Source organism: Pinus tabuliformis, chromosome Q, assembly GCF_031772625.1.
Source record: "Pinus tabuliformis cultivar Carrire ecotype Pingquan chromosome Q, CPIR1, whole genome shotgun sequence".
NCBI classification, from domain to species: domain Eukaryota; kingdom Viridiplantae; phylum Streptophyta; class Pinopsida; order Pinales; family Pinaceae; genus Pinus; species Pinus tabuliformis.
Genome location: NC_142296.1, coordinates 486,154,575 through 486,442,932, shown reverse-complemented (window position 1 = coordinate 486,442,932; position 288,358 = coordinate 486,154,575). Strand labels below are relative to the sequence as shown.

Below are 288,358 nucleotides of genomic sequence, written 5' to 3'. Positions count from 1 at the left end.
GCAATTGGCGGAACGAAGGGGGGGGCTTTGTTGCCCCTCTAACCCCCCGGTTAACTAGGCAGGCTAGTCATGCAAAGAATATAACACAACCCAACATTCTCCCACTTGTTGTTTTCTTTCCACAGGGGGCCACAGAGAGCTAATTCATTTGTCCATCCCTATAATGCCCATTGTTTCTCTACACCAAGAGAAATTCTCAGAGCTCACAAATTTTGTCAATGCATCTGCGGTATTCTTCAAAGTGTCCACCTTTACTAGCAACACCTTTTTGTCTTCTATCATATCCCTCACAAAGTGATACTGAACATCAATGTTCTTTGTCTTTGAATGGTAAGCAGGGTTCTTTGCCAAGAAAATTGCACTTTGGCTGTCACAGTCTATCCTTATAGCTCCCTGTATTAATCCCATACTTGAACACAATCTCTACAACCAAACTGCTTCCTTTCTTGCATGAGTGGCTGCCATGTATTCTGCCTCTATAGTTGATAGTTCCACTACAGATTATTTCTTGCTCATCCAACTGACTGCACCTCCAAATAGGTTAAACACATACCCACTTGTAGATCTTCTCTAATCTAGATCTCCAACCTAGTATGCATCAACAAAGCCACAAATATCAAAAACTCTGTCCAATCCTGGTCTTCCTTGATAGCACAAACCATAATCACTAGTGCCACAAAAATACCCGAAAACTCGCTTCATTGTTGTCCAATGCTCCTTCCCTGGTTTTGACATAAACCTACTCAATACTCTCACTACATGTGCAATATCTGGTCTAGTAAAGACCATAACATACATCAGGTTACCAACTACACTTGCATATGGAACATGAGACATGTCCTCTTCCTCTTCTTGTGTCTTGGGACACTGTTTAGAAGATAACTTTACACCTACAAGAATAAGAAACTTCACCGATTTACTATCCTGCATATTAAATCTCTATAATATTGTCTTGACATACTTCCCCTTGTTTAACCATAGCTTCCTATTTGCCCGATCTCTTTTAACTTCCATGTCCAAAATATAGTTTGCAGCACCAAGATCTTTCATGTCAAATTTGGAGGACAATTAGGTCTTCAAATCCTAGATAATTTCTTTGTCATTTCCAACCAGCAACATGTTATCCACGTACAAGACCAAATAAATAACACAGTACCAATTAATTTAAAATACACACAATGATATTCTTTTCTTCTAGTGAAGCCAAGTCCCTGTATAAATGTATCAAATTTCTAATACCACATCCTTGGTGACTGTTTTAGCCCATACAAAGACTTCTTTAACTTGCATACCAATTCTTTCTTACCCTTCACACAAAGCATTCATGTTGCTTCATGTATATCTCCTCTTCCAGATCCCTGTGGAGAAATGTTTTCTTCAAATCCATCTATTCTGCCTCAAAATAAAAGGTAGAAGAAAGAGATAAAAGTAATCTAATAGAAGCTACCTTGGCAACAAGAGAAAAAATATCACCAAAATCAATTCCCAGAACCTAGGAATAACCTTTTTCTACCAACCGAGCTTTGTATTTCTCCACCTTTCCTTCTACATTGGTCTTCTTCTTGAACACCCATTTGCTGCCAATGGGTTTCCTTCTAGCCGACAACTCCACCAGATCTCAAGCCTCATTTTTGTGCAAATATCCCATTTCATCAACCATGGCCTCTTTCTAGAGTTTTCCATCCTCTGAATCTACTGCTTCCTTCATAGTTCTGGTATCATCATTAGTAAAAAATAAATCAAAATTTGAACAGAAAGAAGATGGACTATACCTTTCTGGCTGCCTTGTTTCTCAAACGGATCTCCTCACAATCGGAGTTTGTTGCTCTTCATGTTCTTATTCCTCTTCTTCTGTAGATTCTTATTCTTCCTCCTTTAGCTCAAACTCTATCTTCTCAGGTTCCTTTGATGGGACTTCATGTTTAATAACATTTTTCACCTCTCTAAACACCACATCTCGGCTGTACACAACCTTCCTTGTTACCGGGTTCCAAATCTTATAACCCTTTAAAGCATCCTTATACCCAATAAAGATGGACTTTTCAGATTTACTATCCAACTCTGTTCTTTTCTCCTTTGGAACATGTACATATGCATCACATCCAAATGTTGGAAATAATACTGAGAGGGGGGGTGAATCAGTATTATCTAGTTCTTTTAATAAATCTTCCTTATTTATATTTTGAATTATTTTTGCATGTCAGTACCGTAAAATGAGGAAAAACAGATAATCACACCAAAGAACACCAGATATAAGGTGGAAACCCAATGTGGGTGAAAACCACCTGCGGCAATATGTCTCTATCTTCTTTCAAATTAGAAACTCCTTTTGCAATGGTTTTGTACTGGTGCAGTCCTTTACCAGTACGCAGGCTGCAAACTGCAGAGAGCTACAACTCTCTCTCGTTTTCCAGTCTCTCTTAGAAGGGAGCTACAACCCCCTACTTCTTTTCTTTCAAGGACCACTTTTCATAAATTTTCAAACTAGATCCACAAACATCAAGAGATCATCAAGTACAAGTAAATCACCCAGACAACTGCAGTAACCAGATCAATAGTAAAAGCAAACTAAACCCAGAACACCTTATCAACAGAGAAAAGTCAGTCAAATAAATGCCTTAATACAGATCCGCAGTCTTTCTTTATCTAGCCTGCGTGGCTCTGCACTTCACCTTTTGCTCTCCTGCGTACACCCATAGAAAGCCTTCTATTGCACTGCGTATATACACACCTGCACCTTCTGTCGCGCCGCGTACATATACTGTAGCTACGCACCTGCGGCTTCTATCGCGCCGCATACTTCTGCTGTTGCTCCACACCTGTGGCTTCTGTCATGCCGCGTATCTACGCACCTGCGGCTTCTGTAGCGCCGCGTACTTTCACTGTGCCTACGCACCTGAACCTCTGTCGTGCTGTGTACCCACGCACTGCGCCTTCTTCTGCTCTGCGTACCCACGCACTACGCCTTCTTCTACTTTGCGTACCCACGCACTTGCACAGTTAATCACCTGCGTACCTTTGATTAGGGCCGAATTGGCAGTCCCCCATTGTGCCACAGATAGTCAGATGCCCAGATCTGATCATGCGCCCAAGAGACCACTCTTCATAGATTCACTTTCAACTTCAGTTTTATATAGATCAAGCTTTTAAACCGATAACCCAATATTTCAGATCTTAAGATATTCAATTTGCAAAAGATGCATTGGCCAAGTGATCTCCCTCCTTATTTATAGTCAAATTAGATCCTATACCACGGGCCAAAACCATAGAAACAAGAACGGCGGGCTTAATACCACGGGCCAAACATAAGAAACCCCACGTGAGCGCGCTTCTCTGCCATGAAGTGAGTGAACTGGGGGTACGCACCTCATGAACGGGTCACCTGCGGGTATGAATGCACTTCCTGGCCGGCGTACTTGCAGGTACGCACCTTTTGAACTATTCTCCTGCGTACCTCTTAATTTCCAACATTTTGAGAGCCTAATCAGAGCATTGCCACCTGTATGAGTTGCCATCAAGTACAACACATGAATCATAGAGCCATACCAGAAACATAATGCCAACAATCTCCCCCTTTGGACTTGATGGCAACCTCAAAATCTTCAACGTCGTTCTCCCCCTTTGACATAAAGGGCAAAGGGTTATGCTCCCCCTAAGAACATGCTCCCCCTGAATATAAACCAGATCTACAAAGAAGAACCATAATCCACCAAACACCATAAATGACCATGAAAGAGATAGAGACATATTGCAGCAATATTCAGACCAGCATCCATGATGTACTTCCTCCATAATGCCAACAATGCATTATATGCTCCCCCTGAACCTGTGCCATTCGATCTTCGACCAATCCGCAACCCAGCAAGTGTATGCATATAACCCAGATGAACCTTGCGTACAGACGTCAATCAAAAGAGATTCAACAACATGATGATGCATCAACAACCCCTAGCTTTTGCCTGAGGTATTCAAAGGTCTCCCTGGGCAATGGTTTGGTGAGTATATCAGCAACTTGTTCCTTAGAAGGAACATGCTCCAACTTGACCTTTTGTTCAAGTACTTGTTCCCGGAGAAAATGATACTTTATCGGTATGTGTTTGGTCTTTGAATGCATGTCTGGGTTCTTTGAAATGCTAATTGCACTAGTATTATCACATAAGATGGAGATGGGTGGTATACAAGTGATTTGAAAATCCTACAAGGTCTGCATCATCCAAAGGAGTTGAGTGCAGCAAGATGCAGCAGCAACATATTCCGCTTCAGCTGTAGACAAGGCAATCGAACTCGGTTTCTTGCTGAACCAAGATACTAATCTGGAACCCATAAAGAATGCACCACCACTTGTGCTCTTCCTGTCATCCACGCTTCCGGCCCAATCTGCATCTGTATAATCATGAAGTGTGAGATCTGTATCTCTAGGATACCATAAGCCATAGTTTTGAGTTCCTTGAAGATATTTGAAGATTCTCTTTACTGCCTGAAGAAGAGTTTCCTTTGGATTTGCCTGAAATCTTCCAACTATTCCTACTGCATGCATTATGTCTGGTCGGGTACCTGTCACATAAAGTAGACTTCCAATCATAGATCTGTAGGTTGGTTGATGCACTATTGCTGATTCATCATTTGCACTGAGGCTACATCCTGTGACCATGGGTGTACATACTGGTTTGGCATCTTCCATGCCATATTTCTTCAAAATCTGCTTGAGATACTTGGTTTGAGACAAAAAGATCCCTCCTTCTTTTTGTTGGATTTGCAAACCAAGAAAATATGTCAGTTCTCCCAGCAAGGACATTTCAAATTCTTTCTGCATTACCAAGGCAAAGCTTTGACTCATAGCTTCTTCATTGCTCCCAAAGATAATGTCATCTACATACACAACAAGTATTAGCAATTTGTCTTCTTCAACTTTTATATAAAGATTTCTATCTGTTGATCCTTTTGAAAAACCTTGTTGATGAAGATATTTGTCCAAGCGATAGTACCAAGCCCTTGGAGCTTGTTTGAGACCATAGAGAGCCTTTTTCAATCTGCATACAAGATTTGGATCATTTCCAAGAATGAAACCATCTGGCTACTCAATGTATACTTCTTCTTCCAAGTCTCCATTCAGAAAGGCTGATTTCACGTCCATTTGAAATACTTTGAAGTTTTGAAAGCTTGAGAGAGCAAGGAACATTCAGATGGCCTCAAGTCTTGCAACAGGAGCAAAGGTTTCTTCAAAATCTATTCCTTCTTGCTGCGCATACCCTTTACAAACAAGTCTGGCCTTGTTTCTAATTACTTCTCCATTTTCATTCAATTTATTTTTGAAGACCCATTCTGTCCCTATAACATTCTTATCCTTTGGTCTAGGAACCAGCTCCCAAGTGTTGTTCATTTCGATCTGCTCAAGTTCTTCATCCATTGCTTTGACCCAACATTCATCTTTGCATGCCTCTTTCACATTTTGTGGTTCAGTGGAAGAGAATAATTCCAAATAGCTTGAAGCTTTTGCAACTGTTCTTCTTGTTTGTACACCTGCTTCTTTCTGCCCCAAAATCTGAGATTCTGGATGATTCTTCTGAACATATCTGGATGGAGTCTTCTCTTCTATCCTTATCTGCTCCTCCGGTTCTTCTTGAGGTTCTTCTTCTTGATCATTCTGTCTTTGAGGGTAGTCTTCATCTTCTTCGATATCTTCATGATTTACTTGCCTAGGAATGTATCCCTTCTCATCAACCACTACATCAATGCTGTCAACAATTCTTCCAAGTCTTTTATTGTAGCACTTGTATGCTTTGCTGTGTGGAGAATAACCAAGAAGAATGCCTTCATCTGCTCTAGGTTCAAGTTTGCCAAGTTGCTCATCAGTATTCTTAATATAGCATTTGCTCCCAAAGATTTTGAAGTGCTTTACCGAAGGAGTCTCACCATACCAGAGCTCATGAGGAGTTTGAGTTCTGTTCACCCGGACATTTGTTTTGTTGAGAATAACAAGCACAGCATATGCAGCTTCACCCCAGAAAGTTGCAGGAGTTCCAGACTCATCAAGCATAGCACGAGCCATTTGTTGGACTCTTCTGTGCATTCTTTCCACTACTCCATTTTGCTGAGGAGTTCTAGCTGTAGAGAATTCTCTTCTTATCCCATGTTCTTCACAGAAATCGAAAAATTCATTTGAGGTAAACTCCCCACCTCTGTCAGATCTGAGGCACTTAATTTTGTATCCTGATTCATTTTCAACCAAGGCTTTAAAGGATTTGAATTTTTCGAATACTTCATCTTTGTGCTTCATAAGTCCTAACCAGACAAACCTGGAGAAATCGTCAATGAATAATATTAAGTATTCTTCTCCTCGAGGTGTCCTTTTCCTGAATGGTCCACATACATCTGTATGTACAAGCTCAAGAGGCATGCTAGCTGATCCTTCCTTCTCTGGAAAGTTAGTTCTGGTTTGCTTTCCAAACTGACATGATTTGCATATGGTGTTGTCTGGAATTTTGATATCTGGAAGGCCGTGAACTGCCTGATATTTGCATGCTTTCCTTATTTATGAAAAGCTTAGATGCCCCAACCTCCGGTGCCATAACCAGTGTTCATCATCCTTGCTTAGATATCATTGTTGTTGTCCTTCTTCAAATATGTATAGATTATTTGGAGTTCTTTTACCTTTGATCACCGTTTTACCTGTATCGAGATCATGAACAAGACATCCATTTGATCTAAATATCACCTCAGTTCCTTGATCACACATCTGGCTAACACTTAGAAGATTATGCTTCAATCCATCAACATACAAAACATTTCCAGCTTTGACCTTTTCTTTTAACTGAGCAGTGCCTTTTCCTTTTATAGTTGTAGGAGTATCATTTCCAAAAGAAACTTTCTTTCCCTTTTCTAAAGCAGAATATGATTCAAGTTTTTCTTTATCACCTGTCATATGCTTCGAACATCCACTGTCAATGTACCATAGATTTTCCTGTCCCTCTGCATAAAATGCTATCCCACATCTTTCTGTTTGTGGTTCCTTTATTCTCCATGTTTTGGTGCTTGAGGCTTGTTCCTTTGTTTGCTGAAACCTGCTCCTGCATTCAGAATCTTCATGACCAAATTTATTGCAAATAGAACATTCAACTTCATTTTCAAGAACCGAAAAGCTGTTATAGGTCCTTTTTGTAATCCCGGTCATACTTCTTTGTTTTTGAGCTTCTCTAGTCATGATCGTTTTATATGCAACACATTGAGCTGCTTTGTGACCAAAGTTATGGCAAGAAAAGCATTGTCCATTGAAGAAACTTCTGTGGTTATCAAATCTTCCGGCCAAACGATTGTAATTTCTATTGTCATTTATTCTTGAAGCAAATTGAGAGGATTTTACCTGTGGCTAGTTGTAGCTTTTGTTCATCCTTAAGATGGATTGCCCCTGGTTTACCTAATAGTCTTTGTTTGCAATTGGTCCCTGCTTTACCTGGTGATCTCCATTGTGCTTTTGCTCATTCCTTCTTGCTGCATCAAGATAACTCTTTGAGGTGGATGCTTGAGAAGTTTCTCCATTATACCCCAGACCTGTCTTGTTTAGTGGAGAACGCTGTACATTGATGATCTCATCCAGAGTTTCAGATCCTTTGACAAACTTAAGATTAATAGCCTTCGTTTTCTCAATCTCTTTTCTAAGACCAACAATTTCACCTTCTAACTTTTCAAGATATTTTTCTTTTTCATCAATCTGAAATTGTAGAGTATCAATGATCATATTCTTTTCTTTTATACATGTCTTGAGACTAGAAATTTCTTCATGAAAGCTATCCACATCTATAGCATCCATGTAATCATCATCTTCAAATGCCATTAAAAGTTTATAGTCATTACCTCGTTCATCTTCATCACTATTTGATAGACCATCACTATCCTCATGAGTGTAGTAGCTTTTCTTATTTGCATTCTGTTTCTTGCTCCATCTAGCGGGTTCCTTTCCTTTGTCAATCTTATCCTTATGAGAACATTTTGCAGCATAATGACCTACTCTTCCACAAGCAAAACATTTAAAAGGTAACTTACCTCTGAACCTTCCAGTACCCCGTTGAATATTTCTGACAAAATTTGATTCTTCTTCTTCCTCTGGCACGTGACTTGCTTCATAGTAGTCTCCTTTGCCTGAAGCCTTGAAAGTAGCTTCTCTCCTGTCTGATGGACCTCCCTTTCTCATTTCATAAGCAGTTAGAATTCCGTGTAGCTGAGACATAGTAAGAATTCGTAGATTTTCCTTTTCTTCTATTGCAGACACTTTAGATTCAAACTTGGGGGACAATGATCTTAAAACTTTTTCAACCACAATAGCCTCTTTTATTTCTTCACCCAAGTTTTTCATGCAATTAACAATCTCGTCTACCTGAAGGAAATAGTTAGCCACACTTTCATCATTATACATTCTGAGATTCTCATACTGAATCCTGAGGGTTTGAAGTTTAGCACGCTTTACCTGTTCATCTCCTTCGTAGCTCAAGACAATCTTGTCCCATATTTCTTTTGCGGATTTATATTGCATAACCTTCATGAATTCTATTTGAGATAAGCATCCCAGCAGAGTATTGACTGCTTTAGCATTTGTTTCATATTTCTTCTTTTCGGCCGTATCTGTAGGAGTAGCTGAAGGAAAAGTGTAGCCTATATCTATGATATCCCAAACTCCTGTACCAAGAGATTGAAGATAGGCAGTAACTCTTACCTTCCAATAATTGAAGTTTGTCCCATCAAAAATTGGTGGCCTAATTGATGCTTCCCTCTCGTAGTTGCTCATGATGAATGATATTCCTTCAAGCGATCAAGCTTCTCTGAAGGACCTGCTCTGATAGCAATTGTTAGAAATAATACTGAGAGGGGGGTGAATCAGTATTATCTAGTTCTTTTAATAAATCTTCCTTATTTATATTTTGAATTATTTTTGTATGTCAGTACCGTAAAATGAGGAAAAACAGATAGTCACACCAAAGAACACTAGATATAAGGTGGAAACCCAATGTGGGTGAAAACCACCTGCTGCAATATGTCTCTATCTTCTTTCAAATTAGAAACTCCTTTTACAATGGTTTTGTACTGGTGCAGTCCTTTACCAGTACGCAGGCTGCAACCTACAGAGAGCTACAACTCTCTCTCGTTTTCCAGTCTCTCCTGGAAGGGAGCTACAACCCCCTACTTCTTTTCTTTCAAGGACCACTTTTCATAAATTTTCAAACTGGATCCATAAACATCAAGAGATCATCAAGTACAAGTAAATCACCCAGACAACTGCAGTAACCAGATTAGTAGTAACATCAAACTAAACCCAGAACACCTTATCAACAGAGAAAAGTCAGTCAAATAAATGCCTTAATACAGATCCGCAGTCTTTCTTTATCTGGCCTGCGTGGCTCCGCACTTCACCTTCTGCTCTCCTGCGTATACCCGCAGAAAGCCTTCTCCTGCACTGCGTATATACGCACCTGCACCTTCTGTCGCGCTGCGTACATATACTATAGCTACGCACCTGCGGCTTCTATCGCACTGCGTACTTCTGCTGTTGCTCCGCACCTGCGGCTTCTGTCGTGCCGCGTATCTACGCACCTGTGGCTTCTGTAGTGTCGCGTACTTTCACTCTGCCTACACACCTGAACCTCTGTCGCGCTGCATACCCACGCACTGCGCCTTCTTCTGCTCTGCGTACCCACGCACTTGCACAGTTAATCACCTGCGTACCTCTGATTAGGGCTGAATTGGCAGTCCCCCAGTGTGCCATAGATAGTCAGATGCCCAGATCTGATCATGCGCCCGAGAGATCACTCTTCATAGATTCACTTTCAACTTCACTTTTATATAGATCAAGCTTTTAAACCGATAACCCAATATTTCAGATCTTAAGATATTCAATTTACAAAAGATGCATTGGCCAAGTGATCTCCTTCCTTATTTATAGTCAAATTAGATCCTATACCACGGGCCAAAACCATAGAAACAAGAACAGCGGGCTTAATACCACGGGCCAAACATAAGAAACCCCATGTGAGCGCGCTTCTCTGCCTTGAAGTGAGTGAACTGGGGGTACGCACCTCATGAATGGGTCACCTGTGGGTATGAACGCACTTCCTGGCCGGTGTACCTGCGGGTATGCACCTTTTGAACTATTCTCCTGCGTACCTCTTAATTTCCAACATTTTGAGAGCCTGATCAGAGCATTGCCACCTGTATGAGTTGCCATCAAGTACAACACATGAATCATAGAGCCATACCAGAAACATAATGCCAACACCAAATACCCTCAGATGTGAAAGAGAGGATTTCTTACTAGTCCATACCTCTTGTGGAGTCTTATCCTCCAACGCTGATGAAGGTGATCTGTTGACCAGGTAACATGTTGTCTCCACCACCTCTGCCCAGAATTCCTGTCCTAAGACGACAATACTGAGCAAGCTTCTTTCCCTTACCATCAACATCTTGTTCATTCTTTCTGCAACTCCATTTTTCTTAGGTGTGTATGGAATACTCTTCTGTCGTTCTATACCACACTTCTTACAGAATTCTTCAAATTCCTTGCTGCAAAACTCTCCACCGTTATCTGTCCTCAGCACCTTTATCCTCTTCTCTATCTGGTTTTCCACAAAAGCTTTAAATTCTTTAAACTTGTCAAAGACTTCAAATTTCTCCTTGAGGAAATATATCCATGTATTCCTTGAGAAGTCATCTATAAATGATACATAGTACACAAAGTTACTCAGTGATGGAACCTTCATAGGTCCAAACACATCACTATGCACAAGCTCTAAATTTGTTTCCCGTCTTAACACCAGAGGGGAAACTCACCAAATTCAGCTTCCCATATACACAATTTTCACAGAAATAAAAATCCAAAGAGGTATTAGTCATAGCTTCTACCATACCTTTATCATTAAGTATTCAAAGGCCCTTCTCTCCAATATGTCCAAGCCTTTGATGCCATAGCATGGTCTTTTCTCTAGACACCACTAGATTTTCTACTCCACTTTCAGGAACCACATAATTGTTGTACCCATCAATAACAGTGCTACCTTGCAACTTGTACAGAGTTCCAATCTGAACTCCCCACATCAACAACAGTGCTCCCCAAACCATCTTGTAGGTATCTTTCTTGAACACTAGTTTTACACCTACATCATCCAATTTTCTTATAGAAATCCGATTTTTGGCCAATGCAGGAAAATGCAAAATACCCGGAAGTGTTTTAAACCTTCCACCCTACAACTTCAACTTTACTTTTCCATGACCAATGATTCTAGCCTTCCTATTATCCCCTAAGAAGACATCACCACCATCATATTTCTCATACTCATAGAACCACTCTCTACGGGGAGTGAAGTGAAAGGATGCATATGAGTCAATCAACCATGCCTCATGATCTACATGTGTACTTGAAGAAGCCATGTATAAATCCCCACCTTCATCTAAGGTGGTTTTCACCTATACAGAAGGAGTATCATCAGATCCATTTCCTTTGTCAGGAGCTTTAGATTTACAGTCCCTTTTGTAGTGCCCTTCCTTCCCACATTTCCAACACACCTTTACAGGTTTTCCTGGAGATTTAGATCTCCCATGGGATGACTTATTTTTGTTTTTGTTCTGGGACTATCCTCGTATAGACAAGGCAATGCCATTCTGGCTCTCCATATTTTTCCGTCTCATCTCCTCTGTCAACAAGGATGAGACTATTTCATCAAACTGCAAGGCAGTTGCATTGCTACCTATTGTAATAACCAAACTATCTCGTGAATCTGGTAGAGAACACAACAAATTGATGCACATATCTTTATCCAAAATTTTAATATCAATAGATAATAACTGACTTACCACAGTATTAAATGCATTTAGATGCTCTATCACCAAGTATCCATATTTCATCCTCAGGTTATACAACTTTTTCCATAGGAATAGTTTATTCACCAGAGACTTAGATTGGTACAAAGTCCCTAATTTGACCCATAAAGCCTTAGTCGTAGCTTCCCCTGATACATTCAGCAATACTGAATCTAAGACACACAATCGTATTGTACTCTTTGCCTTCCGATCCAACTTCTTCCATTCTTCATCGGACACTCTCATTGGTTTAGTACTTCGATCTACCACGATCCATTGATCTTTATCTACCAAAAAATCCTCCATCTTGAGTTTCCATAACTCAAAGCTCTGACCATTAAATTTCTCGATCTCTATCTTTCCACTACTTGCCATCTTCTTTCACTACCAAAATCGATCCTGTAGATCTCTCACTGAACAGGGTCAACCACAGACCCGAGTGAAACCCTTAGCAATAAAGGCATCCCCTTGAAACCAAAACAACTATGATACCAAATGTAGGTTCTAACCCTGTACAGAAATTACTTGCATACGAATTCTAAAACATAGAAAATAAAGAATGTGAGAGCATAACACATAAAACACATATACATAAAGATTTTCCCCTGGATCCCAAAACCGGGACTACCAGATTGATTTTTCATTATGTTCATTTCATATGTTACAGTACATATATATACATGCTGAAGCATCCAATACCATGGAACAAAAACCATCGTGGCCAAAACCATGTGTGAAAAACCATGCACAAAACTAGTAGGTTTGCCCCACCTAATATAGGGTCCAAAAAACATCTCCCTGGGGTGCTGCCCCAGACACCGTGGGGGGGGGAAACTGCCCCCCTCAAACCCCCTATGACCCCCCCATTACGCAATCGGTGCAACAAAAGGGGGGCTCCACCCCCCCTCTAACCCCCAAGTTAACTAGGTTGGCTAGTCATGGAAACAATATAAAACAACCCAACAAAGACTGGCCAAGTGTTGTAGTGTCACAAGTCTCTTCATATCTAAGCCCCATACTCATTCAAAAATCTAGAACGTAGTAGTTGGCAACACTTATTTCTGGAAACAAAAATGGTAAGGTATGAAGAAAACAAAACAAAATGTAAACAAAAAATGTAAGCATAACAAAAAAACAAAACAAAAATATTAAGAAAAGCAAACAAAATAAAAACAACAAGCAACACGCAAATTGTGTACATGGCATAGGGTGCGGCCCAACGTACTAGAAGTAGTGCTTAAGAAATTGGTCGTTAACAAGAAGGTTTTCAATCCTCTCGTCAAGTGATTGCAGATGGTATGTGTGTGGGCCAACCTTCTCATGGACTGTGTACGGACCAATCCATAGGGATTGAAACTTCGTATGCTTGCCTTTGTCTTCATGGGACTTATCCCATTCCAGAACCGAGTCATCAACATCGAAGTTCGCTCTCCCTACATACTTCTTATCGAACCATATCTTGATACGGTTCTGGTGGAGTGTAAATTTTTCTTTTTCTTTCATCCTTTCTTCCTAAAGCTTATGGAGAGTATCCATCCTACGTTGAACTAGATGGCAAGGCTTTGCTTGGGACTCTTGGGATAGTTAAAGTGCAGACAGGTAGATATTAGGTGGAAGGATGACTTCTTTACCATAAATCAGGAAGTATTATGAGGTATTCAGAGTGGGTTTGGGTGTTACATGATCAACCCATGATTCATTCATTGGGGTGGTGTGCGAGTTGTGCTGCTCAGAGAAAACAATCTTTTTTATTACCCGGATGAGGTTTTTATTCCTGGATTCTGCTAGACTGTTTCCTTGCAAGTAGTAGTTAAATGAGTGTTTCAGCACAATACCATTCTATAATGCAAATTCATAAAGTTTCAAAGACGAAAAGTACGTTGCATTATCAAAAACAAGTGATACTAGAATTTCGATGTGTGAGATGATGTTCTACTGGAGGAAGCTAATGACCTCCTGGTCATTCACTTGTTTGAGTAGAACTACTTTTGTCCACCGTGTGAATTAATTAGTTGTTGTTAGAATGTAGCAGTGTTTCTTTGATGAATGTTGGAATATTTTTCAAATGATGTCTAGGGCCCACTGTTGGAATGGCTTTGCCAATGCAACAGAGTGTAGTGGGGCTGTTGGCCTTCATGTTCTGCTGGTGCGTCGCTGATAGACCTGGCACTTGTTGGCATAAGAATGTGCATGCTTGAATAATGTGGGCTAGTAGAAACTGGGTTGCATAACTTTGTGCACAGTGGTGTTTCCCGCAAATAGACCCCCAATGGGTCTGTCATGAAGATCTTGTAGTACCTTCTCTTATGCATGTGCTTCCAGGCACCTGAGAAAAACTCAGTTGTTGTGCTTCCTATAAAGCACTGCGTGTACTGACTAATATTCTAAGGCTTTGAGGTGCAATGCCATCTTCTATTTGATGGAAAGGTGAGAGGATATGTTGTTGTGCTCAAGGTCATAGCACACATCTACGTACCAAGAGGTTTTGCCTTTAGTGGGTGTTGCTTGCCTTATATCATACATCTCAATTTTCTACTCCTAGCTGGTGAGCTCTTCTTCGCTCTCTGGTGAGTGTATTGCTTCATATTCTAGTCTGAAGAGCCCATGTTCTTTGATCGTGTGAACTGGCTTGATTTCAAGTTCATACTCTTGCAAGCCTATCATCTAGTTCGCATGTCGTTCACCCAGTTCTTGTTGTACAAGAAATGTGTGGACTAATGGGTGAGGGATGTAGACTATTTAGTGGTTCTTCAATGAGTATGGCCTAAAGTGTTTCACTGCCTTGTACACTACATATGCTTTTTTTTCAATGGTGGGTAGTTGAGTTTTGGTCCCTGCATTCTTGCACTCATGAAGGAGATGGGACATTCATCATTCATTTCATCCTTCTAAGTCAATACTTCAACAAGCGAATTGTTAGAGGTAAAGGTGTGTAATAGAAAATCCTTCTTGAAATCTAGGCTGTAAAGTGCAGGGGCTTCTGCAATAGCCTGCTTGATCTAGGTGAATGCATACTTTTCCATCTTTCCCCAGCTATAGACCACATATTTCTTGATCATGTCCTATATGGGCTTGACTATCTGTGCATAATTGGAGATGAACTTCCGAAGGAATTTTATCTTGCCCAAAAAGGAAGGAATAGATTTCTTGTTAGCTGGGTAAGGGATCTGTGTAGTAGTTTGAATCTGGTCTGGATCCACCTTGATCACGCTTTTGGCAACAATGTGTCCGAGAAGGTTCCCCTCAGACACTACAAATACGCTCTTTCTGGGATTAGAGGAAATAGTTTATTTTCAGCACTACTCAAAAATTTTCTTCAAATGGCATATGTGGTCCTCACATCTTCTTAAGAACATAGTCACATCATCGAGGTATATCACTATGCTATGTCTGATGAGTCCACAAAATGTGATGTCCATGGTGCGATGAACGTTTGCACCTGCATTTACAAGCCCAGAAGGCATTCGTCTATAAGAAAACGTACTCCACTTGGTATGGAAGGTAGTCTTTAGTCTGTCAGGTTTCACTACCAGATCCTGATTGTATCTTGATAAACTATCGAGTAGCGAAAAATTATGTGCCCTAGATACTATTTGCAGAATGTGGTCCACAGACGGCATGGGTTAGTTGTTTTTTTCCAAGGCGTGGTTCATGTTTTGGAAATCAATACACAAGCATATTTCCCCAAACTTCTTGTGTATAGGAACAAGGTTTGAAACCCATGTGAAATGAAAAACTTTATATGCGATCCATACATCCAACAACTTAGTAAGCTCTTTCTGTATGAGGGGTTCAAGTGATGGATGTACTTTCCTCAGCTTCTGCTGATATGGATTTAACCCTTATTTGATTGGAATGATGTGTTGAATTATTCCTGTGTCATAATTTTTCAGGTCACTATACGTCCACGCAAACACATCTCGATACTATTTGAGCAAGTGGACAAAGTCTTGTCACTCTTACTACATGCAACATGTGCTGAGATTGACGAACTTTGGATCTCGTTTTGTTCCTAGGTTGATCAGTTCATGCATCATGGTGGAAGTGTGGGTCTTGATGTCCTAAGCCCCTGAAAAAGTTCTTGAAAATCATAAATCTTTTCCAATGATGCAACACCCTTCATGATAAGGTGGCCTTTCCCATTACCAGCTTCTCCTTGCAGAGAGCGCTCGTGCTCGTCATCATCTATCACTGCATCTTTGAAGACGACAGCATTGTCCATGAAATACATTATCTGTTAATCATCATTAAGCACGTGTAAGTTAGTAATGTTATCCGAGATAAATGTTTTATACAAAATTTCAATAGTAAATCTATCCCTAATCAGTGACATTCTTCAAGCTGTGTTTTCCAAAGCATTGGTAGCTGCATTATGCGTACATGGTACAATAGTGATGTTAAATGCTTATAAGTTAGAGATTATTTGTCGTACCTATTCCTGGTAACTTTTGAGATGCGGTGACAAACAATGAATGGTGTTACATACCTTTCGTACCACTATCTCTCAATCACCTACCACTTTGAGTGCGACCATGTTGAAGCCGATGGCTTCCGGAAAGCCCAACACGAGTGCTTCATATTTAGCAACATTGTTCATGAACTCAAACTCCAAGTGACTTTAAACTAGATGCTTCCTGTTATATGGGTCGATCAAGACACACCTAGCTCCTAAGTCATCCTATGTCTTTGATCCGTCAAAGTACATGGTCCACAACTTGTCTATACACGGACGTCTGACATGCTTGTACTACTGTTACTACTATTTCTACTGCTACTGCTATTATTAATAGAACATACTGTACATGTTTCATTACCATCAGTTGGGCAAGGAAGGAGTCCCAACTGCATGTTTGGTGGGGTTGGAGTTCGCTGTGCAGGATAAAACCCCAATGTTATTTCCTGGAGGCAGTTGCCAAACATGAGTTTTGTGAAGGCCAACAATTCATTCTGTCCATTCAAGGGAGTGACATTGTGCTTCATATACCTCTCAGAAAACACCCGGATTTGATTTCATCCTTATACAAAATCCACATGTGCAACCAGTCTGTAGAAAAATATTCGTTCATCTAGCTGGACCAATCTCTCTTGAGTAGTAGATCATATGCTTACAGTATGTCCAAAATGACAATATTAATGCATTGGTGGACTCAACCGTCATGAGATAGTCAGATGATCATGTCTAGAAGTTCACCAATGGCTGGTAATGATGTATGATCAAGTTGGATGATTCACAAAAATGTCTCGCTCCATTGTGCATTGATATTTTTAGCAATGGAGAGTGCCATGACATTTGCTGCCACGCCAGAACCAACCATGAAGTTGTGAACATTGGAGTTAAAAACTTCAAATGAGAGCAAGAATGGAGGGAAACCTGAGTTTTCTTCTTCCATCCAGAGTGTGTTTAGCATAGTGGAAAGAAATCCGGGAAGTTGCGTTGTCTATTGTTGTCTATCCCAGTGAGGGCAGAACGATGCCTTGCTGACTCTGGATATTTACTAACTCGAAAAAACTGATGTTTGTACAAGTTTTATTCATGTGATCTACAATGTTGTATTCTAGAGGTTGAAGACTCATCGAGGTGTTTGGGGTAGGACCGATGTTTGTGTTGTTCGGCGGAGTGTTTTGCAGTTTGCTTCTCATGGACGTACTCTTGTCTATTGTTGTCTTCCTGGACTTGCTTTGTGTTTTCTACTTTGGGGTGGTTGGTGGATCAGCCTTCCTCAACAACAGTCTCATATTTTCTTATGCTTCACCAAGTGTAAGGGGAGCCCCTTTACTCCTAATATTGTAACAGTCATTTTTCCTTGTGGGCTACTTCTCGGTGTTCATCTCCAGAGTTGCTTGCGAGTACTGATATGCATTTTCCACATGCCTAGAACTTGACGCTTCATCGAGTGGAATACCTTCGTCATTATTAGTGTCTTCTGGTTTCTCCTACATATTTTTTTCTACATCAAATATATGACTGCATACAAAGCTTGTGACTCGCTTCTAGTCTGAACAAGAGTTCTCGGGGTGATGTTCTTCTTGGAATGAGAAGAAATCAGAATTTGCACATTGTTCGAGGTGGAACACAGATATCTGCATAGTTTTTGGAGTGTACTGATTGCTGCCAGATGAAGTGCTTCCCTATATATGTCTAGGGGGATGGCTGCTTACAAATGTGTCCGTTTTCCGTTTTTTAAGCTCAGATACTTTTGTTGTCAAGTTCTTGATGAGGTGAGTGAGAGTTTCAATTACATTTTCTTCCTTGTCTCTACCTTTGCTCGCCACTGCCTATGACTTTCTTCTCGCATCTTTGGAGTCCTTTGCTGGTTCATCATCCTTGATGACTCCAATCGTGCGTAGGCCTTTCCCAAGAGCAATAGCCTCTTCACAGTTTTCCAAAAGAGTTGGTTTCGTAGCTCGCTTGACGAACTGTACAATGCTGGTCCGCAGTGCGAATGTGTAGTAATCAACACTGATGGATTCATGAGGTTTGGTGTCCAATGAATTTTTTTTCAATATGCATGTAAACCTATGATTGAAATGTTTTACCTTTTCTTTCCCCTTTATCCTCAGGCTTCCCAATTCTTTGAGTAACATTGCTGGGGTCTTGTCATCAGCAAACTTTTCAAGAAACATGCATTTGAATGCACCCTAATTATGTATGGAGTTTGGTGGAAGGCTGTGATACCATGCATCTGTGCGATTGTCCGAGGTACATGGAAACAATCTACATGTTATGTCATCATGCAGTACCTCAAGGGTCTGCAACTACAAGTATAATTCTTCCAAATGGTCCTCAACCTTCATTGTGCTTTTAGGGTTGAACTTGATTTTCATTCTCTTTGTTTGCTTTGGCATCTTGTGTAAAACACCCATGTCATAGACATTTTTGGGCACTACAACCCCAAGCATGAAATGTCCATAAACCAAGGGCTCCTAAGTCCCTAAAAGTGTTGTTCTAACCCCTAAAGGAACAAGGTCAACTGATTACAGCTTCTCCCAGAAGTTCTCCATGAGAAACTGCTCAAAATTGGTCAAAACAGGATCATTTCAGCTGCTCCATAAGCAAAGTGCATTGCATCTCACCTAAATACACTATGTGGGTGCATTGAATTTCAAAAAGCCCTCCTATGGGGTACGATGGGTGAGAAGTGACAAATGGCAGTGTCATTCCGCGAGGTGGAGAGGCATGGAAACTTCCAGAAACTTCTCCTGTGACACTTGCCTCTCTGAATGCAACCAAGGATGAGTAAGAGATCATCAATCTCCAAGTGGAAGCAAGAACTATCAGAGGGAAGACACTAATCAAATCACAAGCTGACTCATCTCCCTTACAGATATCTATATATGGAACCCTCATCCCAGAGATCCAGGGGCTGGAATTTTGCATATTGTAAGGAATTGTTGTTGGTTTCTTGAGACAACATCAGATTGTTGGGTGATCTAAGCTTTGTATGAGGTGAAGAGGGGCTTCCTTGCTGAGAGGATGATGTTGGGTCAGAACAACTGGTTGTAACTCCCTTGGCTCTTTCTTGTTTATCAATAAAAGCTATTCAAGTTTTCCTCCATACTCTTGTGTCATTTATGTTTTATGCATTTGTATGGTCAATTTATATCTGATCCTAAATTGTTTATGATTATAGATCCATGTTCTTGTATAGTGCTATGCTGTTGTGATCTTATAGGTACTCTATGAAGCTGGGCGTGCAAGGGAACAAGTAGCGAAAGACTATCAAGAGAGAGAGGAATCGAACTAGGAGATTAGCGCAAGACAGAGGTTGGTCTTCTTTGTTCTTCTCTCATCTATATTTCATAAAGGAAAAACGAAAGTAGCTTTACTTTGTTTGTTTATAAGGTAGCTATCACACCTTAGTGGGATAAGTAGTTCTGTGTAGACACTTTTCCCTGTAACAAAATGGCGACCCTGCTGGGGACGAATTAGTTTGTTTGTTTATCTTCCTTGTTGTTTATTTTATAAACTTACAGACGGAGCCTGAAGTCGAGCCAGGTAGCTTTCGAACTGCATTTGCTATGGAAATGCAAAGTAGATAAATGCCGCTTCATTCAATCTCTGGGATTTGTTTATAAATTAAACAACTGATTTACAAACTCTCTGATTGCCCCTTGTGATAGCTCTTAGATCCTCCTTAGATCTACCCCTGATTGTTGCATTACTAATTACCATTTGCTCAGCCAAAACCCATGAACTGAACTGCAAACTGTGACCCAGAACCCAAGCAAAGTCTCGTCTCTGGCCCAGCGCAGGTACTGTTCTGTCAATCTTAAATTCAGCGCACTTCTCGAGTGTAGTAGGTGCGCTGCATTTCAAATTCCCTGTGTTACAGGTGCACTGATCAGACTAGTCATTGTTCAGTTTTGGTTTCTGTGATTCATTCTTTCCAGTTCTATTCATGAATTTTGCTACCTATGATCAGTATATCTCAGTTTGAAATCCCTTTTCCTTGCTGTTATTCCGCCTCCTTTGTACAAAAGAACTGTAAATGTTTTTGTGTATTTGTTGAGTCATTTTCAGTTCTCCTTTGCAAAAAGTAACGTAATCGTACTGTCGTCCTTTGATTTGAAAGTGTTGCAAGTGTTGTTTTCAGTCATAGGAAAGAGTTTGGTTGCTTTAGATAGTCAATTATCCTGTTACTATTGTATTTGGTCTAAATTTGTAATTTTTCTAGTGTCGAAAGCAAGTATTCATTTCCAAATCGTAAAGTGTTGTGATTGTCTCCATTTTTTATTTCGAAAAGAAACCTGTTGGTAATTGTCGCTTGAAAAGTAATTCAGATTTGTGCATTAGCTTTCTTTTTCCATTCACATACTAAGGAAGCCGAAAACAAATACATGCATGTGCATTTGCATTTAGACTGTTTGATTGGTTTGATTTAGGACAGTGCATTTAGAGTGTGCTCTTTGATCTTTGTGAAAGGATACTGTCTCTCTTTTCTTAGTAGCTAGGATTTTCATTGCACAAAGAAGATAAAAGACTGTTTATCATCTTAGATTGCATTTTAGGAATTATACATCTACATCTCGTAGTGAACCTGAAAGGAAAATTTCATAAACAAGATCAACTATAAAATAAATTCATTGAATCTAACAATGCTTTGGAACCTAATGCACAACATTTAGAAGTCTAGGCTAGAGACGTATTCCGGCGTCGTAAAGCCTGGTAATTGTTGTTCTCACTGATGGTTGGGTGATTCCTCCACTTTGAGATGATAAGTGCCAGTACGGACTTGTGCTCCCACGTACCGTCGAGTATATTTCTGGGAGACCACTATAGGCTTAATCCTTTATCCATAGGAAGTCGTGTCTACTGCCCTATCGATCGTAATGCACTGTACACAGCATTCAGGAAGATTGACTACCATACCGTAAAAAGTATTCTGCAGTTTTGCGATTGGTTTGGTAATCCCTCTACCTAGATTTCTAGAGCAGTCTCTTTCGTTCCTTTTTAGACTCCTTAACGAAAAAGGTCCATCTGAGCACTTGTCACTTCAGGCTCATTAAAAATCAAAGGTGACTAGAGTCATCTTTTGTTTTTTCTCGACTCTTAAAAATTGAAAAAGCAAGTTGTGTCAAAGCGTCTAAAATTCATCTAATTCAAAAACATAATTCCCTTTATTTTTAGTTGATCGAGTAATCCACAATCGTGGAAGAAATTTAATTGAAACCCCGTCGTTCGCGGAGGCTTATGAGTCAACCATCTTTGTCTCTGGAATCGAAACAAGTACGGACAAAGCGAACTCGTTTAACCGGTTCCAAATCTCCTGGTAAAGTTAGAACAGGTGTTCCAACAACATCAGAGACTCTGGTTACTCCAAACATTTCTGGTATCCCTGCCTTTATAGAAGAAGTTCTGCAGCCACAAAAGGATGGTAGTACTGATCCTAGTCTGAGGGTGAACACTTGTATCATTGAACCAGTTTCATCTACAACCGGTTTGGAGAGTGTTGCTCCCCAAACATCTGTCGCTGCAGATTCCATACCTTCTTCGGCACTAGAAATATTCTACGGAACTGACAGTCTACCCCTTCCACCTGGTCTGATTGCTGTAGAAGAGATTGTGGAAGATCCTCCATCTAGTACTCCACTGCAATGTGGAGTCGGGATCACTCTGTATCCTTCTTCATCAGAAATTAGTCTACCACCAGTGGAAGCTCCTGTAGAATCGCTAGGTAATGTTTTGGATAGACTAGAAATGTCTAAACAACTGTCAACATCTAGGACTGTGTTGTCTGACACAGCGACGGCAGAACTCCCTGCTATCACTCCAACAATGTTCGCCAGTATCCCATCTATCCCAACTAGCTCTCAATCGCTAGAAGGAGCCCACTCAGGGGCCATTACGACGGTATGGTCTGTTCCTATTTGTTCATCCCGAATAATATCCGGAAACTCTTATGTTGAGTCTCAACAAATTGATCCATTTGGAGGACAATTTGGGCAGTCCGGTCCTCAAGGGCAAACCATTCCCTTAAGTACCGGATTACCATCGTATGGGGGGCAGTATGCCCTTTCATTATCCCCTCTGGGAGGACAACCATACGGGAGTTCACAAAAAAATTCGGGTTATGCTGGAATTACTTCAAGCGGTTGGGTACCAATACTACCTTAACAACCAAGAGTTGTATATTCGATGCAACAATGCTTACCTATGTCAAGTATGCCAACTACGCCAGCTATTGTGATGGTGTCGCAAGTTCAAGAGCTGCCTGTTGTATGCCAACCTCAGGTTTCTCAGGTTGTAATGCAACAGCCCCTTGACCCTGCAACTCAACCACAATCGTCGACTGGTGGAATGACACAGGTTCAAACGGGTACAATTACCCCTCATCTCGGTCAAACAGTTAGTATCGGGCAACAGCACATGGCATCACAACCATGGCTAGTGCAATACCAACAACCGCAGTTCCAACAGGTATACCAAGGTTCTGAGCAACAAATCTTTGCGAATAGTGGACAACCGTATATTCAAGATGGTCAAAATCAACCATTTTACAATGGTCATGCCCACCAACCTTACCAAAGTTACCAGCATCAAATGCATTATGCTGGTATGCAAAGACCAACTGCTCAGGCCATCTTATCCTGGGTATGCTTCACCTAACCTAAATCAACAGTTACCCTTCGTGGCAACTTTAGAGTTACCTGATTTAAATCGGTTAACAAACGATCCAATCGCTTAACCCCCTTGGTGGCCAGCGATTCCGCATAAACTTCCATCAGATATTCCTAAATTTAATGGAAATCTGGGTGAAGATCCGTCGAACCATGTGATGACCTTTCATCTGTGGTGTTCATCAAACACCCTAAACGATGATTCGATTAGGCTTCGCCTTTTTCAGAGGATGTTAACTGGTCCGGCAGCAAAATGGTATCTTGAATTGCCTAGAGCATTATTCGACAACTTCAGTACCCTAGCCACAACCTTTTTAACCCATTTTCAGTGACCAATAAGGTATGAAACGGGAACAGAACTTCTTACCAATTTCAAACAAACAACGGCCACTCACATATCAAATCATATACACGAGTGGCAATGTCATCGTAGAATGGTGAAAACTTATGTTCCCGATCATCTCTTAGTTGAATGGTTTAATAAGTCATTACTGCCTTCCATCACGGAAGATGTGGAAAAAGGGGGAGTCGTCACCGAAGAGCAGGTTATCGCTTGTGCGCAATATTTGGACTTGATTTACACTCAGTGCGGCACGCTCTACGATAAAATACCTGACGCACCTAGACCGGAATTCTCAGTTCCTCCTCCTCCTAAATCAAACAATGACTCTCACGCCGACGATGGTGTGATTGGTGCAACAGACACGAAATCGACAAAGGCTACATCTAAAAAGGCCCGTAAGATTTCCATTCAAAATGCAAAAGAGGAACTTCTTGCCTCAGAAGTAAATGCCGTATCGATGGATAAGGGCAAAGAAACCAAGCAACCAGGGGGCAAGAAGAAAGGAAAAGGGAAGAAGAAGAAACATGAAGAATCATCACCTGAAAAATCTTCTGCAAACCCTCCTAGATATAGGAAACCAAAAAATCCATGCTTTATATGCGATGAGGATCATTGGACAGCAGATTTTCCACACAGATCTGAGCTTAAAAAATTCTTCAAGAATTCAAAAACCTCGACAATATTGACTGATTCATTTCCAAATTCAGGGACAAATCTGGATGACAGTGGAAATGCTTCCCCGTCTCAAGTACTAATGCTGTCAGTTTCCAAACAGCAAAATGATGCTTTGATATCGACAAGAAACAAAGATTATGGGAATCCACAGCTGTCGAACAACAAGGATAATGATCAACCTAGTAGTTCGACAACAACTTCGACTGAAGTTGCGCCACCTGTAGAGCTGTAACAAGGGTCTCTTTCACCTCTAGTTATGCCACATTAATAAGTCAATCCGGGAACGCTTTGTTATTGCAAAGAGTATCTCAATCCGAGGCTATTCGTCAGAGTAATGCTTAGTAGTACAGTGTTCAGAAAATACAAGGGTAAACGGATGCTAAACTATGACTAAATTGCTCTAAAAGAATAAAATCACACAAGGCAGCTTATCAGTCAAGGGTGCAGAAGCGATAACCCATCCCTCTAGAAACTGATGGAAAGGAAATTAGAGCATGGACCATAGGTCTCGGAGCTAGGCAGCGACTGCTGAGGCTCACTACAGCCTTAGACCTTCTCTCACACCAAAACAGCAAATGCAAGTAAATGGAACGGCAGAAAGTAAAATGAAACAGCAAACAGGAAATGGAACAACAAATCTGAATTGGAACAACAGTAAATGGAACAGCAATAAATGGAACTAAGCCTCGCGAGTCCGAACTAAACTTGTTCTATTGAACCAAACTCACACTCTGTAATAAGATAGCAGTCTCCCCTCTTAAAGCAACTTCGATGGAATGTACTTTATGGAAGAACACTCACAGATGAATTATGGAACAGCAATCATCAACCATATATTCACAACACGCTTAATATAGCAATCTGATGATTAAAGAGAATATGACTATGTTTCCAAATAGAATAACATTACTTCCGGATTCCAATAATTGAGATTTCAAATGAATCCAATACAGCAATATTCAATATAAAGGCTCTGTAACAGAAATAGTTGGCTTAGATTGATAACATGCGATCAACTCTGAAAAGATTCACTCATACAATACAGAGTCACTACATAAATCTCTTGAAGAAACCATTAATGAATTAATTGTAACAGAGCATGGAATAACATATGAAAAACATGTCAGATTACCGAACTATAAAGATAAACAAACCACGCAGAAACCAAATTATAATGATACAAAAGCAAGTGTCCTTCAGAGCCGGGCTCTTACCTTCCAACAATACACCACCTTAGATTACTCCAGACGTAGAGATGAAATAAACACCAAGTCTTTTATATTAATTCATCAACAAATGTACAGCAAACCAAGTCTTAGTGAGAGTTGATGATCAAAGTTGAGTCTGAAATTCACAGTTACATATAAAAAAAAAAGTCCCTTTGCTTAACGATGCCGTTCCTTTTTATAAAAGTAACGGCGGAGGTATCTAGGTAGCAAAAATAAGCAAAACAGCGATCCCTCATGATCAAAGATCCTGAGGGATTCGCCAAGCCGCTAATCCTTTACTTTTCTTTCCCTGTTCCGCCGAATTGATAACCCTTCTTTCTTTCCTGGGTCATTTTGCTTCGATCTGTTCGATCTCGTTCGCATCCGGTTCCCTTCTAAAGGGACAACAATTATTCCTCCTTTGTCTTTTCCTTTCGAATGGCAACTCTTCGTTTCCACCTTTTCCTGCATGGAAAAATAAAAATTATCAACGATTAAGCTTTCCATACTAATTCTCACACATTCTATTAAAATTCTTTATTTCTTTAAGTTCATTATGCAGAAAGGGTTACAATTGTTACTGAAAAGTCACTAAATTGTTCATCAAAAACATACCTTTCCAGTGCTCCACACACCCCCCTGCTTACCCTGTTTCATGCCCTCATGAAAACATTATAGTTGACATGCAAGGCGGTAAGAGAATAGGCTGGAGAGGGAACCTCCTGTGGAGGCCTACAACCGTGATGAGCAACTAAATCATCAAAGAACTGATTTGTTTGACCTTCAGGCATTTCATACAAGGCCTGATATCTGGGTGCAGGGTGCTAAATGATTGGACTACGAAATCGATACCCTAACCAGGATGGCCCTGCTTGCAAAATACGCTCGCCATAAAGGTTCAATCGGCTGGCAGCTAGCTCCAAATTTTCATATTTGAACGGTTCCCTGAGCTGGATGTTTGGGTTAGAAGTCCGGTATCGGAATTTTGTAGCATCGATGGCAAGGTCTTTAATAGTCAGAAAATATTCCAGATTTTTTCGGATTAGGTCCTCGTGCATGGGTCCTAATGTCTCCATAACACCCGGGGTTCTCATAAGGTTCCTATGTGCTCTCCATAACAGCACTGGGTCTCTAGGCTCGGCTCTTACCCACAAGTCTAGGCTATTTTCCTGTCTCTGAAAAGTGTTATAAGCCCTGAGCCATTTTAGCTGATTAACCCCGAATGAAACGAAGGCTTGCAATTGTATGTCCCCAACAAAAGGGCCAGGATTTAAATCAGTTTCCTGGTCTAGCACGAGGTTATGCAAGTAAAATTCACACAATAACCTTTGAACCTTAATTCCATAATGCTTGCAACAATCTATGAAATCATTAACAGTATTGATTTGTATAGGAGCACCTGCCCTAACAGCTTTTATCTTTAATCGTAAATATTGTTCAAGCAAAAATAAAGCATAGTTTTTAGCAGAGGCCCTACAGGCCAGAACATCATTATACAAAGAACACACAGTGTCCATCTGCCTAACAACAATATCTAATCGACAAGTTACCTTTGCAACCTTTTCTTGCTCCTTTTGCTAGCCTTCGAAGGCCTGGCTCTCGGACTGACTAATATCCCGAAGTTGCTGTTGCAATTCTTCATATTTCTCCCGGGGGACTATTTGTTCCCTCAGCTGTTCAGCTTCTTGCTGAGCTTGCTTCATCATCTTGTGCAAGGTTCTTGTTTTTGGATCCTTTTTCCATAGGGCCGTAGAGGCTGGGAGTTTCACCTGAACCTTTTTGTTATACTGTTTGGAGTTCAGAACCTCGATCACCCCTGAGGGCGATGCCTCTGTTTGGATCTCCTTATTCTCCTTTTCTTTCTTAACACGAATGAAAGGTTGCTGTGGTTCCTCTGTTAATGGAACATCATCTTGCCCCTCTGCCCCAATTGGAACGGCAGTCTGTTCTTCATTATCAATTGGAACAGCAGTCTGTTCCTCACCGTCATTTGGAACAACAGTCTGTTCTTTAGTGACAATTGGAACAATAGTTTGTTCCTCAGCGTCATTTGGAACAGCAGTCTGTTCTTCAGTGACAATTGGAACAGTAGTTTGTTCCTCAGCGTCATTTGGAACATCAGTCTGTTCTTCAGTGACAATTGGAACAGCAGCAGGTCTTCCAGCCGGGTTTTGACCAATAGGGCGACTATAAGTCCTTCGTCTTCTTGTTCTACGAGATTTTGCTGCAGTGGTCCTCTTTCTTTTCCTTGTGGTCCTTCGTATCCTCAGACTGGCTTTAGAATCCGAATTTGCTGTCGGAGCCGGGCTATAGTGTTCAGCAGCCTCTGCTGTTTCCTCCTTAATTTCTTGATTTCCCTTGCCTCAGCAGAGGGTTTACGAGTAGCCCTTAAATCTGCTCCTACTCTGTCTAGAATTTCTTCTGGTGCCTTGAGAACAGATTGTTCCCGGTTGGTGTCCTTTATTCCTTCCTCATGAATGGGCGGGTTTTCTTCTCCTTCCTTCTCTGCATGTGAATTCTCAGGTATGTCTTCCTCTGGAGGTCCATCGGGAGGACTTGCTGGGCTAGAGGGTTGGCCATATTCCGCCATATTGGCCAGGATTGCGGCCAATTCATCTTCGCCCACAGGGTCTCGCAGCGGGCTGCTTTATGGCTGTACTACTTCCTCCTCCCGATTGTCCTGCTCAGTGACTGCCTTGGAGTGTTCAGCGTCTGTTTCTGTTTCGGGGTGCACTTATCCCTCCTCACCTCCTTCTCCGGCTTGCTCAGCCTCACCCCCAGATTGTCCAGCATTTTCTTCGGAAGGTCCTCCTTCTGGTTCTGGAGGTTCGTCTATAATCTCAATTGGTTGGCTGGTGCTTTCCCGAATCTTTTCCAGCCTCCCTCGTATTCGAGCTAGCCGGGCTGATTTTCTTCGTTTCTCAGGTTGTTCAGGTGTACAAGCAACAGGTTTTTCGGCTATCACTTCTCTGCATTTTTCTGGTCGTTCCGATGTACTTGAAGAATTCTTACGTTTTGGAGCAACACGTTTTCCTGCTGCCAATTCTCTGCGTTTCTCTGATCGTTCCGGTGTGCTAGAGGAATGTTTAGGTTTTGGGAATGGTGCAGCCAATCCCCCCTCAATCAACGCAATGAGCTCCTCCCAGCTGCTCTGCTGTTGAGTGAGACTATGGTTTACTATCAATCGAATCAATCCATGGTGGCTAACAACTGTTTCTACATGCTGTGCCGTTTTCAAGCTTCGGGCCGCATCATGCAATAGTGAATTTAAAAGTGCAGGCAGATTTACAGAACATTTTTCTTTCAAAACAGCTAAGAGTTTAAGATGACGTGGTCTTACCACGTCTTTCCTTCCTTCGCAAGTAATGTAGCTCTGTACTATCTTTGCTAGTTCGGTCCAGGGTTCTCCTAACGTTGCTGGCAGAACTCCCTTCCCCTTCACTGTCAAGCTTTGGCCTTCATCCTGAAAAATCTCCATAATTTTGTAGTCTCTCTTTCCTCAACGTCCATACAGGTCCGGTGGCTGGTAGTCCTGAGACTTCTACAATTACATCGTTAGTGACCGTTATTTGCCTTTCTCTTACTATGGAGTAGTCCTCCTGCAAGTTTTGCAGAAATTCCAACGCCACTGTCTCGTTTGATTCTTGCAGGCGACTGAAATAATTCAGCCATCCAGCCTTTTCCAGGATCTCCCTGGCAGTAGCAGAGACTGTCAATTCCTGAGGTTCGCTTCAGATTGCCTTTCCTCCCATGGTTCCACTAAGTATTTCCAATGGAACAACAACTGCCTGTGTTGTTTTGAGACGCAGAGAAGGTGATCGTCGCGAAAAAAACAGAGTATGCAACAAAAATGGATTGTGGATGGCAACTTTGTGTAAAATAGAATTATCATACCGTTAAACCATGCCATACCTTCGTACACTATCTACCCCGAATTGTGTGCTGACACGTAACTCGTGGAGTAATGAGATTACCTTCCCCCCCTCGCGATGTGATAGGCTGCCCCAGTCGTCAAATAGAGGAGCAGCAGCCATCGTGTAACCAGTCATAAAGGAACAGCATATAAAATTACGCCATGTTTTAGATGGACAACGAAATACCGAAATCGAGGCAAAAAGGTGGATCGCGTTTTACATAAGAGCCTGCGTAATATGATGCGAGGCTGGGGGATGGGATGTCTGTCAATCGTACAAAATCCCCAGAGGTCATTGTCAGCTCCTTTGCCATGATTGGTGGTAATGAGTGTTCATGCGATATGTTCATCGGGAAATAAAATATGAATTATTCATAGGATAGAAGAGACAAAGAGGTATTAATATCATCCCTGTTGGTGTAACCATTATGACTTCGATACCATTAACAGAGCTCTGCTGCCGACAGGTGTTCATAACCTTGGCAGAGTTGTTTATTTCACCCCCGGAACCATGATCCTTTGTGTATATAAAAAGTATTTTGTCAAAATGCAGGCCATTATGTTGGCTTGGTAACCAGGTAGCCATAATGCCATTCACAAGGAAGGTGCGAAACGTTGACAGGCCGGCTCGTGATGAGACCCCCTGTTCCAAGGTCTGTTTATTTAGTGTACCTTTTGGACCATATCCCTGGTGTGGTGGCCATACTGGGAATGCCACTTCGCTTCCAACCTGATGATCATGGTAGGCTGGCTCTTGATGAGACCCCCTATCCTACATTTGACGATTAATAATCCATATTCATCATTTTTCTTTTCTCTTTGCAAAGCACTTTTTCTTATTTATTTACACATAAGGGTGGTTCAGCACTCCTTAAGAGTGGGAATGGTGGAAGAAGTCTTATCATCCCAACAGGAAGATATAAATCCTCTGTTCTTATTCCTGAGTAATAATTAGAGAAAATTTTTAGGGAAATCGCCATGATAAAGATAACCAACCAAAACAATGGGAATAAGTCAATGACAACGGAGATGAGAAGTAAGTATGTCCCTCCTCTTGTCCTCTTATCAATACTAGGCTCTATAAAGATAGCGGTCTTATGATCTGCTGACTTCGGTATGTCGTCATTTATGTTCATTGCATAAGTGCATAGCTGTATCTTAAAGACTGGAGAGAACATGGGCGAAAAGCATCCTCAATATGAATCATCACAGAGAGCAAAAACATGGCTATGATGTTCCTTTTGAAAAAAAAGGAACAGCATAGAAGAATCCATGCAAACAAATAGTTGAGATGCCGTTTTTTGAGAAGGAACAGCTGAATATCATGAGTGCTGTCTCCTTTGAAAAAAAGAACAGCAAAAATTCTCAACTGCTGTTCCTTTTGAAAAGGAACAGCAAAAACTCACAAATGCTGTTCCTTTTGAAAAGGAACAGCAAAAACTCACAAATGTTGTTCCTTTTAAAAAGGAACAGCAAAAACCCAAAATGTTGTTCCTTTTGAGAAGGAACAGCAAAAACTCACAAATGATGTTCCTTTTGAAAAGGAACAGCAAAAACTCACAAATGCTGTTCCTTTTGAAAAGGAACAGCAAAAACCCAGAAATGTTGTTCCTTTTGAAAAGGAGGAGCAAAAACTCACAAATGGTGTTCCTTTTGAAAAGGAACAGCAAAAACTCACAAATGCTGTTTCTTTTGAAAAGAAACAGTAAAAACTCAGAAATGCTGTTCCTTTTGAAAAGGAACAGCAAAAACTCAGAAATGCTGTTCCTTTTGAAAAGGAACAGCAAAAACACAAAAACAAGCAAATGTTGTTCCTTTTGAAAAAGGAACAACAAAGTCACGCTGAATGTAAAAAGCAAAATTAAAAAAGAAAGATCAAAGAAATGTTTAGAAAATGTATATACAAGAACTTATGTACAAGTCATAAAAAAAATGTGTTCCTTACTGAATTATAGGTGAGGAAAATTTTACTTCCTCTCCTAAAATTTCCATGTCAGTGTCTTGACGTAGCTGCTGACAGAAGGATTCCCGAGTGAGTGGCCTACGATAGAGACGAACTCGGTGGCCATTTACCTTGAATGCATATCCAGAACCATCGATTGTGATCAGAGTAAGGGTCCCATTATCATGTACTTTCTGGATTTCGTATGGCCCCAACCAACGAGTCTACAGTTTCCTAGGGAAATCCTGAAACCGAGAGTCATATAACAGAGCCCAGTCTCCTTTGTGAAAGACTTTGTTCTTGATAAGTGCATCATGCCATTTAGCTCGCTGCTGTTGAATAAGTGCTGTATTCTGTAATGCAGAGAGCCTTATTTCATCCAATTCATTAATCTGTTGTAGTCGATTGATTTGTGCCTCACTTAAATCTAGGCCAACTTCCTGTGCAGTTCGTAGTGTTTGGATTTCGAATTCTATGGGGAAAATAGGTTGTTTCCCAAACACTAATTGATAGGGTGAATAACCAGTGGTACTTCTCCATGTGGTTCTATAAGCCTAGAGTGCTTCAGGTAGTCGGGCGGCCCAATCACGCCTATGTGAAGCAATGGTTTTTGTTAAAATTGATTCTATCACCTTATTGCTACTTTCTACTTGCCCATTCGCCTGGGGGTGATATGGGGTAGTAATTTTATGCTGGACGTGATAATTGTTAAGTGTTGCAGCTAATTTGTTTCCGGCAAATTGTGGTCCTCCATCTGTAATTATTTCTCTCAGAAGGCCATAACGTACAAACAAATGGAACAGGAACTGTATTACCGAATCTTCTGTAGCTCTCGGCAACACTTCGGCCTCAACCCATTTGGTGACATATTCTGTGGCTACCAAGATATATGTTCTCTGATTTGATGATGGGTTGATGGGTCCAACGAAATCAAGAGCCCATCGTTCAAATGGTTCAATGACTAATTGTGGCCTTAGAGGCATTTCGTCGGCTTGACCAGGTCGTCCTGCTCGCTGGCAGCTATCACAGGCTTGAACGAATTTCTTCGAATCCTTAAAAATTGTAGGCCAGTAGTATCCCGTCTGCAATACTTTATGTGCTGTTCTTTTTTCGGCAAAGTGTCCCCCACATGGTCCGTCATGACAAGCTTTTAAGATGTCGAAAATTTCATCTTCTTGAATACATCTCCTAATTTGCATGTCTGCCCCTGTGTGGAACAAATAACCCCCGATCCACGAAAACCGAGTACTCTTCTGAACAATCTACTTACGTTCATTAGGGGTTAAGTGTTTTGGTAGCTTACCTACTGCAAGGTAATTGGCAACATCAGCATACCAGGGTGTTTGAACAGCAACAGCAAACAGGTGCTCATCCGGAAATTGGTCTTCCACTGCTGCTGCCTCAATTGATTTTGGTATTCGAGAGAGAAAATTAGCTACAGGGTTTTCCTTACCGGGTCGATCCTTGATTGTGATATCGAACTCCTGCAATAAGATCAACCATCTAGTTATTCTAGCATTTGTAACAGGCTTATTTGCTAAATATTTAATAGCAGAATGATCTGTATATAAAACAACGGGATAGCCTGTAATATAATGTCTAAACTTATTGACAGCATGTATCACAACGAGGAATTCTTTCTCAGTGACAGTGTAATTCAATTCAGCAGGGGATAAATTTTTGCTGATATAATAAATAGCATATGGTTTTTTATCCTCTTCTTGCCCAAGGACTGCACCGATTGCTGTATCTGAGGCATCAGACGAGATTTGGAATGGTAAATTCTAGTCTGGTCCTCGAAGGACTGGAGCTGTTGATACAAGCTTCTTTAATTCCTGGAAAGCGCGGTCACATTTCTCTGTCCACATGAAATCAACATTACCAGTTAGTGCATATAGAGGTGCAGCAATGTGTGAATAATGTTCTATAAATCGTCTATAATACCTAGAAAATCCAAGAAAGCTGCGTACCTCTGTCTGAGTAGTGGGGGTGGGGATAAGCAAAAGTATTTGAATTTTGGCTGGATCTACCTGAATGCCAGCTGCTGAGACAAAGTGTCCTAGAATAAGCCCTCCAGTCATCATGATATAACATTTTTCGTGGCTTAAACAAAGCTTGGTAGCAATGCAACGCTGTAGGACTTTTTCTAGAGTGTCTAAAGCTGGATCAAAATCATCTCCATATGGTGTAAAGTCGTCCATGTACACTTCAAGTCCATCATTTATTAAATCTGCAAAGATGCTAAGAACAACCCTTTAGAATGTGGCAGGAGCATTACATAGGCCAAAGAGTAGAACTCTATAGGCAAGCGTTCCCCAGGGACAAGTAAAGGTAGTCTTATCCTGGTCCTCAGGGGCAATCTGAATCTGATTGTATCCACTGAAGCCATCCAGGAAAGAGAAGAATTTCTTTCCTGCTAAAGTGTCCAATACTTGGTCTATGAATGGGAGAGGGAAGTGATCTTTTTGTGTGGCTTTGTTTAACTCCCTATAATCCACACAAATCCTCCATTTCCCATTCTTCTTGGGTACAACCACAAGCGGAGACACCCATTTACTATCAGAAATAGGGTAAATAAAATTAACATCTAAAAGTTTCTGAAGTTCAACTTTTACAACATCTTTTAGATGAGGGTTGAGTCTTCTTTGCGGTTGATGGACAGGCCTTGCATCTTGTTCTATATAAATATGGTGGGTGCACATTTGGGGATCAATCCCTTTCATATCAGGGTAATCCCACACAAATGCTTCTTGATACTTCCGTAACAGATGGATGAGTTTTATTTCTTGGTCCGGTGTAAGATTGGCATTGATATTTAGAGTTTTTCCTGGTTCAATTTCCACTACTTTACTATTGGCAACAGAAGTCACAGGTATCGTTTGGTCATGTGTGTATTTCAAGGGATCTTCTTCTAGCTCGCTATCGAATGCAGCTTCTATCATGAAACACTGTGTGTGAGGTCTAGATTTAGTTTGACTAATGAAGTTATTGATAGCATCGTCTTCTATTTAGTCTTTAAAGTCTAGGGCCTTCTGTATAGTCAATGGTGATCTGATATTGTCAGTAAGGTATGATACAGGGTGCTGGTTAGTTTTTATCATTGTAAGACTTGGCTGTGCTGGAGGGTATAGAACTAGATTTTTAATATCTGGTCCTCTGGTTATGGTCATATTCCCCTGCCGGCAACCAATGTAAGCATCGGTGGTAGCAAGCCAAGGTCTACCTAAAATTAGCGGGTGTCCATCCAGTCGGGTTTTTGGATTAATTACCAGGAAATCAGTTGGGTATTCCCAAGAATCTATAGAGACCATGACATCGTATAGAGTTCCTTCTGGTCGAACTACAGATTGGTCAGCCAATTCTAAGAAAGTAGAAGTGGGTTCTACCGATGTAATGCCGAGCTTTTGGCAAGTAGAAGTTGTCAAAATATTAATTGCAGCTCCTAAATCAACTAAAGCATTAGTCAGAGTCTGACCATAGATTTGAACAGTTACGATTGGATTTCCTGGATCTTCATATTTAATGGGTGTTCCTGATAACAGGTCAGATAAAGTACCGACTACTTGGACTCTTGGGTTAGTGGTTACATTCCTCCTTGGTTTTTTTATGCACAATTCCTTTATAGTTTTTGCATATATAGGGATGTCTTGAATGGCTTGGAGGAAAGGAATTCTTATGTACAGGTTTTGTAACTCTCCCAGAATGTCAAAGTCTGGATATTGTACAGGTCGTGGTATGACTAATCATTTTGGGAAGGGAGGAGAGGGTGTATTCACTTGATGATGAGTCTGCTCCTTATTTGCACCCTCTTGTTGTAACGGCTGTTCTATTGGTAACTGATCTTCAATGTGAACTATTTTATCTCCCTCTGTTTCTATTATACGTCCAGATCTTAACTGAAGATCATTACACTCACTCAGTTCAGGTCCGATTTCTGATGATTCTATGATTTGGAGGGATTGGACCGGCCTATTATTAGGATTAGGATTGGGTTGGGCTGGGAGTTGCGGTCTCAGATTAGACTGGGGATTTTGTTGAAAAGCTAGCAGAGTCGGTTGAGGGAGCGGAATAGTTCCTGTTGGCTGATATGTCGATCTTGGCCAATTTGTCTGCCAGGGTGAACCTTGTGAAGTAGGGGGGGTCCATTGTGGAGGATATGAGCTATTCTGCCAATATGGTGGGGCGTAAGGAAAATTTGGCCAACCAAATTGGCTTGGCTGATTCATCCATGGATTTGGAGAAGGAAACGGTTGTGATGACCAGTTCGGAAATGGGGGTTGAGATTGGTTTTGCCACATACTATATTGCTGAGTGTTATACTGTGGAGGCTAAAAAGAAGAAGTTGGGTCTGAAAACATACCCGATTGCCTTGGTTGCCATTGGCGACGCTGGTTAACGAAGTATGCTAATTCTGGCTCTTCTTCTTCTTCCTTATATACTGCCTTCAATCCAGGAAGTGAGGGGCAACTCTCAGTAAGGTGATCTTTTGTACAGATAGCACATGTTTGAACTGCATCCAGTGGACATTCCTTGTGGCTATGTTTTCTTCTACATCGGGGGCAGAAGATCGCCAAATTCTGTTCTGCCTCTATCTGCTTCTGTTTAGCCTGCACAATATCAAGTTGTGTAGTCAATGTCCCCAGGATATCAGTTTTAAAATTTTCTAATAAATTTCCAAGTTCTACACGTGTTACTCCTTCTGTTGATATTTTGTTATCTCTGACAAACCGATCATATTCTGCTGGTTTTATCCTTGTGCTACCTCTCGAGCTCCTGATACATAAATCGATGATGTCAGCAAAATTCTCTTGATAAATATCCCCTTTTCCCATGATATTTAATGTTTCAATCCATTGTTCCTTCATGCCTCTAATCAATGCTGTTTTTAACACATTATCAGGCAGAGGTAGTGATGCATATGGAGATCTTTGTAAATTATACTGAAAACATTCTACATATTCTTCTAATGTTTCATTTGGTCTAGCTATCATCTGAAATATTTCATCTTTCAGTTCTCTAGACCTACAGTAATCTTGATATTTCTTTAGGAAAGATTCCTTCATTTGCTCCCAGTTAGTTATAACTCCACCACCTAAACCCATAAACCATCTTAAAGCTGCCCCTTTCAAGGTGGAGGGGAACAGTTTTAATTTCTGGGGGTCAGTGGTGTAATCATATCCCCTGCATAACACATCAAATTCAAATAAGAATGCATCGGGGTCCTCTGATGTAAGTCCGTGAAATGTAGGAATGTGTTGAAGGGGAATTGCTTTCATAGGAGCATTTGCTACGAAATCCACTATAGGATATTGTAATGTAGAAGTTTGAGTGTTTGGCTGATTCTGTGCCATGGAATCGAATATGTGCCAGTAACCTTCCGGGATTTCTAAGAGGGTATTCCTAGGCGGAGAAGGCACGGCCTTAACAGGGATTGTTTTAATAGCACTTCCTTCGTCTGGAATAACGAGAGTCCCTGTTGCTTGAGGAGATTGAATCCCTTCAACAATGATTTTTGCAGCACTTCCTTTATCTCGGCTTTTTAATGGCTGAATTATCCTAGGAGGAGATCTTGGCTCCTCAACTTCTCCTGTTTCCCCTTCTCCTTCACAAAGATTGCTTAGATTCCCTTCCTGCAGTCGTTCTGGAATAGAATTTTCAATTTCTTGAAAATCCTGTTCATCAGTCTGACTATGCACCTCAGCGAAGGCTACAGATGGTGATCCTGCGGCGTGAAGGGAGCTAGTAGGTTGTTTAGAATTGGTTTTCCTGAACCCTACTGATGGTTGAGATTCAGTTTTCTTATAGATTTTGTCTATGAAGGTTGTTCGGCCAAGGGTCACCGGCCCTTTGGCTTTTTCGGGTTTGAACGGAGGTTTGATAATTTTTTCTGGCTTTTTCTGCTTAGTCATGCACTCTATAAACTACCAAATTCTATTCAACCCACAATTCTGCCAGGAAAGCGGACGGTGGAGCAGGGATTTTACATGCTCCGTACGCAGGTTCTTACCTTCCGTTTTTAAAATCCAACTCTCCCCTAGCAGACTCGTACACTACTCTGTAAAAGACAAATGGCTATACTCTTTCCTCGGCAACGGCGCCAAAATGTAGAGCTGTAACAAGGGTCTCTTTCACCTCTAGTTATGCCACATTAATAAGTCAATCCGGGAATGCTTTGTTATTGCAAAGAGTATCTCAATCCGAGGCTATTCGTCAGAGTAATGCTTAGTAGTACAGTGTTCAGAAAATACAAGGGTAAACGGATGCTAAACTATGACTAAATTGCTCTAAAAGAATAAAATCACATAAGGCAGCTTATCAGTCAAGGGTGCGGAAGCGATAACCCATCCCTCTAGAAACTGATGGAAAGGAAATTAGAGCATGGACCATAGGTCTGGGAGCTAGGCAGCGACTGCTAAGGCTCACTACAGCCTTAGACCTTCTCTCACACCAAAACAACAAATGCAAGTAAATGGAATGACAGAAAGTAAAATGGAACAACAAATAGGAAATGGAACAGCAAATCTGAATTGGAACAACAGTAAATGGAACAACAATAAATGGAACTAAGCCTTGCGAGTCTGAACTAAACTTGTTCTATTGAACCAAACTCACACTCTGTAATAAAATAGCAGTCTCCCCTCTTAAAGAAACTTCGATGGAATGTACTTTATGGAACAACACTCACAGATGAATTATGGAACAACAATCATCAACCATATATTCACAACACGCTTAATATAGCAATCTGATGATTAAAGAGAATATGACTATGTTTCCAAATAGAATAACATTACTTCCGGATTCCAATAATTGAGATTTCAAATGAATCCAATACAGCAATATTCAATATAAAGGCTCTGTAACAGAAATAGTTGGCTTAGATTGATAACATGCGATCAACTCTGAAAAGATTCACTCATACAATACAGAGTCACTACATAAATCTCTTGAAGAAACCATTAATGAATTAATTGTAACAGAGCATGGAATAACATATGAAAAACATGTCAGATTACCGAACTATAAAGATAAACAAACCACGTAGAAACCAAATTATAATGATACAAAAGCAAGTGTCCTTCGGAGCCGGGCCCTTAGCTTCCAACGGTACACCGCCTTAGATTACTCCAGACGCAGAGATGAAATAAACACCAAGTCTTTTATATTAATGCATCAACAAATGTACAGCAAACCAAGTCTTAGTGAGAGTCGATGATCAAAGTTGAGTCTGAAATTCACAGTTACATATAAAAAAAAAAAGTCCCTTTGCTTAACGATGCTGTTCCTTTTTATAAAAGTAACGGCGGAGGTATCTAGGTAGCAAAAATAAGCAAAACAGTGATCCATTCGCCAAGCCGCTAATCATTTACTTTTCTTTCCTTGTTCCACCGAATTGATAACCCTTCTTTCTTTCCTGGGTTGTTCTGCTTTGATCTGTTCGATCTCGTTCGCATCCGGTTCCCTTCTAAAGGGACAGCAGTTATTCCTCCTTTGTCTTTTCCTTTCGAACAGCAGCTCTTCGTTTCCACCTTTTCCTGCATGGAAAAATAACAATTATCAGTGATTAAGCTTTCCATACTAATTCTCACACATTCTATTAAAATTCTTTATTTCTTTAAGTTCATTATGCAGAAAGGGTTACAATTGTTACTGAAAAGTCACTAAATTGTTCGTCAAAAACATACCTTTCCAGTGCTCCACACCACCCATCATTCTCGAGTTTAAAATAAAACCACCAAAGGGAGTAGTACACAAGTCGACGTTTAATCCCTGCACTAGAGCGGCACAGCATTATAATATAGTGGAAGATTTGGCCCAATTGCCAAACGCTATGTCCACTCTTGAGGTACTACAAAATTGCCCATCCCAAAAGCAAGCTTTATTATCAGCCATTGGTGGGATATACCCAAAGGATTCCAATCTTGTATCCATCGATCATAAAGGATACAATCCTCAGTTACCAACTCAACTAGCTTTCCTCGTTCAAGTGAAAGCCCTCAACAAAACTGTTCATCGAACAATTATTGATGAGGGGGCATCTACATGTATTATGTCGATGAGTTACTGGAAAACTTTAGGATCTCCAACCTTGTCGCGATCTTCGACGACATTAAAAGCATTTTACGGAGGAACATATACCCCATATGGTATTCTAAGTAACTTGAAAGTTGAAATGGGAGGGAAAACAATAGAATTAGATGTTGAGGTAATCGATGGAAATCTCGATTACAACATCCTACTGGGAAGACCATGGATATATGCTATGGCTGCTATTGGGTCGACCTATTTAAGGAAGATTTCATTTCCCTTTCAAGGAGGGATTACAATCGTCGACCAACAAAACTTCCTCCCCAATGGTTCTCAAGTTACGGGAAGCATTCCAATGATCCACGGAAGCCTCCATTCACTTCAAAATATCAGAGTAGGCCTACTAAAAGATCTTATATTAATGGGAACTTTCACCCTTCCACCCCCAATCAATTTGGCGGAAGTAGCGTTGGTAGGAACTTGCAACATGATATCTTCTAAAAATATCTCAGAAAACGATATCGACGTGGATCATGCACAGGTTTTGCCTCCAAGCCCAACAGAAATATTGTAGCAATCAATGTTCCTAGCATGGGAGGCAAACCCAAATCAATGCTCATCAAGCATTTGGATAGATAGGTCTGAGGAATATGGTACCCCTTCAGATCCTTGGTCGCGAGTGCATGTCACCGACGAAGGAATTATTCATTCAACGGTAATTGAAGGGGCACCATGGGATGATTACCACCATCGTTCCCTTCTTCCGAATTGTGAAGAAAATACTCCTGATGACCTTTATCATCCTTCAGTTTTTGATTTCCTATCAAATACTATAAACACGGTGGATTCCGAGCGAAACTTGTCCAACATTGAAGAGACTATCGCCATAAATATCTCGACCAAAGCAGATTTTGTAGAGAATATTTATGTTGGAAAATGTTGTTCTCCTTCAGAACTGGAAATATATAACGCTCTTTTTCATGAATTCAGTGATGTATTTGCTTGGTCATATAGTGAAATGCCAGGCATTGACTCGAGTATCGTTGAACACGAAATCAAGATGTATCCAGATGTCAAACCAGTACGACAACGACTACGGCAGGTGCACCCCAAGGAAGCCACTGCCATTAAGGCAAAAGTTGAAAAACTTCTCCATGCTGGTTTCATTTATCGGGTTCCTCTAACAGATTGGGTATCAAATATTGTCCCTGTTATAAAAAAACAAGGAACCATTACAGTGTGCGTCGATTATAGGGATGTAAATCAAGCTTGTCCAAAAGACAACTACCCTACACCCTTCATCGACCAGATAATTGATGAATGCGCTGGATGCGAAATCTTTTCATTCATGGATGGATTCTCCGGGTATAATCAAATAAATATCCGCCCACAGAACTAGTCAAAGACTGCATTTATTTGTACGTGGGGCACATTTGCATATCAAAAATTACCCTTTAGTTTAAAGAATGCAGGGGCAAATTTTCAGAGGGCAATGAATTATGCCTTCCATGACATCAAAAAAATCGTTCAACCATACCTCGATGACCTACCGGCTCATTCGCGAAAGCAGACTGATCATCCACAGCATTTAAGAGTAATATTTCTACGTTGCCGACACTACAAGATACGACTCAATCCACACAAATGTGTATTTTGTGTTAGTTTTGGTTGTTTACTTGGCTTTGTAGTCTTGAAAGATGGGATTCGTCTCGACCCATGTAAGGTTCAGGAAATCATAAATTTGCCTCCACCTTCAAATTTGCTTCAGATTTAGAAACTCCAAGGGAAAGCAGACTTTCTGAAGAGGTTCATTCCAAATTACGCCAAACTTGCTAAAGGTTATACGCGTCTTTTGAAAAAGGAAGTACCCTTTGATCAGGTTGCACAAGCTTCCTTTAATGCTTTAAAAGAATCCCTAATGAAACCATCATTAATGTACGCTCTTGATTATCAAAAAGACTTTAACCTGTATTTGGCTGTAGCGAATACAACCATCGCAATGGTTTTAGTTCAAGAAAGCAACAGAATTGAACATCCTATATATTATTTGAGTAAGAACTTAAATGATATAGAAAGCAAATATTCTTATGTTGAAAAGCTAGCGCTCGCAGCTGTTCAAGCGATACAGAGATTTCGACACTATGTCCTCTTTCGAAAAACTATCATTCTGTCAGATTTCAACCCCATGACTTATATATTGTTGCGACAGTTGATGGGGGGCAAATATTCAAAATGGATAGCAATTCTACAAGAGTTTGATTTGGAATTTGTAAAATCCAAGTCAAAGAAAGCTCTGGTTTTCGCAGAATTATTATGCGATCTCCCATCGTCGTCCAACGATGAAACATCCCAAGAAACGATCATGGACGAAAATTTGTTTCTGATATCTTCAAGAAATCTGTGGTATGGGGATATAATCATTTATCTCCAAACCCAAAAATATAGGCCAAATACCTCTTGCTCTGAACAAAAACATATTCGATACCAAGCAAAAGACTACATGATCGTCGGTGATACACTTTACCGTCGTGGTATCGATACGGTTATGAGAAGGTGCCTCACCCATGAGGAGGCCGAAAAAGTCCTCAATGATTGCCATTCAGGCGCGTGTGGGGGGCATCAATCCGGTTATGCTACAACGCAAAATTTTTTACGAGTAGGATACTTCTGGCCAACAATGTTCAAAGATTGCATAACTGCAGTCAGAAGTTGCCATGCTTGTCAAATTTTCAATAGCAAAACCAGAAGACCACCCGCACTTCTGTAGCCAATAGTTGCTATCGGGCCATTCACCAAATGGGGCATCGATTTCATGACATGAAACCCCACCTCGACCGGGGGGCATGGGTATATCATAGTCGCAGTTGACTATTTTACCAAATGGGCCGAGGCGATGCCTACATTCGATAATACTGGTGAAACAGCTGCCCTCTTATTTTTCAATCATGTAGTCGCCAGATTCGGCGTCCCACAAGCTATAGTCACAGATCATGGATCACATTTTCGCAATCACATGATGGTCGAATTAGCTACCAAACTAGGGTTGTCTCACGACAACTCTACTCCATATTACCCGCAAGCCAATGGACAAGTTGAAGCAATCAACAAGGTCCTGAAGCGCATGCTGCAAAGGATGATTGGATTTCACAAAAGAAGTTGGCACCTAATCCTGTACTCAGCCTTGTGGGCTTACCGAACATCGGTAAGGAATGCAACCGGGTTTACACCTTTCCAACTGGTATATGGCCTGGAAGCAGTCTTACCAATCCAGTGTGAAATCTCGTCCCTCAAACTCGCAATTGACCTTCTCCCCAGAACTTCAGAAGAGGAGGCTCGTTTCTTGGAACTAATCCAATTGGATGAAACCCGTCGTGATGCCGCTTTGGCTAACGAAGCCCGTAAGAAATGAGTCAAAGCGCAGTTCGACAAGAATGTCAAACCCCGTGTCTTCTCAGAAGGTGACTTGGTCTTGCTTTATGACCAAGAATCCGATAAATTGGGGGCAGGTAAATTCAAGTCTTTATGGATGGGCCCCTATATTGTTAAGCGAGTGTTAGCAAAAGGAGCCTATGAGTTAATGGATTATGATGGAATTCCACTGGCACAACCTCGTAACGGGTTGTACCTCAAGCGTTATTATGCGTGATTCAGTATAGTAACCTGTATGCTTTTGTTATGTTTTTGTTTTCACTAAAGTGTTTGTTTTGGTCAAGTAATCCACTTTTTACATTTATTGCAGATGTCAAACCTATTGGAGTCATGTGTTGGATATGCCGACGGAGCGAGTCGTAGTTCGCGGAACCTATCTTCCGCAGCCTGGGCCATTTTTGATCCAAGCAGCGAGTTAGTAAGTTTCAGAGGGGTATGTATTGGTCGATCAATGAATAACATCGCTGAATATAGCGCATTGATAGAAGTTCTCTCTGATGCCATCAAACATGGTATACTTCGACTGATTTTCAGGCTAGACTCACAACTCGTCATACTACAACTCACTGGTATCTACTCTATCCGAAATCCGGCTATTTATCGCATGTTCCTAAGGGTTAAGATTTTGGAAAGACAATTTGATTTTATTCAATATCAGCATATTTCCAGAACCTTAAACACATTAACTTTCTCATTGTCAAATTATGTGTTAGATAGACATTTGCAACATTTATAAAAAGAAGCATACCATCAATATTTTCATTTGGATCATGTAACTTAACCAAAATAAAGCTTCGAAAATCAAAAATATATATATAACTATTTATGGTTTACACATAATGTTCTGTAACCAAGACAAAATTGGTCAAATGACCAAAAACTCAAAATGCTAGGGGGCACCCTAGTCTAATGATGCTCGTGATAGCAAGTCACAGCCTGTGTGATCATGCGTAAGAGTAGAGTCCATAGTCTTGGCACACCAGTAGTATGCCGCTGCAACCTCAAGGGCAGCTCGTCAGTCCTCACGTCGGGAATACCAAGAGTGAGGCCCTCAACCTATTCCTGTAATGCTGTGAGAGTCTCGGCCACATCGAGGTCACGAAGGATAGCCCTTCCAACAGCCTCTCCTGCTGGGGCGACAACTGGCACTCTCAGCCATACTACTGGCCGAACGGGACCAACATCTGCATGAACACATGATTTTGGTTAAGTCTTGACAGAATAAAGCACAAGGACATTATAAAAGAAAAAAGATAAATAGGGATATAGTCAAAGAATTTATCAAAGGCACCCCACTGTTCGCCAGCCGGCAGTATTAAATCTGGATCACCCCGGAAGTCCATACCGGTATATGGATACTCGGAATAAACCATCTCCTGACGATCAAACCACCCGAAGAAGGTATCAGAAAAGGAAATATGAGACTGACCAGCATGCCTAGACATATGGTTGACCCATCTCTACACACGTGGTTCAGTCGGTGAAGGTAAATCGAGTGCAATATACTACAGCTGCATCAGTGGTATCTTTTCCAAGGTAAAGGCGGTCAAGATAGAACCATAACAAAAGTTCTTCAACCTCCCACTCTTCACCTTGGTCAACTGTTCTTTCATCACAAGAAGTACTGCGTCTCACCAGTTGAACACCTTCGGTTGGAGACATTCCAAGGCATACTACATATAAGATCGGTTGGCTACATGAAGAGCCGCACCACCAGCCATCCTACCAAAAGTGAATAGAATAGTCCTGAGAGACCTATCAGTGACATCACAGATGATGATCTTGCCGTCCTTACTCGGCTGAGATCCCACTCTGCAATACCGGCGAACATAATCTCTCACAGATTCACCTCCTTGGGCCGAACCTGATAAAGAGATGGGGGCACCCCGCCTCGACAAGCCAGTCAAGAAATAGATGTCCACTACAGTCAAGGGGATAGATTTTCCCCTAATCTGGAACACCTGGTTGGTAGGATCCCAAGCATCGAGCAAATACTGTAGCAAGTTGATTTGTTGTCTCATGCTAGAAATGCGGAAAAACTTCAGCAAGCCACAGTTCCGCAGTGCGTTTACTGTAACCGAATCATGTAAAGCAAGCATGTCCTCTTCTTCATGCTCACGTTCTCGCCATATAATAGTCATCTCGCTCCAAAAATCTCTGAAAACAAACAAGAGAAGAGTTAGATCCTGATTTTGGTAAGAAACATGCAAAATTTCCATCAAAAACTGTGCATAAAATTCCTTCCTTGTGCCCATCGCACCTACAGTAGTGCTCTAGGTGCATTGCATGTCAGATGGCCAGTAGACAGGCCAACATCCAACACACCTTTAGATACACAAAGGGTGCGCTGAAGCTAGGGTGAGTTTTTCAAACCCCAGATGCTCAGAAAAACCAAGAATCAAGCTCAAAATGCAAAATGGAAAGCATGAAATGAAAGAGCTCAAGTTTAGCTCCTACCTGGTCTAGACGGCGCCGAGAATCATCCACAAAATCTCCTGAAATCAACTGATGAAAATCAAGGGGGGAAAGCACCTCCAAAGCTCCAACAAACCAAAGTTCAAATGAAATGGTAAAATGAGAGGTAAAAGCACTTTTACATTACTTTTTACGTAGTTCGAAGTAAAATATTAGTGTTCTAACTCATTTTTCAAACATATATTGTTCATTTCTGACTAGTTTAATGAAGCAATTGAAAATGCAGTACAATCTTTGAAAGAACAAAGCTATTTATGGTAAAGTCAAGAATTGACCATTGTATCGAGCAGTTTTAGCACATAGTTCAAGCTCGTTAAAAAATAAACATAAGCCATGAGCAAATGTTTCCCCTCGCGTTTAAGCTCTTTAAAAAATGAACTATTTCTCGGTAAATAACCATCGTGAATGTAGTACTTCAGCATTTAAAAGCCTTGGTCGTGTTCTCATCATCACCTCCACTCTGTATTGGCCGATCATTCACCTCCATTTGATTGTTTACCCCTTTTGAGGAACAACTGCAAAGAGTGATCTCACTAGCCATCCTTGTAACACTGCCATGATTGGAACATTCCAAACCTTACCTGGAATCAGCTGCTACCCAATTTTATCCCTCGTTCCTCAAAAGACGAGTCTCCTTTAAGGTCTTTTCAACTGACTCATAAAATATGAAAAGATTGCCGAGCCATTGGCCTCTCCAGCTTGTTAAAGGGACCGGAAGTGTTATCCCTCTAAATTTTAATCTTTTTTGGACTTGAGGGATTATTACACAAAAATATCGAGCACTTGTTTTGTTCGGCTCGTTAAAAGTATCAAAAATTCATCCCTTCTGTATTGTTTTATACTTTCTCGGACTTAAGGGATTAGATGATGAAAAAGGAATTTTGGAGTTTCCTTTACGTTCCCTTTCAGACTCTCTAAATTTGAAAAGGACCAAGTTATCTTTGTCGTTAAACTCGTTAAAACTTAATAGCGACAAACTTGTCCATAGCAGACAAGAACGAGTTTCACTATCGCTAGGCTTGTTAAAACATAGCGATGGGTTTGCTCGAAGGGAAAATTATAGAACAAGCATATGTTATCCTCCTCAAGCTTGAAAAAAATAACGAGGTACTGGTCAGCAATGACTGGGGAAAATTGGGAAAAAAACTTGAAGAAAATTTGTTGGTAGCAAGTCGCTCTTGAACATGACACTTTCACTCCGCATCCAAGTCGGGTTGGGTTGTTTCATTCACCGGTCACATCACCATGGTCCTATCACACCATCCACATTTGGGGTAATGCTACCAATCCATCATGTCAACGTCGCCAATATGTTCAAGAGAAGTCATTGAGATAATTCACCTGTGTCTCACCCGCTACAATACATTTACACTCCATTCTTTCATGACCGCCACCCTGAACCATATGTCATCAGATCGTTTTCACCTCCATTAAAATCATTTGCTCCGTTCCGTGCCATTGATGTGGGATTCATTAAGGCCCTCTTGTGACAGATCACTTCTTGTTGACATCAGCTCATTATCCAAGAAGTCGATCTAGGAACACCCCGTTCAGTACTTTGAAGCTTGCATGCCTCAATGGCAAGTTTCTCACTTCCGGCGATAGGTTTACATCAATGGCCTTTGATCGAAAGATTTTGCATGGTGTTCGATGCCAAGTCCTTTATTCACACCACGTGAATTATACTGCAGTACCTTGAGGGTCATTATCATTATCGGTGATTCCTCTCGCACCTGTTAACAGCTTACATCATTGGCTGGTAATCAGGCGATGTCTTTCCATGTTCGACTCCAGAACATCTCTCACATGGATAGACTTGTACTTCGAGTGAAGATCGAACGAGATTAAAGACCCTGGATCTAGTTTCATCCATCCGAGCTGCGATGTATATTCAGGGAAATAAAGATATCAAATGTACATCATTGCTGCACAGATAATCATCCAATCAAAGGGATGATGACTCTACCAGAATCATCAGTCTACACAAAGATGATTGTCTGTCCTATGTACATGAAAATGAATTTATAAAGCTGAGCATGGGAATGCCCGCCTCAGCTAGATCATGAAAATATTATGAAGATAATGTATTGTATTGTATCTTATTACAGGTCTCCTCCCAGCTTGAAACAACTTCTGATCCTCATAATAAAGCATTTCACCCGACATCAAAAGATTAACGACCTCATGCTTTAGGGGGCAACTGTTATAGACATTTTTGGGCACTACAACCCCAAGCATAAAATTTCCATAAACCAAGGGCTCCTAAGTCCCTAAAAGTGTTGTTATAACCCCTAAAGGAACAAGGTCAACTGATTACAGCTTCTCCCAGAAGTTCTCCATGAGAAACTGCTCAAAATTGGTCAAAATAGGATCATTTCAGCTGCTCCATAGGCAAAGTGCGTTCCATCTCACCTAAATACACTATGTGGGTGTGTTGCATTTTAAAAAGCCCTTCTATGGGGTGCGATGGGCGAGAAGTGACAAATGGCAGTGTCATTCCGCAAGGTGGAGAGGCATGGAAACTTCCAGAACTTCTCCTGTGACACTTGCCTCTCTGAATTCGACCAAGGATGAGTAAGAGATCATCAATCTCCAAGTGGAAGCAAGAACTATCAGAGGGAAGACACTAATCAAATCACAATCCGACTCATCTCCCTTACAGATATCTATATATGGATCCCTCATCCCAGAGATCCAGGGGCTGGAATTTTGCATATTGTAAGGAATTGCTGTTGGTTTCTTGAGACAACATCAGATTGTTGGGTGATCTAAGCTTTGTATGAGGTGAAGAGGGGCTTCCTTGCTGAGAGGATGATGCTGGGTCAGAACAACTGGTTGTAACTCCCTTGGCTCTTTCTTGTTTATCAATAAAAGCTATTCAAGTTTTCCTCCATACTCTTGTGTCATTTATGTTTTATGCATTTGTATGGTCAATTTACATTTGATCGTAAATTGTTTATGATTATAGATCCATGTTCTTGTATGGTGCTATGCTGCTGTGATCTTACAGGTACTCTGTGAAGCTGGGCGTGTAAGGGAACAAGTAGCGAAAGACTATCAAGAGAGAGAGGAATCGAACTAGGAGATTAGCGCAAGACAGAGGTTGGTCTTCTTTGTTCTTATCTCATCTATATTCCATAAAGGAAAAACGAAAGTAGCTTTACTTTGTTTGTTTCTAAGGTAGCTATCACACCTTAGTGGGATAAGCAGTTCTGTGTAGACACTTTTCCTTGTAACAACCCAGGAGAGCCAATGGTCCCTGAGTCATCCATTCCAAATTTGGGTCAGCCATCTCTTCTTATTATTCTTCGTCCTCCTCCTCTTCTTTAGAATTTGACGGTTTCAACTCTAAGTCTGTTGGTTTGCCTCCACCTTCGCCTCCTCCACTGGCTTCCCCTCCACCTCCTCTACGAGAGTTTGATCCCAAGATCACAAGGGTGTCTCATTCCCCCTATTGGAAGACCAGAGCTTCCTCTCTGACTTCAATAGCTTCTGCTAGACGTTCATGTGTGGCAAGAACTGATGGTACAACAACCCCTTTGGGAGTGGATTTCGGCTTCCTTGATGTGTATGGAAGATGTTGTATGCCTAGGATTAGTCCAACTTATTTCGTGAACTATCAAGTGATGGGATGGGCATAGAGAAGGTGATAATATGGAATTTTGTGTTCAGTCCTGGTAGGTGAGAAGTAGCCAACTGCAGAGTCGCACGTAGGTGAGAGGGAGTGCCAGTTACTACCTTGACCAGATGGTTGATGAGTGACTATGAGAGGACATTTAGCCATATAGAACTGGAGGCCCTCCTTCTAGCATAAAAAATGTTAACGGTGTTGAACCCACCAACATTCAGGGGATCACCTCGCTACGAAGTCCCAAATAGACCTCGCACTGTTTGGTGCGGGAGTCCCATCTGGTATGATGGACCGGTTGCCATTATCTTAAATATTTTCCTCAACTCTTTCTTGTGAGCACAAAAGAGTGGTTTGCTTTGTCTTCGAGTAGTGAGGTTCACATGCCTAGTGATTTCTAGTGTTACTTGTGTCAATGGTTCTTTCACTGTAGAGGGAGATGGTGGGAGTGAGTCCTAAGTCGATTGGGAGGAAACCCAAACTCTGTTAGCAACAAAAAACACAATAGGATGTGCACAAATTCTGGAAGAATAGTCCACATGGATGTGGGAGTGACAACACACAAGGGAAGATAACACATACAACACTCAGCGGATGAGTTCGCACGAGTGCAACATTTGTTATAGCAAGTTTATGTGAAATGTTTGTCTCATGTCTGGGGGGGTAACCAACACGTGTAGGACATCATTAATAGCATATACAACACATTTTCATTAATATATATGTATTACAGCAAGTGAATGAGTTCAAGTGTTAAATAGAGGTTAAAGAAACATGCATTACAAGTGTTCAAGATCTGCCTTACAACAGTTATAATACATGTGCGAAAAGGTGATGGCTTGTTAGAAGGCTTCTGAATTAAGCGAAAGTTCCAAGACACATCGTTACACCATACATCACTATTCCCATGGGTGGGGCATCGTAGCCACTACTTACTACTCAAAGAAAATATTACAGACTCTCAAGGCTATGTGGGAGGAGCTGAGGTGAAAATTCCTTTGCATGTACAAATGAGGAGGTATTTATAGCGAAGGGTGAAACTGACCCTTGTGGTTGTTCGACTACCCTCATGACTGTTTGAATTCCATGAATTTTCAACTTTACATGACTCTTCATACAAAAAGTGGGCCTCTTGGACTTCCACGTTACATTACATCGATTAACAGTATGGCCCATTGTAGATATGTGGATGACATGATTCATGACAAGACTCGACGTGACAGTGATGGTACATTTGTGTTGCTGCTAGTGTGCATTTCGAGTTTTAATGTTGTTAGGTGATGCATGTCCTCTTGGTGTGTCACAGCCTCACCTCCACATGGAAAAGTGGGTGGAGTCTTTGATGGTCATTAGGTTAGCTTGATGTCACCTTTGCACGTTTCTCCTTGCTTGCATGTTGGCATGCTGGATAGTTTCACCCATTCGGGAAAAGTGCATGCTTGTCCGTCTGCTCGTCCATCTCGCATGTTCACTCATTCGTCTGTTCGTGAACACATCTTTGCATGCATTGTTTGTTAGTCCATTGGTTAACATGTCCTTCTGCATGGACTCCCTTTGTTCATCCCATCCATCGTCGTGCCACGTTCATTCGAGTACCTATATTTATAGTCACTCATGACAAGACGATATCAAATCCTTAAACCTCCTTGTCTACCATGATGCATGATAATTTTGAATGCACGTGAGTTGAAGAGGGGACAAGGCTGCAAGGAATGAGACTAGATGGAGGCTCTGTGCACTGCTGGTGCAAACTGTGCAGGAGGCAATGGGTGTGGAGACAGGCAATCCGGATGGAGAGTGACTATTTGCAAGGTTTGGCTCAGCTAGAGGGAAAAACCGTGCAGTTTTTTAGAGGAGCAGTCTGAGCTGGGGGAAGGCATGGTAGAGAGAATTTGCGGTCTCTGGAGGGAGCGGGTAGTGGGAGACTGGCAAGAAAAACCGCACAATTCCTGGAGGGAACTGGTAGTTGGCTACTAGGTCACTAGCAGGAAAAACTATGCAATTCCTATAGGGAACTGGCATTCAGCTGTTGGGACATTGGCAGCAAAAAATGCGCAGTTCCTGGAGGGAATTAGTAGTCTACTATTGGAGCTTGGCAGAAAAATCTGCACAATTCTTGGAAGGAACTAGAAGTCTATTGCTGAGACATTGCCAACAAACGTTGTGTAGTTCCCTACCAGTCTGCTGTTGGAGCTTAGCAGCAAAAACTGCACAATTCTTTGAGGGAACTAGCAATTGGCTACTGGGAAATGCTAGTGAGGAAACCTATGCCCATGCTGGGAGGCTGGCCTATTGATCACCTCTATGCAGTTTTTGAGCTGAGCAAACTGTTAGGTAGTACAGGGCTTGCTCATGAAAAATGCACAGTTTTCTGCGTGAGCGACTAGTTGACTGACTAAAGGGCTAGCTAGAAAAAATCCACAATTTTATGATGAAGACGGGGATAAGCACTAGGTGTCTGTCCGGCCTGTATACGCAATTTTCTAAGTCAGCAAAGCGGGAAAGGTCTACAGCCTCTACGCAATTTTTGAGGGTAGTCAGTCTTGAGGTGATTGTTGGGTCAAACTCTCCAATTGACCAACATGAAGGTTGATCGATTTGCTTGTGGGTAGTGCAACTTGAAATGACTTGCTTGGTGCTTCTGCACTGTTTTGGATGACAATCGATCGAGTCGATGGTAGGGTAGAGTTCTGAATATCAGAGGGGAATCTGATTGTCAGAACTTCAACAAAATGACTAAGTGTGTGAACGAGTGAAATGGTGCATACGTGATCTTGGAAACACACACTTACATGACTTGAAAACTAGACAACTCAAACCATTCAGACACATATGCTCAACATGACTAATCGACAGTGTGAGCGACAAGCGCGACACTTGTGATTGATTGTTGGTCAACTGTGATGATGCTTGCGCGACAATGTATATGATTCTGTGTGTGAGTGCGATAGATGTTCACATAGCAAACACAACATGTAGACATGAAGCGAAGACCTTCTGCATGACCAGAACATGGTCACAAGCATGACATTGACATCAAAATGAAATTTTTTGCAGTGGAATTATCAAGCAAGGTGGGTGCCAGGACTCCCACGAGCTTATGGAGTGAACCCGAGTGTGTGTACTCATCAAGTAAAACTCTCAAAGAAGGCTCTAAAATTGGATGCAAGCCAAATTTTGGAGGGTTTTGCTGCCACTACAACAGAGCCCCATCTAGAGTATCAACTCGGCCACCATAACACAAAGTTTCTCCTTTGTTTCAACGAATAAAATAAGACATCACATACATAGACCTTGAACAAGCAAGTTGACATTGTGGAACATCAATTGAAATGTGTAAAAGGAGACCTTCACTGACAAGAGACAAGAGTGAGTCTCTAGAAGGAAGTAATAGTACTACCGTAAGAGAGACACACGAAAGCATGAAAATATTCATTAGAAAAATAGTTCACATAATGATTATTAAAGATAATACAACACACATTCAAAAATATGAGTACCAAATCCATCGAAATAGTTGCATTTCTACAGTACCTATGAACATAACATATATTGTAAACATCCCAAGTATTAACCTAAACAATTTTCAATATATGAATGAAAATATGTGGGATAATTGAATTTCAATTAGGTGAACAATCCAAGTAAAAATTTACAATGATGAGGCACTAGTTCTAGTAGTAGAACATTAAGCCACCTCTTGCTTCTCCAAAGAATAATTTTCTCTCTGATACCAAGTAGAGAAGCCAAGACTAGCACTCCAAAGCTTTAAGCCTCCAAAATCCATTTTCTTAAGTTATGAGGTTGATTTTATAATAAAAGGAATGACCTTTCATCTCCCCTTGACTCTTGTTTTACCCTCATGTCTCTTGGCCTCCTTAATATGTCTTTTGGACTTATAAACAACTCTTGAACTTTTAAATGACCTTTGGACTTCCTTATGTGACTTTTGGACAATATGAGTATGTGAATCTTCATGTTCAACATATGACTCTTGGACTTCCACACATTACATTTTGTCATTTTCCTTAAAAATACAGCATTAAAATTGACATGATGTTGTGGCATGACTCATGGACACATGTTTACTATCATGATGACACTTGTAAAAGTTACAACTTAGAAATAGTGACAGGGTGTCTTCATGATGAGGTGGTAATGCCAAGGTGTCTTCCTTGCTGCTTCATCTTGTATTCCTGATGGTAGATCTAATCTATGCTTCATATTCATGAAACATCCAATTTGATGCATATCTTCATCCTTGAAAGGGTCTTAGATGAGCTTTGGGATCATTTGAGTCATCATGCAATGTATTATTTTTATTTTGGTCCATGATCTACTTCATGTCTCCATGATGGATTCCTTTTGTTCTACTTCTTCATAGGTGTTTCTTTATGGTTTCTCCTTTTAATCTTCTTTGAGAATTACCTTTTCATGATAGGAAGGTAATCTTGCCAATGAAAATAGTTCATGACAAAACAAAATAATTCTTAAAAACATATATTCTATCATTACCTAGTTCATGAAATGATCAGCTCATGATGGGCCTGTGAAAGGGTTAAAATAAGGAGGCTTGATTGGGAGGGCGCAATAAAACTCATCAGTGGCTTAGGAAGGCTCTACTATTCATTTTTATTGTGTTGAAAGCAGTGAAATGTCAAAACTCTTAAGAGGCCTTCAAGTTGCGGTTGTGCACTCATGTAAGAGAGAGTTACAGAAGGGTGCAAGGCACAGGTCTGAAGCATGAAGGATAATCATACTTTGGTTTAGAGTGTGCTTGTGTTCTCAAGGGAAAAAGGAGGGTGAAGGGGAATAGATCGAAGGAATAAGCGATTAGGATTTGAGCCTTCCCAATGCGCTTGTGCACTCAAAAGGAAGTAGGAGGGTGAAGTTATTTGAGTCAAAGGAGTGCACTCAAATGAAGGATTCAAGCTTTGTGACTGTGCCATGCACCCTAAGGGAAGAGGGAATGATGAAGGCTTCATGCTTCAAGAGCGAAGCATGCACCCTAGGGGGAAGATGATGACTTTTTTCTTCTTGAGTGTGCCATGAACCCTAAGCCTTCATGCTTTGTAAGCATTCCATGTGCCTTAAGGGAAGAGGGAAGGATGAAGGCTTCGTCCTTCATGAGTGAGTCATGCACCCTAAGGGAAGGATGAAGGGTTCATGCTTCATGAGTGTGCCATGCACCCTAGGTCTCTTTGCTTCGTGGTTGTGCCATGCACCCTAAGGGAAGAAAGAAAGATGAAGGATTTGTGCTTCAAGAGTGTGCCATGCACCCTAAGGGAAGGATGAAGGATTTGTGCTTCGTGAGTGTGTCATGATCCCCAAGGTTTCATGCTTCATGACTGCACCATGTTCCCTAAGGGAAGAGGAAAGGATGAAGGCTAAGTGATTCGTGACTGCACCATGTGCTTTTTAAGATACAATGGATTCTTTCTTTTCCTAAAGTGTGCTTGATTATTTGTAAGTGCACTTCATTTTTATGAAGTTTTATTCATTTTTCCGAAGTGTGCTTCATTATTCTAAGGTGCATTTTTTTTAGAACTATGTTGAGGCTTGGGAGGGTGTAGTTCTTTACCAACAATGGCTACTTGTTTATATAGAATGTGATTTTCACTGAGTGAGGCAGCAAAAGTCTAGGTCACTTATCGTTGGAAGTATTAATGCATTGAGAAAGGGAGGATACCTTAGAAAATACTTAGTGCACTAGTATGGGAGGAAAAGATACATCAACGAGGCTCATGAATAAGTAGCACTGATCACTTAGTAAGAGGCCTAAAACCTTTACAACTTGCACTGAGTAAGAGGAAACCATGAAGATGACACTTGTAAAATGTGAATGACCTTGAAAGAGACACATGATAGACTGAAGATAAAATGAAAATACCACTCAATGAAGTGAAAGAAATTCAAAATGATGGTCGTGAATGTGAAAGAAACACTTCTGAAAAAAATGGTTTGCAAAAGCAATAATTCGTAAAATACACTAAAATAAAAGTAAAAATGCAACTGAAGTGAGGGATACTATCAACAAAAGTGCGTACTATCAACATGAGTTGAACATTGTAAAAGCACTATTTTGATGGATAATGTTATGATTTTTAAAGCTTGCATTAAGAATGTACACTCATGAGTTCAACCGAGATTCAGCATGTGTGAGCAACTGACTTTGACAACCCCAGAAGAATAATTAAACATATCATAAAGTATCAATCAACCATGAAGGTATTATGGAATGAAAATTTGTAATATCTTTAGTAGGCCTCAAAATTCAAGTGTGTGAAAAATTTTGGAGGCTGTTTATCAGTGCAACATCAACACTTGGAAACACACTAGTAGAACTCTAGCTTCTCTGTTTAGGTTTAATTCTCTAAGTGCAAGGTCTCAATCTTTCAGTAAGTATTCATTCATCTTTCAGATTACCTTGGCTTCCCTACTTAACCCGGTTAGAGATATACCCCACTCATTCCCTTACTCAGTTAAACACATATCAAGGCTTGCCAAATCACAATTGTTTTGATCTAGGGAAGGGTAATATAAAACTACAATTTTAATATAATCAAAGTATGGGTTTTTATCTATGGTGTTTCTTCGCTACTAGCAAGCTTGGAAAGTACCCTAATGGAGTCACTACATGAATAGAAGCATCACTTTGGTGCCATCAAGCATGGACAATACCCTAGTGAAGATACTTGTTTCATCTCTCTATGCATGAAGCCTTTCTCTTCTTTCACCATTTATTTATTTTATTTATAGAATTGTTCTTAGGCACTTATTTATTTCACAGGAAGAAGAGGGATCCTGACTTATTAACAACAAGATATTTTGTTCCTTCAGAGAAGTTAATATAGATTTTTGATATTGGTTTGCTTGCTAATTGATTTCCCCCTTACCTTTCTCTACTCGATTGGATCAGAAACATAAAACACTATTTACTTACAATGCTACGTTGAGGAATGAGGATCCTAAAATATATATATGGTCTTTATAGTTTGACCAAAGGATTTCTGTTCGAATGTATTGTAGTTTCCATTCAGATGTCATTGAATTTAATGATATATAAACCTAGATAGAGAAGAGGTAACATCTTATCGAAGCCTTGTTCGTCATCACAGTTTCCCTTTTCAAGTTTTGTGGAATTTTCCTTTTGATCCAAAGGAACATATTTCATTCAAAGTCTTATTAAACAAACATGAAGGAAAATACATGATAAAGAAAAATGTAGAAATAAGATACCAAGAAAATGGAGACTGAACCCAAAAGCATCATAGAAAAACAAAACAGATGCAAAGACTATATGGAGAGCACAAAAGAAGGAGGTTGCAATGTAAAGGAAACTAAATGCAACTAAGCCTACTACTAACCTAACCAGCTAGAAGGTCAAAGCTAATTGTAATGATATTTCTAATGAAGCCACCATAATTGGTTTTGACCTGTAAACACAAAGATAAGTGCAATTAAAACATATATATATAATAATGTGCATCAAATAAGATATGAACTTGAAAATCTTGCACCAAACGTTGAAGGCATTTCTTAAGGGAAGAAAGATGTGTCATATCACATAATTTTACCCAATCTTCCACCTTACCTTGTCGATGAAAACCATAATCAAACAAACATTGATGCCTCATTATGAATGTAACTATACTTATATTGTCTACCCTTAGCAAACACTAAGAGAGATCAGAACTTGCTTTTAGAAAATGGACTTGCTAAGTAAGATGCTTCTAATGGATGATAAATTGGATCATGAAATTCAAAACAATCCTCTTGGAGATCCTGTAATCCTTGTGAGAAGGAATTTTCAATTATTGGTGTGGGATTTGGATGAGAATATTGTGAGGGAAAATAAACATGATCATGTTCAGGAAACTTGTACAGATAGTTAGGACCTGACATAACCATCATCGGAGGTGAAAGTGCCCCAACTTCTTCACAAGTATTTGAACATTGATAAGAAAAATCATAAGGTTCAATCAATGTAAAAAAATTGTCATGAGATATACTTGTGGGAAAATGACAAATTAAATGACAGTTATCGTGATCAGATAGATTAATAAAGGTGCAAGACTCTTGATCAGTACACAACAAAGATAAATAAGTTTGAACAAATTTGCAAATGCTTCAAATAAAAGAATCATCTTCCTCACATGTTGATAAACCATTTACTTGTGACTGGCTACAAACTAGACTAGGATCGTAATCATCAAAAAATAATGCCACTATGGTAAACACTTGAAATGAGTCAAGATGTAGTAGATGAAAACAAGGAACTTGATTCAAAAAATAACACAAGCATTCATTGACACTAAAGAGGATATTTGGTGCCATGAGGAAGATAATTAGTATAGGAATATTCACAATAAGGATTAGGAGTTTATTACACTCAAAAGAACGTGAAAGGTATGAATCCTTCAACCAAAGATAATATTTGGAATTATCAACTTCATAGGTTCATACATTCATGAAAAGTATGAAATCCAAACCCGAGTTTGATACAAGAGGTTTACATGAGGAATTATCAATTGAAACAGAATTCTTAACTTGACTGGAAACAAAGTTTTGAAATTTTGAAAATTCATACCTGAAATACCACACAAATTTCAAGAAGGAATTTACACTTAGTGAAACCAGGAAAAGGAAATAATTTTGTGAGAAAATCCATATATGACTTAGTTCACAAACCTTACCAGAGTTGTGAGAACCTAACATAATGATCAACGAAGGTTGAAGTGCCTTGTCTTCCTTCAAGAATCGTAGAATTGCATTTTGAAACTTGAATCATATCTTGCATGGTGTGTGGACAACTACCTTGGTCAGAACTTACATCTTCAACAAATAGATTACCTAGCCCATAAGGCTCTTTTATTTTCACATCTAAGGATGAATAGATTGAATTAATTTCATGAGTAACCTAAATATGAGAGTTTTATTAATGCAAAATTGGAAATGGCAAGGGATTTAAAGGATACTCAATGATTTAATTACCTTCTCCTTGATCATGAATGATATCACTACCCTATGTCAACTCAGTATCCAATTCATTAGATGATGAACCTAGAGAGCATGGAGTAACTACGTTACAAAAAGTAGAACACAAGGAATAGTGAGGTAAAGTGGAAGCTTCAATAGGAACATATTGTTTAGTCAAATCAGATTCAAGATGTAAATATTTCAAAACAAACATTTCTTGAGAAACCGAAAGATAAAATGGTGCACTTGGGAAACCATCATTACATACCATAATGGAGTTAGAATCATCAGAATGATGGTTTTCGAAGATTTCAAAATTTATTATGCAAATCAATTTCATTTGATTCATCGCCGAGATTTCTAGATTCAAAATATACCAATGATGAAAGAACATTATCTTCACATGGATTATTTTGAGAAAGAGAATAAAGAGAAGAAAGAATCCTTAGCTTGTTGTTCCTCTACCTGACTACCTTGCTCTTGATCGATATTTGGATCTGGAAGAGGTTGATCAAGAAAATCGAGAGGCAACAGATCATGAGTAAAAGATGATAGAGGATGACAATAATCCACATTTGATTCAAGACTAGAGTTATGAGTGTTAATATGATCCGGGGAATGAAAATATTAGTCTTCATCATAGGCTTCATGAACCATTCCAAGATTTCCTCCATAGGATCTCAGTCATGGAAAGTAGAAGGAGGTTGTGGAGATGGATCAATAATTTTATTTCCAGAGTTCCAAACTTTAACATTATCACAAGGAGGCACCTATATTAATACTGGAAAAGGTGGAGGACAATGAACAAAAGGAATAGTATTTTCTTCCTCTGAAATTGGAGGTGTCTCACAATTTACAAAAGTTGGGGAAACAATAACATATGGGGGTTTAGATTTGCATTGATTCAAAGAAAACTCAAACCAAATGTTTAAACTTTTGCTTAAATAAATCCCAATCCATACTTCTTCACTAAACTCACAACATAAGTGGATGAATTTTTTTTAATCAAAATCCTCAATTGATTCATTAGGCTCCATTCTAAGTTGATTAATTCTATTATAAACATATCAGTAATCATACCAAGAAAAATCTTGTTGAAGCTCCTTGAGAAATTGATCAAGAGAATGAATAAAGGCAGATGGTGAGTAATGACACCATCAATTAACATGACCTTCAAGAGTGAGGAAGAAAACCATACAAGCAAAGTCTTCATCATCTATTTCATAATATTCACAATATTTAAGAAAATAAAAAATGTGCTCGGCTATGGATGTTATATCCTCTCCATCAAACTTCAATTCAGATAATTCATAAAGAGGCTCATTAGGGATTAAATTTTGACCATTGCATATATTGTAAAAACACTCGAGGAATATGATTTTAGGATGAGCCATTAAAGAAAAGGGATTCAAATAGACTCGATGGGCATAACTTGTCATTTGACCCTCCTTCTAGCACCAAAATGTTGACAGTGCTAGATATATCCAACATACAGGGGACCTCCCCGATATGACCATTTGGAATAGGAGATCCATCCAGAGTATCAACTTGGCCACCATAACACAAAGGTTAGCCTTGGTTTCAATGGATAACATAAGATATAATTTACGTAGATCTTAAACAAGAAATTAAGCTGACATTATGAAACACTGCTTGCAATGTGTAAAAGGAGACCTCCACGAGTAGGAGAAAAGAGTGAATCTCTAGAAGGAATTAATATTATTAACCTGAGAGAGACACATGAGAGCATGAAAATATTCATTAGAAAAATAGTTCACATAATTATTATTAAAGCGAATACAACACACATTCGACAAGATGAGAAACAAAGCCTCTGAAATATTTCAATTTCTCCAGTACATATGAACAGAACATATACCATAAAAATCCCAAGAATATTCCTAAAACATTTGTGGTATGTGCACGAAAATGTGTTGGCTCATTAAATTTCAATAGGCTTTAAGATCCAAATACACTATTACAATGATGAGTCGCTAGTTCCAGTATTGGAACATTAAATCACTTCTTGCTTCTTCAAAGAATAGTTTTTTCTCCTATGTCAAGTAGAGAAGCCAAGACTGGCTCTCCAAAGCTTTAAGGCTCCAAAATCCCTTTACTTGAGTTTTGAGGTTTCTTTTATGACAAGAGGAATGACCTTTCATCTCCCCTTGACTCTTAGTTTACCCTCATGACTCTTTGACTCCTTAATATGTCCTTTGGACTTCTAAATAACTCTTGAACTTATAAATGACCGTTAGAGTTCTTTATGTGACTTTTGGACATATATGAGTATGTGACTCTTCATGGTCCACATATGACTCTTGGAATTATATTACACTTTTTTCTTTTCGTTAGAAATACATCATTATGTTCCACATGATGATGTGGCATGATTCATTGACATATATTTACCATTATGATGACACTTGTAAAAGTTACAACTTGGCAATAATGACAGGGTCCTAATGAAAGATCCATTTTGTTACTTATCTTCACCCTCCAAAGGGTCTTGGATGAGCTTTGGGATCCTTTGAGTCATCATGCAATGTCTTCTTTCTATTTTGGCCCATGATCTGCTTCATGTCACCATGATGGATTTCTTTCGTTCTTCTCTATGGATGTTTCTTTATGATTTCTCCTTGCTATATGCTTTGAGTGTTACCTTGTCATGATAGGAAGGTACTCTTTCCAATTAAAACCATTCATGACTAAGAAAAATGAGTCTTAAAAACATCTATTTTATCAATACCTACCACATGGAATGATCAACCCATTGTAGGCCTATTAGAGGGTTAAAATAAGGAGGCTTTATTAGGAGGGTATATTCAATTTCATTAGTGTCTTAGGAAGGCTCCATTGTTCACTTTTATTGCATTGAAGGTAGTGAAAATTCAAGGCTCACAAGAGACCTTCAAGGTGCACTTATGCGCTCAAGCAAGAGAGAGAGAGAACTCAAGGGCACAGGATGCAGGTATGAAGCACAAAGGAGAATCATTCATTGGTTTAGGGTTAAATTTATTGTTCAAGGGACAAAGGAGGGCACAGGGGTTCACATCGAAGGAACAAGGGATCCAGTTTCGAGCCTTCCCAGTGTTCCTATGCACTCAAGAGGAACTAGGAGCACACTGTGATGCAAGGGAGTGCACTCAAATGAAGGATTTGGACTTTGTGACTGCACCATGTACCCTAAGGGAAGAGGGAAAGATGAGGGCATCCTATTTCAAGAGTCCACCAAGAACACTAAGGGAAGGATAGAGGCTTCATGATTCGTGAGTGTTACATGTGTCCTAAAAATTCATGCTTCATGATTGTACCATGCACCCTAAGGGAAGAGGGAAGGATGAAGGCTTCATGCTTTGGGAGCGCGCTATGCACCCTAAGGGGAGGATGAAGGCTTCCTACTTCATGAGTGTGCCATGTGCCCTAAGGCTTCATTCTTCAAGAGTGTGCCATGTGCCCTAATTGAAGTATGAAGGCTTCGTGCTTCGTGAGTGTGTCATGTGCACTAAGGCTTCATTCTTTGTGACTGCACCATGTACCCTAAGAGAAGATGGAAGGATGAATTCTTTATGCTTCATGATTACACCATGCGTTGTTTAAGGGACAAAGAAGTCTTACTTTTCCCAAAGTGTGCTCCATTGTTATGAAGGGAGCTTTGTTTTTCAAAACATTCTTCGTTTTTCTGAAGTGCACTTCATTTTTTTGAAGTGCGCTCAGGCTTGAGAGGGAATAGTTTTCTCCAACACTTGCCACTCATTCATATGGAATGCTATTTTCACCGAGGGAGGAAACAAAAGGGTAGGTCACTTATCCTAAGAAGTACTAATTCACTTTGAGAGGGAGGAGACCTTAGAAAATACTTAGTGCACAAGTATGGGAGGAAAATATATGTCAATGAGGCTCACGAATAAGCTTCTTTCATCACTTAGTAAGAGGGATAAGACATTTATAAATTGCATTGAGCAGGAGTGAAAAACAAGGATGACACTTGCAAAATGAAAATGACCTTGAAATCAGAACATGTCAGAGCAAAGATAACATGAAAATTTCATTTATTAAAATGAAAGAAAGTCAAAAGGACAACCGTGAATGTGAAAGCCACACTTGTGAAAGCAAAGATGCACAAAGCGAGAGTTGATAAAACCCACCGAAATCAAAGTAAGATAAAAACCGAAGTGAGGGAGATTATCAACGATAGTGCGCACTGACTATCGACATGATCTGAACATTTCACAAGAACTATCTTAATGGATGGTGCTATAATTTTTGATATTCCATAAAGAAGGTGCGCTCATGAGTTCAACCAGGACTGCGTGTGTTTGAGCAAGTGACTTTGACAAGTAGAACCTGAGAAGAAGAATTAAACATATCACAAAATATTAATCAACCATGAAGGGGTTATGGAATGAAAAATTGTAAGATCCTTAGTAGGTTCCAAACTTAAAGTGTAACTATGATTTTGGAGGGTGTCGATCACAACATCAATAGGACCTTGATAGCTTATGTAGTCTGGAAGTGAAATAAGAAAACATCAATGTACAATGATGTATGTAGGGCACACATAATTTATTTACATGATTACTAATGAATAAATATTAAATGAAATGATGATTTGACTACTTGTAAGTTATCTATATGCATACAAATCTCCCCTTGAGCACATTAGGCGACCTCATACATCCATTCAGGAACAAGATGTTCTTTAATGCTACCAACAATATAGAAACCCTAGGTGGATTTCAAAAAATAATAGCATTTGTTAGAAGTTCATAATCTCATCACAAACATGTTATTAATATCAACACACTTCATGCTTTGTACAATGTTATCAAATCCCAACATAGCCAACAATCTAACAACAACATACATGTTCATGAAAATGTGTGACATAGATGAGATATCTCTAGATGAGCCAAATGAACTCATACAAGACTATGAAAACCCTTACTTTATGACCCAAAACATCATAGGTCTTATCATACACTTGCAATAAGATAAGTTCAGATAATACATTGCAAGGCATGCATAAATTATGATTGAAAATATCGACATTTTAAGATTTTTCATTGGTAATTTTCAACAACAAGAAGATGGTAACAAAATGTGCTTGGGCATCGACAAATTCAAACCTCTTTCAATCAAGGAAATCGATACCTAAAGAACTAAAATATAGTTATGTTGCATGTTAGCAAGCTGATGTGATAAAAAATGGCCCAAACAAGTATTTAGTTTGTGGTATTGGGAATACAAATTCCTTCAATTGTGTACTGGGTCAAGCATTCAAACTGGACAACAAGATAGAAAATAGTCTAAAGGATTGTTGATTATAGTGGAATTAAATAGTGATATTCAAGTTGTTTGGAGCGTAGCAATAGAATGTATCTAAGCACTCTGTGATTAGGCCTTGTCAAAGAATTAAATTATGTGCCATAAAAAGTTTATATTTTTCAAAAAAATATTGTAGCCTATAGCTTGTCGAGTTGATTTCTAATGCAAGAGATTGATAGAAAATATATCACTTACAATTGGGAATAGAGATCTTTGTCTTTTTGCCTCATGACAGATTTGTATCTAAATTATGAACCAGGTCAGAAGAAAAGTCAAGGCATTAAAGATTGGGAACATCGAAAGAAGTGGCTTGAATCAAATTCTCATCTTCGACCTAACTATTATGTACTCGAAATAGGAAATGAGTCGAAGGTTAGAGTTGAAGAATCCAATCCTAAATATAATTGTAAAAATTCTGAACATTTTGATCATGGTGCAAATTCAAAGTCTATAGAGTTCAACATCTAGCAATATGAAAACATTGAAGTTTGGATCAACAAAAGTTTTAATAACATCACTTATATGAGAGAAAAGTAGTTGAGTGACACTGAAGAAGAAATTAATAAAAGGTGGATCATTTCTTTAAAATGAAGCTTGTTGTTGTATATATTTTAGTTTTAAAGTCACATTATGGTGAATTCCTTTATTCCACAAGAGAAGGGTTGCTTAATTGCATTAGATATTCGAAGAATATAACATCCGCAATTTTTATCTCATTCGTAGTGTGTATGGCGCTAGCCATTTTCTAGGACGCACAGTCACACCATTATGCTCCTAATATACATACAACATCCGGGTCAAAAAACACCTCGACTTCCAGAAATGATTCACAAATCAGTTAAGCTTGTGTTTCTACCCAAGGGAATGATCATATCAAATGATGTTGATATTCGATGGCATAATTTTCTTATTTATCAGTCAAGAGGACATGCAAGTTCAGTCAACTGCCCCTATTTATGGATACGCTCCATGTACGAAACTTGAAGTGTTGATTATTCTTTCCATGCTTATTTGCGTGAAATAAATTTACCCATTTGTTTAGTGAATGGGCAATTCAAGCACTCTTTTGAAGTAAAAATGAAAAAATAATCAATGATTTATATTATTTATCCTCCTAATCCAATGGAATCCTGATAACTCCATGTGCTTGGAAGATAAGTGATTGGGAGCCATCGAGAAGTCATATTGCGAAAACCACTGATAATAAAATCTATGACCATAATTAATCCTAGTGGCACTCCCTCCTCATCCTAAAAACTACCAAGGGAGGTCATGAGGATGGTTAGGGTTTTCTTAAAACCCCTAGTGGTTTGTTGATGTGTTAGTGATTAAGGTCGTAGGGCCGCACGACACCTGCTCCACTTAAAATATTTGTTTCATATTTTAGTTTAGGGTAAAGATCCCATTCTAAGAATTGTGGCACTAATTATAAAAGGGGACCTCCTTTTTATTCTATCATATATAATATAATATATTATAGGATATTAATTTTATTTAAATTATGTACTCTTTATTATGAGTTACGAAACAATTTTATAATTGTTAGAAAGGTCAATTTTTATAATTGATTAAACAGTTAGCTAGTGAGTCTAGGGACGAAGATAAAATGTTGAAGGGGACATTTTTCAGGGGTTTTGAATCCAAAAAGTCTTGAGACCATGTGATGGAGAAAGCTCTCATGAACTTTGAAATAGAAAGCAATTTTGATTCGAGCTTTGGGTGTAATTGCAAACATTTTTTTTCTCTTGTATGTGCGATTTCATTTTTGTTTTTCCTCTCTTGGAATAATGTAAGATACAAATGGTTGTTTCAATTTAGTTCTTCATGAATTTACTTATTGGTAATCATGTTGTTTAAAATTGAAACGATTAATGAAGCGCTCCATGTACAAGAATGCATACTCATTTTCCCTGTTGTTTTTCTATCTTTCATCTTCTTTGTGGAGGCATATGATTTTGGACATGAATCCAAACTATAACCAAGCTCAAAGCAGCATATACAAGGTTTAGCATCTAAGACTAGTTGAAGGATATAAGGGGATTGTGGGGGTAGGTGGGTAGAAAACCATGATAGATAAAACGGGAGCAAGAAAGGATACAATGACGGAAAGAAGTGTTGATGATGGGATGGAATATGTGGGTACTAGCTTTCATCACTACATGGGTAGCCATCAACACATGGGTAGTCGATGCTAGCTAGCATTCATTAATCTAGACTAGCATCTAGACTGGCATTCATCATTCATCTGGGATTTCGGGATTATGATAATTCATAATCTTTATTTTTGTATAAGTTAAATTAATATTCTTAATTGCATGGGTTTAAACTTTATCTTCTTTATTTTTATTCTAAACCATTTCTTTACTCGAAAGACCCTACAACCCTCGATGTTTATGTCCATTCAAGTTCTGAAGGCTAGGGTTTTGAATTAGAATATTTATTGCAAGCTCTCATGGTCTGTTCCTCCAACCACTGATCTTAAAGGTTGTTTTTTTATCAATCTTTAGATGTCTCGGGTACCCGTTCCCTCACAGCCAAGAACTGTCTCTGGGGCAACAACACACCTTGTATCAAAGAGTAAGTTTACCATGCGAACATGATTTTCATCAAGTTCCTATGCTATTTCATGTGATTCCCTTAAGGCTATGCACCTCTCATTCACTTCTACAATCCTTTTATAAATATGCATGAGTTAAAATAGACTGTAGTGGGGACTATCTTCTTGTAATTTGAATCTAAAGAGGACGAGATTGACTTCAATCTCTTATTTATGCTTGGATTTTTCTTAAACATGTACATCTTGTTTGCATTTTTTTATTTGTTTTCCTCTAACCTTTCCAGCGTCTTCTTCTATAAGTTTACATCCTATTAAGGTAAAGATAACTACATGCCCACTATTGGTCATTTGAACCACACTCAAGATGTTCTTCTTTATCCCTTCAACTAATAATGCATTAGCTTCTTCTATATTTTTATCATCGAGGTTGGCTATACTTTTTCCTAGAACCTTCTTTGGTGCATTGTTTCCAAAAATAACATCACAACCCTTGGTTTTATTGAGAGAGATAAATACACTATTATCTCTATACATGTTATGAGAGCATTATTTTTCCATGTATCCATGATTTTCTTCTTCTAATGCGCACAAATAAAGGCCACACTTCACTTGCTGCTCTTCCTATTTTTTCCTTGTTTTCATATGAAAACCGCTGATGGAGGTAGATTCTTTTAGGATTTTGGTAAATTTAATTTTTTTCAATTGCATGTCATGTTGTCTAAAATATATAAATGAATTCTTTGGTTCTCTCATACATTCTTTTTCCACATGTTTGAATTTAATACATGTATAGCACCTTATGTGACCAAATAAGGGTACAAAAGAGTCATAGTACTTATCCTTCATGTTACTTTCATTTTTATATGAACTAAAATATAGAGCCTTATTGACAAATAATTTCCATGTTAAAAAATAACCTTGAAATCAACTTCAATACATCGGAAAGTATGATCTTTTGTTGAGATATTGTTTCCTTCGGCTTTGAACAATCTCCTTCTGCAATTAGATGCAATATATCTAAAGTTGTGACAAATAAAACACTCAGTACCATTGATCAAGGGAGAGAATGAGTTATTGTACCTTATTTGGATGTCTACATTTTTACTATACTCATTCCTATGAGCAAGTGATTTTCTTTGAAGAGTTACTTTCTTTAGTTGTTGGTTTTGTTGCGTAATTAAGTATTTACTAGGTTTTTCATAATTTCCTTTGTTTTCTCTAATACCTCCTACACATTTGTGTGAGATGGATTCTCCCTTCAATGTTTCATGAAAACCATGACTTTATTTAATGGAGGGATACCTTTTACTGCTAATAATATTGTCCAACATCTTGGTATTGTATTAGAATCTCAATTTTTTGTCTTGTTCTTCTAATTTATTTCTTAATGAGATTATCTCTATTTCTAATTTCTCACAATCATTCCCTTTTTATTTTAGATGATTTCTTATTTTTTCTTCAAATTTTCTTTCCTCTTCCAGTTGGGTTCTTAACTTCATAATTTCCTCTTTAAGCAAATTTTCACGTTCTTTAACCACTTGAAGTAACTCCTGATTTTGTTCATTTGACTTTTCTAGATCATACATCAAAGAGATAATATCATTTTCAAGTATTTCACAATGTATTCTCCTTTCCTTAATTTGCTTTTCTAACTTATCTACATGATGGTCCCTTTTATTATATACCTACAATTCTTTCTTGAGATTGTCAATCCTTTTCAATGCAAAAACAAGTTTTCTTCTAAGAATGAATTCCTTATCTAGAATTTCTTCTTCTAAATTTGTAACTCCATCTGATATGATGGGAGTGTTTTCATGGTCGTAGTCCTCTTATGATAGGTTACAATTTTCTTATTTAGACAAATTGATTGTTTTGAAAGCAAGATTACCTACCAATTTACCTGATGAATAAATTTTATCCTTAACTATAACTCTGTCACCTTCATGGATGGCATGTAGATTATCCCATACCTCCCTTTTAGATTCATATTGCATGGTTTTCTCATGTTTTAAATTAGGTATGCTATAGTAATTTGAATTTATTTCCCGATGATTTGTGTGTAATTCTTGACTTGATGGAGGAGTTTTAGTAGATGAATTACATACTAATTACTGAATATTAGATCCAAGTGATATTAGTATAGACTTCATCCTATCTTTCCATGCATGATTCTTTGCATCATTGAGTAGAATGCCTTGATTATCCATGGTTCCAGACATTATATATTCCACCACTGATTTTCCTTAATTGATAATTGTTTATATTTCCACTACATGTGATAACTCTCTTGCACTATCAGAGCTCTCGTGAATTGACTTCTTCCTTTGAGCCATCTTCTTCTTGTGATTCCTTTCCATAATCCATTAGATCTCCTTCCAGTTTTTAAATTGATTCTTGAAGGAAATTCTTTGATACCAAATATTAGAAATACTAAGAGGGGGGGGGAGGGTGAAAGAGTGTTTCGTGATAATACAACTTTCACCCAGTTTTTGTTATTCTTTATAATGTTAACCCACTCATCCTTTAACTCGCAGTACATTATGAAAGTAGATCTATGCATATGAAGATAACACATGTAAATAATAAGAAACATATAATCATAAATGAAAGTGAAACATAAGAGCACAACACATCAACAAGCTAGCATCATCATAATCACATAGAGACACCAAATATTAGGTGGAAAACCCAACTGGGAAAAGTCATCGTCATTGTTGTCTTAATCTTCTTTTATTAATATTCAAAAAATCATATTTTCATCTTACACTGGCGTAGACTTCTACGAATGCCTAGGATTCTACCCACTGGAGGCTGCCACCTCCTATTATGTCTCCAACTACCACTGGAAGGAAGCCACCACTAGAAGGAACTTGCCACTCCCTCACTGAAGGCTCTAAACATCAAACCCTTTGTGGAAATCATTCCAAAATATTTCACACTAGATCAACTTGTAACAAACTCAAACCCTATAGATCATCTTCATCCAATTTTCAAACTTAAACCACATACACCATTATTCTCATCAATCTGAATAGAAAATCAAATCCTTTCTTCAATGACCAATATTCTCACCAAAACAATATATCAACCAACAATATTGCATCAATATCCCTATGCAAAACCATAATGGCAATATACTCACATACAAGAACAAAATATCACATGAAACTCTATCCAATAGAACATGTCAACAAGTATTTAACGACCCTTTCTCTGTAGACAAATCAATAAATGACAACGCATTGAAGACTAATAAGAACAACAACAATCTAATACATGTCTCACTCTTCAACTTACATGTATAATATATGATTAAACAATAGCATTATGAAATAGTAGTATGTGTTTATCGAAGCCTTTCCTGCAACCACAATTTGTTACCTCAATCACTCAACTGATATCACCACTTCTCTACTCAAACAAGATACCAAAACCTTTCTGCAATAAATATTTGGTCAACAATCGAATCTTCTCAATATAGCATCAAACCCAAGCTCTTCCATATACATCACTGCTATCAAACACTAGAAACAAACATGCACTTAATGAATCTAACCAAAAATATACCAAACCATACCCTCTGCTCACCCATGAGATAAAACCCTAGTAACATACTCATAGAAAAACCCTAACTTGTCGAATCATTCTACCCTCATTCATACATCATGATATCAATCATTCTTATAGCTCACTAAATCAACATACTTTCACTATACATACCAATAAAAACCATGTTTAAGACAATGCAAGGCTCATCAAATAGGTTTACCCAATACATTAAAACACTCACACTTTTCTCATACAATGACAAAACCCTATTAGCATACTATGACAGAACACTAGTTCATAACCCCAATAGTAGCATCATGTACATAAGTATAGAAGTAATAGAGCAAAAATGTAATAAATAGTGGACACTACAACAATGCACTTAAAATAAACCCTAACTACTACATTAATGTAACTTTACCATACAACATTATATCAATAACATTACAGAACCTCCAAACAACAATCTACTATAATAACACTTATCTAGCACCTGTGACAACATCATATATAGGCTTAACATATCAACATTACAACCATGGCATCAAGGATATACAATAGAAATCTATCATTAAATCAAACTTCCTTCAACCTACAAAGAATTATAAGCTATGTAAAAGCATGTTCATCAAATCCCACTAGCACTCTAAACTCAACATTGCATAGGCTCTACAAAATCACACTGTCACAATGTTTCCTTTGACATGAAAAAATATCTCTATTGGTTGGGCTTAGACCATCACATCTTCTAGTTGCAGCTTTGTCATAGTTAAGAAATACTTCAACAATCTACCTTGTCATCAAACTCATTCCAATCAGGCCTTTCTTTGTGCCCCATCTCTCTTCTTCCACTCACCTCTGCAATTGACCTTTAAATATTTTCGATATGCAATTAATTTAACCTTTGGATTTGGTCACATGTTAGCTATCCTTGGCCCCTAATGTATGGAAACATTATTGAATCAAAATGTCTAACCGTGAACTTAGTCATGGATACACAACCTAAGAAATATGCTCTTTTTTTGACTCATCATTCTAACATTCATCTCTCTTCATAAGCTTAGATACATGTATAATAAAATTTCATTTGTCATAGCTTTATAAACTATGCATGAACCAATGTACATAACATAACACAAATCACATATCAATCTCACATACCGTGCTCCATACCTAACCACATCAAATCACCACATCTACATTTATTGCATTCACAATGAGAAGATTTCACCCATGGTCTTAGTCATTCTGCAAAAATTAGAGGAAATTTGATCCTAAAAGTGATGTCTTAAGGAAAAATAATAAAATAATAGTTAAAATAATAAAATAAGAGTGATGAATTTTGGAGGGAAAAGAAGATAACTACTTTTTTTAATTCTATTTTTGGCTTATCTCCTTACAAATTTGCTCAAATTTGATGTGTAAACACTCATTGGATGCATAATTAAATTGCACGTCAAACGAGTACCCATTATGCATAGTTTTTAGAAGACATACATTGATAAAAATTGAAGATACAATAAAAAGACATGTTGAGCATATTTTTTTAATGTATTTTTAAAGTGTGTTGATGGTCTTTATGTAAGGTTATACGTAAATACCATATTCATGATTATATAGGGTTTATACTTATTATTTTCCAAGACATTTATTTTATTATTTTGAATGAATTTATGGTTAAATATTAGAAAATAACATGTATTCACTTATATCTAAAAGTTGGCAGGGTTTTGTGACATTTGTAAGCATATTTGAAGATTCCAACAAAGTCATGTTTAGCCACTATACCTCAAATTCAAACTTCTTCTTCGAACACTTGAAGATTTGAGATCAAAATTCAAGCGCAATTCATGGAGAAAAATCACAAAAGTTTTGATAAGATTTCTTATAAAATATTTTAGAGATTTGTGAGAGAATATGTAGAGATGTTACTTGCTAGATGTTAACACATGGTTGTAACCACATGAGATATTTGTGGTTATAATAGAGTTATGTGGATCTATGAGAGATTTGTGGATCGACATTTATTAATTAGTTATCTTAGGTTTTATATAAATGGGAGTGCTTTCTGCATTGAAAGAAGAGGAAGGAAGATGGAATTTAGAATATGAAATCAGAATACTCGAAGAGATATCTCTGTAGCTTTGCTACACAAAGCCTATTTGATTTAACATATCATGGTATTATAATTTTAACCTTCTAGTGTTCTTCTTGAAGCATTAGAAGGGCCCCATTTTCCAAGCATGTTTACTCTTTTGTTTCTTTATTCATAGATTAGATTTCAATGAATTTAATAGACTAGATTTTAATTGTTTTCATAGATCATATTTACATGTTTTCCTCGAATAGGTTTACATGATTTCCTAGAATAATTTTAGTAGAAATATATTTCAAATGTTTTCTAAATTAAATTTACAAGCTTTCATAGATTAAATTTACTCACTTTTCATAAGCTAAGTTTTCATGCTTTTCTAGATTAAATATTTCCATGATTTAATAAATAAGATTTAATGCTAAGATAGATCATGTTTTGTTAGGTCCCTATAATACTAGTGATTCCCCCATTACTATTGTCATTGTATCCCTTATTGTTATTGTTGTGCCCCTATTGTGCCCGTATTGTTATTATCGTGCCCCATAGAATCCCTCTATTGTTATTTTTGTGCCTTTATATTATTATTGTTAAGTCGGCTTTGGTTATATTGTTACCCCTTAGACTCTTATAGATAGAAAGGAGGTTTTGTCATTTGAATCGTCTAATAATTTTTCATTTGTGTAATGTAAAGGAGGTTTCCCCCTCGAAGAGGCTTATTTCTAAGGTGTTGATCTATCTTTTCTATCTTTTTGTGAGCTGGTTTCATAACATTTGGAATGAGAGCTTTGGATTCTAATGTTTCGCTGCTCCAAACAGGTCATTGTGGCATTTTCACTATAACGTTTTTGCTACAAAGTTTCAGAGGCTTAACAAAAAGCTACTTGAGACAGAATCGGTTTGAACCTTGGGCCCAAATTTCAGATCTTGTTTCACTATATTTTTAGAGATGTAATATGAGGAAGTTAGGGTTTTTGCAGACCCCCGAATTACATTCCAAATAGGTGACCTTGGGAAAATCATCATAACTTTCACTCTAAGCATCAGGTTGAATTTTCATAAGAAGTTATAGAAAGAGGACGAACTGTAGTTTTTTGGGTATCATTTTCAGAACCTAAGGTTGAAACAGTGACCCACGGCATGTCGTACAAGTTCGCTCTACTGAACTAGTCTATACTCAGGTCATTGTGGGATATTTGGCATAAATCTTCATTGGAGAATCCAATCTTGATCAGACTTGCGGGGTTAGAAATATTACTCAGAGGGTTACTGCAAGAAGAAATTTAATACCTTGGAGATCCAAAATTATAGAGATACATCAGATTCAATATCAAGCTCCTACAAAGTGAAAAAAAGGGTGTGTAGTGTTTAAATTTTTTTTCATAAGCTTGGTTTGAAAACTTAGTTTGAAGGAATTCAAAGGGCATAGTGAAGCATTATTATCGGTAATTGATGCCCTGAAGAAAGAAAATGGAAACACCTAGTAAGAAACATAAAAGATCTAGCATGAATCATGAAGAAGAGGAAGAAATGCAACATGATATATCAAAATTACGAGACCAAGTGCAAAAAATTTCACTCGCACAAAAAGTAACAGAAGCTAAGATTGAAGGTTTAAAGAAAGGTGTAGAAGCTAATATGAATGACGTGGAAGCTAAGATGGATGGCATGGAAGCTAAAATGGATGGCTTGGAAGCTAAGATGGATGATTTAAAGAAAGGCATGGAAGATTCGAAGACAAATTTGAAGGTAGATTTGAAAACGTTTCTACAAGAAATGCTTACTATTGGAGAAAGGGTAGTAAAGGAAACTAATGATGAGAACAAAATAAATTTTAATCATGATTTCATAGACTCTAAAGCTAGATCAAAGACCCGCCATGCTCCAAAGATCGATATGAGGAAGTTTGATGGAAAGGATCCCAGAACATGGATACTACAAATGGAGTAATGTTTTGATCTCCATAATGTGCAAAACACACAAAAGGTATGTATTGCAACTTTATATTTGGAACCAAATCAGTTTGTATGGTATCGATGGTTTTTCTCTTATAAACAAATTTTTACTTGGGCTATTTTACAGATGAAATGATAGCACATTGTGAGGATAGAAAAATAAACACTTTTTTAGCCAATTGATAAATCTCAAACAAAAGGGTTCAATGATGGAGCACATTGAGGACTTCCAAAAATTGAATATAAGGGTAAAAAATATTCCAGAGGAGCATAGGATTGATGTGTTCATAGGGAATTTAAAATATAACATCCAACATGAGGTTCGCCTTTGGGAACCAGATTCATTGGAGAAGGAATTCAGGTTGGCAAGAAAAATGGAAAGCAAAATTATGGCAACAAGGAAGCCTACCACTCATAATCATAAAGATGGAAGTGTTTCTACCCCTAGCCATCCACAACCTACAAGGTTGACTCCACAAAAATTGGAAGAAAAAAGAGAAAAAGGGCTTTGTTACAGTTGTGATAGCAAATACACTAAAGTTCAAACGTGTGCTGAGAAGAAATTATTTTACATATATTGTGAAGAGGAGGAAGAAAAGGAACAAGAAACGTCAAAAGAAGAGGATATACACCAGGAATAAACCCTAGAAAAGTAAGAAATCAATCTAACCATCTCTTGTAATGCATTGGCTGGAATTACCACTCCTCAAACTATCAAGATAGAAGGGCATATCAAGAAGAAAAAGCTAATAGTGTTGATTGATTCAGGAAGTACCCATAATTTTATTCATTGTAAGATAGCCAAGGTATTGAATTGCTTCCTATATCCAACACTAGAGTGTCAACTGATGGTCTCAATTGGAAGAACCATAAATTGCTCAGGAAAGTGCCATAATATTAAACTATCAATGGGAGAATATGTATTGAATAGCCCAATGCTTTCCATTCCAATGGGTGGTGCTGATGTTGTACTAGGAGTCCAATGGATAAAATCCTTGGGTACAATAGCTTTTAATTTTCAAGAAATTTTCATGAAATTTTCTTTAGAGGGAAAGGAAGTTGAATTAAAGGGTATCACAGGGAAGCCAAGAAATATAATCAGCTCTCACAGAATGACAAAGCTTCTAAAGAAAGAACAACAAGGCATAATTGCACAATTATGTTCACTAGAGGTTCCCACATCGAAATCATCCATTTCTCCAAATCTCCAAAAAGTCTTGGACAATCATTCCAAGGTGTTTGGGACTCCCAAAGGCCTCCCACCTATTCGTGATCATGATCATGCTATTAATTTGATTCTAGGAAGTGTTCCTCCAAACGTCAGGCCTTACATATATCCTTATGTCCAAAACAGTGAAATTGAATGTATGTTTGCAGAAATGCTAGAGGCTGGTATAATTCAACCTAGTCAAAGTTATTTCTCTGCTCCAATAGTATTAGTTCACAAAAAGGATGGATCATGGCGAATGTTTCCGTATTATAGGGAGCTCAACAAGCTCATTTTTAAAGATAAATTTCTCATTCCTGTCATTGATGAATTATTGGATGAATTGCATGGATACATTTACTTCACCAAGTTGGATCTTCATTCAGGATATCATCAAATCAGAATGAAGATTGAAGACATTCCAAAAACAACATTTAGAACTCATGACGGTCATTATGAATTTTTGGTGATGCCTTTTGGCCTTACTAATGAACCTTCTACATTTCAAGGTGTGATGAATTTCATTTTCAAAACCTTCATTAGAAAATTTGTGTTAGTATTTTTTGACGATATAATAATCTACAGTAGGTCTTGGAAGGAATGTCCAACATGTTGACATGGTGCTCAAACTATTGGAGGAGAAACAATTGTATGCAAAAATCTCCAAATGTTTCTTTAGAGTACAAGAGGTGGAATATATGGGTCATATTGTATCTCATGAAGGTGTTAAGGTAGACCCTAGAAAAATTAAAACCATTAAGGAATGGAAAATCCCCACACCCATAAAGCATCTACGAGGATTTCTCGGGTTGACAGGGTATTATCGCAAGTTTGTTAAGAATTATGGGAGAATAGCAGCACCTCTAACAACATTATTAAAGAAAGATGCATTTTCATGGACTCTAGAAGCAGCGAGGGCCTTTGAACATCTTAAAGAGGCAATGTGTCAAGCACCAGCCTTAGCTAAACCGGACTTCACAAAAACCTTTATTGTCGAATTTGATGCATCAAGAAATGGAATTGGAGTTTTTTTAATGAAATAAGAAATAATCATTACTTCCGAAAGTCTTGCAATCAAAGGAAAGTATTTATAAAAACCTATTTATGAGAAGGAAATGGTGGCAATACTACATTCACTTAAGAAATGGCAACCCTACCCAATGGGAAGACACTTCAAGGTAAAAACAGATCATGATAGTCTTAAATACCTTTTATAACAAAGATTATCTTCAGAAGAGTAGAAAAAATGGGTCACAAAGCTATTCGGTTATGACTTTGAAATCATCTACAAAAAAGGGAAGAAAAAGGTTGCGGTAGATGCACTCTCAAGAAAGGATGAGGATGTGAAATCATTTCTTTTCACCATTTTTATTATCTAACTAGATTGGGTAAACGAAGCAAGGGATGAAGAGAAGAATGATGAGGAAGTGTGGGAACTCATTGAAAAGATTCAACAAGATCTCAGTATGTATGATACATTTAGCTGGAAAAATTATTCGTTATGGTACAAGGATCGATTATACCTATGTAAGAATTCCCAACTCAAACAAAAGATTCTTAGCGAATTGCACACATCTCCCTTAGGAGGGCACTCAGGATTTCTAAAAACCTACCACAGGGTTAAGAAGGATTTTTTTTTGGTATGGTCTTAAATTAGATATTCAAAATTTTGTGGCAGAATGTTTGGTTTGCCAACAAAATAAAGTTGAAACAATTAAGACCCTAGAACTATTACAACCTTTATCTATTCCAAGCCAATGTTGGGAGGATGTTTCAATGGATTTTATCACAAGTTTACCCAAGTCTAAAGGAAAATGTTTTATCATGGTGGTAGTTGACAAACTTAACAAGTATGCACACATTTGTGCATTATCTGATCCATTTAATGTTAGTACAATTTCTACTGAATTTATGGAAACAATTCAAAAGCTACATGGAAACCCAAAGGTTATTGTTAGAGACAGAGATCACATTTTCATTGGAAATTTTTGGACAGAATTATTTTCTTGTCTTGGTACTCAGTTAGCTCATAGATCGTCTTATCATCCTCAATCTAAAGGGAAAACTAAGATAGTAAACAAATGTTTGGAAGGATATCTTCGTTGCTTCGTATCTGATAAACAGACACAATAGGTCAAATGGTTGCCTCTGGCTGAATGGTGGTATAACACTTCCTTCCATACTACAACAAAAATTACCATCCATCACATCATATTTAAGAGAAAATTCTCAGGTTCAAGCAGTGGAAGATCACATGAAGTATCAACAACAAGTTCTCCAACTCTTGAAGGATAACCTCACCTTGGTGTAGAATAGAATGAAACAATAGGCAAATCAACAATGTAGCGAAAGAAGTTTTGATGTAGGTGATTGGGTATTCCTACGAATACAACCATATAAACAAATGTTCCTTAAGCAAGCTAAGAAGGATAATAAATTATCACCAAATTATTATGTTTTGTACAAGGTGTTGCAAAAGATAGGTACTATGGCATACAAATTGGAGCTTCCTATAGCTTCTCAAGTCCACCCAGTTTTCCATGTTTCATTCTTATCGGAGGTTATAGGCAATAAGATTCCAGTTCAAAAAATATTGTGACAACTTGATGACGAAGGAAAAATCATATTGGAACAAGAAGCAGTCAAAGAAACAAACTCGACAGCTACGAAATTGATCAATTTCAAAGTATCTCATCAAGTGGAAGAACTTACCCGTTGAAGATTCCACATGGGAGGAAGAGAATTTTATAGACAAGCATCCAGAACTACTCAAGTGTTGAGGACAACACTTTTTTAAGGAGAAGGGCATATTAGCTCCCTATAATAGTAGTGATTTGCCCATTACTATTATCTTTATATCCCTTATTGTTATTGTTGTGCCCCTGTTGTACCCATATTGTTATTATTGTGCCCCATAGAATGCCAGTATTGTTATTTTTGTGCCTTTATATTATTATTGTTAGGTCGGCTTTGGTTATATTATGACCCTTTGGACTCCTATATATAGAAATGAGGCTTTGTCATTTGAACCATATAAGAATTGTTCATTTGTGTAATGTAAAGGAGGTTTCCCCCTCGAAGAGGCTTATTTCTAAGGTGTTGATCTATCTTGTCTATCTTTTTGTGAGTTGTTTTCATAACATATTTATATGATTTCATAGATTAATTTTACATGCTTTTATATATATTATTTAGTTTCTTTCATAGATTAATTTTCCAATGTTTTCCTAGATTAAATTTCCAATGATTTCCTAGATTAATTTTTGAATATTTTCCTAAATTAAATTTGTGATTATTTCCTAGATTAAGATTTCTATTGCTTTTGTAGACTACATTTCCATTTATTTCTTATATTAAAATTTCCTTTCATGTCAATTTACATTTGATAGAATTAGAAATTGAACCATTTCATATATTTTGTTGTGCACTTCATAAGTCTACAAACTGGCATTGGTAATTTAATGTAACGAAATTTAAAGCATAATTAATTTGACTCGCAAGAACCATTGCTATAAATATGAACATATAAATGAGGATTAAGTTTCCTATTTCATTGGAAGATTTAATTCCTATAATTTGTTGATGAATCAATGAATCATATGAATATTTCTTGGACACATCATCATTCTCTTTACTCATCTTTAGCTTCTTGAATATGATTATTCATGCTCACTTGATCTGATGTACTACCAAATAGTACTCTTGATACATTCTTCCTCTATTGCCTATGCCACATGATGGTTGGTTGAGTTTTTGACTCGGCTATTATGGTTGAGCTATAAATTTTCCTTATGCCAAACAAATGGAACACCATGTTGGAGCTATTTGACACATGCATATGTGCTTGAAATGTTCACTTTGGAAACCATTTAAACCTTGGATGTAGCTACATAAGTTAATTAGAGCTATGGAATATGTCATTTTTTGTAAACTTGCAAATTAACCCCATTTTAGAAAGTAAAACATCTAGAACTAGAATGATATTGGAATTTTACCTCTTTATGTATTTTCCAGGTCAAATGGTTTATAATTAATGGAAACATAGAAGTATGATGCAAAAACAGGAAGGTTATGAGGGCTTCTATGAAATATCGGTGGAAAACTAAAGTAAAAGATTGTAAAAAGTATATTATTTCTTCGGCCCAACACTGCTAAAATTTTTAGGAGGAAAGTTTTGAATGGACTTAAATTCATCGACAATTATTATAATTGTTATTCTAAAAATAATTATGATATTATATAGAAATCAAAGTTATCAATCCTAATTAGGTAATAAATTTTGAATTTCCCTAATGTATTTAATACTTATCAAGATTTCTATTATGACACCAATTTTGAAATTCCATGGGTGTTTTGCATATATTGGAATGATTCAAATATAATATATATGCTTTATGAAAATATATATGATCTAAAACACTTGTAGAAATCACTAGAAAAATCCTAAAATAATTGATTTTAACTCAATGGTAAATGTACTTCCTAGACATTGATCAGAATAAATTGTTCTTTGAAATTGGAAACCTTTTATAGATGAACATAGTTATGTAATTAGTTTCTTCATATTCTCACTAGAAACCTATATAACTAGATATGAGTATTGCATCCTTCTTCATTCCTTTGAAAATATAAAATGGAAAAGTAATCTTCTACTTTATTTACAATGAAATCACTTTTATACCACATATGATGATCCCTAATCCTTGATATATAATCACAAAATATACACAAGAAATTCTTAAAACTTTATTCAATATAAAAACCCTTATGGTAGGTAAACACCATATAATGATCCTGATATGAAAGGAATCCACTTTCTCACTTGTCTCATTAAGGATTAAAACTATAAGGAGCTACACTCTAATACAATATATTCCAATACCTACTTCATAGGAAGAAACCCATCATTATTTAAATCTATATAGAAAAATTTAATCATAACCAAATCATAATTACCTAATTTACATTCTTTAATGAGGCCACATTAAATTTATTCCATGGAAAAAGACATATTGGACCTTATTTAGTAATAACAAACATACTATACCCAAACCAACTTTGAATTGTATGGATGCCATGACTACGCTACTATGATTTGGCCTAGGAGCGAAATGGTGGGTTGAAAGATCTTAGTTATGGTGGGCATTCATTTTAGAGTGGATTGATTATAGTATATTTTTTTTATTTTCAAATAAGACCTCTTAGGAACTTTTCATGGAATAAATGTTTTGTGGTCTCATTGCAGAAGGTCCCATAGATATTATGTATCTGGTTATGATTATGTTTTTCTAAGTAGACATAACTAAGGATAGACATGAGTATACACTATTATTACCATAATGACCCTTAATCCCCACCATTTCATGCCAATGGATGGTTCCAAAGAACTACAGTACTAACAAGTTCACTAGGTTGATACCTCATCACTAAGATATCTCTACTAACGAATTTTGTTTTTATTCTTGGTTGTCATCCCACACAAACAAGGGAAAATTCTTCATCTTCATATTGTTGGACATAAATTGATTGAGACACATTAACTTGGAAAACATAAGCAAAGTGGAGGATGGAAGATTGATTTAGATTGTTAAATTGATTTGCTGGTTAGGTTTAACTTGAGTTTCTTGATAAACTTTATTGTAAATGTTTATATTAGTAATTTGGTATCTATTCTTGAGTTGTTGAGCTAGCAATGGGTATACAGTGGATTTTGGGTTGGTAGAATACATATCTTAGAGATATTAATTATGATTTTTGTTAGAGACTTTCATAGCTAACTCACTTCTTAATTGAGGTGAAAATGATTCTTAAGCTTTTACAAACCAATGTGGAATATATGTTACTTAAAGTAAATGGAAAATTTTCTAGAAGTAGGATAATGGTTGTCTTATTAGTGGTACTGATTTGTTTTTTTGAGGTTAAATTATTTCCTTCACATGGATGAGTGTATTCTCTTCTTCAAGCTAAAGCTCCATATTTTGCTTATTATTTAGTTGAATATTTTACTTATGATTGTCAAATTGTTTTATTAGACCAAAGACTAGGCTAATAGTAGGTTGTATCTTCCGTAGATAATAGTTGATAAAACAATGTCAAGTTTCAAAATATGGGGAAATTGAGCTATAAAATGGGCCTCATTAGGAAAATAATATAATAATAGATTTCTTTTTAACCAGAATGAGAATATATGGATAATTTGTAACTTCAAAAAATTGACTACCATTATTACACTAGATACCACTATTGCATAAATGCCACAAATGGGCCAGTTACAACATGTCTTCAAAGACTTGAACCCATGCAGTTAAGGAAACTATTTGTTCACCAAACACCTTTAGCTAAATTTTTTTGCCTAAAATAAGAAAGGAGGACATGGGGGTGGAATTTTATCCACTTACATGTCTATATGTCAGAAAACCATTTAATATGATCTCTTTGGGTGTAACCACATGTTTGACCACTACCTCAGGGTGAACCTATGGAACCAGGGAAAATGTCACAAGAATTGAACCTTTCCCAATGGTGAAAAACTCCTTGATAAAAAAAAAATACAATAATAGATAAAGTAATAAAATAAGAAAGATAAACTTTCAAAGGGAATGCAAGGAAATTAATGTTTTCAATTGTATTTTTGGCTTATCGTCTTATAAATTTACCTATATTTAATTTGTAAGCACACATTGGATGTATAATTAAATTACACATCCGATGAGTGCCTTGTTTGGGTAAACATGGTATTCCATATAGGATGAACACCTTCAGTAACCACTCATACAACCTTATCAAAATCCGAATGCTAGTATTTTTACAAGCTTAAAACCCTTTGAGAGGGAGATAATCCACACGCTAGATAACACAACCACTTGAGGAAATTTTATTAATACAAAATAACATATAATACGTAAGAGATTTACCACAATATATCGTGAGCCATGGACCTCCATGCCCTTTAAATAGAGATCACGAACCAATCATGTGTTAAGTCATGGATCAATAGCCATTAGTATTGAGGAGAATATCAATCATTAGATTACTCTAGGTATAAAACATATCATGACCATAAGATTAAAATCTAACTAATGCATACTAAAAGAAACACTAAGAAAAACACTTTTACCTAATCAAGCTGAAATTAATTAAGTCCTAAGTGTCTAAATATCTTAACACCCACATTAAGAACACCTTGGGATAGAATTTAAGGATTTAAAAAGGTGAAAAAATAGGAGGAAATGAGGGATTATATCCTATTCCCCTTTAATGACAACTTCATGAACTCCTAACATACATTGATGTTTAGAAAACTTTGATTATATAAGATATTTTGTGAAAATGTTTGTCACTTGATAATTTGCAGGGAAACATTTCACTTCAATAACTCGATCATGAATGAATTTTCTGAATACGTGCATTTGTAGTTCAATTTTTTTTTTCCTTGATGCTAAATTGGGCCTTTGGCGAGATTGATGGCAATCTGATTATTGCACTAGAGGGTGGTCATATGTTACTAATGGACTCTAAACTATTATTGGATTTGTTGAAGCCACAAGAATCCTTGACTTGTATTAGATGTGTTCAATACTCATCTTCTGCAGAAGAAAGACCAACAACCTATTGCTTTTTACAATCCTAAGTGACAACTCTAAAAGCAAGGCTACAAGCATAACCCAGAGTAGACTTCTGATCATCAACGTCACCCTCTCACCATTAGTCAATGAAACCAACCAATAAAGGAGTCCCCCTTGAGATACAATGTATCTCAAACTAAAATTCACCTTGAATATATCAAAGTATCCTTTTTGGTTCTTTCTAATGAAATTTTTATTTGAGGATTTCATATACTAGGCAACAAGACCAAAAATAAACGAAATATGAGGAAAACTAAGAGTCAAATATAAGAGGCAACAAACTAATTAAAAATACATAGTAGCATCAACTTCAACTGTAGTTCAGATAGTAGTAAGTATAACTCTAGATTGAAAGGGAGAAAGGGAGGCTTTACAATCTTCCATGTGAAAATTATGAAAAAGGTCGCATGCATACTTATATTGGGAAAGGGAAATTACTTGTCTTGCAAGATTTATATGGCAAGAAACTAATGCAAATATACAATTTTTTTCATATTCATTCTTCTTAAGGCTTGACCTCACACAACTTAAAATTTTAGGGTCACTACCAATGAGGACAAGGTCATCATCATAAAGAATAAGGATTATGACATGGATTACTACTTTTTCGTATAGATAATGGTTTCATAATGACATGTAAAGAATCCAGTGTCAAGTAGAAAGGTATCCATATTTTCATACCAAGATCAAGGAGCTTGTTTGATACCATAGAGAGATTTCTTAAGGTGGAAAACAAGTTTTGAGTCACTCTAAACATATTCAAAATGTTGTTCCATGTAGATTTCTTCTTGCAAATATCCATGAAAGAAGGTGGTTTAACATATATTTTATGGACATCCCATCCATTTCAGGAGGTAAGGGATAGAAAGAGGTAGATGGAATTGATTTGGAAACATGGGAAAATGTTTAATTCTAGTTAATTTCTTCAACTTTAGAGAATCCTTTAGCAACTAACTAGGCCTTATGGCTTTCAATTATTCAATTTGATGCATATTTATGTAAAACCATGGAAATCTAACAAATTTTCTTCCTTTTGGAAGAAGTACAAGTTCCCAAGTATTTTTTGCCATCAAGGAATGATATTATGCATTCATTAGTGTTTGCCAACTTGGATGTCCTATATTTTATGCAAATATTTATGAATCATGAGTCTTTGAAACTTAATCAAAGTGAAAGGAGGCTCACTAGAACTATGTAAAAGTATGATATTGATATGTAGGATCACCAACAAGGTCACCAACTACTTCACATGTTAAATGGACCCATTTCAGAACTTTTGGTGTTGGTGTAGGTTCAGGCTCAATGCAAACACATGGAGGCATGTAAGTATGTGGAGGTGGATTTTCATCTTCAGTGTCGTCATTTGAATAATAAACCATAATAGAGATAGAAGGTGGCACAAACACTGATGATGGTGCACAAGCCAAAGAGAGCACAACCATTGAATTAGGCTTCTAGGAAAAAGATATCACAACCACAGAATTTGGCTCATGGGCCAAGTGATTTTCATCAAATTTAACATCTATTTCGATGATTATTTCATGGGAGTGAGGTTGAAAAGGTATATAGATTTTAAATATTTAGAATATCCAACAAAAATACTCTTCTCACTTTTAGGATGTAAATCTTTTTTTTTCATCAAGAATGTGATCCCATGCTACACTACCAAATATATAGGAGTGGCTTACATTTGGCTTAATTTTATTCCATTCTTCTTTAGATGTTATATTGTTTAAAGCCTTTGTGGGAGTTTGATTTACTATGTAAATTTCATAGTTGATGGCTTCTGCCAAACAATGAGAACTTAATCCCTTAGATTGAATCATATAATTAGCCATTCATTTTAATATACGATTATTTCTTTCAACAACACTATTTTATTGTGATGTATATGGAACCATATGTTACATTTGAATTCTCTATGTAGTGTAGTAAGTTGTGAATTTATTGTTCAATATTAAATTCCATTATCTATTCTTAAGCTTTGTAGTTGATGTCTAGATTTTTTTTTTTTGTAAGGGTTTTGTAAGTCAAGAAAAATTCAAAAAATTCACTTTTAAGTTTTAAGAAATAAAACCAACTAAATCTAGAGAAGTCATCAATGAAAGTTAAGAAGTATGTGAACCCATAAAAGGAAGAAGAAGCAAGTGAACCACATAAATAAATGTGAATAAGTTGTAAAGGAGTTGAGGCATTCCAATAGGAATTTTTTAAAACACCATCTTGATGATATTTACCAAATACACAATCGAAACAATCACCATCACTATAAGAAATGAGAGGAAGAACAATCACCATATTTTAATTACATAGTTATTTGTCGTGAGCATTATATTAGATGACCGATTTTCTCATGCCAAAGTTTACTCAAGTTACCACGATCAGAAATAAAAAATAAGTGAAAAGATGATGACCCAAGGTTGTCAAACTTGTACAATTGGGTAATATCATCAACTAGTCTTATGGCAAGGACATGTTTAAGATCTTTTAAATCCTTAATTACAACTTGGGGAGGTGAAAATTGTATTGTTTTCCTTCACCTACATGAGTAATCTGATATATAGATAGAAGGTTTCAAGAAATACTTGGAACACATAATACATTATTGAAATGACCATCATATACTCGAATTGTTCTAGACCCTACAACACTAAGAGATATATCATCACCAATAAATATCTGCTTTGTGTTACAATCACTAAGAGTAGAAAAAATGACTTTATCCATAGCCGTATGATAAGAAGCTTCAGATTCAATAGCCCATTCATTAAAATAATAAGTAGAGGCTGCATTGAAGGAGCAACTAGAAATAAAGAGTGCACATCCATGAGAGGAAATTTTAGAAGAAAAAACAAAGGTTGATGTTGTGATTCTTCATTATTTCTTCCAACACATCCATCTTTTTAAATAATTTGGACTTTATATGATCGTCTTTACCACTATAATTGCAATGTCTATTGAGATTTTTACACTTTGATTTGGTCCTTTGTCACTTTTAAGAGTAGATGTTAGTTGAGAGGGTTTGCAAGGGCCTTGTTTTTCTTATTATTGTGAGGATGTTTCTTCTTTGAATGCATGGTTTTATCTTTATCTTAAGCCACTAAGGCCTTATTATATGTACCTATAGTGTTAATCACTCCAATATCCAAGAGTTTGTCTTATTCTATTATCAAATAGTCACAAAAAAAATTTAAGAGAAGGTTTTGATAGGATGTTCCCAAAGCTTCTCTAATGGAATAAAATGTGTATACAAAAAAAAAGTATTGTGAACCAAGCTACGAAAAAATAATATATATGGAAATCTCATCATCTAAATTAACCTTATAGTCTTTAAGAAAATACCTATTTTTTTATAATTAAATAAGTAATATTACATGGAAGAGAAATCATTAGGACTTAAATTCACGATCTGATTTTGAAGTTGATGAGATCTAATAATATTAGCTTCACCAAATATCTTTTGTAACTTTTCCCAAGATTCATTCAGATTATTAGTTTCTTCAATATGAAATCGTAAATTAGGACAGATGTATATTTCTATTAAACCATGAACTTTGTCATTTCTATTATCCCATTTATATTTATTAATAATAATATTGGGTGCATTTTCTTCTCCCAAGGTAATGTGGTACAATTTTTTACTTCTTAGGACATCCTCCATGTATGATTTCCACGAGAATTAGTTGGCACTAGTAAGAAAAAGTTCACTTGGAATGGTCATATTAAAATATGAATATAATATCGTTTCAAATATGAAATTACTTTTTGGATAAAAGGGTCTCGAAAAATTAGGTTTTTTAAAAAAACGACACTAACAATGGACTTCAAATGTGAAATCTCTTCCATTTTCAAAAAAGGAATTAATGGTAGCAAAGAGCCATATGGTAGGTAGAAGTTTGTCACGTGGTGATGGATGATGATAGAACATATTTCCTCTCACTTTTTCTTTTCTATAAGCTCACATCTACAACTAAATTACTTTATGAAGTGACCCACTGTTATAAAACAAGTGAGAATCACTTATATAATGAAGTTACTTTATAAATGAAATTACATGCAAAATAACTTAAAAGGATATATTAAAACGATTTTGTGTTGATTAAATTTTATATGACAAGTGAAATACAATTTATAATAAAGCTATGAAATAACTTAAGTTTGCATGAACTTTTTTCAAAAATTAACTTGAAAAGAGATTTGAACTCCACGCCTCTTACTAAATAATGTCACTTTCAACCAAGTGAGTTAGATAAAAAGAGATAACAATAGTAGTGAAGGAGGGTGGGGTTATTTTTTTGTTGTTGGGGATATGACTTGAAATACTTTCCTACCAAAAAAGATGTGATCATCCAAAAAGAAACAACTATTCAAAAAGGAATTCCAAAATTCAACATAGAAAATTCAATTTCTCTTACTATTTTTGATTTGTTAATATCACACAAAGTGCACAATAAAGAGCATACATAGTCAAGAAAACAATTTCGACTCTATTTCTGATTTGTCAAGATTTCACATAGTATAGGGAAAAGAGCATACATAGACCAAAAAGAGTATAATTTTGAGAATACATATAGAAAACTAGAATATGAGATATGTAAAAAATAATTTAAGAAACAAATATTTGGATTGTATAACTCTGGATCTGATGAAAAATGTTGTATCTCGAGCAAAGAGACACCTTTTTTAATGAAATGAAAGGTTTTCTAGTTGAAAACAATGTTATAGATGCAATATAATAGTTTGTGTATGACAAAAAACTACATAAACAACATATCTTAGAAATGTAATAACATGGGATTTAAGATTTAGATCACCAACTAGAACAGTTGTTCAAATGGGCTCTGCTACCAGGTTCCGGTAAACAAGGTATTCCATATGTTAGGGTCCTATGTCTAGGAAACTTGTTCAGTTTAGTCTTACTATGTATCTAAGGTAAAATTTGTAAATAATAGTCATGATCACTTGACCAATATTGTTTAAATAGGTCTAGGTTTAGATTGGGTGTCATGTAAAGGTGTTAATATTTTTAAGATTCCAATGTCTAAAGTCATGTGTTTTCCTTACAAATGGTAATCATGGGAAGTCTTTGGTCACATCATAAAAATCATGATTATGCATATCGTTGGTTATTGTGAGTTGGTCACCATGTAAGTCATTGTTAGTAGGTCACCTAAGTCTACATCAAAAGAAATCATTAGATGATCTTGACATATATTTGGAGGCTCTATAGTATCAGTTTGAATGTCACTTCAAAAAGGAAAAGTCATGACCTCAGTATGGAATACTGGTTAGAAGGAAAATCCATCATTTTCCCAATGCGTTGCATTTTTAGAAAAGTGTTGCATATTCATGATTTTATTTCTAGATCACGGTCAACCCTTTCACTTCCACTCTAGCCCATTCCCCGTGATCAATTGAACTAGCCTCTTCATCCCATATCATTCACCTATTCATCATCTACATTCGAAATCTCATGTTTCTCATTTCATTCACTGTGAAAGGGAGGCATGGACGTTGCATGTTTACACAGTGCTCGAATTCTCGCATGTCGATGGTCAAATTTCCCTCACAGGTGAAAATATAGCCCTATATTTATCCTCCAGTCTTGAAAGAACCCTAAAATTGTATATATATATATAAGCCATCATAAACCATTTAAAGCCTAAAAAGAGGATAAATTTATTGTCTCTTCTCTTCTGAAATTCGCTACATTTTCTACCTTTGCGCTGTTTTTTATCCTAATTCGTTGTGATTCCAAATAGTGGGTCATATCCCTTATTTATCACTATTAATTCACCTTTTTTTTTTGTGGTCCCTTGCATGAAATATATTCTTTGGTCTTAAAAATATAACAAAGTTGTTTACCTTAAATTTTATGCTCAAAAGTGTTTTAAGAAGTCAAATTTCTTTAGCAGTGCATTTCTGGCTTATGCGCTGTGATTGTCGCTAGTTTAAATTATTGCCAACAAATATGAAATTTCAAGTTCTATAGGGTTTTCCTGAGAAATTCTATGATTGAAAGTTCTGGTGTAATTGTTGGATTATATCTTAAGTCATTGTCAAATGATTTTAAATACCATAATACCTCCATTTTTACAAAAACAAGTTTCTCATAACCCTAAAACTATTCATTGTTGTAAAAGAGAAACCATGTCAACTCCAAAAGAAACAAATCACAAAGGGGGAGCCATTGTATGTTCTGAATCACATGATATCACAATCAACAATATAGATCTAGCTATCAGAATGGATTTTGAACAAGTAGAGTGTATGAGATTCTGTGAGAAAATTTAGGGGTATCATTTACAATTGACAAAGGAATTTGCTAGGGGTTTTGGTTGTGTACAAGAAAAGGTGGGTAGTCTAACTTTTCTAGTCTCATCTCAATCAATAGTTGAGGCCACTGAGATCCCTTGGAGTGGAGAGGAATGGTTCAAAGATATGGATTTTGATTTGGTTGATTTCATTGACTTTCTGAATTGAAAACACCAGAAAGGGTATGGTTTCATTGTTCCAAGGAGTTATTTACAAGATCACCATAGTAAATAGTTAGAGATGATCCAAAATTACTTCACATGGGAAGGGAGGTTCTGTAAGGTGTATCACTATCACATTAGGCTCTTAAGGAATTTTACTAGAAAAAACCTTTGAATCTTCCCTATTATTTTTTTAGGAGTCTATGTAAGATGGTTGACCGAGTTCAAACAAAAGGAAGTCAAGTTGAATCTAGTTTGTTTCACTTTTCATTAATTAAATTGTTGGTAATGAAGGAGTTAGAGAAAAAGGAGCAGTCATGGCAAGAATTTTTGGTTTCTTTAGGATGGGAAACACAATATTCAAATAGTCAAAAGACCAAGAAAGACACTCCTTCAGTTTTGATTAATGAAGCTTTAGCTATGACAAAAAGCTCAGTCAAAAATCATTTGACTAAAAACAAACCTGTTGATAACAAAAGAGCTAAGAAGCTACATTTCTCACATTAGGTAGAAAAGATGGCAAGGGCACAAAGAACAAGAGCTACAACCAAGAGGTTGCCTATAGATCCTCCATATTCACCTATTCAAGTTATGGAATTAGAGAGCACCTAGAAGGAAGTGGAAATTGATGAAAGAGACTAGAAAATTGGAGAGTTGTAAGATCATTTGGACAAGGTTGATTTGACAATATCATACTTGTAGCAAGAGAATATGAAAATTAGGCATAAAACTTCACAAGAAACTATTCAGCCTAATGAAGGACAACCATACAAGGAAACATTGGCACATGTTGACAAAGGCAATGAAAAATGGTCATTGATGTGGAAGAGTTGAAGGAGGCAGTGGAGAAGTAAAGAATACCTAGAACTAGGTCTACTTCCAAGGTACAAATGCAATTAGTGGATATTGTTCAAACTGAACAAAAGATTGATTTTGATGAATATAAATAATTTGAGAATCTACTAGAACAACTTGAAGGTGTTCAACAATAGTTGGATCAACTTGCAGAAAAGGATCACAAGGAAAAATTATATGTGTTTAGGCAGTTCAAAGTTGTTGAGCCTATCCTTGACAAGGAGAAACAGAAATTGAAGTGGACTCTACCTCTTCATAGGCAGGTGAAAAATATATATACAAAAAACCTGGTCCTAAAAAGAAGACTCAGGTTGGTGAATAAGAAGCTCACTGAAGTCACAAAAATAGGAAGAAAGAGAAAGAGAGGTAAGTTGGAAATACTTGAAGAAGCTAGTACAAAAGTGAATCTACAATAGGAAATCACAACTGGTCCCTTAAGCTTTTATTTTTGGCTCAAGAGATCAGAAAAAGGTGAATTTTGATGAAATTTGCAAAAATAGAGCAAGGGGATTGCTGCACATTTTATGTAAAATTTGTTAATGGTGGGATAGTGAATTTGCAAGTTGTTGTTGTCATGAGGGAGTTGCCTGAAGGTTCCATCATTTACATTGATGTTTCCAACACTTTATATTAAGAAAAGAGTCATCATATGTTCAATTTTTGGAGGCATGATGAAAGAAAACAATCTTGTTGAGAAAGTGGGAAAAATTTCCAAATGAAGTCTGCAAGTATTTGGAACATTAATTAAGAGGTTCAAAACCATCACAGAGGTATTTGGGTCACACCCATTTTATTCATTTTGAGAGAAGGGTTCTACAACTGTACAAAACATGGAGGCTATTTCATTTCCTGTGAAATTGGCTAATGTACTGCAAGTCTCGAAAGTCAACACTTTAAATTTCAAATTTCGAATTTTTGACTTCTACAAGTGGCTTTGATCATGTAGATAGGTTGAAAATTATTTTATTATTTTATTTAATTTTATTTGTCAATATTCCAAGTTAGTGACATTTTAGGCTTGGATTAGTTGTAAGGAAAACTACTCCTATTTTTCAGTATGTCCACTAGATTTTTGATGTATCTAGTTAGAAGTTTGTTCTGGTCAATTATCTCGACCACCTACAGTGAGAGATAAAATCCTTCATGATGTATAAATACAATAAATAACATTGTAAGTGGTTCTGTGGGTTATATTAGGGAAGAAATACTTTTGTGCATTGTATTTTTCTAAAAGATTTGCTAGTGAATGAAATAGAAGGTGATTTATAGGGATTCCTATGTCAGAATTTTGGTGGTTTGTTCTCATTTCATATTGTAATTTATTTTGTGTGTTTACATCCCTTAAATATGTATTTTCTTTCTTGGAGAAACCAGATGTATGATTTCAGAATTCATCTTAATGGTTCTCTATTTTAGTTTTGCCAAGTTATCAATGTGTTTATCTTAAAGAAGAATTTTAGAATTCATCCATGGTTTTATGCTTTAACGTGTTGTCTTTTACTTTTTCTACATTCACCCCATACAAAAATTTGAACCTAAATACCACCATCAATGTTTCTTACCTTGCTCGTGTGGAGAAACCCTATCTTTTCCCTCATATCACTGGACAAAAAACTGATTTGACATGACACCATGCCCAATAGATCCATCTCTTTTCTCATCAACAGAACTTTAAAAGAGATAAAACCTTATTCAACTTATTACCTAGCCTAATATCATATTTTTTGAGTAACCTAAGTGAGAGAGACCTCTCCAAGGCCAGAAGGGCTAAATTCTATCCTAGAAGAGGTTTTTGGTTACATCTGGGATTTACATTTCTCATCCTAGGGAAACCACAAAGTGTTAACACCATAAATGATGAACACCTTTAATAATCACTGACACAAACAAATCAAAATAACAATGGAAATATATTTACATGGTTAAATTACTATGAGAGGGAAATAGTCCATGACCCCAACAAAAGAAACCACTTGGAGAAATTTTATTAATGAATTTTTTTTTTTTTTTATAAAATAGAGTTCTCATAATTGATCATCAACCATGAGGTTCCCTTTAAAAATATATCATGTACCAATCAAGTCTCAATCCATGTGTAATTGTTAGTATCAAGGATAATATGAACCATAATATCACACTATGTCTAAAACATATCATGGTCATCATATTAAAATACAACTAATGAATATGAAAAAAAAACATTAAGAAACACACTTTTACCTAATAGACACATTTGGCCAACTTAAACTTAACTAAATCCTAAGTGTCTAAATATCCTAGTATCTCTACACATGAAATTTGAATAAACCTATAAGGAGATAAGTTAAATGTATGGTTATAAAATTAATTTACTTCCTTTCACTCAAATATTTTTTACCCTTATGGTTACATCATGATGTTGAATTCTATTGGTTCTTTTAAATTTGATTTTGGTAACACATTTTTTATTTCGAGACCCATTTTGGATCTCAAAATCCTCTTAATCAGTGGTTTTTTTTAAATTAATGATGTACTGTGACGACAACCTATAATACAAAGGAATGATCACGTAGAATGATATTGGTTGTTGTGTGGTGTTGATGTTCTTGTACCCTCCAACATTTAGGGGATCACCCGGGTAGGAAGTCCCAACTAGACCTCACACTGTTTGGTGTGGGAGTCTCATCTGGTATGATGGCCTAGTTGCCATTGTCTTAGGGATTTTCCTCAAATCTTGCTTGTCAACACAGGAGAGTGGTTTGCTTTATCTTCGAGAAGTGAGGTTCACATGCCTAGTGAGTGTAAGTGTAGTTGTGTCAATGGTTCTTTCATTATGAGGGGAAGAGAGTGAAGGTGAGTTCTGGGCTGAAAGGGATCAGTCCCAACTAGGCTACAAACACATGACAAAAAAGGACATACACAGAACTTACCAGCGGAGCAGTGTGCTAGGATGCGGTAGTCACAACATACAAGGTAAGATAACATGTGCAACACTCATGGATCAGTCTGAATGAGTGAAATGGTTGTTACAACAAGGTTCATGTGAAAGTTCTGTCGGATGTCCAGTAGAGTAGCTGAAATGGACGGGACGTCATTAACAGCATTCACAACATATTTTCTTTAATAGATTATGCATTACAACAAATGAATTAGTTCAGATGTAGAACACAGGTTAAAGAAACATGCATTACAAGTGTTAAAGATCAGTCTTGCAACAAATACAATACATGTGTGAAAACGTGTTGGCATGTTAACAGGCTTATGAATTAAGTAAATGTTCCAAGACACATCGTTACACCATACATCACTAACCCCATCAGCGGGGCGTTGGAGCCACTACTTATTCCTCAAAGAAAATATTACAAACTCTCTTAGCTATGTGGGAGGAGCTAAGGTGAAAAGTCCCTTGATGTACAAATGAGGGGGGGTATTTATAGCCAAGGTTGAAACTAACCCTTGTGGATTTTCAACTACCCTTATGACCATTCAACTTCCATGACTTTCCAACTTACATGACTCTATGTCCAACAAGTGGGTCTCTTGGACTTCCATGTTACATCACATTGATTGACAACAAGCCCATAGTGGAGATGTGGGCAACATGACTTGACATGACTTGACATGACAATGCTGGTACATTCGTTTTCTGCTGGAGTGCATGTCGAGCTACATTGCTGCTGAGTGATGGATGTCTTCATGGTGTATCATAGCTTACCTCCACATGGAGAAGTGCGCGGAGTCTTTGATGGTACTTGGTTTTCTTGATGAAGCTTTATGATGTTGTTCCTTGCTTTCATGATGGAAGGCTTGACAGGGTCACTTGTTCGCGAAGGTGCATGTTCGTTGCATTTGTCTGATTCGCATGCTTTGTTTATTTGTTCGCTTCACATGCTTCATTCATTCATCCGTTGATGAACATGTACATTGGCATGTGCTCCCTTCGTTCATCCCATTCGTCATCTTGACATGTTTATTGGTGTACCTGTACTTGTAGTCACTCATGAAGAGACAACATCAAATCCAAAACCTCCTAGTCTACCATGACACATGATCACTTAGATGCAAGTTAGCGGGAGAGGTAGCACGGTTGTGATGCGGGATGACGGATCTAGGGAAATACTAATGAAAACTACGCAAGAGTCACTGATAGATGGAGACAGAAAATTTGAGTCGATAGTGACTGTCTAGAAGGTTTGGCTTAGTTGGGAGGTAAAATTGTGCAGATTTTGGGAAGGATAGTCTGGGCTATAGGAGGGCAAGGGAGGCATGCTCTGCACATTCTCTGGAATGAACTGTCAATGAGGGTTGGACAAAAAAATTTGCACAATTTTCCAGAGGAATGGGTGGGGCTGCATGAAGGGTCAGTAGGTAGGGATTGCACAATTTTTCTGGGGAACTGCACAGGGGACTAGTAGCCAAAACTGTGCAATTCCCAGAGGGGACTACTAGTTGGCTACAGGGTCACTAGCATCTAGAACTATGTAATTCCCAAAGGGAACTGCAGGTCGGATGTTCGGGTCACTAGCAACAAAAACTGCACAATTCCCAAAAGAAGCTGCCAGTTGGCTACTGTGGTTAGTGGTAGCCAAAACTGCACATTTCCTAGAGGGAATTAGTAGTTTATAGTTAGGAGTTGCTGGCTAGGAAAATTGCACTGAGGCGAGGAGGCCAGCCTGCTCATCATCTCTATGCAATTTCTAAGCTGAGCTGACTCATGCGCAGCAGAAGGCTTGCTCATGAGTACTACACAATTTCTAAGATGAACAGTTAGTCGACTGTACGAATGATTAACTAGGAAAACTATGCAAGTTTATGAAGGAAATAGGGATGGGCACCTGGTGTATATCTAGCGTGTGTATGCAATCTCCTTATTCAGTTGAACGGGTGAGCTCAATGGCTTGTGTGCAATATTTGAGGGGAGTCAATCCCAGGGTGACTGCCGGGTTCGACTGTCTAGGTGGCCAGCATGAGAGTTGGTTGAATTTCTTACTGGCAGTGTAGCTTGAAAGACAAGTTTGGTGCTTCTACACTATTCTAGTTGACAATCAATGAAGTCAACAGTAGGGTGATGGTTTGGCTATCAGTGAGTTGTCTAGTCATCAGAAATTTAGTAAAGTTAACTATATGTGTGACTAGTCAAAAGATGCATAGGTGATCATATGAACACAGACTCACGTGACTTGATGATGAAATGACCAAACCATCTAGACACATATGTTCAACATGACTGACCGATAGTGAAAGTGACAAGTGTGACACTCTTGATTGATCGTTCATTGGTTGAGACGATGCTTGCGTGACAAACAATGCGACTCCATGTGTGAGTATGAAAGATTCTTTCATGGAAAACACAAAAAGCACATATGAAGCAAAGACTTTGAATGTAACCAGAACATGGTCGCAAGCATGACTTAGACATCATCATGCAGAGACTTGAATGCAATGAAAAAGCAAGGTGTATGTAAGGAATCACATGAGCTCACGGAGTGAGCCTGAGTGTGTGCAGTCATCAAGTGAAACTCTTCAAGGGAGGCTCTGAAATTGGTGCATGCCAAAATTTTGGACGGGCGTAGAACTCTAGCTTCTCTATTTCAGTTCATTGCTAGCACAGGGCCTTGGTCCTTCAGGGAGTATTGAATCATTGTGTGGTTTACCTTAGTTTCCCACTTACCCCATGGACATACATGGTTCACCCTTTACAAACTCAGTGAAAATTTCAGCTTAGATCTCAATGTTTTGGATCTGAGAAGGGTAGTTTAGCTCACGAGTTGAAGATTTTCAGAGTATAAGTTTTCATCTCTAGTGGTGCTCCACTGCTAGTAGGCCCGGATAGTACCCCAATGGAGTCACATAGGAACACACACATTTCTCCACTGCGAGCGAGCCTAGTCAGTACCTTGGTGGAGTTGCATGCATCACCTCTCTACGCAGGAATCCTTTCTCTTCTTTCGCCTTTATATTTTTCAAGAGGACTATGCATAGGCACTTATTTATTTTGGTGCGGAAGGGGGGTCCTGAATTATTGAGAGAAAAAGAGGTTGTTCCTTCAGAGAAGCATGTAAGACCTCTGACATAATTTTGCTCCTTTAGATTTTCCCCTTCTCCATTTCTACTAGTTGGATGAGCTGGAACACACACAATAGAAGGATGAGTATAGGCATGGGGCTTCCTAGTGTGGACTATTTTGGAGAATTTAGCATCTATGGATAAATACTAATTCACTATATAAGTAGTTGTATCTAGAACAATAGTTTAAAGTGTTTTAGACTTTTCCTATAAGCAATAGATAAGAAGAGAAGATGGAAGGCCTACTTGTAGTTCCACTTTCCCGTCGTCTCCCTTTTATCGATCCCATCGCTGCTTCCCTTACTTAATCCACTTGAGAAGTACCCTGTAAACACAACAGAAGAAAAAAACCGATCAAAGCATATGATCTATTGAATATAAGTGAAAGGAATTAGAAACAATTGACACATATAAGCACTATGAAAGAATACAAACATATGGAAAAGTTCAAACACTTTATTAGATAGAAGAAGGAATTACAACCATCAGTGTCTAATTCAAAGGCATTCCTCCAGCTTGGATCCCATCCACATCACATCAAAAGAATGACAAACTTGTAGCATTACGATACTTGCTCCAAAGCCAAATCTCATAGCAGCATTATCTCCTTACAATTCAACATAATCCAGCCCCTGATCACCTAGATGAGTGGTCAATTTATAGGAATATGGAGGAGGTTTTGTCATTAATGGTGGCATTGAATGGCTTTCCACACTTCGAATTAATTCCATGGAGGGAGGGGTGAGAGGATAGGATGCACCTTAACTCATTCCTCTTCCATTTTCGAGCTCATAGGAGTTGAGAAGTGAGGCAAACTTCTAGATATCTCCAAAGGATAAGAATATTCCCCAAACGCTATGTGAATTTTGCTCATTCTCTCCTAGCACAGGTGAAAGGAAGCCTAAGTGCTCTGCAGAGCACTCTAGCAGTGGACTTAACTACTTTGCAGCACACCTTCATAAGGGCTTACCTGCACTGGTCCCCCTAGAGGCAACTTCTAAATGTCTTCAAGTTATGAAACTATCTCGGAAGGAGGCATTTAAATGGGTGACTTGTTTAGGGCATGAAGTAACTGAAATTAGGGTTTAATGAGCCCTAAAACACTTATCTGAATGTTGGGCTTTGATGTGCCCAAATGGATCTGTAACATGGACACAGGTTCATGGTTTCACCGAAACTTCCATTGTAGATGGTTCTTATTTTTCGTGAGGACTTCATCAGCCAAAGGTTACAACCAAGCACAAAGAAGGTGGACATAAGATTTGCCAAGTGCTACAATGTCATGACTTTCCTCAAATTTAAGCCACATACTCTATTCAAAATCTAGGACGTAGTAGTTCTAAACACTTTTTTCTGGAAACAAAAATATTAATATATCAAACAAACAAAACAAACGTGAACAAAAATAGTAAACAAGATCAGAAAAATCAAAATCAAAGATAATAAAAAAACAAACCCAATGAAACAACAAGTAGCAAGTAGACTATGTACATGGCATGGGTGCGGCCCATGCTACTGAAAATAATGCTTGAGATCTTGGCCATTGGCAGGAAGGTTGTCAATCCTCCTACCCAGTGATTGTAAATGATACATGTGTGGGCCAAGCCTCTTGTAGTCCAATGCAAGTCCACAGGGCTCCGCTACCAAAACCTAGTGGCATTTGAGAAGACCTTCAAGTGAAGACGACAACACTGTTTCAGGTATTGTGTGCAACATGGGCTCGAATGATGGCACGGGTTAGTTGCTTTTATTCTTGGAATGGTTCAAGTTTCTGAAGTCAATTCGTAACCGGATTTTCCCAGGTTTCTTATGTGTAGGATTTCAATTAGGAAACCAAGTATGATGATGAACTTTGGATGTAATCCAAACACTTAAAACATTAGTCAATATTTCTGGTGAAAGGAGTGCAAAAAACATGTATGTGTTACCTATCATTTGCTACAATGTCTTGTCTCATCCTTTATCGAGAATCTCATGTTGGATTGCTTATGTGTAGTGTGTACTCAGGTCATCATCTACCTGTGCAAACCCATCATGATACTGTTTAGTTAAGTGATGAAAGTTTTGTCGCTGCTGCAGTGTATAACTTGTACCGAGACTGGCTATCTTTGGATCATGATAGGTTTTCAAGTTGCTCCATTCATTCATAGTGTTGGTCCTTTGTGTGTTCAACATGAGTGCTTCATACTCAACATCATTGTTTGTGCCTTTGAACTTCACAGAACTCGAAATCATGCATTGTCTGTTGTTTTGGATGACTAACATACATTCCATCCTTGAGCCATCATGTTTTTCTGATCCATCAGGACTCATGGCCCACAACTCATCTATACACGGACCATTTGGCGTGCTAGCACTATTGCTTCTACTGTTGCTGCTACTACTGCTATTGTTGGAAAAATAAACTATGCAAGTTTCATTTTTATCAGTTGGGCAAGGAAGGAGTCCCAACTATGTGTATGATGAGGTTGGAGCTGGTCATGCAAGATAACTCTCCAATGTCTTTTCCATGAGGCAGATGCCAAACATGAGTTCTGCGAAGGCCAACAGTTTGTTCTCATGACTAAGGGGAGTGACATTGTGTTTCGTATACCTCTTAGATAACACCCGGATTTGGTTGCATCTTCCCTTGTATAGAAGCCACATGTGAGACTAGTTTGTACCAAAATATCCATCTAGCTTGCTGGACCAGTCTCTACTGAGTAGCAGGCCATATGCTTCTGGTATGTCCACAACAATTATGTTGATGCATTGGTGGACTCGTCTGTCATGAGATATTCGAATGATCATGTCTCACAGTTCACCAATGGCTGGTACTGATGTTATATCGAGTTGGATGATTCTCATGGATGTTTTTCTCCATCATGCATTGATCTTCTTGGCAATGGAGAGCGGCATGATGTTAGCTGCCATGCCACAATCAAGTAGATAGTTGTGAACATTGCAGTTGAAAATTTGAAAAGATAGCAGGAATGGGGGGCAATTTGAGTGTGATTCTTCCATTCGAAGTGTATTGAGCACAATGGAAAGTGATCCAGGGGTTGTGCTTGCTCCCTTGCTAGTAGAGGTTGCGCTTTCTGTTGTTTTTTGTCCTAATGTGCGCAACAGGATATCTCACCGAATCTCGATCTTAGCCAACTTGATCAAATTGATGTTTTCTTGAGTTTCCTTTATGTCATCAACAATGTTGTAGTCCAAAGGTGGTAGACTTATTGAGGTGTCTGAGGAAGAATAGATGTTTGTGTTGTCTGGCAGAGTGTTTTTCAATTTGATGCTCATGGAAGTACTCTTGCCCTCTGATGTCTTCTCGGACTTGTCTTGTGTTTTCTGCTTTAGGGCAGTCGGTGGATCAACCTTCTTTATCATTAGTTTGATATTCTCTCGCATTTCACCAAGTGTAAGGGGAGCCCCTTTACTCCTAAGATTGTAACAACCATTTTGTCTTGGGGGATGCTTGACGGTGTTTGTCTTTGGCACTGCTTGCAAGCACTGTTATGCGTTCACCACATGCCCAAACCTTGATGCTTCAACAGGTGAAATACCTTCGTCATAATCTATGTCATCTGGCTGCTTTTACATACCGCTCTCTGCATCGAGTGTATGACTGTATATCTAGTTTTTGACTTGCTTCCAGTCGAGACAGAAGCTATCATGGTGATGTTCTTCATGGAATGAAAAGAACTTCGGATCTGCACACTAATTGAGATTGAACACATATCTCTATGCATTTTCTTGAGCGCACTAGTTGCTACCTGATGAGTTTCTTCCTTGTCCCTGTCTAGGTGGATAGCTCCTTGCAAATGTGTCTGTTTTCCCTTGTTTATGCTCGGATAGTTCATTTATTAAGTTCTTGACAAGGCTAGTGAGGGTTTCAATATCATGTGCTTCCTTGTCTCTACTCTTTCTCACCATTGGTTGGGACTTCCTGCTCGCATCTTTGGATTCCTTTGCTCGTTCATCATCCTTGATGAGTCTAATCGTGTGCAAGTATTTTTAAACAAAAATAGCCTCTTCGTAGTTTTCCAAGAGTGTTGTTTCATAGCTTGCTTGATGAACTATGTAATGCTAGTTAGCAGTGTAGACGTGAAGTAATAAATAGTGATAGAGTCATGAGGTTTGGAGTCCGCTGCAAATTTTTTAAATATGCATGTAAACCTCTGGTTGAAATCTTTTACCTTTTCTTTCCCCTCCATCTTCAGGCTACCCAATTCATTCAATAACTTAGCTGGGGTCTTTTCATTAACAAAACTTTCAGGGAACATGCGTTTGAATGCACCCCAGTTCTATATGGAGTTTGGTGTAAGGTTGCGATACCACGAAGCACGTGACCGTCCAAGGTACATGGGAACAATCTACAAGCTACGTCATCATGTAGTAGCTCAAGGGTCTGCAACTATAGGTAGAAGTTGTCCAAATGATCTTCTGCCTTCACCATGCTGTCAGGGTTGAACTTGATGTTCACTCTCTATGTTTGCTTCAACATCTTGAGCATAATAGCTAGGAGAGCCAATGGTACCTAAGTCATCCATTCAAGAGTTGGGTAAACCATTTCTTCATCTTCTTTTTCCTCTTCATCTCCTTTGGAATCAGATGGTTCCAGATTTGATTATATATCAGTTCGTCTCTGCCTCCACCTCCCCTGCTGCCTTCCCCTCTAACTTCTATACCAGATTTTGATCCCAAGACCACAAGAGTGCCTTGTTCATCTTCAAAGAAGATTGGAGGTTCTTCTCCATCTTCAATAGCTTCCTCCAAACCTTCATGAGTATCAAGGACTGATTCTTCCACCGATGATAAAACAAATCCTGTGGGAGTGGATTTTGGCTATTGAAATGTATGTGGAAGATGTTGTACGCCTGGTACTAGTCCAATTGATTTCGCGAATAGGCGAGTGATGGGACAGATAGAGCGAAGGTGTTGATATGAAATTTCATTTTCAATTCTGGGAAGTGATTAGTAACCAACTACAGAGTCCTGAGAGAGGGGTTGTGAGTTGTTTCCTTGACCAGATGGTTGATGAGTGAGTGTGAGGGGAATTTCAGCCATGTACAACTGGATGTCCTTCTTCTAGTGCCAGAAATGTTGATGGTGTTGGACCCGCCAACATTCAGGGGATCACCCTGGTATGAAGTGCTAAACACACATGGACAGCAAACAATATGAAAGATAAATCATTGAGTACATTTTTTAATTAATAGGAGATGTACATTTATAATACAATGTTGTGACTCTTGGGTTTCAGATCCCAAGGTCTCTTGGACTGCTTAGTCTTTTCGGCTTCCACACTAACCCTTTAGGATTAGGTGTCCAACATTCCCCCCCTTAATCTGAAGGGTTATGTATGAGTCCAAGAAGAGAGGTGTAATACAAAATGTGAAAAAATGCATGGCAACACTAGGCTGAATGTGCTCTATGAAATGTTGGTAAAAAAGGGCGGTGGTTTAAGGATGACCACCAACACTGGAACGCTTAATGCAGTTCCCGGAACTCTTCCAAAACTGGCAAGAAACTGAAGTTTTCTGCTAGAGGAAGTGATCCTATTGTTTTAAAGAGGGAAACCTTCAACCATAAAAGGGAGGTCTCACCCCGCATAAAAGGTAAAACTTCAACCTGAAAAGGGAAGTCTCAACCTGTGATGGTTTAAGGATAACCAACAACTCTGGAATGCTTAATGCAATTCCTGGAATTCTTCCAAAACTGGCAAGAAGCTGGAGTTTTCTACTAGAGGAAGTGTTCTTAATCTGTGATGGTTTAAGGATGACCAACAACTCTGCAATTCCTGGAATTCTTCCAAAACTGGCAAGAAGCTGGAGTCTTCTGCTAGAGGAAGTGTCCCAGATTGCCAACTGAAGGCATGTTCAGGCATCTTTGTCTCTGGCTACAACTCTAAAACTGGTGTGGCAGGTTGTGGCTCAGGCTCGCTTGATGTGACTTCGAAGCTTGTATATGACCATCATTTCCCCCCCTGTCAGGTACAAGGTGAGAAGATGGAGAAAAATCAACTGCAAGACTGTTCAATACTCTGGAACAAGTTCTGACATGTGTTTGGAATATCTTCTTGGCTGTTGATGCCCATTGCCAAGAAGCGATCCATCCAAGATGAATCTTTGTTCTTGCAGGACGTTTGTTTCTGAAGCATCTGTGTGAAGAATGGCTGGTTTTATGACAGTGCTTACATGGATGAAGATCAAAACAGTGATCTTTCAGATGGCCAACTTGATCACAGTGTTGGCATTTCTCAATCTGTTGTTGTTGTTGTTGTTGTTGTTGTGGAAGAGGAGTAGAATCTGGAACAGCTGGAGCTGAACTGTCATGAGGAGCAGGTGAACTGTCATAAATGAATCCAGCACTCTAAAATTGAATGGGCTTGGCATAGTCTGGAATATGAAAGGACAAGTCCTTGTCATATCCAAGACCATTTCTGTGCTTGTTGTGGACAAGCTGTTCCCAAGGTCTGATGATGGGCGTGGGAAGGGCAAACTGAGTTTCTGCATCTGCATGTTCAACTGTTGCTTTATTTGAATCAACTGTACCATTATTAACATGCTGCTGATGGGTGGTTGTCTCAATGTTCTGAACAGAAACAGGTTCAGAATGGTGCAGCTCTTCTTGCTGTAGCTGTGATTCAAGCTGCAAAAAGTCGATCTTTTCCTGTGCATTTTGTAGACATGTCTGAATTTCTGAGAGAGATCCTTTGCTGATTTGTAATGTGTCATCAACAGTAGATAATATCAAAGTTTTAAGGAACTGTAATACTTCACTGGTTCTGGCCATCTGTCTTAATGCAGAAAAATAATATCTACTCACAGTACACAGCAATATCCTTTATAAATGTCAGCAAATGATCAGTGTGCAGTATAAAAGATTACAATCAGCTCACCAAAATCTTTTATAGATCCACGCATCCAAAAAACTCTGTGGGTCCTCAAAAACCTATCTGTGTGCCGCACTGCATATTATTCATTTATAAGTAAAGTAGTCTCTCCAGAATCCTTGTGGAAGGCATGGGTAAATATCACTTTTCCTCCTCTACTAAAGCTGACAATGATATGTAGTTTATACACACCCAAGTGCTTGGCAAATGTGCAAAAATCGAGAAGCAAAAACTAATGGCAGGATCATATGATAGTTTCAAATATCACTGGACAGCGCGCATTTCAATATTTAAAAAACAGCGCACATTCAATATTTAAAACGTTTCACATATCATTGTGTAACCATGCTACCTCAAAAGTGTTGTTCAGGTTCTTTAGTTCTGCGCTCCTGCTTTCTCTTGCAACAACAATAATAACGCTCAGTATCAAACGAATCTCTGGTTTTTCTTCAGTTGTAAATCTTCCATGGCAGTTCCTCAGAAAGAAGGGACTGGACTGTAGCAGCAGCTCAAAGATGCATCAATATCGGAGACTAAACAAGAATGGCGTCCCTTATTAGCCAATTCAAGAAAAAATATCGGAAAATATTTTTTTATATTTCTGTGGTCACTTTACTCATCAATACACAAAATTTCATCAATAAGAACTTTGACTTGGTTCAGGTCAAACCCTGAACCTTGATATACATTTCCTGATCAGAGAACACAGGTTTTTACACTACATTGTGCATTTCTTCACTTCCAAATATGATATAAAATTTCTTTCCAATTCAGGGCAACAAAATTAGCTGAGAAATAAAGACCGAGGAGAATTTTAACTCTGAAATTTTATAATTTTCTAAGCAGCTTAGCCTGCCTTGAGCTAATGAAACGCTTCAATCTCCTCTCTAAACAATTTAAGAAGTTCATCCATACTCCTTACTTCATGTGTTGATTTATCTCGAATACTAACCTGTCCAGTGTTTGCTTCCTCTTCACCAACAACTAAAATATAGTTGTATTGTGCTAGTTGTGCCTCCCGGACCTTCTTCTGAATCTTTCTGTCTGACGTATCAACATAAACATAATAACCAGCTTGATGAATCTGATCACGAACTCTCAATGCATACTCTGAAGATTTCTCTGACACCGGGCATACAATTGCCTGCCGAGGACTGAGCCAGAAAGGCCATTTCCCTGCATAATGCTCCAAAAGTATTGCAAGCATGCGCTCAACAGAACCAAGTATGGCCTCGAGTAATACTAGGCTCGAGTGACAAATGCTCTAAGCCGTCACTCCTCACACGAGAAGCAGGGGGAGGAGCTGAAGAGTCTCCTTACAGTTCTACGCCCCTTTTCTCTGATTCCAAATGCTGAGACTACTAAGATTGTCAGAGGAGTAATTGATGCGATGAGAAGGACCCAGCACTAGAGAGGAGATTCCAACCAGTACAAGTGCCAGAGCCAACTGTTGATGAAACGATATAGATACTGAAAGGTTTACGTGAGCGATATGAGATTCATCACAAGCTTCGTTATACTGATGAGTCTTTGGTGGCTACTGCAAAGTTGTCGTATCAATATATCAGTGATCGTTTCCTTCCTGACAAAGCAATTGATCTGATTAATGAGGCTAGTTCTCGAGTGAGATTGAGGCATGCACAGCTTCCTGAGGAGGCCAAAGAGCTTGAAAAAGAACTTAGACAAATAACAAAAGAAAAGAATGAAGTTGTTCGAAGCCAGGACTTTGAAAAGGCTGGAGAGCTACGTGACCGGGAGATGCAGCAAAATCCATGAAGGCCGATGGGATTCTCTCCCGCTAGACCTTTGCTACTATTTTTACTTTCTATGCAATGGCAGAGAAGGCGAACGAGGCGATGATGACTTTTGAGGCAATGATGACCGTTTCAACAATGGTTCATGACATATGTCAATGGAACAAGCTTCAGAGCAAACGTTACATAACCTTCAACGCAATTTTAACAGCTTCTCAAATGTTTTAGGATCAGCAGCAGTTCAATTCTTCATTCCAATAATTAATCAATACATGGAGAACTTTTATATCAACCCACGAACATGGATTTCAACGCACAGTGAATCACATACTATGCATCGAATATTTACATTATGAACCGAATCACACCATTCATATACACCATAAATCGAATAGCATACTATGAATCGAATCACGCCTTTCTACTGCCTGTGACGCTTAATTAAAAAGAATGCCATTAAAATTTCTGACTGTGAGTAACAGAACGTTCCAGCGATTCATTTCTAAAAGGTAACGGGCAGCCTCATAATTCTCAGGACAATCCTCATACTCCACATGGAATTGTAGCAGACCACAGGTAAAGGCAGGCACTCAACGCATTCAAACAGGTGGTCAGACAGCGCAACAAAAGAGCAGGAGAATAATGTCGGACCAGCGTTCAAATGTCAGGTTTGTATGGAGCATAGCGCAAGGAATATAAATAGAATATGGCAGAAAACGGTTATAGAGAGTGCACAGAGCGTAGGAAAGAATATGGTGCAGAATGAGGAATACAAAGCTCAATAAGGTGGCAATTCTTATCAACTCTGATTAGTAGAAAGACAGAACTGACATGTAGGTAGAGACCACAAAACAAGTGGCTCAAATATGAGCAGGGCCAGAATTCGCCCGCTCTGATACCATGTTAAACACACATGGACAGCAAACAATATGAAAGATAAATCATTGAGTACATTTTTTAATTAATAGGAGATGTACATTTATAATACAATGTTGTGACTCTTGGGTTTCAGATCCCAAGGTCTCTTGGACTGCTTAGTCTTTTCGGCTTCCACACTAACCCTTTAGGATTAGGTGTCCAACATGAAGTCCCAAATAGACCTCACGCCATTTGGTGTGGGAGTCCCATCCAGTATGATGGCCTAGTTTCCATTGTCATAAGGATTTGCCTCACCTCTCGTTTCTTAACACAAGAGAGTGGTTCGCTTTATCTTCGAGAAGTGAGGTTCGCGTGCCTGGTGAGTGTAAGTGTACTTGTGTCAATGGTTCTTTCATTGTGAGGGGAAGAGAGTGAAGGTGAGTTCCAGGCTGAAAGGGATTAGTCCCAACTGGGCTATGAACACACGACACAAAAGGACATACACAACTACCAGTGGAGCAGTGTGCTGAGATGCGGTAGTCACAACATACAAGGTAAGATAACACATGCAACACTCATGGATTAGTCTAAATGAGTGAAGCAGTTGTTACAACAAGGTTCATGTGAAAGGTCTGTCAGATGTCCAGTAGAGCAGCTAAAATGGATGGGACATCATTAACAAAATGTACAACATATTTCCATTAATAGGTTATGCATTACAACAAATGAATCAGTTCAGATGTAGAACACAGGTTAAAGCAACATACATTACAAGTGTTAAAGACAAGTCTTACAACAAATACAATACATGTGTGAAAACATGCTCACATGTTAACAGGCTTCCGAATTAAGCGAATGTTTCAAGACACATTGTTAAACCATACATCACTAACCCTCTCAGCAAGGCGTTGGATCCACTACTTACTCCTCAAAGAAAATATTATAAACTCTCTTAGCTATGTGGCAGGATATGAGGTGAAAAGTCCCTTCATGTACAAAAGAGGGGGGTATTTATAGCCAAGGATGAAACTATGGTTGTTCAACTACCCTCATGACTATTTGACTTCCATGTCTTTCTGACTTACATGAATCTCTGTTCAACAAGTGGGTCTCTTGGAATTCCATGTTACATCACATCGATTAACAACACACCCATAGTGGAGATGTGGGCAACATGACTCATGACTTTACTTGACATGACTTGACATGACAATGCTGGTAAATTCGTGCTACTATTGGAGTGCATGTCGAGCTACAGTGCTGCTAAGTGATGGATGTCTTCATGGTGTATCATAGCTTCAGCTTCGCATGGAGAAGTGCACAGAGTCTTTGATGGTCCTTGGTTCGCTTGATGAAGCTTTAGCATGTTATTCCTTGTTTTCAAACTGGAAGCTTTGACATGCTCACTTGTTCGCAAAGGTGCATGTTCGTTATGTTCATCTGCTTTGCATGCTTTTTTCATTTGTTCACTTCACATGCTTTGTTCATTCCTTCGTTGGTGAACCTCTCCATCTGCATGTGCTCCCTTCGTTCATCCCATTTGTCATATTGACATATTTATTGGTGTACTTGTACTTGCAGTCACTCATGACAAGATGACATCAAATCCAAAACCTCCTGGTCTACCATGACACATGATCATTTGGATGCAGGTGATCACGAGAGGTAGCAGGGCTGTGATGCGGGATGATGGCTTTGGGAAACTACTAATGAAAACTGCGCAAGAGTCACTGAAATATGGAGACAAACAATCTGAGTTGATAGTGACTGTCTACAAGGTCTGGCTTAGCTGGGAGGAAAAATTGCTCAAATTTTGGGAAGGACAATCTAGACTACAAGAGAGCAAGGCTGGGATACTCTATGCATTTTCTAGAACGAATGATCAGCAAGGGTTTGATAGTTTGATTTACACAGTTTTCTAGAGGAATGGGCCAGGCTACATGAAGGGACATCAGGTAGGGATTGCGCAAATTTTCTGGGGAACTACTCGGGAGACTGGCAGCCTGAACTGCGCAATTCCCAGAGGGAACTTCCAGTTGGTTGTTGGGTCACTAGCAACCAGAACTACGCAATTCCCAGAGGGAACTGCCAGTTGGTTAGTAGGGTCACTAGCAGCCAAAACTACGCAATTCCCAGTGGGAACTACTAGTTGGTTGTTGGGGTCACTGGTAGCCAAAAATAGGCAATTCCAAGAGGGAACTGATAGTTGGCTGCTCAGTCACTGGCAATAGAAACTACACAATTCTAGGAGGGAACAGAAAGTCTACTGCTAGGAGCTACTGGCTGGGAAAACTGCACTGAGGCCAATAGGCCGACCTACTGATCATCTTTATGAAATTTCTGAGCTGATATGAATGATGGGTAGAGAAAGGCCTACTCATGAGCACTATGCAATTTTTGACATGAACAGCCAGTCGATTGTCCAGATGACTGACTGTGAAAATGTGCAATTTTTTGAAGGAGACAGGGACAGGCACTTGGTGTCTGTCTTTCCTGTCTACACAATCTCCTCCATCAGTTGAATTGGTGAGGTCAATGGCGTCTGCACAATTTTTTTACGGGAGTCAGTCCCAGGGTGACTTCAAGGTCCGACTATCCGGGTGGCCAACATGAGAGTTAATTGAGTTTCTTACGAGTTGCGCAACTTGAAGTACTAGCTTGGTGCTTCTTCATTGTTCTGGTTGACAATCGATCGAGTCAGAAGAATGGTGATGGTCCTGCTTTCAGTGAGGAGACAAGTCTTCAAATCTTCAGCAAAATTGACTAAGTGTGGGAATAGTCGAAAGAGGCATAGGTGATCATACAAGCACACATTCACATGACTTGACAATGAAATGACCAAACCATCTAGACACACATGTTCAACATGACTGACCGATAGTGCAAGTGACAAGCGCGACACTTGTGATTGATCATTCATTGATTGAGACAATGCTTGCATGACAACGAATGTGACTCCATGTGTGAGTGTGATAGATTCTTTCATGGCAAACACAACAAGCACATACGAACATGGTCGCAAGCATGATTTAGAAATCAACATGCAAAGACTTGTATTCAATGAACAAGCAAGGCAGATGTAAAGACTCACACGAGCTCACAGAGTGAACCTGAGTGTGTGTAGTCATCAAGTGAAACTCTTCAAGGGAGGCTCTGAAATTGATGCAGGCCAAAATTTTGTAGAGTGGTTGTAGCCGCTACAACATCTTGACATGGCACAATCAAGTCATCATTGTAAAATTTTTTATTAACACTTTAGGTTAGAAAAACATAGCTATATATCTTATTTTGGGATTGAAAGGAAACAACCGGAGCTAACCTTTGCATTCATTCCCAAGTTCATAAAATTTGATGAAAGAATATAAATGTATGATATTTCATTATATTTGTTTTGATAGTTTCTAATTTTAGACTTGGTTTAATTATGAAGAGTTATTATTGGGATTTTTTTTCTAACAACCATTGAGACTAATTTTATTAACTCAAGTGTAAAAAATGTTTGTCATCTTGGTATAACCTAGAATGTGAAGTTAGAGTGAACACAATTTTTTATGCTCTTTTGTAAAGAGTATGATGTAAGTTATGAATTATGTATTTTGATCAACCTGTTTAAACGAATTCATAGGACACATGAATACAAGACATTATGGAATTTCCAGTTTATTGTTCTTTTTGGCTTATGTATAGATGTTTAATAAATTTATGTCTCGTTGTTGGGTAGTGACATAATGTTGTTTTTTTAGTGGTTATTAAATACATGAATATACATTTTCATAGATAAAACATCACATTTTGCATTATTTGAACCGATATTTTATTTTTCTTTCATGACATAGGTTGGAACATTAGATGAAGAGTGTCATCTTATACTTAACAAATCTATTGACAAGATTGAATATCTATGTATTTATTTTGGTTATATTCATTTTTTTATTTTGTTATGTTATGTTCACGAAAGCTACTACATAGGATGTTATTGAAATAGATTTTGTGGAGGGCTCAGGTGAGGCATTTCAACTGGTGATGGCTATGTGAGCAAGGACTTTGGGCCCCAAGGTTCCAAGTTCAAATTTTCCTTGGGTGAACAATGTAATCATACGTAATATGTAATCAGCCTAAAAAAAATAGACTTTGTAGAGGACATGATTTGTGATATTGTTTTGAAATAAACCTTTCTTTTTGTTATTGTATTTGAATTATTATACTTAATTTTTTATTATGAAAATAATAATAATACTTAGAAATATGAATCCTTTGTGATTCTATTGAAAGTATTTTATATTTGATATTTATAAATAAAAATATTGGATAAGAAAATTAACAATGTAAGTATGCTTCCTTGGCTAAACTATAAGTGTAAGTGTATAGATTTTCCATGCCATATGGATATAATCAATAATAGATATGGATTGTTTATTTGTAATCTTAATTCATTCATGGGTAATACGAACGTACAACGATGGCTTAAAAAAGATTATATATGCGAATAATAATATCATAAATTTAAGACAAAAACGAAAATAAGTAGGTCTCATAAATGTTATTGGTATATGAGACCATTTTGATGGGTTCACAACTTGTACTAGAAATTTGTGTGTAGTATCCTAGGAAAGAAGTGAATACTCTCATGTACCCTTTCTGAAAATTTATTGAAGTCAGTAGTTAATTGTATTTAGAATACAATTAGAGAATAAGTTGTTAATAATTATCATTAGAGAATAAGTTATTAACATAACCTTGTAATGATGGTGAGAATATTGTATTTGAATTGCTTTTCTTTACCTTTATGAACTTCTTATACACATAAATTCAATCTTTTTTATGGGTTTTCCATGTTGTCATGATTGGTCTTATTGGTGTAGCAATTAGGTTGATATAGAGCTCAAATAATATTTTATTTCGAGAAGGATAATACTCTTGGCTTAATGGTTGAATAATAGAGTTCAAAGTTGATATGAATTTTTGGAGTAGGATTTCTAGACATAATCAAGAAATCAAGAATGTCTTGAAGAGTTTTTGGCAAAATTACATTCCATTTTTTTAGCTTCATTTTCTATGAAAGATTGTTTTTAATTTTGAGAATATCTTTCGGATTAATCACATTATTGTTTTGTTGGTCAAAGTTTGGAACCATCTAATGTGGTTCACCCTTAAGACAAAGTTGAAAAAATCAAGCTATCGTTATGTTTAAGTAGCATAGATGCATCTAGTTCCAAAAATAACCATTAGGAAATAAAGTATTTTAATTAAAAATGAACAATATGATAGAGAATTGGTTAATATATTAAATTAATTAAAAACTAAATATTCATTTAGTTATGGAAACAAATTGTATACAAAAAAAAGGCTGCATAATAGGAATAATATTAGATAAAATATAGAGAAAGGAAGAGAACTTAGACTAAATTGAAAACATATTAATTGAGAATAGAGAAATTCAATTTTAAAAAGTAAACATGAATTTCAATATATTAATTAGATTTAAAAAATCAAAGAGCTATATTATATATATATATATATATATATATATATATATTAAAAAAATAAAAATTACACATATATATAATTAAAATATAAATTCTATATAATGGAATATTTTGTTAGATATATGAAAATAATTATTTTATTATTATTATAAATAATATTATTATATGTTATTAGAAATATAAAACTATATGAAGAAAAAAAAAGAGAAATTAAAAAAGACTAACAAGAAGGGAAGGAAGGAATCCAACTCTTATGTAATTTCCATCCATGGTCTCTGTTGACAGTATTCACATGCTTTTCAATTTCAATAGTCTTTCTTAAATTCCTATGATGGAAGTGATCAATCCTAGCAATGGCCTCAAAATCCTCAATGTAGACATGATGCTTAGTTTTCTCCACATGTTTAGTTGTAGCTCAAGAGCGAGAATGATTATGCTTAATGTATCTTACATGATCTTGAATTATTTGATTAATGGACTGACTAGTTTCTGCTATATTGGGAATCCCACAAGAGCAAGGCATTACGTAAAATCCTTTCATGTCTTTAGGGTTTACTAGGTCATTAACGGATCTGAGGTAACTGCTAATGGTATGGAGGGGTTTAAAGGTTGTAGAAATTTTATTCCTTTTAAGAATGTGATAAATCTTATCCGCGGTCCCATGGAAAAACAAAATTAGAACATTGGAAACTTATGCATCACGACCTTTCTTAATCCTTGGTTCTTTGTTAACCCTTTGAAAATCTTTGAGACGTTGATGTTTATTGTATCCATTATTTTCAAAAACTTCTAGAATATTATATTTTTCATCTTCCAGGTGATTATGATCATAAATCCTTAGAGAATGGGAAATTAACGTGTTAATAACTCTAAAATTTTGCACTACAAAATGGTGAGAACTTGTATGATGATATTGCTTCATGTGAGTAATTTTGATGAAATATCTAGTGCGGCAAGGAACCATATTCAATTATAAAGATGAAAACATCAAGGAAATGAAGGCTACTATGTATCTTGACCTCCATCATGAATTTGATGGAGTTAAATTGGGAATTTAGATGGATTGGGAACATATATAACTTCTCACATACATGGAGCCAGAAAATGTACGTATCATCAACAAACCTCATCCAAATATTAGGGTGGAATTGAGTATAGGCCAAATACTTGTTCTCAAAATCATCCATGAGCAAGTTTGCAATAACGGGGGAGAGAGGAGAACCCATAGCTACCTCACAAGTTTGTTCACAGAATTCACCATTGAAGCTGAAAAAGATAGAGGTTAGGAACATGCCAACCAATTTGGAAGCTTCATAATCAGTAATAAAATTTATGACATTGATGGACTCATCAATAGGGATTTTTTTATAGAGAGAAACAACATCAAAGCTAACTAATAAATCCCCGAGGTCTAGCCTTATGTATTTTCACTCATTAACAATGGAAACATAGTCCTTTATGAAGGAATCAATGTGACCAACCCGAGGTTTGTGTTTTTGAGCTAAGAACTTGATTAGAAGCTACATGTCCCAACTATTGTGTTAACAATAGGCCTTAGGGGGAGCCCCAAGTTTATGAATCTTTGGAAGCCCATAAATTCCAGGAGTGAGACGGTTTCTCTGAATAAGATTTTTGCTAAGGGGGTTAAGAACATTATTGGATTTAATGTTCTTAACTCCATTAGAAAATATCTTATGGATAGAAACCCTCTCACCTGCATAATTTATGGGCTTCTAAATATTCATAATGTCCCCCCCCGGCCTATTGTCATCACAATAGGTGGGCCCACATATCTTCTAGCAAAGTTCTTAGCTAGAAAACTCAAACTTCTAGTTGGTCACACTTATTCCTTTCTAAAGGACTCTACTTCCCTTTTTAACGAGTTAAAATACATAAGGCTACACCCAAGGGATTTGTTAGTTAGCTTTGACAATGTCTCTCTTTATAATAAAATCCATATTGATAAGGCCATCAATGTGATAAACCATATTACCGATGATGAAACTAAAAATTGGTTGAATTGTGCTTAACATCTACCTTTTTCAGCTTCAATGGTAAATTCTATGAACAAACATGGTGGAGTAGTTATGGTTTATCTTTTCTCCCTCGTTGTTGCAAACTTATTCATGGAGGATTTTGATACCTAGGCGTCAGCCTCTGCCCAATTCTTCCCTAAGCTTTGGAAGAGGTTTGTTAATAATATCGGCATTATTTGGCCTCATGGACGTGAGAAGTTACATTTGTTCCTACTTCATCTAAATTCCCAATCTGACTCCATCAAATTTACGATGGAGGTGGAGGTATATGGTAGCCTTCCTTTCCATGATTTTATCCTCTTTAGAATGGAATATTGTTCCATGTCACACCAATTCTTTTGTAAAAATACTCACACGAAGAAATATCTTCACGCCAATTCTCACCATTTCTGATGCAAAAATTTAGAGTTCTTAACAAATTAGCTACCTGTGCTATTAGGATTTCTGATGATAATCACCTAGAAGATGAAAAATCTCACATTTTAGATGTTTTTGAAAATAATGGATACAACAAACATTAGGGTCTCAAATATTTTCAAAGATCCAATAAAGAACCAAGGATTAAGAAAGGTTGTGATGAACAAGTTTCCAATGTTCTAATTTCGTTCATCCATGGGACCATGAAGTATATTTCTCATATTCTTAAAAAAAATATTCTTAAAAATAAATAAATTTCTGCTACTTTCAAACCCCTCCATACCATTAGAATTTCCCTTAGATATGTTAAGGTACTAGTAGACCCTAAAGACATGAAAAGATTTTACTCAATCACTTGATCCTATGAGATTCTCTACATAGGGAAAAATGGTCTCTCCACTAATAAATGAATTCAAGAGCATGCAATAGACATTAAGCATAATCATTCTCACTCCTCAGCTATAGCTGAACATGCAGAGAAAAATAAGAATCATGTTTGCATCGAGGATTCCCATGTCATCACTAGGATTGATCCCTTCCATCATGGGAAATTAACAGAGGGCATTAAAATTGAAAAGCATACGAATAATATGAATAGGGACAATGGTTTGAAATTAAGTAAGAGTTGGATTCCTACCCTCTCATATTGTTAGTCTTTTTTTGTTTCTCTCCTTTTCTTCATTTTCTTCATAGGGTTTTACATTTCTAATAGCATATAATAATATTGTTTATAATAATAATAATAATATAATTATATAATAATTATTTTCATATATCTAATAAAATTTTCCATTATATAGTCTCAGTGGTTCATCTCCCTTTCATCCAAGGGACCGTTGATAAGATTGCGAGGATCCTCAAAAGGCATAATGTTCCCTCTACCTTTAGACCCCTTAACACCATCTGTATCTCCTTTAGTGATCCAGATTTAAACAGGAACACAACAAATTATAGATCTAACCAAAAATACAAAGATGTAGTAGAAATAACATCATTTCATTAATATCAAATATTGAAATATGCTTACAAACAAAATGGAAATAAGACTAGATCGGGCGATCGTAGCTTATCTTTAAGAAGAGATGTGGCAGCTACATGCCTTTGAACTGTGTTACAATGAGGCTCAAGGGAATTTTTATTATTTAACAATAAGAGAAAACCCTAAACAACAAAAACCATAACCCAAGGAGATGTAATGCTAATAGTTTATGGGCCTCGTTGGGGTTAATCGGACAACCAATTTCCCGGGGTTGTGACTTGGTCATATTAACTCCGTTTGATGTGCATGATACCCCATTAGAAATATCTCTCTGAGGACTACGATGGAAATGATGATTTCTCTAAAGGTTTTTGGTGAAATATTGCCAAAAATACGTCATTTAGGACCTCAAAACAACTTCGAATGTTTAGGACCCAAAAAACTGCTAAAAAGAGTAAACTTTGCTACAATTAAGGAAACTGAAAAACTTAAAGAAACAATGATGGGGGTCCAAGTGGAATTGGCAGGTGGCCACCAATATCTACCTGGATCATTCCTCCCCCCTTAGGAAGTAGTGGTCCCCATTTTGTTAAGTTCCTCCATGAGATGAGGAAACTTCTGTTGAACTTGGTCCATAGTGAGCCACTTTCCCTGGTGAAGGAGTTGGCCTGCTTCGACAACTTGATATAGTTGGATCTTTTGCTGGCGAGTGTGCTTGATCTGCGTGTCCATGATCCAATAATTTTTGGTTTGTTCTCTGTAGGTATGAGTTATTCTGCAATGTCTGATGTGTCTAGTAATGGTGGGAAGTATGGTCGAAGGCAGTCCGAATTGAACATTGGGTGTAGGCCAAGGAATGGGGGAATATTGAGCTCAAATAAATTGTCTCCCAAATCCTTGGTAATGGTTTAAGGACCATATCAGGGTGGTCTATGTTTCCGATAGGCTGTGGTAAGGTGTTCCTTTTGCAAATGCAACCATACTTTGTCACCCACTTGAAACTTGTGTGGCACCCGATGTTGATCATGTCGCTACTTGTACTTGGCATTTGATTTATCCATAATGTTGTGGACCTACTGGCACATATGTTGGATGTGCTCAATGAAATTGCTTGTCTTATCGATTTCAGACTAGGCATGAGCCGAATCTACCTGAGTAGTTGCAAATGGCATGACCACATCAATGGGACGTAGTGGCTGGAATCCCAAGCCCACATGAAAAGGGTTGTGGCTAGTCAAGCTATGGAGAGCCCAGTTATAGCTGTGTTGGACATAGGGGAGGGTCTCATCCCATGTGCGTGGATTCCTTGAGTTGTACATGCATAGAACATGTACGATCATCCTGTTGACGACCTCTTTCTGACCATCATTTTTGGGATGGAAAGTTATGGACTTAGTGAGCTTGGTATCCAACATCGACCAATGACTGGACGAAAATGTATTGAGGAACTTGCTGACCCGATTTGAGATGATAGACTGTGGGATCCAAAAGTGTACCCACACTCATTCAAAGAAGAGTTTAGCAGTGGCTTTCGCTATGATATTCTTCTTATAGGCACCCATAATGGCCATCTTCGAGAATCTGTCAACAACGACAAAAACATAGTCACTTCCATGCTTAGTAGAAGGAAGGCCTGACATGTAATCCATGGAGATGGATTCCCATGGCCGAGTAGGGGTAGACAGTGGAGTATAGAGGCCTTGATTCTTGATGGTAGTTTGGAAATGGCACAGAAAGTGAAGGATATGATGTACTTCTTGACATCCTATCAAAGATTCGGCCAATAGAAATACTTCTAGAGTACATCCACTATTTTCTCAAACCTGAAATGCCCAGTGGCCTGACTGTAGTGTGCTTCCCAAATCAACTTGGCATGATCGCTTGATGGAAAATAAAGGAGTCCTAGGTGGCATAATAGGGCATCCTGGAGGTTAAAATCTGGTACTTGCTAACCCTCCAAGAGTGTCTCGTATGTGTGGCTGAATTTTTGGTCACTTTTGTAGAGAAGTAGCCAATCAGAAGTCTCGTGCCCACAAAATTTGAGCACGGTGGTTAGCGCCATGATCAGTGGTCAATTGAGGTAATCTGCAACATTATTGGTGATGCCCTTATTATACTTGATATTCAAATGGAACTATTGCAGGTATGTGGACCACTTCTGATGGCAATCTTTCTGCAACGTCCCTTGAGTTTGTATGAACTGCAGGGGCCGATGGTTCATGTGAATGACTGTTTCCTTCCCAAAAATGTAATTCTTCCATTGTCAGTAGGCCTACATAATGGAATACATCTCTTTTTCATAAGTGGGATACTTACAGACTGTGTATGAAATTGTCTCACTTTGATAGGCAACTCGATGCCCCTATTGAGTAAGGACTGCTCCAATAACATAGTTAGAGGCATATGTCTCGATCTCAAATAGAACTATTGTAGGTATGGTAGTGTGAGCACTGGTGCAAAGAAGAGGTGATTCTTCACTCTATGAATGCCTTTTGTTGAGATCCAGACCAAAAGAATTTTTATTTCACTCCCCTTGGTGACTTGACTCAAGGGCCAAGTGATATGAGAGAATCCCAACATGAACCTGTGGTAGAAATTAGTAAGACCCAGAAAGCTGTAGATCTCTATCAAAGTGGTTGGAGCTGGCTAATCCCGAATGACTTGGATATTGGTTGGATCCACATGCACCCCCCATTCATCAATAATGTATCCCAGATAGTGAACCTGGGTTATGCCAAAAGTGCATTTCTCCAAATTGGCACATATCTTGTATTGCCGAAGTGTTTGGAAAACCTGTCAGATCTGGTAGAGGAGCTCTTCCCAACTATGGCTTAAGATTAGGATGTCATCGAAGTATACCACTACAAATAAGTTTGTGGATGGTTGCAAGCTGTCATCCATTAGCCTCATGAAGGTTTTAGGAGCATTCATCAACCCAAAAGGCATAACAAACCATTAAAAAAGACCCTCCTTGGATTTGAAGCCAGTCTTCCACACATCAGAGGGTTCGATACCTCGTAATATTCTAATTTCAAGTCAATATTGTTGAAATATTTTTTCCCCTTCAGTTGGTCTAGAAGGTCACCAATCCATGGGATCGGGTACTTATTCTAAACAGTGATCTTGCTTAGTTCTTGATAGTCAATACAGAGTCTCCAAGTCCCATCCTTCTTCTGTACCAACACGATCGAGCTCCCACAGGGCAATGAACTCAGATGGATGTGACCTTTCTGGAGTAACTCTTGAATTTTCCTTTCGATTTTGTCATTCTCTAGAATAGAGTGGCGATAGATTGGTCCATTGCACAATGGCGCACCCAGGGCTAGATTGATGGAGTGCTTGACCTGACAATGCAGAGGCACCCCTGCGCGGGAGGTGAAGATGTCCTCGTACTCCTCCACAACCTTTTCCATCTATTGTTGTTGTCCAGAGGGGCCATGTCTCGAGGTCATGGCCACTGTCTCCTTCTTTCCCTGAGGGCATATCATCAAGAAAAAAATATTTCTCGGTTTTGGAAATGAGCTTACTGCATTGTTTTGTAGTAATCAAAGAGATGGCGGTAGGGAGTGATACCTCCAGTAGCTTGTACAACTTATTTCCCAAAGTAATAATAACAACATGAGGCCTTGACTCATACACAACATGTCGCTTCCATAAGTATGGATGGCCTAAAAATACATCCCAAACATCAATGGGAGCAATGTCACATAATACATCATCCGTGAAGGGCTTGATATTGTATGGAAGGCGACACTGGTGTCTCACATGAAGATTTTGTCCTTGGTGAAGCCACTAGGTGGTGTACAGTTATGGATGTGTTATGGTCAGTAAGCCCAACCGCTTCATGACCTTTGTTGAAATGAGGCTCTTTTGGCTCCCGTTATCGACAATGAACTGTAGCAGGAAACCCTTTACCCACATCTAGGAGTGGAATAGGCGGTGCTCCTCCTTTGGACCTTCAGGTTCCTCCTTCTAGATCTTCATGGTGGAAATGGTTGTGTTGGGCTCCGCATTGATAATCTGCTTCCATTTTTCATTCCTCTTCTCAGGTTCTGACTCAGAGTCGGAACATGCATCTGATTCTGAAGCCTTTAGCTCGATCAATGCTGACTCCTTGACCCAACTCTCACTTGCGTTGTGAGTGGAGTTCTTATGGAACTCACACCACTTTCCCGTGTGCTGCTTTGGCTTCATGGTGTTGTTATTTTCTTGTGGCTTTGGCGGGTTGTCCTAGGCCATCTTGCCTTAGCTTTATCCTTTGTTTTGCAGTTTTGTGGCACCTTTCCCTTTCTTTGGATTCGCAAATCGAAAGTCTCTCTTCTTCTGTTTAAACTTTTTCTCGATCTTAACGTGATATTGATATGCCATACCGAGTGAGGAGATGTCCAACAATTCCATCTTGTCCTGGATTTACCTGTGCAGGTAGCCATGGTACTTGAGAACCAAATTCTTCTTAGAATACTTGATACCCAACTTTGTGCAAAGGGTATGAAAAACATTGGTAAAATCCGGCACATCTTGGTCCCTTCCATGTTGAAACATTGTCCACTTTATGTATTTATCCTCATAACTCCCGACAAGGTAGGGGTGCTCCTTAATGACATCCCAGAATGAGTTCCAAGTGGGCGAAGCTAAAAACAGTGAGTTTGTACTTTCATCCTTCTGCTGACAATAAGTTTCCCACTCATTCTTGATGTGGGGAGTTGCTTTGAGAAGTGCAAAAGTGACCCTTTCTTGGCTGGAAAAATCATGAATGGAAAAATATCCTTCTAGTAGATTCAACCATTTATCTATAACATTTACATCTATCTGACCTCCAAATATGGGAATGTCAAAGTTAACTTGTACCTTAAAGGGTGCGGTGCTTCTAGAGTAGCTGCTAGAAGTAGATGTGTTACCCGTGGGTAGCCGCTGAAGGATCTTGGCAAAGTTGTCCATCATTGCATTCCTTTGTCCCTTGAGGGCTTCTTTCATCAATATTTTGATAGCATCTCCTACCCCCTTGTATTTATTTTCATCCTCTATTGGAGGTTGTCGGTATTTGGGAGGCTAGTCTTGCAAAGGTTGGACTAGTTCGAGCCCTAACTCCTTATATTTGACCCCGTTTGGGACACGCAAAGAAAAACACAGAAGGAGAGACTACTCTGATACCACTGATTCAGATTTAAATAGGAACACAAAAAATTACTGACATAATGATAAATACAAAGATGTAGTAGAAATAACACTTCATTTCATTAATATCAAACACTGAAATATGCTTACAAATAGAATGGAAATAAGACTAGCTCGGACAATGGTAGCTTATATCTGAGAAGATATGTGGTGGCTACATGCCTCTAAACTATGTTACAATGAGGCTAAAGTGCCTTTTTATTATTTATCAATAAGAGAAAACCCTAAACAACCAAAACCCTAACCCAAGGAGATGTAACACCAAGAGTTTATTGGACCCATTGGGGTTAGCTGGAATGTCAAATTCCCGGGGTTACGACTTGGTCATATTATCTTCGTTTGACATGCATGATACCCTATTAGAAATATCTCTTTGAGGATTACGACAGAAAAATAGATTTTATCAATAAATCGTTAGTGGTAGATTGGCAAAAAAACATCGTTTAGGGCCTCAAAACGGCTCCAGAAGTTTAGGACCTAAAAAACTACTTAAAATAGTAAACTGTGCTACTATTAAGGAAACTGAAAAAATAAAAGAAACAATGGTGGGAGTCCAAGTGGAATTGGTGGGTGGCCACAAATATTCACCTGGATCATTCCTTACCCCTTAGGAATCAATGGTTCCCATTGTGCTGAGTTCCTCCATGAGATGAGGAAATTTCTATTGAACTTGGTCCCTAGCGATCCACTTTCCCTGGTGAAGGAATTGACCTGCTTTGATAACTCGATATAGCCGGATATTCTGCTAGTGAGTGTGATTGATCTATCTGTCCATGACCCAATCAGTTGTGGCTTGTTCCATGCAATCTACATTCAACTCAGTAGGTGTGAGTTGTTCTACAATGTCTGATGTGTCTAGAAATGGTGTGAAGTATGGTCGAAGGTAGACCACATTGAACAATGGGTGTAGACCAAGGAATGAGGGAATTATGAGCTCAAATGCATTGTCTCCCATAGCCTTGGTAATGGTGTAAGGACCATGTCGGAGTGGTATGACTTTCCGATAGGCTCCGGTAAAGCATTCCTTTTGCAAATGCAACCAGAATTTGTCACCCACCTAAAACTTGTGTGGCACCTGATGTTGATCATTTCGATGCTTATACTTGGCAATTGATTTATCCAAAATGTCATGGAACTGCTGGAAGATATGTTTGATGTGCTCAATGGAGTTCTTTACCTTATCGGTTTCAGACTAGACATGAGTCGAATATGCCTGAGTAGCTACAAATGACATGGCCACATCAATGAGACATAGTGGCTAGAATCCCAAGCCCACCTGAAAAGGGTTGTGGCAAGTTGAGCTGTGGAGAGCTGAGTTATAGTTGTGTTCGACATATGTGAGGCTCTCATCCCATGTGCATGGATGCTTTTAGTTGTACATGTGCAAAATGTGTACAATCATCCTGTTGATGATCACTATCTGGCCATTAGTTTAGGAATGGAAAGCTGTGGACTTAGTGAGCTTGGTGTCTAGCATCAATGATAGATTGGACCAAAATGTATTGAGGAACTTTCTGTCCTGATATGAGATGATAGATTGTGGGATCCCAAAGTGTACCCACATTTGTTCAAAGAAGAGTTTAACAGTGGCTTCCGCTGTGATATTCTTCTTGCAGGAAGCCATAATGGCCATCTTTGAGAATCTACCAACGATGAAAAAAGCACAGTCATTACCATTCTTAGTAAAATGAAGGCCCGACATGTAATCCACAGAGATCGATTACCAAGGTCAACTAGGGGTAGGCAACGGAATATAGAATCCTTTCTTCTTGAAGGTCGGTTTGGAAATGATGCAAGGAGTGAGGGATCTGATGTACTTCCCAAAATCCTGTTAAAGATTCAGCCAATAGAAATACTTCTGTAGTACTGCCACTATTTGCTCGACCCTAAAATGCCCACTGGCTGGACTATAGTGTGCTTCCCAAATCATCTAGGCATGCTCACTTGAAGGAACACAAAGGTGTCTTGGCTGGCATAATAGTGCATCCTAGAGGTGAAAATATAGAACTTGCTGACCCCCCAAGAGCGTCTATTATGTGTGGCCAAATTTTGGGTCACTTCTATAGAGAAGTGGCCAATCAGAATTCTCATGCCCACAAGAGTTGATCATGGTGGTTATCGCCATGATCAATGGTCGGCTAAGGAAATCTACAACATTATCGGTGCTGCCCTTCTTATATTTGATATTCTAATGGAACTATTAAAGGTATGTGGACCATCTCTGATGATGATCATCCTGCCACTTGCCTTGTGTCTGTATGAACTACAGGGTCCGGTGGTCTGTGTGGATGACTGTTTCGTTCCCCAAAATGTAATGCTTCCATTGTTGGCAGCCCTGCACAATGGAATACATATCTTTGTCATAAGTGCGATACTTCCAAACTGTGTCTCACGGTGTCTCATTGTGATATTCCACTGGATGCCCCCGTTGAGTAAGGATTGCCCCAATAGCATAGTCAGAGGCATCTGTGTTCATCTCAAATGGAGTTGTTGCAGGTATGGTAATGTGAGCACTGGTGTAGAGCAGAGAGGATGTTTCAACTCTGTGAATGCCTTTTGTTAAGATTGATACCAAAAGAATTTTTCTTTCGCTTCTCCCTTGGTGACTTGACACAAGGGCCAAGTGATATGAGAGAATCCCAACACGAACCTATGGTAGGAATTGTCATGACCCAGAAAGCTATGGAGCTCTGTTAGAGTTGTTGGAGCTGGTTAATCCTGAATGACTTGGATCTTGGCTGGATCCACATGCACCCCCCGTTCATCAATAATGTATCCCAGATACTGAACCTGGGTCATGCCAAAAGTGTATTTCTCCAAATTGGCACATATCTTGTGTTGTCGTAGTCTTTGGAGAACTTGTCGGATGTGGTGGAGGTGCTCTTCCCAACTCTGGCTGAAGATCAGGATGTCATCCAAGTATACCACTACAAATGAGTTGGCGGATGGTCGCAAGATGTCATCCATTAGCCTTAGGAAGGTTGTAGGAGCATTCGTTGATCTGGAAGGCATAACCAACCATTTGAAAAGGCCCTACTTGGCTTTGAGGGTAGTCTTCCACACATTGGAGGGTTCGATTAGTACCTGGTGATATCCTGATTTTGAGTCAATCTTGCCGAAATATTTTCCCCCATTTAGTTAGTCCAAAAGGTCATCAATCCATGGGATCAGGTACCTATTCTGGACAATGATCTTGTTCAGCACTTGATAATCAATACAGAGTCTCCAAGTCCCATCCTTCTTCTTTACCAACACGATCGGTCTCCCATGGGGTGATGAACTCAGATGGATGTGACCTTTCTATAGTAGCTCCTGAATTTTCCTTTTGATTTCATCATTCTCTAGAATGGAGCGCTGATAGATTGGGCCATTGGGTAGTGGCACACCTGGGGTCAGATCAATGGAGTGCTTGACCTGGCAGTGCAGAGGCACCCCTGCAAGGGAGGTGAAGATGTCCTCATACGCCTCCATGACCTTGCTCATTTGTTGTTGTCATGTAGAGGAGCCTTGTCTAGAGGTCATTGCCACCATCTCCTTCTTTCCCTGAGGGCGTATCATCAAGAAAACAAATTTCCCGTGTTTGGAAATGAGCTTATTGCATTTTTTTGTAGTAACCAAAGAGATGACAGTAGGCGGTGCTACCTCTAGTATCATGTACAACTTATTTCCCAAAGTAACAATAACAGCATGAGGCCTTGACTCATACACAACATGTCGCTTGAATAAGTATGTTTGGCCTAATAGTAGATCCCAAACATCAACAAAAGTAACATCACAAAATACCTCATCCATGAAGGGCTTGATGTTGTATGGTAGGTGACACTGCTAGCTCGTGCGAAGATCCCGTCCTTGGTGAAGCCACCTGATGGTGTACAGTTGTGGATGTGCTGTGGTCTGTAAGCCTAGCCACTTCAAAACCTTTGTCGAAATGAGGTTATTTTGGCTCCTGCTGTTGACAATGAAATGTAGCAGGGAACCCTTTCCCCACACCTGGGAGTGGAAGATGTGCTTCTCCTCCTCTGAATCTTCAGGTTCCTCCTTCTAGATCTTTGTGATGAAAACAGTGGCATTGGTCTCTACATTGATGATATTATTCCCTTTTCCATTCCCCTTGTCTGGCTCTTACTTAGATTCGGAACATGCATCTGATTCCAAAGCCTTTAGCTCACACCAGACTCAGTGTTGTGAGTGGAGCTCTTATGTAACACACACCACTTTCCCATGTCCTTCTTTAGCTTCGTGGTGTTGTTATTTGCTTGTAGCTTTCATGGGTTGTCCTAGGCCGCCCCACCTTGGCTTTTTCCTTTGTTCTACAATTTCATGGCACCTTTCCTTGCTTCAGATTCATGGATCCAAAGTCTCGCTTCTTCTGTTTAAACTTTTTCTCGATCTTGATGGAATATCGATATGCCATGCTGAGTGAGGAGATGTCCAGGAATTCCATCTCATCTTGGATTTACCTGTGAAGGCAACTGTGATACTTGAGAACCAAATTCTTCTTAGAATCCTTGATAGCCAACTTTGTGCGAAGGGTATGAAAAACATTGGTAAACTTTAGCACATCTTGGTCCCTTCCCTATCGTAGCCTTATCCACTTTATGTATTTACCCTCATAGCTCTTGACAGGGTAGTACTTCTCCTTGATGGCATCCTAGAACAAGTTCCAAGTGGGTGCGGCTGAAACAAGTTCTTGATTTCATCCTTCTGCTCACAGTAGGTTTCCCACCAGTCCTTTACATGGGGGACTATTTGAGAAGTGCAAAAGTGATCTTTTCCTGGCTGGAAAAATCATGAACGGAAAAATATCCCTCTATTAGATTAAACCATTTATCTATAGTGTCTGCATCTATTTGACCGTTAAATATGGGAATGTCAAAGTTAACTTGTACCTTAAAGGGTGTGGTGCTTCCGGAGTAGCTGCTTGATGTAGATGTGTCACCCTTGGGTAGCTGCTGAAGGATCTAGGTAAAGTTATCCATCATCCCATTCCTTTGTCACTCGAGGGCTTATTCGAGCAATATTTTGATAGGATCTCCTACCCTCTCTTTCTTTTCATCCTCCATGGGAGGTCGTTGGGATTTGTGAGACCGGTCTTGCAAAGGTTGGACTAGTTCGAGCCCTGACTCCTTATATCCGACCCCATTGGGGACATGCAAAGAAAAACAGAGAAAGAGCAGACCGATATGATACCAGTGATCGAAATTTAAATAGGAACTCAAAAAATTAAATATATAACCATAAATACAAAGATGCAGTAGAAATAACACTTCATTTCATTAATATCAAATACTAAAATATGCTTACAAACATAATGGAAATAAGACTAGCTGGGGCGATGGTAGCTTATCTCTGAGAATAGATGTGACAGCTACATCCCTTCGAACTGTGTTATAATGAGGCTCAAGGGCCTTTTTATTATTGGAAAATATGACCAAACCCTAAACAACCAAAACCCTTACCCGAGGAGATGTAACACCAAAAGTTGATGGGCCCCGTTTGGGTTAGTTGGATAACCAACTTGCCAAGGTCGTGACTTGGTCATAGTATCTTCGTTTGACGCACATGATACCCTGATAGAAAGATCTCTCCAAGGAGTACGATGGGAAGGGAAATTATACGAAAAAATCACTGGTAGTAGATTGCCAAATAATAATCGTTTAGGGCCTCAAAACTACTCTAGAAGTTCAAGACCCGAAAAACTACTAGAAATAGTAAACTTTGCTACAATTAAGGAAACTGTAAAAGTAAAAGAAACAATGGTGGGGGTCCAAGGGGAATTGGTGGGTGGCCACCAATATCCACCAAGATCATTCCTCCCCCTTAGGAATCAATGGTCCCCATTGTGTTGATTTCCTCCATGAGATGAGGAAACTTCTCCCAAACTTAATCCCTGGTGAGCCACTTTCCCTGGTGAAGGAGTTGGCATACTTTGAGAACTTGATACAGTTGGGTATTTTGTTGGCTAGTGTGCTTGATCTACATGTCCATGATCTGATCAGTTGTGGCTTGTTCCATGCAACTTGGATTTAACTTTGTAGGTGTGAGTTGTTCTGCAATGTATGATGTGTCTAGCAATGGTCGGAAGTATGGTCGAAGGCAGTCCACATTGAACACTTGGTTTAGGCCTAGGAATGGGGGAATGATGATCTAAAATTCATTATCTTCGACAACCTTGGTTGTGGTATACCTAGGGGGGATAGTATGGGGTACAAAGGGAGGTACCCAAGGGAATAATGCAATAATGGGATGGGCCATAGGTAATTGGTAAGCCCATGGTATTAGATATATGGTATTAAGAGAACCATGGTAATGACCCATGGTATTGTATGTATGAGCCTATATAGAGGCTAGAGACTCTCCATTGAGAGATGTCAAGGGATATTGTATGAACAAGCATATAGCGTGTGGGGTGTTCTCCTTCCTTAAGGAGTGGATGTATGGTGTTACCCTACCTGAAGGGTTTGATCAATAAAGAGAGGCACTTTCATGTTATATTATTGGGTCAATTTTGTTATTTCTAGGTTTATTTCTATTATTATATACTTGTAGATCAGATCTATTACAAGTGGTATCGTAGCACTTTCTTGGGCAAAGCGGAGATTTTTTTTTTTGTACGAATTTTTTCGGGCAGCTAGTTTGCAGATCAAATATCTAAGTTTTGGTGAAAATTTTGCATAATCTAATTGTAGATCTAGGTTCTTTGAAAAAAATACCCAATTTCAAAATTAAATCAGCCAAATCAGAGTCTAAATGATGGAGAAATCGTTGATTTAAAAATCAGCTGTGTTACAGAATTTTTTTGAAAAAAATTCGTGGATGGCAGATCTCTAGTTAATTTTTGTTGGTTTTGAGGGTAATTTTGAGAAACTCATTGTAGATATGATATCCCCTTGAAAAATTACCCAATTTCAAAAATAATCGGTCGAATCGGAGTACGGATGAGGGAGATATTGCTAATTTAAAATCAACGGTTTTTTTAGAATTTTTGTGATGGCAGGATAGTGGCAACGCGAATCTAAAATTCCAGAGTGCCTAGATTGGGATTTCTATCACATGGGAAGATGCAAAATGGTCGTTCCATTTATGAAAACATGTCATAATAAGGATTATGAGCAATATTGACCGAATTGTGGCCATTTTAAATTTTCACCAACTGAGTGATTTTTGTTTTTCAAAACTCTCTTCATGGCTTCTAGCAATATGTTTTTTATAGGAAAAAATGATGGGCTGATTATTGAAAACTTTATACAAGATTAGAAGTTTGACTTCCGAGGGTATTGGAAGAAAAAAATAGGGTATTATTTGAAAGATGAGGCTTTTATATGGCGGAAATCACTTGACAGTGAGATTCTAAAGTTATGTCCTACTGACGCAATTGAAAAATTATTTTTGGACGAGTTGTCCCATACTGGAAAGAAGGAAACCAAAAAACCCATCAAAGATTTTACTTTTACAAGAAAGAAGGAAACCAAAAAACCTAAAGTTTATTTTCTGCTGGTATCTCCTTATTACAAGTTCATGGATTGATTCAGAAGGAGAAGACCATTATGTTTATAAATCCTAGTTGCAAGCATAATTTTAACAATGTTAATTTGGCAAAAACTTTGCAAGTTCCAGCAAAACACATTGAAAACACAGAGGTTGATAATGAGGATGTTCAAGTTTATAAAGATTTGAAGCTTTCTATGGATAGGTATGTGTTTCTTTGTGATTTTTATGCCTCATATATGGATAACATGGATGTTATTTTGGGATATCCTTGGATGGAATCTATGGGTACTGTCAATATTAATGTGCAAAAAAAAATCATGAAGCTTTATTATAAAAAGTAGAAATTTACATTGCAGAATATTTCCATTAAGACCTAGGAAGAGACTATGGAGGTAGAAACACAAAGCTCTAATGATATTGACACATCATATGATGAGCCTTTGATGGTTGACAACCAAACAAAAACATCAAAAAGGGTACCAGAAAAAGCACTAGACACCACTAAGGCACCAATAGTAGAGGAATTCACAAAAGATATTCCATCAGTTAAAGCTTCAACACATCACCACCCACATCACCCAACGAGACAACAACCAATAAGGTGGCAGAGAACTAGCAATAAGGATAACAACTCAAGGACCATTGATCGATGGTGCAATGATCCACCCACAACACATCAACACAGAAGGGCAGCGAGGGTCAACTTCCATCTCAAGCTACCGAGGCACCAGCTAGATTGAGGGCTCACCTTTCTCCTAGATGGCTAGATGCATGGGCATGGTACCAGTGGACTAATCTTTTGAGTAGATCTTATTATTTTTGTTCTTCTTATGTTTTTGATATGAAACATGTTTAAGAAGGGTGGAATGTAAAATACCTAGGGGGGATAATATGGGGTACATAGGGAGGTACACAAGGGAATAATGTAATATGGGATGGGCCATAGTTAATTGGTAAGCCCATGGTATTAGATATATGGTATTGTGAGAACCATGGTAATGACCCATGGTATTGTATGTATGAGGCCTATATAGAGGGTAGAGACTCCCCATTGAGAGATGCCAAGGAATGTTGTATGAACAAACATATGGCTTGTGGAGTGTTATCATTACTTAAGGAGTGATTGTATGGTGTTACCCTAAATGAAGGGTTTGATCAATAAAGAGAAGCATTTTCATGTTATATTATTGGGCCGATCTTGTTATTTCTGGGTTTATTTTTGTTATTATTTACTTGCAGGTAAGATCTATTACATTGGTAATGGTGTAAGGACAATATTGGAGTGGTTTGATTTTCAGATAGGCTCCGATAAGGCATTCCTTTTGCAAATGAAACTAGACTTTGTGACCCACAAGAAACTTGTGTGGCACCCAATGTTGATCATGTCGCTGCTTTTACTTGGTATTTGATTTCTCCAGAATGTCATGGACCTACTGGTGGATATGTTGGATGTGCTCAATGAATTTTTTTGCCTTATCGGTTTTGGACTATACATGAGCTGAATCTGCTTGAGTAGCTTCAAATGGCATGGCCACATTAATGGAACATAATGGTTAGTATCCCAATCCCACTTGAAAGGGGTTGTGGCTAGTTGAGTTGTGGAGAGCCCGATTATAGATGTGTTGGACATAGGGGAGGCTCTCATCCCATGTGCGTGGATGCTTTGTGTTGTACCTATGTAGAATGTGTACGATCATTGTGTTGATGACCTATGTCTAGCCATCAGTTTGGCGATGGAAAGCTGTGGACATATTGAGATTGGTGTTGAGCATCGACGATAGACTAGACCAAAATGTACTAAGGAACTTGTTGTCCCGATCTGAGTAGATAGACTTTAGGATCCCAAAGTGTACCCACACTCATTCAAAGAAGAGTTTAGCAGTGGCTTCCACTGTGATATTCTTCTTGCAGGCAACCATAATTGCCATCTTTGAGAATCTGTTGATGTCGACCAAAACATAGTCATTGCCCGACATGTAATCCATGAAGATGGATTCCCAAGGTTGACTACGAGTAGCCAGCAGTGTATAGAGGCCTTGCTTCTTGATGGTCAGTTTGGAAACGACGATGGCAGTGAAGGATCTAATGTACTTCCCAACATCATGTCCAAGATTAGGCCAATAGAAATACTTTTGTAGTACTTCCACCATCTTCTCGACCTCAAAATTCCTAGCAGCATGACTATAGTGTGCTTCCCAAATCATCTAGGCATGCTTGCTTGAAGGAACACAAACATGTCCTGGGTGGCATAATAAAGCATCATGGAGGTGAAAATATGGAACTTGTTGACTCTCCAAAAGGATCTACTATGTGTGGCCGAATTTTGGGTTGCTTTTGTAGAGAAGTGGCCAATCAGAAGTCTTGTGCCCACAAGAGTTGAGCACAGTGTTTAATGCCATGATCAGTGGTCGACTAAGGCAACCTGCAACATTATTAGTGCTTCCCTTCTTATACCTCATATTCAAATGGAACTATTGCAGCTATGTGGACCACTTCTAATGGCAATCATTATGCAGCTTCCCTTACATCTATATGAACTACAGGGGCCGGTGGTCTGTGTCGATGACCGTTTCCTTCCCCAAAATGTAATGCTTCCATTGTTGGCAGACCTGCAAAATGGAATACATCTCTTTGTCATAAGTGGGATACTTCCGGACTGTGTCTGAAAGTGTCTCACTGTGATATGCCACTGGATGTCCCTGTTGAGTAAGGATTGCCCCAATAGCATAGTTGGAGGCATCTGTCTCGATCTCAAATGGAACTGTTGCAAGTATGGTAGTGTGAGCACTTGTGTAGAGGAGACGCAATTTTCAACTCTGTGAATGCCTTCTGTTGAGATTCATACCAAAAGAATTTTTCTTTCACTCCTCCCTTGGTGACTTGACTGAAGGGCCAAGTGATATGAGAGAATCCCAACACGAACCTGTAGTAGAAATTGGAAAGACTCATAAAGCTACGGAGCTCTGTCAGAGTGGATGCAGCTGGCCAATCCCAAATGACTTGGATCTTCACTAGATCCACATGCACCCCCCATTCATCAATAATTTATCCTAGATACTGAACCTGGGTCATGCCAAAAGTGAATTTCTCCAAATTGGAACATAGCTTGTGTTGTCATAGTCTTTAGAGAACCTGTTGGATGTGGTGGAGTTGCTCTTCCCAACTCTGGCTCAAGAGGATGTCATCTATGTATACCACTATAAATGAGCTGGTGGATGGCTGCAAGATGTCATCAATTTGCCTCATGAAGGTTGGAAGAGCATTCATAAAGCCGAAAGGCATAACTAAACATTCGAAAATGCCCTCCTTGGCTTTAAAGGCAGTCTTCCACACATCGGAGGGTTCGATTGGTAACTAGTGATATCCTGATTTCAAGATGATCTTGCTGAAATATTTTACACCCTTAAGTTAGTCCAGAAGGTCATCAATCCATGGGATCAGGTACCTATTCCTAAGAGTGATCTTGTTTAGCACCCGATAGTCAATACAAAGTCTCCAAGTCGCATCCTTCTTCTGTACCAACACGATCGGGTAACCACAGGGCAATGAACTTGGTAGGATGTGACCTTTCTCTAGTAGCTCCTAAATTTTCCTTTTGATTTTTTCGTTCTCCAGAATGGAGCATTGATAGATTGGTCCATTGGGTAGTGATGCACCCAGGTGCATATCAATGGAGTGCTTGAGCTGACAGTGCAGAGGCACCCCTGCAAGGGAGGAGAATATTTCCTTGTACTCCTCGACAACCTTGTCCATCTGTTCTTGTTGTGTGAAGGAGCCCTGTCTCGAGGTCGTTTCCATCATCTCCTTCTTTCGCTGAGGGCGTATCATCAAGGAAACAAATTTCCCTGTTTTGGAAATGAGGTTACTTCATTGTTTTGCAGTAACCAAAGAGATGGTTGTAGGCGGTGCTACCTCCAGTATCCTGTACAAATTATTTCCACAAGTAACAATAACAACATGAGGCTTTGACTCATACACATCATGTCACTTCCATAAGTATGGTTGGCCTAATAATACATCCCAAACATTAAGGGGAGCAACATTACATAATACTTCATCTGTGAAGGGCTTGATGTTGTATGGAAGGCGGCACTGCTGGCTCACGCGAAGATCCCGTCCTTGTTGAAGCCACCCAATGGTGTACGGTTGTGGATGTGTTGTGGTCAGTAAGCCCAGCCACTTCATGACCTCTACCGAAATTAGGTTCTTTTGGCTTCTGTTGTCGACAATGAATAGTAGCAGGGAACCCTTTACCCACATCTGGGAGTGGAAGAGACACTCCTCCTATGGATCTTTGGGTTCCTCCCTCTAGATCTTCGTGGTGGCAATGGTGGCACTGGGCTCCACATTGATAATCTGCTTCCCTTTATCATTCCCCTTATTAGGTCCTGACTCAGATTTGCAACATGCATCTGATTCTGAAGCCTTTAGCTCGACCACTAGTGACTGCTTGGCCCGAAACTCACTTGTGTTGTGAGTGGAGCTCTTATGGAACTCACACCACTTTCCCATGTCTTTCTTTGGCTTCGTGGTTTTTTTATTTACTTGCAGCTTTGGTGAGTTTTCCAGGGCTACCCCACCTTGGCTTTGTCCTTTCTTCGGGGGTTTGGGGGCACCTTTCCCTTGCCTCGGATTTGTGGATCCAAAGTCGCGCTTTTTCTATTTCAACTTTTTCTATATCTTGATGGCATATCGGTATGCCATGCCGAGTGAGGAGATGTCCAAGAATTCCATCTCGTCTTGGATTTACCTTTGCAGGTAGCCATGATACTTGAGAAAAAAATTCTTCTTAGAATCATTCATACCCAACTTCGTGCGAAGGGTATGAAAAGCATTGGTAAACTCTAGCACATCTTGGTCCCTTCCCTGTCACATCATTGTCAACTTTATGTATTTATCCTTGTAGCTCCCCCACAGCATAGCACTACACATTGATGGCATCTTGGAATGAGTTCCAAGTAGGTGCAGCTGAAAACAATGAGTTCCTGCTTTCATCCTTCTACTCATAGTAGGTTTTCCACCAATCCTTGACGTGGAGCGCTACTTTGAGAAGTGAAAAACTGATATTTTCTCGGCTGGAAAAATCATGAATGCAAAAATATACTTATAGCAGATTCAATCATTTATCTATAGCATCTACATCTATCTGACCCTCAAATATGGGAATGTCAAAGTAAAGTTGTACCTTAAAGGGTGTGGCATTTCGAGAGTAATTGCCGGAAGTAGATGCATCACCCTTGGGAAGTTGCTGAAGGATTTGGCCAAAGCCGGCCATCATCGTGTTTGTTTGTCGCTCATGGGCTTCTTTGAGAAATATTTTGATAGGATCTCCTGCCCCCTCATCTTTCTTTTCATCCTCCTGTTGAGGGCCCTAAATCGGGTCAACAACAAGGGGGATACCCACCCGGTCTGGAACCTGGTTGGCGGCTCCTTGCCCGTTTGGTGTAGCGGGTCCGACTGGGGATAATGGGACCAGCTTCCCAATCTAAAGGATGTGTGTGTGTGTAGATTTTGATGATGCTAATCTAGAGGTAATTTTAAGCTAATTTAATTCTAAACTCTAAACTGACTCTATACTACTGTAATCTAACAAAAACAGCACATCTAATCTATACTAACCCGGGGTAGAATTCTTTCATCATGCGATCTAAAAAGATTTCATACAATAACTGGTAATAAAGATCATTCAGCTATCATAAGAATATAAATCAATTAAGATAAACCATTCTGCATAAGAAGTTAGGCAAAACAGTTGTGAACAACATATCGCACAATAAGTTATTCATATGTCAAGCACAAACAAATGACTCCACCGTACAAAAGTGCCAAATGGTAACCCAAACATTCGTACATTAACATATAAACAATTCAGCTGTATATCACTCTAAGAATATAAGCAGAAATTAATCAAGAGATAAAAGTACCATTTATGACTGATTTCACTCACAAACTTCAAGCAATAACGATTTATCTCTACTTACTTCTAACATCTACTAAGAGTACAGAAGTGCAACATCAGTAGCAGACATTAAAATGCAAACATAAATAAATCTCGATCCATCCATTAATCAAAAACCCCCTCCGAGGGTGCAAAAGTGCATGTTCTGAGGACAAGTTTTTTGACAAATTTCCGGACCCCTCTCCAAATGCCATGAGAAGGGTTAAATACTACTAACTAACTAATCTTAATTACACAAATTTAGGGAGCGGCTTCAAATGACTGCCCTTTTACTAAAACAAATTTATTTCTAAAAATTGAATCTAATTTCTAACCGTTTCTATATCTGCTCCTTAGTGTTGTAAGCAATGCAAGGTTCGCCTGGAAAGAGTCGGCTGGTTGTCTTTTTCTTTTGTTCGAGCGATAAAAGTAGAAAAAACAAAAGCTGGCACCTCTTTCTGACAAACTAGAAGATATTTTTGAAAATCTTCCTCTGGCTGGGTGTATTTGCTGTGTGTATACTTAGTATAACCCAGATTTCTTTCAAACTGATTGTGCTGTTGCTATTTCGGTTTCCGGCCGTGCGAATGACTCAATGAGTTAGGGATTTTGTTTCCTGAATAATCTTCCGTATTGAAAATTGCTTCCGTTCTTTGTTCCAGGCTTTTCTGGAGCATCCTCCCTCTTTAGCGTTTTTCTTTTTGCTTTACCCAGTCTGAGCTTCAGGATCTTTTGCAAACATGTTGCTTTTGTGTGCCTTTGACTCTGAGTCTTGGATAGTCTATTTTCATCAGTGTCTGTTGAGTGATACTCTGGAATCCGCGGCCCTGCTGCATGCGGCATCTATTTACGAAGGCATCTCCTCTCTGTTCTTCTAGTATTGGCGCTTTCCCCTTTTCCTTAGATGTTTCCTCCATATAGATTTATATTAGTTGCTTCCTTACAGTTTACGCAAAGAAAAAGAGAAATGACGAAAAGATCGACATGAAAGCTTTAAGTTCTAATGAATGCATAATCATGACACTCATAATGACTTGACTCTTCGAAAAACGCAACACGATCATCTTTGGATACTCAGGCGTGCAATCATTAATTTCCCTTAAGGTGCGCGCTTAATTTTGGGTTTACAGATCATGCCTAAGAAACTTTGCGATGAGAAGTTTCTGCGATTCGCATCGCAGCAATTAATAGTCTCATTCATCGCAGATCACAGATCGCAAGATTGCAGTTTGTAAGATCGCAGATCACAAATCGCAAGATCGCATTTTTCATTTGATCGTTGTGCGTTGTTTATGCGATGTTGCGATATGCGACGTCGCATATCGGCCGTCGGCGATTCCTTAGGTTTCCTTTTAAGGGCGCTTTCAAAATATGCGATGCGATAAATTTCACATCGCTTCTTTGCAGTTTATTTATGCGCATAGGAAAACGCTTCACTCTCTCTTTGCGAAGCGATATAGCTTTTAGGGAGTTAAATACAAAAATTTTGATAAAAATGTTTTTGGGATTTTTTGTTAAGGGTCCCCCTTTGCTTCATGTTATTGCTAATACCAAACAAAGAGGGGGGTTGTTGGTGACCACAACAATGGCGATTCACTATGAAGAACCAGTTATCTCTGCTTTTCTATTGACATTTCCACTTACGAAACAGAAAAATTTTCATATGTCTAAATTTTGTTATGGACAAATAGAGTAGATTACCCCTTATCCTGTCAATGATACTTCATCTCAACCTTTCTTTTATTCCAATTGTCTGCTTCCTTAAGCTTAGTTCTTGCATTCACACCAGACATTACTTGGTCCTTCCTTAAGATAAAATAAGGTCTTCTCTGCGTATTGGATTTGAAGTATGCTCATTTGTCGTAGGTAGAGCCTCTGCTGCCCGCAAGCGTCCATAGCCTCGATAGGGTTACCATGTTATCCAACAATGATCCTTTTTCCTACTTGAGGTTATTTACAACATTTCAGAGAAAAATCCTTTTTGACACTTTTTCCCTTTTTTATTCTTTAAAGAACAATGTCTTGGTTTGGTGGCCAAATAATGACATAGTCATTCACTTGATTTACACTTTTGCTGAACAAGCTGGCTCGTGATGAGACCCCTTGTCTTTTGATTGTAGCAATCTTGAGTCGTTGCCCTGTTTTGATAGACAGTATTGGCAAAGTCAGCAAGTTATAATATCTCTGATCATGATAAGCCGGCTCGTGACGAGACCTCTTATTCTTTGAGATATGGTGTTTTCTCGGATTTTTTCTCTGAATGCTACGGTTTCCTTTACCAGGGAGGAAGTCATTGTTTTTCCTTAAGAAAGCTCTAGACGACAATAATAGAGTTTGAAAACAACAGCTTTATAGAGAATATTTATTTTATTATTGATGATACCTTTCATTGTGCTGACATAAAACAATTTTTTACCAAAGGGTGCTTTCATCAAAGTTTTTTGAGAGGTTGAAACTAATATCAAATTCAGGTTAAAGTTAACTCTATTTGTCAATAATAAAAATCAGATTTTTCAAAAAGTTTTGCTATTTGTACAAGTGAAATCAAAATCTGATAGAGAGTTGGTGTGCCCTTTCATGAATCCTTTTCAATGATCATTCACAACCGGTTTTATTTATAAGAAAGAGAAAAACAAAATAATAAAAAAAAAAAACTAAAACTATCCTACAAAAATAGAAGAATGATCTTCTATGGAAAATACATTTTAAGAATCTGTCCATTTACAGGCAAAGAATCTCTTCTACCTGCCAAATCCTGCAACACAAACGTCGATGGGCCTATGACTTCTACAATCTGAAAAGGACCAAGCCATAGCTTCTGAAATTTCGTATGCTTGCCCTTTTCTTCATGAGCCTTATCCCATTTCAAAACTAAATCTCCCATCTGAAAGCTTTTTCTGGTCATTATGCTTGAGTCAAAAGAGGATTTTATTAGCACTTGGTGGTGAGCATGGGTTTTCTTAGCTTGTTTTCGTCGTTCTTCTAGTTTGATTATCTCCATTTGTCTCAATTGTAAAGAGGAAGTAGATACTTCATCGATGTGTTGTACTAAAGACAAAGAGGGAATGACTAAGTGAGTTGGAAGAACCACTTCTTTCCCATAAACTAAATTAAAGGGATAAGTGCCGATTGAAGCTTTCTTCATAATTATATCTGCCCATAAAGCATTTACCAGCGCTTTGTGCCAATTCTTTTGGTTTTGGTCGACTGTTCTTTTAATAATCCTGATTAGGTTTTTGTTTGTTGATTCAGCCAACCCATTACCTTACAGATAGTAGTTGGCAGAATACTTCAGTTTGAACCCTCTTTTAAGTGCAAACTTAGTCATTGCATTTCTAGAAAAGTATGATGCATTATCAAACATTAAGGCCATTGGAAATCCAAACCTAGTGATGATAAATTGATCTATGAATTCAATAACGTTTTCAGAATTAACTGTCTTGAGAGGAACTGCTTCTACCCATTTAGTAAAATAATCTGTTGCCATGAGGATATACCTATGCTGCTTAGAAGAGTGAGGAACGATCTCACCTATTATGTCCAAGCCCCATTGGCTGAATGGTTTCTCGATGTTAACCAGCTGTAGTGGCATGGACGATTTCTTTTGTTTCCTTGCAGCAGTCTGGCAGATTTGGCATTTCCTTACGTAATTGTATGAGTCTTTGAACAGCGTGGGCCAATAATATCCTGCTCGTAAGATCTTGTGCGCAGTAGCTTCTCCAGCATAGTGTCCACCTGCTGGTCCATCGTGGAGTTCCTGCAAAACCTTTTCGGCTTCAGTTTTCTCAAGACACCTAAGAAGTACAGAATCGTAATTCCTTTTAAACAGAACATCATTTATGAGCTGCTATTGTTTAACTTTCAATCTCAGAGCTCTTTTCTTGGTGTGATCCAGATGTGATGGAGCATACCCGTTCTTAAGATAATAAATGGTGTCTGCATATAATGATTCTACGTCGTTTAGGCTTACCTCATATGTATGTACCTCTTCAGATGAGTTCTCAGGAATTTGCGATGCTCCAGCTAACATCTTTCAAAAGCCTTGACCTCTTACGATGTTTGCTGGCTTGATCTCAAGATCGTATTCTTGTAAAGCAGTAATCCAATTTTCTCTCTTTTCGCCCACATCCTTCTATACCAGTAGGTTTCTTACCGCTGGAAACGGTACTACGACTTTGGTATGGGCTTTAAGTAAGAAAGGTCTGAAATATTTGATCGCTTTGAAAACAGCATATGCCTGTTTCTCCACGTCTGAATAATTGAGCTCAGCACCTTGTAAGTTTGAGCTAAAGAATGCGATTGGAGCTTCCGCCTTCTCTTGATTTGTTTGAGTTAAAATCGCGGCATAAGATTTATCTGAGGCAAATGTGTATAAGGTAAAAGATTCTAAAAAATTTCGGGTCGCTAAAGATGGAGTGTTAATGATTGCTTGCTTGATCAAGTTGAATGCTTCATGCTCGCCTAGACCCCATTTAAAATTTGAATTCTTTTTTATCATATTTTGTAAAGGAGAAACGATACGTGAAAAATCCGGGACAAATCTTTTTACAAAATTGATTTGTCCAAGGAAAGATTGCATGGCCTTTTTGTTATGGGGCATGGATATTTCAGAAATTTCTTTGATTCTGTCAGGTTCAATGTGAATACCAGATTTCGACACTATGAATCCTAGCAATTTCCCTTCACTTAATGCAAAAAAAGATTTCTTTGGGTTAAGTGAAATCCCATACCTTAAACATCTTTGAAAGATTTGTTTCAAGTCTTTGAGATGGTCGCTTCGCTTCTTGGAGTACACTGTTATATCATCCAGGTAAATCACTACCGATTTATTGACTAAACCTTTAAACGCAATGTCCATGGCTCTCTAAAAGGTAGCGCCGGCATTGATCAGACCAAATGGCATCTTACGATATGCGTATGTGCCCCATTTGGTTCGGAATGTGGTTTTCAACTGATCATCGGGATGTACCAGCACTTGATTGTATCCTGAAAATCCATCCAGGAAAGACATTAATTCTGAGCCCGCCACTGCCTGTAGTATTTGCTCCATAGGTGGGAGGGGAAAATTGTCTTTCTGACAGGCTTTGTTGAGATTCCAGAAATCAATGCAGATCCTGATATCTCCGTTTTTCTTTCTAACGGGCACCATATTGGATACCCATTTGGAATGTCTGACGGGGAAAATTATTCTGGCTCTCAACAGTTTATTTAGCTCAGTCTTTATCTGATTTTCTAAGTTGGGGTGGATTTTTCTAAGCTTCTGCTGGACAGGTTTTTCATTGTCAATCATAGGGATAGTGTGTTGAATGATAGAAGTGTTGTATGTCTTTAGCTCATCGTAATTCCATGCAAAAACGTTTCTGTATTGTCTCAGAAGGCGGATATATGCTAATTTTTCTTCAGGGGCTAGGCTGTGGCCTAGATTAACGTTTTGCAGCTTCTGATCGGTTCCTAGGTTTACTAATTCAAAATTCAGAGTTGAACTGTAGAGTTTAGAATTGGCAGACCTTTTAAACCGACTTTTTAAATCATAAAAATCTTCTAACTTAACCACCGATTTAGGTATAGCATTATCAGTTCTATTTTGGTGTATTTGGTGATCATGATGGTCTTCGTCAATTATTTGATTTGAGTAGGATCCTTCAGAAGTGAGGAAATTTACAATGTCAGGATCGTCGTTGAATACTCTCCAGTTGGTGATGTTGTCAGGGATGGATGGTCTAAAGATTAATTCTATTGAGAACCTATCGGGACTAAAATCTTCGGAGGGAATAAGTCTAGAGGCTACGTTAGCTAACAGGTCTGCGCTCCCATTTTGGAGTCTTGGGATTGATGAAATATTGAATGCTATGAAATGTGAAGTCAGATCTTGTACTAAAGATTGGTAGTGCTTTAAATTACTTGACAGGCAATGTATGGTGTTACGTACCTGTTTGATGACAATTTCAGAATCTCCAAAGACTTGAAGATACTTAACATTCAACCTGATTGCTTTGTATAGGCCTTGCACCAAGGCTTCGTACTCCGCTGTATTGTTTGTGCAATCGAACTCAAGTCTGCATGTAAGCATGATCTTGTTTCTGTCTGGGCTAATCAGAACGCATCCTGCTCCTGCTCCCTCATTAGATTTAGAGCCATCAAAATATAATTTCCAAAACAAAGATGTATTTACAGAGTTATCTAAAAAATTAAAACACTTTGAATCATCAGTTTGGGAAAAAATTTCAACTTGGGACAAAACTGAATTTTCTAAGTAAGGTGAGGTGTGAGCATTGAAATTGCCGAGGAAAGAATCTACCAAGTAATTTCCTATGATACTGCTGTTGTATGCTATTGCTTCATTCTCTCCTTCCAATTCAGTCACTATGTACTTTTGGTGCAACTCTCATTCAACCTTTATTTGATTGGGTTTACCGTTGTAGGGTAACCACATGTGCGACCAGTCGGTTGAGAAATATCCGTGGAGTCTTTCAGACAAATCCCTACTAAGAATTAAACCATAGAATTCAGGGATATCAGCTACTAAAATGTCGATAACCTGGCATACTTTCGGGTTAGATGACAATCTTATGGTCACCTGGTTAAGTTCACCAATCACTTCGACTTGAGATCGATCAAGTTGAACTATGCGCACTGCGGATTTTTGTGGCTGAACATTCAATTTGGCACATATTGATCTGGGTAAAATATTCGTTGAAGCACCAGAATCAACCAAGCAATTGTGCACATTTTTATTGAAAATTTCATAAGTGAGAAGAAAAGGAGGAGTATGGGATCTTGATCTTCCTCCGATCAAGGCAATGTCATTCGGATCAATCTTATTGATCATGTTGGTTGGAGGTCTTCCCATGTTGTGGGAAGCTACAACTGTAGGTAAAGATGTAGTAGGCACAGCATGTAATTCTTTCATCATTATTTTCTGTTGATGTTTCAATTTGCTCAATTCGTAAAGAGTGATATTAGCCCTAGTCTTTTTCATGTCATCGATAATGTTATACTCCATCTCATCCGACACTATCAGTGTTCTTGATGGAGGTGCTTGATCTGATTGGATTGGGCTAAATTGGGGCACTCTAGCGATTGCTTTCTTTGTTGCGACCTTATCTTTTGTTGCAGGGCTTGCGCCCTTCTGTTTAGGATTAGTTTGGGGAGGATCAAGTTGATTTTTGCTTCGTGTGCTAACCGGAAATGCTTCTTGATCTTCTTCTTGTGGGAGGATGAAATCCCACATTCCTTGTAGTTCCACAACTTCTTCATCATCGGTCTGCCATTCAGTGGTATTCTCTTCTTCTTCTTCTTCTTCAGATTCGACGTTTGAGACAGCATTAGGTGGTTTCACCTCCATGGGAGGATTTCTTTTAAAAGATCTGTAGGGCTTTTTTGAAGAATTTTCTCCTACTTGTTTTCTTATGTCAATCATCTCATTGGACATGGCCTTTAACACTTTTTGTAATCCTTCCATATCGAAAGGATCTTTCGTTTGCTTCTTCTTGGTGTCTTCTTTGAAAGAGATTTTCTTAGATTTGCATTCTTCTATTACAGATCTCTTTTCTAGGGAAACTACGCACTTTTCCACTGCTAGTGCTTCTGTCAAGTTTTCAACTAAGGTCGTCTTGTCTACCCTATCTACGAAGATAGCCAAGTTTGATGGTAAGGCCGTGATATACCATTCACATCTTACTTCCTCGCTGGGTTGAGAAGCAACGGGAATTTTGTTGAGGATCTTATTGAACCGTAAATTGAAATCCTTAATGGGTTCTCTAGCCTCAGCTTTAAGATTAGATAGGTCATTGATCAATGTCGTTGTTGATCTGTCATCGCCATACTTGGTGAGGAATTGACTTTGAAAAATGTCCCAACTTGTGATGGACCCGAAAGGTAACGAAAAGTACCATGACCCGGCTGTTCCTTGCATTGTATAAGGAAAAAGCTGGACGACAGCATCCTCGTTGGTAACTTCGTTGAGATTAACAGAAAGCATGAAATTATTGATATGCTCTTCAGCTAGCATGCCTATTTCTGGATTGAATTTAGGTAGCCATTTCTCAGGATGGGCCGGTATTGGGCTTAGGGGTGGAGGCATTAAAACTGCCCCAGGGTTGTTCCATGGAGACTGGGCCATCGTTGAGCCGCTAGTTAATGAAAGTGCAGAAGATGGTTCCTGATGCTGAGAAGATGAAGATATTATAATCTTTGATGATTGAAGAGGAAGGGTTGTGGAAGATGGATGAGTGATTTGGGATGAGGATGTGGGTGGTTGACTTCGCGGTGAGGGGGTTGAAATGGACAAAGTAGATGAAAGAGTCTCACTGTCAGACTCTAGTGGTGTTTTCCTTGCTCTTTTCCTAGTAGGGAGAGGGAGTTCACTTGGCTGAATACCAAATTTTTCACTCTTCAATCTGGTCAGGGGATGAGTAGGATTGTACTGCGAAGTCACGCTGCTGTGTGATTTATCAAACCTCTGAGAAAAAATAGAGAATCCCTGGAGTTTACGAATCAAAGTTTGGATTTCCGGGGGTTCAATGATGAGTTGGTCTGATATATTAGGGTAGGTAGCAGCGGTGGATACTCGAGCGACTTCTAACTCTGGGTTTAACCGTATTGGAGAAGTCGGGGGAGTTGATGAGGGTGATTTACTCTCAGAATGGTATTTGGATTTTGACTTAGTTGCCATTCATAGTTTTGGACCTCCTTCTAGCGCCAAATATGTTGAGGGCCCTAAAATCGGGTCAAAAACAAGGGGGATACCCTCCCGGTCCGGAACTTGGTTGGCGGCTCCTTGCCTGTTTGGTGTAGCAGGTCCGACTGGGGATAATGGGACCAGCTTCCCAATCTAAAGGATGTGTGTGTGTGTGTAGATTTTGATGATGCTAATCTAGAGGTGATTTTAAGCTAATTTAATTCTAAACTCTAAACTGACTCTATACTACTGTAATCTAACAAAAACAGCACATCTAATCTATACTAACCCGGGGTAGAATTCTTTCATCATGCGATCTAAAAAGATTTCATACAATAACTGGTAATAAAGATCATTCAACTATCATACGAATATAAATCAATTAAGATAAACCATTCTGCATAAGAAGTTAGGCAAAACAGTTCTGGACAGCATATCGCATAATAAGTTATTCATATGTCAAGCACAAACAAATGACTCCACCGTACAAAAGTGCCAAATGGTAACCCACACATTCGTACATTAACATATAAACAATTCAGCTGTATATCACTCTAAGAATATAAGCAGAAATTAATCAAGAGATAAAAGTACCATTTATGACTGATTTCACTCACAAACTTCAAGCAATAATGATTTATCTCTACTTACTTCTAACATCTACTAAGAGTACAGAAGTGCAACATCAGTAGCAGACATTAAAATGCAAACATAAATAAATCTCGATCCATCCATTAATCAAAAACCCCCTCCGAGGGTGCAAAAGTGCATGTTCTGAGGACAAGTTTTTTGACAAATTTCCGGACCCCTCTCCAAATGCCATGAGAAGGGTTAAATACTACTAACTAACTAATATTAATTACACAAATTTAGGAAGCGGCTTCAAATGACCGCCCTTTTACTAAAACAAATTTATTTCTAAAAATTGAATCTAATTTCTAACCGTTTCTGTATCTGCTCCTTAGTGCTGTAAGCAATGCAAGGTTCGCCTGGAAAGAGTCGGTTGGTTGTCTTTTTCTTTTGTTCGAGCGATAAAAGTAGAAATAACAAAAGCTGGCACCTCTTTCTGACAAACTAGAAGATATTTTTGAAAATCTTCCTCTCGCTGGGTGTATTTGCTGTGTGTACTTAGTATAACCCAGATTTCTTTCAAACTGATTGTGCTGTTGCTATTTCGGTTTCCGACCGTGCGAATGACTCAATGAGTTAGGGATTTCGTTGCCTGAACAATCTTCCGTATTGAAAATTGCTTCCGTTCTTTGTTCCAGGCTTTTCTGGAGCGTCCTCCCTCTTTAGCATTTTTCTTTTTGCTTTACCCAGTCTGAGCTTCAGGATCTTTTGCAAACATGCTGCTTTTGTGTGCCTTTGACTCTGAGTCTTGGATAGTCTATTTTCATCAGTGTCTGTTGAGTGATACTCTGGAATCCGCGGCCCTGCTGCATGCGGCATCTATTTGCGAAGGCATCTCCTCTCTGTTCTTCTAGTATTGGTGCTTTCCCCTTTTCCTTAGATGTTTCCTGCATATAGATTTATATTAGTTGCTGCCTTACAGTTTACGCAAAGAAAAAGAGAAATGACGAAAAGATCGACATGAAAGCTTTAAGTTCTAATGAATGCATAATCATGACACTCATAATGACTTGACTCTTCGAAAAACGCAACACGATCATCTTTGGATACTCAGGCGTGCAATCATTAATTTCCCTTAAGGTGTGCGCTTAATTTTGGGTTTACAGATCATGCCTAAGAAACTTTGCGATGAGTAGTTTCTGCGATTCGCATCAGAACAATTAATAGTCTCATTCATCGCAGATCGCAGTTTGTAAGATCGCAAATCGCAAGATCGCATTTTTCATTTGATCGCTATGCGCTATTTATGCGATGTTGCGATATGCGACGTCGCATATCGGCCGTGGGCAATTCCTTAGGTTTCCTTTTAAGGGCGCTTTCAAAATATGCGATGCGATGAATTTCACATCGCTTCTTTGCAGTTTATTTATGCGCATAGGAAAACGCTTCACTCTCTCTCTGTGATGCGATATAGCTTTTAGGGAGTTAAATACAAAAATTTTGATAAAAATGTTTTTGGGATTTTTTGTTAACCCCTTTGCTTGATGTTATTGCTAATACCAAACAAAGAGGGGGGTTGTTGGTGACCACAACACCTCCATGGGAGGCCGTCGAGATTTGCGAGGCTAGTTTTACAAAGGTTGGACTAGTTCGAGCCTAACTCCTTATATCCAACCTCATTGGGGACATGCAAAGAAAAATAGAGAAAGAGAAAATCGCTCTAATACCACTAATATAGATTTAAACAGGAATGCAACAAATTACAGATATAACCATCAATACAAAAATGCAATAGAAATAACACTTCATTTCATTAATAATAAATATTGAAATATGCTTACAAACATAATGGAAATAAGACTAGCTCAGGTGTTGGTAGCTTATCTCTCAAAAGAGATGTGGTGGTTGCATGCCTTTGAACTGTGTTACAATGAAGCTCAAGGGCCTTTTTATTATTGAATAATAAGATCAAACCCTAAATAACCAATACCCTAACCCCTTTGGGTTAGTTGGACATGAAACTTTCCGGGGTCGCGACTTGGTCATAATATCTCCATTTGAAACACATGATACCCCATTAGAAATATCTCTCTGAGGACTATGACGGAAAAGTCGATATGGTTAGAAAATCACTAGCGGTAGATTGCAAAAAAAACTTCGTTTAGGGCCTCAAAACGGCTCCAGAAATTCAAGACTAAAAAAAATGCTAAAAATAGTAAATTGTGCTACAATTAAGGAAATTGAAAAACTAAAAGAAACAATTGTGGGGGTCCAAGTGGAATTGGCGAGTGGCCACCAATATCCACCTGGACCATTCCTCCCTACTTAGGAAGCAATTGTCTCCATTGCAGTGAGTTCCTCCATGACATGAGGAAACTTCCACTGAACTTGGTCCATGATGAGCCACTCTCCCTGGTGAAGGAGTTGGCCTGCTTTGACAACTTGATACAGTTGGATCTTTTACTAGCAAATGTTCTTGATCTACATGTCCATGATCCTATCAGTTGTGGCTTGTTCCATGCAATATGGACTTAACTCTATAGGTGTGAGCTGTTCCGCAATGTCTGATATGTCTAGCAATGGTGGGAAGTATGGTTGAAGGTGGTCCACATTGAACACTGGGTGCAGGCTAAGGAATGGGGGGATGTTGAATCAAATCCATTGTCTCCAATAGCCTTGGTAATGGTGTAAGGACCATATCGGAGTGGTCTGAGTTTCTGATAGGCTCTGGTAAGGCATTCCTTTTGCAAATGAAACCAGACTTTGTTGCCCTCCTGAAACTTGTGTGGCACCCGATGTTGATCATGTTGTTGCTTGTACTTGGCATTTGATTTATCCAGAATGTCATGGACATGCTGGTGGATATGTTGGATGTGCTCAGTGAAGTTGTTTGCCTTATCGGTTTCAGACTAGACATGAGCTGAATTTTCCTGAGTAGCTGCAAATAGCATGGCCACATCAATGGGACATAATGGTTGGAATCCCAAGCCCACTTGAAAAGGGCTACGGCCAGTTGAGCTATGGAGAGCTTAGTTATAGCTATGATGGACATAGGGGAGGCTCTCATCCCATGTGCATGGATGCTTTGCATTGTACATGCATAGAATGTGTACGATCATCCTGTTGACAACCTCTGTCTGGCCATTAGTTTGGGGATGGAAAGATGTGGACTTAGTGAGCTTGGTGCCCAGCATCAACCACAAACTGGACCAAAATGTACTGAAGAACTTGTTTTCTCGATCTGAGATGATGGACTATGGTATCCCAAAGTGTACCCACACTCATTCAAAGAAGGGTTTAGCAATGGCTTCCATTGTGATATTCTTCTTGTAGGTAGCCATAATGGCCATCTTCGAGAATCTGTCATCGACGACAAAAGCACAGTCATTTTCATTCTTAGTAGAAGGAAGACTCGACATGTAATCCATGGAGATGGATTCCCAAGGTTGACTAGGGGTAGGTAGCGGAGTATAGAGGCCTTGCTTCTTGATGGTCGGTTTGGCAATGGCACAGGCAGTGAAGGATCTCATGTACTTCTTGACGTCTTGTTGAAGATTCGGCCAATAGAACTACTTTTGCAGTAATGCCACAGTTTTCCTGGAAGTGAAATTCCCATTGACCTAATTGTAGTGTGCTTCCAAATCATCTAGGCTTTCTCACTTGAAGGAACACAAAGGTGTCCCAGGTGGAATAATAGGGCATCCTGGAGGTGAAAATATGGAACTTGATAAGCCTCCAATAGCATCTGGTATGTGTGCCCAAATTATGGGTCGCTTTTGTAGAGAAGTGGCTAATCAGAAGTCTCGTGCCCACAAGAGTTGAGCATGGTTGTTAACGCCATGATTGGTGGTCGGTTGAGGCAATCTGCAACATTATTGGTGCTACCCTTCTTATATTTGATATTCAAATGGAACTGTTTTAGGTATGTGGACCACTTATGATGGCGATCATTTTGCAACTTCCCTTGCATTTGTATGAACTGCAGGGGCCAGTGGTCTATGTGGATGACTATTTCCTTCCCCAAAATGTAATGCTTCCATTGTCGGCAGGCCTACACAATGGAATACATCTCTTAGTCATAAGAGGGATACTTCTGGACTATGTCTGAAATTGTCTCATAGTGATATGTCACTGGATGCCCCTGTTGAATAAGGATTGCCCCAATAGCATAGTCAGACGCATCTGTCTTGATATCAAATGGAATTCTTGCAGGTATGGTAATGTGAGCACTGGAGCAGGGCAAGAGGCGATGTTTCAACTCTGTGAATGCTTTATGTTGAGATTCATACCAAAATAAGTTTTCCTTTGATCCTGCCTTGGCGACTTAACTCAAGGGCCAAGTGATATGAGGGAATCCCAACATGAACCCGCGGTAGGAATTGGCAAGACCCAAAAGGCTACAGAGTTCTATGAGAGTGATTGGAGAAGGCCAATCCAAAATGACTTATATCTTGTTTAGATCCACATGCACCCCTCGTTCATCAATAATGTACCCTAGATACTGATCCTGGGTCATGCCAAATGTCCATTTCTCCAAATTGGCAGATAGCTTGTGTTGTCACAATCTTTGGAGAACTTGTTAGATGTGGTGGAGGTGCTCTTTCCAACTTTGGCTAAAGATCAAGATGCCATCCAAGGATACCACTACAAATGAGTTGGTGGATGGCTACAAGATGTCATCCATTAGCCTCATGAAGGTTGCAGGAGAATTTGTCCATTCGAAAGTCATAACCAACCATTCGAAAAGGCCCTCATTCGCTCTGAAGGCAGTCTTCCACACATCGGAGGGTTCAATTGGCACCTGGTGATATTCTAATTTCAAGTCAATCTTACTGAAATATTTTTCCCCTTTCAGTTGGTCCAGAAGGTCATTAATCTATGGGATTAAGTACCTATTCCAAACAGTGATCTTGTTCAGTGTCCGATAGTCAATACAGAGTCTCCAAGTCCCATCCTTCGTTTGTACTAACACGATCGGGCTCCCACAGGGTGATGAACTCGGATGGATGTGACCTTTTTGCAGTAGCTCCTAAATTTTCCTTTTGATTTCATCATTCTCCAAAATGGATCGCTGATATATTGGTCCATTAGGCAGTGCCACACCTAGTGTTAGATAGATGGAGTGCCTAACATGACAGTGTAGATGCACCCCTGCTTGGGAGGTGAAGATGTCCTCGTACTCCTCCATGACCTTGTCCATCTATTTTTATCATGCAGAAGGGTCCTCTCTCAAGGTCGTTGCCACTGTCTCCTTCTTTCCCTGAGGGCATATGATTAGGAAAACAAATTTCCTAGTTTTGGAAATGAGCTTACTATACAATTTATTTCCAAAAGTAACAATAACAGCACGAGACCTTCACTCAAACATAGCATGTCACTTCCATAAGTATGGTTGGCCTAATAATACATCCCAAACATCAAGGGGAGGAATGTCATATAATACCTCATCCGTGAAGGGCTTGGTGTTGTATGGAAGGCAACATTGCTAGCTCATGGAAAGATCATGTCCTTGGTGAAGCCACTTGATGGTGTATGGTTGTGGATGTGCTATGGTCAGTAAGCCCAGCCGCTTCATGACCTTTGCTGAAATGAGGTTCTTTTGGCTCTTGCTATCGACAATGAACTGTAGTTGAGAACCCTTTACCCACATCTCGGAGTGGAAGAGGCACTCCTCCTCCTCTGTATCTTTGGGTTCCTCCTTCTGGATCTTCATGATAGCAATGGTGGAATTGGGCTTCGCATCAATAATCTTCCTCCCTTTGCCATTCCCCTTGTTGAGTTCTAACTCAAAGTTGGAACATGCATCTGATTCTGAAGCCTTTAGCTCTACCACCAGTGACTGATTGGCCCGACACTCACTTGTGTTGTAAGTGGAGCTCTTATGGAACTCACACCACTTTCCCATGTCCTTCTTTCTCTTCATGGTGTTGTTATTTGGTTGTGGCTTTGGCAGATTGTCCTGGGTTGCCCTACCTTGGCTTTGTCCTTTATTCTGCGATTTGGGGGCACCTTTCCCTTGCTTCAGATTTGCAGATCCAAAGTCTTTCTTATTCTGTTTAAACTTTTGATCGATCTTGACGGCATATAAGTATGCCATGCCAAGTGAGGAGATGTCCTAGAATTCCATCTCATCTTGGATTTACCTGTGCAGGTAGTTGCAGTACTTGAGAACCAAATTATTCTTAGAATCCTTGATACTCAACTTCATGCGAAGGGTATGAAGAAAATTGGTAAACTCTGGCACATCTTGGTCCCTTCCCTGTCACAACATTGTCCACTTTATGTATTTATCCTCATAGCTCCCGATATGGCAATAATGCTCCTTGATGGCATCCTAGAATGAGTTCTAAGTGGGTGCAGTTGAAAATAGTGAGTTCATACTTTCATCCTTTTGCTCACAGTAGGTTTCCCACCAGTCCTTGACGTGGGGGGCTGCTTTGAGAAGTGCAAAAGTGATATTTTCTTGGCTAGAAAAATCATCAATGGAAAAATATTCTTCTACCAGATTCAACCATTTATCTACAACATCTGCATCTATCTATCCCTAAAATATGGGAATGTCGTACATTAAAGGGTGTGGCTCTTCCAGACTAGTTATCTGAAGTAGATGCATCACCCTTTTGTAGTCGCTAAAGCATCTAGGCAAAGTTTACCATCATTGCATTCCTTTGTCTCTTGAGGGCTTCTTCAAGTAATATTTTGATAGGATCTCCTTCCCCCTCATCTTTCTTTTCATCCTCCATGGGTGGCTGTCTAGATTTGCAAGGCTGGTCCTGCAAAGGTTGGACTAGTTCGAGCCCTAACTTCTTATATCTGACCTCATTGGGGACATGCAAAGAAAAGCACAGAAAGAGCAGACTGCTCTTACACCACTAATAGATATTTAAACAGTTATGCAACAAATTATAGATATAACCATAAATATAAAGATGCAGTACAAATAACACTTCATTTCATTAATATCAAATACTAAAATATGCTTACAAATAGAATGGAAATAAGACTAGCTCGGGCGATGGTAGCTTATCTTTGAGAAGAGATGTGGTAGCTACATGCCTCTAAATTGTGTTACAATGAGGCTCAATGGCCTTTTTATTATTTAACAATAAGATCAAAACCTAAAAAATGAAAAACCTAACCTGAGGAGATGTAACACCAAAAGTTTATGGGCCCCGTTGGGGTTAGTTGGACAACCAACTTCTCGGGGATGCGACTTGGTCATAGTATCTCCGTTTGACATGCATGATACCCATGTTAGAAATATCTCTCCAAGGATTATGACAGAAAAGGTGATTTTGCCATAAAATTGCTAGTGGTAGATTGTCGGAAAAACATCATTTAGGGCCTCAAAACAACTTCAGATGTTTAGGACCCAAAAAAATACTAAAAATAGTAAACTTTGCTACAATTAAGGAAACTAAAAAACTAAAAAAATAATGGTGGGGGTCCAAGTGGAATTGGAAGGTGGCCACCAATATCCACCTGGATCACTTAGACAACACTCTTTTCAACACCACAACCTTTAAGCTTCCCATTCAACTGATTTAAGACATAACCGCCTCTAACCATCTTTGATTAACTTTGTATAATTGACACTTCTTGATCTCCAGAAGCACAATCTCGATACTCAGCTCTATCCAACAATGAATTATGAAAATGACATTTCTACACACATGGATCTCATAACATAACTTGTAACTGATGTTATTGAAGCTCGGAGCAAATAAAGACCCATGAGTCTATAACAGACTCACACAATCAAATTACCAATACATTCTCTCTACACTGAAGAACATTGAGAGCCACTAATTACAATTATGCTAATTTATTCATTGATTAGTTTTTCACTCCTTTTTCTTTTAACAAACAAACAAACAACTTAATAGAGAGGACAACAAAACCCATAATTGTTCTATGCTACTCCACTTCGCACAATGTGAACAACGCTCTTCAAAATATGTAGTTGGAGAAAATTGATTGAAACAATAGTCTGAACAAATAGCCACATTGTAAAATAAAGGGAGAATTATGCCAATGAATCAAAACCAACTCTCTGGATATTCATAATCGATCTTTGTCAGTTTCATTGTAGATGTGAAACTTGATCTTGATGGTGCAATTTTAAAAGCCAATTAAAGCCCTATCGATAGAAGAAGATGGCAACAAACAACACTATGCACACACTAGCTGAAAGAGAGTTGACCATTCTAAACATCGCTAGCAATCATTCCAACCCGTTTGTCATTTTCCTAACTAGTTGACCAGAAAAGTGGCCACAATCACCAATAATCGTGACTCTCTCAGGAAACTACGAAGGACCCATAACAGGCATGGTCTTGAAGATGAGGACTTCACTCATTACAATCTAATGGGGACCTCTGCATCTGTAATAGTATATTATGCTTGCTTGCAACTATGTAAGGTGAACATGATGGATAATCATAGAGGTATAATTCTAGAGTGCTTTGTGCGAGGTGATCACTTGCAATGAGATGTAGAGGTTGTGCGCATAACACTAGTAATATCCTCTCCTTTCTGCATTAAATAATATCAGGCAGAAGTACTCGCTTAACAAAAATGGATCACAAAAAACACAGCATCTTCGATCCACTGTAGAACCAGTGATGTACAACGACCAAACACATTTTAAATCATTCTGACGCTGACATCTATAGAGTCTTTGAGTGGTAGGAAACTCCATTTCCGTTTCAATATTGGTTGCAAATTCTTTTAAATCTTGATTGCATGTGTTGGCTGGATAAATTGATCTTGTGGACAAGGCCGATCTCCCTAGTATCAAAAGATATCTAGCAACAAGCAGGACAAGCAAATCTACCTTTCTTTAAACATATTGTGATTTAGTAATAAAATCTATAGAGGTGTTTCGACCCTACCTTAAGTCCAACGCTAGTTTGTAGTAGCCATCCTTCAACCATCTGAAAGAGTTTCCTTTTGAGAACCTACAATCACAAACAAGCACAAATCAAATAACACCTGCATAGCTAACATCATAAACCATGTTCATTATGGTGATCAAAGAATCCATAAAATAAACCATAAAACACAACTTATTGAGAAAAATAAACTTATTTGTATTAACTTTGAAATAGAAGAACCTTACAACCTTTGGTGCCTTGATGTTGAACAAGCTCTTCCCAAGGTCGAAAACGGGAATCTCCTTTACTTTAACAAGCCTCACACTCTTCCAAATGAGATCAAAGAGGTATGTAATCTCTCCTAAAAAAAGCTCAATTAGGAAGACTAAGTTCCAGTAGCATTTCACCTCAAAAATACTTAGCTTTCAAACACCCCAAGTAACCAGCCCAATGCTTCATTTTATAGTGCAAAGGAAGGAGGTTATAGGTCCACCTATGAAGGGATAGAGTCCTCCTTCAAAGGGATAAGCTCCTCACATCAAAGGGTTAGCTCCTTAAGGTATGAGAAGCATGAACCTTAAAGGAGCGAACTTGCCACCTGAAGATTCCTTCGAGAAACTTCTAGAAATGACTGAAAGTGATTTTTTAAGAATACACTTGCGCCTTTTTTACATTTACAGGGGTACGTACCCATAACATAGAGACAGAGCAGTCGAGTGCATAGGAGACATGACCTTTAGGTGCGAGACCACAGGTAATGCTAAGAGAAAGTGCAGAACCAGAGTTTTATAGACTTTTGAGGGCTTTCTCTTATTTTCAAGGATTGATATGAAGAACTGAGGCTTAAGACTTGCAAAGGAGGAAAGTATGAGTGTTAATGGACTCACATAGATTGCAGAATGTCAAGGTGACATTTTTTGTGCAACAGATTGCCCCCTAAATTGCGAAGTCTGTAATAGATGAAGATGACGTCTTTCATGTATGAAGAGTGAAGTACTTTATGATTTCAAGGATCATCCTATGGACACCCCAGTCAGAACCTGTAAAAACATTCAATACAAAATATATATATGTGAACATATCATCGCTGAAGTAGGCATTCCCATACTCAGATTAAAATTGACTAGAAAACTAACTAAACTGCTCTGATACAGAAATGATTTTGTAATACATCATGAGGATAGACATATGTAGACACAGTATGGGCACAACCATCTGTTTATGAATAGTCCACTGTATAATGAATAACAAAATTCCTCGCAGCCTAGATGGTAGAAACTAGATCCAGGGTCTTCATTTCTGCTTCCTGAGCTAGTTCAATTCTATCCATGTGAATGAATGTGTCAAAGTTGAACATGGTCAAAACCACTTGATTACCAGTCAATGATGTGAACTGTTAACAAGTGTGAGAGAAACCACTAGTAATGTCAATGGCTCTCAAAGTACTCAGTACAATCCATGAAATTTGAATAAATGAGCTGATGTCGAACATGTCATAGAATCCTTTGATTGAAGGTCAATGATGCAACCTATCATCGAAGGTGCCATTAGGGCATGCAGATTCCAAGGTACTGACGGTTTCTAGATCATATTTCTAGATAATGAGCTGAAGTCAATAGAAAGATATCTGTCATAGGCAAGCCCACAACACGAAATCATAGATCAAGTTTTGAAGAAATATATTTGGCAAGGACTAACTCAGGGATGGTCAAAATGGATGACAGATATTTTGCAAATGAATGGTTTATTTGAACTGACCTCTTGTACACATAACGACACTGCAGATGTCTTGGTGACAATTAACCCAAAGCTAATACCCAGGAACCAACTGAAGACTTTCGATATGGTTTCATTAAGTGTTAGGAAACGGATTTCCCAACCCAGGTGAAAAAAAGTGTCATGTTCAAGAGTGGTTGACTGATTTTCTAAAACACAAAGTATAACAAACAGGTTCATTTTGCTCTCTTTTCCCCCACCTTTCTAGCAAGTACCTCTTTATTTTTGACAAGCTTGAGGAGGATAAAATTTGTTTGGTTATAAGCTCATCCTTCGGATGAGTCAAACTTAGTTTAAAATTCAAACCCTAAGAAGGAGTGGTTCGTTCCTATTTAAAATTGAACAGGTCCTTTATTGTTAAATTTTAACGAGTCCAATATAGGAAAAACTAGGTGTTTTTCAATTTTAGGGAGTCAGAAGAAAAACTTAAGGAAACTCCATGGGTGTCCTTTTTCATAAATTTGTGTCCCTCAAGCCCGAAAAAGTATAAAATAATACTTGAGAGAACCGCCTGACCATTACGATCAAGGAGTACATTTCATAATTAGTGGCTCCGATCTGAAAAAGTAAAAAATTGATCGAAAACACATCGTTTATAACCAATATCGAACTTGAAACGACAAAAGTCTGGCGACCTTTTCTTGTTTATATGATTATAAAAGAGCTGTAAGTGGACTACCTTTTAAAATCTGTATAACGAGTTAAAAAGGGAAAAACTCGGCAATCTTTTCATATTTTACGAGTCAGAAAAGAGCTTAAAGAGGACTCCAATGTTTCGCTTTTTCGTAAATTTTGGAAGAGTCCGAAAAAGTGAAAAAGTATGCTCTTTGTTGAAAATGATCAATTATCCTTGAACATCCAATATTCTGCACAAAAACTCAAAACATTACTCATACCTGTTTAAGATAAATAAAAATGCGTCAACAAATTACCTATTTAAAGTGAAAAATAAATAAATTAAAATTCATTTATTCAAAAGAGCTTATAAAAGGGGCTTTTGTAAATTCATTTTTACCGTTTGATTTTAGAGTGAGAAGCGAGAGCTTTTGGGTAAGAAACTTCCTATGAAGATTGTGGAAAATCCGTCCATTGGAATAGAAAACCGTTAGCTCCAGGTAATCTATATCATCCCCATCTTGCATTTCAACCATTTACATTTTGTTTTTGGGCTTTAAAATTGAATTTTTAAGGATAATTTGCTTTCTAAAAACGCTCGCGGGGGTCTGCAAGTGCAACATGCGGCCCCTGCAGACCCCAATTTTTTTCTAAAAAGGAAAAAGTCATGGGTCCACACCTATTGCTTACGACAAATGCAGACCTATGCACTGTTCGTAACCAGCAGGTGTGTACCTCACGAAATAGGTTTTAAAATTTTAAATTTCTCCATTTTCGTCCAAATTTTTTTGAACTAAATTGTTACAATATGTCTTTTTTTGCAATGTAGGACATACAAAATGCTTATTTGGTGGGAACGTGAGCATCAGGATGTGGACCTTGCCGTAATAAATCATCAACCCACATTGTATCCATTGAGAGGATGCCGACTGTTTAAATTCTAGGCCATACCCGGCATGAGGGCCCACGTAGACTTCTTGAAATGGCTGGTAGATAGGTGGAAAATACAGGACCAGTGTTTCATGATTGATGGCCACCAGCTAGAAATTGAGCTAGAGGACATATATTTTTTAACTGGTTTGCCCAAGAGAGGCGAACGATTATCTCTTTTTGGGACTAGGCCAGGTGGCCAATCTGTCGCTAGTTTTCGATTGGAGTTTTGCAATGATCAAAGAGAGGACAAACGGATCGACATTAAAACTATCTCTCGTCCTGAACTTAAGGTTATCGCATTCATTATCACCAAACTATGCAGGAGTGTAGCATTTCATGTAGCTACCGGATCCTAGATGGAATGGCGGTAGACTATTATCGAGGTATCATCTTCAACTGGTGCGAGGCTGTGTTGGTGAATGTAAAAGGCCAAATAAGTAGAGCAAAGAATGGACAACTAAAAAAATTTGGATATGGTTTCCTAGTTGTGAGCTTTGGTCTAGAGAGGGTCCCTATGTTGGTCCCACAACAGCTTTCTGTTGAGGCTAGTCTTCCTCGAGAGCGTAAGATAATGCGTTGGGTTGTAGTGATGGCCCGTCATCCTAAGGAGGGTTCAGAGGTTGTTCGATTTCCGCCTGAATATTTTAGTTGGTTGAGGAAACAAGTTTTTGTGATTTAGGATTTTCCATATGCTGGGATGGATTATCATGGTGACCCAGACATGACTCTTCCACCAGGAGAGCAGTGGGATGATTCAGGTAAAATCATTCTCAACATTTTCTAAGTCTTCTATTCTTTTTTGTTTTTTAAATCGTCCAAAATTGATAACAAAAAGTTTTAAATGTGGATGTGGGTCCACGATGACCAGCGACTCTCCAGCCTTATGAGAGGAGACACCCAGCTATAGTAGTACTGGCCCCATAAGACCAATCTACAGAGACCCTGATCAAATTGGAGAATCATCTAGAGCGTTTGACAGCAGATATTCCATAGACTGGCATAGATGATATTCAACTTAGGTTACAGTGATATGTGATTGGGGTCCCAGGACCTTTTAGGAGGTTCCTTTATAGGGTGGCCCAAGCAATGGTTTCTTATCATGATCATCACTAGTGATAGGATGATCACTTTTGTATACTCATACGACATTTTATGTCTTTTTGTACTATCAATTTTGCCGATCATAAGCTGTTTTTCAACCTATGGTCGAAGACGATGTATATTTGACACACTTATATGCTATGATATATTACTATTACTGGCTATCTTGTATAACATGTTACGGAATGTTCTTAAATTTACTGTTTTGATTATTGCAAATGTCTATTTAACATACGAGAAGCAACTGCATCTACTAATGTATTTAAATATATTGGAATATATTGATATTCAATGTAGTCAAATTCACGTTCCAAGAGACGAACTCTCAAGAATAATCTTAATAACACTGGATTTCTAATGGCATAAACCCTGTTAAGCTATAATACAATGAGTTCAGAATCTAACCTAACAATCAAACTCTGAATCCCAAATGAGCTGGATTCAGATAATAACTCAATCATTGCACTATACTTTGCAATGTTATTCGTTGTTTGACCAAGGCTTACCCCATGCATAGATACTAACTCATCAGAGGGTGAATAGATAACCCAATCTATGGAAGAAATGTTATGTGTATTATGACAAGCACCATCAACAAAACCAATGTATGTTTGAAGAGACGTCGACATCTACAATATCAAGAGTAAAATCAAGATAAGCAGGAATAATGATAAAAGCACTCTCTAAACTAGGTACACATTTCTAATCTAAAACACACCAGCTGGAAAGAAACTAATCTAAAAAAAAATCTCCACATCAAAATTTAAGCATAATATCTCTTCAGATAAAGCGAATTTCTAGGTTTACCCAAAGAGACACCGTCAAAATATACCAATTTATAGGCCCCTTTTGCCAACTTTTGCTTAACAATATAAGCACCATGCCACATAGGTAAAAATTTTCCAGCCCCTAGCTTATCGTTTGCTTGATCATATAGTAAGACTAGGTCTCCTTCCAAAAAATTACGAGGTGTAACATTTCGGTCGTACAAAGCTTTTATTCGTTTCGCATGAGTTTCCATTGCTAATGCAGCATCACGTCGATTCTCATCTAGCTGAGCTAAGCACAACAAATGTTTCTCCTCTTCGGAAGTGGCTGGGAGTAATTCCATGGCTATTTACAATAACGAAATTTCGCATTCAATGGGTAACACTGCTTCCAAACCGTAAACTAGTTGAAAAGGAGTGAAACCAGTTGATGTTTTTACTGAGGTTCGATATGCCCAAAATCCTGAAAATAACATGTTATGCCAATTTGACCTATGAATACCAATGATTCGTTGGATCATAGTGACTAGAACTTTATTGATAGCTTCAACCAGACCATTAGCCTGTGGGTAATATGGAGTAGAACTATTGTGACGTAGGCCAAGTTGATCTGTCAGTTCAGTCATCACGATGTTTTGAAAATGACTTCCATGATGAGTAATAATAGCTTGAGGAACACTGAATCTAGAAATTATATGATTGAAAATGAAAATTGCAGCAGTTTTGCTGTCTGCTGAAAATGTAGGGATCACCTCGACCCACTTAGTAAAATAATCTACCGCAAGGATGATATATGCATGCCCCCCAGCCGAGTGAGGGTTACATGTAATAAAGTTGATACCCCACTTTGCGAAAGGATCGAATACAATTATAGGGTGGAGAGGAGCAGGTGGAGCACGCATCTTACGAACAAAGATTTGACAGTTGTGGCATTTCCAGACTACATAGATACAATCTTTGAATAAGGATGGCTAGAAATAACCAGCGCGCAATATCTTTTGGGCCGCAGCATACCTAGACATATGACCACCACATGCCCCAAAGTGACAGTCATTTAGAACCTTTTCAGCTTCTTCATGAGTTAGACAATGTCGGAAAATAGAATCCGCCCCACGACGATAGAGTGTATCTCCAATAATATTATATTGTTTGGATTGGAAACATATTTTCCATCGCTTAGATAATGAGATTTCAAGCCGAAAAGATTGGGTTTGGAGATAAAAAATAATATCTCCATACCATGGATCAAGAGTACTGATAAGAAACAAGGATTCATCCCCAATGGGTTCTTCCACCACAGTTTCAGTATCAGTACGCGGGAAATCACACATCAGTTCCGCAAAAACCAAATATTTCTTTGCCTTGGATTTTTCAAATTCCAAGCCAAATTTCTGTAGGATAACTATCCATTCGGAATACTTGCCCCCTAGCAATTGCTTGGTCAAGATATAAATCATAGGGTTACAGTCAGAAATTACCACGTGGTTTTGCGTAATAAGATGTAGTGACAAAATCTTTAGACAGCTTGAACAGCCACCAAGGCCAATTTCTCCACATGCGAATATTTAAGCTCAGTCAAATTTAGAGTTCGACTAAGATAGTAAATCACATGTTCACTGTGGAACTCATCTTCCTGAACTAAAACCATCCAAATGGTGGAATGAGAAGCGGCAAGGTACAAAAAGTAATCCTGGTTGTAGTTGGGACGATGCAATAATGGTGCATGGGTCAATGCATGTTTAAGTGCATCAAAGGATTTGTCAGCTATCTCATCCCAAAAGAATGAATTATTCTATTTCAACAACCTAGTAAAACCTTTCATTATCTCGGTGAAGTTAGGAATGAAACGACGTAAAAAGTTTTCTTTCCCTTGCAAACTTTGGAGTTGGCGAAGAGTCAAAGGAGGAGGTAATTTGACAATAGCTTCAACCTTCGAGGGATAGACACAAATGGTAGCTTTTGAAATGACAAATCCCAACAAACGACCCGTTTCTATACAGAAAACACATTTGTGTGGTTTCAGCCTAATTCTATAATGCCTACATCTCATAAAGATTGCTCGTAAATGAGTGAGATGATCAGCTCTACGTAATGAATGAGCAGGTAGATCATCGAGATAAGGCTACACAATGTGCTTGATGTCATGAAATGTGTAAGACATAGCTCTTTGAAAGTTGCTCCAGCTTTCTTCAATCCAAAAGGTAATTTGCAATAAGAAAATGTCCCTGATGGACAAATGAAAGCCATTTTTGGTTGATCAGTAGGGAGTATGTTGATTTGATTGTAATCGGAAAAACCATCCATAAAGGAGACCATTTCACTGTCAGCACAATCATCAATAATTTGATTGATATAGGGGGTTGGATAATTGTCTTTAGGACAAGCTCGATTAATATCCCTATAATCGATACATATTCTTATCGTTCCTTGTTTTTTGTTAACAGGAACAATATTTGATACCCAATCCATTAAGGGAATTGGATAAATTAAACTTGCTCGAAGTAATTTTTCAACTTCAGCTTTAATAGCAACAGCTTTTCGTGGGTGTATCTGACACAAACGTTGCCAGACAGGTTTAGCATTCGGGTAAGTTTTAATTTCATGGACAACAATTGATGGATCAATTCCTGGCATTTCTTCATATGACTAGGTAAACACATCGTGGAATTCTTGAAATATGGCTTTATAAGTTTGGATTTCATCGTCTGTATAAGAAGCACCTATACAAATGTTTTCAATAATTCCGGGTTTAAATGAAATGTCAGTAGGAACCGTTCAAGAGATATTTCCCAAATTTAACTCAGAATTAGGATGTTGCAATGGATTCTATGGTTCTTTGACATAATCAGTGGTAAAAATAGATGAAAAATCATTTTCAAAATGACCAAGCTCAGGTAAAAATGAAGATCGATGATGAAGATCTTCCCATGGTAAATCATCAGCAGACAAAAGTTCAGGAATTTCTCATCAGTATGAATAGGATCAGAAAATGTTGTTGAAGCTGAGATTCATATTGAAAGTGATTCCCCATGGACCATATTCATTGGATCATTTTTGGTTGAACAAGAGTCAGAAAACAAATTTACAACCTGATATGCAATTTCAAAGGGACTCAAAGGCATCGCGTTACCAAGTGAATCCACCTTAGAATCGGAAGGTATGATCCAAGGATTATCAAAAGCAATAGTGTTCGATGAAATCATATAAATAGTTGCAATAGAAGGTGATATGTTAGGAGGAGGGATAGAAAAAGTTCCTAGAAAACCAGAATCTTTAATCAAACCTACCCCAACATCCTTGTGAGGGATAGTTGTTTTACTGACATGTTGAATACTATCTGAAGAGGTTGGGTCAGATGAAAAATAATTCAGCTGGTCTATTGTTATGATCTTTCCATTATGAGGAAAGTTGATAAGACGAAAGACTGATGAAACAATAGCAGTCATAGCATAAGACCAACTGCGACCCAAGAGAAGGTTGTAATCTAGAGGGGCATCAACCACTTCCACATCTAGATTTACAGTTTTTCCTTCAACCCCTATAGGTAAATCTTGTAAAATGCCAAAAGGATGGAACCCTCGGCCATCAAAATCCTTTAGAATCATCGGGGGACTGATTGAGTGTTAGAGAACCAAGCGATCTCCAACACTGGATCGACATAATACACGTAGAAGCTCCCTCATCAATCATAGTCCGAAAGCAAGGTCTGTTTTTGACTAACACTTGAATCTGGAAAGCCATTTGATGAGGTAGGCAAGGTGTAATATTCTCTAAATCGAAGATTATTAGGTTCGAATCTTGAATATCAATAGCTCCCATAGCCGACAATAGTAATTTACGTTGTGCTAGGCATGATTGCAGCACCTCCAAAGCTGACATTGCTGAAGGGGAAATAGCTAAGTCTTCAACAATGTTATAATTATGAGCAGCTCTCGCATGTGGATTGAAAGATGACTTTTGAAGTATACCTTTTGCAGGTGGTTTGATTACTAAGTCAAGGTTGGGTTTCTCGATCTGTAGTAGATAAGAACTAGAAGGAGTTGAAGTTGATGGGTTCGAGTTAGAAGATTCTACTTCCTTACCACCAATAGGATTTTTACTACCATAATCTTGTGATCGCGTTGCAATCCTGACATGAGACATCATCATAATGGGTTTTTCTGAGGCATTGGAGGAAGAACCGATCATCTTACTATCTTGGCTAGGAAAAGGATCCTTCAAGATAGCAGGCGCTTCAGAACCTTTGATGATTTTCGAAACTTAAGCTCGATGTGGGCAGTCTCTTGTAAAATGCTCCTCATCACAAATGAGACAAGGATAGTGAGGTTTACATTTCCCATAAGTAGATTCATTTTTATCTAATTTCTATTTTGAGTTTTTTTTATTTTTCTTCTTCCCCTTCTTTTTACCACCAGATTTTGATTTGGCCATAGATGATTCTACGACATGGATATCGGCAGGAATTTCAGCAAAAGGGTCTCCTGTCGGGGAATCTGGTAAAGTTATAATAGGAGAAGAATTATTTGAAGATTTATTCTTGCTTTTGGTACTAAATGAACCAATCATACCATTAGCGGCATGAGACCCTAAAGGAGCTGCAATTATTTGATTGTGTTTCAGAAGGTCGAGGATTTTTTCATGTAAAGTACCAGATTGTTTATAAACGAAGTCAAGGTACTGAGCTTGAGAAATTACTTGCTCTTCAGTAACAACTCTTGCCTTAGCTACATCTTCAGTGATTTTATGTAATAATGATTTAATGAACCATTTTGCTAAATTTGATCCGGAATAAAAACTTTCACTTAACGTCGTCTACATCCCCATTCATGAATATGATCTGAAATATATGTGGACGTGGATTGTTTTAATGAAGTTAATAATTCCGTGCCATTGTTGTATTTTACAGGCAATTGAAAATGAGTTAAGAAAGAAGTGGCTAACTAACTAAAATTATAAAAAGAGCCTCGTGGTAACTCAATGTGCCATTTGGCAGCAAGAGCAATCAGAGTGCGTTGAAAAAGACGTAAGAAAATTGAATCAGTGATAATGGAATTAGATGCACACCAGAGGTGATAATTCATCACATGCTTTGATGGATCTTCTCCTGACTTACCCTCAATCTTCGGGATATCACTGGGCAATTTATTAGGCATTGGCAGCCAATACGGAAGATAGTAAATTAGATCGTCCGTAAGGCGTGACAAATCAGGTAAGTCCAAAGTTGCAATAAAAGGTAACTGACGGTTAGGGTCTCAAAAACCTTGGGTAACAAGACCAGCCCTAGGAGGAGGATATCTAGGATAACCTAGAATTGGACTTGCATTAGGAATATTATATCCTCCCAGAAAACCAGGATTAACCGAACCAAACTGGGGTTGTTGAGGTTGCTGATAAGTATATCCAGGGTATGGTTGATACTGATAAACTAGGTTTTGTATAGTCTGACTGAATTGATACTCTCCCTGGTATGGTTGACAAGTGAATTGAAGTTGACTTGTGACAACCATACTTGGACCAGGTTGTCCTATAGGCATCTGAACCAAATTCTGAACTGTAGGTCCTGACTATGGTAAAGAGGCTTGGGGAGTTTGCGCTGACACAGGAACAGTAAAAACTGAAGCTTCCGATACTCCAGAAACAGGTATGGTCGGTTGAACAGAAGATGCAGTAGTTGCAGTAGCAGTTTGAGGTGGAGTTTGAGGTGAACTAGGCCCAGGCTGATGAACTACACCAGGTGCAGAGCTTTGAACAGTAGGCTGGACAGGTTTCTGGGTTGGAACAGAAACCAAAGGTTATCCAGGTTGAGTTAATAATTTCACATTCAGCTGCAAAGTCTGTTGAGCTTGAGATGGATCCCACACCATGTTCATTCTGGGGTATGGACCCATAAAAGGTTGAGCATATTGAGGACCATAACTGGGTTGAGCATAGGGCTAATAATTGAGAGGTGCATTTCTAGCTCCTTGTACAAATGGTTGGCCAAAAGGTGGTTGGAAACCTTGAGTTGGGTATTGACCTTGAGGTTGATAACCTTGAGGCATGTACTCAAATTAGGGTTGACCTTGAGGTATATATTGATATTGGTGTTGACCTTGAGGTATGTACTGAGTCTGGGGTTGACCTTGACGTATGTATTGTCCTTGAGGTTGCCCCCCAAGTGGTAACTGACTACCTTGAGGTTGCCCCCCAGGAAATAATTGACTACCTTGAGGTTGCCCCCCAGGCGGTAACTGACTACCTTGAGGTTTCCCTCCAGGCGGTAACTGACTACCTTGGGGTTGCCCCCCAGGCGATAACTGACTACCTTGAGGTTGCAGATTTGGAATAGTACTAGAAATCATAATAATTTCTTCTACGCTTAATGTTTGAGTTCCGTTATTACCAGTTGATATCTCATGTTCAATTGGTTGAGGAGATGCTCCTAAACAAGTACCAATGAGTGACTGATACCCCAAAGGAACAGAAGGACCACCATATAAAAATGTTTCCGGTGTTTGGGAAAACATGGATGACCATTTCGACATATTCAAAGGTGGATAATAACCTCTGGGTGTAGGATGAAAAGGAATTCGAGGTGGTGAAAAACAAATACCCAGGTTTTCTAAAAGGTTTTTCAATGATACGTACCAAGCGTCACTCCTAAAAGGACTGTAGAAAATTTATTCATGCTCCCTAAGTTCTAAAGTTGGTTGATTTTCAGGGAGAGTTATATCTTCGTCCGGACTAACAAGTTCTTCAATAAAAATGAGTCCAGAAGGAAGATTTTGGGTAATGATACTTCCTACCCTAGGTGAACCAAGACCACTAGAAGTTGGAGAAGCAAATCCTGAAGATGGAGTAGCAACAAGTTCGGTTTCATGTTCAGAAATTTCAGGTTCTTTAACTAATTCACTAGTAGGAGAAATACTACCTGTAACTTCAGAAAACGAAATTGGTTCAGAAATATACTCTGTTACATGAACTTGATAATCAGGATGAATAATTAAAGATGAATCTCCGGCTTCCGGTGACCCAAATCGACTCTCACTAGCTGATACAAGAGCTCATAGCCCTTCAAGTTAGCTTGGTGTATACTTGGGAAGTTGCCCCCGAAGTCTATGGGATTGTCTCGGTAATTCAGCCACGATTAAATATTTAATTACTCACATCCAAACAAAGAAAATCTCAATAAAACCACCTAAAGTCTCTAAAGAACCAAACAATTGAATCACATGCCTAAAAAATCTAAGAGTTCAAACCACACACAAACAGTAACTTTTCATACCAAAAACACTAGTTGGTGATGAAATCCAGCGTCGTAGAATTCAGTACAGAAAGGGTGGTTGGAACAGTTACCCCAACAACCTGCTTAATGAAACAGATTGGCACAAGTTTCTTCACAAAACTGTCTCGAGTGAAGAGAACCCCCAAGAGAGTCCAAGTGAGTCTAGTCGACATCTGTTCCAAGTACAGTGAGACCCGTCCTTCACTGTCACCTTAGGAAATAATCTTAAGTTTATGGACACTAAGGTTACCAATAGTAACAAATACAACTAGGGGAACAATCTACGATCTGATCTACACGCAATGGCAGAGTAACAAAGCTCAATCCCCTTGAAGGTTCTCGACATGATCAATTTGAGGTTTACCAACAAGTGACCCAGGCTCCTCAAAAATGGTTAATCCAAGGTTTACTGTTTATAATACGTGCAAATCTTCTATCTTTCCCAATGAGACAGACTTGATTGTCTCAAAGGTTTGAACATTATCTCATGATTGACTCCTTTAAGAGAAGCTTCCCAAATTATATCAATTACAATTGGATTTATTTCCTACCGCAAGATATAGCTACTTGTTTGTTTTAACTATCTTGGAGAGTTAATTACTCCCTACTCCAAGATACTAGCCTAAGCTATATTGGTGATAAGAGCCCTAGAAATAAAAAGATTGCTAGATCAAATTTAATTAAGCGTTACTTTTATGGGTTTTTTCTTAAGTCAATAGGTACGGAAATGAAACTTTGATGGTGTGAAGACTCGACTCCAAAAACACTATAAAAGTGCATCTAAAATGATAAACAATTTGTCTTTCCTTAAATGAATTTCTAGCTAAAAGAAAGAGTTTGAGAATGCAATTCTTTGAAAAACAAATCTTTCTTTCAACATGTAAATGAAAAGAAAATCCTTTTGTCTTTTTCAATAAGAAGTCAAAATGAGACTACTAATTATGCTCACAATAAATCCCTTTCTTTTTCAACACTCAAAAACTACAAAAAACGATTCTTTCAAAAGAGATTCTACAATTTCTAGAAAACACTCAAAATTACAAAAACTAATATTGAGATCTAAAAGCTTCTAAAAACCTAATCGAAATAAAAGATTCAAATCTTTTTGAGGAAGTTTTACTTAGTTATTCAGTAAACTAAGGATTAATTTGTTCAGAATAACAAATCAATCAAAAAACATCCAGCTATGTTTTCTTTTATAAAAATGAAATTCAAAACTTATAACGAAGTTCGTTCAAATATTTGCAAAGAGAAAAATAAATTTATTTCTCCACAAAGGAAGATTTCACAAACAGTCAGACTCATTAAGAAGACAAAAGAAAAACACCAGGGTAATCTAAGGCTTTTTAGGCTTCTAATCTTTGAGCCACTACAGACACCAAGTGAAAACCAACCCAGGCATGCAAAACTTCTAGAAAATCATCTAAAAAAAAAATACCAATGGAACTTACTCACAAGGGATTTTTGACAGAACACATGCAGATTTGGGTAGACATTAAAAGCCGTAAATGAAAACTAAACTTAACTGGAAGAAAACATTTTAGGTTCTCAAAAAATTTCACAGGGTCCACAGGCTTCCAGAAGAACCAGATGCGGCACCACTCTGTGTACTAAAGGAAAAGTGCAGAGATGCCCACACTGTCTATAAAAAGAAAGTGTGATCCTCTGAAAACTTCAAAAAAAAAAAAAATAATCCAGATCCTAAAAACTACCCAATCCCACACACATCAAGCAAAAACCAGAAACAAGAACAAGTTTCTCATGTCAAAGAAAAAGGAAAACCAAAAACCAAGTTCAGTTCCCCCGCAGAGTCACCAATTTGTTGGCTGGATAAATCGATCTTGCAAACAAGGCCGATCTCCCTAGTATCAAAAGATATCTAGCAACAAGCAGGACAAGCAAATCTACCTTTCTCTAAACATATTGCGATTCATTAATAAAAACTATATAGGTGTTTAGACCCTACCTTAAGTGCAACGCTAGTTTGTAGTAGCCATCCTTCAACTATCCGAAAGAGTTTCCTTTTTAGAAGCTACAATAACAAACAAGCACACATCAGTTAACACCTTCATAGCTAATATCATAAATCATGTTCATTATGGTGATCAAGGAACCCATAAAATAAACCATAAAACACAGCTTATTGAGAAAAATAAACTTATTTGTGTTAACTCTGAAATAGAAGAACCTTACAACCTTTGGTGCCTTGATATTGTACAAGCTCTTCCCAAGGTCTGAAACAAGAATCTCCTTTACTTTAACAAGCCTCACACTCTTCCAAATGAGATCAAAGAGGTATGTAATGTCTCCTCACAAAAGCTCAATTAGGAAGACTAAGTTCCAGCAACATTTCACCTAAAAAATATTCATCTTTCAAACCCCCCAAATAACCAGCCCAATGCTTCATTTTATAGTGCAAAGGAAGGAGGTTACAGGTCCACCTATGAAGGGATAGAGTCCTCCTTCAAAGTGATAGAGTCCTCACATCAAGGGGTTAGCTCCTTAAGGTATGAGATGCATGAACCTTAAAGGAGCGAACTTGCCACCTCAAGATTCCTTTGAGAAACTCTAGAAATGACTCAAAGTGAGTTTTTAAGAATATACTTGTGCCTGTTTGACTTTTACAGGGGTCCACACCCATAACATAGAGAAAAAGCAGTCAGGTGTGCAGGGGACATGACCTTTAGGTGGGGGACCACAGGTAATGCTAAGATAAAGTGCAGAACTAGAGTTTTATAGAATTTTGAGGGCTTTCTATTATTCTCAAGGCTTGATATAAAGAATTGAGGCTTAAGACTTGCAAAGGAGGAAAGTATGAGTGGTAATGTACTCACACAGATTGCAGAATGTCAAGGTGACAATTTTTGTGCAACAACGTGCAAGAATAGTCAGCACCTCCAATATTTCTTTAGCAATTTCCTCTACACCTTCCACGAAATCGAGCTCATTGACAATGAATTTCAAAAATAAATGAGCACCTCATGTGGTTAAAAACCTCCACACTGCTGACACTTAGAAAGACAACAACACAAATATTTTCTAACACAAAAAAAGGACACACCAATGCTATGCTAATTTATGTACAAAGAACATAACCTCATGCCTCTTTCATCGAATGGGCTCTCCCTTAAGGGATTCAAGCCCACATAGGCTCTAATACCAACAAATAAATTACTAGAGAAGACATGGTGCACACAAAACAATTTGTATAGTACTCACAAAGCCAAACTACAAGTCACATAAATAGTGCTCATGAGATCCAACAGATTCCAAAAAAGGAGAATATTGTTGAGAAAATCTCTCAACAAAACTCCAACGATGAACAAAACTAATCTATCAATTTACTAATGTAAACATTATTCCATGTCATTTCTTTGCGAGCAATGTTTTTTTTTTTCAATTAGAATTTGAAGAAAAGTCTGCACATTTGATTCCTCTAGATAAATCTAAAGTTAAAAATATAGAAATATTCTTATTTTTAATTTGATTAATAATGATGATGATGATTAACATCCACTAATACCAATGTGGTCTATCTTACCTTAATATAAGATATTAATTGAGACTCTTTAATATCTTATTTGTATGATAAAAAAGAAGGGAGAAAATTGTTCCTAGATCATTATAATTTTGCTGACTTAACAAGTTAACAAGGTTGGTAGTGTGGCAAAGACTGATAAAGGATGTGAGAAAGAGCCAAGAAATCCAAGAGAAAGTATTTTTCATCTTCAACCTTCTTAGTATCGCAAAGGTGATAGATTCTTTCATCCCGAGGTGTTCTTGGAAAAGACAAACTCTCGCTTTCACTTGTAAGCTCATGAGAATTAGTTCTTATTTTTGAAATGTTCATTTTGTTTCTTAGCATTATTCAAGACAAAAATATATTCTTAGTTAACTAGAGTGGGGTTTATCATCTCTTTATAATACCTTAGCTTCCTTTTCTCCTCAAGCTCCTTATCATCCAACAACTTATCCTTAAATTTGGAAGTTATAGTATTTTTAATATTATTTTTCTTCTTCAAGATTATCCCCTCCTTTATCCTCCAATATATATTCTTGGTTAACAAGAGGGGTTGATCATCTCCTTATAATACTTTAGCTTCCTTTTCCCCTCAAGCTCCTTATCATCCCACAACTTGTCCTTAAATTTTGAAGTTATAGTATTTTTAATATTATTCTTCTTCTCGAAGATAATCTTCTCCTTTATCCTCAAATAACCAAGCCAAAGTGAACATCCTTATTATTTCCATTTGGGAATTTTTCTTTAAATGATTTTTTAATTTCTTTAATTTACTTATCATATATAAAATAAACCTTAAATTTTTATATTATTATTAATTAAATTTTAATATAATATTTTCAAATATACATATCTATATATAATTTTGTTGAAATAGTTTATTATTTATTATTATTATTTTAATTGAATGAATATTATGCTGGTTGAATTTAATAAATTATATTACAGGCACTACAATATCTTCTCAATATTAAATTGCCACAAGTAATGCCTTTAAATTTTATAGAATCTTAAATAAAAATTAAACCATGGGTATGATTGTTAACACTGACAAAAAAAAAGTTATGATTATCAAATCCAAGAAGGACACTTACACTAATTTTATGTATGACAATAATAACTTGGACGAAGTGTCTTCCTACAAGTACCTAGGAATTGATATTCATCACAAGCTCAACTGGAACTATAGCATTGTGAAAAGGATTAATGGGGGACGGAAAGCTTATTTTGGTCTTGAAAATAATTTTAAAACAGCAAACCTCGTAATGTGGGATAGAAGGAAGTTCCTCTTTGAAACTTTAGTCACTATGGTTATCTTATATGGATGTGAGGTTTGGAGTTGTAGCATCTCAAGAGAATCCTGGAGAAAGATTCAGTAAATCCATAAGAGTTTTATAATGTATAACCTCAAAATTAAAAGCAACACACCCTATCCTATTCTCCTTATAGAAGTGGGTCGTTCTCCTATCAAGAGCCTAGCTATGACTAGGCTTTTGTTGTACAACCAGAAACTCAATAACATAGGAGACCATAGACTTCCTAAGATAACTTTAAATTCCAGCCAAAACCACCTAAGGCTCAAATGAGGTTGATATAAAGACACCAAGGCCTGGTTAAACCATTGGGAGATCGACGAGAATGTTGCATTGCAAAATGTTAATAACATTAAAAATATTGTTACTTCTAAGTTCAAAGAAAAAATGTGGTGTGAGAAAGATTTAGCAGCTAAAAGAAAATTAAGATATTATAAGGAGGTCATCAATCCCACCCTAGAAGATCAAAAGTATCTCTTTTTTTTAACTAGCTCAAAAAAGAAAATTAATATAGCCAAGATTAGAACGAACTCTCATGAGCTCCATAGTGAAACAGGTCGTTGGGCAGTTCCTAAAATTCCATGGATGGAAAGGTTCTGCCATCTCTGTGAGAATATGAACATCGAGGATGAAAATAACTTCCTCTTAGAGTGCCCCGTGTACAACCACATTAGATCTCAGTTTCAAAATATTTGTTGCAACATTGACCTTCCTAGCCTTTTATGTTGTCAAAATTATAGTGAGCTCAGGAGGCTTCTCTCCAAGCTTTTTAAGCATAGGAATAAAATCCTAAATCAAACTAAATAATTTGTTTCTTTAGGTCCGATAGACCAAAATTTGGTCTCAGTGGATGTTAACCATCATCATCATCATCATAAATAAATTAGAATTTAAGAAAATATTTCATTTGAATATTTATTTAAATTATTAGTATAGATTTATTTTAATTGAGGATTTAGTAAGTGCAAAAAAGTTAAATTTTTTAAAGTGTAAGTGCTTTTAAGGTATTAAAATTGAAAACAAATATGCACTTCTAAAAATTTGATTTCTTTTATCACTTTATAGATTTATTATTTATTTCATTATTTCAATTGTATAATATTTCATTATTTAAATTGGTATTTCTAAATGCACAAATAGATTCAATATTTTAAAATTTTATTGGAAATTTAGATTGTATAAACCAACATTCATCTTAACTCCGGATCTATCAAGCTTAGAGAGATCAAGTCTCTCGAGGTGCAAACCTCTTTTCTGAGTGCAAAACTTGAAGAAAGTTTGTACACAAGAGATTTGATCTCTCTCGGAGGTTGATATGTTAGGTCCCTATACCAGTAGATTAACCCCTTATTGTTATTAGTACAACCCCCTTATTATATTTTTGTGCCCATGTAGTCCCCATATTGTTATTATTGTGGCCCATAGAAGCCCACTATTGTTATTATTGTGCCCTTGCATTATTATTGTTATGTTGGCTCTGATTATATTATGACCCCTTAAACTCCTATATATAGAAAGGAGGTCTTGTCATTTGTATCATCCAAGAATTGTTCATTTGTGTAATGTAAAGGAGGTTTCCCCCTTGAAGAGGCTTATTTCTAAGGTGTTGATCTATCTTTTCTATCTTTTTGTGAGCTGGTTTCATAACATTTGGTATTAGAGATGTGGATTTTAGGGTTTCGCTACTCCAAACAGGTCATCATGGCATTTTCACTGTAAATTTTCTGCTACAAAGTTTTAGAATCCAAAAATAAAACCCATTTGATACAACATCGGTCTAAACCTTGCGTCTAAATTTTAGATCTTGTCCCATTATATTTTCAGATATATGATCTAAGGAGGTTAGGGTTTTTGAAGACTCCTGAATTACATCTTAAACAAGTGACCTTGGGAAAATTGTCATAACTTTCTTTCTAAGAATCAGATGGAAATTTTGTAAGAATTTACAAAAAGAGGATGGACACTAGTTTTGTGTGTGTATTTTCAGATCCGAAGGTCAAAATAGTGACACGTGGCAGGTCATACAAGTTCGCTATTCTGAAAAGGTGTATAATTAGGTCATATTGGAAGATTGTGCATAACTCTGTCTTGGAGAATCCAATTTCGATCAGACTAGTGGCATTGGAAAGAGGACGCAGAGGACTACCGCAGGTTGCGATTTTAGAATTGGAAGATCCAAAATTACAGAGTTACATTTGTTTCAAGATCGAGCTCCTAAAATCAAGAAAAAGAGAGATGAGGAAGTTTGATGGCAAGGATCTGGTATATTGGATACTACAGATGGAGAAATATTTTGATATACATGGTGTACCACTGTTACAAATGGTATGTATTGCATCTAATTATTTAGAACCGAATCAATTTTTATGGTATAAAGGGCTTTGTTCTTATAAACCACTTTTCACGTGGTCAATTTTCACGGAGTAAATGATAGGACATTATGAGGATACAAAGAGAAACACCTTCTTTAGCCAATTGATAAATCTCAAACAAAAGTGTTCAATGGCAGAGCACATTGAGGACTTTCGAAAATTGAATATAACGAAAAATGATATTCCAGAGAAGTAGAGGATTGATGTCTCCATAGTGACTTTAAAGGATAACATTCAACATGAGGTTCATCTTTGGAAACCTGATTCATTTGGGAAGGCATTCATGTTGGCAAGAAAAGTGGAAAGAAAAATTATGGAAACAAGGAATTCTACCCGTCACAACTATAAACATGGAAGTGTTGTTTCTCCTAGCCTTCCACAACCTACAAGGGTGACACCACAACAATTGGAAGAAAAAAGAGAAAAAGGGATTCGTTACAATTGTGATAGAAAATGCACTAAAAGGTCATAAGTGTGATGAGAATAAATTATTTTACATAGATTATTAAGAGGAGGAAGAAAGGGATCAAGAAACATCAAAATAAGAGGATATACACCAGGAACCAACCCCAGAGAAAGAAGAAATGAATCCAACCATATCTTGTAAAGAATTGGAAAGAATTACCACTCCTCAAACTCTCAAAATAGAAGGACATATCAAGAAGAAAAAGGTTCAAGAAGTGAAAGATCACATCAAGAAAGAAGAAATGAATCCAACCATATCTTGCAATGCATTGGCTGGAATTACCACTCCTCAAACTATCAAGATAGAAGGACATATCAAGAACGAAAATGTTCAAGAAGTGAAAGATCACATCGAGCATCAAGAAATGAATCCAGCCATATCTTATAAAGCATTGGAAGAAATTACCACTCCTCAAACTCTAAAGATAGAAGGACATATCAAGAATAAAAAGGTTCAAGCAGTGAAATATCACATCGAGCATCAACAACAAGTTCTCCAAATTTTAAAGGATCACGCCACATTGGTGCAGAATTGAATGAAATAATAGGTAGATCAATGTTGCAGTGAAAATTTTTTTGATGTAAATGATTGGGTATTTTTACAGCTACATCTCAAGCACTCTATTTATGAGAAGGAAATGTTGGCAATATTACATGCACTTAATAAATGGCAACCTTACCCAATGGGAAGACACTTGAAGGTAAAAATGGATCATGATAGTCTTAAATACTTTCTAGAAAAAATATTATCTTTGTAAGAATAGAAATAATGGGCCACAAATATGTTGGGTTATGACTTTGACATCATCTATAGAAGAGGGAAGCAAAATTTTGTTGCAGATGCACTCTCAAGAAAGGATGAGGATGTGGAAGCATTGTTTTGTGCTATTTCTATTATGCAACTAGATTGGATAAATGAAGCAAGAATGAATGGAAGAAGGATGAAGAAGTATGCCACTCATTCAAAATTTGCAGAAGATCCTAGTTCAAACAATATTTCCAGAACTTAACGAGGAAGGAAAAATCATATTGGAACCTAGAACAGTCACATAAACAAGAACCCGTCAGCTACAAAATCGATCAATTTCAGAGTATCTCATGAAGTGGAAGAACTTACCCACTAAAAATTCCACATGGGAGGACAAGAATTTTATACAAAATTATCAAGAACTACTTAAGCATTGAGGACAACACTTTTTGAAGGAGAGGGGCATGTCAGGTCCCTATACTACTAGTGTAACCCCTTATTGTTATTAGTACAACCCCCTTATTATATTGTTGTGCCAATGTAGTCCAAATATTGTTATTATTGTGCCCCATAGAAGCCCACTATTGTTAATATTGTTCCCTTACATTATTATTGTTATGTTGGCTCTGATTATATTATGACCCCTTAGACTCCTATATATAGAAAGGAGGTCTTGTCATTTGTATCATCCAAGAATTGTTCATTTGTGTAAAGTAAAGGAGGTTTCCCCCTCGAAGAGGCTTATTTCTAAGGTGTTGATCTATCATTTCTATTTTTTTTGTGACTGGTTTCATAACATGATGATCTGAAGTTAATCTGCATCTAGCTTGGTTTAATTATTATTATTATTAATTTATATTTTTATGTAATTTCACTAAGTCAAAATGTTTTAACTAATATTTTTTTAATTTTTTTTTTTTGTAATTTAATTTGATTGGGTCAAGATGTTTAGATAACATAATATAACATGGCATCGTAACATCTCTTCCGTACTAGGATGGAGTGTGTCTTTGGCCAAAAAATGAAATCAAATAAAATTAAAAAAAATATACATATTTACAAAATATCTTGATTGTGAAATGAGAGGTGATTTTCTAGATATTGACAAGCCACCGTATTTAACCATTGGATGGTATGGTTAATAATAGTGTCTATGGCCAAAAAATGTAATAAAATTAAATAAAAAATATATACATATTTACAAAATATCTAGACTGTGATATGATAGGTGATTTTTTGGAACACGATGTTGATGAGCCATGGTATTTTCCCATGGTATGGTATGATTAATAATATCCATGGTAAAGTGGGGTGATTATCCATGACTACAAATCTTCTTATATTGTAAGTATTATTTTGATTGTGAAACTAGAGATGGCTTTTGCGCATGTGGTATTGATGAGCCATCATATTGACCCATGGTATGGAATGGTTATTTATAGCTCATATATTTTAATGTTATAGAGGTGTATATATATCTCAAAAGTAATCATTTTTTTTCTTTTTATTTTAGATTTAATAAAAAATGTTATAAATTTAAATTCAAATAAAATATTTATAAAATATTTTTATTGTGAAATGAGAGATGATTTATTGGCATATTGTATTGATGAGCCATGGTATTGTAACAAAGCATATTTACAAGTTAATAATATCTATGAAAAACATATGGTTATATTGTAAGTTTATAAAGTTCTCATGTGCTTATTAATTAAATTTAAATATGACTCCAGAATCATTATTCTATTTTATAAGGTAAAATGGATCTTAACTTATTATTGCTACTTATAAGTTATATAATTTAATGTAATATATGTATATTATGATTTTATTTTATCTAAAAAATTATAGTTAATTTTATTAATAGAAACAAAATTACAAACAACCTCGCATGAAAATGCATGGAATTAGAGTTTTTTTACACAATTTATTAATGGATAACTATCCAAATTACTATTCAATATTCTTCATTAACCATTAGATACAATATTCATGATTACATAGAGTAACTTTAGTAAAGGAATAGTAAGTTACATAACCAACAACAACCATTGTTGTAGCATATTCATATAAATTTTTTTATTGAACCTTGCATCATTTTCATGTATCATTTAACTATATTAGTTAATCACATACTTGATATTATAAATATCACGTCATGCAAGGAATCAACATCATGAAATGGACACAATAAGCAATCACATCATTGAACACAATATACCCTAATTTTATTATTAAAAACTCGTGTGTGTATTCACCCCTCAGTCAATTGATTATAAAAGAGTCCATCCCTTAACCATTGTCATAAAATATTACAAAATAATATCATTAAAATACCCCACATATAGATAAAATCCATTACAATCATCATGAAATTGTTTACCTATGAATATCGACTCTTTATATCATTGTGCCCTGGTTGTGCCATTACTACACCATCCTACAACTCATACACATCTGCTTGGACAATTATTTCTTTACCTACCACAATGTTAAACATAATCTCTTCTTTGCACACGTGACCATCATTTTAGGTCATTTTTGTCGTCAACAAGCTTTGATATCATGATTATATAGATCATTAATCAACCAATAATTAGTCTTTAAAGGAGATCCTTTAACATCTATTCATGTCCATGCATAAGATGTAAATATAATATGACAACATGTTTCTTGTAACAACACTGCTCATGAATTAAGTCTAAGAAAATAATTATCAAGCATGTCAAAATAAATGCCACATTACTATGACTCTTCTCACACATTCACACATTCGGACTAGACAATTCACTACAATTGTCTAGAAATTCCATTAAAAGAAATTAACACATTGTGCATGCAAGTTACATAAGTTTTATGAAAAGGACTAGATTTTCACCTATTACTTTTGATGCATGCAAATACATAAAGAAATTTAACATAATGAATGTTGCTACTATGCATGCAAATGCATATACTTTAAAAATATATCTTTTCCAATGTAGGCTTAATACAACATATTGTCATTTCCTACATGGAAATGTATATTTTTTCCAAATGAATGCTAACATAAATCTTGCGTGCATAAACATCTTATTCCAAAATATACATAGATAATAGTTATGATAGTTTAAAAATAATCACACATAATTTTTCTAAAGAAGTATAACTCAATAGTTCTTCTATCGACGCAAAGAATGTATCTCTATAACAACATGACTATTATTTGTGCATGCAATAGATTATCATAATATCTCTTATTTAGTATATGCAACACATATTCCCTTCTCTATAAGTATACCCTCATTAGTTATTATTTTCGTGTAAGCAAATACATCTTTTTCAAAAGAATTCTTAATAATTTATTTTTTTCGTGCAAATTTTTTTCAAAAATCCAACATCATAGTTGTATTTTTCATGGATGCGATGACTATATTTCATTTCAAGATATAAAAAAAGATATTATTAATTTTCATGCAAACAAATAGCATAATTCTTTTCAAGAAATATGAAATCTAATAGTTCTAATTTTTTGCACATTTCTCATCAAGAAATTTTTCTTTACCATTTCTGAGGCAAAGCTCACATGACTTCTCAAATCTATTTTTTCATGAAACATGTGTTCTTTTAACACAATCATCATTCCTTCTACGTATTCAAACACACAATATTTTCAGAATTGATTCCTTTCTTTGTGCAGGTGTTTCATGAGGAAGTTTCCAGGAAAATAATCATGTTTCTTATAGCTTAATGCACAAGATTCATACACAAACTTCATGAAAATAATCTTGACTCTTATTATTTCATACACTGGAATTTGTATGTTTTCCTTTCTGAAATATTTGCACAGTTAATCACCTTATACCATGTATTCCTTTCCCAAGGAAACAATGTGGCAAATCTTATTATGCAAATGGTATTCATGTATAATTTTTTTGTGCATATAAATATATTTTTTCAAGGCATCTAGCAAAACAACTATTCTTTTGTACATGTCTACATTCATTTCCAAGAAATAACACAATAATTGTATTTCTTTTCGAATAGCTTTTTTTGTTATAATAACTATTATATACACACTCTTTTCAAGAAAAAAAATTGTTAAAATAGTTATTTTCTATAGTTTCATGTACATGTAAACAAATTATCATTACTAAAGAGCTGCAATATTGCAAAAAGAATGATGCAACTCCCACGGCTACCAACTTAAATTATCAACTCAGGGTTTGTACAAATGTACAAACTTAAGAGGTTTCGACACTATCTGTGCAGAATGCAATTTGTTCATCTTTCGTTCATCTGATGGAATGAAGTGAATGCCATGAAATCCAAGTCTAAACTAATTGCAAAAATGGAAATGTTACTGTATTTGCCAAAATAAAACCTAATTACCTTTTAGAGAGGAAATCCTAGTTAGTTTTGCAGAAATGAAATACCATTCTATTTTGCATAAATGTAAGTGTTAATACTAGTTGCATAAATGTAAACATTAACCAATTTGTAGAGTGTAAATAGTACATCAAAAGGAAGCCTAGTTCATGCAACAAAAATAAAAATGTTGGAAATGGAAACCATAGCTTAAGATGTATGAAACAATATGAAATTATTCTTTAATCACTACATTCAAGCTAGTTTTTTTCAATAGAGTTCAAAGGTGCTTCATGAAAATCATCATTATGCTCGTCAAGTCATGAATCTATCCACTAATCCAAATAGTAGAGGTGAATTGCAATCGATAAGCGGTAAGACTTCAGAGGTATTTTGGTCTTACTCAATAATCGATTCATATCCTAGGGTCATTATTCAAGCCTAAAGGACAAAATCTATTTTTTTGGAGAAGATATGGTTAAGTTTGCACGTGCTACAGGAGGCCCTTAAGTTTTGCTACATGAGTGAGATAACTTGCCAAATCCTAAGTTAATCAAATGAAAATTGGTTGGGAAAATTTTTGTTATTAAGTAGGATTTATTAGGAATCCATTCCAATTTGAATCACTCCAGAATACCCTTGTTAACACCTACTAAAAAATAACCGAAAATTACTACTCTAAAAAATGGGAATTCAAGAACTAGTGAGCTAGTTAACCTACCAAATGCCTAAGCTAATCAAGTGAAAATGCAATGCGGTAAATTTTTTTATTAACTTGAATGTTTTTATGACCCAATTCAAGTGGAATAAACTCAAATTAATATCATTAACATGTTCTAAAAAATAGCATAAAATTACTATTAGTTTGTTACAAGGGATTTCCAGAAATTCTAGATTTGTGAACTAGTAAATCAATCCAAGTAGATCAATGATGAATATGAATTTTAAAAGTTGTTCTAATGTTACATCATGCTTTTGATTCTGTATATAACCTTCAAAAAAACTCACTCCAATCATTTAACCAATGTAACCTACAACAAAAGAGGCATGAATATTAAATGCATAAATAAGAGATGCAAGTGAAAAAGACATTCAAAGGACATAAAGAAATTGTAAAAGAGGGATCTGAGGCTCTTGGGATGGCCAAGCCCAAGGGAGCTCAAATTGCTGTGAATGAAACCAAATTTTAGAAGCTAAAAATGGAACCAAACTTCATTATTTGAACCAATCCAAGTACATCCCTGCTAGAAATGAAAGTGGAGTTGCTAAATAACTAGTGCCCCTAGAGGAAAATTTGAACTAGTACTGATACAAATAGATGAGGAATCATTCTCCTTGAAAGGAGAAAACTCTTCCTTCCAAAATCCCTCAAAAAGTGGATCTGGTTCCCACCACTAGGAATCTTCATTAAACACAAGGAACATATTCCTAGCTTTTCTTAATCAGTGGACCTCCAAAATTTGTCAATAATTTTATGATATTCATTTCATTTATTATCCAATATTGGTCCATCCTGTAATAGGGAGAAAGTCCTTATATTATGTCATTCAAAATTTACTCCATATTCCATCAATATTATGCAAAAAAAATAATATTAGGCACATAATATGGAATCACCTCTAAACCAAGTTCCTTAGAACATATTAAAGCTAAAAAAAGATTATTAAGTGTAGAAGGAGAGATTTAATATATTATTTATGGGCCTAAGAAAGGTTAGACAGGCCTTAATTTATATCTAATTTAGAGGCCCATCATACCCCCCTACCGAAACTATTGCTCATCCTCTGAGAAACCTATCCATCTTTTTCCCCTGTTATTCTTCATGAAACTCTCTTCCTTAGCTCAATGTAATATGATTTTTATGGTTAACTACATTGGATGGCTTCCATGGGTAATTTTTACTTCCTTTTCCTATTTTTTCTAACTCTAGTTTCTCTTTCATGACATACTCCCTTAGCCTTAAATCATTTAACTCCTTTCTCATTTATTTCACTTTTTCCTCCATGATGCCCACATCCTCTACCTCCTTTGATTTTGCAATTTGCGTCCACTAGTGAGTTTTTGTCTCTTTTTCTAATAAATTTGTAAGAAGATCCAATACCAGGCTATAGAGTGGGATCTTAGAGTCCTTTTGGACCTTCTCCCTCCTCTTCAGTTGTTGTTATCCCTTCTTGTAGCACATTTTCTTCATCATGTAGCAACCATTTTTTTCATTTGTAGCCATGGAAAATTTTAGGGGCGAATGTTCGCCCTTTGGCGAAATTAAGGGGTTTTAAATTTTTAGTGGGCGAATATTTTGTATCATAGTACATTTTTACAAATCACCTCAAATAGCCCACCTTATTTTAAGGGATAGGGTAAAAAAGGTAAGTTTAGCCCTTGAAATTAAGAGTTACAACCTTCTATTCACCCATTTTCAAGAATAGGTTTTGTTTAAGTGAATCCTATGGGCCAAATACCATATTTATAAAAGAGGTATGGTAAATTAATAAAAATATAAATAAATGAGAGGTATGGTAAGTAAATAAAACATTTTTTATATTTACTCCATAAGTCACCTTATATACATGCAAGGGTGTAAACAAATAAAAATATAAGTAAAGTGGAGGTATGGTAAATAAATAAAACGTCTTTTTATACTTACTCAAAAGGTATGGTAAATAAATAAAAATATAAATAAACTAGATGTATGGTAAATAAATAAAACCTATTTTTATATTTAGTCCATAACCCTCGTTCTATTTATGAAAACTAAAGAAAGAGGTTTTATTTAAGTGAATCCTATGGGCCAAATACCATATTTGTAAAAGAGATATGGTAAATTAATAAAAATATAAATAAACGAGAGGTATGGTAAACAAATAAAACAATTTTTTTATATTTACTCCATAAGTCACCTTATATTTATAAACACTCGAAAAATGCGTTATATTTAGGTGAAACCTATCGGAAAAATACTATGGGACAAATACCATGGACTAGATTACTATTAGTACCATGCAAAAAAACATTATTAACCCTAATATTAGTATTAATAAAAATAAAAATGGCACATGGTATTGACCCATGGTATTCACCTGGAATGTAGCCTATTTAAATGGGGGAATTAAACCAGCATAGATCCATCTTTACTCTAGATCTACTAACCCCCGAGAGGTATCAAATATCGTGATATGCAAACTAGCATAGAGTGAAAAAATATTTGATCCCTCTCGAGGCTTGGTGGATCAAGAGTAAAAATGGATGTTGTAATTTAATGTATGTTAAACATTTTAGCTTGGTTAAAATAAAAATCAACTATTAATTTTATTAATTTTTATAAATTACTAATAGTAATTTTTAAGCTCCAGGTTTATGATAACCCATGGTATTGACCCATGGTAATACCATGGTATTCATGTGAGCATAGACTATTTAAAGGGGAAATTCTATCATCTTAGATCCATCTTAATTCCGGGTCTACCAAGTGGTCAGAGGGATAAATAGAATTCATCCCCCTAAGAGCGGTAGATGTGGAGTTAAGATGGATATAGGTTGGTTTTTATTATAATGAAGATATTAAATAGACTTAGGAAATTATATTGTAAAAACATCTTAAGGTGAATGGTTAAAGCATAGACATTGGACATGTATATTTTTATACTTCTGTTTTAAACTAAAACAAATCTAGGGCTAAAAGGAATGGATTGATTGCACTAGTCATCCTTCTATAACTTTCCAACATAGGCTGGAGTAAACAGATTGTAATTTGGGTAATTTTTCTAACTGCAAACAGGAACATACTTGTGTATTGGCAGGGTGGTTACGAGGTCCCTAGAAGTGATGAATTTGAATTTTTCTTGGTTTTATATATAGTATTAGGTTTCTTCTCATGCTTTCTGTGAATGACATGGGTGAATTTTATCCTAGGCCCACTAGGTTATCGATATGTAATTTTGGTAATTTTGATTTCAAAATATATTTTAAAGAAATGCAATTATTTGAATTATGTATTCAATAAACACAATATTCTAATGGAATTCTGCATTTGTGGTTTACCTATACAGATTCCATGGAGAAGTATTAGTGGTGTGACATCAATTGTCCTCAAGCAGAGGCTTTATTTTTACTCTTTTCTGGAAGCAAATACTTTCTTCCAACATTTTTGAGTTCCATGAAAAATTTGAAAGTCCTAATAGTATTCAATTATGGGTTAAAGAGATCCACACTGAATGATCTATCAACCTTATCTTCACTTAGTTTAAGACTATCCACTTGGAGAGGCCACATGTGCCCCCACTTCAAGAGCATAGTAAAGTCATGTAGAACTTAGAGAAGCTATCTTTAAGATTTTAGTGAAGATTGGAAAAATGTCTCAATTCAATAACACCGAGTCGAGCATTAAGCTTCCAATAATGCTATATTTGAACCTGGAGCACCTTTTTGATTTGGAGGAGATGCCCCCTCGTATTTGTGACACATCTTCAGTTGTGAATTGGACTATTACTAATTGTCATTTCCTTCGAAAGTTACCTGATGACATGGGGAACCTCAACTCTTTAAGAATGTTAAGGAAGGAAAGAAAGTACATTATGCTAAGTTCTCTTACACTTTTCAAGTTTTTCTTGGATATCTACAACATTTCCTGTAGGAAAGTACATTCTGTTAATGAAAATTTGTCTTGATAGAAAGGCCCAATTTCAAATTCTAATGCTTTCAAAAAACATTGTATAACTGTAATGTTTCTAAAAGGAAAGCATATTTTTTCAATTTAAGTATCATGATCCCATATTCCAACTTATTTTTTAGTAACCCATTAGGCTTTGTAGCTTTGAATAAATCCATGTCTTTTGATAAGATCCTCTTCCAAATTAGAACACAGTTTCCTTTTGGCGATAACCACATACAATGCCTTGATTTTGTTATTGAGAAAATAGAGGTTGTGAAACAAGCTTGTGCCATACAAGGACTTGATTCATTGATTATGTATCAATTATGGTTCTTGATGTAACAATGTCTTGATTTTGTTGCTTGAAAATAGAGGTTACGCTTTACTATTTCACAGAATTTCTTACAATCTTTCCATAAGTATTGATTTGTAATCTCAGTCACTGAGGGATGATAGTAATGACAAAGGTAATATTCCATGGTTTGAGGTTCCCCTCTTACTAAATATTTAAATATATCACCACAATTTAACTGTTAGTTAAAGGAATTGTATTTGATTTGTAAACAATTCATTGCTTGATTTATAGATTTTGAGTTTTTCCCTTTTTTATTTTTTTTGTCAGATTTGGTATGAGATATCTTCCAAGATTTGGGTTCCCTAGTTTCCCCACCATAGCTACGAGGTTCAGATGCTATCATTAAATATTGTCGGAACGTTACAACTTTTCTAGTAAGTGTGCTTTGAAACATTGTTGTTGCTTTTCCATGGTGTTAATGCAAATAAGCATTACAACTAGTGCCATTATTTAGATTAAGTACCGAAATCTAGGTGGTCTTGTAATGATGGAGTGATTGTTTTCTAGCTACCAAGGCCATATGCATTTTTATCTCTTATGTTGTCTTGAGATATTAAAATTCAGAATAAGAATTGAGGTCTCGTTTCCACTGTAGATTGCAATTAGTTTCTTGAACATAATATATAGTAGATTATATTTTTCTAATCAACTGTGGATGTGATCCCTCACAGGAAAGGAAATTCAAAGTGACTTGGATTTCACATTGATTTGTCAAAACATCCACACAGGAAAGGAGATTCAAAGTGACATTGATTTCACACTGATTTGTCAAAATGGAGGCAAGAGAAAAGGAAACTGTGTATTCAACAACGCTCTTAATCTCGTATGTACATGAACGGACATATTAGTAGAAAATATTGAAGGGTTGCCTAAGTAATATTTTCCATTCCACTACATTCTTTACAGCTTGTAAATAAATAACTCGGAACAATTCATTACACTACTTGTTATTTTTTATTAATAAGTGGTTAAGATTTTGATATTGAACTAGCTAAGATTTTTCTTCCTTCTGTGAAATTGTGTGTTCTATAATGCTTCTTTTCCATTCACTATGTATAGCATATAAAGTGTGTCTAATGGAGTAGGAAAATTGGAAAGTCTTGTGATCCTTGAACTACGTTACAAGGTAGAAACCCAATAGGGCAGGGTAGGTTCATCCCCATAAAGGGGTCACAAATACCAAAGTTGGTATTGGCTAGTGCCTTGAGCTAGAAAATTTCCCTTACCCTTGTATTAACAGTGAATCTGGAGAGGATTCTAATATTATCTTTATAAGATTTATATCAGTTAAGATTGATGAATAAAATTCATGAGACATGAGCTAGGATGTCCTTGCAAGGTTGTTGTTGATTATCAGAAACTATGATGGCCATTATGTCAGGCCAGGTGGTTGCACTCCCTTGATCTTGAGCACGTTGTGATCGAGATGGAAGACTTCATAGTCTAGATTGATTGTTTAGCAGTGATAGTTAGTGGGCTCATTCACAAAAGCTTCTATTTCACTAATCCTTTTTATAGAGTTGTCAGATTCAACTTCCGAAGGTTTTAATTACTCTATAGAGTTGAGTTCTGAGAGAGTTGTGATTCACAGTGTTAAGTATAGCACCTATGACACTTGAATGAAGACAACCATAGTACATGTATCAGACTCTGTTATATGCTTACCTGCATATTATAAGGGACTTGGTTGGATTTTTTATAATTTTATAAACAAGTTCCATGTCGTGGAAATGTGAAAAAAAATAGTGATATTGCCACCATGTGGCTCTTGTCATATATGGTTTTATACCTTTTCAAAAAATTCTATAAGAGTTCACAATGCTAAGATTCATTAGGACCTTACAGAGTTTTATTATTTAGTGAAAGACTCGCCAAGATCTTACATGATTTTATAATTGAGTAAAATATTCGCCATGCTTGGTGAGAGATTCGCCAAAAAATTATATATACATATTATATTATTGATAAAATCACCTTCCATTTTTCCTATATACCATGGAGATTAGCCCATTTATTATACATATAAATTTAGGGGGGGTTCTTAAAATTTTCCCTGTTTGTAGCATCTATGTTCACACCCTTTCCATTTCCTTTGCACATTTCCTTTCTCTCCAAGGCTCTAGTGGTTGTTCTACATAAAATTTGTCTTCCTGTAGCACTCTAATAGCTTCCAGTAGCATCTCTATTCTTCTTGTACCAATTTTGTTCTTTCTGTAACAATTATGTTCTTCCTGTAGCAATTTTTTCTCTTCCTGTAGCAGCTAACCTTTGGATGCCAAGAGGTGGTGGGTATACCTTTTATTTTTTTATTTTTGTTTTTTATTATTTCTTTTAGTTTTTTTTTCAATTTTTCTCTCTTTTTTCATTGCATGAAAAATAAACTGAGTGTGTTTTTTTGTTAACTAAGTTGACCCTCACTTACCCCTTCACACTTCTTGTCCTCCATCATGACTAAATGATTACATCCCACTTTCTCAAGTCCTCTTCACTTATTTCTTGTCCTCTCCCCATATGCAGGTGTCACGGTTGAAAAATGAAGTTAAGTACTAGATAAGGCCGAGGCTTCTCTTTTAATAAGTTTGACTATAAAAACATTTTCCTTCATACACTTATAACATTTTTTGAGCTAAAATAAGTTTGTAGGACTGTAAGTTTTGAGGATTGCATACCTAGGACTTACCCTTGATGTATTTTTGTAGGTGATATTAGGATGCTGATATAAAATGTTGAAGTTGCCTTTGGTGGTTCTAAAGCTAATAGTGATGATCCTTTAATGGTTGCATGCTACTTTTCAATAAGCGTAATGGCTTATTTGCTGGCTTCTTGAGGTGTCATCTTCTTATGCTCATTTCTCCGTGAATTTGCTTTGAAATGTGCTTGACTAATCAAAGTTGTCACTATAGGTCTTTTTGATGGTGGATCAAGTTGTTGTTGTTGGAGATGATCATTGCCCCTATAGAATCCCTACAAAAAATTTGTGGTTTCCCAAGATCAAGGAGATGACCCCTCAATGCTTCATGTTGGTCAATTCTTGATTCTGGTGCTTCCAATTGCTTTTGATTGTGGTTCTAGAGGGCTTGTGTAGACTGCTACAGGAATGTGTGTATTCTTGTAGAAGCCACATAGACCCTCCTAGGATCATTATTTCCTTTAGGTGATACCTTTAAAGATACTAATAATTCATGTGTAATTTTTTGACAAGGATCAAGGGCCTTTTTTGTGGTGGAAGGGATGGAAGAAGGGGTGAAAATGAGTTCTTTTCATGGATAGAGATCAAAATGGGAGTGGAGGAGAGGTCAAGTGGTGTGGTAAATGAATGATGAGGATATGGTGGACCCCTACTCTTGTTCCTAGATGAAAAACATAAGAGATGAACCCTTTTTCCATGTCAATCACACTCTTGTAGCAATTCTGGAATGTTGTTGTAGCCAAATTATTTTATCCATATCTCCCAAATGGTAGATTGGATTGACCTAAAATTTGGTGAATATGCTTCCATAATTCTTATGCATATCCCCACGAAAAATACGGGCCAATGGATGCATGAATATTGAGAAAAAGTAAAAATGGTTGTAGGTGATGGAGGCCAATTTCTAGAAACGTGTGCACTAGAATTTGCTGAAATTCCTTGAACATGTTACCATCATCCATATGCATCTCCCCATGAAACAGATCAACCAACGGATGCATGACATTCGAGATATGACAAAAACAATTTATGCCTTGTGTATTTTGGCCTCTTGTAGCATTTTAGGACAACGATGAAAATGAATGGGAAAGGCTTGGGAATTATGGGTGAATGTTAGAAATGGATGAGGGTGATGGATTGACATGACCTTGGTACTTCAAAAGGTAAGAAGCCCAAGGTTGTTTTTTTTTTACATTTTGCTTGCCTCATTGCTCATTCGTTTCTTTTTCTCTTTTTGTGTTGCTGACTTAATTATTTTCTTTATGTAGGTGGAGGAGTACATGCATGCAAACATATATGCAACTAAAAAAAAATTATTGTTTTTTCCATTTTTTCCGCCTTTTTTCTAGGCCTACTAGCAACCTCAATGAGGTTTTCAACTAGTAGGTCTGCCTAGATGCCTTAAAGGAGATTTTCACATAGGATATTTTCATTTTATTTTCTTTCCAACCCACTAACCACCTCAAGGATGTTTTTAATAAATGAGTCAATCTCAGGTGCCTCAAAAGAGGTTTTCACATGAGATTTTAATGTTTCCATTGTTTTATTTTTCCTCCTTTTCATTTTTTTTCTTTTTATTCCTCTATCCTACCCAACTTTAAAAAAATAAAATCTCTTTCAAGTGTAGGAATACTTCCAATGGATCCATGTGCATAAAAAGATGACACATAAACTCCTGTGTAGGCTCGAAACATATGCTTTGACATGTCCCTGAATATTAGAGACCAAATTCTTTGGCTTTGATGATATCAAACATTTATGAAGAAGTGAGTGATGCTCCATCTTGTTGATTTTTTGGAATCATACCTCAATATAGTTTTGATTTCATTGGTTCTCCTTCTCATCTAGATCATTCTTTGAGATGGATGTGGTTGAGGTTGTGGTTGTGGTGGAGGTGGATGGTATGGAGGAGGATATTGAGGAAAATATTAACGATATTGTGGATTTCTCCCATAAGGTTCTTTCCAACCTTATTGCTAAGATTAGTTTTGGGATTGAGATGGCAAAGGTCTCCAAGGAAAGGGTGTGTTCAAGTTACTTTGAGATGGATGTGCATAACCTTGAAATTGTGAATTAGGTTCTTGCAACATATCAGGTTGACTAGGCTACCATGTTCTTCTTTGAGCTACATAATATAGCTTCTTTGGTGATTGACTTGATCCATTGTCCTTTTTATTTCAATTACAGATTTTGTGAATATTGATATATAGGAGTAAGGTCAAATAATTTATTTACTTAACTCTTATCCGCTAGATTCAAAAATACAATGTAGTTAAATGTATTTTTTAGATTCTGGGAAGGAAAGGTTTTCACTCAGCTTGTCTGATCTTTTCCATAACCTCTTAATGTTGAATACTCGTGTGTACAATAACACAACTAATTGTTGTGGACCAATTTACATTACCATTGGAGATGGAGGAAACTGTGAAGGGCTTGCTTTAGATCATGTCTAGTAACCACCATTCTCGTCTTCTAAGTTATGCATATTTCATTCTTTTTTTTTTATTAGGTCACCATAATGATGCATTAACTGGCTAAATGATCCATTTGCAGTTTCAAGAAACCACAATATCAATTGTATACGTTCTGTGAAGTGAGCTTTGGGCACGGTGAAATTACAGTATATAATCATGAGTTAGTGGTATCTAATGAAGATTAGTTAACCAAACTTAGAACTTTAGCTCACTCATGTCATAAATTACAAGAAAGTTCCACTTCATATGATGACAAGCTATAAGGAATCCTTAAGTAAATGGATGGTGTTTTTCTCATCATTGAAGGATGGGATTTCATTATAGGAATCGACCTCCAGATGAGGGATAACCCATTTGCTTATGAGGAATGTTAAAATAGATTACATAATAATATGTGAGAGACTCTGGTATGTTAGTAATTTGCATTGCGAACACCTTCGAAATTAAGTGGAGTTGGATGTGGAGATGGAGTGAAAAACTTACCATGTATTTATTATGAAGAGATCCAAATACAAAATATGGAAGGGATGAATTTTTAAAACAAATAAAATGTATGATGTAAAATATTTATTATCAGGGTTTTCATTTCTTGTATTAGAATGAGAAAAATTGTAGTTGAAATGATCCCTATATGTCAAGTTAAAATTTAATTAGTGTTTGAAAAATGTTTTTATTATAATTAATTAATATGCATAAAAACAAATAACTATTCATGATGCATATTTAATTGTTTAATTATTTCTTTTTATTATTACAAATGATTGAGAAAGCATTTTTATATCATAATGAATATGTCATACAAAATATTATACTAAGTATATGAATTTAAGAAATATTTTAAATCATTAATGAAGTCAGGCTCCTTTTTGCAGAGGACTAAAATCTGAGATCTAGAGAGAGAATTGACTCAACATTTTACAAATTTGTTTTGGAAATCCATTGAACAATAAATATTCTCAACCCATCAAGATTTGGAAAAACCATACTTGACCATATGAGGGAAACAAAATGGAATTACGAAGTAAACATGTGCACAAACTACATTTGACACTGCTAATGCTGTCACCCAGAGATGAGAAAAAACATCATGGATGAGAGGTTGGCAAATCATGTTTCAACACAACAGATTAACACTCTTGCAAAATCCTCACAACAACTATGATCAGGTAGGCCAACGAAGGCTAATCCATGAGCAAGAAGCCACTTCATAGAGAACCAATGTAGTAGGGAAGATGTCATGATGGGATCAGAGGAGCATAGAGGGGCACAAACAGAACATAAGAATTCACAAATTTAGAGACAAGACAAATTGATCATAAAAGATGGAAGAAATCACAAACTTTTATTAGATGAGAGGGCCTTTCCTTGCTTGGATTACTCAAGCAGAGGAAAATACAAATTTATATATGAGGACAGAGCTGATTTATAATTATCTACATGTGAAATTCATGTGATTTCCAAAAATTCAAATGGGCGATGTCATAGGTTGAGCTGTAGACGGCGTCAGTCAGTTGTTAGTTGTGGACGACGAAGTGGTTTAGAAGTCGTCGCCATCATATTTTAATTCAACTTCACATTTAACAGTCTCCCACTTGAACTCGAATGAAGAATATTGAAGAAAGTCACATCGAGTCCTAACATGCCTCTACATGAATCATGTTTATTTATTGGTATAATCTTAGTGAGCATATCAGCAGGGTTCCTATATGTATGGATATTCTCCAAGGATAATCTCCCTTCCTCCAACACATGTCAGATGGAATGGTATCTTAATTCAAAGTGCTTGGATTTTTGTGTGAAATGTTGAGCTTTTCGCCAAGTGAATGGCACTCTGACTATCACAATATAGCACATACTTGTCCTTCTTTATTCCTATCTCTCCTACGAATTGTTGCATCCATAACATCTCTTTCCAAGCCTCTGTTGCAGTTATGTACTCTGTATATGTTGTAGAGAGAGCTAATATTCTTTGTAGCCTTAACACCCAAGATATTACTACTCCTGCAAATGTATACAAATAACCTATAGTGGACTTTCTGGTGTCCATATATCTGGCCATATCTACATCTGTAATCCTTTGAGCACAATATTATTATGACCAAAATATAAACAGTAATAACCAGTACCCTTGAGATACCTCAAAATCCATTTTACTTCTTGTCGATGTTCTTTTCCTGGATTGATAAGGAACCTACTCACTACTCCCACTGAATATGCAATGTCTGTTGTGTGCATACCATGGCATACCTCAAGCTGCCAATTGTTGAAGCATAAGGAATATTGCTCATTTATTCCTTCTCCTTGTCATCACTAGGCCATAACTCAGTACTCAGCTTGAAGTGGGTTACAAGGGGTGTACCAACTAGCTTGGAATCCTTCATGTTAAACCTCTCAAGCACCTTCTTGATATATTTTTCTTATGAAAACCATAACCTTTTGTTTTTCCTATCACGCATGGTCCTCTTGCCCAATATCTATTGTGCTTGACCTAAATCATTGCAAATTTACTGCCCAAATCTTCCTTCAACCTATTGATCATATTCTTATCATGTCCAACAATTAACATGTCATCCACATATAACAATAATATGATATAATTTCATTGAACACACATGTTGATATAGACACAATGGTTAGCTTCCAACATATGAAAACCATTTTCCAACATGAATGAATCAAATTTCGTGTACCATTGTCAAGGTGCCTATTTCAACCCATAGAGATTCTTCTTCAACTTGCAAACTAGGTCTTATTTTCATTTTTCTATGAAGCCTTCTGGCTGATCCATATAAATTTCTTCCTCTAATTCAGCATGAAGGAAAGCTTCTTTTACATCTAAATATTCACATTCTAAGTCTAAAGCAACAACATGACCAAGAATGACTGAAATGAATGAGACTTTAACAACAAGTGAAACAATTTTAGTGAAGTCAATACCTTCTTTTTGGGAAAATCCTTTCACCACCAGCCTTACTTCATACCTCTCCTTCTTTTCGTCACCTTCATGGTTAATAATGTACACCCATTTGTTTTATAGAGTCTTTCTACCCTTTGGGATCTTTACAAACTCTTTCTAGCAACGAGTTCATTTGTTCCTCCATTGCTTTCTTCCATTATTTATTGTGCTCAACTGTACAAGCCTGTTGAAAATAGTTAGGCTCACCTTCATTAGTCAATAGTATATAGTTTGAAGGAGGATACCTTTGTGAATGCTTATGAGGCCTAGGAGATCTACGAACCAATTGTAGTGGTGCATTATCAGGTTGTATCTCCTACAAAGGTTCCTACAAGGTTCCTTCTTCTTGATGTTCATCACTTTCCACTTGTTGTCCTTCCTCCTCTTGAATTTTTTGTCCATTTTCTTGCATTGGTGGGTTGTTTTCTTTCTGCTCTTTAAAACTTTCAATATCTTTCTTGACCTCCACCTCACCTAAAGACCTCTTAAACATCTCTAACTCATTAAATATAATATCCTTGCTTCTAATAATTTTATGTTTGATTAGATCCCATAGACGATAACCAAATTCTTCATCTGCATATCCGAGAAAAATGTATTTCATAGATTTTTCATCTAGCTTAGCTCTATTTTATTTGGGAATATGTACAAATTCTTCACACCCAAAGATTTTCAAATGAGAATAATTCAACTTCTTACCACTCCAAAGCTCTTCAGGGATGTCACCATTCAAGGTTGTAGTTGGAGATTGATTTATAAGATAAAAATTGTCCTTACAACGTCTGCCCAAAAATGATTTTCCAATGAGAATTTTACAACATACACCTCACGTTCTCCATAATCACGTGATTCGTCCTTTCTTCAACACCATTCTATTGAGGAGTACTAGGCATAATATTCTCATGCTTTATGCGAAACTTATTACAGTATTCCTTGAATGGTTTTGAGCAATATTCTCCACCATTGTCTATTATTAGACACTTGAGCAATTTCGTAGTCTCTCTTTCAACAACAACATGGAATTTTTGAAATATTTCAAACATTTCACCTTTACTTTTCATAGGTTAGGCCCAAACCTTCCTTTACGTATCATCTATAAATGTTACAAAATATGATGCTCCTCCTAGACTTTATGTTAAGAAGACTAAACACATATGAGTGTATCAATTATAACAATTTCTTCTTTCTGTCATGGACACCTCTAAGGAATAAAACCCTTCTTTGTCTACCATGTATACAATGTTCAAAAAGATCAAGATTATAGGATTTCAAACATGGTAGTAAATTTTTACCAACAAAGATTTTTAAGCCTTTCTTGCTCATGTGACCCAAGCAGTTATGCCATAGATCTGCTGAATTTTTTTTATTTTGTGATAGAAGCCAGATTTGATTTTCCTATCATTTTCTTCAATTTATATAATGTTCCTATCTTGGGTCCTCTAGCCATGAGAAATGATCCTTTGCTAATTTTCCAGCCTCCTTTTCCAAATCTGATGGATAACCTTCATAATCTAGCCATACCATAGAGATAAAACTCATGTGCATTTCCTGTACATTCCTAACCTATTTGAACAATATATATCTTGTCCATCCTTCATCTTGATCTTGACACCTCGCACTCCAACCATACTACAAAAATGATTATTCCCCAAATGCACTCTACCATACTCACTAGGATTATATGCAACAAAACTATCTTTGGATGGCATTACATGCTAAGATACCACAGAGTCAAGGATAAAATCAAAGCTACTGATAGATGTTTACAAACATGCATCCTCTATTGAAACAATACACAACACATCAATATCTGTGACTACTATAGTAGTTGATGAGCCCCAATTTTTGGTATAATTTGGGCTCATTTGGCCTACTTGCTTTGCTCAAACCATTCAGTTTTTATTGCTTATGCATGCATTTCTTAGTTTATTCGTGTTGTTTGTAGGAAGAAGGGTAGACATTTTATCTACGTGACTAATGCATGATGCTTTCAGGTTTTTGGCATTAAAAGGGAGAAAAGACCACGTGAAAAGGAGACAAGGAGACAGTGAGGTGGCACTGCTGGTTTTTAGGAGAGGATGTCCACAGTCTTGGGACCTTCCTCGTGATTCCCACCATAGCTCCGAGCTCCAATCCATCTCCCCACCGAGCTTAGAGGCAGCCAGCTGTTCTACAGGAATAGCAGTTATAACTATTCTACAGGAACAACAGTTATGACTGTCCTACAGGATCAGCAGTTTAGACTTCAGTTGGACAGCCGAGCTCCTCAAATCAAGGACACATGTTGGATGATCATTTTGCATAAATACTAAGGCCGTAGCCTTGGATAGGAGCTTTTTGAAATTTTGTATTGCTCTTGTAATTTGGAAGTACGAGCTAGAGCTCGGTTTTTGTTCCTTTTTGTAAGCCAATTTGGCATGACATCAGATTATGAATAAAGAAGGCAGATTTTGATTTAGTTCTGAGTTTTCTCAAGGAGCTATAGCTCTCAGGTTAGGGTCCAACCTGAGAGCAATAGATCTCCTCAGTGTTGTAATGTTTTTGCATTTCATTCCAGCACTTTGAGTTTTACTTTACCATGCAATTTGAATTTACAGTTTGTTAATTTAGACTTTCTTATGAGCTTAGATAGGATTAGTTTATGGTGAATTTGTTTCCAGCTGCTTAGGTTAGAAGAGGATAGATATAATCTATTGGAGCTCCAGGAAAAGGTTGTAAAGGCTCACTGCCATCTCTGTTAGGGATTGGGGTGAAGTCTACATCAGCCACCAAAAAGAAACGCAGTTCTTCTCACTTCCATGCAAGCTGCAACATAGACCTTTACGTTGAAGATCCATCCATGCACTTTTGACACAGATCCATACTTCTACATTTCACTTCCATGCACGAGTTTCATTTCTTGGTTTTCCATTGCTGTTCATAGGTTTCATGGCACAGTTATCATAGGTTAATGAATCCTCGTTTTGGTGTATAAGTCATTTGTTTCATTTACGCTGCTCCATATCATTCCATTTTCTTCTTCTTCTTCTTGATCTCTCCTCAAGTCACTCATTCAGCCTCTGTCCAGCTCTTTTACCCTCCAACTCATCCATTATTCACTTAGCTCCATTTACTTACACTTTCGTTGATCCCATCCTTCCAACCATCAAACCACTGCATGCACTCTTCCTCCATCTGATCTTTCTGCTCCTGAGCCATCACCAGCTCCATCTCCATCTCACCTATCCTCCCACACCACTCCAACACTTTGCCATCTCCCAAAACTCCCACGGCCAATCATCCTGTAGAATTGCACAGCCTTCCTGTAGAAACCCCTGAGTTTCCTGTAGGATCCCCTGCAGACTTCCTGTAGAAGTCTGCAAATTCGGTTGCTGAGCATCCGAACGTGGTAGACTTCTGGGGATCGATGCTAGAGACCCTCTGGGACCTCCCTTAGCCATCCTGACCTTGTCCATGCTTTCCTTCCATTCCAACCGCTCCTGCACAACCAAACCCTAATCAAAAGCACCATCACAATAAACCCAACCACTTAATGACAAAATACAAAAACATGTCTCTTCAAGTGCAAGTAGCTTAGATTCATGTATTTCAACTCACTGCATGTAATAGCATCATTGGTATAAGTTTCATTCACATTTTTACATTGTAAGGGTCAAGCTAGTTAAATTAGGGTTTACTAGGGTTTCTATGCTTTGTTGGCTTTCCATTTCCTTTTTGCAAAGTAGGTTAGCTTCCTTCAAGATAGCTTTCATCCATCACTCATAAAGCTTCTTCTGTGAGCCTATAGAAGTTGGCTTGAGCCCTAGTGGACTTGTGCCAGCTGACCAAGTGACAGCTGCGACATGAGCTAGTACTTGTGCATACAGCACCGTCGCTTCCAAGTTTGTACGAACTACCGGGTTGATAAAATTAGAGATAGGGAGCTCCAGGAGTTGTAGCATTATTGCTACAATACTGGAGCCCACCATCTTTTTGGCGCCGTTGCCGGGGAAGCGTCAGAGTATTAGTAATTGTTGCTTTTCTTCTACTTTCTTACTCTTACCTTCTGCTAAGTAGTTTATTTCATTTCCATTCTGCAAAAGTAGCATAGATATTTCCTGCTTTCATAGATTAGCATTTCCTGCTTTCATAGATTAGCATTTCCTTTCTGCACGCGTAGACTAGCCTTTCCATTCTTGCAATTTCAGTTGAGCAAAGTAGATTAGTTTTTTCCTGCTTTCAGTCTAATTCTGCATCTTTCATAGTTAGTTGTATATCAGTCTGTTTCAGTTTTGCAGGTACCAAAGAAAAAAAAAAGCAAAAGCAATCAAAAGAAAAAGAAGGTCTTTTCCATTTCATGCCTCGTAGGAACCGAGATAGATCAGGCAAATTCCTACCAAACACCCCCACCACATCACTGAGTCACCCTTCTCTCTTCTTTGGTGACAGTGACCCAGAAGAACCTATAGGTGAACATCCTGAGATATCCAAATACCCTATAGTAGAAGAAGAGTTAGAGACCACTCCATTTGAAGCTATGGCTGATAATAGAAGAGAAGATGAGAGAATAGAAGGTGCCTTCCCCATCCGAGAGACCAATGGAGAGATGAAAATGAAGAACATTAGCCCCTCCGCCTTACCTCACTTCCATGGGCTGACCACTGAAGATCCAGATACCTTCCTGTTTGAGTTTGCTGTCCTTTGTAGAACCTATGACTACACTGAAGATGAGCAAAAGTTGAAACTTTTCCCTTCCACTCTTAAGGATGCAGCACTACGCTGGTTCATGGGCTTACCTGGGAATAGTATCACCACTTGGGCTCAGATGCAGCAAGCTTTCAACACCAAGTACCGGGATTACTGTAGGTCCAAGGAAACAAAGGGGGAAATCTTTCGGATGTCCATGGGAAATGATGAGTCCTTAGAGGATTATGAGGAGAGGTTCCAACTAAGCTATAAGTGGGCCAGGTGCACACTTGACCCTGAATCCCTCAAGTTGGTCCTACTCCGAGGGGTCCCTGAAGACCTCTTAGATACCCTTCACATGTTAGCTGGGGGGGACATTTACCAACTGCCTTATGAGGACATCAAGACTGTGTTTAGAAACCACTCCAGGGCAGCTAGGAAACGAGGTAGAGGAAACCACCTCTCAACTAGTGTCCCTTTCTCCAAACATGAGCTTGCAAATCAACTAGAAGATCTTAAGAGTGAGGTGAGACAAACCATTGCCATGCAGCTCGACACATTTAGGATTCAGCAAAAGAAAGAAGAGGCTGAGAGAGCCTTGGCCGTCTTCTGCCCTAGGTGCACAAGGAGGCACCCTAAGAATGAATGTCCATTGCATTCGGTTGAAGTGTGTTTCGTTTGTGAGGAGGACCATCCCACAAATCAGTGTCCAACCTTACCTGGGTTTAAAGCCATGTACCAAGGGACAGAAGCTCCCACCGAACCTCTCTACTACCTCAACCAAAGGAGGCCACAAGGATCTAGGCCTTACCAGTAGGGGATGCAAGGGGCATCTCAAGCTTATTACAACCCCAACCAGTTGACTCCCATGCCTTCCTGGGGTCCCCCTGCTCATCCTTCATGGTCCATGCCTCCTCCATGGTCTTACCCACCTCAGTACCCCGCTCAACCTACTTCTCATTCATATCACTCACATGCCCAGCCGCAGCCTCAATGGAATGCACCTCAGTCGGGGTGGAGGCCCCAATACAACACTCCTCCTGCCATTTTGCCTCCACCACCAGTTCAACCTCAACCATTACCTCCTGCTCCTCCAAGGCAACCTCAAATGCCTTCTCAACCGAACCCGAACCCCAACAATAGACAGGCCCAGCAGGTATACACTGGGGAAACCTCATGCCCTACCTATGCTGTGGAGATCTAGGAGATCAATCTTCGATCTGGAAAGACTCTACCAGATCGCCAACCTCCTCCCCCAGAGGATGGGGAAGATAAACAGGAAAGTGAACCAAAGGCTATTCCACCCTTTCCTGAGAGACTAACAGCCACCACACAACCTAACCCATAAGAAGATGAGCTTCTGGGTGAGCTCAAGCAGTTGTGTGTAAAAATACCACTTCTCCAAGCCATCAAGGATGTGCCAATATACAACAAACTGGTTAAGGAGAAGTGTTTCAAACATCCAGGCAGACGGAAGAAAGATGCTTCAACTATCAATGTCATAGGACAACTGTCTGACCTTATGCTAGCACAAGTCATCTGCCCAAAGTACCTAGATCCTGGAAGTCCTGTAGTAGATGTCCACATCAATGGCACCATTATCCCTCACACCTTGATTGATCTGGGGGCTGCCATTAATGTGATGACCAGGGATACCATGCTTAAACTCAATCTTCAGGGTTCCTTGAGGAAGACCTCGACAGTACTGCAATTAGCAGATCGCTCCACCGTGACTCCCGAAGGGATTGTGGAGGATGTCATGGTCTTTATTGATTCTTGGGAATACCCTGCAGACTTCCTAGTTCTGCAACCAAAGGCAAAGCTTACTGGATATCCTCTCATTTTGGGAAGGCCTTGGTTAGCTACTGCAGATGCTTACATAAGTTGTCGTGCAGGAAACACGACCATCAAAAATGGTCCCATGTCCAAGCAACTAGTCCTATATCCTCCTGCCCAACCCTCCTTAGAGCATGATCTACCACTCTGGTTGGAAGAAGGAGAAGAAGACGAGGTGTACTCAGCACCTCTGTGCACCTTAGATACCACTAGAAGAGACCCCCCAACTGAGGATGACTTGATCGAGACCTTGATCCAGAATCCACCTTCCAGTGCACTACCCTTAGAGAAATTGGTGGAGGATGCCCAAGCTAGCACCCTAGTGGATCTTTGTACAACCAACCCTGTTACTCCCAGACTCAAGAATGTGGAGTTCGGCCCTGAGAAAGCATTGAAGATCAGCTCCTCCCTATCTCCTTCCCAGGAAAAGGAGCTGTGTAGTCTGTTGGCCAACCACCTAGATGCTTTTTCTTGGAGCTATAAGGAAATGAAAGGAGTCCATCCTTTGGTCTGTACCTATCATATATACATCAAAGAGGATTGTAAATCGGTTAGGCAACCTCAGAGGAGAATGAATCCAGCCCTTAAGGACATTGTCAAGGAAGAATTGCAGAAACTGCTGGATGCCGGATTCATCTACCCCATCTCCGATAGTGAATGGGTGTCCCCTCTAGTGTTGGTTCCCAAGAAAAATGGGAAATGGAGAATCTGTGTGGACTACCGAGAACTGAACAAAGCTACCAAGAAGGACCATTTCCCTCTACCTTTCATGGATCAAGTGTTGGATGGACTGGCAGGAAAGAAGTTCTTCTCTTTCCTGGATGGGTTTAGCGGGTACAACCAAATACAAATCAGCCCGGAAGACCAAGATAAGACCACCTTCACTTGTCCTTTGGGTACCTTTGCCTATCGAGTCCTTCCCTTTGGGCTATGCAATGCTCCTGCTACCTTTCAGAGAGCTGTCCTGAGCATCTTCTCGGAGCTGGTCCATGATGCAGTAGAAATCTATATGGATGACTTTACTCCTTATGGGGCCAACTTCCAGGAAGCATTGTCCAACTTGGTAAAAGTCCTAACCAAATGCACCGAGATGAACTTATCCCTTAGTCCTGAAAAATGTGAATTCCTAATGACTGAAGGGACCGTGCTAGGCCATACCATTTCTTGCCAAGGATTGCAGGTGGATCCTAACAAAATTGCTCTCATCAAGAGGGTTCCACCTCCTCAAAAGTTAAGGGATGTCCGGAGTTTCTTGGGATTAGCAGGATACTACCGGAGATTCATTAAAGATTTCAGCAAGCTAGCCTCGCCATTGTTTGGTCTGTTGGCAAAAGATGTGGAGTTTTAATGTACTGACGATTGTCAGAGGGCTTTAAATGAATTGAAGGACAAGTTGGTGACAGCCCCAATCCTGAGAGGTCCAAACTGGGCCCTACCTTTCCACATCCACACTGATGCCTCAAACAAAGCCATAGGTGCAGCTTTAGGACAAGTTGAGCAGAAACTTCCATATGCCATTTACTTTGTTAGCAAAAACTTGTCCAAGGCTGAGCTGAATTACACTGTAACCGAGAAAGAATTCTTGGCTGTGGTCCATGCACTGAACAAGTTCCGACATTATATTACTGGTTACCAAACCTTTGTACATACTGACCATGCTACTATTAGATATTTAATGAATAAACCAGATGTGAATGCTCGTATTATTAGATGGTTACTTTTATTGCAGCAGTTTGATTTGACCATTGTTGACAAACCAGGTAGAGAAAATGTAGTTGCTGACTTTTTATCTAGATTGGATTTGTCTGTAGATGAGGATGGAACAGTGGACGACCAGATGCCTGATGAACATCTGTTTGCTATTTCAGTACTCTCTCCATGGTTTGCTGATATAGCAAACTATCTTGTTTCAGCACAGTTCCCTCCACACCTATCTTCCAGAGAGAAGAGCAGAATCATCAGAAAGAGTGCCTCATTCACTTGGATCGGGGGCAATCTGTTCAAGCTTGGCCCCGATCAGATCTTAAGGCGTTGTGTAAGGGAGGAGGAAGTCTTTGATATCCTCCTCACTTGTCATGATGGGCCTTGTGGAGGACATTTTGCAGCAAAGAGAATTGCCTTCAAGATCCTGCAGGCAGGCTACTATTGGCCCACACTTCATCAAGATGTCAGAAGATATGTCAGTCAGTGTGACCAATGCCAAAGAATGGGGAAACCGACCCAAAGGGATGAGATGCCTCTCCAACCTCAAGTGACTCTTGAGCCATTTGAGAAGTGGGGCATGGACTTTGTGGGCCCAATCAACCCCTCTTCGAGGCAAAGGTCTTACATCATTGTGTGTACTGACTATTTGACAAAGTGGGCAGAGACCAAAGCAATCAAAGCAGCAACAGAAGAAAAGGTGGCCGAGTTCCTAAGGGAAAACATCTTCTATAAGTTTGGCTATCCAAGAGAGCTGGTCACCGATCAAGGGAGCCAGTTCACCTCCAACCTGGTTGAAGATCTACTAGTTCATCACAAGATCAAGCATAGGACTTCCACCCCTTATCACCCTCAAGCAAATGGGCAGGTGGAAGTCACCAATAGAGCATTAGAAGGGATCTTGACTAAGGTGGTGAGCAGCAGCAAAAAAGACTGGGCAGACCGCCTGGTTGAAGCCACATGGGCCTACAACACCACTTGGAAGACCACCATCGGTTTCACACCATATGAGCTGGTCTATGGGAAGAAAGCTTTGCTGTCCATTGAGTTTGAATACAATACCTTGAGGATGGCAGCTCAGCTGGACCTAGATCTCAGCCATGCATAACAAGAAAGGCTATTGCAGTTGAATGGCCTGGATGAGCACCGAATGCAGGCCCTCCTTCACTCAGAAGTGGTTCAACTTCAGAGAAAGGTGTGGCATGACCAACATCTCCATGACAAGCAATTTCAGCCGGGAGATTGGGCTTTGTTGTATGATTCCAGATACAAAGATTTCAAGGGGAAGCTGAGAACCAGATGGCTAGGACCATATGCAGTGGAGAAATGCCATGACAATGGATCTGTCCTCATTCGAACCATTGATGAGGAATCCATTCCCATGCTTGTCAATGGGCATCGGTTGAAGATCTACAGGAGACCTCTCTCAAGACAGGAGTTCATCAAGACTATGGAGAAATCTGTATTGGTCATAGAGAAGGGTTCTGCCTCTACTTTTGGCATACCCTAAAGGACATAAAAAAAAAAAAAAAAAAAAAAAAAAAAAAAAAGGAAAAAATAATAAAGATCCTTGGGTGAAAACCTCTCTGAGGCGCCCAAGGTAGGTAGTAGGGGTGAAAACCTCATTGAGGCGCCCCTATTGTCTTTCAAAAAAAAGAAGAAAAAAGAAAAAGGTTTGAAAAAGATCCTTGAGTGAAAACCTTTCTGAGGCGCTCAGGGCAGATGGCATGGGTGAAAACCTCTTTGAGGCGCCCCTGTTATCTTTCAAAAAAAAAAAAAAAAAAAAAAAAAGAAAAAACAATAAGCAAAATATGGTAAAATTGCATGTAGGTTGCAGATGTTCTATGGAGGAGAGGAAGCCCTTCAACTCAGAGCCAAAGGTCCTTATCATGCTGTCAAGGAACCTCACCAGCACCTCCTCCAAAGGGTACCCATGTTTTTCAAGGTATGCGCAATTTTATCATGGTTTGAATCTTCTACAGGAAGATGCAGTCTTTCTACAGGAAGGCGCGGATTTTCTACAGGAAAGTACAGACTTTCTACAGGAAGGCCGAACTTTCTACAGGAAGCTCTGTGTTCAACAGGAAACTTCCTGTAGGAGTTTTGGACGGCCAGAATTCATCTTAAAAGGAGATTTAGCGACTATGGATTGGGTTGGATGCATGAAAGCCTCTGTTAGCACCCCTGCACAATGCTGTCACCTTGCTCCACCATCCTTGTTGACATGCGACCAAGTTCCCTGCACCAACAAAGAAGATCGATGAGTTCTCACGGGAAAAGCCATTTTCAAAGTTAAATAAATGCTGGGATCTCATACCGCAGGCATCGAGAGCTCCGAGAATGTGATTGAAAGGCCAGAACCTCCGTCGTGCATCATGCACCCAAGGAGAAAGGACTGTTACGAGACACCTCATGGGGATCCTGTAACAGTTCAACCTACTCGAGTGGATACCATTCACAGCACCGCCATCTGAAATGCAACGCGGGCACATGCAAGCAAAACATCCACTCCATCGTTGGCAGCCGTAACCACGAGCCTCCGGGTCTGTGTAAGTCGCATGCAGCAGGTAGATCCACTCACCATCGTCCAAGAACTGGAAAAATCGTGTGCAGCCATGCAGGTAAGTGTCTCAACCCTTCGTTCCATCAAATCGCATGAATCTTACTTGGAAATTGTTTGCAAAGCATAAAATTGAATGGTTGAGCAGCCGTATGGCCAGTCGACTGGCCACGTCGGCTAGTTAAAGTGTAATTGGATGTGTGGGTGGTGGCCACGACAAAGAGAATGAACGGCATTCACGTGAGAACACTCTCGTCAGAAGCATGAGTTTAACAGGAAAAGGCGGCGGCAAATCTGTGGGAATGAATGCGGCAGCAAGCGAATACGCAGGCGGATGATGGATGACGTCGCCCAACGGTCCGGCGGGGACAGCTCATCCCCCGTGCCACGGATTGCGCCGATTCAAAATCCAATCGACTAGATCATGCGCATGCATTTATCATCCAACACTTTGAACTCGGGTGGCTGTTCTGATCTCCTCTGCACTTTGATACGTGTTGGCTACCAGAACGCTGGTCAAGCACACCTCAAACGCGGGCCAACTACAGTCTTCCCCAAGGATTGCGCACTGCTTCTACAGGAACGCAGTTCTATAGGAGCGCAGTTCTACAGGAACGCGGTCTACAGGAACGCAGTCTACAGGAACACAGTCATCTATAGGGAAGCGGGTGCCTCACGCAAAAAGGTGGCCAATTAAAGAGGTAACCCTGAACTTTGCATGCAACTGGTTAGTAAAAGTGGCAAGACCATCGTCCACAGTCGGGTCATAAAGATATTGGTGGAATTGTTGTTTGCTGTGCCTATGCTATCGTTCTACAGGATGTCGATATAAGTAGACTGTGTTGAATTTTGTGGATTATGTGCATGCTCTGTCTTAATAGACCAAATCTCTGTTGCATTTGCCACCTTTAATTAAAACGACCGTGTTCATCATGCCGGGTGGTTTTATAAGACGGGAACCCACTGAGTCCACTAAATTAAGGGAAAACTCGGCACTGGTAGAGCTCTTCACCAGAGCACAATGGATGCCTTTTTGTGATAAGCTGCAGGGCTACGATGATGAAGTAGCCGAAGAATTCTTGCAGGCTCTGAAGCCTAAATCCCAGACACTGGCCACAGTGAACTTCAGAGGTCTGAGCCTCAAGCTCACTCCAGAACATATCAGTCGGATCACAGAACTCCCTATGGGTCTGCCATGGGACAAGGACGAGAGAAAGCTGAGCCAGCAAGCAAAGAAGGAATTCTTTCCATCTGAGGAAGAATTCTCGGAGGATAAAAACAGGGTGAGAAGAATGAGTTTATTGCCACCTTGGAATGAAGTCAATTTGCAAATCATGAAATATATTACTTGTGAAGGGTGTTTCAGCATCGTGTATGCATATCACTTTCGGCTACTCACTGAGTTGAGGCACCGAATTGACCTTCCTGTAGAGCAAAAACTGAGCATCCCTTATTACCTCCTGCAGTCTCTAATGGAGTGTGCTACAAAGCTAAGAGAGGGCATACCTGATCAGATAGCCCACCATGGGTTAATAAAGCTTCTTGTGGAGGATGCATTGCATTCATATAAGGTTCCCCTCTCGTGGGAATCCTTCCACAATTTAACCAAAGATGGGGACATTAAGATGTTGATCGAAGAAACGGGTTCCTCCAGCAGTGAGGAACACGAAGCAGTGGCCGAAGAACAAAGGAAGAAGCATGAGGAAAAAGAGGACCAAGAAAAAGGTGGCACACCTCTCCTGTCAGCAAGGGAAAAGAGGATGAAGAGCAGAATGGACAAAGCTGAGGTAGCCCACGTCAGCCCAAGTACCTCAACAGCACCTGCAACCAAAACAAAAAGAAAAACTCAAGCAGGCAAGCAAGCTGAGGTGGAGACCCCTGTGTCTACAGGAAAGCAAAAACAGGCTTCTACAGGAAGCCCAAAATTGCAGAAACAGGCTTCTACAGGAAGCCCGAAATTGCAGAAACAGGCTTCTACAGGAAGCCCCGAAAAGGTAAAACCCAAAGAGAAGAAGGTGGATATTCTGGCATGGGAAGCAGCAGCTGTATTAGCTGGCCTCAGCACGCCACCTAAGCAAAAAGACAAGAGGAAGAGGGAGAACCCTCTGTACTTTAAAGCTCGAAGAAGCGTTAGGATAAAAACGGGCAAGCCACCACCTCAATCCAGCAGCCCAATTGTCATCGAAGATACACCTGCTTCTCCCAAGGAAAAATCACCCTCCAGGGTCACAGTCACCTATGGGAAGGGGAGTCTAAAGAAAAACACATGGAAAGAAAAGTTAGAAAAAACTCAGCTACATGAAGCTGAAAATGTTCTACAGGATACTCTGGCCCGGCTACAGGAAACAGAAAAAAGGGAAGGAGAAGGGCCCTCATCACCAAGGGAGGGAGAGGCAGAACCACTTGAAGAGATAGCAAGAGAACATATACCTGAACCTAGCCCTTCGCCCAATCTGAATTCATATTACGCCTTTTTAGAGGCGGGCAAAATCATACCGCAGAAATTTACTGTGCCTCTATTTTTTGCACTAGAGGAGGAAAGAGTCCGTTCCCACACATGGATGCAGATCGCTAAATCAAAGGGTGTGGCAGACATCGGCCCCTTACAAGAGCAACTCAAGGAGGTCAGGAGTGAATTCACCATGGCTAAACATGTGGCTAGTTGCCAGCAGGCGCTTCTACAGGAAGAAAATCAGAAGTTACGGTTGTAGCTACAAGAACTAAGGGAAGGAGCAGGAACATCCTCCAAGGACATCACAAAAGAACAACCAACCAAAAAGGAGCTGACCACCAGTCTTGAAGAGCCAATGACACTTCTACAGGAAGCAGAACAGCAGACAAAAATTGAAGTGCAAGCCTTAAAGGAGCAGCTGCAACAAAAGGAAGCACAATTGGCCTGCATGGCCAGTTGGGCCATGGAGGCAATTCAGTGCAGACCGCCCGCAAATTCCTATGGATTGTTCTTAAAGGATCAATGGCTGCAGTTCCAAATAAACACCTTGGCGCAAAGAGGTATTTCACACATCCAAAACCCACAACAATTTTCTGAATTATGCAATACTAGTTCGGCAGAAGACAAAGCCAAACTGGCAGAGTTTTACCTCCACAACTTGGCTTTGCCTAATGAAGTCTCATGGGATCCCAACCTTGCCTTGGGTGATATGCAATTGATGGCCTTCGCCTCATGGTTAAACCATGAGGATCAAAGAGCAGCTGAAGCAAAATCGGTCATGAACCGAGAAGTGAGCGAACCACTGTTCATTAAGCCGGAACTAGAGGATCCGGTGGCACTCATCTCAACCCACCAACAGTTGGCTACGGATCCCACAGCTTCCTTGAGATTTATGGACCAACAAGCCCAGGCCATAGCTCACTTTGAAGACATGGAAAGGTTGTTGGGAGAAAGTGCTGCCCAGGCTTGTGCACGCAGATGGAATACCCTGGCCCACAGCTTGAAAATCCGAGAGTACCATACCCCCATCCGGATGAGAGAAGCTTTGGCAAGGGTTGACCTTTACAAGAAATCCATGCAAAGCCTCCAGGCCAGCTGGATTGGCCTTAAACTCAGCCCACCACTATTGCTAGGATTGACTGAAGGCAATACAAAGGAAGATGACAGTCAATAATGGGAAGAGGTAAACAGGAAAGTAGGGTTTCACATCTACAGAGAGGACACTACCACAGAGCCTTGGGATGCAAGGGAAGCAGTGAGAGCAATGAAGGATGAGGACTTAGACTAAGTTGCTCAAGGATGAGCAAATAGTTTAGCTGGGGGGTGATGATGAGCCCCAATTTTTGGTATAATTTGGGCTCATTTGGCCTACTTGCTTTGCTCAAACCATTCACTTTTTATTGCTTATGCATGCATTTCTTAGTTTATTCGTGTTGTTTGTAGGAAGAAGGGTAGACATTTTATCTACGTGACTAATGCATGATGCTTTCAGGTTTTTGGCATTAAAAGGGAGAAAAGACCACGTGAAAAGGAGACAAGGAGACAGTGAGGTGGCACTGCTGGTTTTTAGGAGAGGATGTCCACAGTCTTGGGACCTTCCTCGTGATTCCTACCATAGCTCCGAGCTCCAATCCATCTCCCCACCGAGATTAGAGGCAGCCAGCTGTTCTATAGGAACAACAGTTATAACTGTTCTACAGGAACAGCAGTTATGACTGTCCTACAAGATCAGCAGTTTAGACATCAGTTGGACAGCCGAGCTCCTCAAATCAAGGACACCTGTTGGATGATCATTTTGCATAAATACTGAGGCCGTAGCCTTGGATAGGAGCTTTTTGAACTTTTGTATTGCTCTTGTGATTTGGAAGTACGAGCTATAGCTCGGTTTTTGTTCCTTTTTGTAAGCCAATTTGGCATGACATCAGATTATGAATAAAGAAGGCAGATTTTGATTTAGTTCTGAGTTTTCTCAAGGAGCTATAGCTCTCAGGTTAGGGCCCAACCTGAGAGCAATAGATCTCCTCAGTGTTGTAATGTTGTTGCATTTCGTTCCAGCACTTTGAGTTTTACTTTACCATGCAATTCGAATTTACAGTTTGTTAATTTAGACTTTCTTATGAGCTTAGATAGGATTAGTTTATGGTGAATTTGTTTCCAGCTGCTTAGGTTAGAAGAGGATAGATATAATCTATTGGAGCTCTAGGAAAAGGTTGTAAAGGCTCACTGCCATCTCTGTTAGGGATTGGGGTGAAGTCTACATCAGCCACCAAAAAGAAACGCAGTTCTTCTCACTTCCATGCAAGCTGCAACATAGACCTTTACGTTGAAGATCCATCCATGCACTTTTGACACAGATCCATACTTCTACATTTCACTTCCATGCACGAGTTTCATTTCTTGGTTTTCCATTGCTGTTCATAGGTTTCATGGCACAGTTATCATAGGTTAATGAATCCTCGTTTTGGTGTATAACTCATTTGTTTCATTTACGTTGCTCCATATCATTCCATTTTCTTCTTCTTCTTCTTGATCTCTCCTCAAGTCACTCATTCGGCCTCTGTCCAGCTCTTTTACCCTCCAACTCATCCATTATTCACTTAGCTCCATTTACTTACACTTTCGTTGATCCCATCCTTCCAACCATCAAACCACTGCATGCACTCTTCCTCCATCTGATCTTTCTGCTCCTGAGCCATCACCAGCTCCATCTCCATCCCACCTATCCTCCCACACCACTCCAACACTTCGCCATCTCCCAAAACTCCCACGGCCAATCATCCTGTAGAATTGCACAGCCTTCCTGTAGAAACCCCTGAGTTTCCTGTAGGATCCCCTGCAGACTTCCTGTAGAAGTCTGCAAACTCGGTTGCTGAGCATCCGAACGTGGTAGACTTCTGGGGATCGATGCTAGAGACCCTCTGGGACCTCCCTTAGCCATCCTGACCTTGTCCATGCTTTCCTTCCATTCCAACCGCTCCTGCACAACCAAACCCTAATCAAAAGCACCATCACAATAAACCCAACCACTTAATGACAAAATACAAAAACATGTCTTTTCAAGTGCAAGTAGCTTAGATTCATGTATTTCAACTCACTGCATGTAATAGCATCATTGGTAGAAGTTTCAGTCACGTTTTTGCATTGTAAGGGTCAAGCTAGTTAAATTAGGGTTTATTAGGGTTTCTATGCTTTGTTGGCTTTCCATTTCCTTTTTGCAAAGTAGTTTAGCTTCCTTCAAGATAGCTTTCATCCATCACTCATAAAGCTTCTTCTGTGAGCCTATAGAAGTTGGCTTGAGCCCACCAGTAGTCTCACCTTCATTTGTCCTAGATGACTAGTGATTTGCAGTAGAAGGTTTATGATCCTTTTCTCCTTTCTTATAGACTCAACATTCTTTCTTCATGTGCTCGAGTTTGCCACAATGAAAGTAGATGATCCTACCCCTCCTTGATTTCGATCAACCTATCAATCTTGAATGCCCTTGTCAGCCTCGATCAATTCTTCTACCATGAGAAACTAGAGCTAGAGCTTCTCCTCCCTAGCTTTCTTCAATTGACTTGCATCCTAGCTCCTCATTCATTAAACTATTGCTAACATTATCAAACTTCAGCGTTCCTATAGGTGTTGAAGTGCTCATAGAAAAAATTAATTTTTCTGAGTTTTCTGGCATAGAAAACATTAATAAAATAGCTCTAATTTCATCATGTAGAATGATTTTTACAGCGGCAAGCTAACTAGTAATAATATTGAATGCATTCAAGTGATCAACAATTGAAGCACCCTCCTTCATCTTGAGATTATAAAGCTTCTTCATCAAGAACAATTTGTTTAATGTAAGGTTCTTCTCATATAGATCATGGAGCTTCTTCCATAATCCTTCCGTTGTCTTTTCTGCGGACACATTGAAATACACATTCTTTGCTAGATATTGGCAGATTGTTGCAATCACCTTTCCATCTACGTTATTCCACTCTTCACCCGTCATCGATGAGGGTTACTTGGTTGTTCCCTCAATCAGTAAATATTGATACTTTAAATCATTATATCCTCCATCTATGATTACCATAGGGAAAAATTAGCCCCGCTCAACTTCTCCATGTTAGTTACTGTTGTTGTCTCCATTCTCAATAAAATTCAAACCCCAAAAGATAAAGTAGCCACTTTCAAAGTAAATGTTTAATTATTACAACTTTACCAACTTTTAAGTTGAAAAGCCAAAATGAATCTCCTTTAAAAAATTAATATCCAAACTTAACAAATTGACCATATATATAATTATATATGTTTCATAATATTTAATTATAAAACATATAAAGAATGGATTTCACCTTTTAATCAAATGTATCCACTTCCTTATTAAAATGTGAAAAGAGAACTTGTGACAAAGTCAAAAGCATGAAAGTCACTAAGTTGGAATTCAAAACCATTGTTGTTGAAAAATTAACTATCCGGCTTCCGTTGTCATGTATGTGATAGAATGACCTCCACTTCAATCAATTTTCATGACCTTCAATCTGGGCGTTTTTCTGACTTTTGTACTTCTACTCTTACCAAGAACTCAATCACCAAAGCCATTCCTTCCACTATGCTACGATAGCTCTGCTACTCAACATTCTTCCACAAACTTTAGAATGCACATCCTATAGGCTCCCTCAATGCTCTATTGGTTACTCAATTCCATCATCACTTGCACATAACAAGCTCCAAAAATGTTCACAAAAAAACATAATTCAATGCAGACCTCACAAACCAGGCTTTGATACCAGTTGATGGGATCAAAGGAGTGTAGAAGAGCACAAACAAAACACAAGACTTCACAAATTCGGAGACAAGAGAAACTGATCATAAAAACTAGGAGAAATCACAAACTTTTATTAGGTGAGAGGGCCTTGTCTTGCTTGGATTACTCAGGCAGAGAGAGATACAAATTTATAGATGAGGACATAGCTGATCTAGAATTATCCACATGTGAAATTCATGCGATTTCCATATATTCAAATGGGTGGTGTGGTAGGTTCGGCTATAGACAACGTCATTGGTTGTCAGTTGTGGATGGCGAAGTGGGTGAGAAGTTGACATTGTCATCCTTGAATTCGGCTTCACATTTAATACGCTGACGGTGTCTAACCACAAAATCTATATGCAACATGGTTTGACAGTGGCTAAGGTTTCTTTAGTTATCGAAAGGTGGATTCCGTATAGCTTTTCATATTTTTCTAAGGTAAACAATTACATTATTAATAAAACATGTAACAAATATTTTAATAAAACATGTAACAAGATTCTTAACCTTGAATATTCACTCCCCTTAATGAGAGAAACTTTTAATCTATAAAAAAAAACTTTGTTACAATATTATGACCCAATGCCATGACTTATTAATATGACATGCCGAAACGACCATACTTCTATTATTAAAAATGTTCTAAAATATTTAGTGGAGGTTAAATCAGTGGTGTGGAATCATAATTGTTGATAATTAAATTAAAAGGATTAGAAATTTATTCAAAATAAATCATTTAAATTATACATATTTAACAATTTAAATATACAATTGCAATAAAATTGACTAGAAAATTATATTAAATAAAAGAAAATACTATATGAATGCATTTAAAACCAATACTTGTTATCCTTATGATAATATTTTGTCTTTGTCAAGTCCTCTGTGTTCTTCTAGGTTAGATCTATGGCTTGAGAAAGCGCTGCCCAGGGGTATCTAAGCCGTCAAAGTCACCAAGGGAAGTCACCCAGGTATTGCACCCAGCCTTGGCCACACCATCAGTATCTAAGCAGTCAAAGTCACCCAGGGATTGCACCCGGCCTTGGCCACACCATCACAAAGCTTATTGGATTTTAGTGAGTCTCTCCCCCTAGCATGGGCACAACAACCTCCTTAAAGTTTGATCCTGGGTGGCCTTGCTAAGGAGAATCATTCTCAACAGATTGTGCTAGTGAGACTTGACATCCTTATGGTAATATTGAAACTGAGCACTTTTAAGATAAATCTCAACTTTGATTTGTGACTACTATAAAAATATATTCTACAATATTCTTTGAAAGTTAAACTCTATCATTTTCTTACTAATTATTGATAATTAAATTAAAATCCACAAAACTTTATTTCAAATTATATTATTAAAATTATAAATATTTAACCATTCAAATATGCACATTTAAATATACAAATTCAATAAATAAATAAATCATAAACCATAACATGAAACATTAAATTATGCTATATAAATACATTTAAACTTGCGTACTTACTAAAATCGTTATGATCTTATTGATATGCTTATTCACCCGGATCATAAAAGCCCAATTCTCTGTTCGGTCTTATTGATATGCTTATTCACCCGGATCATAAAAGCCCAATTCTCTGTTCGGACCCATAAGCTGCTTGGAAAGACAAAAAAAAATTATAACAACACTACAAAAAAGTTGTGGTGTTTAAAATGGAGTTGTTTTTAATGTGGTTTTTTTGAAGTTTTTTCTGGTGGGTTTTTTAGTCTAATTTCTCTAAAATGCAGCAAGAATTTAGTGAAATCACAAGTTTGATGGGTAACCCTAGGCAGTCAAAGCACCCTAAAAGTTTTTATGGGTGTTGAATCCATATATACAATCAAAAACCCAATTTAAATTTCACCTTATTTTTTTCTACCAAATTTAAGTACTGGAAATTCCAAAAAATCTCAAAAAACCACTCTTTTTAAAATCCTGAATGATTTCTTATTAAATGTTTTTTTCTCTCTTAACAAAATAGATGAGCTTACCAGAAGTCTAGGCCCACTCTAAATCCTGAATGATTTCTTATTAAATGATTTTTTTATCTATTAACAAAATAGATGATCTTACAAGAAGTCTAGGCCCCACTAATCCCAGAGATAAGAATGGTCAGAACAAAAACAAAACTCCAGTGACGGCGCACGCTAAGATTCGCCCGTGAAGAGTGTGAAAGCGTTAAGCTATATATATATATATAACAAAACTGCAATGGTTGTATATATATCAAAAGCACGCTATGCTTGGCCCTGAAGAGTGTTAGGCCGTTGAGCTGGTGTGGCCCCAGAATCCAATTTAGGGAATCCTGAAGCAAAATTTATCCTCAAATAGTAGTGCCGTGAGAAAAACAGAAACCTCAAATATCCAAATTTATCGGCTAGTGCAAATGTGCAGTCATCATAGCAAAACCATTTATCTTGCCACCGCTAAACACTTCATAACGCCAGAACGATTCTATATCCATAAACAGTGAACCACATAACCCTAAAAAAAATTAATTGGAAATATGGTGAACACTAAGATTTTTTAATGGGAAATATGATTAGCATAGATTTAGTTTAATTATGGATTTAGTTAAAATTTAGAATAATTAATTTTCTCGAAGTGAAAATTTATTTATAGATTAGAATTTAAATAAAATATTTTTTTGGACAAATTTTATCTTTTTAATATTGAAATACCACTTGTTTTCAATTGTTTTATATAATGTATATATACCTACATTTTAACTATTATATTTCTCTATAAATTTATATAAAATTATATTGTTTCATATAAATATTGAAATATTTTATTTATAAATAATGGTGAATAAAATATTTTTTTGTAAACATTAAAATAAAATTATTAATATTTTATTATACTTTTAATTAAACAAATCAAACAAATAATATATATATATATATATATAACCTCTAAATTCAATAAAAGATAACAGTATTCCATTCTCAAATGAAAGTTGATTAACAATAATTTTTTACAGCGCATACTTAGTCAAAAGCTGACCAAATTTACTACGGTCGAGAACTTATCACAAATTGGTTCCGTAACAAAAAGTGAGGAAATTCCAAGTCGTCAGTACAAGTGTTTTGGACAATCTGAACCAAACAAAATTGAATAGAACTTTGATCATTCACAAATTACTTATCGACCAGATTTTTTTAAAGATTGCCTTCTTTAGTGAAAGACACATGGTGACTAATGGAGTTGTCTATAATGCTATTTTTTGGAGATTCGGGAGACGGAATCGGGGGAAGAAATTGAGGTTAAATCTTGATTTGTTGCAGTTAAAATGGTTTTTTAACTGCATATTTAGATTCAGCACCCTCGAATACCCCTGGGACGCTTTCATTGTGCAGAAACTAGCTATCAAACTTGCGATTTCAATAAATTCCTGCCGGATTTCGACCAGAAAGACCCGCCAGAAAAACTTTCAAAAAGTCGCATTATAGACTATTTCGTGACTAATTTCACTGTCAATGCGATAAAGGTGGTTGTTGGTCCTTGGTACGCCACCTTATAATTTACTTCTCGATCCGATTTTCTGGAAGATCGTCCTCTTTAGTCCAAAGCAGGGATTGATGGTCGTCCACATGCCGTTTCATAATTTACCTCGATCCGATCTCGTTAAATGTCGCCCTCTTTAGAGCAAGGCAGATAGTGACTAATTTCACTTTCAAAGCAGCTGGATTATGTTTGAGTATTGTCATGTTCAGTGCTATGGGTTCTATTTGATACTTGACTTCGTTGTAGATAGCGTGAGTTTGAGAGATGGATTTGGAAAATTTAACAAATTTTTATTTAAAATTTGATTGAAATAATTATTTGAATCGTTAAATCTAGAATATTGTATTTTTATTTTTATTTTATTTTATTAAATAATATTTTTTTAAGTAGATTGTTTTAGACTTAAAAATATAGAAATTTATTTTTTATTTTGTTGATAATGATTATGTTTATTTAAAGTTAAAAATATAGTGTTTTTTTTTTTTTTTTTTAATTTAGAAATAATTAACTTTCACTAAAACCAATGTGGTCTATTAGATCTTAAGATAAGAGACTAATTAAATAAGAAATTAATTGAGACTGTTTAATATCTTATTCCTATGACAAAAAAGAAGGGAAATAATTGTACCTAGATCACTATAATTTTGCTCACTTAATAGGTCAATAAGTTTGTTAGTGTGCCAAATGCTGAGAAAAGATGTGAGCAAGAGCGAGGCAATCCAAGAGAAAGTGTTTTTCATCTTCAACCTCTTAGTATAGCATAGGTGATAGATTCTTTCATACAAAAGTATTCTCTCCCTGTTTCACTTGTAAACTCATCAAAATTAGTTCTTATTTTCGAAACGTTCATTTTCTTTATTAGTACTATTCAAGACATAAATATAATCTTGGTTAACAAGAGTGAGGTTGATTATCTCCTCATAATATCTTAATTTCCTTTTCCTGATAAACTCCTTATCATCCCACAACTTATCCTTAAATTTGGACGTCATAGTATTTTTAATATTATCCGTCTTCTCCAAAATAATCTCCTCTTTTATCCTCCAATAATCAAGTGAACAATGAACATCCTTGTGCCATTCCCAATTAAGAATTTTTCTTTAACTAATTTTGTAATTTCTTTCGTTTACTTATCATATATGAAATAAACATTAAGTTCTTATATTCTTATTAATTAAATTTTAATATAAAATTTTCAGATATAGTAATTATGAATATAAATTATTCTTTTAATATATATAACAAAATACATCTAAATTTTAATTTACCATTTTATTTTTTTCCTATCTCATATAGATATCTCTATATGATTTTATTGAATTAATTTATTATTTTTTCAATTGAATGAATATTATGTATGATTGATTTTAATAACTTATATTAAAGACATTACAATATCTTCAGAATATTAGATCGCCAAAAAATAATGTTTTCACATTTTTTAAAATTTTAAATTCATTTATACATATAAAAATATATTAAACCAATATTGTAATAAAAAAAATATAAAACAATTAAATTTCAAAAATATTTAGATTTTAGCCATTTTAATATAATTACAATTTTATTTTTTTAATTTGTTTAATATGATTAAAATTTTATTTTGTTTAATTTATTTAATGGTTTATGTTTGTGGTAGTTTATTGTAATAAAAAAATATAAAACAATTAAATTTCAAGAATATTTAGATTTTAGCCATTTTAATATAATTACAATTTTTTTTTTTTTTTTAATATGATTAAAATTTTATTTTGTTTAATTTATTTAATGGTTTATGTTTGCTGTAGTTTAAAATAAAAGAAGAACTAATTTAATTCTATGATTTTTACATAAATAGATTAGAATTTAAGAAACTATTTTATTTAAGATTTTAAATTCATTTATGCATATAAAAATAGATTAAATAATATCGTAAAAAAAAACATAAAACAAGAATATTTATATTTTAGTCATTTTAATAAAATTACATTTTTTTTTTTTTAATTTGTTTAATGGTTTATATTGGTTGGAGTTTAAAATAAAAGAAGAACTAATTTAATTTTACAATTTTTATATAAATAAATTAGAATTTAAGAAAATATTTTATTTAAGATTTTAAATTCGTTTATACATATAAAAATAGAATAAACTATAATATAAAAACATAAAATTGTTAAATTTCAAGAATATTTAGATTTTAGCCTTTTTAATATAATTAAATTTTTAATTTGTTTAATGGTTTATGTTGGTTTGAGTTTAAAATAAAGGAAGAATTAATTTAATTTTATGATTTTTATATAAATAAATTAGAAATTAAGAAAAATATTTTATTTTAATATTTATTTAAATTGTTTGTATAGGTATATTTTAATTATGGATTTAGTAAGTGTAAAAATGTTAAAATTTCCCAATTGTACGTCATTTTTCGTGTAAAAATTCAAAAGAGGTTTGCACCTCTAAAATTTGGTTTCTTTTATCATTTGGTAGATTCATGGTTATGATACACACATTGTGTCTAATCTTTCATTATTTAGATTACATTTTTAAATTCAAAAATGGATTCAACTTTCAAAGTCTTATTAGAAACTTAGATTGTGTAAATTACAGTCTAAATCTGCCATTCCAGTAAACTTTTGATGTGTTTTAGATAAACATATTAGAAAATTATTCTTGAAAAAATACCAAAAAAATGACAACAATTTATATCTTTAATTACTTTAGATAATATATTATTTTTTTAAAATATATACATGGTTGACATTGAAATATCTTATCAAGCATAGGCATCAAAATAATATATTTATAGATAGCACTGTTTTAATTTTTTTTTCCCTTATTAGTGTATTTTTAAATACAATACAATATTGTTCAATCCTATATATTAGAATATTTTATTTAAGACACACATTAAATTTTTATTATTTAAATATTACATATTAATTTTATATTAAAAATTAAATAAATTACACATCTACATTTATTATACTTTTTTCTTTTTTCTTTTTTTTCATTTTCAATTACATCTTTATTTTTGAACACTTAAATACTTTATTTTTCTTAACATCGAAAGTTTTTTTTCCCCTTTATGCATACTTATATATAAAGTTTATATTCAGATAACTTAAATAATTTATTAATATATTTTATTGAATTTATTTTGAAAGTTTAAATAATCTCATATAATAGTTTTTTTTTTAATATGCTATTTTTCTCTCAAATTTATATAAAAGTATTTTACTTCACATTAATATCAATTTTTTTTATTTATGGTTAAGAGTGAGAGTAGCATATTTCTACAAATTTTATTTCAAACTTGATAGTGATGTCAACAAATTAAGTGAGTGTAGTAAATGTAAGATTATTGATATTTTATAATATTTTTAATTAAAACTAACCAAACATACTAATATTAATTTTTATTTAAATAATATTTATTTTTATTTAAAAAACTATACAACAATTAAAAATTAAACACAAAAAAATACACATTTCTCTTATACTAAACTATCTAAAGCAAATAAAAACTAATTTCAACATCTAATTTCAATATTTAATTTATGAATTTGTTAAAATTATATATAATATATTTTTAGTAAATATAATATTAAAATATTACATTATTTTAAAACTTTAATTTATTGAAATACTAGTGGTGTAGACTTCGATTTAATTTTATATCTGAATATTAATTAGTTTTATATTTTAACCTAATTTATAATTTTAAAATGAAGAGATACGCATTATATGGTCATCGTCTTAGAAATTGGTTATTCAACCATTGAAGGTAAGGGTACTAATCATACAAAACGGGCGTGAAAAATTTTAAACATTATTAAAAATAAAACAAAAAAAGGTAGAGTTAATACGCAGGGTACTGACAACAGCCAAAGACTTCAGAAACATAAAGGTTGGTATTACAAAACCAACTTTTATACAGTATACAAAACTAGAAGAATAAGGAGTTGGACTAAAGCGTACTCAAGAATCGAAGGATGAAGAGGGGCTTGAGCTTCAAGGAGCGAAGGATGAAGAGAGGGTTGAGCTTCTTGATGATGAGAATATTTCAAAATATGTAAATATGTAAAAATATACACAAAATTTTTTATTAGCATAAATTTTTTAAGGGAGAATTTTTTTTGGTAAATATTTAAAATATATCTAAGAAATTTATTATGATACTAATATGATCCATAAACTATTATGGATATTTCATTGGGTATTTCGCTATAATCTAAATTATATTTAGAAACTAGAAATTTAGATTATTAGGGTTTTATTTTTATTCAGATTTATAGAACTGTATATTACAAGTAATTGTGTATGGATGAAAATTAAAATTTTGTAGAAAATAGATAATAGCGAAACAAACACTCACAAATCATGATTGAGATAGGATATGACATGGCAAAACCATTCAAGAAAAAATCTAGTTGGGAGGTGAGGTCACTTTGCTCTCTTTCTATGAATAGAAAATGGTTGCAAGTACATAGAAGTATGGTTTGTGGCTTGTGGTATAATATAGTGCATAAATCCTCTTTGTTTTCTCTGTCTCCTATCTCTCTAGGTATTTTTTTCTCATATATGGAACAAATGCAATCGAATGAATAGACTCTAATTGATGCGATTATTACACAGTTGGAAAGGTCTCTATTTATAGAATATGAAAAAATGTGTTTTAATAAAGTAGAAAAGTTTCCAAAAAACATCATTTTGTGCCTCAAAATCCTCCCGAAAGGTTTTAGACCCCAATTTTCCAAACTAGCTCCCACCTATAAAAATGGTCTTGTGAGTTGATTCCTCCAAATCATCAAGATGGATGAAAAATAATATAATTATCTATTCGGGATCATACATGGCATAAGGAACCTATAATGAATCCTCATTGATTATATTCAAATAGAGGCTGATAATAATATGCACATAAAAATTCTAGAAATATCTTTTCCTTGAAAATTGAGTAGTTTGATGTATGCATTGATATACAAATGACTCAAAATCCAAAATGTTTAGTCTCATCAATTGGTTATTCCTTTGGGAAGGATAAGAGGAGGAATTATTTGATTAATATGATTTTTTTTATCTCATTCGAATATGAAAAAAAATTAGTGTTGTTAGAATCTTAATTAATCCTATTCACTTCATTTAATGATGTTGTTGTTTGTTAATGTCGAATAAGACCAAATTCTATTTATAAACTTTAATATAAAATGGTAAGGAAGTACTCATGCTACTTTAAAATTATATTTCTATACTGGACAATAATCCAGAGCATTTTTACTAAATCTTTATAGTTTTGATGGCTTAAAAGGTTATGGATTCCAATATTATTATAAGTATTTTGATATTGAGATCTAAATGTAGGAACTTCTTATAGTCATCTCTTCAAAATAAGGTTTATAAATGGCCAAGTTTATGTGTCATATGCAATAATGATGGAGAAAACATTCTTGTCCTTTTGAAAAGAATTGTTGAGGGAAGATTTTATTTTATCTAGAGGAAATCATTGGTCCTTTGGGGGTGAGATATCTAATTGAAGGATTGTTAAAGGTATGAAAAATAATCAATTGTAGTTGATCACAAGGAACTTGAATCATGTGCGGTTTCCTAGGTTATCTAGATTAGTATAAATGTTATCCCTTTTCAAGGGAAAACTCTCTCTCCCTTACAAGTTTATTGTAAAATGAATCTTTGTGATGGAATTAAGATGGCTCCAGGGTATTAATCTATGAGGCACATAGGATCTCCTAAGATTAATCACATTATTTTAGATTCTCTAATAGAGCAAGCCAAGGAAATCCTGAATTATATTGTGTAGGGGGGATTTTTCTTTCTTATTAAATACAAGGGTGTTTCCTTCAATGTTGGTTTATAAATGGGTACAAATAATCATGTTTAGATACATGATTTGGCTCCCTTACCTAGGATTGTGGTGGCATAATATATTGAATGCCTATAGGTGTATGCTACTTCAAAGATAATAATATAATGGATCAAAGGGCTTGAAAGGATACATACTATATATCCTAACCTCATTTAGCCCTACATCAAATCATGTTTATGGAAATAAATTCAACAAAGACAACCCTTGACATGTTTTTAGAGAACATAATATGATGGTGAATAGAATTTTAGGAAGCAATTAAAAGTTAGAGCATCAAAACTCATTTAACATAGGGAGAATACATATCAATATAAATATCCCAAACATATTCTCACTTAATACCTCCTATCACGTAGTAAAAATTCAAATATATATCACAGAATACACCATAAAACTTTCAATATAAACCCTAAAACACCAAAGGTATCCAAAACATTCACTGTAAATAGCACAATAATATTGAGAGAACCCTTAAGGTATGGTAACATGATCAAATATTTCTTATGGAGGGAATGACTCCATAAGGGATGCTTTCAAAAAGGAAATACAATTCAACACACCTTCAATACAATGATTCACATATATATTTATACTTTCTCATGAATATCACAAAGATCTTACACCATATACACTATATTTTTACATGATTTTCTTTTGATTACATAGTGGTTTGATTAACCTATAACGAAAATATTATATTCGTTATCCCCTTAGGTACATTCCTAAGTACCCCATAATATCCTTCATATACATATTGCATTCCACCCACACTTAGCATGTTTGTCCTCAAAACATGGGAAGAATCCATATAATATGACCAACAAAGTAATGTGGCCAATTGTTACTATGTATAAATATTCATCCATCCTAGTTAAATGTGGACATGCATTCTATCTATAACCTTCCCTCAATCTTGATTTTCTCTTCCTCTCGGGACCCATGTCATCACTACAAGAATTTTATATTCACATACAGTTATTTTAGTCCTCCTTGTGCATCCATGCCAAATTCCTTTCTAATTCCATGTTGATTTATAGTAATTTTTCTAATACCCATGCCCTTGTCATTACTATTAGTTTTTATCTGAGTGGTGCAAATGGAGATATATAGTAACCTTAGCTATTACGTATTATTTATTTTATTCTTAAACATGTGGTTCTTTTGAGACATTTGGTTTGCTAGATACTTTTTCCTTTTCATGCCCTTCCTTTAGATTCTCTTTAATTTATTCTATAATATTAAACCCAAAACTCTTCATGTACTACGCAATGTGTTATGTATCCAAATAAAAAAAATACAAAAACATAAGAAACGATAGATCAACAACTTGAAAATAAGCCACTTCGAGGCAGAAACCTTCTTTTACATGACATAAATGAACAATTCTTGGATGATTCAAATGAAAATGCCTCCTTGGTATATATAGGAGTCAAAAGGATAAAAATATAATTAGGTCTCACATAAAAATAATAATGTAAGGGCACAAAAATAACAATAGTGTGCTTCTATGGGGAACAACAATAACAATATAGGGTCTACACTAGTATTATAGGGACCTAACATGCCCCTCATTGAAAAAAATGTTGTCCTCAATGCTTAAGTAGTTATGGATGCTTTTGTATAAAATGCTCATCCTTCTATGTGGAATCTTTAGTAGGTAAGTTCTTCCACTTAATAAGATACTTTGAAATTTATCGATTACATAGCTATAATGTTTTAATTCCATGATTTCTTTAGACTCCAATATGTTTTTTCCTTCCTCGTCAAGTTTTGGAAATATAGTTTGAACTTGGAGATGTTCACCTATAAACTTCTTTAAGCATGAAATATGGAAAACTAGGTGTACTCATGAATATAAAGACAACTACAATGCGTATGGCATAGTACCATTCTTTTGCAACACATTGCAAGGGCCATAATAATTGGGTGATAATTTATTATCATTTTTAGCTTGCTTAAGTGATACATTTTTGTATAATTGTAGCCATAAAAATACCCAATCACCCACTTCAAAATTTCTTTCATTGTGAGTTTATATTCTTGTTATTTTATTTGATTTTGTGCCAGAGTTAATTTCTCCTTTAAGAGTTGGAGAACTTGTTGTCGATGCTTGATGTTATCTTCCACTTCTTGAACCTTAGGATTGTCTCTTTGAGATGATGTGATTTACGGTGGATGATATCCATAAAGTATCATAAATGGGGTCATTTTTCTTGCGGTATGGTAGGAAGTGTTATACCACCATTATACTAGATTTAACCACTTGAATGATTGTGTTTGTTTATCATATACAAAGAAATGAATATATCCTTCAAAATAATTATTCACTATCTTAGTTTTTTTGGCATTATGGCTTGTGTAGTTGCAACTTGTGTGTGTTGTAATTTATGTCAACCTTGTAGCATGCCTTGTAGGTGAGTTGGAAAATAGGCATTCATTCAGGTCTTCATGCTTATACTCATGTAGACAGCTTATTGCAATGATTGGTTGGAATCATGATGATGGTGATGTTATATAGGTGCTACATAGGTCTAACATAGGTATTGTAGCTTGAGCAGAACTTTCTTAGAGAAGTGGAGGACTTGTGGGCACCATTGCTAACCTTGTTTGTTTTCCATTTAGGCCAATTTGGTAGTGACACTTGGTATAATTATTTGATCCAATTGTAGAGGTGTTATTGGACTTGGCACAGGTGTGGAGGTTTGTAGAGGAGCTGGAGAAGGTGACCAAATAGTTGGTAGGGGTTCATGACTGAACTTCATTGGTTTTTCCTTATGCTATGCCTCAGTCACTCACTTGTAGGCTCATGAGAGCGACTGAAAGTCTGCAGATGATGGGAGATAGGCATGTGGGATTGAAGGAGGATTCTAGTCAATTTTATCCTTTTTTATGCATGCAACTGAGGATTTTAACAAGTATTTCTCTACATTCGTCATGCAAGTCGAATGAAACTTTGCATGGAAATTCCCAGGGTTCTCTATATGAATCCCGAAAGTATAGAAATGGTTGATTAATTCCTCCAAAAGGTGTGAATGCATTCAGTTCACAAGTAGTGATGTTAGCGGCTTACTTTTTTCAATTTCATAAACTCTTGATCCCAGCCCCAAGATGAGTTATGACCAAGACATTTTATATACATATTTTTTGGAGTTGACTGTTGGGTGGTTGTGTGTATGTATGAGTGAGAAGGATGCATAGAAGTAGTATAACGCTTTAGATAAATTTGTGAGGATAGATGCCTCAGTGTGTGAGGGAAATGGTAGTGTTGCAGTATATTTTTGTAGTTCTTCAGTTTTCAACTTAGAGTTTTTGTTTGGTGGATTGGAGAAAATATTATGATGTTGGATGGCCATAATTTTTTATGGATGTGAGCCATTATTTTTTTGGTGTTGAGAGCATGTTTGTGGAGACAATAACAACAGTGATGGTTTTCTCTCGAAAAGGTTTCCACCAGAAATACTTGTGTTCGTATGTGTGCATGCTTGTTTTGACATTTCTCATTGTTATTATTCTTTGAGTTTATTTCTTCTTTCTTATTCAATTAAGCTAATGTTGTGAATGTGCATGGCTATTTGATATTGTGGAAAAACGTTTAAAGTTAATACAGAAGCCATCACTATTGATTCACCCCACTCTCAGTAGTGATTTAGTTTCCAACAATCAGTATCAGAGCAGGGCTCTTAGTTGCAGCTTGATCATTGGAGAGTAGATCTGGGGTTTCTTTGGAGAAACTTGCATTTTTCTCATAATGAATTCTGAAGGAATACTGGTTTGCACTGCTCCAAATTTCAAGGTATGGAAATAAAGTGTGAAGTATAAGTTATTTTCTTATGGATATAACTTGTGGAATTTGGTTTGTGAATGATAAGATGATTATTTTCCTTCATCTAAAGAAAAGAAGTTAAATTCTCAAGAAAAGTGAATTATTCTCGAAAATCTCCATAATGCAGATTTGGACAAAGTTGTAGATTTAAAATATGCCAAGGAGACTCGGGATGGATTTCATATGTTATTTGGAGCAAGTTGTAGAAGCAATGATGAAGAGATTGAGAAGAGAAAGAAAAATAAGAAGAAGAAGAAGAGATCCATGAAGAAGTAATCTCTAGTTAAACTAACTATGCAAAAGTACAACAGATATGAAGGTATAAGCCACATTGATTTACTTTTGAGTTATACTTTTAATAGCAATTGTGATAATAATTTAGATATGGTTAGTGAAGAAACTAATGATCGTCATTATATGCTCCTTAAGGCTGAATATGAATCTGCCATGGTTGTTATTGAACAATTTTCTAATTATATTGGTAGACTAATAAATGTATGCAAGGAGAATGAGAATAAAATGCAGGTTTGTGATGAAAATGAGAGAAATCTTAAAGAAGGAATCACTACCTTGAGGACACATATAGTCAAATAAAAAAGAATAGAAGAGGTCAATTGCAACAAGAAAAAATATGGGAAGGATTATGTTGAAGCACTTGAAGTTGTGATTGACAAATTGAGAAAGGAGCTTCAAGAAAAGAAACGATAGTTGGAGAAACTGAAGAGAACAATAGCAGTGAACATATCTAGCAACAATATTCAAAAGGGTGACACATGTTTGCATGCAGGATAGAATAACAAAACAAATTCAAAGAAGCGTGCAATAAAGAATGTGACGAGTGAGAAAGGAGAGAGAAACTAGATCCACCAGCAGCAGTAAAGAGGAAAACCAAGGAGACCATTCACTCCTAGGATTGATGGTGGAATATTTGAGAGGAGAAAACAAAACTCCTTTCCTTGATGGATGATATCAAGTGTTTCAGCTGTCACAATTTCGGTCATGTGGAAAATTATTGTAGGAGGATAATGCATACATCCATGCAGCAGTATGATAAACAAATAAGAGGACCTACATTTAGGTATACAACTTCTTTCAATGGTAATTATTTTTCTTGTAACATGTATGGGCATAAAGCCATTGACTACAGATTTAGCGTGAGAAGATGGAGGTCCAATATGAGCATAAAACGAGTAGATAATTTGGATACATATCTTGGAAATACAAAGTATTATGTGTGTCATAATTTTAGGCACATAGCCAAGGATTTAAGATGCCTAGATCATTAAGGCCATTTCTGCAAAAGTAGCAGTCAAGAGAGAATGTGCAACGAAGGAACCAACCAAGGAACATGTGGAAGAAGGAGAAATAACTAGGAAGATGTGGCATTGCACTTTGTTCATGTGATGAGGATGAAATGTGGTATATTGATAGTGGATGCTTACATCATATGTCAAGATATAGGAGAAAATTTTATTTTCTTAATAGAACCAAGATTCGTCGAGTTGAGTTTGAAGGAAATGAAACAACAAGAGTGTTGGGAGGAGGTAAAACCAATCTTGGTGAGAAGAGGACAAATGCATGTGATGTTTGGCTTATTAAAATTCTAAAGCATAATATTTTGATTGTGATCAAAAATGGTTGACAGAGGAAAGGAAGTGATATTCAACTCAAAGGGTTGCATCATTTAGAAAGAAGGATAAAAAAGAGTGATTGCCAAGGGAGTTAAGACACTGCATAAGGTGTATGTTTTGAAGGGAAGAGTGAAGAGTAAGAAGAAACCAAGGGAGTAATATTCCTCATTAGATTTAGAGTAGGAGATATCAACCCCTATTGCATTCTATTCTTGCATGTTAGATCTATTTGACTGCAACAATATGCATGAGACTAGCATGTTTTTAGGGGGAGCATTGGCTGCTTGAGAGGTACCAACAACAATCATTTTTTGATCTATTTCAACCATGCATATTTAGGTCCACAGGATCAACATGCTCATGAGGTATATTATGCTAAGGGGGAGCTATGTTTTTCAAGGATTGTTCCAGCTCAAGAAAATATAGAAAAGATAGATCAACGCCTTAGAATTCAGCCTCTTCGAGGGGGAAACCTCCTTTACATTATATAAATGAACAATTCTTGGATGATTCAAATGACAAAACCTCATTTCTATATGTAGGAGTGTAAACAATAATAATATAAAGCCACAAAAATAACAATAGAGGGATTCTATGGGGCACAGAAATAACAATATGGGGGTAATAGGGGCACAACAATATAAATAAGGGGTATAACTACAATAGTAATGGGGTAATCACTAGTATTATAGGGACCCAACATGCCCCTCTCCTTCAAAAAAGTGTTGTCCTCAACGCTTGAGTAGTTCTGGATACTTCTGCATAAAATTCTCATCCTCCCATGTGGAATCTTCAGCGGATAAGTTCTTCCACTTGGTAAGATACTCTAAAATTGATCGATTTCGTAGTTGTCGAGTTCTTGTTTCTGTGACTGCTTCCGGTTCCAATATAATTTTTCCTTCCTCGTCAAGTTCTGGTAATATTGTTTGAATTGGGATCTTGTCGCCTATAACCTTCTTTAAACATCAAACATGGAAAACTGGGTGCAATCGAGAAGCTGCAGGAAGCTCCAAATTGTATGCCATGGTACCAATCATTTGCAGCACCTTGTATGGACCATAATACTTTGGTGATAATTTATTATCCTTCTTAGCTTGCTTTAGGTACATTTTCTTATATGGTTGTAGATGTAGGAATACCCAATCGCCTACACCAAAACTTCTTTCATTGCGATGTTGATCTCCCTGTTGTTTCATTCTATTTTGTGCCAACACGAGGTTATCCTTTAAGAGTTGGAGGACTTGTTGTTGATGTTCGATGTGATGTTCCACTGCCTGAACCTTAGAATTTTCTCTTAAATATGATGTGATGGATGGTGGTTGATACCCATAAAGTGCCATAAATGGGGTCATTTTTGTTGCTGTATGGAAGGAAGTGTTATACCACTATTCAGCCAGAGGCAACCATTTGACCCATTGTGTCTGTTTATCAAATACAAAGCAACGAAGATATCCTTCCAAACATTTGTTTACTATCTCAGTTTTCCCATCAGATTGAGGATGATAAGATGAGCTATGAGCTAACTGAGTACCAAGACAAGAAAATAATTCTGTCCAAAAATTTCCAGTGAAAATGGGATCTCTGTCACTTACAATAATCTTTGGGTTTCCATGTAGCTTTTGAACTGTTTCCATAAATGCAGTAGAAACTGTACTGGCTTTAAATGGATGTGATAATTCACAAAAGTGTGCGTACTTGGTAAGTCTGTCAACTACCACCATGATGACACTCTTTCCCTCAGACTTGGGTAAACCTGTGATAAAATCCATTGAAACCTCCTCCCAACATTGGCTTGGAATGGATAAAGGTTGTAATAGACCTGGTGTCTTAATTGTTTCAACTTTATTTTGTTGGCAAACCAAACATTCTGCCACAAACTTTTGAATATGTGATTTAAGGCCATCCCAAAAAAATTCCTTCTTAACCCTATGGTAAGTTTTTAAAAATCCTGAGTGCCCTCCTAAGGGAGAAGTGTGCAATTCAATAAGAATCTTTTTTTTTAGCTGGGAATTCTTACAGAGGTATAAGCGATCTTTGTACCATAACGAATCATTTTTCCAGCTAAATGTATCAGAAGTATTGGAATCTTGTTGTAGCTTTCGAATAAGTGCCCACACTTCTTCGTCATTCTTCCATTCCTCGCTTGCTTCGTTTATCCAATCTGGTTGGATAATAGAAATGGCACACAACAATGCTTCCACATCCTCATCCTTTCTTGAGAGTGCATCTGCCACCACATTTTGCTTCCCTTTTTTGTAGATGATTTCAAAGTCATAACCCAACATCTTTGTGACCCACTTTTGTTGCTCTTCAGAGGATAATCTTTGTTCTAAAAAGTATTTAAGGCTATCATGATCCGTTTTTACCTTGAAGTGTCTTCCCATTAGGTAGGGTCGCCATTTCTTAAGTGCATGGAGTATTGCCAACATTTCCTTTTCATAAATAGCTTTGCTTAAAAACTTTCCCTTGATTGGACGACTTTCAAAAGAAATGGGTCTTTCATCTTGCATTAGAACAACACCAATTCCATTTCCTGAAGCATCACATTCCACAATAAAGGTTTTTTTGAAGTCTGGTGTAGCTAAGACCGGTGCTTGGAACATTGCCTGTTTAAGATGTTCAAAGGCCTTTGTTGCTTCCGGAGTCCATGAAAATGAATCTTTCTTCAATAATGTTGTTAGAGGTGTTGCTATTCTCCCATAATTCTTAACAAACTTGCGATAATACCCTGTCAACCCAAGAAATCCTCGCAGATGCTTTATGGATGTGGGGATTTTCCATTCCTTAATGGCTTTAATTTTTCTAGGGTCTACCTTAACTCCTTCATGAGATACAATATGACCCAAATATTCCACCTCCTGGACTCCAAAGAAACATTTGGATCTTTTTGCATATAATTGTTTCTCCTCCAATAGTTGTAGCACCCTGTCAACATGTTCAACATGATCCTTCCAAGACTTGCTGTAGATTAGTATATCATCGAAAAATACTAGCACAAATTTTCTAAGGAATGGTTTGAAAATTGAAATCATCAAACCTTGAAATATTGAAGGTGCATTGGTAAGGCCAAAAGGCATGACCAAAAATTAATAATGACCCTCATGAGTTCTAAATGCCATTTTCGGAATGTCTTCAATCTTCATTCTGATTTGATGATATCCCGAACGAAGATCCAACTTGGTGAAGTAAATTGATCCATGCAATTCATCCAGTAATTCATCAATGACAGGAATGGGGAATTTATCTTTAATAGTGAGCTTGTTGAGCTCCCTATAATCCAGACACATGCGCCATGATCCATCCTTTTTGTGCACCAATACTACTGGAGCTGAGAAAGAACTTTGACTCGGTTGAATTATACCAGCCTCTAGCATTTCTACAACCATACGTTCAATTTCACTTTTTTGGGCATAGGGATATCTGTACGGCCTGATGTTTGGAGGAACACTTCCTGGAATCAGATGAATAGCATGATCATGATCACGCATAGGTGGGAGACCTTTGGGAGTCTCAAATACCTTGGAATGATTGTCCAGGACTTTTTGGAGATCTGGAGAAATAGATGATTCCAATGTGGAAACATCTAGCGAACATAATTGTGCAATTACACCTCTTTGCTCCTTTTTAAGAAGCTTAGTCATGCTATTAGAGCTGATTATCTTTCCTGGTTTCCCTGCAATACCCCTTAATTCAACTTCCTTTCCCTCCATAGAAAATTTGATGAAAGGTTCTTGAAAATTAAAAGCTATTGTACCCAAGGATTGTAGCCATTGGACTCCTAGTACAACATCAGCACCTCCCATTGGAATGGAAAGCATTGGGCTAGTCAATACATATTCTCCCATGGATAGCTTGATATTATGGCACTTTCTGGAGAAATTTATTGTTCCTCCATTTGCAATCATCACTTGACACTCTGGTGCTAGATATAGGAAGAAATTCAATTCGTTTGCTACCCTACAATGAATAAAATTGTGGGTGCTTCCTGAATCAATCAACACTATTAGCTTTTTCTTCTTGATTTGTCCTTCTATCTTGATGGTTTGAGGAGTGGTAATTCCCACCAATGCATTACAAGATATGGCCGGATTTATTTGTTCTTCATCTAGGCTTTGTTCCTGGAGTATTTCCTCTTCTTTTGACCTTTCTTGCTCCTTTTCTTCTTCCTCTTCACAATCTATGTAGAATAATTTCTTCTCAGCACACTTATGACCTTTTGTGTATTTGCTATCACAACTATAACAAAGCCCTTTTGCTCTTTTTTCTTCCAAGTGTTGTGGTGTCAACCTTGTAGGTTGTGGAAGACTAGGGGCAACAACACTTCCGTCTTTATAGTTGTGAGTGGTATGCTTCCTAGTTGCCATAATTTTGCTTTCCATTTTTCTTGCTAACTTGAATGCCTTCTCTAATGAATCAGGTTCCCAAAGGCGGACATCATGTTGGATATTATCCTTTAAAGACCCTATGAACACATCAATCCTATACTCCTCTGGAATATATTTTACCCTTATGTTCAATTTTTGGAACTCCTCAATGTGCTCCATTACTGAACCCTTTCGTTTGAGACTTATCAATTGGCTAAAAACAGTGTTGCTTTTTGTATCCTCATAATGTGCTATCAATTCTTCCGTAAAAATTGCCCAAGTGATAAATTGTTTACGAGAACAAAGCCATTGATACCATACAAACTGATTTGGTTCCAAATATACAGTTGCCATACGTACCTTTTGTGCGTTTTGCACATTATTGAGATCGAAGAATTGCTCCATCTGTAATATCCATGTGGCGGGATCCTTGCCATCAAACTTCCTCATATCGATTTTTGGAATATGGTGATTCTTCAATCCAACATTAGCGTCTACGGAATCATGATTAACATTTCTTTTGTTCTCATCATGAGTTTCCTTTAGTACCCTTTCACCCTTAGGGACCATTTCTTGTAGCAACTTATTCATATTTATCTTCAATTCGTCCATGTCTGTCTTCAAATCTATCTTCAAATCATCCATCTTAGCTTCCACGTCAATCATCTTAGCTTCTACGCCTTTCTTTAAACAGTCCATCTTAGCTTCTACACCTTTCTTTAAACCATCCATCTTAGCTTCTACATCTTTCTTTAAACCATCCATCTTAGATTCTGTTCCTTTTTGTGCAAGGGACAGTTGTTGCACTTGGTCTTGTAATTTTGATATATCATGTTGCATTTCTTCCTCTTCTTCATGAGTCATGCTAGAGCTTTCAGGTTCCTTACTAGGTGTTTGCATTTTCTTTCCTTGGGGAATTAGTTACCGATAATAATGCTCTACTATTCCCTTTAAAATCCTTCAAAACAAATTTTCAAACCAAGCTTAAGCAAAAATTTAAGAAAATCTACACACCTTTTTTCACTTTGTAGGAGCTCAATATTGCCTCTGATGTATCTCTCTACTTTCCAATCATCTAGTTCTGAATTTGTGAGCTATAGTAGCCCTCTGTGTCCTCTTTACAATGCCACAAGTCTGACCCCAATTGGATTCTCCAAGGAAGAGTTATGTGAAATCTCCCACAGTGACTTTCTTTTAGACTAGTTCAGTAGAGCGAACTTCTATGACGTGCCACGAGTCACTATTTCAACCTTTGGATCTGAAACATGTGTACAAGAAACTACAGTCCGTCCTCTTTTTGTAGCTTCTTATGAAATTTCAATCCGATCCCCAGAGAGAACGTTACGACGATTTTCCCCAGGTCACCTGTTTTGAATGTAATTCAAGAGTCTGCAAAAAAGACCAACTTCCTCAGATCATATCTCTGCAAATATCACGCTACAAGCTCTGAAATTCGGACCCAAGCTTCAACGTGATTTCTCCTCAAATGGGTTTTTTTTGCGACTTCTGAAACGTCACAAAAAGAAAGTTATAGTGAAAATGCCACGATGACCTGTTTGGAGCAGCGAAACCCTAGAATCCAAAGCTCTGATACCAAATGTTACGAAACCAGCTCAAGAAAAGATAGAAAAGATAGATCAACGCCTTAGAATTTAGCCTCTTCGAGGGGGCAACATCCTTTACATTACATAAATGAAAAATTCTTGGACGATTCAAATGACAAAACCTCCTTTCTATATATAGGAGTTTATGGAGTCACAATATAATCGAGCTGACCTAACAATAATAATATAAAGCCACAAAAATAACAATAGAGGGATTCTATGGGGCACAGAAATAACAATATGGGGGTAATAGGGGCACAACAATATAAACAAGGGGTATAACTACAATAGTAATGGGGTAATCACTAGTATTATAGGGACCCAACAGGAAGAGTGAAGAGTAAGAAGAAACCAAGGGAGTAATATTCCTCATTAGATTTAGAGTAGGAGATATCAACCCCTATTGCATTCTATTCTTGCATGTTAGATCTATTTGACTGCAACAATATGCATGAGACTAGCATGTTTTTAGGGGGAGCATTGGCTGCTTGAGTGGTACCAACAACAATCATTTTTTGATCTATTTCAACCATGCATATTTAGGTCCACAGGATCAACATGCTCATGAGGTATATTATGCTAAGGGGGAGCTATGTTTTTCAAGGATTGTTCTTTATGGTTATTTCTTTTCACTCATTATTTTTGCAGGTGATGTATTTATTGTGTATGAGCGGAAAATATATGTATAATAGCCTTGTTGCAGCATTGATTGACATTCTTTCAACTATCCTAGCATGGAGACAATGTGGCAATGACATACATATGTAACTTGACATGGACTATCCATGTATAGGTTGTTGTATGCAGTTTATTATAGTCATGTACTCATCATTAATTCATTATTTTATATTGGTAGAGGGTCCATTCATTAGTGGTTTGAGTCATTATGTTGATATACATGTTATGGACGAGTTTCATGGAGTTATTTTCTAGCCACATGTATGGGATAATGTTGATGTAAAAATCATGATATGTTATGTATATGTGTCATTGGTCCATGGAAGTTGATCATGGTAGCCATGTATTTATTGATATTCATAGATCTGTGTAAAATGCTCATGGAGCCATGTACTTGTATTTTATGTATCATTAGGTCCTATAGTCATGAGTCATGAGGTCATGTTACGGTCATATAAAGTCATATATGAGGTTGTTGGCACTATGATACAGGTATGATACTGGTGTTGTCCTTATTGGCAACTCACTTAGATGACAGGTGCAATAGGTCAAGAGTAAAGAGTTAATGATCAAAGAGAGGTATACGTAGGTGCACTGTGACAAAGTAGTGTATACACGTAGGTTCGATGTATTAAAGGCACATATACGTACACACACAGTTTCACAGAAGGAAAGGCGTGTACATGTTGGAAACCATGGTTTTGGTCTGTGGTATTTGGTCCATGGTATTTCGGCATTGACCCATGGTATTTGGTCCGAGGTATTGACCCCAGGTATTGGGTCCAAGGTATTGGTCCTACATGGTTTTGGACCATGGTATTGAGAGAGGCCTAAACCTATATAAGTAGGAGAAGATCATTAGGCAAAATAGCAAGTGTGCAAGTATTGAATATCTAATGAAATGTGAGATGTAGTATGCAGGTTATGGGTTTGTGATGCTTAGCTTGATTTGAACCAAGCATGCACCTATGCGGTTGAAGATATATGATGGATCGGGATCATAAGGCTTGGAATGCATTATAATTTTGTGGTTTGATCATGGATAGAATAGATCTGAATTATTGACGCATGTTTTATTGTATAAATGTTATGATCTGGGTATGACTGATGTCTAGTATAGCTCCAAAGTTCTGAGTTAATATTTGCAGATGTGTACGTGGGTTCTCTTTGGTAAAAGTGCGTATACTCGCAGGTTCGGCTCATTAGAGTCCCGTATACTATTTGAAGTATGATATTTCAAGTTGCAGATTGGATCTGGTTGTTGTTGCAGAGTTATGGGTTATGCTCTATGTTTTGGTGACTGTGTTCATGAGAGGGTTTCAGTGATTCAGGTGTTGGGTGATTCAACGATTGATGATGTAGATGTGGTTGATGGTTGTATTGTAGTGGTGATTGATTTTGTGCTTTGATGTTATTGATCGATCCAGTATGGAAATTTACGAAACGTGGTCCCTGGATGAAAAGAGAGGGTGGTAGCCTTCTGTAGGCCGGTGCCTACGTACTAGTAAATATATCAACTAGTACAAGAGCCAGGGGGTTGGAGCTCCCTTCCAGTAGAAGCTAGAGAATGAGAGAAGGTAGTAGCCTTCCGCAGGTGGGTGCCTATGTACTAGTATGAGTCTATGCTAGTACAAGATTGTAAACAGGTTTCTCTTATACTAAAGAAAACAACAACAGGTGGTTTTTGTCCTGCATTGGGTTTCCACCTTATATCATGGTGTTCATGTGTGTTTTTTATGTGTGATGATCTGTTCTATTTTACTGCACCTATTTACCGGTTATATGGTTAATGAAGTTCTGATGCAGTAATTAAAGATCAACATATGATGGGTTAACTGAATCATAAGTTTACTGGATATACGGTAGTTTCATTAAACAAAGTTGCGTGTACACACGGGTTCCCTTAACTGAGGTAGCATATATTTATCTGAGTATGAAAATGAAAAAGTGTTTGATTTTCTAATACCGATTCACCCCCCTCGTATTATTTCCAACAATTGGTATCAGAGCAAGTCCTTTTGTAGAAGCTTGATCGCTTGAAGGAGATCCGTAGAACAATGGGAAAGAAAGCACGTCAGAAGAAGAAGACATCTCAAAGGAATAGGGATTGCTTGCCATTAGGTGGAAGCAAGCATTCAGATTCTGAATCACCTCAAATTGAAGATGAACAAGCAAATGAAGCATGAGATAAAATCATAGATCAACAAGTTCTATTTAGCAAAAGAGAGAAAGCCCTCAAAGAAGAAATTATTAGCTTAAAAGCTTAGCTGGAATGTGCCTTCAGAGTTCGTCAAATGCTGCAGGAGTTGAATGAAGAACAAGAAAAAGAGATTCTCAAACTGAGGCAACAAGTGGAAGAAGGAAGAAAGTCTGAAGAAATTTTGAAGAAGCAATGTCTAGAAGAGGAAGAACAACATCAGGTTGAGGTAAATATATCAAAAGGTAAATTAGAAGAAAAGGATAAACTATTATGATTTCAAGACAGTACTATTATTTTGGATGATATTCTTAGTAGTCAAAGGTCGCCTGCTATCAAAACTGGTCTTGGTTTTATGGATCTGTTGAAGGTGAATCTAGCTCACAAGGTGAGGCAAGGAACTCTAATGAGAAATCTGAAATGCTCAACAAGGAGATGAGAGGACAACCCCATCAACAACCAAGGAAAGAAATTCCTCAAAGAAAATCTTTTGCTCCTAACTGTGGAAGTGATAGATGATTATTTCCTCTGATGAATAACATTGGATGTTATGTATGTCATAATCTTGGACATGTTGCAGCCAGATGCAGAAGTAGAATGTTTCAAGACCGTCACACAGAAAGATCATCACATTCCAAGTACTTCAAGAGATATTGTTTTGCTTGCAATATGTTTGGTCACAAAGCCATTGACTGCTATAGGAGGAATATGAAACATGTAAGATTTTATGCATGTAACAAGCTTGGAAATATAGCAAAGGAATGCAAGAGAAGATTTTGGGCACCATACCAAAAGGAGAAAACATCACCACAGTTGAAGATATGGAAGAAAAAGGAAGTACAACTAGAAAGATGTGGCATAGCAGAATATACAGACATCACAGTCTCGGAGGAAGCTGAAAGTGTGGAACATTAGTGTTCTAAATCTCATACGCAAGTTTCATGAAGAAAAGTCGCATATATATGTGAATTAGACACTTCATAGTCACGTACATGATGTTTTGATGAAAAGCAGCAGTACAGAAGTTTGATATGGCTCAGTCATTTATGTGCTCTGTTTGATGATGGCATGGCACAGGTTCAGGGGGAGCATATACTTCACATAATGCATAGTTGGCATTATGGTTAGAAGTCTTCGGTGATGATGCTTATGTGGCTAAATGATACATCTTGCTGGTTGGTCAAGAGAATGGTATTGCAGGTTATAGGGCTAGATGCTAACGCTTATGGTGCAGATCATATGTGGTGTATGATAGTTGCTAATGACTATCATGGTCTTGATTAGATTGTTCGTCTTTTTTATAAAGACCTTGCATGTGCTTAGGGGGAGCATGGACAGATTGGTACATCTTGGCATGTAAAAAGGGAGAGCTAAATCAGAAACTTCAGCATGTACTCACGGGGAGTATGGACAACAAAATGTATATCAAGGAAGAGAATATCTTGGTCTGCCCTTTGCCCTTGATGTCAAAGGGGGAGAGTTACTTGGTATGGTTGTTGCCATCAAGTCCAAAGGGGGAGATTGTTGGCATCATGATACAGGTGTTGTCCTTGATGGAAACTCACTCAGATGACAGATCATAATGCAGCAAGTCAAGAGAAAAGAATTAATGATCAGAGAGAGGTATATGCAGGTTCACTATGACAAAGTAGCGTATACACGTAGGTTTGATGTATTAAAGTCGCATATACATACACATGTAGTTTCACAATAGGAAAGGCGTGTACATTTTGGAAACCATGGTTTTGGTTCGTGGTATTTGGTCCATGGTATGTTGGCATTGACCAATGGTATTTGGTCTGAGGTATTGACCCCAGGTATTGGGTTCAAGGTATTGGTCCTACATGGTTTTGGACCATGGTATTGAGAGAGGCCTAAACCTATATAAGTAGGAGAAGCTCATTAGGCCAAATAGCAAGTGTGCAAGTATTGAATATCTAATGAAATGTGAGATGTAGTATGCAGGTTATGGGTTTGTGATGCTTAGCTTGATCTGAACCAAGCATGCACCTATGCGGTTGAACATGGATGATGGATCAAGATCATAAGGCTTGGAATGTATTATCATTTTGTGGTTTGATCATGGATAGAATAGATCGGAATTATTGATGCATTTTTTATTGTATAAATGTTATGATCTGGGTATGACTGATGTCTGGTATAGCTCCAAAGTTCTGAGTTAATATTTGTAGATGTGTACACGGGTTATCTTTGGTAAAAGTGCGTATACTCGCAGGTTTGGCTCATTAGAGTCACGTATACTATTTGAAGTATGATATTTCAAGTTGCAGATTGGATCTGGTTGTTGTTGCAGAGTTCTGGGTTCTGCTCTATGTTTTGGTGACTATGTTGATGAGAGGGTTTCAGTGATTCAGTTCTTGGGTGATTCAAAGATTGATGATGTAGATGTGGTTGATAGTTGTATTGCAGTGGTGATTGATTTTGTGCCTTGATGTTATTGATTGATCCATTATGAAAATTTACGAAACGTGGTCCCTGGAAGAAAAGAGAGGGTGGTAGCCTTCTATAGGCTAGCGTCTACATACTAGTAAATATATCGGCTAGTACAAGAGCCAGGGGGTTGGAGCTCCCTTCCAGTAGAAGCTGGAGAATGAGAGAAGGTAGTAGCCTTCCACAAGTGGGTGCCTGCATACAGGTATGAGTCTGCGCCAGTATAAGATTGTAAACAGGTTTTTCTTATATTAAAGAAAACAACAGCAGGTGGTTTTTGTCCCGCATTGTGTTTCCACCTTATATCATGGTGTTCATGTGTGTTTCTTATGTGTGATGATATGTTCTGTTTTACTACGCCTGTTTATTGGCTATATGGTTAATGAAGTTCTGATGCACTAATTAAAGATCAACATATGATGGATTAACTGAATCATAAGTTTACTAGATATACGCTAGTTTCATTAAACATAGTTGCGTGTACACATGGGTTCCCTTAACTAAAGTAGTGTATATGTATCTGAGTATGAAAATGAAAAAGTGTTTGATTTGCTAATACTGATTCACCCCCCCCCCCCTCAATATTATTTCCAACAGTGGTGTTATGACACTACGAAAAAAATGTAATTGTAATGTATATGTCATATAATCATGGTCATGTGGATTCTTTGTCCACTTTTTGCTTCTCTCCTTTGGCAAGGAAGCAATGTTGTAGCGAAAGCGGTTCACTTCAGGATGGAGATGATTGTTGAATTAAGACTTTTGTGATCCATAACAGTTATAAGAAGAGCTTCGGCGTAATTCACATAATGAAAGACTTTTGTCGACGCGTTTCGAGCCAGCAAGTGTGGCTCATCGTCAGGACAAGTTGAAGAAACAGATCCAGCATTGCGTGTTAAATAGTATGAGCAGGGCCTCCAACAGCTATCTAGAATAACGGCTAGCTTTGAGTTAGGGACAGTCAAAAAGTCAAATTGATTATTTCAAGGAAGATAGCAATGACCATACCTATATATAAATATATAATTATATAAATGAAATAATTTAAGAAGGGGTTTACTTTAATAATTAGTTAAAATGTATAATTTAATAATTAAAATTTTTATTAAATGGGAATTAGTTAAATTGAAGACCTAACTTATTTATAAACAAGGTAAATGTAATTAAATAAAATAATAATACAAATCAGCAAATAAATAAATAATAATAATATATATTCGCTAGATAAATAAATAAATAGAAAAAATCTATATAAAAATAAAAATAATAATAATATATATAAATTAGTTAAGAAAAAAATAAATAAATAAATAAATAATAATAATAAATAATAATAATAATAAAAATAAAATAAAATAATAATAATAATAATAAGTAAATAAATACTAGCTATAATAATAGATACCAATATCAATCCGGGAAAAGGGAGCGACACAAAATAAACAGGAGAAGGCCTGGAAAGAGTCGAGAGCCAAAAAGGATAAACCAAAGGAGAAAGGAAGGCTCCAGGGGAATGACAAAAGCGAAAAAAGATGAAAGAGGGGGGGGGGGAGACTAAGAAGAAAGGGCAGGGATCCAACATCTACTGATCTTCCAGCCGTCATCTCTATTGAGATTGTTAGGCCTTCTTTCGATCTCAATAGCTTCCCTGAGTTTCTGATTATGGAACTGGGCAACCTTGGCAATAACCTTAGCCTCCTCAATACAAACGTGATGCTTGGTCTTATCCACATGCTCTGCCAGTATTGAAGACTTGGTTCTCCCATGTTTTAGGTCAGCAGCATGTTCGAGATGGCACATGTTGATTGGGAGCATCTATTTGCTATTATTTACATCAGCCATCATTGTTGCCATTATGATCCGCTTGGAGGTGCTCATGGTGTGCCTCATGTTATGCTATGATTGTGAGGTTCTTAGCCTCATGTTATGAGCAGAGAGCTTGATGATGGTCATTGGTGTTGCTACTATGTCGTTGCTTTATGGAGATATCAATTAATGCTTTGATGTGCGTATTATGTGCATGTTGCTTTATTGTGCCCATATGATGCTTGTATGGTTTCCTCATGTTGGAATATTACTATTGCTGCTAGAGGAGTTTGATTAGATATATTGCTCTGAATTTAAATTGGTTATATGTGTTTATTACTACTACTAAAGTGGAGAGTATGATGATTGGTTCATATTTTTACCGGGAATAGTGTCTATGCAAAACTGCTAATCCCACTAAGGCTGGTAGCTACCTTAGAAACAAACAAACTAAAACTACTTTCGTTTTCCTTTATGAAAGATAGATGAAAGAAGAATAAAGGAGACCAACCTTTGTCTTGCGCTTGGTTCCTTGCTCGATTCCTCTCTCTTCTGATAGTCCTTTGCTACTTGCTTTCGTACCCAGCTTCATAGAGTACCTGTAGAATCAAAGCAGCATAACACTATACGAGAACATAGACCTATTATCATAAGCAATATAGGATCAGATGTATATTAACCACACAAATGCATAAAACATCAATCACACATGTGTAAGGAGGAAAACTTGAATAGTTTTATTGATAATCAAGAAAGAGCCAAGAGAATTACAACCAAATGTTCTGACCCAGCATCATCCTCTCAGCAAGTAAGTCCTTCTTCACCTCATGAAAAGCTTAGACCACCCAACATTATGATATTGTCTCAAGAAACCAACAACACTTCCTTACAAGATGCAAAATTCCAGCCTCTGGATCTCTGGGATGACAGATCCATATATAGATGTCTGCAAGGGAGGTGAGTCAACTTGAGATTTGATTAGTGTCTTCCCTCTGATAGTTCTTGATTCAACTTGGAGATTGATGATATCCTACTCATCCCTAGTTGAATTCAGAGAGGCAAGTGTCACAGGAGAAGTTTCTGGAAGATTCAATGCTTCTCCACCTTGTGGATTGACCCTGCCATTTGTCCCTTCTCGCCCATCGCACCCCATAGAAGGGCTTTTTGAAATGAAACACACCTACTGTGTGTATTTAGGTGGGATGCAACGCACTTTGCCTATGGAGCAGGTGAAATGGTCCAGTTTTGACCAGTTTTGAGTAGTTTTTCATGGAGAACTTATGGGAGATGCTATAATCAGTTGACTGATGAGCCCCAAATTTGGTAACGTTTTGGGCTCATTTGGCCTAATTACCCTTGTTCAATCCTTCATTTTTCATAACTTATGCATTATTTTTAGTATGTTTATGTCATTTGTATGAATAAGGGTATTCATTATTCCTAGGTGGCTAACACGTGCTCATTTCAGGATTTTTTGAGACATGTTGGAGCAAAACCGAGCAGACATGGGCTAGGAGACAGCCAAGCTTGGGTTGAGGATTCATAGGGGGGTTGTCTATGGCATTAAATAGCCTCCATCGGGATCTTCACCCCCAACTCTGAGCTCCAAAGGCCACCAAAACCAGATCTAGAAGGCACCCAAACAGATTTCTTGGAAGGAGCTGTTCACTCACAGTTTGGGTAGCCAAGTCCCATAAATTTAGGAGGCCACCTAGGGCCACGTGGTGTATAAATGTTAAGGCCTCAGCCTTCGAAAAGGACTTTTGGAAAAACTCTTGCATATTCTGTACTACAGTGTTGCTAGCTCTGTTTTGTTCTTTTGTAGCCATTGTTGGCATAACTCTTGACTTATGATTATTTTTTTGATAATGGCAAGCAGTCAGATTTGATATCAGCTCTGAGTTTTCTATAGGAGCCATAGCTCTCGAGGTTGGGCCCAACCTGAGAACCTAGGGCCTCCTTCTTTGTATTGTTATCTTTCCTTTAAGCACTGTGATTTTCCTTTTATGCATTTGAAACGTGGTTTTGTTGAGCAAGATTTAGTTGTGTTGGTTAAATAGGTCATTGTTAAGGAATAGAATTGCTTTAGATGTGTAGCATAGATTGATAGGATAATAATTGATAAAGCTCCAGAAAAAAGGGTTGCCTGCACTCTCAGTTTCACCTCCCCCTTATTGGATCAGGGGCTGGAATTGCAGAAACAGTGCTGCCCAACAAAAACACTAGTTTGTTTGACCATGCAATCTTTGGTGTAATGTCTTCATTTGTAGAAGTTAGTCATGCATTAAGACCTTTTTAGATGTTTCTTTGATTAAGTGCTGTACATGGTTCTCTTTGGAAATAAAGCTGTTGTTCATTTGTTTCGTTGACATTTAGGATAGATTAGCTAAGATTTTGATTGTGTGCAGGATTTGGTTGATTCGGTTAAGTACACACCATGCAAGGCATATCCATCACTCTCTCATCCACCTAAGCTTCGTCCAGGCCATCTGCTCCATCTCCTACTTAGGTTCCTCGTCTTACAACTACTCTTTTTCCCACGTAACCCTACCTTCTTGCTCTTCCATTACCTTAGCCTTCTTTAAGTCAAGTCAGCTTTCCACACCCACTCATCACTTCATCCATCAGTCACTGGGTCATTTAAGGCCCTACCCTACTTCCCTATCCATTCATGCATCTTCTCTCACTCACCCATCCTCCAAAATCCAATTTTCAAACATCCTGTAGAAATTTCTAAACATCCTGTAGAAATCCCTGAAACATCCTGTAGAACCCCTGCAGACTTCCTGTAGAAGCTCACAAGTGAGGTTGCTGGGTAGCCAAACTTTGTGAAACTCTTAGGAAGGGTGTTAGGGAGTCCTTAGACCCTCTCTGAACCTTCCCAACCTTTTTCCAAGCATTTCTCTTCCTTGATCCACCCCTGCACAGTAAAAATCCAGTTAAAACACATGCATGATAATTCTGATAACTTACTTGAAAATACAAAAAGATGTTTCCTTCAGATAGAGATAGCCTAGACATGTGCATTTCACCTTCATAGAAGTAATGGCATCTCTTCTAATAGTTTGCATTCTCTCCTCTGCATTAGTAGGACTAGTTGGTAGAATTAGGGTTTGCTAGGGTTTATGTTACTTTTTGGCTTTCAGTTTTTTTCTGCAAGTAGATCAGCTTCCTCTAAGTTAGCTTCCATCCATCAGTTAAAAAGCTTCTTCTAAGAGCTCATAGAAGTTGGCTTGAGCCCTAGCAGACTTCTTCCAGCTAACTAAGTGACAGCGGCAAGAGCTAGTACTTGTGCATACAACACCGTCTCTTCCAAGTTTGTTAAGAACTACCGGGTTGATAAGAGTAAAGAAGGGAGTCCCAGGAGTCGCAGCATTATTGCTACAATACTGGAGCCCACCATCTTTTTGGCACCGTTGCCGGGGAAGCGTCAGAGTATTGGTGATTGTTGCTTTTCTTCTGTTTTCCTACACTCGCCTTCTGCTAAATAGCTTATTTCATTTCCATCCCACAATTTCATTTCCGCAAAAGTAAAATAGATATTTCCTGCTTTCATAGATTAGCATTTCATTTATGGAATTTCAATTCTCCAAGCGTAGCTTAGCAATTTCAATTCTGCAAGCGTAGATTAGCAATTTCATTTCTGCAAGCGTAGATTAGCATTTCAATTCTGCAAGCATAGACTAGCATTTCATTCCTGCAATTTCATTTGAGCAACATAGCTTAGTCCTTTCCTGCTTTCATTTCAATTCCGCATTTTCATTTCAGCAAGATAGCTAGTCGCAGTTCAATCTCTTTTTAGTTTTGCAGGTACAAGCAGAAAAGGAGAAAAGCAATGAAAAGCCTTTCCATTTCATGCCTCGTAGGAATAGAGATAAAACCGGCAAATTCTTACCCAACACCCCCACCACTTCACTGAGTCACCCTTCTCTCTTCTTTGGTGACAGTGATCCAGAAGAACCTATAGGCGAGCCTCCTGAGATATACGAAGATCCTATAACATAAGAAGAGTTATAGAACACTCCACCTGAAGCCATGGCTGAGAATGGAAGAGAAGATGAGAGAATAGAAGGTGCCTTTCCAATCCGAGAGACCAATGGAGACATGAAAATGAAAAACATAAGCCCCTCTACTTTACCTCACTTCCATGGATTGACTACTGAAGACCCTGATACCTTCCTATTTGAGTTTGTTGTGCTTTGTCGAACCTATGACTATACAGAAGATGAGAAAAAATTGAAACTCTTTCCCTCTACCCTCAAGGATGCAGCATTACGCTGGTTCATCGGCTTACCTAGAAACATTATCACCACTTGGGCTCAGATGCAGCAAGCTTTCAATACCAAATACCGAGACTACTGTAGGTCCAAGGAAGCCAAGGGAGAAATCTTTCGGATGACCATGGGAAATGATGAGTCTTTAAAAGATTATGAGGAAAGGTTCCAAGTTAGCTATAAACGGGCCAGGTGCACACTTGACCCTGAGTCTCTCAAGTTGGTCCTGCTCCGAGGAGTCCCTGAAGACCTTCTAGATACCCTTCACATGTTAGCTAGAGGAGATATTTACCAACTACCTTATGAGGATATAAAGACAGTGTTTAGAAACCACTCTAGGGCAGCCCGGAAAAGAGGTAGGGGAAACCCCCTTTCAGCTAGTACTACTTTCTCCAAGCATGAGTTTGTTAATCAGCTGGAGGGCCTCAAAAGTGAAGTGAGACAAACCATTTCCATGCAACTTGATACATTTCGAATCTAGCAAAAGAAAGAGGAAGCTGAAGGGGCTTTAGCCATCTTCTGTCCTAGGTGTACAAGGAAGCACTGTAAGAACGAGTGTCCATTACACTCGGTAGAGGTATGTTTCGTTTGTGAGGAGGATCACCCCACAAACCAATGCCCAACCTTACCTGGGTTCAAGGCCATGTACCAAGGAACCGAGGCACCCACTGAACCTCTCTACTTCCTCAACCAAAGGAGGTCGCATGGACCTAGACCTTACCAGCAGGGGATGCAAGGGACATCCCAAGCTTATTATAGCCCCAACCAATCTTCTCCTATGCCTTCCTGGGGTCCCCCTACTCATCCTTCTTGGTTTGTGCCTCCTCCATGGTCTTACCCACCTCAATACCATACTCAGCCCACTACTGATTCGTTTCACTCCCATGTTCAGCCATAACCTCAGTGGAATGCACCTCAACCGGGGTGGAGGCCCCAGTACAACACTCCTCCCGCCATTTTGCCTCCACCGCCAGCTCAACCACAACCATTACCTCCTGCTCCTCCAAGACAACCCCAAATGCCTGCTCAACTGAACCCAAATCCCAACAACCGACAGGCCCAGCAGGTATATACTGGGGAAACAACATGCCCTGCCTATGCTATGGAGATCCAGGAGATCAACCTATGATCCGGGAAGACTCTCCTGGATCGCCAACCTCCTCCCCCAGAGGACGAGGAAGATAAACAGGAAAGTGAACCCAAGGCCACTCCACCCTTTCCTGAGAGACTAACAGTCACCACACAACCCAACCCAGAGGAGAATGAGCTTCTAGGAGAACTCAAACAGTTGTGTGTGAGAATACCACTTCTCCAAGCCATCAAAGATGTACCGATATACAACAAATTGGTTAAGGAAAAGTGTTTCAGGCACCCAGGCAGGCAAAAAAGAGATGCCTCAACCATCAATGTCATAGGACAACTGTCTGATCTTATGTTGGGGCAAGTAATCTGCCCAAAGTATTTGGATCCTGGGAGTCCTGTAGTTGATGTCCACATCAATGGCACCATCATACCCCACACTTTGATTGATTTAGGGGCTGCCATTAATGTGATGACCAGGGATACCATGCTCAAACTCAACCTTCAGGGTTCCTTGAGGAAGACCTCGATGGTCCTGTAGTTGGCAGATCGCTCCACCATGACTCCCGAAGGGATTGCGGAGGATGTCTTGGTCTCTGTTGAATCTTGGGAGTATCCTGCAGACTTATTGGTTCTTCAAGCAAAGGCAAAGCTTACCGGATACCCCCTTATTTTGGGAAGACCTTGGTTAGCCACTGTGGATGCTTACATAAGCTGCCAAGCAGGAAACATGACCATCAAAAATGGTCCTATGTCCAAGCAGCTAGTCCTATACCCTCCTGCCCAACCTCTATTAGAGAATGACTTACCACTTTGGTTGGAAGAAGGAGAAGAGGATGAGGTGTACTCTGCACCCTTGTGCACCTTAGAAACCACCAGGGGAGGTCCTCAAACCGAGGATGATTTGATTGAGACCTTGATTTAGAATCCGCCTCCCAGTGCATTGTCCTTAGAGAAATTGGTGGAAGATACTCAAGCCAGCACCTTAGTGGACCTATGTGTGACCGATCCACTCTCTCCTAGAGTCAAAAATGTGGATTTTGGCCCCGAGGGAACGTTAAAGATTGGCTCCTCCCTATCTCCTTCCCAGGAAAAGGAGCTGTATAGTCTGTTGGCAGTCATCTATATGCTTTCGCTTGGAACTATAAGGAGATGAAAGGAGTTCATTCTTCGGTCTGTACCCATCATATCTACATCAAAGAAGATTGTAAACTTGTCAGGCAACCTCACAGGAGAATGAATCCAGCCCTTAAGGACATTGTCAAAGAAGAATTGCAAAAACTGTTGGATGCAGGATTCATCTACCCCATCTCGGATAGCGAGTGGGTGTCGCCTCTGGTGTTGGTACCCAAGAAGAATGGAAAGTGGAGAATCTGTGTGGACTACCGAGAACTGAACAAAGCCACCAAGAAAGACCACTTTCCTCTGCCTTTCATAGATCAAGTGTTGGATGGACTGGCGGGGAAGAAGTTCTTCTCTTTCCTAGATGGGTTCAGCGGGTATACCTAGATCCAAATCAGCCCGGAAGACCAGGATAAGACCACCTTCACTTGTCTATGGGGTACCTTTGCTTACCAATTCCTTCCCTTTGGGCTATGCAATGCTCCTGCCACTTTCCAAAGAGCAGTATTGAGCATCTTTTCTGAGCTGGTCCATGATTCGGTGGAAATCTATATGGATGACTTCACTCCTTATGGGTCCAACTTCTAGGAAGCATTGTCCAATCTGGGAAAAGTTCTAACCAAATGCATTGAGATGAACCTGTCCCTTAGTCCTAAAAAATGTGAATTCCTGATGACTGAAGGAACCGTGCTAGGACATACCATTTCTCGCTAAGGACTGCAGGTGGATCCTAATAAAATTTCTCTCATCAAAAAGGTTCCACCTCCTCAGAAGGTAAGAGATGTTTGGAGTTTCTTAGGCTTAGCAGGATATTATAGAAGATTTATTAAAGACTTCAGTAAGCTAGCCTCGCCACTGTTTGGCCTCTTAGCAAAAGATGTTGAGTTCAAATGGATGGACGATTGTCAAAGGGCTCTGAATGAATTAAAGGATAAGTTGGTGTCCGCCCCGATATTGAGAGGTCCAAACTAGGTGCTACCTTTCCACATCCACACGGATGCCTCAAACAAAGCCATAGGGGCAGCCTTAGGACAGGTTGAACAAAAACTCCCATATTCTATATACTTTGTCAGCAAAAACTTATCCAGGGCAGAACTGAATTATACTATAACTGAGAAAGAGTTCTTGGCCGTGGTCCATGCCCTGAACAAGTTCTGACACTACATCACTGGCTATCAAACATTTGTACATACTGTTCATGCTGCAATTAGATATTTAATGAATAAAACAGATGTGAATGCTTGTATTATTCGATTATTACTTCTGTTGCAGCAGTTTGATTTGACTATCGTTGACAAACCAAGTAAAGAAAATGTTGTTGCTGACTTCTTGTCTAGACTGGATTTACCTGCAGGTGAAGATGGAACAGTGGAGGACCAGATGACAGATGAACATCTGTTTCCTATCTCGGTACTCTCTCCGTGGTTTGCTGATATAGCAAACTATCTGGTCTCAGTACAGTTCCCTCTGCATCTATCTTCAAAAGAGAAAAGCAGAATTGTGAGGAAGAGTGCCTCATTCACTTGGATCGGGGGCAACTTGTTCAAACTTGGCCCCGATCAGATCTTAAGGCGTTGTGTAAGGGAGGAGGAAGTCTTTGACATCCTCCTAACCTGTCATGATGGGCCTTGTGGAGGACATTTTGCAGCCAGGAGGACTACCTTCAAAATTCTACAGGCAGGCTACTATTGGCCCACGCTTCATCAAGATGTCAAGAGATATATCAGCCAATGTGACCAATGCCAAAGGATGGGGAAGCCGACCCCAAGGGACGAAATGCCTCTCCAACCTCAAGTGACTCTTGAACCATTTGAGAAGTGGGGTATGGATTTTGTGGGTCCTATCAATCCTCCTTCAAGGCAAAGGTCTTACATCATTGTGTGCACAGACTATCTAACAAAGTGGGCAGAAACCAAGGCAATCAAAGCAGCAACAGAAGAAAAGGTGGCTGAGTTTTTAAGAGAAAACTTCTTCTACAAATTTGGCTACCCAAGAGAGTTGGTCATCGATCAAGGAAGCCAGTTCACCTCCAACTTAATTGAAGACTTGCTTTCTCATCACAAGATCAAGAATAGGACTTCCACCCCCTATCATCCTCAAGCAAATGGGCAGGTGGAAGTCACCAATAGAGCATTAGAAGGGATTTTAATTAAGGTGGTGAGCAGTAGCAGAAAGGATTGGGCAGATCGCCTGGTTGAGGCCACTTAGGCTTACAACACCACTTGGAAGACCACGACCGGCTTCACACCTTATGAACTGGTCTATGGGAAGAGAGCTTTGCTATCAATTGAGTTCGAGTACAACACATTGAGGATGGCAGCTCAGCTGGACCTAGATCTCAGTCATGCCCAACAGGAGAGGTTATTGCAGCTGAATGGGCTAGATGAACACCGAATACAGGCTCTTCTCCACTTAGAAGTGCTTCAACTTTAAAGGAAGATATGGCATGATCGACGCCTCAATGACAAGCAATTCCAACCGGGAGATTGGGCGTTGCTGTATGATTCCAGACATAAGGATTTCAAGGGGAAGCTGAGGACAAGATGGCTAGGACCATATACAGTGGAGAAGTGTAATGATAATGGGTCTATTCTTATTCGGAACATTGATGAGGAAGCCATCCCCATGCTCGTCAATGGGCATCGACCAAAGATCTACAGGAAACCTCTTTCGAGGCAAGAGTTCATCAAAACTGTGGAAAAATCAGTGCTGGTCATAGAGAAGGGTTCTGCCTTTGTTTTGGGCATACCCTAAGCATCATAAAAATAATAATAATAATAATCATAATAAAAAGATCCTTGGGTGAAAACCTTTCTGAGGCTCCCAAGGCAGATGGTAGGGGTGAAAACCTCATTGAGGCGCCCCTGCTGTGTCTCTGAAAAATTGGAATAAAAAATACCCTTGGGTGAAAACCTCTCTGAGGCACCCAAGGCAGATAGTAGGGGTGAAAACCTCATTGAGGCGCCCTTGCTATCTCCTAAAAAAAAAAAAAACAAAGGAAAAGAAAAAAAAGGAAAAAAGAAGGAGGCAGAAATAGAAAAACAGGCTCAATCTTTGGAAATTAATGCAGGTTGCAGGTATTCCATGCAAAAAGGATGCCTCTCAACTCAAGAACAAGGGTCCCTACCATGCTACCAGGCGACCTCACCAGCATTCCCTCTATAAACACTCATCTCCTCCAAGGTTTGGGCACAATCTGGTCATAGTTTAGCCTTCTACAGGAAGCTACAAGACTTTCTACAGGAAGTTCTATATTTCTACAGGAAACTTCCTGTAGAATCTTTGGATGGGCCAGGACTGACTATGTAGAAGAATTTGAAGCTCGAAGCTCAATAAGGAGGCATGCAACCAATGTTTTTCTCCATCACCCACTGCTGTCGCCTCCTTTCACCACCATTGCTACCATATGATTGAAATACCTACACAGTCATACCAGAACGTTGGATTCTCAGAAGGAATAATTTTAAGTGGAAAATAAAGCATGCAGAGGCCGAATGCGCTACCTGTCAAGGCGATCCGAGGACCCTACACCTGTGAACGTGACTCCACTGTTTCGGCATGCACCCTAGGGAGAGAAACGGCTACAGGATGTCCTACAGGAATCCTGTAGCAATTGATCCGGCTAGAGCACACACCATGAAGATACCTGCAACTCATGAAGCCGGTGCATGCACCATCCAAAGCCAGGAAACCGGTCTCGAAACCAACAACATTCAATGAAAAGGAGCTCCCGTGCCTGTGCATGAAGTAGCGACAAGCGGATCCATCACCCCTCGTCCTGAAGCTTGTGAAAAATCACATCCACGGCCGCACAGGTAAGTGCCTCACCCTGTTTTGTCAAATTACATGAACGATGCTCTAAAATATGTGTAAATATGAAAATGAATGGATTGAACAAGTCGGGTAGCCATTCAACTGGCCACCACAACCAGCCCGACGGCCTCGTCCGATCCGAAAAGCTTTGGTTGTGTCGACGAGATAGGAAATGGACATGTGGGAAGCGTCCAATCAGAGAGAAGCGGCGATCTAACAGGAGTGGTGGCGGTAGATATACAGGGAATGATTCGGCGGTCAGGCATACATGCAGTAGAATGATAGCATGTCACGTCGACCAATGGGCTGATGAGGACAACTCACCCCCGCACCGCGAATTCCGCAGAAATTCAAATCCACCAGCTAGATCACGTATGGTGCACTGCATTCATTTATTCTCAACCGCTTTGCAGTCGAGTACGCATCCTAAATTTTTTGAAGGCTATTACTTCGAGTTCTCAGCCTGTTCCAACATTTTGTTGTTGCACAGAAGGCCCAGAACCACTGAAGCGCTCCCCAGAACCCGTGCACGACTTCTACAGGAAGCTGCGCTACAGGAAGCTCAATGTTACGGAGGAAATTGAACTGTTCACATCGAAGGTGGAAATTTTGGAACGAGGTAAGCCTGAACATAGTCCTCCCATGCAATTGGTTCGAAAGGTGGTGAATCCGACGTGTTAAAGGGGTAGGAAACCATGAATTACAGTCTGTGCATGAATTTGCAAGCGTCTTCTTATTGCTGCATGAGAATTGTCGTCGTAGTGTGTATGCAGGATTTTCTCCAGGGATTGATTCATAATTGAGCCACTGTCAAGGCTCACTCATAGACAGTCGTGAATTTTATAAATTGTGTGCATAATAGAGGCATAGCTCTGCGCTCTGTCTAAGGAAATCCCAAAGATCCACTTTTGTATACGAGCAGGCAGGCTCAGGCCAGAACAGCAAGCTTTTACCATGCTGGGTGGGTTCATTAGAAAAGAGCCTACAGACTCAAAGAAGCTACGGGAAACCTGTGAGGTGGTGGACCTGTTTTCTCTTGCACGGTGGATGTCATTCTGTGACAAGCTTCAAGGTCACGATGACGAGGTTGCAGAAGAATTCCTGCGATCCTTGCAGTGAAAGTCAAAGACGTTGGCCATTGTCAACTTCAGAGGATTGACCCTTAGACTCACCCCACAGTTCATTAGCAGAGTCACTGATCTACCGATGGGGGTACCTTGGGAAAAGGAGGAGAGAAAACTGGGTCAAAAAGCTAAGAAGGAGTTCTTTTTGCCAGAGGAACAATTCTCAGAAGAAAAGAATGGTGTTCGAAGAACCAGCCTACAGCCATTCTGGAGTGAGGTCAGCCTCCAAATTATGAAGTATATCATGTGCGAGGGGCGATTCAGCATCGTGTATGGATATCATTTCCAGTTGCTCACAGAACTTAGGCACCAAATGGACCTACCCTCAGAGAAAAAGTTGAGCATTCCTTACTTCCTCCTACACTCCATGACTGAGTGTGCCACCAAATTGAGAGAGGGAACACCAGACCAAATAGCCCATCATGGGCTCATTAAGCTCCTCGTGGAAGATGCACTCCACACGTACACCGTCCCTCTCTCCTGGGAAACCTTTCGAAATTTGACTAAGGATGATGACATCCGAGTGTTGGTTGAGGATCTCACCTCCTCCAGTAGCGAGGTGAAGGAACACATTCAAGCAGAGAAGAAAGGTAAAGGCCAAGAAACCATGGCCAAAACACCAAAGAAAGAATAGAAGGGAAAACAAGAGAAAAACCAAGCTGCCAAAACAAAGGGTGACAAAACCACACTAACACCCAGGGAGAAATGACTACAGAGCAGGGTGGAAAGGACTAAAAAAGTCCATGTCAGTGAGGGCACCTCTAAGGCAGCCTCAGCAAAATTGAAAGAAAAAGCACCCTCAGCCAAGAAGGCTAAAACGGTGCCGTCTGTTTCTACAGGAAAGTTAAAAACGGCTTCTACAGGAAGCCAGAAATCAGCCACTACAGGGTTTTCTACAGGAAGTCCTGAGTTGGCCACCCTAAGTACCTCTCCCAAGCCAAAGGAGAAATGAAAGAGGGAGACTCCTCTGTATTTCAAAGCGAGGAGAAGTATAAGAATTAAAACCAGCAGGCCCCAACCTCCATCCAAAGACCCAATTACCATTGAAGACACCCCTACCTCGCCAAAGGAGAAGTCCCCCTCCAAAGTATCAGTCACTTATGAGCAGAGGAGCTTGAAGACAACTACCTGGAGGGAGAAAATGGAAAGGTCAGCTTCAAAAACCCCTCTACAGGATGCTGAAGAAGTTCTACAGGAAACATTAGCCAGGCTCAAGGAGACCGAAAGAATGGAGGGGGAGGCAGCCACATCACCACAAAGGGAAGAAGAGGTAGAACACATTATGGAGCCTAGCCCCAACCCAGCTTGAGCTCTTATTATAACTTTTTGGAGGCTCGAAAAATTATTCCATGAAAATTCACAGTGCCACTTTTCTTTGCGCTGGAGGAAGAAAGAGTGAGGACCCACACATGGATGAGGATAGCTAAATCTAAAGGAGTAGCAGATATAGGCCCCTTGGAGGAACAACTCAAGGAGGCAAGAAGGGAATTAGCTATGGCAAAACACGTGGGAAACTGCTAGCGAGTATTTCTACAGGAAGAGAATGAGAAGCTCAAACTGCAGCTACAGGAACAGAGGAAAGAAAGGGGCACAGCATCAGAGGACACTACAGCAGAACCTCAAGACAAAGGAGGGATGCAAGCTGAAATTGAGGAACTAATCCAGCAACTACAAGAAAGGGAATGGCAAGCAAACATAGAGATACAAGCTCTCAAACAGCAGTTGCAAGAAGAATAGGCACAACTAGCCTGCATGGCTAGTTGGGCTATGGATGCTCTACAATGTAGGCAGCCGGCCAAATCTTATGGCCTATACCTACGGGACCAGTGGCTGCAATTCCAAATTAATGCATTAGCAGAGAGGGGTATCTCCCAGATCCAAAACCCCCAGCAGTTCACAGATTTATGCAACAGCAGCTCCACAGAGGACAAGGCCAAGCTATCAGAGTTCTACCTCCATAATTTGGCCCTTCCTAATGTAACTTCATGGAACCCCAACACAGTCATGGGAGATATGTAGCTGATGGCATTTACCTCATGGTTAAACCACGAAGAAAAGAGAGCGACAACGGTCAAAGATGTTATGAACCAAGAGTTACATGAACCACTTTTAATTAGAGCACAACCAGGGGACCCCACTGCATTGATATCCACCCACCAACACCTAGCAACCAACCCTCAGGCTTTATTAAAATACATGGATCAGTAGGCTCAGGCTATAGTACATTTCGAGGATATGGAGCGATTATTAGGGGACAATAGTGTTCGTGCTTGCACCCGAAGGTGGAACACATTGTCCCACAGCCTCAAAATCAGGGAGTGTCACACTCCAACTAGAATGAGGGAGGGCCTAATACGGGTACCTCTCTACAAGAAGTCCATGCAGAACCTCCAGGCCAGCTGGATCGGCCTCAAGCTAAGCCCCCCTTTGCTTTTGGGATTGGTAGAAGGAAGCACAGAAAAAGAAGAGCATAAGCAGTGTGAAGAGGTGGAGAAGAAGGTCGGATTCCATGACAGTGAGGAGGATACTACTTCAGAAGCCTGGGATGTGAGAGTGGCAGTTAAAGCAATGAAAGACGAGGAGCTGGACTAGTTGCTCAAGGATGAGCAATCATTTTAGCAGGGGGGTGATGATGAGCCCCAAATTTGGTAACATTTTGGGTTCATTTGGCCTAATTACCCTTGTTCAATCCTTCATTTTTTATAACTTATGCAATATTTTTTAGTATGTTTATGTCATTTGTACGAATAAGGGTAGTCACTATTCCTAGGTGGCTAACATGTGCTCATTTTAGGATTTTTTGACACATGTTGGAGCAAAACCGAGCAGACATGGGCTAGGAGATAGCCAAGCTTGGGTTGAGGATTCGTAGGGGGGTTGTCTATGGCATTAAATAGCCTCCCTTGGGATCTTCACCCCCAACTCCGAGCTCCAAAGGCCACCAAAACCGGATCTAGAAGGCAGCCAAACAGATTTCTTGGAAGGAGTTGTTCACTCACAGTTTGGGCAGCCAAGTCCCATAAATTTAGGAGGCCAACTAGGGTCTCATGGTGTATAAATGTTAAGGCCTCAGCCTTCGAAAAGGACTTTTGGAAAAACTCTTGCATATTCTATACTACAGTGCTTCTAGCTCTGTTTTGTTCTTTTGTAGCCATTGTTGGCATAACTCTTGACTTATGATTATTTTTTTGATAATGGGAAGCAGTCAGATTTGATATCAGCTATGAGTTTTGTATAGGAGCCATAGCTCTTGGGGTTGGGCCCAACCTGAGAGCCTAGGGCCTCCTTCTTTGTATTGTTATCTTTCCTTTAAGCACTATGATTTTCTTTTTATGCATTTGAAACGTGGCTTTGTTGAGCAAGATTTAGTTGTGTTGGTTAAATAGGTCATTGTTAAGGAATAGAATTGCTTCAGATGTGTAGCATAGATTGATAGGATAATAATTGATAAAGCTCCAAAAAAAAGGGTTGCCTGCACTCTCAGTTTCACCTCCCCCTTATTGGATCAGGGGCTAGAATTGCAGAAACAGTGCTGCCCAACAAAAACACTAGTTTGCTTGACCATGCAATCTTTGGTGTAATGTCTTCATTTGTAGAAGTTAGTCATGCATTCAAACCTTTTTAGATGTTTCTTTGATTAAGTGTTGTACATGGTTCTCTTTGGAAATAAAGATGTTGTTCATTTGTTTCGTTGGCAGTTAGGATAGATTAGCTAAGATTTTGATTGTGTGCAGGATTTGGTTGATTTGGTTAAGTACACACCATGCAGGGCATATCCATCTCTCTCTCATCCACCTAAGCTTCGTCCAGACAAGCTGCTCCATCTCCTACTTAGGTTCCTCGTCTTACAACTACTCTTCTACCCACGTAGCCATACCTTCTTGCTCTTCCATTACCTTAGCCTTCTTTAAGTCAAGTCAGCTTTCCACACCCACTCATCACTTCATCCATCAGTCACTGGGTCATTTCAAGCCCTACCCTACTTCCCTATCCATTCATGCATCTTCTCTCACTCACCCATCCTCCAAAATCAAATTTTCAAACATCCTGTAGAAATTTCTGAACATCCTGTAGAAATCCCTGAAACATCCTGTAGAACCCCTGCAGACTTCCTGTAGAAGCTCACAAGTGAGGTTGCTGGGTAGCCAAACTTTGTGAAACTCTCAGGAAGGGTGTTAGGGACTCCTTAGACCCTCTCTGAACCTTCCCAACCTTTTTCCAAGCATTTATCTTCCTTGATCCACCCCTGCACAGTAAAAAGCCAGTTAAAACACATGCATGATAATTCTGATAACTTACTTGAAAATACAAAAAGATGTTTCCTTCAGATAGAGATAGCCTAGACATGTGCATTTCACCTTCATAGAAGTAATGGCATCTCTTCTAATAGTTTGCATTCTCTCCTCTGCACTAGTAGGACTAGCTGGTAGAATTAGGGTTTGCTAGCGTTTATGTTACTTTTTGGCTTTCAGTTTCTTTCTGCAAGTAGATCAGCTTCCTCTAAGTTAGCTTCCATCCATTAGCTAAAAAGCTTCTTCTAAGAGCTCATAGAAGTTGGCTTGAGCCCTAGCGGACTTGTGCTAGCTGACCAAGTGACAGCTGCGGCAAGAGCTAGTACTTGTGCATACAGCACTGTCGCTTCCAAGTTTGTTACAAACTACCGGGTTGATAAGAGTAAAGAAGGGAGTCCCAGGAGTTGCAGCATTATTGCTGCAATACTGGAGCCCACCATTGACCTTGTTCCTTTAGGGGTTGGAACAAAAACTTTAGGGACTTAGGAGCCCTTGGTTTATGGAAATTTATGCTTGGGGTTGCAATGCCCAAAAATGTCTATAACAGTTGCCCCCTAAATCATGAGGTCATTAATCTTTTGATGTCGGGTGAAATGCTTTATCATGAGGATCCGAAGTTCTTTCAAACCGGAAGGAGACCTGTAATAAGATACAATACAATACATTCTCTTCATAATATTTTCATGATCTAGCTGAGGCGAGCATTCCCATGCTCAGCTTTATAAATTCATTTTCATGTACATAGGATAGACAATCGTCTGAGTGTAGACTGATGATTCTGGTAGAGCCATCATCCCTTAGATTGGATGATTATCTGTGCATCAATGATGTACATTTGATGCCTTTATATTCCTGAATATATATCGCAGCCCGGATGGATGAAACTAGATCTGGGGTCTTCAATCTCGTTCGATCTTTACTCAAAGTACAAGTCGATCCATGTGAGAGATGTTCTGGAGTCGAACATGGAAATACATCGTCTGATTACCAACCAATGGTGTAAGTTGTTAACAGGCGGGAGAGGAATCACCGATAATGATAATGATCCTCAAGGTACTGCAGTACAATTCACGTGGTGTGAATAAGGGACTTGGCGTCGAACACCACGTAAAATCTTTCGGTCGAAGGCCATTGATGTAAACCTGTCACCGGAAGTGAGAAACTTGCCATTGAGGCATGCAAGCTTCAAATTACTAAAAGGGTTGTTCCTAGATCGACTTCTTGGATAATGAGCTGATGTCGACAAGAAGTGATCCATCATAGGAGGGCCTTAATGAATCCCACATCAATGACACGGAACGAAGCAAATGATTTTAGTGGAGGTGAAAACGATCTGGTGATATATGGTTCAGGGTGGCAGTCATGAAAGAATGGAGCGAAAATGTATTATAGTGGGTGAGACATAGGTGAATTCTCTGAGTGACTTCTCTTGAACATATCGATGACACTGACATGATGGATTGGTAGCATTAACCCCAAATGTGGATGGTGTGATGGAACCATGGTCATATGACTAGTGAATGGAACAAACCAACCCGACTAGGATGCGGAGTGAAAGTGTCATGTTCAAGAGCGACTTGCTACCAACAAAGTTTCTTCAAGTTTTCTTCCCAATTTTTCCTAGTCATTGCTGACCAGTACCTCTTTATTTTTGTCAAGCTTGAGGAGGATAACATACATGCTTGTTCTATAATTTTCCCTTCGGGCAAACCCATCGCTACGTTTTAACGAGCCTAGTGATAGTGAAACTCGTTCTTATCTGTTATGGACAAGTTTGTCGCTATTTGGCTTTAACGAGTTTAACGACAAAGATAACTCAGTCCTTTTCAATTTTAGAGAGTCTAAAAAGGAACGTAAAGGAAACTCCAAAATCCTTTTTCGTCATCTAATCCCTTAAGTCTGAAAAAGCATAAAATAATACGAAAGGGATGAATTTTCGGTAATTTTAATGAGCCGAACAAGACAAGCGCTCGATCTTTTTGTGTAATATTCCCTCAAGTCCAAAAAGATTAAAATCTAAAGGAGGGATAGCACTTCCGGTCGCTTTAACGAGCTGGAGAGGCCAATGGCTCAGCAATCTTTTCATATTTTACGAGTCAGTTGAAAAGAGCTCAAAGGAGACTCGTTTTTTGAGGAACGAGTGATAGGTTCGGGTAGCAGCTGATTCCAGGTAAGGTTTGGAATTTTCCAATCACAGCAGTGTCACAAGGATGGCTAACAAGATCAGTCTTCGCAGTTGTTCCTCAAAAGGGGTAAACAATCAAGTGGAGGTGAATGATCGGCCAATACAGAGTGGATGTGATGATGAGAACACGACCAAGGCTTCAAAGGCTGGAGTAATACATTCACGATGGTTATTTACCGGAAATTGGTTCATTTTTTAATGAGCTTAAACGCTGGGGGAAACACTTGCTCATGGCTTATGTTTATTTTTTAACGAGCTTAAATTCCACGATAAAACTGCTCGATTAATCCAGTCGCATAATAAGGATGTCTCATATATAAAAACGACATTATTTCAAAGCTTTGCCCCACATCCTTTCTTTATGCAAGTTAGGAAATGACCAATCCAAAAAAAAGATAAATGGTCGCTCTTCGCTTGCATGCCAAAAGGTTTGCATGCCCCCAGGTATAGTGAAATAGAGTCTCGAGGTTACCCCTCAATTTGTAGACAAAACATTTGTTTTATCGGGAAAGGCCTACCTTTTCAAGTTACCTCTCAATTTGCAGACAAAACATTTGTTTTATCGGGAAAGGCCTACCTTTTTCAGGTTACCAAAGATTGTTCTATTTGTGCCACAAACAAAACATTTCTTCGGTGATGTCTACCGAAATAGACAATGGTGAATTGTGCAGATGCCTCCACTCACATAACTTTGACGAGGGAATCTTATTCTAGTCTAACCCCCTTCTCCTAAATGGATGGGAGTGTCAGACTAGTCAGATATCCTTCGCGGAAACCTACCCTATACCTAAGGTTTTCCTATCGAAACAAGCCAGGGTGCATGCCCCCTGGGTTTCAGTCATGCCCTCTGAATCACTCGTGTTCATCAGGAGGACGGACTGGGGATTGATGAGACATTCCTTGGATAAAAAGACCATTCAGGGATGATATATGACTATTTGATATGCGTGAACTGGGGAATGAAATTTGGTCTACGAGCTTGACCACTCTTCCTTCGTGCAGAAAACACATTACTCTAAAGAGTGAGGAGACAATGGCTCCCATGCAATGAATATAGTCTCGTCCAAGGAGTAAATTATAATCCAGGGGTCGTTGGACTACCATTACGGTCATGTGAATGGTTTTCCCTCCCAATGTTATGGGCACATCGGGAAGGATCCCTAATGGTCGACTGGTTCCTTTGTCAAAGCCTGTTAGATTTATCATTTTAGGCAAAAGCGATGGTGAACCAAGTGCTTTCCAAGAAGTTGAGGAAAGGATACTCACAGAAGCCCCCTCATCTATGATGGTATCGGCCATAACCATTCTGTATACTTGAATGATGATTTGGAATGGTATACTAGCCGGTAAACGGGGTCTGCCTAGTAGATTCCAGTCAAAGGAAACAACCAGGTTGCTTGGAGGTGGGACCGAATAAACGGCCGGGTATGACTCTGACGAACTTCCTTCTTGGGTAAAGGAATGGGTAGACTACCCCCATGTTCATCGGAGTCTGTGTTTACGAAGAGAATTTGAATGGTGTCGTTCTTGTTCTCTTCGGTGACTGTATCATCTAAAGATTAATCCTCTGAAGGCATGACCGGGTCAACTGACGCCTCGACCTTTTAACTTTCGTTGGGTATGGATTCAGATGGTTTATCTTCAATGATAGATGCTTCGGCTGACCACAAGGGCGTGTCAGCCATATTTTCAACTAGTGACGGACTCGGCAAGAGTTTCTTATATCCAGGAGGGAGCCGTAATGGTGAAACCGGACGGTCGTCCAAAACTCTTTTAGCCTCATCTAAGAAGGGACAATGGTGGACGGTATGATCGCTTTCACACAGTTTACAAGGAAATTTACGTTTTCCTTTTTTTCCAGAGACTTCACTTTCACTAGTTGATGGTGTACTTTCAACATGATCGTCAGAGGTTGATGACACCGGGTTGTGCAAATGAGGAGACCAGTCCCTTAAGATCTGAGGGATGCAAGGACAATCTCGATGATAGTGGTATCCTTTGCAAATGACACATGGCAATTTAGGCCTGGTCGGTGCAGTGTGTGGATTTTCGCTAGACGATGCTTGGTTTCCCCTTTTTGCCTTTGGCTCCTTCTTCTTCTCCTTCTTCTCCTTAGGTACTTGATTTTTGGCTTTACCAACTTCATCAAGTGAAGAGGAAGGAGGAGAGGAAGAATTGGATGAAGTAGAGGGTTGGGGGGTAACTCTGGTATCATTTAGTTGCTAACTCGATTGTTCAGGAATCGTGGTGTTCTGAACGACGGAGGTTGAGAAGAGCCATATAGGCAAACCAATTGTCAGTCCTGGAAGTGACAATGTGGCCATATGGGGTGCACCAACATCTCCCCAAGAGGAGAAGGGACTAGGATTTCCTCCAAGGGGAACTCCTTGGTTGGTGGACTCCATTTTCCTCAACCTAAGACCAACGTAGGAAAGGTGATAATTATTCTGTTTAAAATAAATTTTAGACGCTTTGACACAACTTGTTTTTTCAATTTTTAAGAGTCAAGAAAAAACAAAATATGACTCTAGTCACCTTCAATTTTAATGAGCCTGAAGTGACAAGTGCTCAGATGGACCTTTTCCATTAAGGAATCTGAAAAGGAACGGAAGGGACTACTCTGGAAATCTAGACAGAGGGATTACCAAACCAATCGCAAAACTGCATAATACTTTTTATGGTACAGCAGTCAATCTTCCTGAATGTTGTGTTCAGTGCATTGTGATCGATAGGGCGGCATACACGGCTTCCTATGGATAAAGGATTAAGCCTATTGTGGTCTCCCAAAATATACTCGATGGTACGTGGGAGCACAAGTCCGTACTGGCACTTATCGTCTCAAAGTGGAGGAATCGCCCAACCAATAGTGAAAACAATAGTTACCAGGCTTTACGACGCTGGAATACGTCTCTAGCCTAGACTTCTAGATGTTGTGCATTAGGTTCCAAAGCGTTTTTAGATTCATTAAATTTATTTTATAGTTGATCTTGCTTAAGAAATTTTCCTTTCAGGTTCACCACGTGATGTAGATGTACAATTCATAAAATGCAATCTAAGATGATAAACAGTCGTTTAATCTTCTTTTTGCAAATGAAAATCCTGGCTCCTAAGGAAAGAGAGATGGCGTTCTTTCAACAAAGAGCAAAGAGCACACACTATATGCACTGTCCTAAATCAAACCAACAAACAGTCTAAATGCAAATGCACGTGCATGTATTTTTTTCAGCCTTCTTAATGTGTAAATGATAAAAAGAAATCTAATGCGCAAATCTGAATTATTTTTCAAAGTGACAATTACTAACAAGCTTCTTTTCAAAACAAAATGAGGACAATGACAACACTTTGCGATTTGGAATTGAAAACTTGCTTTCGACACTAGAAAAACTACTAATTCATATCAAATACAATAGTAATAGGGTAATCGAATATCAAGAGCAATCAGATTCTCTTCTATGACTGAAAACGACACTTGCGACACTTTCAAATCAAGAAACGACGGTACAATTATGCTACTTCTTTGTAAAGGAGAACTAAAAATGTCTCAAAAAATACATAAAAACATTTACAATTCTTTGCACAATGGAGGCGGAATAACAGCAAGGAAAGGGGTTTCAAACAGAGGTGTACTGACTATAGGCAGCAAAACTCCTGAATAGAGCTGAAAAGAGTGAACACAGAAACCAAAATTCAGGAACAAGGCCTTGTCTGATTAGCGCACCTGTAACACAGTGAAATTGAAATGCAACGCACCTACTACACTTGGGAAGTGCACTGCATTTGAAGTTCACAGAACAGACAGTGTGCTGGACCAGGGACGAGACTTTGATTGGATTTCGGGTCACAGTTTGCAGTTCAGTTCAGGGATTTAGGCCAAGCAATTGGTAATCAGTAAAACAATCACAGGGGTAGGTCTAAGGAGGTTACTAGAGCCACCACGAGGGCAATTAGAAAGCTTGTAAATCAATTGTTTAATTCATAAACAAAACCCAGAGATTGAGTGAAGCAGCGTTGATCTACTTTGCACTTGCATAGCAAATGCAATTCGAAGGCTAGCTAGCTTGACTTGAGGCTCCGTCTGTAAGTTTATAAAGTAAACAAATGTAGATGAACAAACAATCTACTCGCTCCCCAGCAGAGTCGCCATTTTGTTACCGGGAATAGCATCTATGCAAAACTGCTAATCCCACTAAGGATGGTAGCTACCTTAGAAACAAACAAACTAAAACTACTTTCATTTTCCTTTATGAAAGATAGATGAGAGAAGAATAAAGGAGACCAACCTATGTCTTGCGCTTGGTTCCTTGCTCGATTCCTCTCTCTTCTGATAGTCCTTTGCTACTTGCTTTCATACCTAGCTTCCCACAGTACTTGTAGAATCAAAGCAGCATAACACTATACAAGAACATAGATCTATTATCATAAGCAATACAGGATCATATGTATATTAACCACACAAATGCATAAAACATCAATCACACAAGTGTATGGAGGAATACTTGAATAGTTTTATCGATAATCAAGAAAGAGCCAAGAGAATTACAACTAATTGTTCTGACCCAGCATCATCCTCTCAGCAGGTAAGCCCCTCTTCACCTCATGAAAAGCTTAGACCACCCAACACTATGATATTGTCTCAAGAAACCAACAGCACTTCCTTACAAGATGAAAAATTCTAGCCTCTAGATCTCTGGGATGAGGGATCCATATATAGATGTCTGCAAGGGAGGTGAGTTAGCTTGAGATTTGATTAGTGTCTTCCCTCTAATAATTCTTGATTCCACTTGGAGATTAATGATCTCTTACTCATCCCTGGTCGAATTCAGAGAGGCAAGTGTCACAGGAGAAGTTTCTGGAAGATTCCATGCTTCTCCACCTTGCGGATTGACCCTGCCATTTGTCCCTTCTTGCCCATCGCACCCCATAGAAGGGATTTTTGAAATGCAACGCACCTACTGTGTGTATTTAGGTGGGATGCAACGCACTTTGCCTATGGAGCAGGTGAAATGGTCCAGTTTTGACCAGTTCTGAGTAGTTTTTCATGGAGAACTTCTAGGAGATGTTGTAATCAGCTGACCTTGTTCTTTTAGTGGTTGGAACAACACCTTTAGTGACTTAGGAGCCCTTGTTTTATGGACATTTATGCTTGGGGTTGCAGTGCCCAAAAATGTCTATAACATATATCTATCATTCTTCAGCTATTTGGAGGTCACATGCATTAATACTTGTATCTACTCTTTTGTTGGCTCATTATATGGGGTTGTCACTTTTCCATTGATGGCAAAGGGGGAGTTAGAGAAAAGGATTTTTATTGGAGGTTGTCTGAGGTTAGCATCAATGCCAAGGGGTAGATTATTGGAATTATGGCTTGTGTAGTTGCATCTTGTGTATGTTGGCATTGATGTCAACCTTGTAGAATATCTTGTAGGTGAGTTGGAAACTAGGTCTTCATGCTTATACTCATGGGCATGACTTGTTACAGTTATTGGTTGGAATCATGATCATGATGATGTTGCAGAGGAGCTACAGAGGTCTATCAGAGTTGTTGCATCTTGAGCAAATGTTTGTTGGAGAAGTGGAGGACTTGTTGGAATGCTTTCACACCTTGTTTATTGGCCATTTAGGTAAATTAGGTAGTGACACTTGGGGGAATTACTTGATCCACTTGTAGAGGTGTTATTGGACTTGAAATAGGTGTGGAGGTTTATAGAGGAGCTGGAAAAGGTGACCAAATAGCTGGCAGAGATTAAAGACTGAAGTTCATTGATTTTCCCTTATCCTCTGCCTCAATTGCTCCCTTGAAAGTTGATGAGAGTGAGTCAAAATCTTCAGTCATTGAGAGATATGATTGTGCGAGAAACTCAAGGTTCCAATCAAGTTTAGCCTTTGTTGTGCATGAAACTGAAGTTTTTCATGATTTTTTCTCTGCATTCCTCGCACAGGTCAGATGAAAATTGGAATGGAAATTCCTAGGGGCTTCTATATGAATTGATAAAGGTCAAAAATGGTTGTTCAAGTCCTCCAAAAGGTGTGAATGAATTTAGTACACAAGTAGTGATGTTAGTGGCTTGATTTTTTCAATTTTGTGCACTCTTGATCCTAGCCCCAAGATGAATTTCACCCAACACATCTTATATACATAATTTTTGGAGATGAGTGTTGGTTGGTTGTGTGTGTGTATGAGTCAGAAGTCTGCAAAGAAGTAGTACAATGCTTAAGATCAAGTTGTGAGGATAGACGCTTCAGTGTGTGAGGGAAAAGGCAGTGTTGCAGTAGAGTTCTGAAGTAGTTCTTGAATATTTAGTTTAGATTTTTTGTTTGGAGTATTGGAGCAGAGATTATGATGTTGGATGGCCATATTTTTTATATGGATGTGAGCCACTAATTTGCTGGTGTTGAGAACATGTTTGCAGTGTTATTTTGTTTAGTTTTTTTTATGGTGTCTTGATGATGATAGCATGATTGCAAAGTTGAATTCTTGTTGAGTAGATCATATTGGATCCAATCTAAAAATTTATGAAACGAGCTTCTTATAGTGTAAAGGAGTAGTGAATTCATGAGATAGGAGAAGTGATATCGAAGCTTCAATGAAAGGAACAATTTCTCCATCCAATCATAGTTGGATAGCCCAATTGGATTCGGGTGAGGATCGATTGATCATGGTTGCCTTTAGTAGATGGTAGTCCATAGATCTATGTGAGAATAGAGTCTTTTGAGATTATCGGTAGTATCGAGTCTCTTGGTCGATGAATTTTTGCCTATTGTATATGAGGTCGAGTCTCCAAGTTGATAGAAGTCAAATAACTATGTAAAATACAAATTTCTTGACTAATAGAGATTCAGATTAGAGTAATAGCAATAGGGGTGGTTTTCTCTCGAAAGGGTTTCCACCAGCAATCATTTTGTTCTTATGTGTGCATGCTTGTGTTAATATTTCTCATGGTTATTATGCTTTGAGTTTATTGTTTCTTTCATATTTAGTTAAGTTAATGTTGTAAATTTTCATGGCTATTTGATATTGTGGAAAAAAGTTTTAAAATTGATATAAAGGCCATCACCACTGATTCACCCCCCCCCCCCAAGTAGTGATCTAGTTTCCAACATTTTTCCCATCAGATTAACAATGATTAGATGAGCTATGAACTAATTGAGTACCAAGACAAGAAAATAATTCTTTCCAATTTTTTTTTAGTGAAAATGGGATGTCTCTCAATTACAATAATATTTTGGTTTCCATGTATCTTTTGAACTATTTCTGCAAATGCAGCCGCAATTCTACTGCCTCTGAAAGGATGAGATAGTGCACAAAAGTGTGCATACTTGGTAAGTTTATTAACTACCACCATGGTGACACTCTTTCCTTCGGACATGGGTAGAATTTTGATAAAATCCATTGAAATGTTCTCCCAATGCTAACTTGTAATGGCTAAGGGTTGTAAAAGACCCGAGGTCATAATTTTCTCGACTTTATTTTGTTGGCAATTCGAAAATTCAACCACAAAATTCTAAATATCATATTTAAGGCCATCCAAAAAAAAAATCCTTCTTGACCCTATGGAGGTCGTGGGTTCAGATCCCGCTGTTCCGAAAGAGAATTGGAAATAGTCACATGCGTTATCGTACAAAGAATATATGTAAATTTTCGCTTATTTCGCTTACGATGGGAAGAATCGGAACAGCTAGATTCCAAACAATAAATGGTTATACCATCACTTTATAATTTTTTTGATTGGATGGTTTGATTATATACATATCTAGAACGAAACTATGTTTCTGATCCATGATCTCCCATATGATTATTATTTAGACTTTCCAATTTTAGGGGAGACATCCAAATATATTTATAGCTCCCAATAATATTACATACAGGCTAATATTACCATATATAAGCTGTTAATGAATGAATTGATCCTATTTTGAGCTACTAAGATGTAGAAGGGGGTTTCATCAATAGGATCAAATTGCACTAGATTAGTCAGCTCTTTTTATGTATCTCTGTCACAATGGTTTGGGCATTACGCATTATAAATGGTAGAGATACGAAGAAAGATGATTACTTTTAGTTCTCCTAAAGGATTGAGCACTTCTTTTTATCCAACCATAAAGGAGGGAAAAAATGGGACCCAATAGGGGGATGAATCATTGGGAGGAGCAGAAACAGAAGAAGAATGGTACATGTTTAAAATTCCTAAGTTCCCTCCTATAAGAGAGGTGGGAAATTCCAAAAGAACCTTTTTTCTTAGATGGGAATTCTTAAGTGATCTTGGTACTATACATAATCATTTTTCCAAATAAATGTATCAGATGTACTAAGATATTTCTACAACTTTTGAATGAGTGTCCACACCTCTTCATCATTCTTCCATTCATCCCTTGCTTTAGTTACCCAATCAGGTTGGACAATAGAAATGACACAGAGTAATGCTTCCACATCCTCATCCGTTATTTAGAGTTCATATGCGACAACATTTTGCTCCCCCTTTTTTAGATGACTTCAAAGTCATAATCCAACATCTTTATGACCCATTTGTATTTATCTTTTGAAGATAATCTTCATTCCAAGAAGTATTTAAGACTGTCATGATATGTTTTTATCTTGAAGTGTCTTCCCATTAGGTAAGGGCACCATTTCTTTAGGGTGTTTGGTATTTCCAACGTTTCCTTATAATAAATAGTTTTTGTAAATCATTTCCCTTGGCTGGATGACTTTCAAAAGAAATGGGTCTTCCTTCTTGCATTAAAACAACATCAATGCCATTTCCCGAGGCATCACATTCCACAATAAAGGATTCTGTAAAGTCTAGTGTAGCTAAGACCAGAGCTTGGAATATTTCCTATTTCAGATGTTCAAAGGCCTTAGTTTCTTCTCGAGTCCAAATAAATGCACCTCTCTTCACTAATGTTGTTAGAGGTGCTACTATTTTCCCATAATTCTTAACAAACTTGTGATAATACCCTGCCAACCCGAGAAATCCTCAAAGATACCTTAATTTTGTGGTTATTTTCCATTCCTTGATGGATTTAATTTTGTTATAGTCTACCTTAGCACCCTCATCACATATAATATGACCCAAGTATTCCACCTCTTATACCGCAAAGAAAAATTTGGAGGGTTTTGCATAAAATTGTTTCTCCTACAATAGTTTAACCACCCTTTCAACCTGTTGTCCATAATATTTCCAAGACTTGTTGTAGATTAATATATCATCAAATATTACTAACACAAATTTTCTAAGGGTGGGTTTTAAAGTGGAATTCATCAAACCTTGAAATGTGGGAGGTGCATTAGTAAAGCCAAAAGGCATGATAAAAAAATTAATAATGACCTTCATGAGCTCTGAATGTTATTTTTAGAATGCCTTCCATATTCATTCTAATTTTGTGATATACTGAACGAAGATTAACTTGGAATGAAAATTTCTCCATGTAATTCATCCAACAATTAATCAATGATAAGAATGGGAAATTTATCTTTAATCGTGAGCTTGTTGAGTTCTCTATAGTCATAAAACATACACCATGAGTCATCCTTCTTGTGTACCAATACTACTAGAGAACATAATTATTTTGGATAAGTTGAATTTTACCTACCTCTGGCATTTTTGTAACCATATATTTAAATTCACTATTTTAGGAATAGGGATATCTGAAAGTTATGATGTTTGCGGGAAAACTTCCTTGAATCAAGTGAATAGCATGACTATGATCGTGAATAGGTGGGATACCTTTGAGGGTCTCAAATACCTTGGAATGATTGTCAATGACTCTATGAGGATCTAGAGAAATGGATGACTTAGATGTTTGAACATCTAGTGAGTATTATTCTACAGTTAACCCTCAATGTTCATTCTTCAAAAGTTTTTTCATGCCATTGGAGTTGATTATCTTCCCACATTTCCCTACGAAACCCCTTAATTAAATTTCCCTTTCTTCCTAGAAAAAAATTAAGTTCTTGAAAATTAAAAGATATTGTCCACAAGTATTGTAACCATTGGACTCCCAATACAACATCAACGCCACCCATTAGAATTGAAAGCATTGGACTATTAAATACATATTCGCCCAAGGTTAGATTGATATTATGGAACCGCCTTGAGTAATTTATAGTTTCTCCATCTATAACCATCACTTGAAACTCTTATACTAGATATAGAAATAAATTCAAATCCTTGGCTATCTTACAATGAATAAAATGATGTGTACTACCCAAATGAATCAAAACTATTATATTTTTCTTCTTGATATATCCTTCTATCTTGAGGGTTTGAGGAGTGGTAATTCCCTCCAATGCATTACAATATATGGTGATATTTATTTCTTCCTTTTCAACCCCTGGTTTGGTTCTTAGTGTATATCTTCTTATTTTGGATGTTTCTTGTTCCTTTTCTTCCTCTTCTTTATAATCTATGTAAAACAATTCCTTCTCGACACACTTATCACCTTTAGTGCATTTTATATCACAACTATAAGAAAACCATTCTACCCTTTTTTCCTCCAGTTGTTGTGTTTTCAACCATGTACTTTGTGGGAGGCTACGAGTGGCAAGACTTACATCTTTATAGTTGTGAGTGGTAGACTTCATTGTTGCCATCATTTTTCTTTCAACATTTCTCACTAACTTGAATGCATTCTCTAATGACTTAGGTTCTGAGAGGCGAACCTCATTTTGGATGTTAGCCTTTAAATTCCCTATGACTACATTAGAAAAAAACTCCTATAGAATATCAGTTAACTTGATATTCTCAATGTTCTTTGTAATTGAACCCTTTTGTCTGAGATTTACCATTTGGATAAAGAAGCTATTTTTCTTTGTATTCTCATAATGTGTTATCAATTCCTCCATAAAAAATTTCTAAGTGACAAGTCATTTACACCAACAAAGCCATTGATACAACAAAAATTGATTGCGTTGTAAATATAAATATACAACACATAAATTTTATGTGTGTTGCACATTGTGTAGATCAAAGAACTACTCCATCTGTAGTATCCATGTTATCGGATCATTGCCATCAAACTTCCTCATATCGATATTTAGAATATGGTTAGTTTACAACCCAAATTATGAGTCTCTAAAATCATGATTCACATTCTTTTTGTTCTCATCATGAGTTTCTTGGAATACCTTGTCACCACTAGAAAGTATTTCTTGTAGCGACTTTGTCAAACCTTCCTTCCAACCTTCCATGTCTAATTCTATGTATGTTTTTAAACCTTCCATGTCCTCTTTTATGTTTTCTTTTAATCCCTTCATTGTTTCTTCCAATTCATATTTGGTTTCACTTTTTGAGAGTGAAATTTGTTGCACTTGGTCTCGTTATTTTGATACATCATGTTGTATTTCTTCCTCTTCTTCCTGCGTCACAGTAGAGATTTCTAAAGGTATAATGGGTGTAGTATTTTTTTGTTTGGGAGGAACTTTGGAACCAGTTAATGATATTTATGCTTCATTATTCCCTTTGAATCATTTCAAACTGATTTTTCAAACATAATTTATGCAAATTTAAAAATACACATATTTTAAGAGCTTGATTTCAAGTTTGTTGATCTAAATGACCTTGAAACCGTAGTATTTTCATGATTTTGGCCTCCCAATACCTAAAATTTCATCTCGAGGTAGCTCTATGTGTCTTCTTTACAACCCCACAAATTAGACCAAGATTATATTCATCAAGATAAAATTATGCCAAATCTCCTAGGATGACCTGATTATAGACTGGTCCAATAGAGTGAACTTGTACGGGATGCCACATATCAGTATTTTAACCTTTAGCCTTAGAACGCATACCCCAAAAACTAAAATCCACGCAAATTTAGTCACCTTTTACATAATTCAAATTCAATACTCAAAGATAAAGTTATGGAAAATTTCCCCGAAACACCTGTTTAAGGCTGAGTTTTGAAGCATGCAAAATCCCTAAATTTCTTTGGCCATATCTCTGAAACTATAACGAACCAAGGTATAAAAGTTTAACTATATGTTCATCAAGATTTTGCATCCATGTGGTAATAATTTCATGGTTTGAAGCATCACAATTTTTTTATAGATAAAGTTCTATGATGAACCATTTGAAGTAGAAAAACCCTAGGATCAAGAGCTTTGATATCGAATGTTATGTATCTAGATCAAAATAATGTAGAAACTTAAGAAATTATAGATCAAAAACGTGAAAATAAGTCAATGCAAGGGGACAACCTCCTTTTACAACACCTAAATGAAAAATTCTTGTATGATTGAAATGAGAGGACCTCCTTGGTATATATAGGAGTCAAAAGTGTCAAAATATAATTAGAGTCTATATAAAAATAATAATGTAAGGGGACAACAATAACAATAGTGGGCTTCTATGGGTCACAACAATAACAATATAGGGGCTACACTAGTATTATAGGGACCTACCATAATGAGTTACTACAATTTGTTTTTCCTACATGTACTTATCATTAATATTCCCCCCTTTAGTCCTTGTTATTTAATAATAGAAATGATTTATAGTGTAATTTTATTTTTCTTGTAAAAGACTTCAAAAAAATCATCTACACATTAAAATTAATTTTATCAACTGAGTTCATGTAAGGATATCCCAAAATAGTATCCACATCATCCATATCTATAGCATACAAGTTTGAGTGCAAAACAAAACATGTTTATCCCTAACAATCTTCAAAAATTCAAAAAACTAATCATTTTCACCCTCAACTTGTATGTCTTGAATATTTTTCAAAGGTAATTGTAATCTTTTAAATAACTTAATATTGATGAAATTATGTTTACATCGATGGTTGAAAAAAATATTGGCCCTCTCTTATTAAATACAACCATGAAATTGTAAGAAGAAGTTGTCACATGAAAATAAATTCTTAGTTCCCTTTTGATGTTTCTTCTCAACATGAGATCACATAGATAAAATTCTTGTTCATATGCTTTATTTATAAGCTCCTCCATTTTAACATCGTCAAGTAGGTGCCCTTGTCTTACAAGATCATCCTCTAGATAACAAATCAAATATCTAAATTGTGGTAAATTTTAATTTCATCCAATTGATTAACTCTTCAATACTAGGATCATTATATTTTTCTCTAAAATACATTTTTTTCAAAAATAGAAAATAGAGCTTTGAATAAATAACTTACTTTTCAATGGAACTCCCTTATGTAGTGAGGGTTTGAGGCTATAAATATAAAATGATATAGCTTTCGTTATACTTCTCTAATTGGCTATTGGACTCACTCTATTAAATGTCATGACTTATTCAATTCTATTGGAAATATCTTAAGTAAAATATGTGCACTCTATCAAAAGATATCCAATCTAAATGTGCAAATATCATCGAAAAATAGTAAGAACTTACCTAGTACAAATTGTCAATACTTTCACTTCGTAGACTCAATTTTGGATGATATTTTTATTAAAATATGTATTTTTTCTATATCAATTTGGCTTTAAAATTAGATTCTTCATGTGCTACACAAAAATTTTTAAAAAATAACTTGAATGTTTGATGTTTTTTTTTTTCTTTATTTCCTTCTTTTTTTTTTCAAAAACCAGCAAAACTAAAAAAAAAAATCTCCAACTTTGTGCCCACAAATTCTTCCATTTTGTTACCATGAAAGTCTTCTAATATCACTTGTATTTAAACTTCAAATATATAAAAAAGAATGCACCATAAACCCAAAGATAAACATTAATATACTAGATATAGTAAAGGAATTCACGATAAACAATACAAGAACAATGGCAAAACACTTTAAGGTATGGTAATACTATCAAATACTCCTTATAAAAATAGTCACTGCATAAGCCATATTTTTTATAAGACAATCCAAATTAATAAACCTCCAACACAATGATAATCATATATATTTATACATGTCAACCTAGATATTAGTTCGATGTAGTTAATGGTTTATTATTTGTTTTTAATAATCAATTCCAATGCCTAAAACAAGCAGTTATTATTTTTTATATGTAGTCATAGAAAAGTGGATGTTTTTTACTATTTAGGGGCAAGTGTCTGTTTTCTTTAGATAATTAAATAGCTCATTTATTTTTACATCTACACATAAGCATCTTCAATTTCTTTTTTGAGAAATATAAAATTACCAATTTCCTTTCAATAATAAAAATATTATCTATCTTTTTCATTTAAATCTTTTATTGGAACTTAAAATTGGTTATCACTCCATAACATAAGAAAACTAATAATAATAATAATAAAATAAAAATCTCAACTATATTCCTAATTTAACTTTTCATAATGATTTATTAAGCTCCATCATGTAAGTGAAATCATATATATTAAGTGGGTTTGATGATTAAGAGCATGTGTTTTCTCCTAAGAGGTCAAGAGGTTCAAATCCATAAAAGGTTAGAGTATGTATGTCTTGGTAGACTTAAGTAGTCAAATCAATGTGTGGAGGTGGGTACCTTGTCCCACAAACAAAAATCCTTAGACGCCAATTTAATGCCCAACTTGATAGTAACCTCAAAATTAGATGATTATTATTATCATTATTGAAGAAAAAAATTAATAACAAATTTTCTATCAAAATATTATAAATTATTACTTCTTTAACTTTAAATTTTCATTTTCTTCATAAGTATTAATTATTAAATTAATCAATGTCAAATGCCAATAAATAAATTATTAATAAGTTAATGAATGTCAAATGCCAGTAAATAAATTATTATTGAAATTGTAATACATAGAAACACTGTTTTTAAATTAATCAATCTCAAATGCAAATAAATAAATTATTATTAAAAGTGCAATACAAAGAAATACTGTTTTTTAACGGTTGTGTTAATCGAAGGGAAAAATGTAAAGAATTAAAATACCACTCGTGCATTGCTTTGTACAAATTTAACCTCTTTCGGTTGTTAATTTTTATAATTCTATCTCCACATAGATAAAGTCTACCGCACAAAAAAAAACATTAATATATATCGAAATTCCACATGAGGAGTCGATGGATTCGAGGAAACCCATATAATTAATTATGTCGAGGTATAGGAATAAAATTCTTCGTGGTATATACTTGGTATATAACCCTACACAGAAAAAATAAAACATTAATATATATCGAAATTCCACATGAGGAGTCGATGAATTCGAGGAAACCTATATAATTAATTATGTGGAGGTATAGGAATAAAATTCTTCGTGGAATATACTTGGTATATAACTCTGCACAGACGATTATAATTACAGGAGACAGACGCGGATATCCCTGGAATCCAATGCCCACAGAAAACATTTAAATCCCCCGAGATACATAAAACGTGTGGACAACCGCAAGCCCTTTTAATTCGTCTCTGGACACCATTTTTTAATGCCTCACCTCCTATTTAAAAACAGATTGAAGCTTTTATGGCTATGTTTTCAACTAACCCTGACATGCCAAATATGGGATTCCTTATTTTCCTCTACATGCTTTCTGTGGCAGTTTACTCAGAGCCCGGGGATTATGTTCGGCCCCCGCCTCCCCCAATCTCATTAACTCCCTCCACAACAGCCATAGACATGGATCCCTAACAGGCGCAAAAACTTTTATTGTCCTTCTGTATTTGAAGATTCCACTTACCATATATAGTTTGATAACGATTTGTATGAATTGAAATGTCACATCCTCACAATATTAATACAGGTTGGGTATTGAAGTAAGTGGGAGCTGGATCCCGTTACTCAGTCAACCAAGTACCTTAGCCTTACAATCTTAATTTAACTTTTTTCCCTTGTTTTTTTTCCTCAAGTAACTTAGTCTTACAACCTTAATTTAACTTCTCTCCTTTGTTTTTTTCTGCATTTAAACCTTGACCTTAGCTCTTCCCCTCTCCATCATATTATTTCCTCCCTGAATTTTCTCACTACATCCCTTTCTTCTTTTTCTTCCATTCTATCCGACTTATAATCATATCATCTAATAATTAACCCTAATCCCTTCTAATAACTATTATATTAATAATAATAAGAATTAATACAAATAATAACCATTATTATTATTAAATTTAATAACCATTATTATTATGAACTTAGTATGCTTATAATAATTATTATTAATTTAGAAGATTAATAACAATAATTATTAACATTATTATTATTATTAATTATCTTTATTATTAATATTAATTAAACAATTAATAATAATAATAATAATTAATTTTAATCATAATGATAATTTTAATAATTAATTTTATTACCAATTATTAATTATAAAAGTAAATGATTAACCTATTAATAGCTTTCACATTTATATTAACTATTAAAATTCATCTCTGATAATAATGATTAATAAAATTATAAAAAATTCACTTAGTTTAAGAGGTCGGTTCATTCACATTTCATTTTTGTCCTTCCCATATTTATCCCCTTCTTTTCTTTCTCTTCTCTATAAGAATTTGCCATGATGATGTGTCTTGTTATAGACTCGAAATGTCGACACTAAAATGGCTATTATGGAATTTCCGAGCACTAAAAGTACTTAATGCATATGAGAAATGACAGAGGTTTAAACCTAGAGAGCAGCAGAATAAAGGCAGTGCCAGGGTACCACTGAAGTGTTGGATTTGTGGTAAAGACTATTGCAAGAAGGATTGTCCATTGTACTAGGGTGGCAAGCAACAAAAGTCTAGTGCTTAGGAGGCGCAGATAGTTGGGGATGTGGGTTAGAGCATTCCTCGTATCTATGCATCACTTGACAACAGGAAGGCATACCATCATGAATCTATTATTGAGATGGAAGGTAAGATTCATGATCAAGTTGTTTCCATTTTGATTTATCATGGATCTAATTATAGCTATGTTAGTCTTGACATAGTGGATCTCTGTCATTTGAATAAATGAGTGCATGCAGAATCTTGGATGGTGCAGCTGCATACAACGACCAAGAGAATAATTCATCACTGGGTGAGAGCTTGTGCATTTTATCTTAATGGCATGCTAACAATAAAACACATAAATATGTTTCCTTTGGATTAATATAGCATGCTTTTGGGAAACTACTAGTTGTTTATTCACATGACCAAGGTAGATTTCTATGACAAGGCCATTGAGTGCCTAGATGATGAAGGATAAATGAGATTCTTACAGGGAAAACAAAAGCCTACATCAGTGAGAATGGTTACAACTATGCAAGCTAAGTGCAACCACAAGAAAGGGTGTGTATTGTTTTTAGAGCATATTTCCAATGACAGAGGGAAGGAAGATGAGGATGATGAAGTCTTGAGGAAGTATCTTATCTTGAAAGAGTTTCAATATGTGTTTCCTACAAAGATTCTAGAGGTTCCTCCTCATTAAGAGGTGAATTTCTCTATTGATTTGGTAATATAGCATGCTTTTGGGAAACTACTAATTGTTTATTCACATGACCAAGGTAGATTTCTACCACAAGGCCATTGAGTGCCTAGATGATAAAGGATAGAAGTGATTCTTACAGAGAAAGAAGAAGCTTACATCAGTGAGAATGGTTGCAACTATGCGAGCTAAGTGCAGCCACAAGAAACGGTGTGTATTGTTCTTAGTTCATGTTTCCAATGACAGAGGGAAGGAAGATGAGGATGATGAAGTCCTAACGAAGTACCTTGTCTTGAAAGAGTTTCAATATGTGTTTCCTACAAAGATTCTAGAGGTTCCTCCTCATAAAGAGGTGTATTTCTCTATTGATTTGGTAATATAGCATGCTTTTGGGAAACTACTAGTTGTTTATTCACCTGACCAAGGTAGATTTCTATGACAAGGCAATTGAGTGCCTAGATGATGAAGGATAAAAGAGATTCTTACAGGGAAAGAAGAAGCTTACATCAGTGAGAATGGTTACAGCTATGCAAGCTAAGTGCAACCACAAGAAAGGGTGTGTATTGTTTTTAGTTCATGATTCCAATGACAAAGGGAAGGAAGGTGAGGTGATGAAGTCTTGAGGAAGTATCTTGTCTTGAAAGAGTTTCAATATGTGTTTCCTACAAATATTCTATAGGTTCCTCCTCATAAAGAGGTGTATTTCTCTATTGATTTGGTACTAGGAGAGAGACCAACATCTAAGGAACTATATAGAGGAGCACTCCTGAGTTGGTGGAATTAGCATTGGAGCTTAAAGAGATTCTTGATAAGGGATACATAAGGCGAAGTGTGTCTCCTTGCAGTGCACCAGTGTTTTTTGTAAAGAAAATGGATGGTACTCTCAAAGTGTGAATTGATTACAGGAAGATGAACAAGGTGACTATAAAGAACATGTATCCATTGTCGCAGATTGATGCTTTGTTTGTTTATCTTAAGGGATCAATAATATTTACAAAGATTGATCTAAGATCCGGATATCATTATGTGCACATCAAAGAAGAATACATCTAGAAGACTACATTACGTACACTGTATGAGCATTATGAGTTTATGGTGGTTCCTTTTGGTCTTACTAATGCTCCAACTACCCTCATGTGTTTGATAAACAATGTGTTGTTCCCTTACTTGGATAATTTTGTGATAGTTCATGTTGATGATATATTGGTACATTCAAAGAATGAGGAAGAGCATGCAGATCAACTCGAAATAGTATTGAGATGGTTGAGAGAGTATAAGTTGTATGCCAAGCTCAACAAGTGTAGTTTCTTTTAATCTTAGATTCATTACTTGGGACAAGCTGTTTCCAAGGAAGGGATAACAGTGGATCTGGAAAATATTAAATATATCATGGAGTGTCCATCTCCGAGGAACATAGATGAGGTCAAATCATTCGTGGGACTAGCAGGTTATTACAGGTGGTTCATCAGGAACATTTCTAAGATTAGTTATCCTATCACATCTTTTCAGAGGAAAGGAAAGAAGCTTTAATGGACTAATGAGTGTGCAACTAGCTTGGATCAACTAAAGCATTTTCTTACCAATGTTCCAATTTTGAAGATTGAATATCCTAATAAGAAGTTTTTGGTTTGTACAAACACATGTAAGGATGGACTCAGTGGAGTCCTGATGCAGGAAGGGAAGGTGGTTTTCTATGAATCAAGGAAGTTTAATGAGTATATTTATGTATCTCATGATCTTGAGTTGACAATTATCATTCATGCATTGAAGTTGTGGAGAAATTACCTTCTTGGTAGGAGGTTCGTCATAATGAGTGATCATAGTGGACTAAGGTATTTGTTTGAACAGCCCAATCTGAATGCAAGGAAAGCTAGATGGTTTCCTACTTTTAGTGAGTTTGATTTTGAGATCAGGTACATCAAGAACAAGGAGAACTCAGTTGTGGATGATCTCAATAGGAGAGTATAGGAGAATCATATTCTAGATGTGAGTGCTTATGGGATATATTTATAGGAGTGGATCTTACTTGCATGGTAGAATGATGAAAAGTACTAGAAGCTAAAGTAGAGAATACATCAACATGGTTAGGGTGATGAGGGTGAGGATTATCACCTCACAATGGATAGCTTGGTCAAATTCAAGCGCATGATCTATTTGCTAGATAATAATGAGTTGAAAAAGATTATCTTGAAAGAGTTTTATGTCAAGCCATATTCAAGCCACCCAAGATGCCGTAAGACTTTGGAAACTATTAAGAAGTTCTATTATTGGTCAAATTTGAAGAAAAAGGTGGTTGAGTTTGTTGCTAAGCGCTTGGACTGTCAAAAAGTGAAAACTGAATGTAGTCATCCAGCTGGTCTATTTCAACCTATTCTGATTCTAGAATGGAAATGGGAGGTCATTTCCATGGACTTCATTACACAGTTTCCTAGGACATCGAGGCAACATGACTCTATCATGGTTGTGGTTGATAGGATGAGCAAGGTATCTCATTTCATTGCAATAAAATCTACTAATTCAACTAATGAAGTGTCCCATATATTCATAAGGGAGATAGTGAGATGGCATGGAGTTCCCAAGAATTTTATATCAAAAAACATGTCAATTTCACATCCAAGTTTTGAAAGGAGTTGTTTACAGGTTTGGGGACAAAGCTAGCTTTCAATACAACTTATCATATAGAGATAGATGGGTAGACAGAGAGGGTTAACAAGAGCCTTGAGGATATGTTCAAGATGTATGTCATGAGTCATCTTAGGAAGTGGGAGGAATATCTTCCATTAGTGGAGTTTTCTTACAACAATGGGTATCATCAATCCTTGAAGATGAGTCCATTTGAGGCTCTCTACGAGCGAAGTTGTAATACTCCTGTCAGCTAGATTTCTCCAATGAATAGGGTGTTGACAGGACCGAATATGTTGGAAGAGATGGAGTAGAAGATACAGTTTATTAAAAGGAATTTAAATGAAACACAGGACCGACATAAGAGTTATGTGGATCGAAATAGAGCATTCAAGGATTTTCATGTTGGGGAGCATGTGTACTCTCACATTAAGCCCAAGAAGAGCTCCCTGAGGATTGGGTCATATGCCAAGTTGGCACCTCGGTATTATGGGACTTTTGAGATCCTTGAGAGCATTGTATTGGTGAAATACATACTTCCTCTATCTCCATCAATGAAAAACCATGATGTTTTCCATGTTTCATTACTTAAAAGACATGTAGAGGATGTTGATAATGTGATTGATTATTCTGTATTGTAGATAAAACCAAAGGGAGAGTTCCAGCTAGAGCCACAATGCATATTATAAGGAAAATAAATCATGTTCCAAAACTAAGCAATAGAGAAAGTTAAAGTATAGTGTAAGCACTTTGAGCCCTATGAAGCTGCATGGAAGATGGTTGATCAGATGCAGGCATTATATCCTTCTTTATTTTTTGGTTGAAGAAATTGTGTTTGGTATATATATGTGTGTGTGTGTGTGTGTGTTGTATTGTAAATATAACATCAAGTTGTGTTATAAAGCTTCAATAAGAAGTAGGAAGGTTAGGTTTTCAGTATGTTGGTCATTGTAAATAATGCATCGAGTTGTGTTATAAAGCTCCATAGGAATAATGTTTGTGAGTTTCAATGGTTGTTGGTCATAAGATTCATAATAACAGTGAGGATGGTGTTCCCTCAATGGGGAGGGGTTTGTAATAGGCCCGGGTTGATTTTCCATGTAAATTGAAGGACATTACAAAGGAAAAAATAAGACCAAGGTCATGGGACACATACTCCAGGATGAATGGAGGGACAAACATTTAAGTGGGTATCACTTGTGGTTGATTATTGGAAATGGAAATTGGCATTGTCATTGGAAAAAGGAAATGAGAAATAAAAATACAGTTAATTCAAGAAATGAAGGAAAATAGGAGAAAAGGGAGATGAAGAGATAAGAATATGAATGCAAAGGAAAATAACTGAAGGAAAATAAAATCAAAAGGAGAGGGATACCATTCTATGACTTTCTTCTAAGTCAATCTTAGTTACTCTTGATCACTTTTGATCACATTCTAGCATAAGAATTCTCTCTTGAGTAAACTTGGACATTGAAGCTTTCACTTGGAGGAAAAGAGTAAAGGAGCACATGGACATAAGCAAGCAAGCATACAAGTAAAGGAAAAGCAAAGGAAAAGCAAGTAAGTGTTAGGAGAAGGTTGGAAGAGCAACTATAACAGGAGGATTTTGTAGATAACAAGTTGTATGTGTGATTTCCTTGCTGAAATTTGAATGCATGGTGCATGAATTTGGTTTACATGATTATATTACTATCAATGGCATCAGATTATTGAAAGTGTGTTCATATTTTCCATGCCATTTCCTCGATAGCCATGGTGTGTTGGGATTCGTTCTCAATTGAGCTTTGGATTTCCAGAATATTTTGGATCTGGGTGAGGTGGTCTCAAGAAAATACCAAGGGTCATGGATAGAGATGGTTTTATCCAAGAATCCTTGACAGGTTGGTGGATATAGGAAAATTCATTTGGGTATGGTGAAGGAATTATAAGGCATCCAATATTCTTTTAGCTTTTTGATCTCTAGATTGGTTTATGTGAGATCACGATGGCTTTAGGGTGGAGGTGGTTTAACCTCTAATGTCCCTGTTTAGTTGTATTTGGTTTATTCGATGAGATCCCACATTTATGCTTTGAATATGGCATGGGGGTGGTTGGCTAAAAGAAATATTTGGTTCATCCCAATCTATGGTCAGGTGGTATGTGGAAGTCTCTGTCTTGGTTGGCATTTCCATATATTATTATGTGGTGATTCTTATTGAGATTAATGAGCACAAGTTCTAATTTTATGTATAATTTTATGTTTAGTTTGTCATGGTTCTATTTTGGTTAAATGTTGGTTACATGCATGGTATATTTCTCATTATATGATGTGTTCTTGTTATGGACCCATTCCATGGTTTGATGGGCTCTTAGTTATCTTATATGAATGCATGAGATAATGTTTGTTGTTGCTACTAGTAATAGAGGGAAATAAGCCTTCTTGATGATTCTCTTATGAACTTATTGCAACAGTGAACATATATGTATTTATGAGCTATAGGCACATTGCCTACAAAGCATTTATCTCAACTATTATTATGTATTGGACAAGTCTGAGGAGGAATTGATTCAAGAATAGTGAATGAATACATACATACATACATACATACATACATACATACATATATATATATATATATATATATATATATATATATAAGGTAATTTTGGAAAGTTATGAAAAAAAAATTCAGTTGGTGTGTAGCTAGCCCCAAAAAATCCTAAACAGGTCTTCTCGGAGTAATCTCCTATCTGATAACTTTTTTTGTATCCATATGGAGAAAGTCTTATGAGTGCAGCTGGAGTCTTTTAGCCGTATGAACAACTTGGCATTCATGCGACTCAAAAGTGAAGTGAGTCAGAAAGTATTTCTAGTCTAGGAAACATTGATCAGTAGATGTTTCTTGACACTTAGGTGATATGGTGCTCTTGGAGGTTGCGTTAAATTTTTAAAGATATTAGGCCCCACTTCTATAACTAGAATTTGGATGTCAAATCATGCATAGAAACCCTCAGCTCATGTTTACTTTGGAGAGATTGTAAAAGCGGATATATGGGGTGGGGTGATATATTTGACTAGTAAAGAGGAATCCAAATTCCAACCCTACTAATGATCATGGTGTGTCGTCTCTTAACTTTGGAAACACTCTTTCATTAAGAAGTTTATTTATTTATTGAGGAGGTTACCCAATAAATAAATCCATGCAAAAATAAAATAGAAGTTTATCAATTCACTATTCAAATCAAATTCACAAACTTTTAAAACTATTTTCCCCAATTCTGGTGAATTTGATAACTATGCTTAAAATTCGATGCAAATACAACCATCTCAGTGAGGTTGTGGATCTGTATTATAAAATATATAAATATAGCTCTGGTTTGAATTTAATGCATGCAGTGAATACCGTATTCTATTTGAAATGGTTATGCATTGAATAATTTAATCTATTTGAAATGGTTTTTTTAATGTACATTTTAATTTGCATGCATCCACTCCCATCTCGAATGAATTGTTTATCCACCCAAAGTTTTTTTTTTATCATTCAAATAGCCGCTTTTTTGTTATTCATATGAGTAAAAAAAAGTACATTCTGTCTATTGTCGTCTGATATTTGCTCTTTGAACTAAGGGAAACATGGTATTATGCATGTATCTACACAAGTTCAGCTTTGTCAGTGAGCTTCATATTATAAAAAAAAAATTGATCAATACTTCACATACCTATCACTGTGTAATGCATTTACTATAAAAATTGTCCTACATAAGTAAGAATATTACATCAGATTTTCAAAAAGGAATTGAAAGGATGTATAAACAAAGAAAAATATTGAAGTCTGCAATTATGATATTCTTCAGATCTTTTAAAACGGTTTGTCTTTGATCCAGAAAAAACTAAAATATGAAGTTTCCTTTTCTCTTGCTCGAAGATTCTGAGTTAATATAAGTGTTCCATGGATAAGTGGTAGGTACATTGGATTATACTACCCAGAATTTCTTTAATTAAAATATGCCCAAGGTCTAATGATAGTACACTTTTTGATAATCTATCAGTATATTTGTTAATTTCTTTTTAAATCTGTTGGAACTTCATCTCATAGAAGTAACCCCTTATTTCTCCAATTTTGTGTTTCTAGGCTGTGAGGTTTAAAACAACTAATTGTGTTAAGTCGCCAAGTATCATAATGTTCTTAATGTTTTTATGTTTTTCCATTACCAAGAGATTCCATGTTACTATAAGTTCTTCCTTGGTTTTTGTCTTAGATTCAATACCAATTGTAGAGTGGATAGATTTGTTCTTTGGAAGTTTGATAAGTCCCCCTTCTCCACTAAGGTTCTCTTGTGTAGCCCCATCAAAGAATCCAATAAGAGCATAAGGAGGTATCACAGAAAAATTATGCCTTTTAGGGGTTTTTTTAAATTACACAAGGATATGTTCTTTGAACTGATCAACGATCTTTAAAGATTGAGTGAGGCTACAAGTTTTTTCATTTCTGAAGATTATTTTCTTTCTAAGAAGCCACATGCCCCATGCCAGAAAGATGGGAAGAATATTGAGATGATTGGATTTCTTGGTCCGGAAGTGAAATGATTCCTCAAAAGAGGACCACCTTACAATTGTGCGAATGCCTAGGGCCTATAAAACCGTGAACCAAATTTCTTGTGTAGTATAGCATTTTGTGAATATATGATCCAAAATTTCTTCTTGTTGTCTACAAAGGCTACAACTATTTGGTCCCCCAAATCGTCTTTTTTGGAGAAGCTCCTAGGTAAAAATTTTATTATGGAGGGCCAATTAGGTGAAGCATTTTAATTAGGTTGTGACGTGCTATTTCCAAATATAATTGTTCCACCATATGTGATTCGGTTCCACCTCTAAATGTACAATTGCTTCATATGAAAGCTGATCTTTTACCTCCTCAGAGGATGTATCCTAGCTCCAAGTCAAATGGTCCTTAGAACTGCTTAGTATAACTCCATTTAGATGTATCTTTGATATAAAATTCTTCCATTCCTCTATTAGGTTACCATCCATTCTAAACTTGAATGAGGTCAGCGAGTAGTTTTTCCACCCAAAGTTTAACTCAAGACATAGTTGGGGAGCTCCCAAAGCCGTGCATTTTGATTTTAGATCAATACCATGTGGGTCTCAATATTCATTCTTAAATTTTTCTTTTCTTTTTTAAACAATAGGAAAATCTATCATAACTCAGTTGTGAAACCAACATTGAGGATAACCATTTCTAACTGTTATCTTGGAATGCAAACTCACTCATTATCATTATTCAAGGAAAACCATACCACCTGAATGAAGTGTTCGTGGTCCGTAAGTGGGGTACGTTTTCACCCAGCAAGATGGCTATGTGTCTCGGGTCGTTAACCTGTTTTTTTAAGTTAGAAGGAGAAAAACTCTTAACCAAACATAAATTGTTTTAAGACATTATATATTATTACATATTAGTAAGGCATTCTTACATATTAAACATAAAACATTATTTTATATAAACTTTTAAAATAATAAAAATATATAATATAAAGTATGAATTAATTAGGTTATGGTTAAAAAAATTAGGTTATTTACGATATAGCCGTAAATGATATTTCAAACTATATATATTTATATATATATACACTATGGACCAATATAATAGCAAGTATATTAATTTTATATAAAATATAAAAATATATTTAATCACATCAAAAATAAATTAAAAATAAATTATTCTTTGTGTAGCATATATAATAAGCATTAAAACACTTTATAATACATATATATCTATGTCTTATAAGCATCAAAACATTTATTTTATAATGCATATATATATATATATATATATATATATATATATATATATATATATATATATATCTTATAAGCATCAAAATATTTATTTATTTATTTTTAATTTGCTAAATTATAATTTTATTTTAAAATTATTATTATTATTAATTATAAAAATAATTAATTCAGTCCCACTAAATCATTATAAAGACTTTAAACTTTAAAATAATCTTTATTATAATACTTAACACTAATATTATCATTTATTAATATCAAATACTCAAGAAACCATAAATCATTTCTTATACACTAATTTATATGACATTTTTTCTAATTAATCTATTTAATTATTTTTATTTTTATTTTTTTATTTCTAACTATTATTAAAATTATTTTAAAAAATTTCATAAAAATTAAATCCCTATTGTCCATAAAAAAAATATTATCCATCCAATAATTTTTAATAATTAAATTAAAATTTTATAACGCCAGGTAATAAAGTATTTTAATATTTGTATGGTAAAAAGACATATTGAAATCAATGTTTCTTTTTGCCTTGTTCTCGCTAATCACTTAAAATGCTGAAGACAAGAATGCAAGCTGATAACTTAAAACGCTGAATACAAGAATGCAATGTGAGCTTTTCAAACAACTAAAATTAAAGTTAAAACTTGTAACATAACTCTCACTTTGTCTCCTTGATGTTAATGTTCTGAAGTTCTGATCACCATTCACAGATCGCAGCCATAATGCCCCAGGGACAATTCATAAGCAAGATAGTGTTCTGCGTTAGTGACAGTGGGTGACCGTTGGTTCATCCACGATCAGTTATGATCAGTTATTTGTCATAGCGTGAGGCTTGGGGCTTTCCGTTATTTGGGTATTTGTTTTGGCTCTTTGGCTTGCTGGTTTCAGAAATTAAGACAGTGAAGCTTTCACTCCGCACTTTTCTCAGAGACAGTCTGTCAAAAACTCTGGGTACAGAGTGTCAATTCAATTTGAATGCGTCCATTGCAGATTCTGGAAATATTGTTGGCTTCACTTTCGTTTGTCAAATTTCGAAATATTCTGTAACATAGGTATGTAGGCGTGCGAAAAGCTTTCTCACCTACCTCTCAGGAATCCGGTGTTTGTCAAATTTTGCAAAGGTATGCAGGCCGCGGCATTCGGTATTTGTCAAATTTTGCAAAGGGATGTAGCCCTTGCAAAAAGCTTTCTCACCCACCTCTTCAGCCATTCAATGTTTGTCAAATTTTGCAATATTCCTGAACATAGGTATGTAGGCCGTGCAAAAAGCTTTCTCTCCTACCTCTCTCAGCATTCTGTGCTTTTCTTGCTTTGCTTAACGCCGCTATTACGATAGACGGTATAGGTTCACGTTTGTTCCATGTACACCCGATATCACTTTACAATTAACAAAGATTACAAAAATTTGACGCAGCACACAGTTATATGGTAGATTTGCCAGATGTGTGTATATTATAAATGTGACATAGCAACGTAATAAGAAAGTAATATAACTAGGTAACTAGCATCCATCCATTAGTCACGAGGATATGGTCTATAGTCTGGAGATCTTATTTCTTTAATTCATAGGTGAGGAGGTTTGGTTTCTGTCGGTCATATGGTTTAATTTTAGCCATGATAAGTATTAAGTTATATGGTTTAATTTTAAGGATGATTAAGTATTAAGTCAGATTTGATTAAATCAAGAGGCTTATCTTATAGTCCAGTGTAATGTGTCCTCAAAATTGAATTGAAATATTGCTCATGTTTACCAAATAAAATTGAAAATTCTAAAAAAAAACTATACAAATTTTTTAAATAATGTGGACTCATAAAAAATTTAAAAATTTAAGCATAAAGAAATTAGATCTCTCTAAACTTTGGTTAAATTGGTATTTAAAATTTTATACATGAAAAAATTAGATATCCCTAAATTCCTATTAAATCCTTATTTAAAATAAATCTAGTGATAATTAATCTATTCTGTAATAAACAAGTAAACTTAAATAAAAAAATATAATTACTATTTTGGACTATTAGAGGGATATTCAACACCTAAATCATGATTGAGAATTATTGTGGCTGCGAGATCAGTCATCTAATTTGAGATTTATGATATAGACAAACTATGTTGAAAGTCGGCTGGCAAACCTACAGGAGGAAAGCAGCACGAAAATCTATAGATGAGGTAGGAATCCAACGTTTTCAGTTAGGTGGCCGATGAATAGAAGGGCGGATATATAGTGTGACTGGTGACAACTTTATCAAATAATATATCTATGGATATGACAGTGTATATCCAGAGAGGAATAATTAAAGGTTTTAATGAATTGAAAGTGTTATAAATATAGATATATAAAATATTTACTAAAAGTATTAAATGAATAAATAATATTTTATTAATTATTTAATAAAAAGTTCTTATTAGTAGTCCAAAATATTAAATAATTTCACACGATTCTCATGTATGAGAACTTTCGCTCAATTTTTAAGTATTTGATCAAAGATTCGATAAGACTAACTTCCTCGGAGAGAGTGAAATCAGGTACGACCTCGGTTTACGGTCGTTTTCCAATATCATCGGAGCCTCCATCCACGCATTCACTGGATTTAACTACACCTGTAAACCAAGTTTGATACCTCCTTTTATTGAAAGAGAAAAATAGACCGCAAAGTCCTTTTTCCTTCATTTTTTTTTTCTTTAATGTTTATGATGAGTACTAGTTCGACTCGGCGTCATGCCTGATCCAACGCGGGTCATGAAGCTTTCACGACAGTTTTCGAACTGCTGTCTACCTCTCTTTCAACTACCACCTTATTATATACGTATATATTTATCAATAAAACTTATATATAATATGCAATTAATTCGCAGTTTTTTAATGTTTTTCAACCATGTCAATTAAAATATTAAGTGGGTCATTGTTGTAAGATAGAGTGGACATACTACAATTCAGATGTTACTTAACTAACACATAATGTAAATGTGAAAGTAGTGAGCCTATTGTTATTTGAGATGTTTTGGTGAGAGGACAATGCCAAGGCATTGGTTTTAAGGACGAATTACAATTGCATGTTTTCGGCAATCATTCAATTGTGAAAGACAACAATATTGTCCGATTACAATCCTTAATCAATACAAAATTCTAGATTCTTTAGTAAGTTTTTCCTTGTTTTTATATAAAAGTGGACTCTAACCATAATTATTTCTATGTAGCAAGTTTCTTGGACACAAAATTACAAAAATAGACATCAACTACAAAAATGTAGAAATTAGTACCATTGACCAATTGTTAACTAAGACATCATAGGCAAAACCAAGCTAATAAATTACAATCTTAATCAAAAAGATAATTGTATATAGTCATGTTTTTGTATGGAATGTGAAATTTAGTATATTTTTCATATGTTGGGACTCTAGAAAACATGTTTTCTCAATGCCATAAAAGGTAGAAATCATTAATAAACTTATCCATAATTGTTTAATCTTTTAAAGCTTCAGTCATATATGAAATTTTCACTCCTTTAGTAGAAAATACCTACCTTTATTTCAATAGCATGTACGTAAACCCATTTCCAACTTGCTAAACCCATTTTAAACAAAATCATAAGTTTGATCATGAATTGCTCCACATTTCTTTCTATTATATCACATTTTTAAAGGCTTTTGTGTTAAAATTTTCTTAGTCAGAACTTTGTTGGTCTTCATTATTATTGATATTTTGTCAATAACTTCCAATGAATTCATCTTCTCCCAAGACTCAAAACTAAGGAATTTTATAAATTTATTTTCTAAATGTGCTTTATTTCCCAATTAATCCGGTGTGTATTAGATGGTTGGTTTTGTCTTATATGTCAATGCAAACTCATCACCAATCAACCTAAAAAAATTCAAAAGCTTCTCCCAAGACTTAAAACTAAAGAATTTTGTAAATTTATTTGCCAAATGTGCTTTATTTCCCAATTCATCCCATGTGTATTAGATGGTTTGTTTTCTTTAATATTTCAATGCGAACTCATCACCAATCGACCTAAACAAATTCGAAAGTTTGTAATTTTTGCTATGATACAATCCCAAAAATATGCCTCCCTCCAATTATGTTTTTCTTGTCAATTCACTTTGCATTTATTGAATATCCTATTGAACTTTGGCCTTGATTTCTTGATAAACTATGATAGTACCATCTTTTTCTAAAATCTACACCTTTAGAATTGCAATTCATCATCCTAAGTGTAATTATTTTTTTTAGGTTCTCAAGCTCAACACCATCAATGTTAAATCATATGGATTTTTTTCTAACTCTTCTGGTGAATTTGTTGGTAGTTCAAGTACATATGAAGAACACTGACAAACATGTTATGTCCTTTCTTTATTTAATATTTCAATCTACTCTTGATATTTCTCAATATGTTTATTTATTTATACTATCTAGCTCTATAATTGATCCTTCTCCTGCTATACAACCAGTAGCTCAAGAGTTTGAACATGCTCTATATTTGTGACTTTAAGCCTCTTTTCAATGAAAGGATATCAATATCCTTGGATTTTATCAATGCTTGAATTGATTTTATATCCTTGGGATCACCTCCGAATTATATGATCCATTACTCTAACTCATCAATCCTTATATGTTCTTTCTCTCTTGAGAAACTTCTCTTGCTATAGTTGACTATCAATTTTACCTACCATAGCCTACACTTTGCATGCACTTAAAGAAGTCTATATGGGGTTTCTAAAGACTATATCACATTTTTTCCCATTCAAATTCATTTGATGCATTATATTGATTTTATGAAGATTCATTGGAGAATTCACTTCTATGTAATCAAAAGCCATTTTTATAATTTTTTTCTTTGGTTCTAGAATAGCCATATTTAGTTGTCCTTTCTCAAAAGAGAGGGCTTACAATAATCTAGTTTGAGATGGCCCCTAATTCCACAATTGTGAAAATAATTCTTATTTGACATTCACCTTTTATTCTTCATTTTAAGTTCCCGAAAGAATATTCTTTTTTATTTTGATATCTCTATTGATTTTGTTGATCCTAAAATATTTTGATCAATGAGACTTGATATAATTTCTGATGGCACGTGTTCCAAAGAAAATATAGATTCACTTGACGATGTCTCTTCCACAATATGCCTCAACACTTCTCTATCTCATTCCTATTCCATTGTTCTTTTCCTTTTCCCTAACTATTGATCATTATCCATCTATGAAACTATTTGAGAAATTTTCTAATGAGTCCTCTTATGAATGTTTTCTAATGTTTATGGAGTATTAATTGTTATGCACTTAACCTGCAAAGTAATACCCAAACATAGAATTTGCGAAGAAAAGATACCGAGAACACGAAATATGCGAAGAAAATATACCTAGAGCACAGAATAGCAATGATTTTATTATTCAGAGAGAAATGTTCACAGGCCTCTTTGAGGGGGCAACCTCCAATAGAGCAGAGCTCGATTACAAAATAAGACACGGTGCTCCTCGCAGGGAGTCTCTATCCTTTATATATGACTCATACATGCAATATCACAGGCCAATATCGTGGGTTTTATTAATACCATCTATCTAATACTACCGCCCATTTACCATCTATCTAATACTTCCGCCCATTTGCAACTAACTGTGGTCTCGTCATTAATTGCGGGTTAACCACTTACAAATATTAATATGGGCTTTATTGACTCTTGACTATGACGTGATCCCAAGACATAAATAAGGGGGTTAGGGTGGGACCCTAACATGCCCTCCCCCTTAAGACTAGCCTTGTCCTCAAGGCTGAAGCTGCGGAAACTGCTGAAGAATAGTGGCTGGTTCCCAAGTTGCATCTTCCGGAGAGGTGTCTTTCCATTTGACGAGGACCTCCTTAATCATGCGGCCGCATAGGTGCTTGTCTCGTGTGTCTAGAACCTGTTCAGGTTGAAGCCAGATTGACCCTTCTTCGTCCAATTCAGGTAGACTGGTTTGAACTCGGGAATTGTTCCCAATCACTTTCTTGAGGCACGATACATGGAAAACTGGGTGGATTTTTTCTGTAGGTGGCAAAGCCAACTTGTAAGCCACTTCTCCAATGCGCTGAAGTACTTGGTATGGTCCGTAGAATTTTGGGGAGAGCTTTTGACAACCCTTGTCTTTGAGTGATGTTTGCTTATATGGTTGCAGCCTCAAAAAGACCTGATCCCCTTCTTGAAATTGGTGCTCTGAGCGATGTTGGTTAGCCTGTTGCTTCATACGGTTCTGAGCTTGATGAAGATTCTCGCGCAGATGGGCAAGCATGGTTGCGCGGTGTTGTAGGAGTTGATCCACGGCTTGTACTTTGGAGCACCCCGTGAGAAAAGAAGTAGGGGAAGATGGAAGTTGTCCATAGACTGCTTCATAGGGAGTCATTTTGGTGGTGGCATGATAGTTGGTGTTATACCACCACTCCGCCAGAGGTAACCAGTGTACCCAAAGGTGTTGCTTTTCTGAAGTGAAACACCTAAGGTAGGTTTCTAGACATTTGTTGACAGCTTCAGTTTGACCATCTGTTTGCAGATGATATGAAGTACTGAGTTTGAGTTGAGTGCCTTGTATTCTGAAGAGCTCCTGCCAAAAATTACTGGTGAAGATTGGGTCACGGTCGGACACAATAGAAGTGGGCATGCCATGCAATTTGAAGATCTGATCCATGAAAGTTTGAGCAACCAAGGTTGGTGTAAATGGGTGGGGTAGGGCGCAGAAATGAGCATACTTCGATAGTCGGTCCACAACCACCATGATGACTAATTTGTTCCCAAACTTTGGAAGACCTGTAATGAAATCCATGGAGACCTCTGTCCAAATTGACGCCGGAATGGGCAATGGTTGTAATGTGTCTGGTGTGTTGACGGTTTCCCCTTTGTGGCGTTGACAGACGTCACATTCTGCTACGAAAGTAAGGATGTCCTGTTTCATGCCGACCCAAAAAAATGATCTTCTGGTGCGAGCATACGTCTTCTGAAAGCCCGAATGTCCTGCAATGGGAGATGAGTGCAATTCTGCCAAAATGCGACTTTTGAGGGTGGATGTTGGCGATATTACGACTCTGTCCTTGTAGCGAAGAATATCATTCTTCCACGAGTAGCCCTTGCTGGAATTAGGATCTACCTGCAATTGAGAAATGAGTTGGGAGAGCCCGGGATGTGAAAACCATTCCCTGCGAGCCTCTTCAATCCAGTCGGGAATGGGGAGGGAAATTGCGAGCAGAGTACTTTCCTCCTCAAATTGGCGCGACAATGCATCTGCTACCCTGTTGTCTTTCCCTTTCTTGTAAATGATCTCATAATCATATCCCAACATTTTGGCTAACCATTTATTTTGTTGTGGGGAAGATAGGCGTTGCTCCAAAAAATATTTAAGACTGTGATGATCTGTGCAGATTTGGAAACGTCGCCCCAACAAGTAAGGTCGCCAGGTCTCGACTGCATGTAAGATGGCCATCATTTCCTTCTCGTAGGTAGATTGGCCCAGATTCTTCCCACTTAGTTGTTGGCTGGTGAAGGCCAATGGTTGCCCCTCCTGCATTAAGACCGCTCCAATACCTGTTCTCGAAGCATCACATTCAATGACAAATGATTTGGTGAAGTCCGGTAGTGCTAAGATAGGAGTGGAACACATGGTGGTTTTGAGAGCGGTAAATGCCTATTGTGCTTCCTCGTTCCAGAAGAAGGAATTTTTCTTTAGGAGTTGCGTTAGGGGCTTCGCTATGCGGCCATAGCTGCGGACAAATTTACGATAATAGCTTGTGAGACCCAAAAATCCTCTCAAGCTTTTCAAGGTCTTAGGTTGAGGCCATTCTTGTATTGCCTGGATCTTTTTGGGGTCCACCTTGACACCTTCACGCCCCACAATGTGGCCCAAATACTCAACTTCTTCCATGCCAAACGAACACTTAGACATCTTGACAAATAATTTATGCATTCGGAGTAGTTGCAAGAGTAGATCTACATGCTGAAGATGTGACGCCCAAGTGCCACTATAGATGAGGATGTCATCGAAGAAGACAAGGACAAATTTTCTGAGATATGGTTTGAGGAGGTGATTCATAAGGCTCTGAAAAGTAGAGGGGGCATTACAAAGACCAAATGGCATGACGAGGAACTCATAATGGCCTTCATGAGTTCTGAAAGTTGTCTTGGGAATGTCGACTTCCTTCATGCGAATTTGGTGATAGCCTGAGCGAAGATCCAACTTAGTGAAGAATTGAGCCCCATTGAGTTCGTCCAGCAAATCGTCAACCACTGGGATGGGAAATTTATCTTTGACTATTAACTTATTGAGGGCCCTGAAGTCGGGACACATCCGCCACTCCCCATCTTTCTTGAGGACCATGACCACTGGGGATGAATAAGGACTAATGCTGGGACAAATGACACCTGCTTCCAACAATTCCTTGATGATTTTTTCTATTTCATTCTTTTGGGTGAACGGATATCTGTATGGCCGCACATTTGGCGGTTGGGCCCCTGGAACCAATGTGATGCTATGATCATGTTCCCCTCGCGAGGGTGGAAGCTCATGAGGCTTGTCAAAGACCGTCCGATGTTTATTTAAAATCTGTTGCATCTTAGGATGAATTGGCGGAGACATGGTGTCTACTACCTGGACAACATTAAATTGAGCTACCACTCCATGATGGCACTTTTTTAACAATTTTTCCATGCTATGCGAGCTGATGATAGAGGGGGCTCCCACCTGTAGTCCACGGAGGGTATGTGTGGAGTTGTTCTGCTTAAAACTCATATATAACTCCTGGAAATCCATTGCGATTGGCCCAAGAGTGCGGAGCCATTCCGCGCCTAGGACAATGTCGCAACCCCCCATGTGTATTGCAAACATGTGGGTTTTCAATTGATAATCCCCCATTTGAATTTTGACATTTTCACAGCAACCTTCACATTTCATTGTGCCCCCATCTGCAATCTGGACTTGGAAGTTAGAAACTGCCCGGACGAAACAATGTGCTGCTTCAGCGATCTTTTGATGGATGAAATTATGGGTACTTCCACTATCAATCAAGAATACTACTGGGCGATGTTTAAGAAAACCCCTGATTTTGAGAGTTTGAGGGGAAGAAATTCCTGTCAATGCATTTAGCGAAATAATTGGTTCATCAGATACAATTTCCTTTTGGTTATCTTCTTCAATCTCCTCCGGTTCCTCAAGTGGTGGATCTTCCTCGGTGGAGCTGTAGTCAGTGGCATCTATTTGAAAAAACTTGTGCTCTTTGCATTTATGACCCATGGAATATTTTTCATCACAGTAGTAACATAGTCCTTGCTTCCTTCTTTCGGCCATTTCCGCAGGTGACACCTTTTGAATCTTAAGTGTCTGAGTCATATTGGGAGCATGTGAGGGATGACCCTTAGCGGGGAAGTTGGGGCAGCTGGATTGGGTTGTTAATGCACGTTCCACCTTACGGGCTACCTAGCAAGCCTCTGTCCATGTGGGAGGGTGGTGGAGTAGAACCTGAGCTTTGATGGCTTCTTTAAGACCGTTGATAAAGCATTCCATGTAGAACTCATCTGTGAGCCCCCTAGTGCGGAAGGCTAAGGCTTCAAAAGCAGTAATATATTCCTCCACTATACCCATCTGTCAGAGCTTAGTGAGACACCCCAAGAAAGAGTCTTCCTGTTCAAAGAGACTGCGAAGAGTTTTGGAAAATTGGGCCCAATCCCGAAACTGTCCATTGCAACGCTGATGCCATTCCTTCCATTGCCATCGTTCATTGTCCAAGTACATGGTGCCCACCATAAGCTTAGTCCCCTCATCTATGATATGATTCAATTGGAAATACTGCTCCATTTGTGCTAGCCATGCGAACGTGTGAGAACCGTCAAATTTCTGCATATCCAACTTGGGAGGTCGCTGACTAGGTGGTGGATGGGTGTGCCAGACTTGATGAGAGTGGCTAGACTCATCCTCATGGTATTCATGGCCATTATACGCCTCCTCGTGGGCTGGCTCCTTGCCCTTTGGGAGTGCATCATGTATCTGGTTACTTATTCCTTTAAGCTCAAGTTCGATAAGCTTCACCGCCGATTGGAGGGAGTGCACATGCTCTTCAATTTTGTCAATCCTTTCATTGGCCATCGCTTGGGC

At 37.7% G+C, this 288,358-nt stretch overlaps 1 pseudogene; it reads right to left on the bottom strand.

Annotated features, from left to right (window-relative positions):
• Window positions 1-102,765: 102,765 nt before the first annotated feature.
• On the bottom strand, window positions 102,766-279,463 carry LOC149220293 (threonine--tRNA ligase, mitochondrial 1 pseudogene; annotated as a pseudogene).
• Between the last annotated feature and the right edge of the window lie 8,895 nt (window positions 279,464-288,358).